The 277,500-nt window shown below is 42.3% G+C and overlaps 5 protein-coding genes, 1 long non-coding RNA gene and 4 other non-coding genes across 18 annotated transcripts; 5 read left to right on the top strand and 5 right to left on the bottom strand.

The window, feature by feature from the left end:
- The first annotated feature begins 4,049 nt into the window (after positions 1–4,049).
- Positions 4,050–4,123, top strand: trnat-ugu. Its single transcript has one exon. It is a non-coding gene; the product is annotated as a tRNA-Thr (tRNA).
- A 781-nt stretch (positions 4,124–4,904) lies between these two features.
- Positions 4,905–30,850, bottom strand: LOC121655845 (clathrin heavy chain linker domain-containing protein 1-like). Of its 2 annotated transcripts, XM_042010713.1 has the most exons (11): positions 30,561–30,850; positions 29,184–29,371; positions 28,952–29,040; positions 27,815–28,013; positions 27,618–27,739; positions 25,728–25,833; positions 25,551–25,657; positions 25,249–25,420; positions 24,758–24,960; positions 20,400–20,582; positions 4,905–5,461 (listed from the first exon to the last, which is right to left on the bottom strand). In XM_042010713.1, exons 1-11 carry the CDS (start codon positions 30,762–30,764, stop codon positions 5,265–5,267), a joined length of 1,770 nt encoding a protein of 589 aa, XP_041866647.1. In that variant the 5' UTR covers positions 30,765–30,850; the 3' UTR covers positions 4,905–5,264. The 2 variants fall into 2 exon arrangements, with proteins under 2 accessions (XP_041866647.1, XP_041866648.1); XM_042010714.1 differs by lacking the exon at positions 20,400–20,582.
- On the top strand, positions 8,465–8,538 carry trnat-ugu. Its single transcript has one exon. It is a non-coding gene; the product is annotated as a tRNA-Thr (tRNA).
- trnat-ugu lies at positions 9,081–9,154 on the top strand. The gene has a single exon. It is a non-coding gene; the product is annotated as a tRNA-Thr (tRNA).
- A 183-nt stretch (positions 30,851–31,033) lies between the features above and the next one.
- rps27a (ribosomal protein S27a) lies at positions 31,034–33,408 on the top strand. The gene is made up of 6 exons (XM_042010715.1): positions 31,034–31,107; positions 31,217–31,282; positions 31,692–31,746; positions 32,675–32,760; positions 32,999–33,130; positions 33,216–33,408. Exons 2-6 carry the CDS (start codon positions 31,235–31,237, stop codon positions 33,363–33,365), a joined length of 471 nt encoding a protein of 156 aa, XP_041866649.1. The 5' UTR covers positions 31,034–31,107; positions 31,217–31,234; the 3' UTR covers positions 33,366–33,408.
- A 1,740-nt stretch (positions 33,409–35,148) lies between these two features.
- LOC121655418 (bone morphogenetic protein receptor type-1A-like) lies at positions 35,149–111,248 on the bottom strand. 3 transcript variants are annotated; one of them, XM_042010030.1, is made up of 14 exons: positions 111,048–111,248; positions 97,994–98,134; positions 76,926–77,023; positions 59,567–59,836; positions 49,443–49,605; positions 48,612–48,714; positions 47,858–47,957; positions 47,695–47,782; positions 44,527–44,662; positions 44,197–44,389; positions 41,327–41,624; positions 41,058–41,233; positions 40,440–40,570; positions 35,149–39,217 (listed from the first exon to the last, which is right to left on the bottom strand). In XM_042010030.1, the coding sequence occupies exons 4-14, from the start codon at positions 59,628–59,630 to the stop codon at positions 39,092–39,094; spliced, it is 1,578 nt and encodes a 525-aa protein (XP_041865964.1). In that variant the 5' UTR covers positions 59,631–59,836; positions 76,926–77,023; positions 97,994–98,134; positions 111,048–111,248; the 3' UTR covers positions 35,149–39,091. The 3 variants fall into 3 exon arrangements, with proteins under 3 accessions (XP_041865964.1, XP_041865963.1, XP_041865965.1); XM_042010029.1 differs by lacking the exon at positions 97,994–98,134; XM_042010031.1 differs by lacking the exons at positions 76,926–77,023; positions 97,994–98,134; positions 111,048–111,248 and adding an exon at positions 76,427–76,528.
- Positions 111,249–117,167: 5,919 nt separating this feature from the next.
- Positions 117,168–217,687, bottom strand: LOC121655250 (LIM domain-binding protein 3-like). 6 transcript variants are annotated; one of them, XM_042009749.1, is made up of 14 exons: positions 217,303–217,686; positions 207,165–207,350; positions 183,887–184,038; positions 157,133–157,202; positions 151,475–151,497; positions 147,945–148,133; positions 142,455–142,612; positions 142,185–142,236; positions 132,037–132,227; positions 126,790–127,156; positions 125,333–125,513; positions 125,129–125,249; positions 118,921–119,036; positions 117,168–118,838 (listed from the first exon to the last, which is right to left on the bottom strand). In XM_042009749.1, the coding sequence occupies exons 2-14, from the start codon at positions 207,258–207,260 to the stop codon at positions 118,749–118,751; spliced, it is 1,806 nt and encodes a 601-aa protein (XP_041865683.1). In that variant the 5' UTR covers positions 207,261–207,350; positions 217,303–217,686; the 3' UTR covers positions 117,168–118,748. The 6 variants fall into 6 exon arrangements, with proteins under 6 accessions (XP_041865683.1, XP_041865685.1, XP_041865686.1 ...); XM_042009751.1 differs by lacking the exon at positions 217,303–217,686 and adding an exon at positions 207,435–207,550; XM_042009752.1 differs by lacking the exons at positions 147,945–148,133; positions 151,475–151,497 and adding an exon at positions 154,911–155,098 and having other exon boundaries at positions 217,303–217,687.
- LOC121655261 lies at positions 187,809–206,186 on the bottom strand. The gene is made up of 3 exons (XR_006013117.1): positions 205,777–206,186; positions 200,462–200,464; positions 187,809–187,821 (listed from the first exon to the last, which is right to left on the bottom strand). It is a non-coding gene; the product is annotated as an uncharacterized LOC121655261 (long non-coding RNA).
- trnat-cgu lies at positions 197,269–197,342 on the top strand. The gene has a single exon. It is a non-coding gene; the product is annotated as a tRNA-Thr (tRNA).
- A 4,901-nt stretch (positions 217,688–222,588) lies between the features above and the next one.
- On the bottom strand, positions 222,589–246,656 carry opn4a (opsin 4a (melanopsin)). Its single transcript, XM_042009756.1, has 10 exons — positions 246,520–246,656; positions 238,443–238,576; positions 237,086–237,289; positions 234,241–234,412; positions 233,850–234,008; positions 231,641–231,748; positions 227,685–227,880; positions 227,444–227,611; positions 225,466–225,522; positions 222,589–223,089 (listed from the first exon to the last, which is right to left on the bottom strand). The coding sequence occupies exons 1-10, from the start codon at positions 246,654–246,656 to the stop codon at positions 222,925–222,927; spliced, it is 1,500 nt and encodes a 499-aa protein (XP_041865690.1). The 3' UTR covers positions 222,589–222,924.
- Between the last annotated feature and the right edge of the window lie 30,844 nt (positions 246,657–277,500).

Genomic DNA, 277,500 nt, shown 5'->3' with positions numbered 1-277,500 from the left:
AGTGGAGGTTTCCGCTTAGTGTGGACCAACAAGAAGGCACAGCTGCTCTCAGATGTAGCGGAAAATGGCAGAAAATAACGTCCTGAATGTCGTCCTTTGCTTGTGGTCTTCTACAAGAAGCTTGTAAAAACAAGCAAGCACAAAGCGCCTGGACCTTCGATAAGGCCGACAGTTCTGAGCGTAAATACAGGTCGCACATGTGACGTCAGACAGTGACGTTTCGAAACCTAAAACATGCGTGTTTATGTCGTTGTGCAGACGCATAAACAGGTTTTTGAAAGAATTGTTTGTTTGTTTGTAATGTTGTAAATCTGCGTTTTTTATGGATGACAAGCCAAATCGTAAAAAAAATATCTTTGTATACCTGCTATGTGATCATCCCCATTTATCTACACTGGTTTTCAGTCCAATTCAGGATTCAGTTCAAAATTCTGGTCTATAAAACCTGTCCAGCATTTTAAAGCCTAACCGAAGAAAAAATAGGGAGAAAAGTAAAAAAATTTTTTAATCTGGAGTCTTTATTTTGTCCTTTACCAAAATGTAAAACAATAATGAATAAAAATATTTTTATAATTATCGTTTCTTACCGGGTGATATAAAAAAATTGTAGTCCAGATTGTGTTCACCAGGGTTTTGAACTAAGTTTTTACCATAAAGTGATGCGTAGGGTCTCAGAAACTGTAGTATTAAATATAATACATACACATTAAAGGTTTAAGGTCGTTTCAAGCTGAAGGTCCATCTCTGATCGAATTATTTCTATATCTGACCTCCAGAGTTGACTCGTCCATCCCTGGATTTGAGTTTTCTTGACATTTTAGCTTCTAACATAACAACAACAACATAACAACAACAACAACAACATAACCTTCCAAACATGACAAGATGGTGAGGATTTTATCAACATATCAATGATTTCAACAAGCTCAAAACCTGCCCTCTTACGTACAGGCCAGTGGGAAATGGTGGATTTTTATCTATCTATCTATCTATCTATCTATCTATCTATCTATCTATCTATCTATCTATCTATCTATCTATCTATCTATCTAATCACATTTAAAATGTTTTACCCTCAGATAGATGGATGGATGGATGGATGGATGGATGGATGGATGGATGGATGGATGGATGGATGGATGGATGGATGGATGGATGGATAGATAGATAGATAGATAGATAGATAGATAGATAGATAGATAGATAGATAGATAGATAGATAGATAGATAGATAGATGGAGGACGTGACGAAGAGATAGATAGATAGATAGATAGATAGATAGATAGATAGATAGATGGAGGACGTGACGAAGAGCTGGAGAAGAACAGAAATGCAGCAGCTTCGTCATCGTCTTCCTTGTGAATCTGTTAATGAGCAGCAGCTGCTTCCAGCTGCCATGTTTGTCAGTTTAAACTTAGAAATGTTTCAACTGGGATCAGCCGAGGAGGAGGAAGAGGAGGAGGAGGAGGAGGAGGCACTGTGATCTCATTTTCACTCTGCAGCCGATTCTGATCAGATAAAACATCCTGGATCCTGTCAAACCTCAAAAAGCCGTCAATCAGAGCATGAAACTGAGTTTACAAGAACAGAAAGCAGCAGAGGCATGAAGAGGCAGCTGAGCAGCATCCTGATAGGAAACCTGAGGTTTCTAAGAAGGTGACAGAAAGTCAAAGAAGCTGTGTCATGCTGGACCAGCACCACAGGGATCAATAGCTGCAACTGAGCCAGAAACAGTGAGTCAGCAGCAGCAGATCTGTCGCTCCCAAACCCTCCAACCCTTTCAGACCTCCTCAGAGAGATCACAGAGTAAAAATCAGCACTCTGAAGCTCTGAGACTTCGCTTCAGAACCAAACCGCTGCAGCCTGAGAGGAAAATGAGGAGGAACCTCTGACCGGCTTCAGGAACAGACAAAAAAAGGAGGAAAATTCTGATCATCTGTTTCAAAATCATTACGAACGACTCAGAAACACAACCAGCAAGAGAAAAAGCAGATAAACTGGTGAGATTCTCAGATAAACTGTTTATTAAAGGGTATCAAATCTGTTCTTTTATCAATAAAATTAATTAAAATATGCATAAAATAGAATTTACATACTATTATTTATTTAGTTTTAAATAATAAAGTAAAAACACAGAAGAAATTATGGTATAAAATCAATCAAAATTACATTTATTAATTAAAGAAATATAATAGACAAAAATAAGAACAATAAATGGTAATCTGGTAAAAATGATTTGTTTAAAAAGATTAACCAAAGAAAAAAGTAGAACACAATTAGAACTTTCTAACAATAAGATGCAAAAAAACAAACAAACAAACAAAAAACAAAACAAAACAACAGAAAAATTAAATGGTAAAAACAATCTACTTGGAGGATGGGGGGGGGGGGGGGCTGATTTCATAAACGTATTTTTAAAAAACTAAGAAAAAAAAAGAAAAAATGATGAGTCAATCACAATTAAATTTATTTATTCGTTTATCTATTTTAAAATATTAATCAAATAAAAAATATACAAAACCAACCACAATCTCATTTATTTGTTTATTTTTAAAGATTAATGAAAGAAGAAAAATCGTATAAAATTACTAACAGAGAACTTTTTATCAGTCAGAACATTTACGCCAGAAAGCACCAAAACAGACGCGTTAAAATCAGAACGACGTGAACAGACCAGATGTTCCACACATCTTCAACACTTCCGGAGAAAATCCACCATCTCGGTGAAGTTTTACCTGCAGACAGCAAATAAAACAGAGACTAAAACTCCTGCTTTCCTTCTCAGAACTGCAGCTTTTATTTTCCCTCCAACTTCGTGTTGATTTCACCTCAAATTAAAAACACAATGAAACCAAATCCAATAACATCACTGATTAAAAACTTCAATAAACAGACAAAGAAAAGCAGCCGTGAATCAGAGCTGTGAGACCAGACGGATCACCAGCCTGCAGGGACCCCTGCTGGAGGGCAGGAGCAAGAAAAACCACAACCAACCAAACGGGTCTGCAGAAAAAGGCAGAAACCTCCTCCTCTGGTTTCTGTCGCAGCATCAGGTGATAAAGTTATTAACTAAAAAAAGAAAGAAAAAGAAAACAGAGAGTTTGAAGAGCATCACTGCCGGTTTAAACAGACAGATTAGGTTTTCCACCCTGACTGGCTGATTTGGTGTAAATCTCCAACGGTGGAGCTGACTTCAAACATTTAGCCGTGTGGGTCAGGGGGCGTCGGGGTAGGTGTCACTGTTCGATTCTGGAGGCGGCTGGCCGGTCGCCTCAACATCTTCAGATCAACATCGACTCATTTAACTTCCGCTTCATGTTTTCATTCATGAAAACTCAGGGTATAATAATAATAATCATAATTAATTTTATGGAAATTATTGAAGTTTTTTCCATTAAAAACTTTGGAAATATGTAAACATGCTGGTCATTAAAGACTTAAAACTAAAGGGTTAAAATATAAAAACTTTACAGCTGTTTTTATTCCAAACAAGCGTTCAGTCAGTGGGGTTTGAGTTTTGGTTAACTGGGTAACAAGCCCGTGAGGGACTGATATCCGTTTCATTCTGACTGGTTTCCAGTTTGAATGCAGGGCATGCTGGGTAAACAGCGGACCCGCTGTGTGGAGAGTTTATATCTGGTGGGAGTGTGTTTGTTCAGTGTGTCTGAGGATTCATTCACTGTGATGGTTCAGACACACAAAGGCTCCTCTGTGTGTGTTTCCTGTCAGATCAGGGCCAGAGTTGGTTTTCATTTTTACAACAAAAGCAGAGCAGAAAAGTAGATCCGAGGTGATGTTCAGCACGGTGTAAAAACAACCCGAGACTCGGGACTGTGTCTGACCTGCAGACCTGCAGCGTAGGTGTCCTCCAGGGGGCGGTCTTGATCCCGTTTCTCTTCTCTCTCTACACTGCAGACTTCAGACAACACGGACAGCTGCGTTCTGCAGAAGTTCTCAGATGACTCTGCGATGGTCGGACTGATCACTGAGGATGATGTTTTGCTCTGATGGTCTGGTCACCAAAAGTCTGAGACACATCCAGAAACAGGGCGCTGTAGCTTAGCTGGTCAAAGTATCTGTCTTGTAAACAGGAGATCCTGGGTTCAAATCCCAGCAGCGCCTTGTAATTATAGTCAACATCTCACAGCTGGAGCAGGTTTTGAACACATAGTGTAAAAATAAAGAGAATCGATGTTTATATCTGTAGAATTAAGACGTTGTGTAGGAGCTGTTATTTCCATTCATTGTTTGGTTCAGGTGGTGGTGTTTGTTTAGGTTTGGAATGGCACAGGTGACCTGTATCCCCGTCGACCATTGGTGGCGGTGTTGAGGGGAAGTGCGTATAGGGGTGGAGGAACAGTGCACGGTGTGGTTGGGTGACAGGAGGCCACCTGGTTTTTACTGCTTCTTAATGTCTTAACGCTTCCATTGCTCCTTAACTCTTTCCCACTTCTCAATGCTTGTCCACGCGGCTTCCACCATACCTCCATACCTGTCATAACCTCGAGACCGTCCATCCATGCCACAGACCGCCATCCTGGACCTCAGATAATCACTCATTTATTCAATAAATGGGAACACAGCCCAAACTTACCTTTCAGTCTGGACATTGTTTTAATAAAGCGCGGTACAACCTGGATCCCCCACCCAGAGCGACTGAAAGGCTAGGACCAGATAGTCGCTGCACTGTGAAAAACATGGCTTGTTTTCAGTAATTCATGCATAAAAGAGTTTTAAAAAAAGGATCTTGTTTTACTACAGGAAAATCTATATTTTTGTCAGGATCTATGAGGATCTATGATCTATGAGCAGATGACACCTTTGTCCAAACAAAGCATGGTGGGAAGCATCATCTGCTGGGGTTTTAAATAAAATAAATAAATAAAAAAATCTTTTTCTTTACAACCTATGACAACAACATATCACCGCTTCATGACAAACTGGTTTATGCCTTTAGGCGGCTTGAAGTTGAGACATGTTGGCTCCTTTGGGAGGCCAGTCCTGTTGGTCACATGATCTCTGTAAAGTCCAACATGGTAAAGTTGGACCGAGTAAAATTAGATTCAGTTTCATTCTGAGGCGATGGGAGAACAAAGGAAAACCACATTTACAGGTTTACACCTCGTCGTTGCTCATAAACAGAACCAATAATTATGATGGGGGCGCGTTTATTTCTGAAGAAGATTCATGGAGAGGTGGCTACTGGAACGATGGTGATGATAGGAGAAAATGAAAGAAGCTGCAGAGGAAGAAGGTCCAGTTTTCACATGAAGACGTGATCCATGAGCCGGGCTCCCTCTAGGTCTGGTGACCGGACTCCGGTCCCGCTCTGATCCAGTAGGATGGACCTCACGGCCCGGCTCAGGTCCTCCCGACTCAGCTCCGAGCAGAGAGACGCCACATCGTTCCAGACATCCACCGAAGAGCCGCTGTCCTCCAGGATCGCTGTCTCCAACACCTCTGAGAGAAGACGGAGACACAGTGAGGTCACTCTTCATCTTCATCTTCATCACCACATTCAGTTATTACCAAGCTGGATTCTCAGTCTGCTGTCCGTCGCCATGGCGTTTAGAAGTGATTGACAGCTCACACATTAGGAGTCAGACACCCAAACATGACAATCGAGTCAATACCAGCTTGAAACCACAAAACTAACTTTGTCTTTTCTTCTGACATTAAAAATCCTTTCTGTTCGTTTCAGAAGAGAAAGTTAAACAGCTGTTATAAAATGTGAGTAAAAGGAAACTTTACAGCCAGAAAAACTAAATAAATCCTGAACCGAGGAAGAAGAAATTAAACCTCAGGGGTCAAACTGAAGGAAAAAAAGTCAAACATTTAAAAAGAATATAAATAGAAACCGTCAAAACTAAACGGCAGAAAGTTCAAATAAGCCTCATCGCTCATAAACTGCTTTAGATTTTTGTTTTTTAGGGAAAATTTAAGTTTTTGTGTCAGTTTCTGGTGAAATATTTGAAGTATTTTATTAGTTTATTTCATTCTTTGAAATGCATGGTTTATTTATATATTTTTATCTTTTTCTATGTTTTTACTGTGTCATTTCCTGGATGAGTACTATGGATTTAAATTAGCGTTCTTCAGATTCAGATTCCTTTATTAGTCCCACGGCGGGAAAATTCAGTATAACAGCAGCAAGACACACAGTGGAAAATAAATAGTAGGAAATGCAAGACATAGAATAAGATAAAAAATGAAGATACTTAGCATAAAAATCTAAAAAAGATAAAATGAATTATTATAACTTTAGTTATGATTATACCTGTACACAGCAGAGAGAGGGGATGCACCTGAGAATACATAGAAGAATATAAAATATCCCAAGTAGAAAAAAATAAGTGAAAACGGTGAAACGGTGACATGAATAGTGAGGTGAGGTGGCGTGTATTGTGCAGAAGTCCAGTTGTTAGTTATTTACTTGTTTATTTTTCTGCAGACTAGCGAGCAGTTTCTTTATTGTACAGTCTGACAGCAGCAGGCAGGACGGACCTGCGGTTCCTCTCCTTCACGCCGTGGATCGAGCATGGCTCACCCTCCTCACCAGACTGTCCATTCCCCTTCTGTTCCTGTCCGAGATGCTGCTGGCCCAGCAGACTATTCCATAAAAGATAACTGATGCCACCACAGAGTTATAAAAGGTCCTGAGAAGTGTTCCCTGCACTCCAAAAGACCTCAGCCTCCTGAGCAGGTCTACTGTTGCCCTTCTTGACCAGGGCATTGGTGCCGTCCAACCAGTCCAGATTGTCATTTAGGTGAACACCCAGGTATTTGTAGGACTTCACAGAGTCACTGTCTGTTCCCTGGATGCTCACCGATGCAGGCGGCGGTCCACCACCAGCTCCTTGGTTTTACTGCCGTTGATCTGGAGGTTGTTCCGCAGGCACAAAGTCCTGAAAAAGTCTTCTGTACTCTCGATCGTCCCCATCTGTGTTGAGGCCAACAACAGCAGAGTCATCAGGGAACTTCTGGAGATGACATGATGGTGTATTGAATGAAAACTCTGCAGTGTAGAGGGTGAACAGGAAAGGGGCCAGAACCGGTCCCTGTGGAGCACCGGTGCTGCAGAGATGCCGATCTGACTCAGAGTCCTGCACCCTCACAAACTGTGGTCTGTTAGTCCATAATCCATGTAGTGAGGTGATGGTCCACCCCAGCTAGCTGCAGCTTGTCCTCCAGCAGCCTGGGCTGGATGGTGCTCAATGCACCTGAGAAATCAAAGAACACGATCCTCACAGTGCTTCTCCAGATGAGTGAGGTAGGTGTGAAGGAGGTATCATCCACCCTAATGACAGGCTGGTAGGCGATCTGCAGTGGGTCCATGAAGGGGATCTCCAGTGGGTGCAGATGGACGAGGACCAGTCTCTCCAGCGTCTTCGTCAGATGAGACGTCAGCGCTACTGGGTTGTAGCTGTTGAGCTCCTTGGGGTGTGATGTCTGGCACTGGGACGATGCAGGACGTGTTCCAGAGCTGTGGCACTCTCCCCAGCTTCAAGCTCAGGTGGAACCTGTACCCAAAAATCCCACACAGCTGGTCTGTGCAGGACTTCATGAGCCTGAAGCTGATGCCATCCGGACCCACCTCTTTCCTAGCCCGGTTCTTCTTCTGGGCATTCCTCACCTGGTGTGTTGTGAGGGACAGGCTGCAGCAGGGAGGTGTTGATGGGGGAAGAGGCACAGAACAGAGTGTGAACTGGAGGTGTCGGGTGGGTGTGAGCTGAAGGTTGTGAGGGAGGAGCAGTGGACAGGGGCACTGAATGTGATGGGGGTTGCAACAGAGACTTGGCTGGGGGATCAAATCTGTTGAAAAATAAGTTGAGGTTATTTGCCCTCCTCTGGTCTCCCATGCGCTGGACTTTGGCTCCTTGGAGCCAGAGATGGTCCTAAGTCCTTTTCAGACACCACTGATGTTGTTCTGCTGCAGCTGGTACTCCATCTTCCTCCTGCAGCTGTTCTTCCCCTTCCCAATCATCCTCCTCAACTCCCTCTGCACAGACTTCCGCTCCTTTTTCTTCTTCTTCTTCTTCTTCTTCTTCTTCTTCTTCTTCTTCTTCTTCTTCTTCTTCTTCTTCTTCTTCTTCTTCTTCTTCTTCTTCTTCTTCTTCTTCTTCTTCTTCTTCTTCAGGAGAGCCTTAATGTCCAAAGTAATCCAGCAGTTGGAAAAGCTCTGTACAGTCCTGGGATGTACGGTGCTCTCCACACAAATCTTTTTGTAGTCCATCAGGCAGTGGGTTAGACTTTCATTTGTCATGCACCCAGTGATGCTCGGGATGCTGTAAACTTTATAGATGGAACCTCCTGCAGTCCCTCTTGTCCCTACTTCAGTGGGCACATTTCATGCTCTCCAACCCATTCTGCAGCTTGGAGTTGTGGCGTTCACCAGCTCTCATTAATATGATGTTTTGCTCTGATGGTCTGGTCACCAAAAGTCTGAGACATGTACAGAAACAGGGCGCTGTAGCTTAGCTGGGGAAAGCATCTGTCTTGTAAACAGGAGATCCTGGGTTCAAATCCCAGCAGTGCCTGGTTGTTAGTGGTTGACTGAGATCGCTAACATGGAGCTGTTTGATCCAGCACTGACGGGCTACTTGAGCTAGACTTGCAGGCGTCCATGTTAGCTCCCAGACTTAACTTTGAACCAGCTGGTCTTTCCTCCCTGCTGCTGTCTTCTTTCTTATTGTTTCAAGCCTCAAACTGAAGGTGGTACCACATCTCTGAAAGACCTCCTGTGTGGTACCAGTGCCAAAGACATCTCACGCCCGTTTCTCTTCTCTCTCTACACTGCAGACTTCAGACAATACGGACAGCTGCGTTCTGCAGAAGTCCTCAGATGACTCTGTGATTGTCGGATTGATCACTGAGGATGATGACGTGGACTACAAAGGACTGATGCAGAACTTTGCGAGGGAAACCAAGGAGATGGAGGTGGATTTTTGCAGATTCTGGTCTGCGGTCCCCTCACCGGTGACCATCCAGGGAATGGACATTGAGAGAGCGGGCACTTCTGAGTACCTGGGTGTTCACCAAAACAATAAACTGGACTTGGCTGAGACATGTACAGAAACAGGGCGCTGTAGCTTAGCTGGTCAAAGCGTCTGTCTTGTAAACAGGAGATCCTGGGTTCAAATCCCAGCAGCGCCTCAGAGGTCATCCTGCATTCTTACTGTCTGAAAGGGACCCTGAACTGATGTTCACTTTGCTTTTCAGGCATCTGTTGGGGCTCCAGAGGCTGATCAAAAGATGCTGGGCTGTGTTTAGAACAGCAGTCTTCAGATGGTAAAAGGAAACTAACATGCAATAAGATGTTGTTTTTAGTGCTGTTCTGTTGTTTTTATTTCCTACTGTGTACTATTTTGAGATGCTATGAAAAGCAATGTGCATGACAAATAAAATGTATTATTATAATTATTACCATTAAAGGCTGTAACAATCCCTGCAGAGATTAATGTACGGTTTTATGAGGTGAACCTTCTCCAGCACATAATTAACTGTCGTACATAAACAAGTTAACTCCCATCGTGGAGGTGAATATTCAGAAAAGATGGGACTTTAATTTGCTGGGAACACCATTCAGCCAATAATAAGTGAGGTAAGACTAGGGCCATACCATTCTGTGGCAGAAGGGAGGGGGGCAGGAGTGCAGTGGTACAGGCCAGGTACACGGGAGGTGGATTTAAACAAGTGCATTTGGAAAAAGTGGGAAAATTAGTGAATCAGAAGTTATGTAATGTTTAAAAAACTAACTTTAAATGACAATTTCTTTCAGGTTAAAGTTTTTTTTTTGTCAAAACGTTACGTTTTCGGCAACGTCTGCCTGTCTGTTAGCAACATAACTCAAACGTTATTGATGGTTTTTGATGGAATTTTCAGGAAATCTCAGAAATGGAAAAGTCGTTCTTCCTACTACTGAAAGACACAAACGCTCAGAGACGTGATAACTGGCTAGCGGCTGTCCAGCGTGTTAATGCTGACGCAAAAATACCGTGAAATGTCTGCTTACGGTAGCAACAACAAACGTCTGGTGGCTTTTCCGACCTTCTCCATGTTTCTTGTTTGCAGCTCCTTCACATCGTGACGGTGGACAGACATCAGGACATCCGTTCAGTCCTATGGCCGCGAGCTTCTCCTCATATCTTGTTCTAGCCTCAACACTGAGGGGATCAACATAACCGGGTGACATCATGGATCATTTTCTGTCAGGAACCCACGCAGGAAACTTAAAACTATGAGAACAAGTTGCAGACTTCAACACAGACGCTGGTCAGATGCAGGTTTGGTTGCACCGCTAAGCTGTTCATGGTCACGTGACCATCGGTTTGTGACGTAGGTTTGTGCTTGTTCATGGTGAGATAGGGATCATTTATCTAAAACTAATGCCCACAATCACTGACAAAAAATAAACAAATAAAATAAAATAAAATAAATAAGACAATGGTTTGGTGGAGGTCTGTGATCTCTGAGTGCTTCTAGTTCTGGTTCTTTGTTTAGTTTATTTAAAGTTTAGATTAAAATGTTAAATAGAAACTTCATTTTTAACAAAAGAAAAAGCACAAAAAAGGCTTTAATGAAACACTAAATAAAACATTTGGGAGTTGAAAAAGCCGAACTTCTCATCATTCCAACCAGAGCTACTGATCTCTTTTGTTAATCAGGGAAAAGAAAAGCAACGAGGAAGCTACGGTTCAAAGTGCTTGTGTTCTCAGCACTGCCCCCATGTGGCCGAGCAGAGCTACAGCAGGCAGAACCACCCAGACGTCCTTACACCAGAGATTTCACACATTTCTACTCAGAACCAGGAGGCCAAATTTAACACCCGGGAAGTCTTATCAAACTTTTTCCCTAACGCACAAGTTAAAAACACTCCTGTCCTGTAATCTGGAACTTTTCCATGTGATGTATGTGTTTTATTGATGATGATTAAGGGTGATGAGCAGAAAGGACTGTATTGATGGACTGGTCCAGATATCAGTAATCACTACAGGTAGTCGGGTAAGGACTTGATTGATGTCGGAGAACGGATCTCAATATTATTTATTGAACATATATTGCCAATCATGGTATCTGTACAAATGAAATAAAAAGAATAAATGTACATTAATTGTTTTTGCACAAATAAATAACTGGAGATAAATCGTGCAGCATTATCTACAAGAGAAATAAACCACTAATGAGAAATAACTAATCAGTCTAAAATAACTAATCAGTTGTGCAAATAACTTCACAGGAATAACAAACTGAATTAAATTATAATACAAAGAAATAAAATAATCACCAATCAATGACCCACAGCAAATAAGGAAATAAGGTGCATGAACGTAACTCTAACGAGTGCAGGTCAAGGACTAGTATGCTCCAGAATACGAACATACATAATAAGCAGCTACGACTAACACACTGGCCATGAATGGCACAAATGTCCAGTGCACAATACACGGTGAACAGACGTAATATGTACTTCACCTACATTTTACTGCAATTAAACCAAATATAAGCATATAATATTATTTCTGAACTGACTTAAATATTTCTATGAAACAGAACAGATAGTTCTCACAGCTATGCTAACAACCGAGTGGAATGCCATACACAAGTAAGGGATGCTAATCATTAGCCTGCAGCTAACTATATACAGTCCGACCTCAGAGCAACATGTTCACATTAAATCGTGAAACTTACGTTCATTGGACGCATGAAGGCACACAAGGAAACTTATTAAAAGCTTGAGGCATTATTATGGAACAAAAACTGTTCATAATACTGAACGAACAGCATCAGAGGAGCCCTTAGGTCTGCAGGCTGATTCACTGTGATGGGAATGCAGGCTTGTGATTGGATGATCAGTGAATCCATCCGCTGTTCATGTGCAACCCCTGCAGGCCCCCTCAGGTCCCTATGCACAGGCATTGGATGAAACTGTGAACACAGAATCTTAAAGGGACCCGCAGTGAGAGTGCACGATAGGAATGCACAAGGTGAATAAAGCAGTGTTCATTTCTGAACAGCCGCCCCCAACTTCACTGAGTGAAGTTGCTGTCCTTTAAGTCAGTTAGGTGAATCTGAAGGAAGGGCTGGAAGCTTGATGAGCCGAGAAACTGGACGTGTGTATGTTCGGTCCTTGACGTTGACTTGTGCTGTCCGTATCCGGCCATCTGCTCCAGGGATGATGGTTGTAATATTCCCCACAGGCCACAGAGCCCGTGGGAGTTGGTGGTCGATGATCATGACGATGTCATCCTGTTTGAAGTTGTCCTTCTCCAGTTGCCATTTAGAACGTGTCTGCAGGGAGGGCAGGTAGTTGGTGATGAATTTGGACCAGAACTGGTCAGCAAGCACCTGACACTGTCTCCACTTGCGTCGGCTGAGGAGCTCGCTGTCACAGTAGACTACCTGAGGCAAAGTTGGGTCGCGCCGCCCCATCAGCAACATGTTTGGTGTAATGGGGTCTGGGTCAGCGATGTCAGCTGAAGCATAAGCCAGGGGCTTTGAATTGATGATGCCCTCCACTTCCATCAGGATCGTCATCAGGACATCTTCGCTAACGGTCTGGGCTCCCAGAATAGTACGAAGGGCAGATTTAATGGAGCGAATCTCACGTTCCCAGGACCCCCCAAAATGAGGAGAATTTGGGGGGTTGAATTTGAAGTCGATCTGTTGACTTGCCAGTAGTGCTTGCAGTTGTGGGGTGAGTGCTTTGAATGCCTCCTGGAGCTCTGAACTGCCACCTCTGAAATTAGTGCCTTGATCTGAAATCAGTTCATGAGGCTTGCCACGACGGGCGATGAAACGTCGTAATGCCATCAAAAAGGCATCCGTGTCCATGCTGGTGAGGAGATCCAGATGAATGGCACGCGTGGTAAGGCATTTGAAAACTATACCCCATCGCTTTTCAGTCCGCCTCCCGATTTTGATGAGGTAGGGCCCGAAGCAATCCATCCCTGTCGAATAAAAGACTGGATGATGGAGACGCAGGCTGGAGGGTGGAAGATCAGCCATTCTGGGGACAACCGGACGGGCTCGCCACCTTTGGCATTCAGGACAGCTGTACTGATGTTTCTTGACGGCTGCTCTCCCCCGCAATATCCAGAACCACCGACGCAACTCTGCGTACACTTTCTCTGTTCCTGGATGTGCAAGTCGAGCATCAAAATCTTGGATGATGAGCTGAGTGATGGGATGATGTGGGTCAAGCACAATCGGGTGCAGGGCCCCTTGCTCCAAAGTCTCACATCTACGAAGTCGTCCTCCCACACGGATCAGCTGAACGTCTGCATCGTATTCTGGAGCCAATGTGAGGAGCCTGCTGTTGTGGGGGACTGATTTACCTTGTGAGAGCAGGTGGAAGTCATCTTGAAAACAGTCTGTCTGCACAGCTCTGAGTAGGGCCATTTCAGCTTGTCTGTAGTCTTCTGCTGTGGGACCTGGTCTGATGGCCGCCCCATAACGGGTTCTGACAGAAGCATCCAGCAGCTCCTGGTAGGTGCTGAAGTTTCCGGCGTGAGGCAGAGGTGGGTTGGAACTCACTGTTAGGTGGCCACAGAAATGTGACTTGCGGAGTTCCTCTGGATCATCAGATGATGTGATGTCTAGACCCACAGGCCATGAAGCTTCATCCTGCTGCAAGAATGGTGGGCCTTTGATCCAGCGGTGACCTTGAAGCAGCTGTGACAGAGTTAGCCCCCTCGTGATGTCATTGGCAGGATTTTCGGACAAAGCAACATGCCTCCATATGCTACCCTCATTCAGCTCCTGAATGTCGGCCACCCTGGTGCCAACAAACACCTTATAGCGGCAGGATTGAGACTGCAGCCAGCCTAACACAGTGGTCGAGTCGGTCCAGTAAGTGATGCTGGCGATGGCCAATGTGAGCTCTTTCTTAAGGACAGCCGCTAGCTGGGCACCAGTGTGGGCAGCACAGAGTTCCAATCTGGGAATTGACTGCTGTCGGACAGGGGCAACCCGTGACCTGGCTGCCAGGAAAGCCAGTTGAATGGAGCCTGTCTCATCCTCTGTCCTGAGATAGGCTACTGCCCCGTATGCCCGCTCTGATGCGTCTGTGAAGATGTGTATGGTCTGAGTGGATGTCATCGTCTCTGTGCCTGGTTGCACATAGCACCGGGGGAGTGTGAGGGATGGGAGCCGATGGAGTTCGTTCTCCCACAGGTGCCACAACTTCAAGATGTCCTCAGGCAGGTTTGGGTCATCCCAGTCTCTTCTCTTCCTCCATAACTGCTGCACCAGGATTTTTGCTCGCGTGGTGTATGGAATAAGCAGACCAAGAGGGTCGTATTGCCTGGCTAGGACCCGATAGATGCTGCGCATAGTAGGTTCTGGATGGTCTGAGTGGCGGAGCCGGTAAGTGAGCATGTCGGACATGCAGTGCCAGAGAAGTCCTAGGGTCCTCTCCTGAGGATCTGCAACCGCATATGACTACCAGAGTTCACAGCTCTCTGATTTGATGTCAGCTGGCAGGTCGCTGATGATGTCTGGCTGGTTTGAAGCCCACTGGCGCAGCTCGAACCCACCTGACCGTAGTAGTGGCTGCAACTTGCTGACGAGTTGCCTGGCTTCAGAAGTGGTCGTGAAGCTTTGCAGGAGATTGTCCACATAAAAACAGTGCTCAATGCAGTGGCGGGTATCTTCCTCGGGGCCGTTGTGATCCTGGACGTGTTTCTGGAGGGCGAAAGTGGCGCAGCAAGGGCTACAAGTTGTCCCGAATGGGAGCACCTGCCACTCATAGACGTCTGGTTCCCTGCTGCGATCCATTTGCCGCCACAAGAAGCGCAGATAGGGTTTGTCCTGAGGAAGGAGACGCACCTGATGGAAAATCCCTTTGATGTCGCTGCTGATGGCGATGGAATGTTGCCTGAAGCGGAGCAGCACACCAAGTAGGGATGAACCTAGAGTGGGACCGGGAAGGAGCTGTTCGTTCAGGTTTTCATCTTGATAGGTGAAAGAACAATTGAACACAATGCGGTCCTTGCCATTGTGATGGACCATGTGATGTGGGATAAACCATGCACAGTCACTAGTCTCTACTTCTGTGGAGGAAAGTCTTTTCACGTAGCCAGAATCAAGCAGCTTCTTGAGTTCCTGCTTGTATGAGTCCGCTCTAGTGGGCTCCCGAGCCAGGCGTTTCTCTGTACCCCGGAGATGGCCGAGAACTGCTTCTTTGGGAGCACGGAGCATTGGAGTGCTGTCTTTCCACAGGAGGGGTGTGGCGTACCGCAGAACACCGCTCACTTCCACTCTGACAGTTTGTTCCTCCAACCTCCTGACAGCTGCTGTGTCCTGCTTTGACAGCGTAGCCAGCTTCTCATTGCGATATGGCATTACATCCATCTGCCATAGCTTAGACACGTGCTGGAGGAGCTCTGATTAGGGGGAGGGAGAGCTGGTGAATAGGCACTGAATAGGTGAAGGCTGATGGATGAGTACCTTGGCAGGACCCTGCAGTGTCCAACCCAGCCGTGTTTTCAGTGCGACTGGTCCCCCTGGTGGACCTAGGCGTACTGGCTCGACCGGTGTTAGCAGGTGTGGGTAGTCGGACCCGATAAGCAGTAGTGGCTGTGCATTTGAGGATGACTGAAGAGGTAAACCTCTGAGGTAGCGATATGTCCTTTGTAGGGCCTCTACTGGATGGGAATGTGCGGACAGACCAAGTTCGGCAGATGAAAACGCACGCTTGATTCTGTAGCGTTTCTGCGGTTGGCCTACTGGTGATAAGGAGAAAGAGACCGACATCCCTGGCACACTTCTGGCATCCTGGCGGATTGTTCTGAGTGCCAGACTCTCTCTCTGGCCCTGCAGGCCAAGTTCCTGGACGGCCTGGTGAAGAATGATGGTGCGCTCAGACCCATCGTCCAGGATGGCGTAGGTCTCCACCATCTTTTCTCCATGATGAAGACACACTTTCACCATTTTAAGCAACACACAGCGACTCCTGCGTGCTGGGTCCAAATAGTATGTCACTGGCTGACTGGAGGGAGGAGTTGTGGTCCTCTCTACCTTGTTGGAGCTATTCACCTCATGTAACACCTCCAAATGTATGCGATCACACTTCTGGCACCGGGCTTTCAAGTAACACTGTGCGGCTTGGTGGTCTCTCCCACACCTCCAACAGCGTTTTCCTTCTTTAATCCAACTCACCCGCTGCTCTGTGGATAGCTGCTTGAATGCAGTGCACTGGTTGAAATAGTGCAGCTGACTGTCACAGAAGGGGCAATACTTTTTTGGTTTTGCTGCTTTCTGAGATGGGGGTTTCACCAGTTCCAAATGCTTTGCGGGGGGGGTCGACCAGCAGTACAGTAGTGGAGCGGGTGGACTGAGGCTGTTTCCGTTTAACATGTCTATGCTTGCCGGCTTGGCTCTCATTTGAAGCTTGAGGACGGTGAACTTCATCTTCCTGCACCCGGATTTCGTACTCAAGCCATTCGGCAAAGTCCAGCAATGTAGGAATGGGAATCTGGAGGGGGTTAATGAACCTCTTGAACTGAGCGTGGAGGTCATGTGGAAGCTTTGACAGTAAGCGGGACACATGCGATCCGCATTCTAGCTCAGCTCTGCCTTCGTTCCCCAGTTGTCCCAGCATCCCCACAAGGGCTCTCACCTTTAAGGCAAACATGCGGAAACCTCTGCTGTCTCCACTTTTGATGGATGGCTCTGCCAATACCTCTGTGATGCGCTGAAGAGCCAGTTTGTGTGGCTGTCCGTACAGATCAGTGAGCGCAGTCATGGTGCTGGTATATGGCTGACTAGAATTACTGTATGAGTCCGAGATGAGCAGGGCATCCTCTAGCTTCAGGTGATCCACCAATATTTGGTATTTAAACCGCTCAGTGGCGTCGGCAGGCAGGAGGTTCTCCAGGGCCAGCTTCAGTCGGGCAAACTGACGAGGGTCATCCTCACTGAACAATGGAATATGAGGTTTTGGCCCACGGTAGGTGAGCTCTTGGTTAAGCGGCATAGAAGACTGACTCACGGGAGGTGATGGAGGTTGATTGTAGGGCCCCTGGTCCTCTCTCCTTCGGCCTACTGGCGGCTGAACGTGTGGCCGACTTGAGGTGGTCCTTGGGATTTGAGGCCGAGTGTATGACCCTACGTCTGCTATGGTGGAGACTAGGGGGCCAGGAGTTCGGGTTTTGTTATCGGAGTGGATGCTCATACCTCTCAGACTGTCACTCAGAAGTGGCCCCTGTTGAAGCAGCGGCTCATGCAGTGGCATCGGCCCTGGTGCACCAAGTGGGGTGTGATAAAACACTGGTGGCGGTGGTGGCATTGGCTGTCGCGATGCAGTTGTGTGTAGAGAACACGTGGAGTGGTGCAGACTACCTCTCGTAGTTCATCCTCTTCCTCTATGATGGGCTGATTGGATGGCTGAAGAGGAGGAGGAGTGTAATCTAAAGGGAGAGGAGGCAGAGAGGGGCTGCTCTCTTCTACATCAACAGACTGGCTTGGAATTAGCGGCCCAGCGGCGCCATACTGATGAGCTCTGTGAGGTTGAGGTGGCTGAGGTGTGATGGCTCGGAGTACTTCCTGCATCTGTTGACGTAGTAGCCGGTTATCCTCCTGCACCTCTTGAAGGGCTGAAAGAACGCTGGCTGGATCCAGGTTCCGAGCTTGGGCAACATGAGGGGTTTGAACAGCAGGGGGTGTTGGTACTGCATCCCGGGGCCTGCTATCACTGATACTAGAGTGAATCTGTGGAGGGGGTGCTGGTTGAGGAAGCCGAAGTTCAGGCAGAGTTACTAGGAAGTCATCAAGACGGCGAGGTTGATGTCTGATGCGTCGTGGACGGCCAACACCCTCAGGCAGAGACATCTTGCTGTAGAAATCACTGCATCCGGCTCGAAGGACCTTGTTTTATTGATGATGATTAAGGGTGATGAGCAGAAAGGACTGTATTGATGGACTGGTCCAGATATCAGTAATCACTACAGGTAGTCGGGTAAGGACTTGATTGATGTCGGAGAACGGATCTCAATATTATTTATTGAACATATATTGCCAATCATGGTATCTGTACAAATGAAATAAAAAGAATAAATGTACATTAATTGTCTTTGCACAAATAAATAACTGGAGATAAATCGTGCAGCATTATCTACAAGAGAAATAAACCACTAATGAGAAATAACTAATCAGTCTAAAATAACTAATCAGTTGTGCAAATAACTTCACAGGAATAACAAACTGAATTAAATTATAATACAAAGAAATAAAATAATCACCAATCAATGACCCACAGCAAATAAGGAAATAAGGTGCATGAACGTAACTCTAACGAGTGCAGGTCAAGGACTAGTATGCTCCAGAATACGAACATACATAATAAGCAGCTACGACTAACACACTGGCCATGAATGGCACAAATGTCCAGTGCACAATACACGGTGAACAGACGTAATATGTACTTCACCTACATTTTACTGCAATTAAACCAAATATAAGCATATAATATTATTTCTGAACTGACTTAAATATTTCTATGAAACAGAACAGATAGTTCTCACAGCTACGCTAACAACCGAGTGGAATGCCATACACAAGTAAGGGATGCTAATCATTAGCCTGCAGCTAACTATATACAGTCCGACCTCAGAGCAACATGTTCACATTAAATCGTGAAACTTACGTTCATTGGACGCATGAAGGCACACAAGGAAACTTATTAATAGCTTGAGGCATTATTATGGAACAAAAACTGTTCATAATACTGAACGAACAGCATCAGAGGAGCCCTTAGGTCTGCAGGCTGATTCACTGTGATGGGAATGCAGGCTTGTGATTGGATGATCAGTGAATCCATCCGCTGTTCATGTGCAACCCCTGCAGGCCCCCTCAGGTCCCTATGCACAGGCATTGGATGAAACTGTGAACACAGAATCTTAAAGGGACCCACAGTGAGAGTGCACGATAGGAATGCACAAGGTGAATAAAGCAGTGTTCATTTCTGAACAGTATGTACCGTGTTTATCTATATACAGTGCATGTATGTAGTTGTGTCAACCACTGAGAGACAGGATAAAAGACTTTTTGCGGGTTTTCTACATTATAAATGTTTATATTCATTATCAACAGCATTATATATATATATATATATATACATATATATATATATATATTACTTTCTTTTCCTGTTTTGTGCTTTTTGCAATTATTTAAAACTTAAAAAAAATGTTCTGGAGTGGAAAAAAAAGTAATTTTCCAAAAACTGGCTGAATTTGATGCATTTTTTTTTTATTAAAACAAAGGATTCATTCACCAAATTATTCATCATTCAACTTATCTTAATACTGTGTTATTACCACGTTTCCTATTCAGATGAGTTTTTATCTGAAGTCGAGAAAATGATGAAAAAAAACAAATAAACCTTAAAATAGAATAAAAATAAATGTCTTCAGGAGGTTTTCTATAATTTTCTGATAAAGAGGCTGTGCCAACCCTCTCAACTGTTGAAGTAATAGATCTCATTCTATGCAAAGAGATTTAATTAAATATGTAAATGAAACATGTAAATGAAAAGTAATAAAAATAAGACACGACAAAGGTGAAGAACTTTACTGAAGAAATCACAAAACCATTAAGCGGTTCGGGACTTCGGCCGTCGGTTCAAAGTGGCTGGAACAGGCAACGGTTGGTGCAAATAGCTGAATATAAATCGGCTAACATGCGGAGTACCACGGGGTCAGTATGAGGTCTGAAGTTATTTACATCACTGACATATGAAGAGTATCAGAATTACTTAAAATTTGTTGTTTGCATATGACACAAAGATTTTCTGTTCTGGAGAGAATTTGCAGCAGAATGAGGGATTACAAGAGAAATAACCTAACAAACTCTGGTTGGATGGAAATAAATGATCATTCAATCTAAACAAAATTCATTCATTCATTCATTCATTCGTTCATTCATTCATTCATTCGTTCATTCATTCGTTCATGTGAAGGAATATCAATACTAAATTAGTGCAGAAAAAATATGAATAATCTGATTCAATTTTAATTTCTTGGTTGATCCCTTAATGCTTTTATTGATTTACATTTATTGAAATGCTAAATAAATACAGTAAAAGGGAAAAAAGTGGAATAAAATAAAGTAAAATAATTCAAACAAATAAATGGATAACAACAAATAATAAATAAATCATATAGAAATATATAAACAAATAAAAGTATATTAATAAAATAAAATTAATTAATTAAATTAGCAAGATACAAAAAATTAAAATAAAGAAGACTGGAGTGTTTTGTTTGCAAATTAGGACTGTTTGTCTCATTTAAATACCTTTATTTATTTATTTAATTCATGATTATTCTTTAATTAATTAGTATTATTAATTTAGTTAGTGGTTAACGGACTCGGCAAACAGCAGGTTGTGTCCACGCACCTCTTCCTCGGCTGATAATGCTGTCCAAGAGCTCCAGCACCAGTTGCTGCTGCTGAGGGTCTGCCAGCAGAGCGGCACAGGCCACGCCCACTGACAAGATGGCCGCCCGTCCCTGTGGAGGCTCCGTCAATAGTTGGAGGAGGGACAGGCTGGGCGAGCGACACAGCACCCACATACAGTCATCTGAGAGAGAGAGAGAGAAGTCCACATCTTTCAGGTTTCATACAAACATCTCCACCATCACAGCTTCCTGGTTCTGCTGGTTCTGGTCTGGATAAAAACTGGTTTCAGCTCAATCCATCAGAGATCCACCAACATTTTAATTATTAAATATGATCAAATATTTTTACCTGCTTTATTTGTCTGGGTTTGGTAGTTTTAACTCGATTCAGGTCAGAACCGCATTTTCTGTTGTTCTGATGGAGGCTTCAGTTCATCATGAATTTCATTAATGATCACATGACTGTCAGGTGACAGGAGAAATGTTTCCGTCATCCATGCAGGCAGCAGGTTCAGGAGGCAGATGCAGACCTTCCTCTCCCCAGCAGCTCTCTCCAGTTCCTCTTAGATGCCATGATGGTATATATGGGAAACTTGAACCCTCCAGTGAGTCCTGGGTCTGACCTGGGCTTTCAGAGGCAGGACATGACCTGACTGAAGATTGTTGTTTCCTTACTGTGTTGTATAGAGGATGTGAAGAATCCTCCCAACACAGAACCAGAACCAGAGTTATCCCCGGCACAGAACCAGAACCTCTGGATCAAGTCATTTAGTATATTTAAGTCTCTGGTTCTGGTTCTCCTGAGCTCCTCCTGAGCCACCACCATACCACGGTGGGGGAGTTTGCGTGTCCTGAAGACCCTAGGAGCTATGTTGTCAGGAGCTTTATGCTCCTGGTAGGACCACTCATGGCAAACAGGTCTCTAAGGGAGGGACCAAACAAAGCACGGCTCAACAGACCCCTGTGAGTCAAATCGATAGATCCAAGTTTCCCTTGTCTGGACAGGGGTCACCAGAGCCCCCCTCTGAAGCCAGGCGTGGAGATAGGGCACAAAGGCGAGCACCTGGTGGCCTGGGACCCAGTCGGGCTCAGTCCAAAAGGGTGACATGGTCCCCCTCCTGTGGACTCACCACCTGCGGGAGGGGCCGTAGGGGTCAGGTGCAGTGTGAGCTGGGTGGCGTCCGAAGGCAGGGACCCTGGTGGTCTGCTCCTTAGCTGCAGAAGCTCTGGCAGGGAAGGACCCTGAGCTGATGTGCAAGAGTGAGCGGTCCCAGCTAGATATAACTGGACTCATGCACAGCTTGGACTCTGGAACCACTGTTCTCGAGAAGGGCTGGACCCTCTTCCATTCTGGAGTTGCTCCCAGTGAGAGTCACCAAGCAGGTGTGGGCATACTTATTGCCCCCTGACTTGGCACCTGTATATTGGGGCTTACCCTAGCGGACGAGAGGATAGCCTCCCTCTATGTTTGGGTGGGGGTTACAGGTCTTGGCTGTTGTTTGTGCTTATGCACCAAACAGGAGTTCTGAGTACCCACCATTTCTGGAGTCCTTGGAGGGGGTGTTGCAGAGCACTTCTTCCGAGGACTCCGTCCTTCTGCTGGGGGACTTCAAAGCTCACGTGGGCAATGACAGCGAGACCTGGAGGGACGTGACTGGTAAACGGCCCCCTTGATCACATTTCCGAGTGGTGTTTTGTTGTTGGACATCTGTGCTCATCATGGATTGTCCATAACAAACATCTTGTTCCGGCATAAGAGTGTCCACTTGTGCACTTGGCACCAGGACACTCTAGGCCGCAGTTCGATGATTGAATTTTTAGTCGTATCGTCGGACTTGCGGCTGCATGTCTTGGACACTCAGGTGAAGAGAGGGGTGGAGCTGTCAACTGATCACCACCTGGTGGTGAGTTGACTCAGATGGTGGGGGAGGATGCGTCAGGCCTGGCAGACCCAAGTGTGTTGTGATGGTCTGCTGGGAACGTCTGGCAGAGTCCCCTGTCAGAAAGAGCTTCAACTCCCATCTCCGGCAGAGATTCAACAATGTCCCGGGTGAGGCGGAGGACATTGAGTCCAAGTGGGCTGTGTTCCATGCCTCTATTGTTGAGGCGGCCAGCCGCAGCTGTGGCCGCAAGATCGTCGTGCCTGTTGTGGCGGTAACCCCCAAACTCTTTAATGGACAGCAGTGAGGGATAACATTAAGCTGAAGGAGTCCTATTGGGCATTTTTGGCCTGTGGGACTCCAGAGGGAACTGATGGGTATCGGCGGGCTAAGAGGAATGCGGCTTCAGCAGTCAGTGAGGCAAAAACTTGGGCATGGACCAGCATGGACAGTGGACCAGCTCTACACCCTCTTCAGGGTCTTGGAGGGGACATGGGAATTTGCTTTAACATGTGCTTTGTGGACTTGGAGAAGGCATTCAACCATGTCCCCCGGAGACTCCTGTAGGGGGTACTCTGGGAGTATGGAGTGCCGGACCCGCTTGTACGAGCTATCCGGTCCCTGTACGACCGGTGCCAGAGCTTGGTCCACATTGCCAGCAGTGAATCAGAATCGTTTCCGTTGAGGATTGGACTCCACCAAGGCTGCCCTTTGTCACCGATTCTGTTAATAACTTTTATGGACAGAATTTTTAGGCGCAGCCGAGGTGTCGAGGGGATCCGGTTCGGTGGCCTCAAGATTGGGTCTCTGCTCTTTGCGGATGATGAGGTTCTGTTGGCTTCATTGGGCCGTGAACTTCAGCTCTCACTGGAGCGATTCACAGCCGAGTGTGAAGAGGCTGGGATGAGAATCAGCACCTCTTAATCCGAGACCTTGGTCCTCAGCCAGAAAAGGGTTTTTTTCGGGACGGGAATGAGGTCCTGCCCTAAGTGGAGGAGTTCACGTATCTCGGGGTCTTGTTCAGGAGTGAGGGAAGGATGGAGCGGGAGATTGACAGGCTGATCGGTGCGGCGTCTGCAGTGATGCGGACTCTGCATCGGTCTGTCATGGTGAAGAAGGAGCTGAGCCAAAAGACAAAGCTCTCGATTTACCGGTGGATCTACGTTCTTACCCTCAGCTATGGTCATGAGCTGTGGGTAGTGACCGAAAGAACAAGATCGTGAATACAAGCGGCTGAAATGAGTTTTCTCCACAGGGTGGCCGGGCTCTCTCTTAGAGATGATCTGGGAGGATCTCAGAGTAGAGTCGCTGCTCCTCCACATCGAGAGGAGCCAGATGAGGTGGCTCGGGCATCTGGTTAGGATGCCTCCTGGACGCCTCCCTGGTGAGGTGTTCTGGGCACGTCCCACCGGGAGGAGAGCTGGTCTGGGAACGCCCCGGGATACCCCCAGACAAGCTGGCCAGGGAGAGGGAAGTCTGAGCTTTCCTGTTTAGGCAGCTGACCCTGCGACCCAACACCAGACAAATGGTATGAAAATGGATGTACTGATGGACTGATGGATGGGTGGATGGATGGATGGATGGATGGATGGATGGATGGATGGATGGATGGATGGATGGGTTCTGGTTATGCTGTCCCAACAGATGATGCAAAGCAGACTGAACTCTTCACCACAAACTGATATGAAACATCTTGGTTCCGACATTGAAGGATCTCGGCTTCCTCCAGAAGGAGAGTCTGCCCTGTTCTTTCTTCTAGATGCTTCTGTGCTGCATTTCCAGTCCAGTCTGTTGTCCAGCTGGACTCTGAGGTGCTGGTATTCCTCTGCCACCTCCACCTCTTCTCCCAGGGTGTAAACAGTGTTTTGTTTACTCCTGTTCAAGATGAGGTGATTGTTTCTGCTCCATCTCATTGACTGACCAGTTCTCTGTACTCAGCTTCTTGTCCAGCTCTGATCCTCCCCACAGCTGCAGAGTAATCAGAGTATTTCTGCAGATGACAGGAGTTGTACTGGAAGGCAGAGGTGTACAGTGTGAAGCAGGTAGATGATGGCGTAATGAGTCCTGAAAGGTGATGACTTGCCTATTGAGGTGAGCCATTAACATTCTTTCATAATGTGAGATGTCATAGCCACTGGTGATGGGGATCCAGATAAAAATAAACAAATAAACACTTCACAGCTGTAAACCGATCCAGTCTGTTGGTCTGAGGAAGCAAATAGAGCATCATCATCTGCAAAAAGCAGGACGAAATTCTTAACTTCCCAAACAAGACTCCCTCTTCTCCCTGACTGCTCCTTCAGATTCATGAACACCACAAACAGGATCATAGAACACATGTAGACTGGAACTTCCCATGAGCCCCTCAGCAACTCTGTGACGGTAAAGATCGGGTTAAGGTCCCCTGAGCCAGGACCTGGATGAAATTTACATTTCTGAAAATAGAATGAAACTGGTGAACGCGCACACAGACCCACCTGGCGTGAGGCCCTCGCTCTGCTTCATTAACTCTGCAGCGCTGTGGATCAGTCCTCTCCTGCACATGCTCAGTGCTGCCTTCTTGTCTGCCCTGCAGGCCTCGTACACGCTGGCGGCCAAAGGCAGACATGTGTCGGCCATATGGGGGTTCTTCTCAGCATGCTCAGTAAGAACGTCACCCAGCTCCTCAGAGAAGGTCAATCTGAGGAGAAATATAAATAAAATCTTTAAAGTTCCCCTTAAAGTTGGAAACATCAGCTGTAATATTTTATTATTATTATTATGATTATTATTACTATTATTGTTATTAATAATAATAATTATTGTTATAATAATAATAATTAAACTTAATTCATTAAGTTTTCTGTTCTTTTTGTCTTGGATCAAATTTCAGTTTGAGTTTTCTATGTGGGTTTAATCTCCATGGAGACGGCAGGTAAACCGGACCGGCTCTGGTCCGTGTGGATCAGACCGAAGTCGTGTGCTTTACTTGTTCTGCGTGACGGCGTGCACGACGAGCTGCGTGTTGCCGTGTTTCAGGGAGTAGCGGACGCCCTGGAGAGACAGAGGAGCCGACAGCTCATCACCTGCTGCCATGGTAACCAGCAGGGCCCAGAAGAACAGGATGGGAGGTGGGGCTGAGCCTGGGGGGCTCTCCACGGCTGAGAGGGGGCAGGTGAGAGGAGATGAAGCCGTAAATAGAAAATCACACTTCCGTTCAAGACTTTTGGTGAGATGGTGTAAAAACGGACGGCCTTCAGACCCCCTGGTGGCCACCAGGCGTTTGTTCACCTGTAAACATCCCCATGGTGTCGAGGTTCCTCAGGATTCCTTGGGGAGATCTGGCAGCGTGGAGAGCGGCGTCTTCATACCGAGCCGAATCAAAGAGCTTGACAAACCTGCAGGAGGAGGAGGGAAGATTTACACCAGCTCATACACCTGAACCAGGAGACGTCGAGGACTCAGCACCTGTCCAGGAAATCCTTCAGGAGTCTGGACTCATCCACTCCGGTCGGCTCTTCATCTTCAAACAGCTCAGCATCGACCCTGCAGGCGTCATTATCATCATCGTCGTCTGTAGGATATATTTATATTACAGTAAAAATAAGTCGAACTCCATGTACTCTTGCTACGTAGCTACAAACCAACTCTCACTCTTTCAATAAATTACATGGTTTCATTTATTTAATTAATTTAAATTTTTTTTAACTATAGTTAATGTATTTCTTTTTAAATTATTTATTTTTATATTTGATTATTAATTTAATTGTATTATATCTTATTATTTCTTTTTTCTAATGCTTAACCATATTTATTTTATTATTTATTACTTGTGTTAATGATTCATCAGTTTCATATTTAATTGTGTTTATATATTTAACTGTATTTATTTATATTTCTTTAAATTTTTTTTAATGGTTATTAAATTATTTAATATGTAACTGTATTTTATTTTATTCTAGTCTTTTTCTTATTTCTAATTATTTATTGTATTTATTTTCATATTATTTATAAATTAATTTTTTAATTATTAAGTTATTTAATATTTAATTGTATGTTACCTCCAGTCTTTTTTAATGTATTTATTTAGTTTTTTATTATTCTAAATATTTCTTTTCTTCCTCGGCTGCGGAGTGCAGCAGCTCTAACCTGGTTTTCTTTTCCAGTGTTTTAAAATATTTTCTAGCTCACTGCTTCTGTAAATATTTTGTATACTAGCCTTATATACTTATTTGTACACAAACCTGCTGTTTTTCTTTGTATTTGTTGCGTTTCTTTCAACTAAAACATCCAATTTAACGATGCGCACAACGCAATACACAAAACCCGTCCTTTCCAATGGCATGCACGTCGGCCACGTCCTCTGTTACCTTCATCTCTGGAACTGTCCACAATGAACTAAACAGAATTTATCAGTTCATTGATAAATCTCTGAGACATTCAGGTCCTAGCCCTGACTGAAACCTGGATCCGTCCAGAAAACACAGCTACACCAGCTGCCCTTTCTGTCAATGCAGAATTTACCCAAACACCTCGCTCAGCTGGACGAGGAGGTGGAACGTGCTTTCTTATTTCTACAAAGTGGAACTTTACCTCTCCGTCCTTTGGCTAACTGCTCATCACTTGAGTATCACCAGTAAAGGTCTCTACACCCATCACTGCATACATTCTGGTCATTTAGCTCCTCCGGGTGGCAGCATAGATGAGTTTGTCTCTGAAATGGACATGATTCTCTCTGACATTCCTGATGATGGCACACCACTAATTGTCATGGGAGACATGAACATTCACATTTGCAAAACACAGCAACTGACTTTCTGGTTCTCATCTACTCTTTCAATCTCAAACGGGTTCAGACTCCAACACACAAAGCTGGTAATACTCTTGACTTGGTACTGACCAGAAACTGCTCCACAGCCGACCTGTCCGTCAACCCGCTGCATCTCTCAGACCACTTCCTGGTTAAATTCTCTGTCTTCCTTCCTCATGTCAATCAAGCGGCTCCAAAATGGTGTCCTACCACAGAAACCTGAGATCCCTCAGACCTACACAGCTGTCTGATGAGGTTTACTCTACCCTCCCTTCCCACTCAGACTTCTCCTTACTGTCTGTTAATGAAGCTACAGAAACACTCTGCTCCTCTCTCGCCTCCTCTCTGGACAAACTCTGTCCTCTGGTGTCAAAACCAGCCAGACAAAACCCTCCCAGTCCATGTCTCACAGAGGTTCTAAGGGAGCCAAGGTCCAGGAGATCATGATGACATATATATATATATATATATATATATATATATATATATATATATATATATATATATAATGTCAGTAGATCTGCACATAAAGACTTTTAACCCTTCACCTGACGATGTGACGTGATGGATGTCTTCCATAGCTGAACCCAGCAGATCCTCCAGAGGAAGCTGCTTCCCGTCCTCCTTCCAGCTGGCCAGACGGTCCAACACGAACCTCAGACGTTGGTACCTGCAGACGGAGGAATGAAAGCTTACAGGTGGTGTTCTGGGCCGATGCAGCAGCAGGTCTCGGTTTGGGTCTCACAGGAGCTTCAAGTGGTGGTTCTCGGAGCTCAGACGGTCTCTGAGGCGCTCGGTGTTCTGCAGCTCAGCGTCCAGCCGGGTTTGGACCTCCAGAGGGACACACTGACTCTTCCTGCCCAGCAGAGCAGCTCTCTGGATCTCCAGGTCCTTCAGATGTCTGTCCAGAGCTTCGGGATCCTCCGATTCAGCCACAGTTAGTCCTGCGAGAGGACAGCAGTGTCATCATAAAAGAGGACAAGACGCCAGAGAGAAACGTGGCGCCATGACACAGACTGAAAAGCTGAGATATTATGTCTCTCAGTGGTTTTTCACTCCTTTTTTTTTTGCTCTGTCATCATTTTATGGCTTTTAAATTTGGTTTTGGTCATTTTCTTCCTCTTTGCTCTTCTTTAATGCCACTTGATTGTTGTTTAATATCTTATTTGGGGCATTTTGGGCCTTTTTGTTGTTAATTTGTGTCACTTTGAGGTCGTTTTGTGTCTATTTCTGGGTATTTTGTTTGTCTTTGTTTGATTTTCTGGCTCTTTGAAGTCATTTTGTCTATGTAATTGATTTATGTCTAATTTTGGTCATTTTTATGTGTCTTAGTAGTTATTTTATGGCAGTCTGTGGCAGTTTTGTATTATGTTTTCTTTTTGTCATTTTCTACCTCTTTCTGGTTGTTATGTATGTTTCTTTTAATCAGTTTGTGTTTTCTAGTTAATTTTGTCCCATTGTTGTTTGTGTTTCAGTGATAAGATTCAAGAATGATGCAAAACACCACAAATAGCTTGCTTGGCTTTTTACTGGTAGACCAGCTCATACTGGTATCCAGGGAATCACATGACCAGAACTTCCTGAAAATATTCCCACCAGGTAAACCACACCTTGAGCCCAGAGTTTCCTGTAGTATAAGGGAAGAAGACACTCGTCACACGTCAGGTTTTAGTTCTTTGAGGTTGTTCCTCTACAAAGACCTGCGAGTCCTCTGGTCTCGATTAAACTGCTGGTTTTCATCATTTTGAACCCAGTATCGGGTGGAGATTCATTTAAATGCAAACACGACTTGGGTTGGAAGTATAAACGCAGACACAGAGTGGAAACACATCGTTCCTACGTGAACACAAACTACGACCCTACTCGGGGGTGTCGACTGTACCTGGTATCCAGGTGCTCTGGTCTTCAGAGAACTTCTGTCTCTGGATCTCGTTCTGAAGTTCTGCTGTTTGTGTCTGAAGGACGGAGATCCTGGATGGAGAGACGCAGTCAGCTGATAACTCCACACAGATGGTTTATCTTCATCAGTTCGTCTGTGATATTGTGGAAATGTTGATTATGATGGCTGAGGAAGAACCAGTAGAACGCGGAAGGGTCCATACTGACACACGCACCTGTCCCTGAGCTGATTGGCTCGTCTCTGGCAGGTCATCAGTGCCTGTACGAGTGACATCGACGTCGCCTCGGTTCGCTGAGACGCCCTGACCTCATCCTCCCTCCTCTCCAGCTCCCGGATGGTGCTGTCATACTCTGACTTTATGGCCATCAGAAGCCTCTTGCAGGCCGTTGCTCGTCCAATCACCTGCAAGAAACAACAAGTCGTCACTACTGGAAGCGTCGCCAGTCTCTAAACGCTCGCTTTATCCACTCTGTGAAGTTTAAAAAGATGAGACTTGTTCAGGGACGTGGTCTGGATTCATCACAAGAAAAAAATCTGATTTAATTCAAAAGGACAGTAATGAAATTATTGTTGCATCAAAACTCACATTTACAAGCAGAGAAATTCACTTTGTTCCTTCTTAGTTAAAACAAACGAGACATCTGACTCTGGGACTTTTAGAGCTACAAATACTTTTTGTTTGTCTCTTTGTGTTTGTTGGTGGTTTTTGTTCTTTGTTTTTTGTTTGCCGTTTCCTTGTGTCTGCTAGTTGGCTCGTAACCAGGGAAGTTTGACCCTGAAGTTTGGTTTCTCAGCTTTCTGGAGAGACCAGGTCCAGTTAGACTCATCATATGTAGAATAAATGATCAGACATGTCTTATTCATAGTCATTATAATTTGTTATGTTGCCTAAATAAAATAAATAATAATAAAATAAAATAAAACATTTCATTTACCTGCCTGTTTTAACCCTTTAATATTTGCAAATATATAAAAATAATACTGTAAAAAATAAGGGGAAAAAAAAGAAAAAGACTAGAATAAAATAAAATACAATTCAATATGAAATAAATAACAAGTAATAAAAAAATTAAAATAAGTACACAAAAAAATCAAATCAGTCTGTGAATAAATGAATTAGATAGAAAGTGATATTATTTTGTAAAAGGCCATCAGCTGTTTGTAGCAGATTTGCATCTATGGCCATGAAGGGGTTAAAATCCAGACCGCTTCAGACTAGGACCAGAAGAAAAACCACATTATGAGCCTGGGTTAAAATCAGGACTGGATTATTCTTACACTTGTTTAATATTACAGTTTGTGATTTGTGAAATCGTTTTTCTGTTTGCCAATTTAACATTTTACAAACACTTTATTACAAAGTCCAAACCACAAGACTTAATGAGGATTAGAGAATCCCGCATATGGAATAAAATATTTTAATAACAACATTTTTTCATTCCAGATCTGATAACCCACGGTCGTTCATAAAATGTCACTGGCTTTAATGCATAGGTTCTATAATTCTAATTATGAGATATTTTTTAAACGTTTACTTCCAGCTTTTTATTTGTGTCTTATGAAAGATGTTGTCTCTTCTTCTGGTGGTTACCTTGTTGAAGGCGGAGCGGTAGCTGATGTACCGCAGCTCGTTGGGGCCCTCTTCTGGACACTGCAGGTACGTCTTCTCAGCCTCAATAAACTCGTATAGAAACTGGGAAAACTTTGTATCGCTGTCACTCGACAGAATGTCTGGTGTGGACTTTCTTTTTTCTCCGGAAGGAGACAAACTGCGGGACATTTGCGCCTCAGACATATTTTTTTACTCCAGCTTGCGGTCTTCTGTCTGGACACAAACAGTACTGCTGGCGAACGCTTGCGTTGCTATGACTACGATGACAACGGTCCTAACACTGTCTTCAAACATTTGATTTCTCTTCATCAAATATTTCTAAGCAATTCTTTTAGAATTAGTTCTGTATGTTATAAATATATATATAAATTCAAAAAGTGAAGAAAAGTGCGTAAATCTAAGTTTGAAATATATTTCCCATCAGGCAAAACATTAGTCACCTACTCCGTGCAAACGGGTGCAGAAAACCCCGTCGCAGGCTCTGAAAGCCCTCTTCTCATGATCCGCCATTAGGAGCAAACCGGTGGTAAGACATGGCTCTGTGTTTTTAGTTGGTTTTTGTGGAAAAAGGTTAATTTCGGAACATTTTTTGGCCCCAGCAGTATGACAAAGCTTCTCTGTGTTTCTCCGTCCAGGTGGGATTAGACGCCAGGATGCAGATTTTCGTAAAAACCCTCACGGGGAAGACTATAACCCTCGAGGTGGGTGAGCCGGACCGTGATGGAGGGATGTGGCGTTCACTGTCCGCTGGCACATTGTCTTAAATATACTTTGGAAATAACTCCGAAAGTTATTTCAGAGGAATGTCTAAGACGTTATTTATCTTCCAAATAATATATGATCAGCTGTGTTTCCATTTAAAATGATTAATGCTGAGCTGTAAAACGGAAGCTAAGTGGCTAAGCTAAAGCTGAGCTCGGTTAACACGTGTAGCAGACAGCAGCGTTAAACTGCGTTGTTACCAAACACCTCATTAACTTTTAGTAGTAATAATACGACTTAGGTTGTACTTTTTCCATATTGTTTTTTTTTTTGTATATATGTATAAGATGTGCTCATTTTTGACTTGATGCGCGTGCTGTGACTCACCTGTAGTCTCCTGTTTTACAGGTCGAGCCTTCAGATACTATTGAAAATGTCAAGGCTAAGATCCAAGACAAAGAGGGTGAGTTCACTTGTTTTGCTTTGCTGCAGTAGATAATAAGAAACGGTTTTGATCAGTTTCTGCATCTGAAATGTTCTTACTCATCTTATACATCATTTGAAATGTTAAGTTTGGTCTCAGAAGTGAATTTTTGGCCTTTGGTTCTGCTACAGACTAACTGAAGATGAGTATTACTGATATAATAGTTGTGATTTTGATTAGAATCAAACTTAAACATTAAGTGATCAGACTAAATGCAATAAATTATGTTTTTTTAGATGAGCGGCTGTTAAATAAGTTTTCTGGAGTGCTTGTGGTGAACGATGTAGGATTTCTGGTGTTGAGTTAGCTGCTATAAACATTTATTCCACAGGCGAATTAAAGTTGCTTCAGGATGCGGCAGATCAGTGACAAACATCAGACTGAATGTAAAATACTCTGCAAAAGTACATTAAATCAAATTTATTTGTAAAAAAAGTTTTAATATTTATATAAAGTTTTATATGTTAACTTTGTCCCAGAATGTACAAGCGTTCAGTTCACCTGAAAATTAGTTTTAATGTAGAAAGAAAAGTCTTAAAGCAGGAATACATAAAGTCTCCTTCAAAGTTCTGGATTTCACCCGTAAATTAAATGTGTAACTTGTAAGTATGACGCAGGTTGAGTTTGTGAGATGAGACGTCATTTAGGAATCAGGAATGAGGAAATAAAACCCTAAAATAATTTAAACTAAGGACCGACCTGCTGCTGAGGCCACGAGTTGGTTCATCTGACCAGGTGTCGGTCACGCAGCCACTAGCTTTACCGGCAGCCTTCTTCTAGCCTCCGACCCGGATCAATCGGAATAACATTTTCTAACATGATGAGAAGAATCCGGTACAGAAACGTGGACCGCTGGCTTGACTGGGAATAACAGAAGCTGGATGTGATGGTTTTTTCTGGTGTGCAGGAATCCCTCCTGATCAGCAGAGGTTGATCTTCGCTGGAAAGCAGCTGGAAGACGGACGCACGCTGTCCGACTACAACATCCAGAAGGTGAGCAGGAGACCTGCTGTGGAGGTGGGAGTTCCAGTTTCTGTCTGGAGCTCTCAGCGGAAACCAAGGCTGATGTCACATTTCTGAATAAGACTAGAGTCTGGTCTGAGTGAAGCAGGTCCACCAGTAGCTGGGTCAGACCTGGACTAGGCTGCAGTTTTTCCTCACATTGAGTCTGAAGACGTTAATGAAATGTGACGTCTGATCCTCCGGCTGCCGTTTCTCTGTTTGTGTTCAGGAGTCGACTCTGCACTTGGTGCTGAGGCTGCGAGGCGGCGCCAAAAAGAGGAAGAAGAAGTCCTACACCACCCCGAAGAAGAACAAGCACAAGAGGAAGAAGGTCAAGCTCGCTGTGCTCAAATACTACAAGGTAGCAGAACCGTGGACCCGTCTGAGAAACATCTTAGACCCGAGTCCAGTCTGTTGCATGTCTGAACTCCACGTTTTGTCTCCAGGTGGACGAGAACGGAAAAATCAGCCGGCTGAGGCGCGAGTGTCCGGCTGATGAGTGCGGCGCTGGCGTGTTCATGGCGAGCCACTTCGACCGCCACTACTGCGGGAAGTGCTGCCTGACGTACTGCTTCAACAAGCCCGAGGACAAGTAGACAGGGACGGAAGGAGCTGATAATAAAGACGGATGTCTTGACAAACGTCTGAGTCTGCGTGGTGATTGGCTACCAGGATGGGGGCGGGGTTAATTAGACTGTTTACAGTTTGAGAAAATCCGATGTGAACGTGTTTGATTCTAACTTCATCTCTGCAGCAAAGTTCGTCTGAGTTTTAGAACCAGATGCGTTGGTCCAACCCTCCTTTCCTCACAGGAACAAGTATAAACCCGTATCTGGGTCAGTCCAGTTCCGACAAGACTCATCCCAGTCTGAGCCCTCGTAGAGAAGCTTAGTCATTTAATCTTCAGGAACAGTTCTCCAGGATCCTTGAAGGACTTTCCAAACCTCTTCAGATGTTTCTGCCTTTTGTTCCGTTCTCTGGTCCAGAGGATCCCACACTGCTTCAATAATGTTGAGGTCTGGGTTCTGGGGAGGATCCATCCCTCCATCAGACCTGTTTCCACTGATCTTCAGTCCAGGTCTTGGGTCATGTGACCTACCTCACCCATTTCTGCCTGTTTCCCTTAACGGCTTCCTGACAGCCACGTTTCCATGGAGACCGTTTCTGATGAGGTTTCGGCCAACAGTAGATGATCAGCCGAAGGTCCAGATGCATCTCTCAGGTCCTGGTTCAGGTCTTTGCTGGATCCAGATCCTGTTGATCTGCTGTAGATAGTTTTTAGTCCTGACTCTTCTTCTTTTGTCCTCATGTGTCCAGTTTCTGCCTCCACGCTGAGATAATCCAGGTTTCCAGCTACCAGCTGTTTAAGAATCACCTTGTTGCTGAAATCCTGTTTTCTGTCAGACTGTCGGATCTTTGCTGGTTTCACACATGAAACTAAAGAAATGGGAACAGATGGTGCGTCTCTGTGACAAGTTAAGTTCCTCAGGACTGGACGGGAAACCAGGGGGGGAAAAAATTTGAGCTGGAGGGGTACTGATGAAGTCCACTAGAGGAGATAAAGTCTGAGATGAATCCACACATCCTGACTGGATTGAACAGATTTGTTAAATGGATTAATCTGATTTTCTTATTCACCAAACAAAGTGATTAATTGTTGCACGTTCCTCTTAACAAGCATCAAACTCACACTAAGTCATGTGGTCAAGAAACAGAGAAATAATTTGTCCTGCAGCATCACCGTCTGTCCAGCAGGTGGAGCTCTGCAGCAGAGATGACGAATCCAGTCTGGAGAAACTGCCACCTCGTCCTGGACCCCCCCCCCCCCATCGACTCCCATTACAACTTCATAATTTAATCCCAGTCCTTCCCGTTTAAAACCATTCAGCATGTAATGTCAGGATTTACTGTGGAAGAAAAGTGGTGATAAGATTTTTATTTTTATTCTACCAGATTAAACTTTCCTCGCTGTGAGCAGATGCAGCAGTTTGAGCCGCGGGACCACCAGGTGGCGCTAAGACCCATGTGCATGAAATAGTTCCTAAATCAACGTTAAAACATTTTAATCAGAAGTTATTTCACACACACACACAAATCAATCTTAAAAACTACGTCCAGGGTCTAAAATGATCACCAAATCACAAAAAAGTTAAAAACGTACGAAAAGTGCCAGAGAGGTTGAATTCTATGGCTGATAAACAAACTGCTCCAGTTTTTAAATCAGATTTTTAGTTGTAAATCTAAAAAACTTCTTTCATTTTTCCCCTTTTTAACCAACCGGTTTTACGTTTCTTTCCCTGAAATGACAAAAAAAAAAGAAACTTAAAGATTTGATCATGACATGAGACAGAAAGAAGCAGAGCCGACGCTGGAAGTTTGTGTACTAAAATAAGGTTATTTACTTAAAAATTGGTACATTGGACAGACTATACTGAGTTTTTCATTTTCTTGGTAAACTCATAAGGCACCAAACCAGATGCTGTACAAACAAAAACATTTACATATTATTCCTGCTACGCTGTTACACACAAACACTACAGTTACTGCTTTAAATAAACTACTGCGTGAACATCATCCGCACTGTCAACATGCACACCAGCCTACACGTGCACGTCGTCCTGCTACCAGGAGGGAGGGGCCACAGTTAAAGGAACAGTCCCACATTTTCAGAAGGAGGTCAAGGAGGGTTAGCGTAGCTTAGCACAAACACTGGAAGCAGAGGGAAACTGTTAGCGTCTTCACTTCGGTTCTCGCCAATACACAAACCAATCAAAAACGTCCGGAGGAATCCGGAGATCAACAACCTGCCTCCAGTCTCTGAACCAGGTCTAAACTGATGGGATCTGCTTCGGCTAAATCATTTAGAAATAAAGGGATTCAGAAACTGTCAGGTTACCATGGAGATGATCACACTGCAGGCTGGAGGTGCAGGGTCATGTGACCACAGGACAAGTTCAATAACAGTTAACATATGGACAAGCTGGTTCCAGTTAGTTCCAACTAGTTCCATCTGGTTCCAGCCGGTTCCATCTAGTTCCATCTGGTTCCAACCAGTTCCAGTTAGTTCCAGTTACTAGTTCCATCTGGTTCCAACCAGTTCTAGTTAGTTCCATCTGGTTCCAACCAGTTCCAGTTAGTTCCAGTTACTAGTTCCATCTGGTTCCAACCAGTTCTAGTTAGTTCCATCTGGTTCCATCTAGTTCCAGTTAGTTCCAGATGGTTCCATCTAGTTCCAACTAGTTAAGCTAGCTCCAGGGGGCAGATTGTTTTCAACTAATATGTTTTCTGCGGGACTCGATGGTCAAACTGAAGGAGTGAGAACTACTGAGCATTGAGAACCCAGAATCTTTTAAAAAACTGAAAAATGTTCTTAGAACCAAACCGAAAACATGACGCTTCAGATTCACGATTTTTTCACATCAGAATCTGAACAAAGTGACACAAGAAGTCTGGGAACAGGTTCAGGAAAAAAAGAATAAAAGATGAAAGTGTTGACATGACAAACACTGATTTTAAAAATTCTAAATTTTACACTTTAAAAAGAATAGTAGGCGGAGCCTGATCAGGTGACAGGAGCTGATCAATCAGAGCAGGCTGAGCTGTTTTTAATCGGGAGGTGAAGTTTAACGTTTTTAGGACATAAAAAAAAATCTTAGTGACGTTTCTGACCTGACGGATTCTTCAGTTCTTCTGTCTGAGATTCTTTCACCAGCTGAGCCGTCTCCTCCGAGAGAGGCATTGTGGGTAACGTGTCTGCGAGCTGTCTGAGGAAGTCGACATGCGTGAAACCGTCCCGGAGGTGGAAAAAGACCCGGAATATGCAAAGCTACGGCGCCTCTGGTGTCGACCGTCACCACAGAAGCAACCTTTTTAACTCGCTTCCATTCACCACCCATTCAGGTCATTAGAGGTCAAAAAAGTCCATCCCAAAAACTGCAATAAAAACATCTTTTATTTATTCTTTCAAATTTGAACCTATAAATGTGAATTTATTTGCGTCAGAAAAAACCCACATTATTTCCTCAGAAAACAAACAAAACAAAAAAAAAAAAAAATTGCACTAAAAATGTGTAAAAACATTTTTATCCCCTACCATGTAAAAAATATATGGAAAACAACAAAGTTTTATTTCATGTAAACAGTGACATCATGTGATCAAATTGGTATTTAAAGGGTTACATAAATTTGAATATGTACATATTTGGTATTTTTAAATAGGACTGAAGTTGGTTTGGTTTGGGGAAAAAAAGAAAAATATTAATCATTTTTATTGCAGTTTTTAGGAGAGGACATTTCGTCCTCTATTGACCCTAAAGCTGGTAAATTTGTGTCCTGGTGACATTTGAAAAAAACTTAAATTAGTGGCCAAACATTAAGGGGAAAAATGATTAAAAAGGACAAAAAAGTTCAAACACCACAAAACCAATAAATAACCAACAAGTTTTCCATGAACCAGTCCAAAAGTGACCAGAGGGGGGCGGTATAGCTACACAGCTAGTGGGTTTAATTCAGTAGAAGAAGTAGTTCTGACAGAAAACAGCAGCTGTGGTGGACAGCCACGGGGGTAACGAGGTACAAAATAACGGATTACAGTGACTATATTACATTTTTGGGTAACGAAGTAAAGAAACGCATTGCACATAAAATTTCAGTAACTAAACTACTTCACTAGACTGCAGGAGCGCACTTTTCTGAGCTACCCAAGCCGTGTTGCCCGTGTGCACAGTGGTGCATGTGTGCTGCCTGTGTTGGTGTGCTTGCCTGGGCTCGTTGCCATAGAGATCGATTTGAGTGATGTAGCTGCTCATGAAGCAGAGGGAAATGGAGACGGGGTTTTCAGCCAGTGGAGATATTCTCATTACTTTCACTTTATCGCTCGAACGGACACAAATACTGTTGTGAAATCGGCTAGTGCCGAGTCAACGAGCAGCCTGTCCAAGCATCTGTCAGCACCGCGTGGCCAAACCAAACTTGTGGTGAAAGATCCTGCTGGCCGACCCCGCCTAAACACACTTCGCTTCGTCAGCTTGTCCTGGAGCGCAGCAGGTAACAGAAAGACGTAAAGAAGCTAACTGCAGGTTCATTGTAGAGGACGCGCTTCCTCTGTCGACTAGTGAATCGCCCACGTTTAAAAAAACACTAGATAAAATACCCGCGACAGAAGTAACGAGTAACTAATTACTTTTTTTTGAGTAACTACCCCAACACTGGTAGTGGAGCCACTCTGGGAATATCTGACATGTTAAATCTGGGAAGACGGCGGTCAATCAGGGAGTTGATTGATTTTCGGTTCAGACTGGAATCAGCTGATGAGTCAGCTGACCGATCCATCCCAGACTTGCTGGTTGTTTCCTGTTCAGCTGTAATCGATCAGCTGGGTGAACTCTTCCTGCTGATCTGCACCGGCGTGGCTTCGGTTCTAACATCAGCTCTGGATCCACGTTTAACCATGAACGGGTCATTTGTCACTAGTCGAACGGCTGGTAGGCGACGCTCCGGTCATCAGGTACGACTGAATCAGGCTGATTTTCAGAGGAAACTTGACAGCGGCGTGTTTGGTGAAACTGGAAATAAAAACAAAAATCATTTCGGTACAGGATATTTCCTGCAGCTCTTCTTGGCTCCGCCCACTAATGTCAACTCAGGACGTCCAACCAATTACATTTTATTTTGTACAACTGCTGGACCATCTATCAGACAGACAGACAGGAAGTCGACAGACAAACAGGACGGCACACGTTTCCATAGCGACTCCTCCATCTCCTGTGGGAGGAGGCGGCTGGATGTCGATACCACTGCAGCAAAGTGTTGTGGGTTTAAATCCTCGGCATCGAAGCGTAACATTTATTTACAGGTTTCATTTCACATACAATAATAATAGTAGTACCTTTAGTTTATAATTAACTCTACTTTCAGAGCGGAGATATAATTCATGGCAGGAGAATTCGGTCCTGAAGAGGAAAGAAAATAACTAAATTGGCATTTTGAGCATTTTGAAACAGGCAGAAGTGGAGGAAGGTGGAACTGGGGTGGGGGGGGCATCAGAGCATCCAGAGCCCCGCCCCCCCTCCGCCCCCCTCTGATTATCGTCCTGTTTGGCTTTCACAGAAAGCGTCGAGCCCAGGAGGAAGGAGGACTGAGGAAGAGGAGGCGTACAGTTCAGCCCCCACACGGGTCCTTTTTCATTTATCTCCCAGCCTCTCCTCCTCTTCCTCCTCTTCCTCCTCCAGATGAGGAAGGCAGCAGGTCCGGTTTGATCCGGTCCAGGTTGAGGGAGTTAGGTAGTGGAGGATGAAGAGGAGGAGGAGGAAGAGGAGGGCGGTCATATCTTGATGTCCTGGGACTCCACCATCTTGGCGAGCGTCTTCTTGACTCTGAGGATGGTGAGGCGAGAGGCGGGGTTATGAGCCCAGCACTCTGACATCAGCTTCAGCATGGCCCGAAGGCACTGCGGAAACACAGCGACACAAGGTTAGAGTGAGAACCGAAGCAGGAAGACACCGCTCATCAGACAGGAAGTGGTTTAACCAGCTCTGGTCCAGATAAACAGGGTCTGAACACCTGGTGGTTCAGCTCCACCAGAACCACCACCTGCAGTTAGAACGGGTCGGGAAAGAAAACGGCCAATCAGCAGGTCCAGAGGTCCAGATGACTGTATGAGGCGCCGTTTGAGAGATTATCCAGAATTACCCTTTGACAGACACGTGTGAAAAGTCAGAAACACGCTGAACTAAAAGCTCTCGTATGTCGAACTGAAACCATTCACACTAGTGGAAAGTGTTCGCTGAGCATCAGCCGCCATGTAGGTCTGGATGTTTTCCTCCCTTCAGATAAAAACCATCTAAAAACTGCATTTTGTTTACTTGTGTTGTTTTCAACATTTAAAAGAAGAAATCAGGAAGGGTGCAAAGACTTTTTTACTCCATGAAAGGAATTCTAGTGTGTGTGAGACCAATTTCACTCGGAGAGGAAGTGGCGTAGGAGGAAAAACGAACTGAAGACGGACGGATGGACGGATACTGCTGCGTAAGATACTGATAATCCATCAATAAAAACAGCAAAACAAACAACAATAAAAATACAAAATTAAAAATATACAATTATATGATGATTCCCCATCTATATAGACCACACACTCTTGGCCTGTGTTCTCCAGGGTAGGACTCGCGGTGCTGTGCAGGTCTTCTTTTACAGCACTGTTTATCCTAATGGTCGAGTAATGCTAGGTTTTCGGTTTTCCGGCTGATGTCACGTTAAACCTTAACAGTCTCTGCTGAGGCCAGAATAGAACTGAAGACGCCAGCTGCTTCACTGAGATGATTCCAGGCGGCTGAGCAGATATTAAAACATCTTCACGGTGTTCTCCAACTTCCTCTTTGTTTTGAAAATGTGCTCCTGGTTTTTCTACTACATGACTTCCTTTTCAAGTGAACTTCGCTCTCACACACTCTAAATTCCTTTCATACATACTAGTGAAATGTGCTTTCAGAAATTTGACTGTAGTGTGTGAATGATTTCAGTTTGATAAACGAGAGGTTTTAATGTGTGAATGAATTTAATTCCACGTGTCTGTGAGAGGGTCATTCTGAATAACGGCCCCTGTTTCTTTGGGTCTGAAGTGAAGCATGAGAGGGTCTGGCGGTGCTGGTCTGATACTGGTTCAGACTCACCTCGTCACTGTTCCAGCGGTTGGACACGGTGGGCCTCAGTCCTTTAACACACACCACCTCCAGCATGTCTTCGTAGGAGGGGTCAGAGGGTACCATGTCGTAGTACGGCAGCTGGTAGTCCTCCACCATACCTGCAGACAGGAAACACTCAACTCACCTGGATGCTCCACCTTTCCACCACGAGGTCAACGTTTACACCGGAGCCTCGACCAGAATTTACAGAAACACACACCAGGTGTGTCCGGAATGTTTACCAGGAGTAAATAATATAAAAATATCCATTTAAATAATAATATAAATGTTTTATATAAAAAATACTACAACACTGAAATTAACCTCTGGGATAAATAAAATCATTTTAATTTAATTTCAAATGGTAAATACAAACTTAATCTAATAAATAATATTTTAAATTAATTCTAGGGGCCAAATTTGAAACCACTAAAACTTGTTGCAGCTTATGACGAACACTCCAGGTTGCGTTTCCAGAGAAATGTGGCGACGCCTGGCAGCACAAACAGAAATAACTCGGCATCTTTCTGCACCGTGGGGTCAAAAACAAACGTTGGGAAACTGAACATCCACACAAACATCGGGGGAAGAAACGTGTGTGCGTACCTCCGGTGACGCAGCGTCTCGCCATCTCCCAGACGACGAGGCCGTAGCTGTACATGTCAGCCATGATGTAGGCCTGGAAGTGGTTCTTGTTCAGGCTCTCGTCCAGGACTTCGGGGGCCATGTAGCGCCTCGTCCCCATCCGGGTACTCAGAGGGATGTCCACCTCATTTGTGTCGCTATGGCAACACAAAGCAGAGCTCAGTGTTAATAGATGAAGTCATCAATGAAAACACGGAGTGCGGACCTGAACCGGAGATCAGCCGACTGACCTGTTGAACTTGACGGCGAGGCCGAGGTCTGCGATGCAGCAGGCGCCGTTCTTCTTCACCAGGATGTTCTTGGTCTTCAGGTCTCGATGGGCGATGGCCGGCTTGCCCTGCGTGCCGTAGATCTCCGTGTGCAGGTGGCAGAGGCCGCAGGCGGCCGAGTAGGCGAGGCGCAGCAGCGCCGGCGTGTCCAGCGTGGTGGTCTTCAGGTAGTCGTACAGGGAGCCGCCCTCGTGGTAGTCGGTGATGAGGAAGAGCTGCGTGGAGGTCCCCGTACCTTTGATGTCGGCGGCAATGAAGCCTGCAGGATGGAGAATGATTGACAGCTCAGTTTATCAGAGAAAATCCAAGCTGATGGAGAATTCAACTTTATTCTCAAACATCTATCCAGTAAGTTTTTGTCTAAGCTGGTCTTTTAGACACTGAACTGATCTGAGATCAGATCAGCAGCTTCCTGAACAACGTCCTCATCTCTGAGTGTTAGACCTCCATCTCAGATCGCCTCCACGGAGATGACAGACAGAAATCTGACCCACCTGAAAACTCCTGGACCCGCTCAGTGTCTCAACACACCTCACACCTCTACGTGATCCGGAGAGCCAGACCTCCATCAACGCTGGTCGTAAATCAGCCTGATCAGGAATCGGTACGGATCGGTCCCGGAGGCATCAGAGAACCACTAAGGAGAGCCATTTTCACCCCTTTACATTGTCAGCTTCATCTCATACTTCACGACTTTTCCCAAAATGACCTAAAATGACCATTTCTGATGTTTGTGATACAAATGAAAATAATTATGATGATTTAAACCGAGAAGCAGGGTGGTCCTGGCCTGAATTATGACCTGAATGACCTTCCTCAGCACCCAACAGAAAAACGTAGATCTGTCTTGAGCAGCATGGTAGCAGGAGGCTGAAAAACACGCCAGGCTGACGTCATCAGAGATCATTCTCCTCATCCTCCTCCTGTTCTTCGTCTGATCATTTTCATCTTTTAATTCCATCTCGACTTAAGAACATTTAACTCATAATCAAGACGACGTTACGTAAATGAATTCACCTGGATGGGGAGATGCTGTTTCCTACAACAAATAACAGGAACGCGACAGTACGGAACCAAACTAGGAGTGACCTGCAGGTCACCAGGAAGCACTCCGTCTTTCATTCCATCAGTGAGGAGGTGAAACTAGGGAGACCGACTCGTGTCGGACTTATTGGGAGACTTGAGTAGAACTAAGATGCAGGAGGAATGATCACCTCCTCGGAATCTCATGGTGTCATTGATCCAGATTTTCCTCGCTGAGAATTCCTTCACTGAAGACGATAAGCCAAAATGTGAGGGACCACCCAGACCGATAGACCGCCACCTTATCAAAGATCACTAAAACTCTTTATAGTTCAGCTTTTTATGGGAAACTTCACAAGCGCGTGGACCGGATGAAGATGCTCTCATTGATTGATTCGTACTGTAATAATCATTTTTTTAATTTACAAAAAATATATCTGCATATATGTAAAAATAACTGCTGTAGGCTGGTAGTAGGTAGGTAGGCCGACTTGACATGTTCTATTTGAAATATGAGCCTGAAATAATCCCACATGCCAGTTAATTAAGTTAATCATTTACTGAGGATTTGTCCACTCCTGATTCTCAATTATGCAGCAAAGAAACACCATCCGGCCTCTATAAATGTCGTATTTATCATGTTCTACGTTGCGTCGGCAGCCGGAAGGTTCTCGCCTAAACCTGGAGACTGCTGGAGGGTCACCGTCATCTCAGCCATTTGTTAAAACATATGGATTCATATTGTTTTTGTCCAAAGGAAAAAGACAAAGTGCTTCTTTCTTAGTGTGACTTTTAAAGGTTTAACCAGACGTTTAACTCTGGAACGATGCTCCAGGGTTCCTACAGCTTAAAGCAAGTTAAATTTAAGTCTTTTTATGACTTTTTTAATGCCATTTGAAAATAAATTTAAGACCAACTTCCCAATTAACAAAAGTGGGGAAAAAACACCACATCAATTAGTGGTTAGGGACAATTTCACCCAAGTGTTTATTTTAACATAAAACATAAAACCGTCTTGTCAGAACCGCATGCAAATGAGTAGCAAATGTCGGAGTCTGGGAACATTACACAAAATAAGTCTCCAACTCCCTCATTAGACTTGAACGATCGGTGTTTTGTCACGGTGTTCAGAGACCACAGTACCTCTGCTTTCAGTGTAGGCGTACACCCGAACATTGTCCGGAGATGTGGTGCTGCTGTCCCAGTTGTTGATATCGGTAGTGCGGGTGGAGGCATGGTGGAGATGAGAGGAGAACAGAACTGGGAAATACCTGGCGTATGCAGTTGGCGGCTCGATTTTGACGCTTTGTGTTTCGCGCTGTGCATGTGGGACTCCACTGCCTTGAAAATACACCGTGCCTCGTACACATTGCCTGGTACCGCTTTCAGCATTGAAGGAAAATCCTGGTCAGACAGCCAATTTTCGTTGAATTTACATTTTCCCATGATGTAGTTCAAAGTTGCTACATTAACAACGTGCGTCTGCTCTTAGCGTTAGAGACGCTGCTACCACGTCACTGTTTTGTTGGTTCCACCATCATGTTCGCTTCATCAGAGACATTCGGTATATTTTAAATAAAATTAATGTTATGATTTATTTTTAGATTTGAGACTAATTTCAATTATAAAATCCTACTAATTATGTGTAAACATTTTTAAGACTTTTGAAAGATCAGTTTAAGACATTTTAATGCCAATTAAGGCCTTATTTTTAGATGGTGAATTCAACGCCTTTTAAGACTTTTTAAGGGTCCGCGGGAACCCTGTGCTCCCAGTTAAAGGGATCACCGGACCAGTTAGGAGGTTACCGAGGATGTTCTCGTGTCTCATCAGGACCGTCTGGTAGATCTCCGTCTCTCTGAACCAGCTGGCCTCCTCGCGGGTAAAGAAGACCTTGACGGCCACCTTCTCCCCCCTCCAGCGGCCCAGCCACACCTCGCCGTAGCGACCCTTCCCGATCTGACGCACCATCTGGATCTGCTTGGCGATGGTCCGCTGCACCTGAGGAAGCAGGTAGACATCAGATCAATTTTTAAAATCACTTCTGTCTAAACATCAGAAGACACGTTGGTGATTAAAAGGCAGAAACTGGTTTCAGTGTTTTTTTTATGTGAGGGGGTGTCATGTGCCGTCTGTACCAGCAGGGGGAGCCCTGAGCCGCTGCCAGAGCTCTGAGACTGATGGATGAGGTCTTTGAGCGACTCTCCAACAGGGATGAACACTTCCTGCTCCTGATCTTTGTGGAAGCGCTGACGCTCCGTCTGCCACTTGTACCTGAAAACACACAGGACACCTTCATCTTCCTCACTGCTCTGTCTACAGGACACCGTCATCTTCCTCACTGCTCTGTCTACAGGACACCTTCATCTTCCTCACTGCTCTGTCTACAGAACACCTTCATCTTCCTCACTGCTCTGTCTACAGGACACCTTCATCTTCCTCACTGCTCCGTCTACAGGACACCGTCATCTTCCTCACTGCTCCGTCTACAGAACACCTTCATCTTCCTCACTGCTCTGTCTACAGGACACCGTCATCTTCCTCACTGCTCCGTCTACAGGACACCGTCATCTTCCTCACTGCTCCGTCTACAGAACACCTTCATCTTCCTCACTGCTCTGTCTACAGGACACCTTCATCTTCCTCACTGCTCTGTCTACAGGACACCGTCATCTTCCTCACTGCTCTGTCTACAGGACACCTTCATCTTCCTCACTGCTCTGTCTACAGAACACCTTCATCTTCCTCACTGCTCTGTCTACAGAACACCTTCATCTTCCTCACTGCTCTGTCTACAGGACACCTTCATCTTCCTCACTGCTCTGTCTACAGAACACCTTCATCTTCCTCACTGCTCTGTCTACAGGACACCTTCATCTTCCTCACTGCTCTGTCTACAGGACACCGTCATCTTCCTCACTGCTCTGTCTACAGGACACCTTCATCTTCCTCACTGCTCTGTCTACAGAACACCTTCATCTTCCTCACTGCTCTGTCTACAGGACACCTTCATCTTCCTCACTGCTCTGTCTACAGGACACCGTCATCTTCCTCACTGCTCTGTCTACAGGACACCTTCATCTTCCTCACTGCTCTGTCTACAGAACACCTTCATCTTCCTCACTGCTCTGTCTACAGGACACCTTCATCTTCCTCACTGCTCCGTCTACAGGACACCGTCATCTTCCTCACTGCTCTGTCTACAGGACACCTTCATCTTCCTCACTGCTCTGTCTACAGAACACCTTCATCTTCCTCACTGCTCTGTCTACAGGACACCTTCATCTTCCTCACTGCTCCGTCTACAGGACACCGTCATCTTCCTCACTGCTCTGTCTACAGAACACCTTCATCTTCCTCACTGCTCTGTCTACAGGACACCGTCATCTTCCTCACTGCTCTGTCTACAGGACACCGTCATCTTCCTCACTGCTCTGTCTACAGGACACCGTCATCTTCCTCACTGCTCTGTCTACAGGACACCGTCATCTTCCTCACTGCTCTGTCTACAGAACACCTTCATCTTCCTCACTGCTCTGTCTACAGGACACCGTCATCTTCCTCACTGCTCCGTCTACAGGACACCTTCATCTTCCTCACTGCTCCGTCTACAGGACACCGTCATCTTCCTCACTGCTCTGTCTACAGAACACCTTCATCTTCCTCACTGCTCTGTCTACAGGACACCATCATCTTCCTCACTGCTCTGTCTACAGGACACCTTCATCTTCCTCACTGCTCTGTCTACAGAACACCTTCATCTTCCTCACTGCTCTGTCTACAGGACACCTTCATCTTCCTCACTGCTCTGTCTACAGGACACCTTCATCTTCCTCACTGCTCTGTCTACAGGACACCGTCATCTTCCTCACTGCTCCATCTACAGGACACCATCATCTTCCTCACTGCTCTGTCTACAGGACACCGTCATCTTCCTCACTGCTCCATCTACAGGACACCTTCATCTTCCTCACTGCTCTGTCTACAGGACACCTTCATCTTCCTCACTGCTCTGTCTACAGAACACCTTCATCTTCCTCACTGCTCTGTCTACAGGACACCGTCATCTTCCTCACTGCTCCATCTACAGGACACCTTCATCTTCCTCACTGCTCTGTCTACAGGACACCGTCATCTTCCTCACTGCTCCATCTACAGGACACCGTCATCTTCCTCACTGCTCCATCTACAGGACACCGTCATCTTCCTCACTGCTCCATCTACAGGACACCATCATCTTCCTCACTGCTCTGTCTACAGGACACCGTCATCTTCCTCACTGCTCCATCTACAGGACACCTTCATCTTCCTCACTGCTCTGTCTACAGGACACCTTCATCTTCCTCACTGCTCTGTCTACAGGACACCTTCATCTTCCTCACTGCTCCATCTACAGGACACCGTCATCTTCCTCACTGAGCTGTCTACAGGACACCTTCATCTTCCTCACTGCTCTGTCTACAGGACACCTTCATCTTCCTCACTGCTCCATCTACAGGACACCTTCATCTTCCTCACTGAGCTGTCTACAGGACACCTTCATCTTCCTCACTGCTCCATCTACAGGACACCGTCATCTTCCTCACTGAGCTGTCTACAGGACACCTTCATCTTCCTCACTGCTCTGTCTACAGGACACCTTCATCTTCCTCACTGCTCCATCTACAGGACACCTTCATCTTCCTCACTGAGCTGTCTACAGGACACCTTCATCTTCCTCACTGCTCTGTCTACAGGACACCTTCATCTTCCTCACTGCTCCATCTACAGGACACCGTCATCTTCCTCACTGCTCTGTCTACAGGACACCGTCATCTTCCTCACTGCTCTGTCTACAGGACACCGTCATCTTCCTCACTGCTCCATCTACAGGACACCTTCATCTTCCTCACTGAGCTGTCTACAGGACACCTTCATCTTCCTCACTGAGCTGTCTACAGGACACCTTCATCTTCCTCACTGTTTCCAGCCATCCTGCGGCTCTGACTCCGCCCTTTTCTCATAAAATACTTCGTGTAACCTCCATGAAATATTTCCCGTTGGATAAAAGCTTCACTAGTCTCTGGGAGGCGCCCACACTCGACACCTCGCAGTGAAAACGAGCTGAATAGAAACCTTCGGAGGAAAATCAGCTGAAACTGATCTTAAAACTTTACAGCATGATGTCGTCACGTCTTTGTAATCAGTTTAAAAAACAAACCCAGTCAAATTTTCCTCTGATTTGTTAACTTTTGGACGTTAACTAATCCTGTAATGTCGTCTTCTTCACCTCTTCTTCCTCAAACCAACATGAAGTCTGGTCTTACCTGTAGTAGCAGACCAAGGTGACGCAGATCAGAGTGCAGCAGCAGACCGTCATGGAGATGAGGAAGGCCAGCCAGTGAGGGCTGACGTCTGCAGAAACAACAGAGCTGTGGTTAGCTAGCGTCACCTGAACACCTGGTCGGATCAGCGGGGGGGGGGTGTTACCGTCGTGACTCTGTGGGGGGAGGGTGGGCTGCAGGTCTCTGTTGCAGAAGTCGGTGTTGCAGCACTCGATGGTCCTCCTGGTCTGAGCGTTGGGGGAGTCCTGTCAATCAAACCCGTCATTGATTAGTGAGAAGATCCGAGTGAAGCCGATTCATTCATGACCGACGCTCGGTACACGCAGAAGATCACCACGGACTTCTTCCCTCCATTTCTGCCCACCGTGGTGGTTTTTTCCCCACATGGGTTTCTTTTGAAGAACGTTTTTTTTTTCAATCTCAAGTTTTCTTAAATTTGACACCAAGAAAAAAAAAAAAGTACTTTCAGGTCATACGAGGACAAAAAAGCAGCAACTGGCATCAATAACTTTTAAAAACCTATTTCGTTTTTGTGCCTTTACTTAGGATCCTCTCTCACTGGGATTTCCCAGCTGGGAACGAAGGCCTCATCCCATCTCATATAGCAGTTTCTAGGAGAGGACCTTCGCGTCCTCCAATGACCTGAAATGGCAGTAAAGTGCAGCAACTTACAAGGACCGTGTTTAATCAGGGTCTGTTTTACCTGAACAAAAAAAGAAGAAAAACCTCCTTCATTCATTGACGTTCCACAAATCTGAACCAGCATGTTTCTGTGACACGAAATGTTCACTGATCAAGTTTAAAGTTTTAAAAGAGAATCTGCAGGATGTGATTTGACGTCAAGCAGAGCTCGACCTCCAGGACAGAAGAGCCCAGTCTGAGCGTGAGGTCAGGGTTACCTTGCACTGGAAGTGTGAGCCTTCATACTTCATGCAGCCTGATGTGAGCTGGACTTCTCCGAGCTCGTCCTCCTCGATGATGGCGAAGCACTGACCGTTGGTCCTGAGACACAAACACACACCATTCAGTCACAGGAGAACTTTCAACCTGCTGCTTGTCAGCTCAGAGCTCATCAGTCATCATCAATCTGCCCACCGACAGTCGGTTCAAGAGCCCCAGAGCTCAGCTGTTCCTCTGATTTCTGAGGAACACGAAGACCTGAAACCTTCAGACACCAGAGAGTTTTCATCGTCCTTTATATGAGCTGGTTTGCAGGAAAATGTGCAGCTTTAAAGCCATAAATGATCGCGGTTAATGAGCGTCACTTTGCTGATGTTTTATTGATTTGTCTAAAAGGTTTTGATGTGGTGGTTCATGAATTATTAAAGGAAGGACTCCTTGGAGGGATTCTCAAATCATCTAGTTTGGAATCGGATCAGGAAGGTCTCCGAGCATTCAGACAGGAAGTTCCACCTCCACAGGTGTTCTGCAGGGACCCGTCCTGGGACCACTTTCATTTATTGATCTTTTAAATTTCAGCAAAACTGAACTTAATGTTCTCTGAAAGTGAAGCTGAAACTAGGTTTTGGCTGAAAACGGCTTGTAGCTGCAGCGTTTACGTTACCTTCATGCATTTCTGTAACATTACGGATTTACATCCTGGTGATGCTGACATGAGATATGAGAGCACTGAAGTTGATGACTAGATGTTTTAGAGTTTTCAGAGGCTGGACATGTGAGCGGTCATCTTCCTCCTCAACCAGAGAGGAAGATGAAGGTGAAGAACTCACTGGCAGGTGTTGTTGGTGGCGTCGTCAGGACAGTGTCCGGAGCAGTAGCAGCTGAGGAATCGTGGGAGGTCCTCGGGCGCGATGGTTGCGTCCTCGCCGGACCGCCGAGCATCACTTTTTACCCCCGTCCCCTGAAGAACGTAGTCCGGGTTCTGGCCTGCAGCTGGAAGGAGAATCAGTTTGAACAAATGGGCCTACAGGACTGAACCAGAAATATACCAACAGATATTAAACCAAGCCAAACTGGCTGGGAAGGATCTCACCTCCTCCAGCTTCACACCAGCTACCGAGATGTCACCTAGTTTATGACCTGAACCATAAACCTGAGAAAATATTCCAGCATGTCATGTTAATCCTGTCCAGACGCCCTGAGAACAGACCCCAGGTCAGATTTATCCTGCTGGAGGTGCAACATTCCTCCTCTATCAGCTGACAACAGGATGCTTGGAGGAGGAAGAGGAGGGGGCGATGGAGCTCCATATAAGGAGCAGAAGCAACAACATGAGGGGTCAGAGGTCACAGGAGGCAGATAAACAGGACCCCCCCCCCCCCCCCCCCCCCCACCACCATTTTTACTCTGATTCTGATGCTTTCAGGGCAAACATCTGCTCATTATTTACTCCTGTAGAGTCTAATTACCTTCGCCAAGCGGCGCTCGAGTATTCGGTGTCGGTCTGTCTGTTCACAACCCAAAACGTTATAGGGATCATTTTGCCATTAGAGCTTCGAACCAGGGGTGATGGAAAAACAAACCCTGAGCCTGAACATTTTTAAGGTCTTCCTCAACGGATGCCGCGATAACTGATCTGAAATTTCCACAAAAACGTCCTGTTAAAGCCATGACTTTCTCTATATTAAAAATGTTTTTCTCTAAATTGCTTACAAGCAAAAGCACCCTTTTAAAATGTGCGAGTAATTTTAAAATAAGCGTGTTAACCTCTGAGCCGCTGGCAGAGCCAGATCTGTGGCTTTGGTACAGAAAAATATAAAAAACGACGGTAATAGTAATACTTCACATGACCATAACATGGTCCTCACACATGTGATGCTTTAATATACAAAAATAAAGATTTTGTCACTGACAGAGTTCTACATCAGCACCGAAAACATCACTGGCTGTTTGTTTTTATACGTTTAGCATCTCATGACAGCCTAAATTGTAATATCAGCTGATTATTTACTAATATCTCGGCCTTAAAAAAAAAATGAAAAAATCTCATCTGTGCCCCCCTTTTCCTGGTCAGTGCTCCTGCGTGGCCCCCTCATCAGAAGTTTTCTAGACCCGCCCCTGAATATAAATCCTTTCTATCACTTGTCCACCGCCTGGTTGGAGAAGGTCCTGCTCTGATCTGGATTTCAGAACCTGTTAATGACTCAAGGCTAAAAGGTGAACCAGCCGATCCAACATCTGCACAGCACCAGTGATTTAGAGAAGACGTCCTTTGTTCAATCTTGACACTCGTTAGATTTCTGATCCTGATCCATGAGGCTGTATCATGGTCAGCAGATGTTACAGCTGTGTCACCAGTAAACCTCAGCTAGTAATGGAAATTCTACCGTTTTACTTCAACATCCTGCTAGTTTCCTCCTCCTCAGCACAAGCTGAACGACAAACTCCAAGAGAGACGATGCCGGGAGAGAAAATCCCATCAGCTGATCACAACAGGCCCGCCATGAGTCAAGGAGCAACAGGAGGGGAGAGGAAGAGGAGGATGAGGAGAGGAAGAGGAAGAGGAGGAGGAAGTGGCGTAGCAGGGAGACAGAGCGACTGGAGAAGCAACATTTGCCAAAGAGTTTAAAAAGAAAAAAAACAAACAGCTAAACAGGTCTGGGTGTGGAGTCCTTTAAACATGAAAAGTGTGGGTGTCAAAGCATCCAAATCCACCACAGACGGGACGCCCACCGGCGCGGCGCCCATGGACGCGACGGCATGTCGCGGTGACCGTAGCCTCTGGTAAACATGTACAGCTCCCACAGCCGTTTTATGAACGGTGTCCGACTCGTGCCATGACTAAACTTTTTTTCTGCTTGTGTGTCAGTTTTCTAAAGCATGATGTTCAGAAACAGGTTTCTGGATCTTTTGATTCCCTGCACCAGCTCCCGTAAGGCTCGCCATAAACGCCACTAACAGACTCATCTGGAGCCGACGTTTCATCACCTGCTGCTGCACAGAAGGACGTGGAAATGTGCTAAAAACAAACTATGCTAAGCCTGCTGAAGAACTGTGGTACTAACTACTACTAACTGGTAATATTCGTATTGAAATGTACAAAAATAGTTTTTCCAGATTTAACCAGATTATATTTAACATAAAATGTTAGTTTTTTTTATTTTTAGAACGTAAAACATGATCTAAAAGAGAAAAGGCAGCCGTGTTTTTAGGAGAAAATGAGCTGTGTTGACTTTATTAATGAACAAATTGCTGTTATTGAATTTATTGGTTTGTTAATAAAACACAAACTGAGTCCAGCAGTCATTAGAAACAGTCTAGTTGGGAAAGTTGGGAGACTCACAGTGTTTGTTGAAGGAACAGAGGGATGAGGAAGTCAGGAATCTCTGTTTATCTCTCCTTATCATCCACCTCCGTTTTATCTCCATTCCTTCTCTAATCCCTTGTTTTTCTCTCACGACTCGCCTACAGTTGGTGTTCCTCTCTAATCTCTCTCCTCCCTCCTTTATTCTCTTTATTTTGTATATCTGCATTTTTTTATGATTTACTTTCATTTTTTAATATTTTTCTGACAGCTTGGAACACGTCTGCGCCGCTCCTCTTCCTGTTGCTGAGTGAAGACGCTCAGGTGTGTCGCACCTTTTCAAGTCTGGACATGGACCGGCTGCATGCCCACACTGTGAACTGACTGGTTGCTATGGTTACAGTGCGTACATAACCCGATCCATCTAACTGAAGACAAACTAATCTGTTAGAGGAAGAAATATAGAAAATAAAAGACAGACAATAAGCTGGTGGCAGAAGTGTGGGCACCCTTAAACTAACCTGATTTTATCAGGCAGAGACTCTGAGTCCAGATCAAGTCCTCGGAGAATTTTCCCTACATTCCCGCTGTTTCCTGCTGCAGCTACTACTCGTAGTTAGCCCTTTTCCCTTCACAGAAACTTTTTCCATTTAACCAGGATTTTTAAAACCTCTGCACATTTCCATGGACATTAACTGAGTAAAAAAGCTACCGGAGAAAACACCTAATAGAGGGGCAGGAATTTTTCAGATTCCTGGGAATTCTTGAGGGGCTGGGTTGTGCTTGTAATCTTCCGAACTTCCGTTTACCTTATATGTAGGTTGGGAAAAATAAATGAAAGAGACGAGATTAAAAGAAGCTAAAGAAGCGCGTCAGCTGAAGTGGACCCGAACGCATGTTCCAGAGCTTAGCGGTGTGGTGGAAATGTAAACCACACAGATCACTGGGAATTCTTTTATCCTCGTAAATAAATTCCCGAAATGTTGGTAGAAAACCTCGGAATAAGGAATAAGGATGAGCTTCCCTGTTAGTGGCGGTTTCTTCGTCCTATGATTCTGACCCGATAACCTCTCACCCTCACACAAGGGGGAAAAAAATTATGAATATTTTTCCTGATTCAGTGGGAAATTTCTGTGTAGAAGAAGAACAGCTGGACACAGCTGGTGTTAAACTAATGTCAGGATGTGACATTAAATTACTAAAGGTTAGTGAACTTAAACTAAATAAGCCTTGTTTTTTAAAAGAACAAACCAGAACCATTGCAGAGTTTTGTGTCTGGAAAGTCACTCAGAGTGAGACATCCTCTCTCCAGCCAGCATCAGGTTCAGAAATTTGAATGAATGGCTCAAATTTTCTTTACTTCACTGCATTACGTCCTGAAGGGGCGGATTCGAGTCCATCTCAGGCTCTCTGATTGGCTGTGAGCCTATGAGTGACAGGAGTAGGAAGCAGGAGTGAAGGGACGGAGGGTGTGTTTGGTTTGGAAATGGTTGCATCTCCATCCACATGTGTGTTTAATTGTAGCCGGAGTCAGAGCGGAGACTGAGGTCTGGCAGAGCATGCTGGGTAATCAGACGCTCGCCATGTGCTCTTAAAGTCACAGCGCCGCCTCAGACGGCCAGCTTGTTTACATGCAGCAGAGTAAAATCCATGCGAGCCAACGATGAGTCACCGTCTGTGGACATGAAGATCAGACCGACGATGAATCAAAAACAAATCTACTGAACTCAGATGGAAAGAAATATTTGTTCATATCTTGAGCAAAAATAATTTATTTCCATGTTTTAAATTTTAGATATGACAGGAAAAGGTTTGGTAAGCCCACATGGTTACTTCCTCGTATCTTTCCTTAAATCTTTCTCTTCTTGTTTGACGGATTTTCCTCCAATTCTTCCCTGCAAAGATTTTCCAGTTCTGTCTGATCCGTGAGTCTGATTCCCAAGAGTCCAAGGTCTGCTTCCTGGGTCTCATCCCTCAGTCTGATCCCCAAGTCTGATTCCTTGGTCTGATCCTAGGCCTGCTTCTAATGTCTGATTCCTGGGTCTGATTTCTTAATCTGAGTCCTTGGTTTGACTGCATGGTCTGACTCCTAAATCTGCTTCTTTGATCTGATTCTTTGGTTTGATTCCTGGGTCTGCTTCCTAGGACTGGTTCCTGGGTCTGATCCTTGGGGACTATCCACATATTTTTTACATGATGGTGAGGACTGTGGTAAAACCTTCAGCTTTGTCTCTTGAAGTCATCTATTGTTGATTTTGAGGTGTGTTTAGGATCATTATCCTCTTTTCATCTTCAGCTTCTTTACAATCACTTTTGTGTTTGCATCCTGAACTTACTGGATTTTTAGAGAATCTCTTCTTCCATCTACTCCTGAAATGCTCTCTCAGCCGTTGTCTGCAACACGACGATGGATCCGCCCCCGTGTCTAACGAATGGACAGGAGTTCTACTTTAACCTCCAGGACTTGTTTTCTAAATGCATCAGACTTGTTTTTCGGCAAACACCCGAAGCTGAATTTTGTGGTGAGGATGCAGGAGAAAACCTCTCCTGCATCCTCACCATTACTCCTCCATGGCGGCCATATTTGTGTTGCTGCTAAATGAGTCTGCTAACTCCTCCTGAAGGTCTTCTGTATTCAGACGAGGGTTTTCGTTTACCTTTATGCTTCTTGTAGTCTCCCCCTGCTTGCTGGACCTCAACAATCTTCATTTTCAGAGATGTTGCGGACAGTTGGGACAATAGAGTCATCGGAGTATTTGAACAAACTAACATGGTAACGAAGGTCTGAGAACTCAAATCTCCCAGGGTGAGATTTTTGCAGGGTGCTACTTTATTCTTTCTTTACTCCAAACATGTAAAAATCAAAAATACACTGATGTTGCATCTTTAACTTTACAAAGAGCCTAAAGATTAATTTTAAATCTGGTTCTGTAGCTGGCTCGTCCTTTGAGTTAGGAGCTTTTTTCTGCTTAAGTGTTTCTTAGGTCACATGTAACGGACGCCGGTACGAGGACTGGACGGAAATGAGGAAAAAAGAAGAAAACTCTGAAAGACTGTCAGAAAGCTGGAGAGTCCGATAGGAAGAAATGAGGACCAGATCAACATGTTTATATTCCCATCAGGATGAAAGAAAAGTATGAAAATCTCAGGTTTCAGTCTGAGGACGAGCTGCTGGTTTTCCTTCCTGCACTCGAACAAAGAAACCATTTTTACTCTGAGTTTACTGCCCTGATATGACAGCGTCAGTCAGCCATGAGTCACCGTCTGCAGATATGAAGCTTATTACAGGAGATAAAACTTATCGCTGTAGCTGTGAGAAATCAATACAACTGATTACCCAATAACACAGCTGATCAAAGTAGAAACACGTCAGAGCTGAGGATAAAATCAGCGTCTTGCACCTCCTCACTCTGATCCAGTGGAGGAGGTGCAGAACGAGGCGAGGAGAGCGTTGAACCGTGCCTCAAAGTCTGCGCTATCTCCTCATCTGGTCTGGAAACTTCCCAAACAGACTCCACCCGTCTGGTACACCGAGCGTGGCTGAACAAACAAACCGCGTACATGGAGGTGTTTGGACGACTTGCGCCAACACAAACTTCACAAACACTCCCAAACTGAGAGGCTTCCTTCAGGATGCTGAGGGAGACGGAGGGCCACCCTGCCGAGATGGACTCATAAACAAGACGCTGGGAAACTTTCCCAGGATTAAAAAAAAAAAAACAACTTATTTTCACAGCCGAGGAAGAAAATCCTGCTCATTTCTTCTACAGCATTCATAGTTTAGGTTATGTCCCCTTCGTAGTTTAGTTGTGACCGTCCACATCATGACCTCCAGGCTCAGATGATTTCTGTGATGCAGAAAATATGACGAGACTGGAATCATTTGTTAAACATGGAATATCGTGGAATTAGCTCATAAATGTGGATGATGAACAAATGAGCGAGAAAAGAAAAGGGAGGCTGAAGTCTCGCCCAGAAGGTCAGCGATGGCAGAAACGCCTCAGCTGAGTCCGACCCAAGGACAGCAGCTCTTTTACTCCGTCCGCCATCCGGCTTTTAAACCATGTGAATAGCATTTGATGTTTTTCAGATTCTGGTCACAGTTTCCATTAATGTAATATCTCATTATTACTTCTTATCCATACATGTCACATGTTCTTTTTCACTGCTAACGAGCTGCAGTCTGTTCTGGTGAGCTGGCGGCTGCACACACTCGTGCTGGATGCCTGACGCTTGTTTTTGGTTTAAATTTGGAACCAGATTTAAAAAATAAAAGTTTCTTCTTCTGTTGCTCACACAACTGATCATATGATCAATGAGCTACTTCTGCTGATGAAGGACGTCAAACCTGATGAACTACGAGAACTCATCTGACCATAGATGGAAGCGGCTGACGTGTTTAAAAACAACACTGCAGACTAAAATATTATTTTTTACTAGAAAATATTCTACATGTATGAAAACAAAATGACATGTTTCTCTAATTTCAGACTGAACTTAGTGAACCTGGCTTTCTCTGCATGGTTTGGTCCTGCAGCTGAACCTTTCATGGCGTGTGAAGGAGCAAGCAGAAAGATCTCAGCTCAGTCTGGAGGTTTCCTCGGCCAGCGGCGCTCTGAATCGCTTCCCTCCGCCCTCCCTGCAGGAAGCTGTTGAACTGATTGTTGCCGCTCTCACTTCCTCCCTGCACATTAACTGTTTCCTGTATGGCACAGTATGAGCTGTCAGCGGCGCTAAACGCTCCAAACAATCATTGTTCTCCGGAAACATCCTTCATTCCCTCTGGAGATGTATTCGCCTCTTTGAAGCTGCGCAGCTGCAGAGTCGCCACATTTTTATTTCCTCCCAGGATGAATCAGAGAAAAGTAAAAGTCCCACCGTGAACATGGCACAATGGTTTGTCCGTATTTTCTCATTTACCTGCAGTTCAGGCCCTCCAGGGATCCCAGAATCCGTCCGTTCCAACTTTTAATAGTCGCTATTGTTGCTCGTGTTTATGCTAATGAGATTTTTTTGAAAGTTAAGGATTTGGATCAAAGTTTAAAACGAATACTTCTCCTCTTTTATTCAGAAAAGTTCACATTCATCTTTTAGTTCTGCAAAGAAAAGATTTAAGCTCGGAAAGTGGCAAGAAAAGAATCTGGGTCCTGAAACGAGGGTCATAGATCTGTACTGCTACTAAACAAATAAATTATGCAACAAAAATCAGCATTTCAGGGATTCAGGAGACGGAGAAACATGCTTGACATAAAAATAAATATCACGCTAACGAACATGCAGCAACGATGGTGGACGGAAGCAGCTGAGATTATATTAAACTATACAAACAAGCAGAGCTGCAGTTTGAACATCAACACTGCAGATTTCTGTCGTTCACTGAGGAACAAACGGTACATAAACCTATCTGTTTAAAACCAACAGGCAGCTCTCCTCGGCTCATCCATGCTTGGTGGTTTTTAATAAGCTTGTTCATTACCTCACTTAGAAGCTTCAGCTGCCCACCGTTGCCCTGGCAACGCAGGGCTGGCCTGGTAAACATCCCTACAGGAAGCTGGTGGAGGACAGGGGTGGTGGGGTTTTACTGGAAAAGCTTTGGTTATAGAAGTGGAAGATACGCAGGCGGAGGATGAGATGGATTCTATGCAGTGAAGACGCGTTCTTATTTGAGCGTAAGGTGGACTAAACCATCATGATGTCCCCGTCTTACAGTTTCAGTCCAGGTGTCTGTCCTCATTTGTGTGTTGGATGCAGGGACAAATGTTTCCTGCAGTAGAGGCAACCTGCAGACGGGACTCGGGGTTAAAAAGCCCTCATAGTTTCATTTTCTCTATATAACCAGATGACATCAGAAGTCATGAAGGTTTCCTTTCCTCTAGAACAGGACTCTTCTTTTCCTTGTATTAAAAACTACAGTCTGATCTTACTCACCTGATGCATTATTTATGTCTCCACACGTTCTGTGTGGCACAAATCGGAGTCTAATATTCATGAAATATTTGGACTTAATGCAGTAAAAGAGGTTTTTTTTCCTTAAAAGACATCATTATTATCCAGTTATCAGATTGTGATGCTAAAATGATGTAAAGTAATAAAAGTAGGGGTGGGAGTTAATTAAGCGTTAACTACGATAAATTAAACACAGAATTTTATTTTTTAACTACTGCATTTAATCGCAGGTTTCATTCCAAACATGGAACATTGTCAGTGCGTAATTTTCTGGTACATCGATTATGTTGATGCACACGTGTTTGTGGAAACTTCTGGAGACTGACATGAACGCACGTCCAGTTTACATCTTCACAATGAGCCGCGGGCGCTGCCACAGGCCCCGCCCCCGTCCAAAAGCCCTCCCAGCTGCAGCAGATGTTCAGTTACACACTTTAACTTTAGCTTTGTTCTATTTTGGCTGGGGATATTTTCTATTTCTTTTTCTACTGGTTTGAATTGAAATGTAATTAAATGCATTTTTCCAGACATTACTAAGCAGGAGTCAGGGTGGGAAAAAACTGGTTTTAACCATCATGTTCTGGATCTTTGTAGCAGATATTAAATCTGTTTTTTAATCAGATTTAACAGAGATGTCTGAATTTAGGCTCAGCTCGTTTTCAGCTTGAATCAGGGTCTGTAAATATTTTCTTCTTATTTTATGGCTCACAGATCAGCTGAACTCTGTGAGGAGAAGTCAGGGCTGGAAACTGATAAGACCATGGAGGTCTCTCCCTTTTCCTTTCCAGATTAATGAAAGTCGGTCATGATTGAAGCTCCACCCTCTGCTTATCAGCTGCTCTGCTTGAGGGTCAGTGATTGGGCAGCGAGGAGGCGTACACAGCCCAATCCGAACAAAGGAAGGAAACCTCCATCCACATTAGAGCGGCAAGTTGGTGCTGAGGGAAAAGAAGCTAAAACATTTGTGAAGGACACGGAAAACATCCTTCAGATGGTTAAAATACTACGTTTCTCCATGTGTTGAAGATTGAGCAGAGGCTTCATGTTGGTGTTAGTTTCCCTCATCGATTCTGGTGCTGATGCTTTTCTCCTCCAGTGGATCATCCTCAGCAGTTCAGAAACTAAATCTAACATCACATTCGCACGTCTCACATTCACACGGGACTAAACTGTGTGTTTAAAATACAGCACTGAGCCATCTCTGCATACCACCCATTGCAGAATACTTCCTCATCATCTGATCCAGAACATTGGGACACTAAAAAGACAACAGCTATATGATTCCTAAAGGGTTTAAAGAGCAGAACGGGAAGCAGAACCTCCAGTTATCAGACCCGTCCCTGGAACCAGCTCCCAGTTTGGCTTCAGGAAGCAGAACCTCCAGTTATCAGACCCGTCCCTGGAACCAGCTCCCAGTTTGGCTTCAGGAAGCAGACGCACCTTCTTAAAACTTTCCTTTTGCTTTTTTAATTGTTTGGTGTCCTAACTGTGTTTGCTGGTGATAGAAATGGTTTTAACAAGTTTTTAGATTCTAGACTTTCAGTGGACGTCACATGTTTATATTTACATAACAGACCCTAACGTTACACCCCGGGATCCTGGATGTTAAGCCCCCGGTGGGTAAAGAAGTTACATGTCTGAAGGGTTCACAGTTCTGAGATGAAACGATATAAAAAGCAATGAAATGTGTTTTGGGTTTCTTACCATCAGCTCTAAGGAACAGCAGGAGAGCAGCGGCCATCACAGTCCAACAGGTCAGACCTGCCATCCTGAAGCCGGACCGGACCTGGACCCGGATGGACCCTCTGTACACTGGAACTTCTGGTCTGGACAGAGAAGAAGTCCTGGCCCTGATACAACGTAAACCCACAGCAGGAGGAGGATGCTCAGCGGGCGGGAGGCGACGAGGTTCTGATGGGGATATCACAAAATCTGGTCCTCTTGTGTTTCACCGACTGCTTTGGGTCCAAAACCCTGAAAAGAAAAAGAGACGCATGAATGTTTGGAAATTTAACAGCGAGGGTTTGGTTTGGCTCTGGTTCCCCAACCGTCCCCCTCATCTTCAGCGTGCCGTGACCTGATGACCCCTGCCGGCCAGGCGCTGGCCTCTGGCGGCCCGACTAAATACCAAATTATTTGTCCAGGGATGTTCTGCAATTACAGGCGCTGGCCCCAAACAGCACTAATGACAGCATGCTGCAATTAGTGGGCGCCAAGCAGGGTGGGGGGTGTGGGGGGGTCTGTGTGTGTGTGCGTGAATTAGTGGCGATGCGTGGCCGGTGTCTGTCACTTTTCATTTGCCAGGGGTGGACAAAGAGGTCCGACCTGTGACCCACTTTTCACACATCTCTGGCTGAGGAGGGACACAACAAAGACGCTGTAGAGGTCGGACCCGCCAGGGACCAGGAACCACACTTTTATGGGCCCCTTCGAGTCCACTTGGGATAGAGGATTCAGGGAGACCAGAATCCAGATCTGAGACAGATCCTGTATGAATCTCCACTGTGACTAGAAATGTCATAATTATAAATTTTCTGGGTACGATTATTGTCAGAGAAATAATCACGATCTTTAGTTTCTGTTGATTTCCCAACACGTGTAGAATCTGATGGCAGCAACACGTCTGTAAAAAGTTGGAAAAAGAGCAACAAGGGACTGGAAAAGTAACACCTGGAGGAGCATTGGACAACTAATCAGGTTACCTGGCAACAGGTCAGTAACATGACTGGTATAAAAGGAGCATTTCAGAGAGGCAGAGTCTCTCAGATGGAAAGATGGACAGAGCTTCACCAATCTGAGACAAACTGGGTTTAAAAATTGTGGAATTATTTCAATTTGAAGGTCCCACCAGCTACAGTGTTTAATATCATTAAAAGAAGGAATCTCTGTGTGCATGGGACAAGGCTGGATGCTGGTGATCTTCTGCATTAGGAATAGACAAGTGGAAACCTGGATGAAGATGTGAACTAGTTTGTGGAAAGCATGGACGGCGTGTCCTGCAGACTAAAGAGGAGAGGGAGCATCCAGCTTGTTATCAGTGGACAGGTGAAAAGCTGCATCTCTGATGGGATGGGGCTGCATTAGTGCCTATGGCGTGGGCAGCTTCCACATCTGTGAAGCTCCATCAATGCTGAAAAGTACATGGAGGTTTTAGAGCAACATCTGCTTCCATCCAGACAACGTCTCTTTCAGGGAAGGCCTTGCAGATTTCAGCAAGACGATGCTGAACCACATCCTGCATCCATCACAGCAGCATGGCTTCACAGGAGAAGAGTCCGGCTGCTGAACTGGCCTGCCTGCAGTCCAGACCTTTCACCAGTACACAACATCTGGATCATCATGGAAGCAGGAATTTTTCGGGGTGTGAGACAGAGATCCTGATGGAGCACGTTGGAAAAGGTAAAAATGTTTAACTGGTGGACACGGCGTGGACGTTACTGGTGTCAGAAAGACAGAAAAGCAGCAGCAGGTGGAGATGCTGTCATCACAGAGTCAGAAGGGAAGAAACGCCAGAGGAGTCGGAACGTACGGATGGATATCTCAGTCGGTAGAACATCCGTCTGTCATGCAGGAGACTGAAGTTCGAATCCCAGAGCGTTGAATCGTTTTGGAGAAAACGTCTGCTAAATGACGGTAATGATGCCAGTAATTTGTTTTAATTTGTAAGATAATATGTACAAATACATCTGAGACTGGTAGCAGTTCATTTAGTGTTAAATAATATTTCTTTCTAGTTGCTGGGTGGGCAGAGCTCCAGCTGGGTGGGTGGGGCTCCAACTGGGTAGGCGGGGCTCCAGCTACATGGGCAGTGCAGAGGGACACAATCACCGCTTTTAACCAGGTGGACAAGGAGTTGTGGGAAATAAAGACGTGTGGACAGAAATGAGGACAACAATAAAAAACATTGTGTAGGAATAAATAAAGGAAATCCTCCTCTTGTGTGTTTCGTTAGCGTAGCATCACTTCTAGACCTCCAGCCTCCAGTCTGGTCCCGGTCTGCTGGAATGAAGGACCAAAGCTACTTTCCACACTGGCTGCTACATGCTGGCAGCAGACTGGCTCCTTATTTAACTGGATGGGTTTTATAACATGAAGTTTTGTTCCACAATGACACAACATGTTTTAGTGGTTGAGCTTCTTATTAACATCATCTCCCTTTTTCCTGGAAATCCTGGTTTTCCCCCCAGAGTGGCTCTTAGGAGGATTAATATGGAATGTGTCTTAATTCATGTCTAAAAAAAGCTTTAATATCTAACATGTGGTATGAAAGGTAATAGTGGATCGTGTACAAATGTCTCACATTTCACATCATTTCCTTGTTTTATTCTGGACCGTTGGTTTTGCTGTTTCCCGTTTTGCTAGATTTTGAGCGCACACCTGGGTTAGAGTTTGCGTGGAGGTAGGAACATTTTGCTGTCAAGTTTGGTTTTTATAAATCCCAAAAGTTGACTATATTTGGCGTACGCCGGTTTTTGTTTCTACGCCAGCTTTAGAAATGAGGCCCCAGGACTGAAGAGCAGCTAGAATCCTGCATCAGACCAGAATGGGACAACATTCCTCTCCAAGAACTTATATAATCTGCTAGAATTTCTCATTTTCCTCACAAGAGTCAACTGATGTACCGTAAATTCATAAAGTGATCATTTTATTCTATTATCTTTAAACGTGATGATACACGAACGTACTCTGGACACTAAGTCTGAGTCTGAGCTACAGCTGCTTTAGTTAATCCAGGTGAAAGTCCGTCCTTACAGATGTGACAATGCAGCTCAGACCAACACTGTTGATCTGACAGCAGATTAAAAAACAACAGGTGGAAACATGAACATGAGGCAGGAAGTGGGACGTGGAGGGAATAGAGACAAGTGTGTGTTCAGGACGGTAAGTGAAGGAGACAAAGCCATGAAAACGCCGGCTGGCCTTGTTTCACCGTATTGATAACACGAAGTGGAAAAATCTTCACCTCGACGCCACAACAACTCCAGTTTGCAGCTCTTCGCTTCACTTAGAGATCAGCAACGTCGACACAGAGCTGAGAGATAACACACAAACAAAGACACATTCAGGCTGAAGGCAGGACAAGCCGAGGCAGGCTCGGAAGCTAAACCCCCCATCCCCACACACACCCTTTTAAATCAGCCACTTCCCTCTGGAAACACACGTATGAGCGCTTACATGTTAAAGTTTAGTAGCTGAAAGGTGAAACGAGTCCCATCACAGAAAAAACATCCACTGACTAACGATAAAAAAAACTTTCACTCCTCTTCCTCTTCATCGTGGAGTCAGGTCTGAACTTGTCTCTGATCCTCTTCGTCCACCTCCTCCGACACAAATCCATTCAACACTTTTAAAAGCAGCACTTTGTTTTTGTTTGTTTTTTTTGCCTGGAAAACGAGCTGAAACCGTCCCGTCTGCAGGTGCCAGCTGCTGAAAGTAAAAACAGCTTTTCCTCCGTGTTAGACAGCAACAGGTCTGCTTCCTGTGTTTGAGCGGAAAATGGGATTATGCACATTTTAAAGGCTTCTACTTAATAAGCCCAAAGAATGGATGTATGTATTAATTAAAATAAATGTATTAAAAATAAAATTAATTTAAAATAAAATATAAAAACATTAAAAATGAAAAAAAAAATTAAATATTAAAAATATAATTAAATAAGTTCATTAAAAATAAAATAAATTCATTAAAATTATTAAAAATAAAAATAAATTCGTTAAAAATAAAATGAAAAATAGCAATATTGAAAATATTAATAAATTCAATAAAAATAAAATAAATTCATTAAAAATAAAATTCATTAAAAATTAAAAAAATTCATTAAAAATAACAATACTGAAATATAAATAAATTCAATAAAAATAAAATAAATTCATTAAAAATAAAATTCATTAAAAATAGCAATACTGAAATAAAAATAAATTCATTAAAAATAAAATAAATTCATTAAAAATAACAATACTGAAATATAAATAAATTCAATAAAAATAAAATAAATTCATTAAAAATAAAATTCATTAAAAATAGCAATACTGAAATAAAAATAAATTCAATAAAAATAAAATAAATTCATTAAAAATAAAATAAATTCATTAAAAATAGCAATACTGAAATAAAAATAAATTCATTAAAAATAAAATAAATTCATTAAAAATAAAATTAATTAAAAATAGCAATACTGAAATAAAAATAAATTCATTAAAAATAAAATAAATTCATTAAAAATAAAATTCATTAAAAATAGCAATACTGAAATAAAAATAAATTCATTAAAAATAAAATTAATTAAAAATAGCAATACTGAAATAAAAATAAATTCATTAAAAATAAAATAAATTCATTAAAAATAAAATTCATTAAAATAGCAATACTGAAATAAAAATAAATTCATTAAAAATAAAATAAATTAATTCAAATTAACTACATTGAAAATACAAATAAATCAATTAAAAATAAGTGAAAATATCAAAAATAAAAATAAGTTAATTCAAAATTAAGATAAATTCACAAAAACATTAAAGATAAAAATAATGAAAAAATAAAAAATACAATAACCCATATGTATATTTCTAGATTAATATCTTACAAACTATGCTGTCTTTGACTCTTATTATTGTGCATTAGTTCATCTTCACATTTATAGGCGTATAAAATAAATATTTTATGAATGAACCAGACGTTTCACCACGTGATGGAAAATGTGAGCTGACAGTGAATCTGATGCAGCAACACGTCTGGAAAAAGTTGGAACAGGAGCAACAAAAGGCTGGAAAAGTAGCTGGTACAAACCAGAAACACCTGGAGGAGCTTTAGAATAATACGTGTTCATGACATTTCTGACTTTATTTACATTTTGCACAACGTCCCAACGTTTCTTGGAACCGGAGATGGATTTAAAATCATGCTGTAGTCGTTTCACTGCAGCTACTTTTCACAATCAGTTGGTTATGGAATAAAAATCTAACTAAAAACGGATCAATATTCATCCGAAGATGATCATTCAGTCTGGATTTATTCAGATCTCAGATACTTTTTCTGACTCCACCCCTCATCCCACCACCTCCTCTGATCGTCTCCATGGTAACCAGCTGCTAAAGTAGCATAGATGGCTCCAGATACCTGGAGGAGGAACATTCATCATGATGGGAATGAAAGGAGGTATTGTTACTGATCCCACCTGTAGCCGTGGCCCCATGCCTCTGATTTCTGGACTGTTTGTAGATGTTCAAGTTTTAATGTTTTGTTTCAGGAATGAAGAAAAGTTAATTTGCTTATGACCCTTAAAGCAACACGGACATTAATAATGCCCCCAGGGATGGAGGGCAGCATGAAGGGCCAGACACTGATAATCAAGCCTTAATGTGTCTCCACTTCATGCTCTGAAAGAATGGCGGCAGACTAAATAAACGACACGGAGGCCTGATGGGCAGACAGCGACAGCTCCTGAGCTCCTCAAATAACTGCAGTAATGAGGGAGATTGGCATCAGAGCTGCTGCTGGACAGAGATGGAGCACAGTGAGGTGGAGGGATTGACTCCGGCTGTTTTCCTGCTTCTCTCTGAATCTGGCCAATCATCAATTCATTCTTTCAAAACATTCGTTTAGAAACGAGTTTGTCATTTACCAACCCAAAAGATTTCTGCTCATTGGTTCATTTTTAAGCTGATTAAATAAATAAATCTTTATTTAAGAAGTTTGGCTCTGAGTTTGACTCGTCTCTAGATGTACTGTAGAGCAGTGGGCTGCCACGTTTCGGTGCCCAGGGTCAGTTGTGGAGGGTTGAGTGCCTTGCTCAAGAGCCCACAGTGGCTCACCTCTGTTGGCTCTCCAGGGACTTCAACCCAGGTTTTCCATACTGAAGCCCATCTCTGCAACCACTAGGCTACCACTCCCCAAAGTTGTTTTTAAAATCAGGTTCTCCTGTGGATGTTAGAGTATCTCTAACGTTTTGTGAGTAGTGAAAAAAAATCACCGTATTTTTCTAAGTAATCCCAGTTTTATGGTGTTTAACAGTATTTTTTCTCCCATCCATGAATGGGTGTTAACATGTTCCACTGATCATGTTCCGGCTTCTTCCTTGTTGTTGGTCTGAGACTCTTCATCTCTAATGAATCTTTAGTTAAGTTTTCTTTGGATTCACAGATAATCCAACTATCGCTGTTTGGACGTGTGCTGCTAATAATGAAGTCGATGCTTCTCAGTTTCTACTACAATAAGATAAGCCCCCCGGTCTTTTCTCCGGACCAGCTTCATCACACGGTCTCATCAGGAGACGCTGATGAGAATTCCACCAACAAAGTGAAGAGCTCGGTCTTAACCAGGAATTAAAGTAAAGAATTCTTCTTATCATTAATTTGACTTTCTCTAAACTTCTGAATGCACATGTTCAGCTGTTGATTTATAGCAGAAGATGATGATTAAGCAACAAACTGTGACATTGAAGCCAAGTTTTGCTTCACCGCTGGCAAACGGATGTAAACAAACCGGCCGTTTTGAACCTGCACCGTGGCTGATTCTGCAAAGAAACGCAAGAGGACATTATCGGAGAAAGAAGGGAAAAGAGACAGAACAAGAGTCAAAATGAGACTTTTACTGGCTGGAGAGATCTCACAGTACAGGTACGAAGCAAGATGGCTGCCACATGAACCGATGATGGAGCGCGTCGTCGGGAGAACTGTAGTGTGACTTTAAAGTAAAACGTAGATTACAGATGCTAGGTGTGTGTTTGCGGGTGATGAGGATGCGGTGCACACGTTGCAGGTCAGCAACCACTAAAGGTCTGGCATGCACATGCATCATTTCCAGTCCAGTCTGACTTTCACTCTGCAACTGTTTAAATGCAACTTTTTCAGAAATGCAAAGGGAAAAATTTGGGGTTTTGCAAGGAAAGGTCATGTAAACAGGGTCTAAAGGTTCTGGTCCAATGACAGCTTCTATCTAAACAGTCCTCATCATATTGTCCATCCACTCTATAACATCAGTGTTGCACCAACTTTTGTTAATTTTAAAAATTAATGTACAAATTCAACAAATAAGCTTTTCACGTTTTCTGTAAACCTCACCCAAAAGTTCAAAATTCCCAACTTTTTGTTGTGTAATTGTGGACATCCGGCCCAGAACCAACCTGCACTGATTAATTAAATCAAACTCCAGCAGCCAGAAAATGCTCCGACCTCCATCTCCATCCTCCTCTCCATCACGTTCCCATTCTGGTCTCTCGTTTCCTTCTGTTCTCCCTCTTCATTCCAGCCCCCTCCCTGACTCCTCATCTTACAGCCCTTTTCTTCCCTTGTTCCATTCACTGATTTCTGTTTCCCCATTTCCTTCCCCTCTCCGTTTCTTCTTCTTCCAGTTTTCCATCATGCTTTTCATTTCTCTCTCCCTCCATCTTGGCCTGGTTCCTCGTCCCCTCCGGGGGCCCCTCCTTGCAGGCGGGCCTCTGGGTGCTGCAGCAGCCTCCCGTTGGTGTCGGCGCCCTGCCCGACATGCCTTTCAGGGTCTGGGAGACTGCAGGCCAGACTTTCTGGCTCCACTGCCATTGTTTGCTTGGCTGCTCTGTGCCTCTTCCCCTGCGATGGATTAGCATAAGAATACCCAGAATACCCCGAGCCGAGGCCATCGGCAGTGCGGGCCTCTTCCTCCCTGCATCTGCAGCTTCCCTCTCTCCTCCTAATCCTGCTCTTCATCATCTTTCTTTTAGTCACAAAATTCATCTTAAACACTCCTTTTTCTTCTTTCCCAGACAGACGCTTGGCTCGGAAGCAGTGGGAACTGAACCCCCGACTCTGACAGAGTGTTGCTTCATCTATTAAACCACAGGTGAGCTCCTACAAGGTGCTTTGTTTATGTCAGATGGTAGGTTGTCAGAGGTAACTGGGTTATTTTCACAAGGAAATATCAGCTGATAAAGACTAAAATCATAACAGAATATCTGGAAAATGATCTGTAATCATTTCAATAATCAATAATCACCTGCTCCTCTTGTTTGAGATTTTACATGCAAACAAGAAGTGAAATAATCTGTATTAGAGATGAAAAGGATGATAATCCTCTGTGGAAGCGGAGCTGATGGATCATCATTAACCAGATGATGGTTCCAGGCCGATTCTGGTTGGTTTTTCCACAACATCATGTCATTAAATGTGAATTTCAGTCCCTCTAAGAAGTCTCGATGTTGTGATGGAAACCATCAACACAAATCCAGCCAATCTTTACATTTCGTCTGACCACAACATGAACCCTCTGAAGTCTCAGGTATAATCTGCCAGTTCAGAGCACTTTTTACTCTAACTTTTTATTTCACTTTTAAAACAGTTTACCTGCCTTGTTTGGAATCATTCTCTTAATATGTTACAGTAAGTTAAATTTTAGTGCTTTCTGTTTGAACGACAAGTTACAGCTTTACTCTGCAGAACAGTACAACCAACTAAAACTATGCAGTGTATTCCCTACCAATATGTTGGGGGTCGCCCCGCCCTCCACACAAGATGCCCCGCCCCCAAATGAGACGCCCCACCCCCCCTTCAAGGTGAAGTTAATTCATTTTGATCTGGTTTTCTAAACAGTGTCAAGTCAGAGCAGAAGTCATTTCAGGTTCCGTTTCCTCTAGAACAGGTTTTATACTTTTTGTCTTTTATTAAAAACAAAACAGTCTGAAGTTATTTATCTGATTTACATGGCAGCAGGTCATAGCTGCTGTCTGTGTCACACTCAGAGTTTTGGTCTGATGCAACCACACACACACACACATCGACACAGGTGAATGCACTCCGCCAGCGCCGTGGACAGACCGCATGTCAGAAAACACGTCGACAAGAAGCCCGAAGACGGACACCCGCGCTCCAGCGTGAAGAAGCTAACATCTCCTGCTGCGATGTTAAGCCGAGAACGTCGTGTACATCGCGGGAACGTGCACGGCTGACCCCCACCAATGCGTGCTGTGCAACCACTCATCTCCCAGCTTTTGGATCAATAAATGTAAGTAAGTCTCTATCCATCCACCATCGATCCATAGATCCACCTTCCTTCCTTTCTTCTGCCCATCTCTTCATTAATGTAATGTATTACGGTATTACGGCTTGAAATAGATCCAGTATTCTTTGTAGGTTTTATTACCACCCACACGTTAAGAACTTTAAGAACATTTAGCGCGACGCCACAGAATGAAACCGTTTTCATCAGGACATTTTAAAAAGTTTTACTTTTTCTGACCAGACTGTTTTTATCACCACATTTCAGTCATTTATGGAAAATTAGTCGGCGATAAAGTTTGAATTGTGACGTGACTTCCCAGCATATAGTCACGGTCGTATGATAATTAAATTATGTAGTCGTTGTCACGTGTCATATTAACCCTGTAATGCTGAAATGGGAAGGTTACCTGTTGCTCATAAATACCTTCATAATTCAGCAGTAGCGATTTTAAGGGTGTTTAAATTTGCATCCCGTTCATTCAGCCTGTTTGGAAGGTAAATGTATAAAACTTAAAAATATTCTGATTGGTTGAGTATCTTCACCTTTCTGCCTCGGTCACGTGAGGTCTCATCTCTGCCACAGTTAACACAATCTGTTAACTTCATGTGGTGCAGCACAGATGGTTTTTGCTGTCTGTAAACATTCAACTCAGCTTCGATCAGCTGAGGGAACAAAACGCACAATGTGAGATGAGACTTTAATAAATCAGGGGGAGAGGGTGGTGATTGTGAGAAATAAAACAATTTCTGATTATTTCACCAAGACACAAATATAAACAACATAACCTGATTTTAACCCTTTCAGCCCCATCGGTCCTCATAAGAGCTGAAAACCATGTTATAGAAGTTTAGACGCTAATGTTCCCAAAAATCAGACTGAAAGTTTACTTTAGGTCAAACATTTAAGTTTGAAGAATGGATCACTGACATGTGTTAGCATGGTGTTATCCTCTGACAGGGAAAAACACGCTTCTCCTCCATTTCATTGTAATTTTACTCAGGCATAGCAACAGGAATCCATCCTCTGAGGTCCCTACATACCAAGAACATGAATGTGATTAATGTGTATGCATTCTTCATTTAGATTAGGGATTTCGTAGGGGTGACCTGATTCATTTTTTATTTGATTCCATGCGATGAGAAACGTCTCGATTTAATTACCATTTATAAATGTTCAAAATATATTATTTTTCATAATAATTAAGTGACAGGAATACAGCTGCAAAGTGTGGCAGGAACATAAAAATCATGTGTGCTGCACGGACACTTTAGGGTAGTCCAGTCCTTGAGATCTACTGTCTTGGAACTTTTAGATGCAACCTTTCTCCATTACGCCTGAATCAAATGGCTCAGTTCCCTCATCCATGTGTCACTCAGCTCTGCAGACACCTGGTAAAGTACCAGTCATTTGATTCAGGTGCGTTGTGGAAGGGTTGCATCCAAAAGTTGCAGGATAGTAGATCTTGAGGACTAGACTTAGGGAACCAGTCCACCCCCCTAAAGTGGATGCTAATAAGTTGATGCAATGTCTCACTCTGTAGGTTTTTTTTTTTTCTTTTTTGTGCCGACAATAGTTGACGGTTAAATTCGTTGTCGACTAATCGTTGCAGCCCTAGATGCTACTAGTAAGGGATAATGCACAACGAAGCAACCGTGAACTGTCCGACACAAAGTCGTCCGTTAATTTCTGATAATGGACACCTCGAAGGGCATTATCCCGCTAATACCATGGTCACTTACGAAAGAAATAAATATTAAATCAATTATTATTACGTTAATGTTGTTTTTCACCATTAAAATTCTAAGTTATTCACAAGAGCAGCTGAGTGGACTATTTCATTGTGACGCGTTGTCAAGGTAACAGGCTCTGACACAAAACCTGCAGCTCGGTCGGCAGCAGCTGTTGTATTAGACCTGATCAGTGGAGATGATTGCTTAACGCTGTTACGTGACACAACGATCATTTCAGAGGGCGGGTGCAGCTCTTACAGCTTGTGTGTGTCCAGAGGATGATTCAACATTTTGTTTCAAACAGTCAAAGTCCACAGATCGTTTCCTACATCGCTTTTATTGCAAGAAAAATTATCCACCATTTACTCTGATCATTAAATGTGTATCAAGCAAGTAACTCTATCCTACATCATTTTTATAATGTTATTCACCTTTCACTCTGTATCAAGTATGTAAGGTAGTCAAGACAGAAAGACGGGCGACAAACTGTTTAAAATTAAATGCAACGTTGTCGTTGATCGTGACATTTCATAAAGATACTGGCATGTCCATAGTGGTGTTTGAAGGACGGAGACACTCATTTTGTTGATGAAAATGTGGCCCTGTAGGAAAAGTCTGGGAACCACTGCACTCGCAACGCAATTTTTTATGGTTTGACACCAATAAAAGATAGTGGAGATGTTTGTTTGGTTATATGAATTAATGGACACCAAATGGATTTAGAGGTGTGAAGTAGTCACGGAATGGGGGAAAGAGATGCATTAAAAATCCTGATAATTATTTAATATTGAAATCGTAGCCAGAGTCGTGAGGTACTGAACATGGCCCACCCCTACTGTTTAGGAGGTTTATCTTAACCTTACCACAGGGATTAAAGGAGTTAAGTGAACGGATGTGAAGAAACATCTTGTTTAACTAGAAGCAGGTTCCTCTGAATAGACCCTGAACAAGAAAAGAGGACTCAGACTGGTGAAGTTATGGTGTTGCTGGTCTAAATGTGGAACATGTCTGCGACCATGTGCTATGAATAAACCCAGTTTACTGCTGATGTCACTACAGATGAAGAGGAGGATTATCTGGTAGGAATGTTTGTCTTTATTACTTTACTTAATAAAGTTAGCTGTTTCAGCGTAGGAGCAGCAGACAAACTAAACTTTACATAAACTTGATCCGAAAACCGTTTTCATGGCAAAAATTTGGTTCATAACAGTCTAGAACTAAACTACTGTACTCTAGCTGTAAACACACACTCACATTTGAGTGTGTGTGGGCAGCAGTGAAGCTTAATTTCATTAAAGTCCATTAGAAGACGAGCAGAGCTGCTGCAAACTACAGGACCAGCATTTATTTTGTCTCTTCACTGATCATGTTACAGCTGCAGATATTACCCACAATGCACTGAGGCATCACTGCCTTACAGACGGACGCTGATCCTGGTCACAACGTCATGAAACGAGTCAACCTGGTGCAAGCCCCGGAGGACTTAAATCACCATAGAAACGGATCCATCCATCACTTTGTCATGAAGCTGAGTCATAAAACAAACACACTTGAACCATAAAAACAACAGAACCATAAATCACATGGAGAGCCGGTATCAGTCCTCCCAGTTAAACCAGTCAGGAAATAACCAACTATTAAAAGTCCCAGGACTGTTGGTCCAACAGCTCACCTGTCCAGGTAAGTCAGATTCACGGCTCTAAATGAACTTTACTGATCCACAGCCAATTAGAATTTTACTAGACAATTTTTATTTTGTTTTTTTTATTTAATTTCCTTTTTTTTTTTTTTTTTTACAATGTCCTATTTGATTTTTTTTAAGTGCGACTGAATGCATCTGACTAATTAATGGCTACATTCATAAACTATTAAAAAAACAAACAAACCATAAAAACTTAGAAAAAACTGTAATTTCTGCATAACATCCGACCTCAAAGAGGAAAAGTTCTGGGTTGCTTTCATGACATACTGCGATAATGTGAAGCTCCGCCCTCTAATCCTGCCAATCATCCACCCTGAACACCCTGTGGCATCCAGCCACATCTGGCTCTCACTATTTATTTTTCCCAGAACACTTTCTGCTGCAGCATCCCAGTATGAAGGAGTGGAAACTGGGAATACTGGAAGTCGGACAACTTTCCTCGTGGCAGCAGATAGAGCTCGGGTCCTGCGTGGGTGGTCCAGCCAGAAAGTGGACTGTGTGCAGGGAGGCCGGATGGTTTCATCCACTGTATCGCCCTGGAAACTGCAGCCAGGCCACAAGGCCGTGCATGAGCAAAACATTATAGGTGGTCCTGAGTGTGTTGGACAAAAACAGAAAGCTGAAACTAAAACACACACTAACGAGCACACACACACTCCAAATATTAAGTTATGGGTTCACAAAATAATGGCAGGGAGCAGTGCGAGGACGGAGGAGGAGTTTATCCACCTCTGGATGTTATACTGCTCTGACGGAGCCGACGTGGCCGCAGACGGAGACCAGTTCAGACATGATCCATTAGAAAACCAAATCTGTGACAGTTTATCTCCTTCCTGGAGAATCTAAACTATCTGTTGAAGCTGCCATCTGTGAACGATTGGACCAGAACGCTGTAAACTGAGCCGGGCCGGTCTGATCCGAGCCAGGCTGCAGCGTGAGCTGGGGGGGCTAACGTAGAAGGACATATGGGAATGATTTTGTGCTGCAGACTGGCCGGCTCTGTTTGAAGGTCTGAAACTCAGACAACTCCAGTCACCTCGTGCTAAAATAAAAGCAGCAATCTGCTTTTCAACGCTCACTCACGTTCTGACGGAAAAACCCCACAACGGGAAAAAAAACTCCTGAAAGCACCATGGCAACAGGAAAAAGTAGAAATGAAACAACTGCTGTGTCAGACTGTGACAACGCTGCTTCTTGGCATCTTTTATCCTGCAGGTTGGTCTCTTCAGGCTCCGAGCTGCGTTTCTGATAAACAACAACTTGCCTGTATGAAGGTGCTGCTGACAAACCAAACAAAGCTCCTTCTATTAAGCTGACATGAATTCAAGAGACAGCGAGATAAACATCTTTACTTGTTTTTCAGCCCATCTGCCTACAGAGCCAGCGGAGTATCCCTCGGCACACTACAGTCCACCAGCTGGCGATAAGACAAAGTAGGTTTACATTTCATGTACGAGGCCATTCAAAGTGCTTCAGTTGAAACAAATACAAGGTGCACTAGAACATAAACTAAAGAAAACTACCGTTCTGTTCCCCATCTGGACGATGTGAACAGAAACCCAACAGTAAGTCTTGGTTCTGTGTTTATGGCCTAAAGCTGCTTCAGCATAAAGACAGAGCTGGAAACAGATGCTTAGACGAATGAAATGTATGAAATAAAAGTTACAATGTGATGAATTAATAGATGTTTTGATAAAAGGCAGCAAATAGAAAAACTTTTTAACCTGGACAGATTGAGCAGACCTGCTTTCTGGGAGTTTACCAAGTGATCTGGCTCAGAAAACTCTGATCGCTGCTGTGTTTCCACAGATAACCGTACCCTCACCCAGTAGGTGGGGCTTAAACCAGATAGTGGTAGATGCGTTCCAGCAGTGCGACATCTTCCTTGATCTATGACAAAGAAGAAGGCGACCCGGAAACAGGGAAGAAGGGAGGACGTCCAGCAGGCTGCAAGCTTTCCACATGGCTTTAACCAACAGAGGCAGTGGACTGAGGAAGGACTGAGGAAGAACACTGATCCGAGGCAGCGGACTGAGGAAGGAATGAGGAAGAACACTGATCCGAGGCAGTGGACTGAGGAAGGAACGAGGAAGAACACTGATCCGAGGCAGCGGACTGAGGAAGGACTGAGGAAGAACACTGATCCGAGGCAGCGGACTGAGGAAGGACTGAGGAAGAACACTGATCCGAGGCAGCGGACTGAGGAAGGACTGAGGAAGAACACTGATCCGAGGCAGTGGACTGAGGAAGGAACGAGGAAGAACACTGATCCGAGGCAGTGGACTGAGGAAGGAACGAGGAAGAACACTGATCCGAGGCAGCGGACTGAGGAAGGACTGAGGAAGAACACTGATCCGAGGCAGCGGACTGAGGAAGGACTGAGGAAGAACACTGATCCGAGGCAGCGGACTGAGGAAGGACTGAGGAAGAACACTGATCCGAGGCAGCGGACTGAGGAAGGACTGAGGAAGAACACTGATCCGAGGCAGCGGACTGAAGAAGGACTGAGGAAGAACACTGATCCGAGGCAGCGGACTGAGGAAGGAATGAGGAAGAACACTGATCCGAGGCAGCGGACTGAGGAAGGACTGAGGAAGAACACTGATCCGAGGCAGCGGACTGAGGAAGGACTGAGGAAGAACACTGATCCGAGGCAGCGGACTGAGGAAGAACACTGATCAAAGGCAGCGGACTGAGGAAGGACTGAGGAAGAACACTGATCCGAGGCAGCGGACCGAGGAAGGAATGAGGAAGAACACTGATCCGAGGCAGCGGACTGAGGAAGAACACTGATCCGAGGCAGCGGACTGAGGAAGGAATGAGGAAGAACACTGATCCGAGGCAGCGGACTGAGGAAGAACACTGATCCGAGGCAGCGGACTGAGGAAGGAATGAGGAAGAACACTGATCCGAGGCAGCGGACTGAGGAAGAACACTGATCCGAGGCAGTGGACTGAGGAAGAACACTGATCCGAGGCAGTGGACTGAGGAAGGAATGAGGAAGAACACTGATCCGAGGCAGTGGACTGAGGAAGGAATGAGGAAGAACACTGATCCGAGGCAGTGGACTGAGGAAGAACACTGATCAGAAACGTGGGAGAGAATGAACGTAGCTGAAGAAACCACGACGTTGAAGCTGAGACTGAGCCAGACTGGACCAAGTCTTCGGGAACATGGAAGTGGTCCTAATGCTGAAGAAGAGATTAAAACCTTGTGCAGAATTTGCTGTAGGGAGTGATCCGTTTAACCACCTGAACGACAGCTGCTAGAGTTGCAACAATCCATTGATCTACATCGATTCACTGATCAATGAGCCAACAACATCAGTCCATATTAAAAATATTGATGGAATCAGGGCACAGTGATCAGTATGAAATGATCCCACATTTGGCAGGTCTGGACATTTTCTCTGGCTGTCTTCCTGTTTTCCTTCGCTCTGTCGCTTTTCGCCTTTCATTTCTTCTTGCTGCCATCAAACAAACAAGCGCCTCCGTTACCGGCAGGTAATACCGACAGTAGGTTAAACAGACCAGAAATGACCAGAACTTCTTTTTTTCCTTATTAAACAAAATATTGATTAATAGAATTTCAATCTATAATTTTTGTAACTGATTAAACTGATTAAACAATTTACTACTCTACTCATCACTTCACAAATTAGAAAGTAACAACCAGAAAAAAACTCCATTTTCTGTTTTTGAGATGCAATGTTTTACAAATCAGGCTCTGAATGACATAAAAAAAGGAAAATCTTTTGTAAAAACTTTAGAAATGCAGACAGAAGCACAACTGGACGTTTGGTGTGTGGAAGTGCTGCTGAAATGCAGATTTCCAATTTCTAAACCAGAGTATAAGAAACCTTTTGAGAAAACTGCCTTTAAAGTTTTGGTTTACAAACGTAAGCATATTTTTTTTGTTCTAAAACACTATTTACAGACATCAGATCCAAAGCAAAACATCTATAACACATCAAAGCTGATAAGATTGGGAGATCAACCTCCTCTTATTGTCCTGTTCCATCTCTACGTTGAGTCCTGTCCCTGCACGATGTGGACAAATCAGTTCATTCACATGTGCAAGGTGAGCTATACGACGCCGCGTTGATCAGCTGTCACCACGCATCTATTTTGATTGACAGCTTCGTGTGTGTGTGTGTCGTACCGTTTCCTCTACAGATGAACGATACTGTTGTCATGTGATTTGCCTGCTATGCCTGCCCTGGATCAGGGTTGTCTCTAGTTTCACTTCAGAGAACATCTCACGACTTCTGCACCAACCTGACTGAAACATTCAGAGAAGCATTAATGACCACACAAACAAACACACTTTCTCTCTGCAGAGCATGACCTCACCTCCAGCACACATGCTCAGATCCAGCAGGAGCCCTCGGGCTGTAATCAGGGCTCTTCCTGCTCTACCACGCTGCAGTGATTAATCAAACCAGATGACAGCTTCAATGATCCAATCAGAACCAGCAGTTAAAAGCCAGGAGGCCTCCTTATTGGCCAGCCCTTCCTCCAGTCCTAGGATCAAAGGTTAATCTCCTCAAAGGGTGGGGGGTAGGGGTGGGGAGGGCTAATCAAGGCGTAATCACTGGTGCCGACCAAGAAAAACAACATTTCTTTAAGTTCTCTGTGTGACCTCAGTGCGGGCTTCATACCTGACTGGTGGCTCCATGGTACAACAGTGAGCGGGTCTGTGCATGGCTCCATGGGAAATGTAGTCTGGAAGCTGCACAGATCAGAACGTCATGGCAACCTGGCAAACAAAGAAGTATGTTAGAATTCAGGACACGTGGCACATCAGGGCAACATCAAAACTTCACATCTGGACTTTATGGGAACGTTTCCCGACTCAGCTGCTCCAGTAGCAATAGAGCCGGGTGTCGGGACTGGGACTTCAGAGGCTCCATTTTCAGCCATTTTACCCAAACGCTGCTTCAGTCAGGAGAAGGAATGATTGTTCTTAGGAGTCCACAACACCTCCTGGATATATCACTGCAACTCCCTTTTGTTTGGTCCCTGCATAAGCCTCAACTGGTCCAGTACTCTGGTGCATTATAACCAGAACCCCCACCAAACAAACCAGGATTTAATAATAAAAAAAGCCAGTGTAGATGCGCCCCCAGTTATCTCCAGTTATCTGGAGAAGAAAGTTGATGGTGGACAGGTTCGCTTTAATTCAGCCGACTTCATACAAAACCTGGCAAGCAGGGTCCTGCCTTAAATATGGAAATTTCCATTTACCCAAAATATATTTACAAATGTGTTTGATTCAAGAAAAAGCAGCTCATACTGAATATCATTATTCAATAAAATTATTACTGAAAAGCACTGAATACAGGGCACCGCTGAGGAGGTAACTGGAAACTAATGACTAAACCAGGACTGCTCAGTTCAGTCTGACGAGGGCCCCAATCACACAGGTTTTCAGTGTATTCCTGCTTCAACACACCTGAATCAAATTAAACGGATCTAACAGCCTGTCAGGTTCTGCACAACTATTCCTTAATTTGAGTCAGGTGTGTTGGAGCAGGGATACATGGCAAACCTGCCGGACTGCAGCCAAACTGAGCAGCCCTGGACTAAACACCGGTATTACTCTCAAAGACTTGCTTGCGTGCACATGTCAACCTGGGAAAGATATTACTTTCCAAAGAGGAAATTCGGAAAGTCCGTAACGAAACCTGGAGAACCGTTCCTGCAGACTAAATGACAGAAAGCCGCTCTAAGAGGGTTCAGATTGGGATGGAGAATAAAATTATTTACTTTAAGATCCTTGGAACTGGACTGGATTTATATATATATATATATATATATATATATACAGCTGTTTCCCGTTTCCATGGAAATGTGTTAAAATATGGGTCGAGTGCTGCAGGTGTCTATAAATCTAACATCGTCTTTAGTGAATATAACTCAGCTTTAAACTAGTTGTTATTAACACTCATCCCCTTCAGGACTAACAGAAGCTCCTTAACCCCCTTTTAAAGGTCTCCTGGGTTGAGTCTGCTTCATGGTTAGCTCAGTCCTGATGTCGGTGCGTTTGTGGCTTCTTGTTGTTTGTGAGGAGATAAGTGGGGCAGTGTGACCAACAGCTGGAGGAGCCTCCGACACAGAGGCTTCTTTATGTGACATTACAGAGCTCGTCAAAGGAGGCTTTATTTGGTCAAGGAGGCCGACGTCAGAGAGTGAGTTAATATTCACACCCGGAGAAGAGAGTCCAGCCCCGGCTGCTGGTTTATAGTCTGAGTAGAGTTACAGCAGATGGAAAACAGTCTGGGTCAGCAGCCAAAACCTGGACCTTTCATCTTCTCTATGTTGCTTAAATCCTAAATATAAAACCCATCTTTTCAGGTCGGTTCGAGCTGGATGAGAGGAGGATCAGAGGCAAACATATCTGAACCCCCTCCTCCTGTGGACTCGGGATGTCACGTATACTTGATTTCACAATTATTCGTAGTATTAAATGTCATAATTACTCATACAGATTCCTCAATATCGTTTCTTTTTAGATAAGATCACGTGTGAACCACATCATCAGATCAGGATGGAGAACATGGGTAAACAACATCGGTGTGGCGTGTTAACATCTTTTAAAAAAAATACATTAGTCTAACTGTATAAAAACAATATGCCCCAGACATGCCTTATAATTTACAGAATCCCTAATACTAACATCTGCATCCAGTCACACCCTCAGAGCAAACAGGGTTGAATAATTAATAGTTTTTAAAATTACAATTTAAAATGTTGCAATTAGCAAATCAGAAAGGAGAATGAATCATTTCCCTGTTACACGGCTCCTGATCCAGGTGTCACACCTGCAGCGCCCACGTTTCCACAGCGACCACCCCTTCAGACGTGTTTCCTGCAGCGTCCTTACGCGCCAGGCGTTTCAGCATCATGTGACACTCAGCTGTGACGTAGCTTCTTCAAACCTCATTTTGCATAAATGATTGAAACTCTGAGACAAAAACACGGAGGACCCATTTAAAGCCGTATTACGACTCAAAAATTCCTCCCATGATGTAGATTCAGCTCGTTCAGCTGCGTCTCCCTGATGGACATGATGTTCTCAGCGTCTTCACCTCCCTGGGAGAGTTTAGAAACCAGGATTCTGTCTGACTTCCAGCTGGACGAAGACACATGATGTCCCACATGATTGGAGTGGGATCACCTGGATGTGTGATCAGGTTCACGCATCCAGGTGGACAAAGTAGAAACCAGTTCTAGAGGAAACGTCAGTGTTTAGGCTGCAGGCTGCATCTGAAGCCGTTCATGTCTCAGCTTCACAGCGAGCCGTTCATGTTTATCCTCCATCTCATGGTATCACAGCTAGGTTTGTTTTTTCCTAAATGTTTAAATGCAACATGCAGACAACGAATATCATACGTGTATCCGAGCGCTGCAGAGCACCTATGTAGCCGTGAGAGCTGGTTTGGTTGGTAAAAAGTCCGTTTTTGAGATTTAAAAGTATGTAGTGCGTTCTGTCATCACAGGTGGTATAGAGTTTTGGATGTCCTTTGTTTTAATGTTATTTTGGGGTATTGGCATCAAAAGATCTATAGTGAACATCCATCTGATTTTACACATTCAGTGTTGTGAATTGCTGCGTGATTAATGTGAATATTTCTCTGACTCTACCACCCTGCTGCTACTGAGCTGGAGAAGTCCCAGGTCCATGTGGAAAACCGTGGATGAGCTGGCCAGCAGAACAAGAAAACAAGAGTGTGTGTGTGTGTGTGTGGGAGTGTGTGTCGGCTCCACCCAGGACGGGAAAAAAACGTCAGAGGTGGGATTCAGCCGCCGAATTATTATAGAACAGACAGAGAGAAAATAGATGTCCAAAGACGGGGGCTGTGAGGCGGTCACGAGGTGAGGCAAGAAAAAAAAACAGCTGCTGCCTCTCCAACACAGAAACAAACACATGGCTTATAGCTGGAGAGGCGGTGCCAAGAAAAAGAGACAGATGGAGGGAAAAACAGATCCTGCTCTCCCACGCACACACCAGGACGAACTGGAGTCAAACGAAGCTCTGCTTTCATTACAACTATTTTTACGTGAACTATTATGAATACGAACAGCTGAGCATAAACAGCAGAAAGCAGTAAGGTCTGAAAAGAACATTTGACCCCGACTGGAAGGATGCAGATCAGATATAAATCACTTCAAACACCAAAAAGTTATTTTTTTAATCTAAAAGTTATGCTTATTTTATTCAACACAGCTGTCCCAGCTGTTTACATCATCCCGAGAGTGAGTTGAGATACAGGTAACCCTCTCCATCGCTTCCTGTTGATTTGTAAACATGACGCAGCATCCATCTCCATGATTTATTGATTTGTAAACATGATGCAGCATCCATCTCCATCACTTCCTATTGATTTGTAAACATGACGCAGCATCCATCTCCATCATTTATTGATTTGTAAACATGACGCAGCATCCATCTCCATCACTTCCTATTGATTTGTAAACATGACACAGCATCCATCTCCATCACTTCCTATTGATTTGTAAACATGACGCAGCATCCATCTCCATCACTTACTATTGATTTGTAAACATGATGCAGCATCCATCTTCATCATTTATAGATTTGTAAACATGACACAGCATCCATCTCCATCACTTCCTATTGATTTGTAAACATGACACAGCATCCATCTCCATCATTTGATTTGTAAACATGACGCAGCATCCATCTCCATCACTTCCTATTGATTTGTAAACATGACACAGCATCCATCTCCATCACTTCCTATTGATTTGTAAACATGACGCAGCATCCATCTCATCACTTCCTATTGATTTGTAAACATGACGCAGCATCCATCTCCATCACTTCCCATTGATTTGTAAACATGACACAGCATCCATCTCCATCATTTATTGATTTGTAAACATGACGCAGCATCCATCTCCATCGCTTCCTATTGATTTGTAAACATGACGCAGCATCCATCTCCATCACTTCCTATTGATTTGTAAACATGACACAGCATCCATCTCCATCACTTCCTATTGATTTGTAAACATGACGCAGCCTCCATCTCCATCATTTATTGATTTGTAAACATGACGCAGCATCCATCTCCATCCCTTCCTATTGATTTGTAAACATGACGCAGCATCCATCTCCATCATTTATTGATTTGTAAACATGAAGCAGCATCCATCTCCATCACTCTGTTGATTTGTAGACATGACGCAGCATCCATCTTCATCATTTATTGATTTGTAAACATGACGCAGCATCCATCTCCATCGCTTGCTATTGATTTGTAAACATGACGCAGCATCCATCTCCATCACTTCCTATTGATTTGTAAACATGACGCAGCATCCATCTCCATCACTTCCTATTGATTTGTAAACATGACGCAGCATCCATCTCCATCATTTATTGATTTGTAAACATGACGCAGCATCCATCTCCATCACTTCCTATTGATTTGTAAACATGACGCAGCATCCATCTCCATCACTTCCTATTGATTTGTAAACATGACGCAGCATCCATCTCCATCATTTATTGATTTGTAAACATGACGCAGCATCCATCTCCATCATTTATTGATTTGTAAACATGACGCAGCATCCATCTCCATCGCTTCCTGTTGATTTGTAAACATGACGCAGCATCCATCTCCATCACTTCCTATTGATTTGTAAACATGATGCAGCATCCATCTCCATCATTTATTGATTTGTAAACATGACGCAGCATCCATCTCCATCGCTTCCTATTGATTTGTAAACATGACGCAGCATCCATCTCCATCACTTCCTATTGATTTGTAAACATGACGCAGCATCCATCTCCATCATTTATTGATTTGTAAACATGACGCAGCATCCATCTCCATCACTCTGTTGATTTGTAGACATGACGCAGCATCCACCTCCACTTTTGGTTGATTTGTAAAACTGACTTTGTATTAGGGCTGCATAATATGTAGAAAATTATATCAGCCTGCGCTAAACACATCGCAGCAACTGCCTCAACTATGATAAACAGTCACTCCTATTTGCATATTTTGAGGAATATATGCTGTTCCAAACACTGCTGAACATTCATGCTCTGTGTGCATCAAGTGTGGATCAAGTGGACTCTTCCTGGATGCTCCATGTAGATGCTAATAGCTACGGCAATAGAGCACATGGAATTAGCAGTTTGGAGCTGGAAGGTAGAAAGTGGAGTGATGACAATATTTATGCAAAAGAACTTGTGGCAAAAAAACGAGCAGCACGTCGGTTTTTTGGAACTGTTTTGGTTACTAGAAAAATATGACCACTACAAACGGGTGTTCTGCGAGACATGATGGATACTAGTGCCAAGCACCAGAGAAGAAGAAGAGTTACTAAAGTCTAGTATTAGCTAAAACAACGCAATGCTACTTCAGTTGTTATAGCAAAAGGTAAAAGGTTCAACAGACAAGATCATCGGTCAAAACCAATGATAAAGCTATAAAATACAGTGGCGACTACAGACTAAAATGATGATAATCACAGCTGCAGCCACCAAATGCTTCTGCTCTTCGGTGACTTCTTGGCGCCACTGTGTGTTAATATCGCCCCTGTGCACAAGTACCGTACCATGATGACATCGACTCGTACCCATGTTACATGTTGAAAGGAGCGAGTCTTAGCTTTCGGGTAAAAATGAAAAATGGCCGCTCTAGCTATTATAGTTTCATTTTAGCAAAGTTCAACGAGAATAAGCCAATCAGAACTTCTGGTGGCTGCTTGCAGCCGAAAAGTTTTTAAAGCTTCAGCTTTGAATATTTAAGCTAACAGAAGCACCGTTAGCATTCCTCGCTGCACACGAAATGCAACACATCGGACACTTTATCTCAGTAAAGCCACAGAAACTTGTCTTCCTAAAATGCAGTTATCATCATGCTCAGCGAGGGGAACGTTTCGCCATCTTATCAGAAACAAGAAAGATCAACAAAATGAGCAACATGGCTTTTTCTTGATGAAAGAAAAACTAAACAAAAAAAAAAAAAAAACTATCAATAATTATCTTCTGGCAGCAATGGTGTGTTTTTCCAGCAGCTATCATTTGTAGCTCTTAAAGGTCCCATATTCTACATTTTTTCAACCATTTCATATGGGTTTCAGAGGTCCATTGTTTTCAAAGTATATTACCCCAAATTCAGTCTTGGTCCTTCATCTCAGCCATTCCAAAAGCAGTTCTAGTGATCTCTGCTGAGAACGGGCTGTTTCTGTGCCTGAACCTTTAAATGTTCATAAATGGTGCCTGGCCACGCCCCTCTCTGTGAGAGGATCCGGCTCACTCGTGATTTTAGAGGGTGGGCTCAGCTAGCCGGGAGGCGGGTCAATGGCAGGATCCACTACCGGGGGTGGTGGTTATTTCCCTTCGTGAGGTCACAAAGGCAAAGATCTCAGACTCACCAGTTTGAGCACACAATTGCTAAAAAGTGGAGCAAGCAAGTGAGAGAAGACAATTATCTCCTTTTTGGGCCTCATACACAGGCTATGAGGACACATATGACTGTTAGAAAACCTTTAGAAAGTGAATTTTGCCTAATATTGGACATTTAAAGAAAAGTCTTGCAAAACAAAAGAAAATGAAGTAAATATCAAGTGGGTCAATAGGTTGAGTTACTCAAAGCTTACAGATTCGTACTGCGCTGGGTCAGTTGGGGTTATGTACATGAATGTAAATAAAAAACAAAACTGAGTTTTATCGTGTTTCCACTCTGTGGTGTCAATGCTTGATCTTTGAAAATTGTGAAAACACCCCTGAATGAAAAGCAGCTGCAGATGAAGACAGCTCCTACGGCTGTCAGATGATGCCGAGTGTTGATGGTGTCCCTGATGATTCAGCGTCACTCTGGGCTGTTTACGCTCTGAAACTGAACAACCAGCGATTTACAAGAGTGTGAGACACAGACAACGGAAGCTCGGAGATGTTCACCACAAACACTAATTCTGATGTGTTCCTTTCAAATCTACAAATCCATCACCAAACTTCATTCAACATTCAACCATCACAGACTGGAGGCTTTTAAACGGCTCACCCAGCGGAGGGACGCCGTCCAGTGATTGATGCTGGAAACAGCTGCTGGCTGGTGGCAGCAGAGGTGGAAGATGGTTGCTGTGTTTTGGTTTCAGCTCAGGTATCTACAAAACTGCAGCTACTGAAATGTCAGGTGTTCATGTTTTTCTCAGGTTGTCTTCCTGTAGGTGCTCCAGAGGGTTATCTACTTTGTTTTCTTACAGAGGCCGTAGGATGTTTTCTGTTGTGGATAACTCTGTGGGGTAAATGTGATGGATATTTTACCCTTTAGCTGATCTACGGAAGTTTTCCAGCATTTCTATCCCGTCCAGGAGGTTTACAATCCAGCCACTAAATGTAGTTTTATTCAGAGACTCTATCTGGTAAATCCACAATGATCCATGATAACAGCATTATTTATCACATTTCACCATAAAAACATCACCATCACTACTATGTTGCTAAGAGACCTCTATTTAGACCTGGACATGATGATGAAGCCACTTCCTGTCAGACTTTCCACCAATCAGAGAGCTTAGATTGACGGTAACGTCCAATCAGGAGCAGCCAAAGATCAACCAGTGAGCAGAAAGTTCTATGTGTGTGTGAGAAGAAGAAAAATAATGCTCCTCTATGGCTGGAATAAAGCCAAGAAGACGTTTCTGATGCACGGTGGCGCCACAAAGCAGCTGAGCTGGAGTTGGTTTAGTGAGGATAGCAGGTAAATAGTAGCAGGAATAACTGGAAATGAGGAAAAAGTGGAAACATGGAAATAGTTTCTGTTGTGTGTTTGTTTCAATAACAATATTTTTTCTCCTGAAAGCCAAAACTTGAGAGAACGATGAGATGAGAAAAGGTTTGGTCACTGTTGGTCTGTGTGTTATTTCTACAAAGTTCTGTTAGTAATAAATTCTGCTTTCTTCTTCTGGTCGACCTTTATGCTGCTACATCTATTCATACATTCAGTGATTCAGCCAAACTATCTGCACCATGCTGCAGGAGGGTAAAACTGCAGGGAGGCAGCAGACGGTTAAAACTAGATTCCTGCGTTGAAGTGATGAGTGAGATGAAGGTGCGAGAGCTCCGTCTGACAGGAAAGCTGTGAAACCAGTCCGCCTCCACGAAGCAGAGGGCCAGAGGAATGCAGGCTGTGACGGCACATAAACAAAGAAAAAGTCGGACGGACGCTGGAGCTGAGCGGCGGTGTTCCAGTCTATAAACAGGACTAATGTCTTAATGTCCTGCTGTGTGTCTGCTTTATCTCTGCATCACTGCAGAAAAAACTGTCTTATACACAAACAAACTGGACTGTAAAACAAAACATCTGCAGATATCTGAGGGAGTCGCTGCAGAGCAGAACTGAGAAAGAACAACGACATGTTAAACTGACTGCAGGTTTTTACTGAACTGATGATCATTTGGCCAAATGATAAATGACCAAACGGCATTTGCATGCATTTTAAATAAACCTCTATTAGACCAACATGTTCTGAAAGGTTAACCTGACATAAAAGCAATAGAAAAAAGTTGGAACAGCAGCAATAAAAGGCTGGAAAGTAATCAAAAACAACTGGGGGAGCATTTCACGACTAATTGGGTTAATTTGTTTTCACAAGAATCCAAGTTTCACTCAGTGTCCAGGGTGCAGTACCAGCTCCACTTTTAAGATTAGCCTTAAACCCCCCTTTTTTATTTTGTTTTTAATGTCCATAGCCTAAGTTTGAGTTTATGGTGTATCTTTGTGCTATTTTGGGATCATTAAGCTTTATTCTTTTTTTTTCTTTACCTTTTTATTCTTTTATTACATTGAAGATGCTGACTGTTTTAGGACTATTGCAATGTTTAAAGGAGCACTGTGTATCTCGCGGACCTTAACACGTTTCTGACTCGTTTTGATGCCACAGTGGCATCTGTTATGTCTATCACTGGATCCTTCGGTGCCCTGCAGCGTCCCACAGCTGAGAAACCATGCTTCACAAACCAGAAAGATCACGTTACAGCTGAGTTTTGCTGTACGGCACCACATCACATGCTGGATATCAACATGTTTGTCCCAAAGTCACCAGCCTGGGCGTCACCATGGACGACGACTTTAAACTTGACAAACAGGTCAATGCCGTTTTAAAGGTTTTTATCACCGTCTTTCATCAAAAGTGAAATCTTTTTTTATCTTTTTGAACAGGTTGTGCTTTGATATCTTCTCGTCTGGACTACTGCAACGCTCTTTACTCAGGCATCAACGCGCTTACCCGGTAGCAGTTAGTCCCGAACTCTGCGGAAGGACTTTAACTGGGGTCAGGAAATGCGAACACATCACCCCTATTTCAGTTTCTTTTAAGATCTTATAGTTTGTATTTAAAGCTTTAAATGGATCGGCCCCTTTATCTTTTCACTTTCACTTCTTTTATTTTATCTTTTCACTTGTTTCTACTGTTTCAACAATCTTGCTGATATCTGATGTGCAGCACTTTGGAGACATGTTTTTAAAAACGTGCTTTATAAATAAAGTGGATCGGCTTTAATGAACGCGTCCGTGTAATAAACAAGAGGACATTATTAAGGGACAGAGCACGAGACAAGAGTCACTATCAGACTGACGTTTACTGTCTGGAGAGACCTCAGAGAAGAGACAGGATCAAGGTGAATGCTGATGTTATGGGGGAAAAGTAGGGATGCCCCGATCCACATTTTTCATTTCCAATAACTTTTCTGAGATTTAGAATCGGCCGATAAAATCCGATTCACAGAAAAGCAGCCCCGAGTTATCTAACAAATAAAGTCTCAGACCGAGATCTTTCTTTTGTGAAAGACATCAGACTTGACTTAAAAATTTCTTTCCAAACGTTTAAAAACAGATATAAATGTCCAGAATGACTTATTTAGCATCTCTGCACCAGTGCAGCAATCTTATTTAACATATTTTATTTGCAGATAAATGTACATGTATCTCAATTATTCCACAACAGTTTTTTTTTTTTTTTTTTTTACATCCAGAACAAGCCCCACCCCCCACCCCTGTGCTGCCGTATCAATCAAAGACATCCAGAACATAGATGCGTACATCAAATGAAAGTTGGCACATTTTGAGAGAAAAAAAAAAAAAAAAAAAAAGACAACCCCGAAAGCCAATATGCCAATATAGTGCGTACAAACAGATTCAACCATACAGTATATACACTTAATTTAAACAGAAGAAATAAATAAGTAAATAAATAAAATGAAATAAAATAGTAATAATAATAATAAGTAAAAAAAAAATGAAATAAAAGAAATAAGTACCTGTGTACCAAAGTCGTGCAGGTGGATGATCATGGAGATCTGGGTCATCAGCTTATAATTATCGGTGCCTTCATTTTCTTATCTTAGTTCAGCGGGAGGACATCATGTCTGTTAATGTAGGACAGTAAGGGGTTCCATGTTTCATAGAATTTTTGAGTCGACCCTCTAATACAAAATTTTATCTTCTCCAACTTAAGATATAGCATAAGGTCTTTCATCCAAGATGTTGTTTTGGGTGGTTGTACAGATTTCCACTCCAAGAGGATCCTTCTACGAGCAAGGAGGGTTGAAAAGGCAAGAACATTTTTAAGTCTAGTTGTCAACGGTGCACCCTCCCCTGGGACACCAAAAATTGCCATTTCAGCACTAGGTTCAATGTCTTTATTAAAAGCTTTAGATAAATATTTCACTCCAAAAACAATGTAATTTGGTGCAAGACCAGAACATATGGGCCAGGTCAGCTCTCACCACATGACAACGCTCACACATTTCACTCACATTTGGGTAAATCTTGGAGAGCCTAGCTCTGCTATAGTGGACTCGATGGAGGACCTTGAACTGAATTAAACCAAGGCGAGCGCATGAAGTTGATCCATTGACTCTGTGTAATGCATCGTTCCACACCACATCAGAGATATCCTTCCCAAGCTCCCCCACCCACTCCACCCTGATCCCATCAAGAGTCTCATTATTGAGTGATAAAATGTGGTTATATATATTTGAGATGAGACCCTTGCAGCGTAGGGGGGATTGCAAAATGAGATCCATTCCGTTCTTTGGTGGTAAACTGGGAAAAGTTGGACTAATAGTTCGAACAAACTGGCGGATCTGAAGATAGCGGAAAAAGTTAGAGCGTTCTAAGTTGAATTTGGTGGAAAGAGCATCGTACGTGGCAAAAGTCCCATCTATGTATAGGTCACTCAGTTTACTTAAACCCGCTCCTTGCCACTGAACAAAGCCTGGGTCTAGTTTAGCTGGTAGAAAGGCATGATTATTAAGGATGGGGTATTGGAAAGAGTGATCTGGCAGATTAAAAGTTTGTCTAAATTGTGACCAAATCTTCAGGGTGGAAATTACAATGGGGCATGAAGAATATTGTCTAGGAGAGAGTGGTAATTTTGAGGTAACCAGGGCAGGAAGTGACGATGATGTGCAGGTATGACCTTCTAACTGACACCAGACAACATTTGGAGTTTGAATCCAATAGACAATTTTTTGTAGGTTTGCTGCCCAGTAATAGTACATCAGATTAGGCAGACCCAGACCCCCTTCTGCTTTATGCCTCTGAAGGAGGACTTTACGAATTCTGGGGTGTTTGTCTTTCCATAGAAAGGAGGTGATTACTTTATCAACAGATCTAAAAAAGGATTTTGGGAGAAAAACTGGGATATTTTGGAAGAGGTACAAGAACCTGGGCAAAATATTCATCTTAATACAAGCGATTTTTCCTGCTAGGGTTAAATTAAGAACACTCCAACTTTGAAGGTCATGTTTAAGATTATTAATCAGGGGAGTGAAGTTTTTATCGTACAGACCTGAAAAAGAGCATGCAATATGAATTCCTAAATATTTAAATCCTGATTTACAGAGAGGGAAGGGCAGGTCGTTTTCTCAATTTGAAGGGCCAGGTTATTAATTGGAAAGCATTCGCTTTTTGAAAAATTTAATTTGTAACCTGAGAAACTACCAAATTGATGTAAAATATCTACAATGCTAGGAGCAGATGCTACAGGGTCTGAGACGTAAAGTAGTAGGTCGTCTGCATATAAGGATACTCTGTGCTCTACATGTTTTCTTAAAACTCCCTTAATGCATTTTGAAGTTCTTAGTTTAATGGAAAGTGGCTCAATTGCTAAAGCAAAAACAAGTGGGCTAAGAGGGCAGCCTTGCCGAGTGCCCCTAGACAGAAAGAAGTATTCGGAACACACTTTATTAGTAATAACTCTTGCTTTAGGTGACGTGTATAGAAGCCAAATCCATGACAGGAGTTTGGGTCCCAGGCCAAACTTCGCAAGTACAGCAAAAAGATAGGGCCACTCGACACGGTCAAATGCCTTCTCCGCATCCAAGGAAACCACCACTTCGGGCGTCACCAAGGATGCGGAAGAATAAATGACCCCGAGGAGTCTACGTATATTTGAAAAGGAATGGCGGCCCCTAATGAAGCCTGTTTGTTCTGGGGAGATTAAGTCTGTTATAACAGTATTGAGCCTGGTGGCAAGAATTTTGGCTAAAATTTTGGCATCTGCATTCAGTAGTGAAATGGGCCTATATGAGCTGCAGTTGTTGGCGTCTTTATCAGGCTTCAATATAAGTATAATATTAGCTTCTGTAAGGGGTTGTGGCAGGGCTCCCTGTTCCAGGGAGTGATTAAACATCTCCAGTAGGAGGGGGATTAATTTAGATGAAAACTTTTTATAAAATTCAATTGGAAATCCATCTGGTCCAGGGGCCCTGCCACTTTGCATTGCTGACATAGAAGTGAGGACTTCATTGGGTGTCAAGGGTTTATCCAGATCTGTCCTACTAACGGAATTTATAATAGGAATATCTAAACTGTCTAAAAAAGTGAACATGGTTGAGTTTTCCTCTGAGTACTCAGATGCATATAATTTTGAATAAAATGACTGAAAAGCACTATTAATTTCTATTGGGTCAACTGTTAACTCGTCTGTAGTCTTCTGGATCCGAGGTATAAGCTGAGCTATTGATCTACTTTTGAGCTGGTGGGCCAGGAGGCGGTTCGCCTTTTCACCATGTTCATATATGAATCCACGAGACCTAAGTAGGTGCTGTTCAGTTTCCTGCGTTGATAGTAAGTTGTATTGCATTTGTAAGTCCAGTCTCTCTTTGTATAATTTGGGAGAAGGTGATATTGAGTGTCTGTGGTCTAAATCCCGAATTGAATTTATAAGTTGCTCCTGTCTTGCTTTCCTAGTCCTATTACGTGTCGTTACATAGGAAATTATTTCTCCTCTAATAACTGCTTTGAATGTCTCCCACAGGAGTGAGGGAGATACAGATTCAGATTTATTTGTCTGTAAAAAATTATCTATTGCTGCGGATATAACTGCACAGAAGTCTTCATCTGCCAGTAAATTGGAATCAAATCTCCAGCTACGGTACCCAACTTGGTTAAGAGGAAAGTCTAAGTCTAATAACACAGGGGAGTGGTCTGATTCGACGATGGGCAGATATTCACTTCTCTTAACAAGCGGCAGTAAAGTTTTATCTATGAAAAAATAGTCAATTCTTGAATATGTTTGATGTACATGTGAGAAATATGAATACTCTTTGTTACGTGGAAAAAGAAAGCGCCATGGGTCCAAACAGCCTGCTCCATTCATAAATGTGGACAAAGCATGAGCCATTTTGGATGGGGACACTGACTTAGGACTAGATCGGTCCAAGGTAGGGTCCATGACACAGTTCAGGTCCCCACCAAGGACTAAATGATGTGAGTCCAAATTGGGTAAAAAGGAGATGAACCTGGAAATAAAACCAGCATCATCCCAGTTAGGGGCATATATACATGCAAGTATGACTGGAGTGTTAATGAGAGATCCAGTCACTATCGTAAATCGGCCGTGTGGGTCAGATATGGACTCCTTAAGAGTAAACTGTATATTTTTGTGGATTAATATTGCTGTGCCTCTTGCCTTAGTATTGAAGTGTGAATGATAATATTGTCCTACCCATGATTTTTTTAGTTTCATATGGTCTGCTGAAACCAGATGTGTTTCTTGTAGAAACGCTATTTCTGCTTTTAATTTCTTTAGGTGGGAAAAGATTTTCGCTCGTTTCACTGGCCCTCTCATACCTTTTACATTCCAGCTTATAAGGCGGACTGCTGAACCTCCCATTCTGACATTATTAATTAGTGAACTAGACATTATCACTTAGATGTGTAGCTGACCTGACCCAAAAGCCCAATGGAACACCCCTGACATAATAAATCTGATATCTTGAGTAAAACGAAAACACACACAAACGCATCACATAACCTGAGGCGGCAGCACAAACCCCCAAAACTCCCCAAACACACCCCGACTGTGTGTTTGCCTCGGAACCTGAAGCAAACAGCAGCTCCTTGTACAACTCACAGATCTCCCGGTAGGCCATCCCTTAATTAACTTACTTGGGGGGGGCCCCAATCAACAAATAAGCAAGCACTACACTATTGAGATATTCAACAAACCAGTAACAGTATCAGTAGTTTGGAAGAATAAGTGATAGCTAAATGCAAAAATTATCAACTCACTCCTTCCATTGGTCCGGCCGCCCAGCGAGTTACTTTACAATTCGTCTGTCGTAGAATGCCTGGGCGTCCTCTGGGGTGTCAAAAAAGTGGTTTTCGCCGTCAAATGTGACTCGGAGTCGGGCTGGAAAAAGCAGACGAAACTGTACTCCTTTTTGGTAAAGAGCTCGTTTAACGTCATTGAAGGCAGATCTCCTCTTCGCAAGTGTGGCGCTGAGGTCTGGATACACCCTTAGAGTGGAGCCCCTGTACTTCACCTCGTGCTGCCTGGACCATCTCAAAGCAGCATCCTTCTCCCGGTACCGATGGAAGCATAAAATGAAGGGTCTTGGAGGTCGTCCTTCCGCAGGTTTAGGTCCCGCTGCACGGTGCGCTCTATCCAGCTCCGGCGGGTTCGGGAATACGTTATCCCCCATGACCTCCTTCAGTAGCTCCGAGATGAAAGAGTTAGGATTATGACCATCCTCGCTGCCCTCAGGTAGGTTCAGGATTCGTAAGTTAGCTCTGCGGGATCTGTTTTCCAAGTTTTCAAGGCGATCCAGCAGGGTCGCGTTCTGTGCTTGGAGGGATTTAACAGTCGCTTCGGCAGCACAGATCCGTTCGAAGTTATCTCCCGCTAAGTTTTCTGCTGCGACTAGTCGGCCCTGGAAGGAGCTGACTTCATCCCGTAGCCCGTCCACCGAAGCTTGTAAGGGCTGGATTAACTCTTGAATTAATGTGGCCGTATCATCTTTAAGGTTAGCACGTTGCTTAGCTAGCTCTGTGGTCAGCTGTGTAATTGAGATGGAGTCTCCAGGTTCACTGTCGTCGGGTTTCTCAGTTTCCGACGCGGCTGCCAAAGTTGCTAGCTTGCTAGCTATGCTAGTTTGTCGCTTGGTTGAAGTCGAACCCTTTAGTGACTTAGGGTTAGTATTGGCCATCTTGCTGTTGTAGCCGCAAAAAAAAACAAAAACAAAACAACACCCTCGGAGCTATTACCGTGTTTGTTATATGTAAAATCGTGTATTATTTAACTTGCATCAAGTATAAGAGAGTTGGTCGGGAGCCCCTTTATCCAACGTCCTGCTCCTACATCGCCAAACCGGAAGTCCCCCCCAGTGCAGCAATCTTAAATCAACTTTAACTTAAATAAGCTTCACAAGCTTAGTCAAACATGTAAAAACATAAAAAAAAAAATTCTCCTGCTTCAGCCAGTGTCCGTAGGAGTATAAACACCCAATTTACAATAATAAAGTTCTGAAACTAAAAAACAATGGCTTGACTACCTTTATTAAACATGTAAAAATAAACAAGAACAAATTCTCTTTAAAATGGTTCAGTAGGTCAACTAGGAATTCACAATCTAATGTAAAATAAGAAACGAAGGAGCTGAAATTGAGGGAAAGGAACTAAACAACAGCTCCGCTATCTTGGTTGGTAGATATTCAAAATAAACAGAAATCAGCTCTTTACAATCGTTTAGTGCAATTATGTCATTATTGATTATCGTATATCACACGGTTTCCAGACCCATCTTCTGATCGGTTATTGATGTGTTTGAGAGCAAAGCTGCGTTCATCTCACATCATTGGTAGATAAACTCAACGTGACAATAGTTCACATTATTCATATTATTCATTTTGGCGCAAATAGGATATTCCGATACCATTCCCAGTTTTTACCCGGAAATACAAAAGAAAAAAAGAAGTCCCACTTCATACCAAGCCAGTGCGGTATGGTGGGAGTGGGACATAAAACATAAACATTAAATAGCACACCTACATTGCATCCATCACAGCAGCATGGCTTCACAGGAGAAGAGTCCGGCTGCTGAACTGGCCTGCCTGCAGTCCAGACCTTTCACCAGTACACAACATCTGGAGCATCATGGAAGCAGAAATCCAGCAACCAAGGTCCAGGACTGTAGAGCAGCTAGAATCCTGCATCAGACCAGAATGGGACAACATTCCTCTCCTAAAACTCCAGCAACTGGTCTCCTCACTTCCCAGACGTTTCCAGACATGTTAGAAGAAGAGATGCTACACCATGCTGAACATCACCCTGGAACTACTTTTTACACCATGCTGAACATCACCCTGGAACTACTTTTTACACCATGCTGAACACCACCCTGGAACTACTTTTTACACCATGCTGAACACCACCCTGGAACTACTTTTTACACCATGCTGAACACCACCCTGGAACTACTTTTTACACCATGCTGAACACCACCCTGGAACTACTTTTTACACCGTGCTGAACATCACCCTGGAACTACTTTTTACACCGTGCCGAACATCACCCTGGAACTACTTTTTACACCATGTTGAACATCACCCTGGAACTACTTTTTACACCATGCTGAACATCACCCTGGAACTACTTTTTACACCATGCTGAACATCACCCTGGAACTACTTTTTACACCGTGCTGAACATCACCCTGGAACTACTTTTTACACCATGCTGAACACCACCCTGGAACTACTTTTTACACCGTGCTGAACACCACCCTGGAACTACTTTTTACACCGTGCCGAACATCACCCTGGAACTACTTTTTACACCATGCCGAACATCACCCTGGAACTACTTTTTACACCATGCTGAACACCACCCTGGAACTACTTTTTACACCGTGCTGAACACCACCCTGGAACTACTTTTTACACCGTGCTGAACATCACCCTGGAACTACTTTTTACACCGTGCTGAACATCACCCTGGAACTACTTTTTACACCGTGCTGAACATCACCCTGGAACTACTTTTTACACCATGCTGAACATCACCCTGGAACTACTTTTTACACCGTGCCGAACATCACCCTGGAACTACTTTTTACACCGTGCCGAACATCACCCTGGAACTACATTTTACACCTTGCGGAACATCACCCTGGAACTACTTTTTACACCTTGCGCAACATCACCCTGGAACTACTTTTTACACCTTGCCGAACATCACCCTGGAACTACTTTTTACACCATGCCGAACACCACCCTGGAACTACTTTTTACACCATGCCGAACATCACCCTGGAACTACTTTTTACACCGTGCTGAACATCACCCTGGAACTAGTTTTTACACCGTGCCGAACACCACCCTGGAACTACTTTTTACACCATGCTGAACACCACCCTGGAACTACTTTTTACACCGTGCCGAACATCACCCTGAAACTACTTTTTACACCGTGCCGAACATCACCCTGGAACTAGTTTTTACACCGTGCCGAACACCACCCTGGAACTACTTTTTACACCATGCTGAACACCACCCTGGAACTACTTTTTACACCGTGCCGAACATCACCCTGGAACTACTTTTTACACCATGCCGAACATCACCCTGGAACTACTTTTTACACCATGCTGAACATCACCCTGGAACTAGTTTTTACACCATGCCGAACATCACCCTGGAACTACTTTTTACACCATGCCGAACATCACCCTGGAACTACTTTTTCCAGACGTGCTGTTACATCAGATTCACTATCAGCTCATATTTTCCATCACATGTAAAATGCCTGTGTTCTACTGGGAATAAATTGTGTGCTGATTAGATTTGGAAACCTTTGTGCTCTGGTCTGTAGAAGGATTTCTCACACATGGCTTTACAGCCTCGTAGTAAACTAAATATTGTGGAACAGCATTGCTTTTTAACAGAACAGGCATCAGTGGAAGATGTGAAATCCTGACCCACAAAGGCCAAAAACACGGGTTTATTTGCTCCTGTGTGTTGCTGTTCGGGTCCAAAATGAGCATTTTGTTTCCAGGAAACAAGTAAAAATTCCCATCTTTTTATAACACTACTAGAACAGACCGGCAGCACTTTCCCAAACCAGCCGGCCGAGCCTGTGTGTGGTGGTTCAGTTGCAGGCGGGAAGGCCTCTGGCAGGAAGTAGAAGGGGAGCATTTAGATTTCTGACTGCAGCAGTTAAAGCCGACGGCTTTCCCAAAACCAACAGAGGAAGACGAAAGCTGAGGATGAGTGTGGAGGTTGGGAGGAGAGGCTAATGTCATCAAAGTCAACCAGCAGCCAGAGCAAATTGAAATTAAAGACCACAGAGGAGGATATGGAAAGAGAGGGAGGGAGAGATTTACAGGAGCCTGGTTCAGTGGGAAAACTCGGGCATGAGCTTTGGGTACTGGCTAGATGTTTTATCGTGGCTGCAGCCAGCAGTACAGCCAAGAACATAAAACCAAGTAATGCTGAATAAATCTGGTCCAGAGCAGCGTGGTTGTGTATTTTCCCTCCAACCCGACAGACTTCTGGTCGTTAACCAACAGAAACACCATGTCTATGATGTCGAGCCAGACAAATTATGACAACTTTCCACACACAGCTCTTCCAAACAAACTGGGTGATTGCTCAGTTGTCCGTTTGTTTCCACTCGGGCTTTTCAGGCATCTCAGACTGACCTGAGAGGTTTGTTCACAACAAAACAGATTTGTATCAGCGCTCTGAATGTCTGACACCAACCAGGACGACACAAACCATCAACACTCCAGCTCCTGAAGCAGCTGTCTGCCGTTTACATGAAAACATCCAGACATCACGCAGATTTCTACACTAAACTGTTTTCTCTTTAATTCATTAAAATAACTATAAAACTATTCAGACCTTAAGTTAGGGAGTCCCACTTCAGACTCAGTCAGATGGAAATCATCAGCCATGTTCACGTGGACGGCAGCTTTTCAGAATAAAAGCCTGATAGGAATAAAACTGCTTGTGTAAACATACCAATAGGAAGGTTCTGATCTGATCCGATCTGGATTAAAATCTAATGCAGATCGATACGGGTCCAAAATCTGGGTAGAAATGATCCTTACCTGGCAAGTCTGTAACGTAATTCTGCACTGAACATCACGCCATCGTTTCTGTCTTCCTGACTGCAGTTTGTGTGATGAGCTCAGACAGTTCCCATGTCAGGATTACTACACATGAGGAAATGGACACGTATGTAAAATATCTTGTAGCTCTTGGAAGGTTGCTCTGATCATCATGTGGAATACGGGCTTTTTCACTTCCAGATGCCTGATTTATTCTGTTTAGATGTGATGCGTTGTAAACACGCCATGATGGGACTAGCATGTTCAGGGTCCATGTGAACACCACAGGTCTGACTGGAACCTGACTGAAGAACTTCTGTGTCTGTAAACACGGCTTTTAGAAGATGTAAATCTCTCAGAATTATCATATTCATGTAAACACAGTCAAAACTATGGCTGGGGGAAATGCTGCCATTTGCTCTGTACCTGATATCCCATTTGTTTTGTTTTAAAATCCCAATACACCGTGTATAACTCGATGTTCTGAAATCTTTTACATTGTAAATGATGAATTCAACATTATCAGCATAAAGCATCCAGTAGGATTTTAGCAAACTAAATTTAACTTCACTGTGATTTTTCTCTGTTAAAAATCTTTTCATTCTGAACCAGTGACCTGCTTTCATAAACGTAGTAAAAACCAGTGCTTCCACGACCATAATCCAACCCCCCAACTGGAGTAGTTTATACTCCGTCCGTCCAACGTAAAACATCTCAGGACACATCGATTTTACTCGATTTATCGCCCAGACCGATCTGGATGTTTCTAATCTCCACTAAAATACATCTGAATTCAGCATTTTCATGCATAAAAAGACACCAGAAAAACGATTTAACGTAAACTGTTAAGGATGATTTGTTTTTAACAAATCAGACTAAATAATGATGCAGCAGGTCTTCTTGCTGTGACCTGGGTTGGCTTTTCAGGAGCAACTTGCTGGTTTGTTTTCTCCAGCGGGCTAGAGACGTGGAAATGTGGAGTTTGAGACATTCCTGCTTACGTAGAGGACGGCATTTCAACGTGGCCCTGCAGCCTTTCATGCCGACGGTTTTACGGCACATTTTGCATAATATTTTGTTTTAAGGTTTTTCTTATGAAACGAATCAAAATCAAATGGAAAATATGCAGAACTAAACCAAGATTATATCAGGAATGAATCTATAAATATATTTTTGTAAAAAAATGGAATATAGTTCTGTTTAAAAATATATTTTCAGTATCTATTTTGAGTAGAATTAAGGTTTGTTGAGCTTTAATCGGATGATAGCAGGTCGGAGTTTTATCCTCTCAGACTGCAAACATCTGGAAGCAACATCTGAAGAAAGAAACGTTCCTCACATGTGAACACTGAAGCCAGTCAGATGCTTGACTCCAGGTGGAGCTGAGGGGACATCAGGATGCTGAGGTCAGGGGTCAGGATGGGGGTCAGGGGCCACCGACATTCAGAGGGATCACTGCACCAATCAGGCAGGAGGATTACTGAGAAAGGAAAAGCAAATCCCTGCAAGGAATGAAGGAAGTCTGAAGACATGAGACCTCCGAGAGAAGTTAAAACACCAAACTTTCCACTTAAAACACAAAATATTCATGTAAGCAAAGATTTCAAGCCTTCTTATCGGTGATCCTCTTTTTCATGGTGTTTTTCCAAACAAATACTTTAGCTCATTAAGCAGTATCAGCCTTGGATCGGTTTAACACTGCGTGCTGCTACTTTCTAGCTCGCTTTTAGCGTACTTTTAGTTGTATATGTTCTTTTCTCTTAATTACTGTCGCTGCTATTTCACTGTCACCAAGGAAACAATGACAATAAAGTCTCTTCATCTTAATCAGAAAGGTTTTATTTCTCATTCCAAGCTTAAAAAAGCCAATCTGAAGGCTCATCTTCCCGTAGCAAGACCTTTTAAACTGGAGATGTGAGCAAGACAGACACCAAAATGCCAGAATAATGAAGCCAAGAAGTCTGCATGCTGGCTGGGATTAAAAGCTTCAGCTTCTACATGTACTTTTACATGAGTTTTATTGGTTAATGAGATAAATTAATTTAAAAAAAAAGTTCTTTGCACTTGTCTGATGCATTTGATATAATCTGACAACTGAGGCTGTCTGCATGCTGACTAGGATTAAAGGTTTGAGCTTCTACAGGCAGTTTTATAAAAATAAATAATGAGCTGCTTTTCAGTCCCGGTTTCTACCAAAAGAAACAGAAAAATAAGGTAATGACAGCAGCTTCATTTCCACTTTGTTAGATACACTCAAAGATGCAGAAAGACTGACAACAGAGCACCGAGGAACATTCAGATTTTTTCAGTCTGGATGGGCACATTTTACTGGATGGTGACAAAGGAAAACGTCCAACTCTGAGTCGGCGTTCGTCTCTTCGTATCCCCTCCCGAGCCAGCAGGAACGCTCCCACTGTGGCAAGGCTAGCTGAATTATTCACTGGGATGGGCTGGGTGTATTTAAAGCAGAGATCAATACCATTAAAGGACAACTGGAGACAGTGAACATGGAGGCTGAGTCGACCTTCAACTGACATCAGGCCAAATGAAGAGCTGTTTGTTTGGTGTCAGAATTTTCAATCCAGTTTGGAGCTTTTTAACTTTTCTGCAGGATGTAAAAACTAAACAATGCCGGGGCCTGTAGTTATGAGAGTAAAACTAAGTCACTTTCACTTGAGCCAAAAATCCCCCAGTAGACCTGAAACAAGAGGCTATTTCAACATTTCTTTGTCCGTTTTGACCAATAAATTCAGCTGGTGGTCACGAAGACGTGCTGCTGAATCTCTGTCATGGAGGTTATAGATACCATCTTCAGCAACATGAAGCATTTTAGCAAACGCTTCTAGGATCTTATTCGTTTAATCGCAGCATTTAAACCCGGAAACAACTTTAATATAACGCGACAGGATGTGGAAACATCCGAGGCTTCCCGAGTGGCTCTTAGTTGTCCTCTACACTGACTTGCATCGGCCTTACAGGTTGCGTACGGATTTTTAATGAACAATTTTTCACGTATAAATCCTATCCTGCTGATACTTTGCATGTCCTTTCCTTGTCTTTTCCCAGATTGTGACAAAGCTAGCTGTTGTAGCCAGGTAGCTAGCTGCAACTAGCTTAACCATTCCTTCACAGATAGCTTATTTGGGCTCTGAATAAACAAATTAAAATCAGGATTTAAAGTGACTCCAGTCTTCAGTTACTTCAGTTTGTTTCAGCCCGGTCAGGAAGCTACTTGTTAGATCCAGATTTATTCTGCTGCTAGCGTCTCCAAACCTAATTCTGGTTCGTTAGCTTACTAATTCACATTTTTTCAATAGCTTGATGCGCTCAGAGGAAACAAATCACCACATATGAATTCATCTTTAACCCTGTTAGCAATCTGACAACAGCTAATTTAGCTCGTTCATAAACCCAGCTTCTACTTTGTTCTTCTGTAGCCTGCTGGTTAGCCTGAACTTGAAACAAATATAGCACTAGTTGATTAAATAGTTTTAACCAACAGATTTTTACCATCACAACTCTCTCCATCAGTAACCGTTTCCACAATTTGATTTTCATTTTCACTGATCTTCCTACAGTTTGATGAAATTTCAGTTCCCAACCCGGAGCATCTTTCTGCTGTCAACCACCGACGCCCTGCAAGGACCACAATCTACTCAAGAAAGCAAAGAAAAGCCGTGCACGCGATAAGCCCCACAGAGCCCAGCAGCTTTAAGAGTCCCACAGCTCGTCAAAGTGGACCTAGCACGATCATTTCCATTCATGTCCTTTTTAATTCAGTGTGCCTCTCAGTTAGCTTTGAACCGATCATAACTCCAGAGAGCTTTCTCCTGGGTGGGGGAAGGTGAATGCTAACTACGGCTACTGTGTGAGGAACGCCATGTTTCTGATCAAGATTTTCAGCCATCCAGTGGAAATGCAGTAACACAAAGTCCTGTTAGCTTCCTCAGCTGCCTTTTCACTCACGTACCCATGAAGTCTGGACTAAAATCCGTTGATGTTGAATACCAACACAACACAGACATCTTTTTTTTTTCTAGAGCTCGAGGTTCAGACTCAGGTCCTTTTAGTGTTGGAACATCTTTTAGCTTCAGTCTCCCACAAAACCAGCGTCGTACTGTTAATGAAACAGATCCATGAAGTGTAGTGAACATATCCAAACATTTTTCTGACTGTACTGATGGCCAGGAAAACAAACCCACTGATCCAGGATAGCTGGATAAGCGTTAACTGGGAGGCACTGGGAGAATGTGACCATACAAACAAATCTCTGAACTATGGTGTGATAAGGGAAAAAGAAGTTGCTTCTACATAAAAAAAACCAAGACGTGCATACATCCACACGGCAGGGTTAAAGTACGGCTGGGAAACCTAGGAAAAAATATCAAAGTTGGACTAAAAATCATGCAGAGCCTTTTGTACCTTTTTTAGATTTCTGGAAAGAAAAGCGTGAACTACTAAATTTCTTTACACAGAGAATAATTAGTACAAACCGGGTTAAATCTCGTTAGAAATCCTGACGCTGAAGACAGAAGCTCCAGAAAGCCGTTGAGTCGACTGCATGGACGTGTGATCTACAACCTTCAGCTCAATCCTGTCGCCGGTGAGAGGAAATGAAGCGCAGCTCGAACGGTGCGTGGAGTTTGCATGTCCTCCCCGTGTACATGTTCTCAGACTTCCTCCCACAGTCCAAAGTCATCCATGTTAATGGTAGGGATGCACTGGTAGTACTGGCCCGATACTTTGTGTACTCGTGCTCTGTATTTATAAAAGTGTTCTGATACTACAGAACCTGATAACATGAAAAAACTAGGGCTGTAAAAATTACCGCGATAATACAAAGAGATTAATCTGTGGAATTAACATGTTAATTTTTTACACATTAAACTCCTCCATCAGCCTCGCGGATAAGAAGGTTTGTGGCATGGTGAGCTTTTTTCCTACTTTTATTTTATATATTTGACATATTGCCTTGTTGTTTGCGGGCATTGTCACTGTTGCTCTGTCAAGTGAGGCTGTGCACGCGTGTTGCTAGGGGCGTGCTGGACAGCACCAGTAACCAAGGAAACAGGGCTGTTGACGCTACTTCATAGGGGGGAAAAAAGGACTGCTGTGTTCACATTTCCCGTTCCGCATCCATGGGTTGCTGCTTTATTGTGGAGAGCTGTGAGAGAATCAAGAGGGTTTCAAAAGAGGAGCTACACTCAGGAAAGCCATCCCATGAACCTGCAACCTCCGCCTGACAGAAAAACAAGTCCAAAGTCGTTTAGAACCGGCGGACTTGGCAACACCGCCACCTTTCTCAGTCGTTTGCAGCTCTCCCTTTGTTTGATCGAGCTGACTTTCCTTCTCCTACCGTCCTGTTACCGGCCTCTTTCTGCGTGGTCGTAATGCAGAGTTTACCACCGGGACTCTCGGACTTAACTGGCACGTGCATCACGTGGGACGGTTTAAGTCACGTGTAATTAGTCTGCGTGTTTCGTGACCACTACTGTGACAACTGTAAAAGCTGCGCCTGGTAAAATAAAAGTATCCCATCAGATTTTATGTTAGGTCCAGGTCCATGTGGGACAGGTTCTGGGTCTGGACCGTGATCCATTTGTTAGCAACCTCTGCTTTAGAGGATGGCTGCAGGATGGCCCATTTGATATATCACACAATTAAACCACACTATCATCCCACCAGCGAACTGTAATGGGATTTATTAGTACTCAAATGGGTACTTGGTAACGGAAGGTACTCACAGTACTCTCAATACTTTGTCATCATACTTCAGTGCATGACGAAATTGCAGCAGCTGCCATTGAGATGGCGTCTGAAATTGTAGGAAAAAAAAACATAAAATCTATGCAAAAATAACTTCGTTCTTTCATTATCTTGACCGCTTAGTCCATTACGGGTCGCGGGTGAGCTGGAGCCTTTCCCAGCATTTTAGCAGGTGAGAGGCAGGTACACCTGAACAGGTCACCAGTCTGTCGCAGGGCCAACACAGATATAGACAAACAACCATTCACACACACACTCTCTCCTAGGGAGAGAACCCACACATACACGAGGAGAACATGCAAACTCAACAGAGAAAAGCCACGCCCCCCAGGTTCAAACCTCCCCCCAGCCGAGGCTCGAACCGGCGACCTTCTTGCTGTGAGACCACCACACCACCAAAAATAAATATAAACTCTGTAACAATAAACAAAAAAATCTAAACAAAATTTAAAGGCTTTTAATAAAAGTGACAAAGACAACAGTCAGTGGGTAAAATGTGGATTTTTATTCCACAGTTTGGGCCAGTAGACACTGTGACAGTGAGATATGTACTTGGTTTGAAACAATGCGGCATCAGTGCATCGAGTTAATCGCTGGTCCTGTGATGGACTGGCGACCTGTCCAGGTCTACCCTGCATCTGGCCTGATAATGCTGGGATCCCTTGACCCTGAATTGGAATAAGTGGGATAGAAAATGGTTGGATGGATTTTTTCCCCATAAACTCCAATAATCATGCAGAGTAAATGTTATTTAGGTTTCTTCTTCAACTCTGAAACTGGTCAAAAGCATTTCTATTCCCTCTGAACTGAGTCCACACAAAACAAGTCAGCAAATCTTTCTGTAAGTTCTTAACGTCAGCCAGAGCTGCTTTGACCTGAGAGGCGTTTCCCGATTCTGATCCTGAGCTTTACTCGTCTCCCTGCAGCAGTTTCACCTTTGCCACACATCCAGGAGAACGAAAGCAGGATATAAAATATCTCTGCAGAGATGGAGGGGGCAGCAAAGGAGGTGAAGAATCGTCCCTCTGTGCGCTCAGCTACCATTTACTGCCTTTACTTATCTGCTGTGCTGCAGCAGAGAGGCTGGAAGAATGGAGGAGGAAGAGGAGGAGGAAGAGGGGTGGATTGAATGTTTTCCTCCCAGACTCAGCCACTCTGTCTCCAGGTTGCTGGGGGAGGAGGAGGAGGAGGGAGGCGAGGCAGACAGAGGAGAGCGCTGGAGATGTGAAACCTGATCTCCTTCCATACCTCCTCCCTCCTCCACCACTGCCACCTTGCCAGAGAGCCTCCGAGACTCCCGGAGTAATCTGATCCGGGCGCTCCAGATTGGAAACACACTCCAAGAGAGGGAGAGGTTGAGGAGGGAAAAAGAAAGAGGGAAAAGGAGGGGAGCAGAGAAGCGGGAGAGAGGGATAGAAATAGAGCAGAGGAAAAGTAGAGATATCCCCGAGCTCAACCTCCAAGATGGAAACCCTCCCAGGAGAAAGAAAACCCGAGACAAAGCAGGCCGAGGAGAGAACGGAGACCTGATAAAGACTGGAGGAGAAAACGGAAAAAGAATTGAAACAAGAAAAAGAACAATCTGCGTCGTGCAGATTTCATCACCGCATATGGATGACAAACAAAAAAAACATTTAGTTTAGATATTTACCGTTTTCTGAACACATTTCCTGCTTTTTGACTGTTAGCTGCAGTTTAACGGAGCGCTTTATAACGCCTGGCGCCCTGAATCAAAGAGGAAGTGGTAGAAAATGGGAAGCAGTCATTACAAAGAGAAAGAAGAAAAATAAATTAAAAAAATAAATAAAATAAAAAAAGGAAAACTGTTCTCTTTCCAAGTGCAACACGGGCCTGTACCTGACAGACAGAGCTGAGGGCTTAACACAGCACCAGAACTTTATCACATATAAACGCCGACTCTTTCACCATCAGACCAAACTGTGTTGTTACCAGCGAACCAGACAGAGGAAAACACTCTGTCACACTAGCCATGTTCAAAATGTCTTCTCTCAGGTTACTGCTCCGATCAGACCTGTTCACGTGGACCAGGGAAAGTTTTAATGTTTACACGCACCACGTTTAAACTAAATAAAGCAATCTGACATCAGCAGAATTATCTCTCTGGAAACAGTAGAAGAAGAAACTGATTTCAAACGTAAATAAACACGGCTGCCGTCCTACCAAGTTCAGGTTCTCCTTCCTTTTAAAGTCACACAACTTAATCTGAACTTCTTTTAACATCTTAAGTGATGCATTTTTATCGCATACAGACCAGTTCTGTCCTGGTCCCAACATTTCTTCCAGTGTCCGTAATGTTTGAGATTTTCTGTTTTAAATAACCGAGTAAAACTGACAGAAATAAGCAGCGTAGTATTTACTTACAGTAGAAGCTGTTCACGTAAAGTACAGAATTAATTACGTTGACGTACGACTGACGTAGCGGGCATGTGCACTGAGGATCATTTCTACCTTATTTTGGAATATGTTTGTTAATATGAGTGTAGAGCTGCAACTAATGACATTCTGATGGTCAGTTAGTCACCGACTATTAAAACGACTAGTCGACCAATCGGATTATGTATCTCATGATTATTATAAATGGCTCGTTTCACTTTTAGCTTTGAAATCTTGTGAGGTTGTTATGTAAGTCCAACCTTCCTCCTCTTTGAATGTTCGAGCGCTGCAGACGTACATCAGTGGAACACAAGGTCCGCTTTACAAACCTCACACGCATTTTTTTGTAAGATTAACGTAAATGTTATCCAAGACTTTTGACGTCCTCTGTCACCATTTTGCTCCCTGGTCAGTCGCCATATTTGTCCCCTGGCGGACTTTATTGCGCATGTGCAACTCTTAGCAGAGATAGGAAAGAAGACGATGTCTCACTCTTTGTTTTTGTTTGGGGGGGGGGGTTTGCCGACAATAGTAGACAGGTAAATTCATTGTCAATTATTTTTATCGTCAACAACGTCGACTAATCGTTACAGCCCTATATGAGGGCTTTTCTGAATGCAAGTGAACATGAACAGGAATCAGCAGGTGATCGAGACCAGTGGTTCCCATCCACTTTCCCTGAGGACCTCCTTCATGCAACGACCAAAAGGCTGTGGACCCCCCGCCCACCTCTTGCTGTAACCACACTGCGTTCATCTGCCTCTCACCATAAATGTCTCCTTTGATGGAACCAAAGTTAGGCTTATTACCAATAATTACCCAGATGAAGAATATCTTAAGTAAATCCACCTCAACTCACCTGTGGTGGTCTTCATTTAAATTACACTAGCACTGAAGAATCAAAGCCTCGGGGACCCTGTGCTTCTTGGGGACCCCAGGTTGGCAACTGCTCTGGAACAAATGGTTTCCATGCGTTTGATAAATCTGGATTTTACAAACATTCTGAATTTCATTCGTAGGATGAAATGTAGGACAGTTTCTACAAACGATTGATGAACGAGGGCCTGGGATTCCTGCCTGACTTCCAGCTGGATGAAGACACATGTTGTCCACATGGCTGGAGTGGGATCACCTGGATGTGTGATCCAGACATCATGTAGGGGGAAAAGAGGAGCTGTGGTGGAAACCAGATCAATAACATCAGACTGGTTTTTACTACAAAGCAGAAACCTGATCTAGAGGAAACTTCGGTGCTGTGGCCACAGCTTGCATCATGCAGCTGGGAAGTGACGTTGCTCATATCTTAACTTTGCAATCTAAGCTTGCACAGATGTGCACATCAACATCACGGGATGGAATACAGAGTTAAAGTAAATAACTTTGTGTTGCTGCTGCTGGTTTCGGAGTTTCTGCTGGTAAATGTGTGTTTCTGCTCCTTCACTGGAACTTGGTGAGTGCACCCGGGCGTTGTGTTCCTGTTGATGCTGATCCGAGTCCGAGTTGATAAATACCAACCACTACTACAGTGTGATGTCTCAGTAGGTTTGACCCCCTTGTACCCGGGTCTGTACATATTTCAGGACAGAAGGGTCAGAAAGCTGACCCAGGTTCAGATATTTTGGGCTTTCTGTGTTTCATGTTTGTGCTTTTATTGTTCAAACAGCATCTTGCTCCTCCTGCCAGATTCCACCAGCATTAACTGGCATTTTCCTGGAGACCAGTGTGGTCCCAGTGCAGGGGTCAGGCTCAGCAGGGTCCTGTGTCATTCTATAAGAATAGATCTGGTCAGAGAGCAAACTGAGTGACACCACAGACTAATCACCCAATGATACATAATCAGTCCTTTAACCTTCGACCATCTCATGGTTCATTCTGAATCCATAAAAACCACAAACACCTCCAAGCTGACACCTCATTAAGTAAATAAAGTGTTTGTTCAGTCCAGAAACTCTTATCTTCTCTGACCTGCTTCAGTTTTCAGATTTCCAACAATACCCAGTTATACTCTTCATCAGCTGGCCTTTCCTCCATCAGCCCGTCGGTTATTTCGGTAACAGCGACCCCAGGCTCGGCCGAGGAATGTACAGCTGTCTGGCACATGGATAATATTTTAATTTCTAACACCCCTCCACCCTCCCATGCGTCTCCTCTTCTCCTCACTCACAGGCAGGGTGGAGTTAAAGACCTTGTCAGGTGGAGGAGAGTCTCTCTTTTCTTAATTAGAACATGAAAGTACTTACTTAAAACATAACAAGATGAGGACCTGCGGTCGACTCCAGCGTCGCTTTGCCGTTAGCTTGATGTTTGTGTTGTTTATCAGGTGAATGTTTATGCTATTTACTGTGAGCCTGATCTGACCTCGATATGAAGCCCCAATAAAGTAACATAAATAATCAGATGACCCAACTTCATCCTGTTATCTTCATAACAGGGTTTGATGGAGACTACAGCAACTGAAAAACGAAAAAAAAAAAGAAAAAAAAAAGTTTTGTCAAAATGTTGTGAATTGTAGATGTGTGGGAATGAATCCAGTTTGCATGGATCATCCATCATCTTTGGATCATGCAAACAACTCGTTGGGAGCCAACGATCAACTTAAAAACAGTCTTTTCCAAAAAGTCTCTAGCGCTCACTCAGGAAAGGTGTCGCTACAGGAGAACCAGCTCTCTCTGGTCCCGGGAAAGAACTGCTCAGATGAAGGGTTGGGATGGGAACCAACCACAACTACAACTCTATGCCATGTTTAGAAGAACCGTAGCCAGTGTGGCGTTCATAGAAATCAATCGGATCAGAAATTCAGAGCAGAGTTGTGTGAGGCCCAAAGGTTCCAAGTCAGTGTCAGCCAGTGTTATTTTGGTCTAAAAGCCATCGAGACAGAATAAAAAAATGAAGGCACCCATGTTAACACAGAAAAAATAATAATGTGAACTGTGAACTCAGGGAGATGTTTGTGTTGCTGTCTGATGGTTTGTGATGACACTGTTGTTGTGAGGAAACATGAGGCAGCGTGAGGAAACGTAAGAAACATGAGGAAACGTGAGGCAGTGTGAGGAAATGTGAGGTAGCGTGAGGAACCGTGAGGCAGCGTTAGGAACCGTGACGCAGCGTGAGGAACCGTGAGGCAGCGTAAGGAACCGTGAGGCAGCGTAAGGAACCGTGAGGCAGCGTGAGGTAGTGTGAGGCAGAGTGAGGAACCGTGAGGCAGCGTGAGGTAGTGTGAGGCAGCGCGAGGAACCGTGAGGCAGCGTGAGATAGCGTGAGGTAGCGTGAGGAACAGTGAGATAGCGTGACGTAGCGTGAGGTAGCGTGAGGCAGAGTGAGATAGCGTGAGGTAGCGTGAGGAACCGTGAGGCAGCGTGAGATAGCGTGAGGTAGCGTGAGGAACCGTGAGGCAGCGTGAGATAGCGTGAGGTAGCGTGAGGAACCGTGAGGCAGCGTGATGCCTGTGTGTTGCTTTCAGGAAGAGCTGGAGCAACAACAAAGGGCCAAAATTTACACGAAGTTAAACAAGGACGTGGTCGGTGAAGCTCTTTGGGTCAACTTTAATAAACAGGATCAGCTGCCCAGCTAAGGGAGGATTAAAAGGCAGAAAAGTCGTGAAAACATAAATACTTAAATCTTCTAGAGATGGAAATGCTGCTTATTTCCCTTTTAAATGGAGAGATATTAGAAGTGAAATGCATTTGTGGGGTGAGTAGCAGAGTTGGTTTTGTGGGCTGAACCCATTAAAAACCTCCTAAATCTCCTCTGCCAGCAGCTGATTCTGCTGTTTACTCTTTTTTTCCATTGGCACAACCCACGCACTCGACTCTGCTGCTCATCCCACAAATTTCTGTACAAATACCTTTCATTTCAAATGTAAATTAACAGAATTCCCAGTGACAGAAGATTTATTGTCAAGAATTATAACAAAATAATAATCCACCAAAAAACTCATTTACTGACTTTATATGCTAATTTTATCTAAAATCCATGTGTCAAAATGATTTAAGCTACTAACAACCTGCAGCCGTTTTGTTTTAATGATCCCTTAAACTAATTTAATTGTACATCTGGATTCATTGTCAAACATCTTCTGTATGCAAATTTCCTCATTTGTTAACAACAAAAATAGCTAAAGCTTAATTATGCAAAAGCTAAATTTCTATATATTAGAATATTTATGATGAAAAACAACATCAGTGCTCAAGTTAAATTATAACCCAAGAAACATGAACTAAAAACATCACAAGAGAACAACAGATGCTGGAATTAAAACATGTAACAGCTGGAATGATTCAAGAAGCAAAAATTCACATCAGAGCAGCTTCGTCCCTAAAAACTCCGTAAAACACATCACAGGGGAAAGAAAATCAAATTTTCATTGATTAATCTGCAAAGAAAATACAAAAAGATGAAGTAATAAACGTAAACGCTGTTTGCTTTCATTAACTACACTAACAATGTTTACAGTTGATTTTAATGATAAACCCACACCACAGATCAGGTCGACATAAAATAAACATAATTCAGCTGGTGAAATCTGGACTAGACTGACACTAAAACAGCTATTTTCACTTTGTTTATTAAGCATTTAAACCACCCTAGACCAGGTCCTGAAATAAAACTGGTCAAGTCTGGATTAGATGACCTGGTCCACACAGCTGAGACTAATCCAGGTCAACGCTCCGCTTTTCTTCTGAGGAATTATTTTCTATTTGTTCTGACCTAAACCATCTTAGACCCGATTCCAGCCATGAATAAAAGAAGCAAAGCTTAACCTGATCAAATCTGAAACAGATAATAGAAAATAAACAGTTTATGAATCGTTTATTCTATTTGTACGTGTGCAGATTAAAAAGCTGCCAAACAGAGACTGATCCAGTCTGGACCAAACGATCAGTTTGAGATGAATTAGTCAAGCAGAGATCAGGTCTGGATAAAAACGAAGACATAAAGACAATAAATCTGCTCTACAGGATCCAGGTCCGGCTTTATTCCGTCTGAAGATGCAAAACCCAGCTATTATTGCTACCCATTTATGGCATTTAGACCACCCTAGACCAGGTCCAAGACCATTTCCACAATACTTGGACTGGTTAAATCTGGACTACATGATCTCAGGGGTAATCTAGACTTTAAAACACAGTCTGGGATTCACAAAACTTTCATTCCTTCGGCGAAACAGCAAGAAAATGGCTATTTTACTTCTTTTCTCACACATTTAGCCCACTATAGACCTAATCCTGATAAAAATAAACTAACAAACAACACTTAACATGGTCAAATCTGGATTTAACCAGACTGAAGATACTAAAGACTCTGACAACAAAGAGTCTGTCTGAATTTCATTTTTATCTTCTGTGTTTGTTTAATTTTCTCTGCTGCAGAAATCAAACCCGAAGCCAAGATGGAGCATAAACAGGCTGCTCCACAGTCCGCCTGTTTACTATAAAAACACCGAACCAAATACTGGAAATATTCAGACTAGACGTGACTTTCAGCAGCAGCTTCACTGAACACAAGTCAAAACAAACTTTAAAAGTTCACACTGTTTCCAACTGTTAGCCGACGATGCTAACGTCAAGGTTAGTTTTAACTTCTTACAACTCTAAAATTACTCTAGTAAATTGTTTACTTGACAAAAGTATAACTTCTGTTTGTAAGATCAACTAAATCTGGGTGTTTTCAGCGCTCTTCTGTGTTACATGTTCAGGTTTTCCAGTAATTACAGACGAGCCGCGGCAGCTATGCGGCAGTTAGCTAAGCGGCTAACAAGCAGCTAACAAGCGGTAAACATCTTTCCAGACAAACTGAGGCAGAGATCATCCTGATAACGGGCCACTGGGTTAATTCACTTATCCTGGACCACTGTGGCGTGTTTATAGGGTTAATCTGTGATTTGCAGCATTAACCGACCAGGGCTCGCGCTGCGGTTGGAGTGGAGCAAACTTTTTCCACGACATCAGCCCGGGGAAGGATGCGTCTATATCCTGGCACCAACGCACACACTAAATCTGTTCGCCGAACTCCACTTTGTTTCTACAGCTCGAATATACAAAACATTATACTAGTAATAAAGACTGTTTAATTTGGATATTTAATTAAAATAAAAGACACAATTTAATTAATCAAAAAACACATCGGCATTTAAGAAAAGAAATTTTAAACCCAGGGGCTGCGTGTGCTCCAGCAGATAGATGGAGGTGAAAAGTCGGGCTCACCCCGCAGGCTGGAATAAAGTTCTGGCTTACCTTTTCTCTTTCCCTTTAATCTCACTTCCCAACGTTTCCTGGGTTTTCGGATGAGCTCCGTTAATCGGGTTTAAACTCCAAACAGTACTTCGGACAGAAGTAGTATTTCCAGGCGGTTTGTGGGGATATTTCCAGCGTCCTCTCGCGCAGGTCGGTGATCAGTCGCTCTGCGGTTTGACGAACACGAAGATCCTCTATGAACCACGAGACCGTTCACTCTGGCCTCAGAGTTGATGGCCGGACTTCCGGGTCCGGTATGTTTTTACGACCTCTGAGGTATTTGGATCGTGGTTTCCATGACAAAGCTGTAGTTTATTTACTTCTACATTAATATTTTCCGTATCTTATGGCTACTTTATAGGAAATATAAAACGTTTTAATCATCTGCATTTTTATTTAAACATTTGTTCTACTTTTTGATTAGTTTGTGCTAAGATGACTAACTTTATCTCGAATTTGATCCAAAAAATGTTCATTTTATTTTAGTCAGACTAAACGCTTTCTGCAGTAAAACTACACGTGTATTTCTGAATACATTTAGGGGGGAGATTAATGCATTAGTACTAGTAAGGATTCACTGTTTTATCATTACATGTTAAACACACACACACACACACACACACACACACACACACACACACACACACACACACACACATATATATATATATATATATATATATATATATATATATATATATATATATATATATATATATTAACTCTTATATATATTAACATTTTAATTATTACTGTGAAATTATTATTTTTTTCAAACTGTAAAACAGAAAATTAACCTTCAAACAGTAAAATACTTTTTTTCTTATTTCGTGTTAACAGTGAAAATAATCTTGTGTTTATTTTTTATAGTTTGTGTTTACCAGACTTCTAGGCAACGCAGTTTATTTGTACAGCACATTTCATGTACAGGACAATTCAAAGTGCTTTACATAAAACAAAGGCGTTACAGATATTTATAAATAGTAAAAGGCATCAACACATAATCACAATAAAATAATAAATTACATTAAAATGATTAAAAGCAAGATAAGTTAAAAAAAAAAAAGTTAACATGCAGATTTCATGCAAAGGCACATGAGAAAAGAAATGTTTTGAACCTGGATTTAAAAATGTCTACATTTGGTGAAAGTTTAATCTCCACTGGCAGTTTGTTCTATTTGTTTGCAGACTTCTAAACAATATCTGATTTACTGAAAGATTTGGCGGAGTTTAAAGTTTTATCCAACACACACACCTACCACAACGAGTCTGGCCTTTATTCTTCATTGTAAATGACACAAAACACTGATTTATAGCTTAAACCTAATTCTGTGTTAAATGCAGTACTAAATAAAAAATATCGAATAGAAAATCAAACTTAGCGTAATTCAATCTTTATTAGTCTGTTTCATCTTTTGACAAAAAGACAGAGTGAGAACTCTTCATCTCTGTGTGTTTGCTCTGAGAGCTGAGTGACGTGACTCCCTCTAGTGGCAAGTTACTGTAACAGCATCTGGACTGACAGGCTGGACACACGGAGGCAGCGGCGCTCCTTCTCCATCATTTTCTGTGGAACTTGCGCGATGAGGCGAAAATCGCTGCCCTCCTCCAGCCAAGCGACAGGTGACATCCGTGCATGTGAAATGTTGCGCTCGTTCACGTAGACGTGCACACAGGGCTTTCGACGCGACACAAGAAAATGGGAAATATTCCATTTTTGTTGCTGTCGTCTGGCAGTACAACCAACCAGCGAGGGGCTTCATTTACTGACCAATGAGAGCAGGCTAGACAGCCGTCTGCAAACACTTTGAACGTGGAAGAACAGCTCGTTTTAGCTGTGCCTATCTCCCAGACTTTACAATACTTCCCACAAAGATTATAGAGATATAGGCTAAATAAAAAGACAGCCGCGTGGCGCCAGGTGAATTAGTCAGAACGTAGGTTCTGGATTTATCTGGATCAGCCTTGAGGTCCATCAAATGATGACAGTCACGATACTGTTTCCTATTTTGTAAACTCGGATGAATGATGGGTTTTCTTTCTCTTCTGTACAGTAAACAGCAAGATTTCTGTCGATTCTGACTCTTCATCCTTCATACTTTGTCACAGACTGGTTTGAAAACGTCAAAATTCCCACCAACATCATGACCAATCAAATTTGCTGCTGCTGGTCGCCTCCCGCGTGTCTTGCCCATCATTCCCAGTCTGTCAGCAGTAATGTTGAGTAAACGTGCGTGGGATGAGCTTCAGCTCATGTTGCATCATCTGAATCAAATTTCCAGAAAACTGGTGACAAATGACAAAGAAAAAAAATCTGTCTGAAGTGAAAGAGGAACTTCACTAAGGTCAAAAGGTTGTTAAAAGGGGGGGAAATGTTCCTTTTCCCCAAAACTTCTATTTTTTGTCAGTTTTATTAATGATAAAACCCTTGTAAAAATGTTATACAGAAGTCTTTTCAGTCATCAGAACAAACAAAATATAAAATGCAATGTCGATTTTAGGGACTTTTCATGTTCTTTTTTTGTGGTGTGTGAAACACACATTTGGTAAAATGAGATATAAATTACATAGACTAAATAAATCCAATATAAATCTGTATTTTCTGAATGCATTTGTACAAGAAAAAGGGAATTATATATGTGGCTAACCATTGTGTGAAATATGGGTGGACACAGAACAAGGGTGGTGGGGTTTCCAGACAATCCTTGTATTTCACACACTGATTCCAGCCAGAGTTCACAATGATCCTGCTGAATGTTCCAGTTCGTGGTATCTGAAGTTTCCTTTATATGTCGATGATGTGATTAGAGTTATGCTGATGACACTCAGCTCTGTATCACGTTGGCCTCTGGTCCCAGACAAAACTTCAGTTTGTTTATTGGTCAAATCAGTACTTGGATGCTCCAGAAGTTTCTTCTGCTAAATAAAGATAAATCTTAAATTATTGTGCTTGGAACCAAGTATTAATATCCAGCTTCAGGCAGCAGCAACTGCAGCTGAAAACAATCCTTTTATTTCTATAAAACTTTTCCAGAGGCTAACGGCACAACTGAGTAGACACTAGTAGGAGCTTGCAGATGGTAAGATTTACTCAAAAAAACATGACATGTGGAGTTCCCCAAGGTTCCATTTTGGGGCCCCTATTGTTCAGCATCTACATGCTCGAATCATGGAAACAAACTAAATATGCTGACGACACTCAGCTCTATATTACTGTCCCACCAGGGAACTCTGGTCCCAGACAAAGCTACAGTTTGTACCTTGGTCAAATCAAGAAGTGGAAGTTCCAAAAGTTTCTGCCGCTAAATAAACATAAATCTGAAATTATTGTGTTTGGAATCAAAGACAAGCATCTAAAGATTAGTGTTCAGCTTGTGGGCGGCTGTAGCTCAGAAAGCTAGGTGGATCGATTACATGTCAAAGTGTCCTTGGGCAAGACACTTAACCCCACGTTGGCCTGTTGGGGTGTGAAAGTGTGTGTGAATGGGTGAATGTGATATATAGTGTAAAGCGCTTTGAGGGATCAAAGTGACTGGAAAAGCGTTGAATAAGTACACATCCATTTACCATTTCAGTCAGCAATGTTAAAACCAACAGGATCAATCCAGAAATGTTGCTGTCATACTGGAGTCTAAGCTCAGGTTTAACCCCTCAACACCGAAAATGGTGTGAAAATAAACTAAATTTGACCTTTGTTTATTTTTATTTTTATCCAACTAAATTATTTATTAATTCACTTGCTTCCACTTACCCATATGTTTGTATTTATTAATTTATTTAACATTTAATTGTATTTTAATTTTTCCTGACCTTTATTTTTTTCTTCCCTGTATTTGTTTTCATATAATTGTAAATAAATGCAGGTTGTGAGGAGTTAAAGCAGTAACCAAATTAGCCGTTTACCACCTGAAAAATATATGACTAGCAGCAACCTTGATGGTTTCCTTTCTAGAAACAGTTCTATGAACCAGAACCGGTTGCAGTTTCTGCAGAAAGTTTTACTAGACCTGAACAAGTCCACCCTGTGAGCAACAAAGTCACAAAATTGCAACAAGCACCAGGCCGTGTCTCCAGAAAGAGCTTAAACCTGTTACCAATTTTCACCACTAGATGGCAGACATGTGACTGCCTTCAATGATTGTCTGTGTGTGTGTATATATATATGTATACACACACACATATTTCAGATTACAGGTCACAACGTAAACAGACAAAAAACTGTGTGTTTGAGGTGCTCATTTTATTCAACCTGCAACACAAATAATTCTCCATACGTTCAAAATCTGTTAAATAAATGTATTGAAGCAGCATTTTATCGTAACGCGAACATATTCCCATCCTTCCTGCTGCTCTTCACTCACAATAGACACCAAACACCTTTTACAAAGTTAAACTGTGGGGCTAGCTCTGGTCGTTTCCTCGTGACACAAACGAACACGGACATGCTGAACAAACCGGTCTGCATGCACACATTCACCCAAGTTTGCAAAACAGACTGTAAAAAAGTAAAACACAGAGTAAAAACTGTACATGACACATGAAGCATGCACCAGTCAGAGCAGAGATGAAGGGCTGAACACGGTAAGGCACGGAGGGTGGGAACACCTCCCCACCCAAAAAACCCAGACTGATTTTAATCTTTTTTAATTTTAGGTTTTTCTGGAGTTCAGTAGACACTTCAGCGCCTGACAGCCGGTCTGGTTGCAGTTCCTTTAATGGCCACAAGATAGCGCTATTACTGAAATGACTGGGAAATTCTTATCCATCAGGTTGTTTTTCAGGAGGGAAGTTTCTGTGGAAGCTGGTAGAAAGAAACTTCTAAAAATTCTTGTTTGTTCATGCTGCGTTCGTATGTTGCTGGTTAGACCCCCGAATCCCACTGTTTTATGATGCTTTTAGGTCCAAAGAGAACATCTGCTCCTTTATTTTAATGGATCAGAAACTTTGAGTTGACACTGTCCGACATTATTTTTTCATTTATTTAACCAGTCAAAACATTAAAAACTAATTTTTATTTACAACAGTGGCCTGGAAGGTGACAGAAAGCACTTGTAGGACAGAAAAATTACTTAAGTGATCCAGCTCCAATGTTCTTTATGTTTAGCTTAATGTTGTCGTTTGTTTGGCTGCAGTTCTATGAACGACCACTAGATGGTGCAAAACGTGGAAACTAACCATCTCTCTGTAAATAAAATATAATGTAGTTTTTATCCAAAAGAAATCAGCTATGTTCAAGATCATAAATAATAAAACATATTATTCCTAACCGTGTTTGCACAGTAAAGTCTGTTTTCTTCACCTTGCAAGTTAAAATACGCAGCAGGTCGTCCTCCTCGTTCATCCATCGTAGCTCAGATGAGACATTTTCCAGAGTAGCAGGATTTTATTGTTTTCAGCTAGCTTAAACACACAGGAGCGTTAGCTAGCTTCATGTGAAAAATGCAGACTTCTCTTGCTGCCCTTTCATCATGATGAAGAGAACTGGAACTTTTTAGGGAAAAACTGTACTTTTCTTTAAAAAAAAAAAACAGAAATCAACCTCAGTGTCCTCCTGTTGATGAAGAAAAATTTCAGTCTGTCTCATGTCGGCTGGATAAACTTACTTTTTAATTTTAGAGACAAATGTTAAGAACCGCTGGTAATGAGGAAGATTTTTTTACTGATGAATACGTGTTGTTTCGTTCTGCTTGTACATTGAACAAATCATCGTACAGCAGCGACCTTGATGGTTTCCTTTCTAGAAACAGTTCTATGAACCAGAACTGGTTGCAGTTTCTGCAGAAAGTTTTACTAGACCTGAACAAGTTAACCCTCTGAGCACCAAAGTCACAAAATTGCAACAAGCACCAGACCGTGTCTCCAGAAAGAGCTTAAACCTGTTACCAATTTTCACCACTAGATGGCAGACATGTGACTGCCTTCAATGATTGTCTGTGTGTGTGTGTGTGTATATATATATATATATGTATATATATATATATTTATACATATATATACATATACATATGTATGTGTGTATATATATATATATATATATATATATATATATATATATATATATATATATATATATATATATATATATATATATATATATATATATATATATATACAGTGAAAGTTATGGAATCTAGTACGGCTGCTAACCTGTGATGCCACAATATGAAATTAGATGAGTAATTTCACTTCCATCATAAACTCTTGTTCATATTCAACTTTTTTCCCATTAACAGTTTGCTTCAAAGCTTTAAAAACTCTGGTACCTAAAGGGTTAATGCGTTATCATGTTAACTTATTAATTAATAAAGCTGATAATTATTTTTGACCCATTAATTCAGTTTTTCCAAAGTCTGTTTCTTTCTGGCTCTGAATACACAAACAGTCCTAAGGTTAACGGAGGGGTTGCTGCCCTAGGACCCACCATCATCATCATAGGTCTCTGCCATTAAGAGCATCTGGAACAAGTCTCATCACATGATCCGGTGTTGTGTTGAGGTTCGCTCCCCCGCCAGCTCCGACGAACCTCTGCTCCATCCACACGGGGAAATAAGTGCTCGCTGAAAACTCATTCCTGATGTGCTTAACTCCTTTTAGTTACTACTGAAGTATAAAGCCCAACAATTCTCTGCTTTTACGGCGTACCTTTTAATTTCAGTTTTTAAGTAGTAAAAAGTTGATAAAAATAACAGATTTCCTTGGTAGGAAGTGGTAGAAGATCTGAGATCATAGTCTTGCTTTTTGTCTGTTGATTCACAGCAGGTTCAAGGTACAAGTATGTTCCATGCTAAATAAAAACAACAAAACAAAACAAACAAAAAAAAACCCAGCACATTTTGTCTTCTTTTGCATCCTTTACGTATGTAATTTGGTCCGTTTTCTGGGCTCCTGCAGATATGCAGCAGTACCACCAGAAACCATGGGGGGGCAGTGTTGAGCAGTACAGTTGAAACCAGCTAAAGGAACAGAGAAGAAGTCGCGATGTATTTAATTCCCAGACTGACCACTCCTACTGCGCTGAACATCATCATGCTCTCCTTCATCGCCTCCATGTTTGTTCTTGTCTGAATCTGAGTTCGAACTCGGAGGTGAACTCTGAGCTCTGCGCTGCCCCCTGGTGGATGTGTCAGCTAACAACCACGACAACATGGACATGAAGGTAGAACGCTTCCTACTTACGTACTTAAAGGAAGCATTAATGAGCCTTTAAACTAATAATTCCTAAAATGATCTTCGTTCATTTCTATTTCTATTTTATTTTATTACATTAAGTTACTTTCTTTCTTTATCTGAATAAATTAAAACGTAAACGGCTGTTAAAAAATGTGAGGAAATTTTATAAAAATGAAAAATGAGCCATTATTAAGTAAAACATGTTATTATAAATAGATTTCTCAATCTCTTTATCTTTCATCATCTCATTGTTGACAGATTTTAAAATGTGATCATAATTTAACATAAAGAAGGTTGAAATCCTCTTTTTCAGACTCCTGAGCTGGTGCACGTCTGAGCGTTCAGGTCAAACAGAAATGAAAATCTACGTTGCAGCTGGTCGGATGAGCAGAAGGAGCCCCAGAAGCAGAATCATCTTTTAACATTTCAGTTGCACAAAAACCAGAGTGTGTTTGCATACAGAGCGTTTACAGACACGTGTAAAAGCTGTGGGCTCGTGTTGGCGGGATCAGCAGCGGGTGGAGCAGCGGTCTACACGTTGATGGCATGGGCGTGCTTCTTGCACAGAGGTTTGTCTTTCTTGGAGTAGAAGGGTTGACCCTCGAGGTTGACGTGGCAGACCTGCAGCGAAGGCAGCGGTTAGCCCACAAACAGACAAACAGGAGCACGTCCATGGACTCTGGGACCGGACGGAGGTTCTTACCGCACAGACGAAGCAGGTGTCGTGCCAGGTGTGACCCAGAGCCTCGATGAACTTATCACCAGCTTCCACTGGGAAGTCGCAGCCGTGACACTTAGTGCTGAAGAGTGCGATGTAATCTGAGACAGAAACAGGTTTTATCCTCAGGCTGATTAACTCCAAGATATTTTATGCTTAAACATGTCTGTTGCAGCTGAAGCTTTTAATTCCAATAAAAACCAGTCTGTACCAGCTTTTAAGCCCAGTATAAACCAGTGTGTAGCAGCTTTTAATCCCAGTATAAACCAGTCTGTAACAGCTTTTAATCCCAGTATAAACCAGTCTGTAGCAGCTGAAGCTTGAATTCCAGTAAAAACCAGTCTGTACCAGCTTTTAATCCCAGTATAAACCAGTCTGTAGCAGCTTTTAATCCCAGTATAAACCAGTCTGTAACAGCTGAAGCTTGAATCCCAGTAAAAACCAGTCTGTACCAGCTTTTAATCCCAGTATAAACCAGTCTGTAGCAGCTTTTAATCCCAGTATAAACCAGTCTGTAACAGCTGAAGCTTGAATCCCAGTAAAAACCAGTCTGTAACAGCTTTAATCCCAGTATAAACCAGTCTGTAACAGCTTTAATCCCAGTATAAACCAGTCTGTAGCAGCTGAAGCTTGAATCCCAGTAAAAACCAGTCTGTAACAGCTTTAATCCTAGTATAAACCAGTCTGTAGCAGATGAAGCTTGAATCCCAGTATAAACCAGTCTGTAACAGCTTTTAATCCCAGTATAAACCAGTCTGTAACAGCTTTAATCCCAGTACAAACCAGTCTGCAGCAGCTGAAGCTTGAATTCCAGTAAAAACCAGTCTGTACCAGCTTTTAATCCCAGTATAAACCAGTCTGTAGCAGCTTTTAATCCCAGTATAAACCAGTCAGTAACAGCTGAAGCTTGAATCCCAGTAAAAACCAGTCTGTAATAGCTTTTAATCCCAGTATAAACCAGTCTGTACCAGCTTTTAATCCCAGTATAAACCAGTCTGTAGCAGCTTTTAATCCCAGTATAAACCAGTCTGTAGCAGATGAAGCTTGAATCCCAGTATAAACCAGTCTGTAACAGCTTTTAGTCCCAGTATAAACCAGTCTGTAGCAGCTGAAGCTTGAATTCCAGTAAAAACCAGTCTGTAGCAGCTTTTAATCCCAGTATAAACCAGTCTGTAGCAGATGAAGCTTGAATCCCAGTATAAACCAGTCTGTAACAGCTTTTAATCCCAGTATAAACCAGTCTGTAACAGCTTTTAGTCCCAGTATAAACCAGTCTGTAGCAGCTGAAGCTTGAATTCCAGTAAAAACCAGTCTGTAGCAGCTTTTAATCCCAGTATAAACCAGTCTGTAGCAGCTTTTAATCCCAGTATAAACCAGTCTGTAACAGCTGAAGCTTGAATCCCAGTAAAAACCAGTCTGTAACAGCTTTAATCCCAGTATAAACCAGTCTGTAACAGCTTTAATCCCAGTATAAACCAGTCTGTAGCAGCTGAAGCTTGAATCCCAGTCAAAACCAGTCTGTAACAGCTTTAATCCTAGTATAAACCAGTCTGTACCAGCTTTTAATCCCAGTATAAACCAGTCTGTAGCAGCTTTTAATCCCAGTATTAACCAGTCTGTAGCAGATGAAGCTTGAATACCAGTATAAACCAGTCTGTAACAGCTTTTAATCCCAGTATAAACCAGTCTGTAACAGCTTTTAGTCCCACTATAAACCAGTCTGTAGCAGCTTTTAATCCCAGTATAAACCAGTCTGTAGCAGATGAAGCTTGAATACCAGTATGAACCAGTCTGTAACAGCTTTTAATCCCAGTATAAACCAGTCTGTAACAGCTTTTAGTCCCAGTATAAACCAGTCTGTAGCAGCTGAAGCTTGAATTCCAGTAAAAACCAGTCTGTAGCAGCTTTTAATCCCAGTATAAACCAGTCTGTACCAGCTTTTAGTCCCAGTATAAACCAGTCTGTAGCAGCTTTTAATCCCAGTATAAACCAGTCTGTAGCAGATGAAGCTTGAATAGCAGTATAAACCAGTCTGTAACAGCTTTTAATCCCAGTATAAACCAGTCTGTAACAGCTTTAATCCTAGTATAAACCAGTCTGTAGCAGCTTTTAATCCCAGTATAAACCAGTCTGTAGCAGCTTTTAATCCCAGTATAAACCAGTCTGTAACAGCTGAAGCTTGAATCCCAGTAAAAACCAGTCTGTACCAGCTTTTAATCCCAGTATAATCCAGTCTGTAGCAGCTTTCAATCCCAGTATAAACCAGTCTGTAACAGCTGAAGCTTGAATCCCAGTAAAAACCAGTCTGTAACAGCTTTAATCCTAGTATAAACCAGTCTGTAGCAGCTTTTAATCCCAGTATAAACCAGTCTGTAACAGCTGAAGCTTGAATCCCAGTAAAAACCAGTCTGTAACAGCTTTAATCCTAGTATAAACCAGTCTGTAACAGCTTTTAATCCCAGTATAAACCAGTCTGTAGCAGCTTTTAATCCCAGTATAAACCAGTCTGTAGCAGCTTTTAATCCCAGTATAAACCAGTCTGTAGCAGATGAAGCTTGAATCCCAGTATAAACCAGTCTGTAACAGCTTTTAATCCCAGTATAAACCAGTCTGTAACAGCTTTTAATCCCAGTATAAACCAGTCTGTAGCAGCTGAAGCTTGAATTCCAGGAAAAACCAGTCTGTAGCAGCTTTTAATCCCAGTATAAACCAGTCTGTAGCAGATGAAGTTTGAATTCCAGTAAAAACCAGTCTGTACCAGCTTTTAATCCCAGTATAAACCAGTCTGTAGCAGCTTTCAATCCCAGTATAAACCAGTCTGTAACAGCTGAAGCTTGAATCCCAGTAAAAACCAGTCTGTACCAGCTTTTAATCCCAGTATAAACCAGTCTGTAGCAGCTTTTAATCCCAGTATAAACCAGTCTGTAACAGCTTTAATCCCAGTATAAACCAGTCTGTAGCAGCTGAAGCTTGAATCCCAGTATAAACCAGTCTGTAACAGATTTAATCCCAGTATAAACCAGTCTGTAACAGCTTTTAATCCCAGTATAAACCATTCTGTACCAGCTTTTAATCCCAGTATAAACCAGTGTGTAGCAGCTTTTAATCCCAGTATAAACCAGTCTGTAGCAGCTTTTAATCCCAGTATAAACCAGTCTGTAGCAGCTTTTAATCCCAGTATAAACCAGTCCGTAACAGCTTTTAATCCCAGTATAAACCAGTCTGTAGCAGCTTTTAATCCCATTATAAAGCAGTCTGTAGCAGCTTTTAATCCCAGTATAAACCAGTCTGTAACAGCTTTTAATCCCAGTATAAACCAGTCTGTACCAGCTTTTAATCCCAGTAAAAACCAGTCTGTAACAGCTTTTAATCCCAGTATAAACCAGTCTGTACCAGCTTTTAATCCCAGTATAAACCAGTCTGTAACAGCTTTTAATCCCAGTATAAACCAGTCTGTACCAGCTTTTAATCCCAGTAAAAACCAGTCTGTAACAGCTTTAATTCCAGTAAAAACCAGTCTGTAGCAGCTTTTAATCCCAGTACAAACCAGTCTGTAGCAGCTTTTAATCCCAGGATAAACCAGTGTGTAGCAGCTTTCAATCCCAGTATAAACCAGTCTGTAACAGCTTTTAATCCCAGTATAAACCAGTCTGTAACAGCTTTAATCCCAGTATAAACCAGTCTGTAACAGCTTTTAATCCCAGTATAAACCAGTCTGTAGCAGCTTTTAATCCCAGTATAAACCAGTCTGTAGCAGCTTTTAATCCCAGTATAAACCAGTCTGTAGTAGCTTTTAATCCCAGTATAAACCAGTCTGTAGCAGCTTTTAATCCCAGTATAAACCAGTCTGTAGCAGCTTTTAATCCCAGTATAAACCAGTCTGTAGCAGCTTTTAATCCCAGTATAAACCAGTCTGTAGCAGCTTTTAATCCCAGTATAAACCAGTCTGTAGCAGCTTTTAATCCCAGTATAAACCAGTGTGTAGCAGCTGTCAGACTGGGAGGTAAAATGATGTAAAATGAATGTATGAATAGATTTAGCAGCATAAAGGTCGACCAGAAGAAGAAAGCAGAATTTATTACTAACAGAACTTTGTAGAAATAACACACAGACCAACAGTGACCAAACCTTTTCTCATCTCATCGTTCTCTCAAGTTTTGGCTTTCAGGAGAAAAAATATTGTTATTGAAACAAACACACAACAGAAACTATTTCCATGTTTCCACTTTTTCCTCATTTCCAGTTATTCCTGCTACTATTTACCTGCTATCCTCACTAAACCAACTCCAGCTCAGCTGCTTTGTGGCGCCACCGTGCATCAGAAACGTCTTCTTGGCTTTATTCCAGCCATAGAGGAGCATTATTTTTCTTCTTTTCACACACACATAGAACTTTCTGCTCACTGGTTGATTTTTGGCTGCTCCTGATTGGACGTTACCGTCAATCTAAGCTCTCTGATTGGGAACATAAGAGATGAAATATAAGAGATAGGGCTTGAGGGCGCCGGAGATCTAGTGGAGTTTTAAGAGTAAGACATTAAGACATTTAAACATCGTGTTCTGAGATTTCTGAGGGCTAAAACAAACAGATCTACACTTCCTGCTAAATATGACCACATATAGAAAATTACAACAAAAGAACGTGACATTTACTGGTGTGCATTAAAATGAAGCTGGAGTTTTAGTTCTATTCATGATTTATCTTTGGTGATGATACTAAAGGCGTAATGAACCTGTGTGGTTTATAGCAGCTCCCACGAACACCAGACAAGCTGTTGTTGCTTTCCTCGACCACATGAGGGCAGCACTGAAAATACGGACCAGCTTGAACTGTTGGTGCCGCTCAGCTTTTGTTTTTCCTGTTGTTGGTTTTTGCTTTAGCTTCCGTAAACAGAGTGAGTCAAAGTCTGGATCAACGTCAGAGACCGTGGTTACGGAGACGTTTTTGTGTCCATGATGGACCATTTTCTCAGTTCAGGGTTAGAATAAATACGTTAGCTTTGCCTGATCATCTTGGATACCATTTTACAGGTTGCCATAGTTACATGTAAACACAACACATTACGACCACACCTGTTTTTTTCTGGTTAAGTTCATGCTCTAACATCTCTTGGTTAGGGTTAGAAAATGGTCGTAGTTATGCTGAAATACTTTATTTAAAGTCACTATCATGTACTGTAAAAACCTGTCATGTTACAACTTTTTCTCCATTATGTTGGAATATCAATAAGGTTACGGAACAGCGTGCAAACCTACACGTCTAATGTAGAATAACAGGAAAACCCATAACTGTGATAATACAAGTTCATTTTCTACAATAAATATAATTTTCTTCCACATAATGTTCACAATTTCAATTAAATTTAATATTGAACTACTGAATTAAAATTTAACTCTTTTAAAACTATTATTTAACTGGAAACACACCCATACTCTTAATAAATTTTTTACTAGCTCACTTATACTTGTCTACATGTAGTGTTGGCCCAGAGGTAACAGATGGACTCAAGGCTGTAGAACCCATGTTTAAGTCCCCAGACTGGCAACAAAGGTGAACCTCTGGCAGCTCCTGACCTCCAACATGGTTTAAAAGCAGAGGATGGATTTCCCCAACTGCGATCAGTAAAGAATATTTTCAGTAAAAAATTTTGTTGGTGATATATTGTTTTATAACATTGCATACTGGGCAAAAATAAGAATCTTACATAACACTGCATAAAAACTATTACTAATATTGATATTCTGTCTTTTTAATCACATTTCTTGCATTTTTACATTTTTTTTGCCATATTTATATTTGCTGAGACCTTTTGCATCCCTTTATGGTAAAAACTTTGCTCAAAACCCTGTTGTACGCAATCTGATTCCTGTCTTCTGTCCCCTGGTGGACACCTTTTGCACTATAATAATTTTGCCATATCACATGGAAATAAATGGTGAATATAAAAAAAAGATTTCTGTTAATTATTTTCTTATACTTTGTTAAAGGGCCAAATAAAGACTTCAGATAATAACAACAACAACAAAAAAATTCCCTGCATTTTTCCTGGAGTTGGGTTAAAAGGTCTTTTTTCAGCCTTCATAAGCAGTTTCTCCAACAACCGCTGGAGGTTGTTCATGCTTTGACTACCATGTTTTGGGGAGGAGGATAATCTCCCTCAGTGTGATGAACACCTGAAACGACTGAAACGCACCTTTCTCACAGTACGGCTCTCCGTCCTCCATGTGGAAGAGGCTGTTTCCGAAAGCTTTACCGCAGGCTGCGCACACGAAGCAGGTGGTGTGCCACGTCTGCCGCAGGGCGTGCATCACCTCCTGCAACACGGAGAAAAACAGAAATCTGTCCAAAGGTCATGGAAGCCGGAGAAGATGCTGCAGACGGGCGTCCGTCGACTCACCCCCATGATCTTGGTGTTGCAGCGGGCGCAGGTCGGGGCGAAGAACTCTTCGTAGCAGTTCTCGCAGTAAACGTTGTTCTGCTCCTCCACAAAGCTGACGTCCGCCAGAGACACGTGGCAGTAGTGACAGTTAAACTCCTCGGGGTGCCAGGACCGGCCAAGGGCCACCAGGAAGGGGCCCCTGTAGAAAACAGGGATTTTATACCATATTTTTACAGCTTTATTTATCAAGTTTCCTTTTAAGTTTCCGTACATTCAAAATACTGAAAAAGTTTGAGACAAATGGACACATTACTTAAAGTTTAGGGGAACAAAACTCAGAAGACATTATTAATGCTACATACAGTTTCTGAGACCTGTTGTATCAATTTATGGTAAAAACGTTGCTCAAAACAGAGTTGTATGCAATCTGATGCGTGTTCTTCTGCCCCCTGGTGGAAACGTTTGGCACTACAACAATTTGTACCTATCACACAATGATAAACATTAAATATACTAAAAGTATTTTTATAATTATTTTTCATATTTTGTTAAAGGGCAAAATAAAGATTCCTCTTTTTCTTGGAGCAGGCTTTAAAGGGAAATATCAAATATTTATATTATAATTTATATTAACTATTTTCAAGTTCAAATACAAATTCGAAGGTTTGTCGATTCAGTATGTTTTAAATAATACGTTACACAATTTTTTTACATGGAGCCTAATTAAAATAAACATTTAAGTTGAGATATTAAAGTTTTCTTTAAAAAAAACACAAGGTAAAACATTTACATTTGCTACTACTTAGTTTTAAACTTTAATCTACATTTTTCATTTAATTCGGACGAAAAAATATTTGAAAGTCAATTCAAAGTTAATGTAATGTGTTTATTCTAAGACAATGACCAAAAAACTCTTGAATTTTAAGCAAAAAGATGTAATAAATCTAGAATAAATATGAATATATGGTAAATCATGAAACCATTTAACTCCAGGAGCTGCTGGATGCCTGGACAGGCTTCCCGAAGCATTCCAGCTACTAAACCTTTAAAAAATGGAGATAGACAGACGCACCAAGACTATGAACCAAACCAAGAATTATATTTTTATGCAAGATAATCAAAAAAACATGAATTTAACAAGTTTTGATGATTTGTGTTGAACTTCGGGGGAACGAAGGTTACTACCGGTAATTACAGGTCCAGAGCTTCTTTATTCAGGATAAAAGACTCCTGACATGGATGCAAACCCTAAAATAATACAGATATTTATGGATGCCGATGCCTCTTAAGGCATCATTGGAAAATCTGACAAATGTTTTATATCCATGAACAAGAATTCAGCAGACAGCAACGGGAAAAGAAGCTTAAATAATAATTTCAGAAGACGTTAAAAATTAACTTAAAAATACATCTTCTACTAAAAATAAAGTGAAAAACAACATTTGCTGTGAAAACCTTCAGCTGGACTCAGTTACCTGATGACGCTGTTGCAGGCTGCACACAGCGGCGTACGGCTGCTTGCGGCGAATCTCTCCGCCCTTTGGGCCACGCCCCTCGCCACAGGAAGGAAAGGGGCAGGACTAGGAGTTATGGGGGCGGGGCTGGGAGCCGGTGGCCCGGCTGGGGAAGGGTTGGGGATGTATGCTGGCGCGGGAGGGGCGGACTGGGGCAGCGGTTGCACCTTCACGGAGGTAGTTGTGATCTTGCTGGGGTCAAACTTATCAGCGAAGTTGGTGTCGGTCACCCAGGGGGGTCTGTTAGCGGAGGCCAGACCAGGAGCACCTGGAGGCAGGGCCGGGGCAGTGGCTGGAGGCTGGGACTGAGGTGGGACTGGACCTGGAGCTGGAGGGTGAAAAAAAATATTGTTCATTCATTCATTATCTTAACCTCTTAGTCCATTACGGGTCACGGGTAAGCTGGAGCCTATCCCAGCATTTTAACAGGTGAGAGGCAGGTACACCTGTCAGGTCACCAGTCCATCGCTGGATCATGGATCCAGGATCAGAAGATCCTGAATGGATTCTGGTCCTAGGACTGGAGTAGGACTGGCATTCTAGGATCTACTTTTCTGGTCTTAGCGAGGACCGGAGTTCTAGGATCTACTTTCCTGGTCTTAGTGAGGACTGGAGTTCTAGGATCTACTTTCCTGGTCTTAGTGAGGACTTCCAGTCAGCAGAGCTGCTGCTCTCATGCAATCAATATGATATGATATGATATGTTATGATATGATATGATATGATATGATATGTTATGATATGATATGATATGATATGATATGATATATGTTATGATATGATATGATATGATATGATATGTTATGATATGATATGATATGATATGATATGTTATGATATGATATGATATGATATGATATGTTATGATATGATATGATATGTTATGATATGATATGATATGATATATGTTATGATATGATATGATATGTTATGATATGATATGATATATGTTATGATATGATATGATATGATATGATATGATATGATATGTTATGATATGATATGATATGATATGTTATGATATGATATGATATGATATATGTTATGATATGATATGATATGATATGATATGTTATGATATGATATGTTATGATATGATATGTTATGATATGATATGATATGATATGATATGTTATGATATGATATGATATGTTATGATATGATGTTATGATATGATATGATATGATATGATATGTTATGATATGATATGATATGTTATGATATGATATGATATGATACGATATGTTATGATATGATATGATATATGTTATGATATGATATATGTTATGATATGATATGATATGATATAATATGATATGTTATGTTATGTTATGTTATGATATGATATGATATGTTATGATATGATATGATATGATATATGTTATGATATGATATGATATGTTATGATATGATATGATATAATATGATATGTTATGTTATGTTATGTTATGTTATGTTATGTTATGATATGATATGATATGATATGTTATGATATGATATGATATGTTATGATATGATATGATATGATATGATATATGTTATGATATGATATGATATGATATGATATGTTATGATATGATATGATATAATATGATATGATATGTTATATGTTATGATATAATATGATATGTTATGTTATGATATGATATGATATGATATATGTTATGATATGATATGATATAATATGATATGTTATGATATGATATGATATGTTATGATATGATATGATATGTTATGATGTTATGATATGATATGATATGATATGATATGATATGATATATGTTATGATATGATATGATATGATATGATATAATATGATATGATATGTTATGATATGTTATGATATGATATGATATGATATGATATGATATGATATGTTATGATATGATATGATATAATATGATATGTTATGTTATGATATGATATATGTTATGATATCATATGATATGATATGTTATGATATGATATGATATGATATGATATGTTATGATATGATAGGATATGATATGTTATGATATGATATGATATGATATGATATATGTTATGATATGATATGATATGATATGTTATGATATGATATGATATGATATGATATGATATGATATGTTATGATATGATATGATATGATATGTTATGATATGATATGATATGATATATGTTATGATATGATATGATATGATATGTTATGATATGATATGATATGTTATGATATGATATGATATGATATGATATGATATGTTATGATATGTTATGATATGATATGATATGTTATGATATGATATGATATATGTTATGATATGATATGATATGATATGATATGATATGATATGACATGATATGATATGTTATGATATGATATGTTATGATATGATATGATATGATATGTTATGATATGATATGTTATGATATGATGTTATGATATGTTATGATATGATATGTTATGATATGATATGATATGTTATGATATGATATGATATGATACGATATGTTATGATATGATATGATATATGTTATGATATGATATGTTATGATATGATATGATATAATATGATATGTTATGTTATGTTATGATATGATATGATATGATATGTTATGATATGATATGATATATGTTATGATATGATATGATATGTTATGATATGATATGATATGATATGATATAATATGATATGTTATGTTATGTTATGTTATGTTATGATATGATATGATATGACATGATATGTTATGATATGATATGATATGTTATGATATGATGTTATGATATGATATGATATGATATGATATGATATGTTATGATATGATATGATATGATATATGTTATGATATGATATGATATGATATGTTATGATATGATATGATATAATATGATATGATATGTTATGATATGTTATGATATAATATGATATGTTATGTTATGATATGATATGATATATGTTATGATATGATATGATATAATATGATATGTTATGATATGATATGATATGTTATGATATGATATGATATGTTATGATGTTATGATATGATATGATATGATATGATATGTTATGATATGATATGATATATGTTATGATATGATATGATATGATATGATATGATATAATATGATATGATATGTTATGATATGTTATGATATGATATATATGATATGATATGTTATGATATGATATGATATGATATATGTTATGATATGATATGATATGATATGTTATGATATGATATAATATGATATGTTATGTTATGATATGATATGATATATGTTATGATATGATATATGTTATGATATCATATGATATGATAAATGTTATGATATGTTATGTTATGTTATGATATGATATGATATGATATGTTATGATATGATATGATATGATATGTTATGATATGATATGATATATGATATGATATGATATGTTATATGATATGATATAATATGATATGTTATGTTATGATATGATATATATGTTATGATATGATATGATATGATATGTTATGATATGATATGATATGATATGTTATGATATGATATGATATATGATATGATATGATATGTTATATGATATGATATAATATGATATGTTATGTTATGATATGATATATATGTTATGATATGATATGATAGAATATGATATGTTATGATATGATATGATATGTTATGATATGATATAATATGATATGTTATGTTATGATATGATATGTTATGATATGTTATGATATGATATATGATATGATATGATATGATATAATATGATATTATATGATATGTTATGATATGCTATGATATGATATATGTTATGATATGATATGATATGATATGTTATATGATATGATATAATATATGTTATGTTATGATATGATATATGTTATGATATGATATGATATGATATAATATATGTTATGATATGATATGATATATGTTATGATATATGATATGTTATGATATGATATGATATAATATGATATGTTATGTTATGATATGATATGTTATGATATGTTATGATATGATATAATATGATATGATATGATATGTTATGATATGATATGATATGATATGATATATGTTATGATATGATATGTTATGATATGATATGATATGTTATGATATGATATGATATGATATGATACATGTTATGATATGATATGTTATGATATGATATGTTATGTTATGATATGATATGATATGATATGATATGATATGATATATGTTATGATATGATATGTTATGATATGATATGTTATGTTATGATATGATATGATATGATATGATATATGTTATGATATGATATGTTATGATATGATATGATATGTTATGATATCATATGATATGATATGATATATGTTATGATATGATATGTTATGATATGATATGTTATGTTATGATATGATATGATATGATATATGTTATGATATGATATGTTATGATATGATATGATATGTTATGATATGATATGATATGATATGATATGATATGTTATGATATGATATGTTATGTTATGTTATGTTATGATATGATATGATATATGTTATGATATGATATGTTATGATATGATATGATATGTTATGATGTTATGATATGATATGATATATGTTATGATATGTTATGATATGATATGATATGTTATGTTATGATATGATATGATATGATATATGTTATGATATGATATGTTATGATATGATATGTTATGATATCATATGATATGATATGATATATGTTATGATATGATATGTTATGATATGATATGTTATGTTATGATATGATATGATATGATATGATATATGTTATGATATGATATGATATGATATAATATGATATGTTATGATATGATATGATATGATATGTTATGATATGATATGATATAATATGATATGTTATGTTATGATATGATATAATATGATATGTTATGATATGATATGATATGATATGAAATGATATGATATGTTATGATATGATATGATATAATATGATATGTTATGTTATATGATATAATATGATATGTTATGATATGATATGATATGATATATGTTATGATATATGATATGATATGATATGATATGTTATGATATGATATGATATGATAGTAATTCATTGAGGTCTGGCAGAAGCATTGAGGTGTTTTTATGTTTTAAGACAGAAATAAGTCAAAGAAAGACTTAAAGAGTGAAATAAATTGATAATGAACTAAATGAAAGATTGAAATGAAAGCAGAGCCTCACCTGGCTGGGAGGGGTAGATGCAGGCCGTGCTGACCACTTTAGGGGGCCCGGAGCCAAGGGGGATCTGAATGGAGCTCTGCTGAGTGGGCGGGGCTTGATGTGCAGGTGGCTGTTGGTACTGCTGTGGCATTGGATGGTGAGGGGGTGGGGCCTGGGGAAGCTGATGCATCATAGGCTGAGGTCCATACCCGCTGCAGAAGGACAGAAACGTGATAGTTTTCAGCAGGACTTCAGTTAGGTTGGATGACCTAAAACATCCATCTTTACAGTTTTTGTCCAGTTTATGCTTCGTTGTTTTCTCTCAGAACCCAACATTCCTCTCAGCCTCAGGTTGTTACCGTGACTTCACACATCGTAACCAAGCCGTGATCTATGATGTTACCATATTGGCTCCAACATCTCTCAAAGTGCCCTTCGTGTTCAGAAATATGAACTTCTGCAGCAGAATCCCTCAGATTTTAGCTTCAGACCTTTACCAGGTCTGGTCAGGTGATGTGGTCTCTGAACAGACTTCATGCAGCTCACTTCTGCTGGCTTAAACAATGCACACAGATAAAACCTGAAGATTAAAGATCTTCCGGTGCAACCTGCCAGCCTGATGAAAATTAAATTAAATGAACCACCTGAGAAACATATCTGTCATGGAGCTCGCAGAACATTTTGACCACCTTCCTAAAGTGGAGTCAGTCCTTTTTTCCCCACCAAAACACTTTTGACCCATTGAGTCATGGACTCAGTTAGACCTCTGAAGCTATGCTGCAGCCCTCACATCACACATCCATGTTTTCTACTGATGTCCAAAGAGCCCCGAACCATCATGCACTTGACCCCCTGCAGTTCGCCTGCCAGAAGAATCCAGGTGCAGAGGACGTACCTGGACAGAGTCTCACCCAGACATCAGGGTGGAACTGGGATTTCCCCAGCGCCTTCAGCTATGCTGCACATGAGAGTGGATCCATACCTGCTGCCCTAGATTTCAGAATATCTGACAGATGATATGAAAACATTCATCCATCCCAGTCTGACTCCTGTCGTCTATCCAGACGAGGGTTTAACCTGCAGTGGTCACGACGTTCTGGCCGATCAGTGTGTCTCAGATAAAACAAGATCACAAGCAGGAAGGAAAAAATCCAGTCAATTTTATTTATCAAGCACTTTTTAAAACACTTGGTTGTCAGTGTGCTGACCATGTAAAAATATAATGCCAGAACATCTGCACTTAAGGCGATTTAAGGGTTTCCAGAGTGGGGGCCGGTGTAGTTTTAGGTTTTAGTGAGGACTCATACAGGTGTAAAAGTTTAGTCTTTTTGGAAGTGACTTCTTATTTCTTTTTAGATGAAAACACTGAATCATTCATGTTTTTCAGTGACTGATGGCAGGTGTGTTGGTGGAGGAACGTTGCAGCAGGGGCTCGAGCGCTGATCTCTCCAGGTGTTTGTACCTGGATACGACAGCTCAGTGCCGAAGGCTGGAGCCAGCTGTAGACCTCCGCTTCAGGCTGCAGGTGTAGAAACAATGTCCCTATCCTCTCACTTGACTCCAGCCTCTCAGACCTGGACCACCTGATCTCCATCTGGTAGTTTGGAGGCTGGATGCAGTTTGGACTTACTGGACCTATTACTCCTATTACTTCATGTGTTTTCATAAACCAGTTCATGATGGAACAAAACTTTAAAATTGTCCCCAAATGTCCATGAGTCAAAGACAAAAAAACACACAAAGACGTCCTCATCAACTCCACCCGTTCAACTTCCTGTTTACACACATATCTAATCAGCCAGTCACATGGCAGCATGTAGTCATGTAGACATGGTGGAGACGACTTGCTGATGAGACGAGAGAGAGGCAACGTGGCCTGGTTTAACCAGCACAGCCTACCTGAGTATTGCTGCTGACCATGTCCATCCCTTTATGACCACAGTGGAGCATCTTCTGATGCTACTTCCAGCAGGATAATGCACCATGTCACAAAGCTCAGATCATCTCCACCTGCTTTCTACAACATGACGATGAGTTCACCAAATTATGAAGAAGTCATGTCTGATTGTGTTACCATCAGCCTGCTTGGTTACCATGGTGACTGACAGAGTTCCTCATCCAGCTGAGGCAGAAGTAGTTTATGTTCCAGATTTTGTCAGACTGACAGAACCAGGGATCAGGTCAGTCATGTGATCAGGTGCCTCTGTTGTATTTCCTTCATCATCATCATCATCATCAACATTTCATATATTTTTCTGAATTATTGTCCAAATGGACCTACAAGCTCAGGAAAAACCGGCATTAGCATCATGTGTAGCTTCTGATAAAATCCTGGAGACAAGTGGATTAACAGAGGATCTATGGGGGAATCTTAGTCCATGTTTGGTGCTGGAGGAGCAGCAGGACAGTGTATGAATCCAAATATAGAGTTTATTCATGGAAATGATGTCAGCCAGCGCCACTAACTCACTGATGTGTTGTAATTAGATTGTAGACAGTGGAGCAGAGCAGGGATGCAGAGGGCTGGAAATTCATCCCTGGACTCATCCGGTGGGAGCAGCGCTGACATGTTGCTGCTCCGATCACAGCAACGCAGAGAGGGAAGCTTAATTCAAGCTTCCGGTGTTTTCTGGCTCATATTTGGAATAAGTTAGTTTTAGATTTAAAAGTCAGCTGATAGCTATAAACATATGAAAAAACATTTAAACACAGGATGTTTCACACACACGACAGATCACAGCATCACACATACACACACACGACAGATCACAGCATCACACACACACACCACAGATCACAGCATCTCACTCACACACACACACACACACACACCACAGCATCACACACACACACCACAGATCACAGCATCTCACTCACACACACACACACACACACCACAGCCTCACACACACACACAGCTGTGTTTCTGAGCTGCAGATTTACTCTGAACTCGCGCTCCCTCATTTTCCATCTCCATGTCCTGATGATCTGCTGCAGTCAGTAAATCTTGTGATGCTTCTGAAGCTGAAATGATTCACAGCCTCGCAGGAAGCCTGACACACCAACAGGCTGTAAAATGACTTCATCTGAAGCTTAAACGTGACCATTAAACCTCCTCAGAACATCAGAAGTCATAAAGCCCATTTATCCTGATTTTATGTTCTCACTGCAAATTTTCCATCTGTTTTTAACCTGAGATAAACTCGACCATTTCAGACAAAGAAGGGGATGATGATGAGTTGTATTAGGGACCATTTGATGTCATTAGAAGAAAATTATTTATTTCAGCTCATTCTGTTGTAAAAATTCAGAGATGAAGAACTGAATAAAACTATTTTGGAGAAAAAATTCTCAGGATTCCTGCAATTTTTCAAAATATTAAAAGTAATCTGATGGCAGCCATACATCTGGAAAAGTAGTTCCAGGTCATGTTTGGTTCTAGGACAGTGTCGGATCAGGGTTCTCTGAAGGTACGGAGGCAGATCGGGGTTCTGGTGGTACGGAGGTAGATCGGGGTTCTGAAGGTACGGAGGTAGATCTAGGTTCTGGTGGTACGGAGGTAGATCGGGGTTCTGTAGGTACGGAGGTAGATCAGGGTTCTGAAGGTACGGAGGTAGATCGGGGTTCTGGTGGTACGGAGGTAGATCGGGGTTCTGAAGGTACGGAGGTAGATCGGGGTTCTGGTGGTACGGAGGTAGATCGGGGTTCTGGTGGTACGGAGGTAGATCTGGGTTCTGGTGGTACGGAGGTAGATCAGGGTTCTGAAGGTACGGAGGTAGATTGGGGTTCTGGTGGTACGGAGGTAGATCTGGGTTCTGGTGGTACGGAGGTAGATCGGGGTTCTGGTGGTACGGAGGTAGATCTGGGTTCTGGTGGTACGGAGGTAGATTGGGGTTCTGGTGGTACGGAGGTAGATCTGGGTTCTGGTGGTACGGAGGTAGATCAGGGTTCTGAAGGTACGGAGGTAGATCGGGGTTCTGAAGGTACGGAGGCAGATCTGGGTTCTGGTGGTACGGAGGTAGATCGGGGTTCTGAAGGTACGGAGGCAGATCTGGGTTCTGGTGGTACGGAGGTAGATCGGGGTTCTGGTGGTACGGAGGTAGATCGGGGTTCTGGTGGTACGGAGGTAGATCGGGGTTGTGGTGGTACGGAGGTAGATCGGGGTTCTGGTGGTACGGAGGTAGATCAGGGTTCTGAAGGTACGGAGGTAGGTCGGGGTTCTGAAGGTACGGAGGCAGATCTGGGTTCTGGTGGTACGAAGGTAGATCTGGGTTCTGGTGGTACGGAGGTAGATCGGGGTTCTGAAGGTACGGAGGTAGATCGGGGTTCTGGTGGTACGGAGGTAGATCGGGGTTCTGAAGGTACGGAGGTAGATCGGGGTTCTGGTGGTACGGAGGTAGATCGGGGTTCTGGTGGTACGGAGGTAGATCGGGGTTGTGGTGGTACGGAGATAGATCGGGGTTCTGAAGGTACGGAGGTAGATCGGGGTTCTGGTGGTACGGAGGTAGATCGGGGTTCTGAAGGTACGGAGGTAGATCGGGGTTCTGGTGGTACGGAGGTAGATCGGGGTTCTGAAGGTACGGAGGTAGATCGGGGTTCTGAAGGTACGGAGGTAGATCGGGGTTCTGGTGGTACGGAGGTAGATCGGGGTTCTGGTGGTACGGAGGTAGATTGGGGTTCTGAAGGTACGGAGGTAGATCAGGGTTCTGGTGGTACGGAGGTAGATCGGGGTTCTGAAGGTACGGAGGTAGATCGGGGTTGTGGTGGTACGGAGATAGATCTGGGTTCTGAAGGTACGGAGGTAGATCTGGGTTCTGGTGGTACGGAGGTAGATCTGGGTTCTGGTGGTACGGAGGTAGATCGGGGTTCTGAAGGTACGGAGGTAGATCGGGGTTCTGGTGGTAAGGAGATAGATCGGGGTTCTGAAGGTACGGAGATAGATCAGGGTTCTGGTGGTACAGAGGTAGATCTGGGTTCTGGTGGTACGGAGGTAGATTGGGGTTCTGGTGGTACGGAGGTAGATCTGGGTTCTGGTGGTACGGAGGTAGATCGGGGTTCTGAAGGTATGGAGATAGATCGGGGTTCTGGTGGTACGGAGGTAGATCGGGGTTCTGGTGGTACGGAGGTAGATCGGGGTTCTGAAGGTACGGAGGTAGATCTGGGTTCTGGTGGTACGGAGGTAGATCTGGGTTCTGGTGGTACGGAGGTAGATCGGGGTTCTGAAGGTACGGAGGTAGATCGGGGTTCTGGTGGTAAGGAGATAGATCGGGGTTCTGAAGGTACGGAGATAGATCAGGGTTCTGGTGGTACGGAGGTAGATCTGGGTTCTGGTGGTACGGAGGTAGATTGGGGTTCTGGTGGTACGGAGGTAGATCTGGGTTCTGGTGGTACGGAGGTAGATCGGGGTTCTGAAGGTATGGAGATAGATCGGGGTTCTGGTGGTACGGAGGTAGATCGGGGTTCTGGTGGTACGGAGGTAGATCGGGGTTCTGAAGGTACGGAGATAGATCGGGGTTCTGGTGGTACGGAGGTAGATCAGGGTTCTGGTGGTACGGAGGTAGATCGGGGTTCTGGTGGTACGGAGATAGATCTGGGTTCTGGTGGTACGGAGATAGATCGGGGTTCTGAAGGTACGAAGATAGATCAGGGTTCTGGTGGTACGGAGGTAGATCTGGGTTCTGGTGGTACGGAGGTAGATCTGGGTTCTGGTGGTATGGAGGTAGATCGGGGTTCTGAAGGTACGGAGATAGATCAGGGTTCTGGTGGTACGGAGGTAGATCGGGGTTCTGGTGGTACGGAGATAGATCGGGGTTCTGGTGGTATGGAGGTAGATCTGGGTTCTCGTGGTACGGAGGTAGATCGGGGTTCTGATGCCTTCATCTATTCCTGGGATGTTTATGCAGTTTTCAACATGATGAAGAACCACATTCTCTCCCATCCAAGCATCATGGCTGAGGAAGAGGAGGGTACTGGACTGGCCTGCCTGCAGTCCTGACCTGAAACAACCAGGACCCCGTAGTCCTGAAATTCTCCATCTCAGATCGTTCAGATTATTGATCCTTATTATGAGCTGATCATCTTTGTGGTGGAAACTTTGGGACAAAGTGAATTTAATCAGTCTGTTTATTAAATCTCGTCTCACTGACATTAAAACAGACGGATGTTTCTTCCCGTGTCCGAGTTTTCTCGTGAGATATTCAGGTGGATGAGGAGAACCAATCAGAGCTGCTGCTTCATGATGACTTACAGCCAGGAGGAAAATCCACACAGTCTCTTTATTGGCGGATAAAAGCTCGACCTCTGCTCCTATTGATTTACGTTGAGTCATTGGACGGCGGATGGAGTCTGATGAGGGGGCAGAGGGGAGCTGGGGATTTCAGGGGGAGGCAGACGGGATCGATGGCGCGTAATGGAGGGATGATTAAATAAGTACAGAGAGGACAGAAAGCTCCATCCATCAAAGCCGAGGCGGCGGAGGGAGGAGGGGTTAAAAGGTTTGTTCGTCCTCTCAGACAAACAGAAAACAAACCGAGGAAACATCACCTGATCACCTGGACTGTTTCATTCACACCTGGCAAAAACACCATCAGCCGCTCAGTGATGTAAGCGGGCAACGGTCGTCGTAGCAACCACACTGATCTCTGCTGGTGTTAATGCTGAAACAGTCCTTCACAGGAGAAGGGAGACGGAAGACATTCATCTTTCTCTGCTGCTTCCTCCGTCTCACCGTCAGTGGAAACTATCAGAAAATAAAAATCATCTTTATTGATTTTTTTCTTCTGTTAACAGACCCTCACATCAGTTTTCTGCTGCATGTTTCCAGCAGGAAGTGATGCAACCGAGTCTACTCATTATTATTATTATTATTAATAATAATAATAATAATAATAACAATAATAATAAATAAAACCTAAATTTTATTTTTTATTCCTCTTGTAGAACTAAATATTATCATCTTAAACAAATAAAGGCTAAAATCTACAGGAGGTCATAGCGGTACTTTCTGTGTCATATTACTGTTTAAATTTCTCTTTATTTTATTGTTAATTTTCTGAGCTCAGTTCTGAGAAATAAGCAGCTTCGTGGGTCACAAAGTTTCTCCTTTAGATTTTAGACCAGATTTCATTTTAACGAGTAAAACAAGCTTTACTGTAACCAGCTGATGGTTAACATCCAAGTTCAGGTGAATCTGTGAGGTTACTCATCAGTCCTACAGCTCCACCTGCTGGTGGAGAAACACATTACACGTGAGCAGCTTATTTCCATTTTCAAAAACAGAACAAAGGTTTCACAAATCAGAAACTACGTTTTAATGAATCTATGTCCGTAGTCCAGCTCTGTAGTGTCTAAATGTTGTAATCTTTCATTAAGACCTTGGCTAATAAAAAAAATCCACAAAATGAGCCTCATTTCCATTTTCACTAATAGAATAAAGGTTTCATAAATCAGAAACTTTGTTCCTATTAATCTAAACACTGTGTAGAATATTTCAGTCTGGTTTTGAAGTGTCTAAATGTTGTAGTTTTTGAGCAGGATGTGGTCTAATGTGGTTTAGGTTCCTAAAAAAGCAGTGGAATAAGCCTTTACGCATAGGCTGACGGAAATGGGAAACTTTGAATGAGAAGCTAACTAAGAAGCCAGAAGAACTCATGGCTGAACAAGCGCGATCATTTCTGAACAAATTTCGCTGCGTGTCAGTTCAGCAGCTGCATTTCCAACGACTGCCACGACACATGAAGGCGGCCATGTTGGAACTGTCAGTCAGAAAGTGAACACCTGTGCAGTGTTGGGAAAGTTCAATTTCTACATCAACTAGTTCAAATTTCGGTTCGCACATTTTAAAGTGAACTAGTTCAGTTCATAGTTCATAATTCAAATTTTTTAATTTAAGTTCCCACTTCTAAAAATGAACTAGTTCATCTTTTTCTCAGTATGTTGCTGCGAGCTGCTGCCCTCAGAATACGGCATTTTCCTGCCGTTCCACCCATTCAGTCCACGCTCGGAGCAGCTGCAGCTTTCACGCCTACAGCGTGAAAACATGAGGGAAAACTTGAATGATGTTTTTTTTAATCAGGAATTATTAAACTATCTGAGGTAGAAGCCAGGCTGAGGTAGGAAACAAAGGATGGACCTCAAAATGCAAAACATTTAAACTTTATATTTTCATTAAGTCACTTTTATATTTTTTGTGAATGTATTTTTTCTGATTTGTTTGTCTAAAGAAAAGTTCTATAACTTGGGTCATAAAAGTGCAGAATTCCGCCCGAAGCTGCTGCAGTGATCGTGGAGGCAGAGGTGGAGCTGCTGCCTTCGTTGGACTTTGCCTCCATGTTTCACAGTTTGATGATGCATGTGCGGTGCGGCTCTGTGGTGGCTGGTGTTGCCAGATCACCGTTATATTAAGCCTGTTTATGATGTGTTGTAGCTGGGATTTAGCCTGGAAGGCTCCATGGAAATCTGGAACTCTCTGGAACAAAGTTCAGCTGTGAGAGAACGCCGTTCACCAGCGGCAGAATGAGCGCGCTCACAGTAACGTTCATCAGGCAGAAATACAGAACGTTCAGTTCACGTTCACCCAGAATATGAACCAGTTCATGAACCATGGTTCAGTGAACTAGTTCAAGCAGAACGCTGCACCTGTGTAACTGGTTGCTATGGTAACGGAGCAGGTCCTGATGAGTGTGGGGGAGGGGTGGCACATGAAATACTTTCTGATGTGCAGAAACATGATACCCAGAAATATCGCCCTAAAAAAAACGCTGCTATTTGAAAACTATAAATCCTACTGACAAAATTCCTAAACCGTGAGTAGCAGAAAGGTTTGCTGAACACATGGATGTTATTCTTCTTGATTCTTCCATCTTCTATGTCATTTTTATGGCAGGGTAAAAAAGACCCCTCATGTCCTGACATGAAGAGAAAAATCTGAGGTAAACCGCTGGGAGGCAATGGGACCCTGATTACACCGTGTGAAAGAGAACAACAAGTCTGCGTTTTCATGTATAATTATTTACGACTGGGAGAAACTATGAGCCTGAATGAAGTTTGTTTGATCATTTTTCAGAAAAATTTTCAGGACAAAAATTTTCTGTGACATCATCACCCTCCATGCCCTCCATGTGGACCCTCCATGGCAGCTTCTCAAATTTCATGGAAATTAATCTGCGATCTTGTAAAAGCTGTAAATAACTAAAATTAAATCCCTTCAAGCATGACAAGTTTTATCTTTCGTGACCTGTTTAAACTTTGAACGAAGTTTCTACATGAGCGCATGCTGGATTTATACAGCTCCAAAGTGGCAGAATTCCGTTCATTTCTACGGCAGTAATTTATTCCTGTTTTTGGAATTTCCATAACGCAGTGTGATGCATCGCTACCAAAAGTCAGAGCGAACTCCTCCCAAACAAGTCACACATTTCAAAGTTGTTTTTTTTTATGGATTAAAGGTTCATTGTGTATGAATTACTGCATCTCGTGGTAAAGGTGGGCATAGAAAATTCTCAAAATTCCAAGCATCATTGTGAATGGATGGTGGCCGTCAGTGACCAAAAATTCTTTCAGACATGAGGATGTTTTTATCCGCGAGTGGATCCCGTGGCCTCAGTGACTACAGGAAACTACGTCTGATGCCTTTTGAGGTGTTACTCTAGTTCCTATCAAACAACGCCGGTACTGCAGTTTTAAAGCTCCATGCACACGAGTTGTTTGTCCATTCAGAGACGCCGTAGTAATAAAAAAATCCAAAGAAAACACAGTTTTTAATGATATATTACATTTTTCTGTCACTGACTTTTAATTTTGTTGCACCTTCAGGTTTTTGTTCAGTTCTTTTTATCAAGTTATTATCTTTTATTTTTATGGACCGTTTTAAATTAATAAAACTTTGTAGATTCTAATTTGCATAATTTCAGCAATGTGCACACCTGAGGTCAGGTTTTTTTCTCTAGGACGTTTTCACCTGGAAACTGGATTCAGCCCTCTTTCTGACTACACACAGAGAATGGGCGGAGCCTGTTTCAGGAAGGATCTTTGTTATTGGTGCATTTTACAGGCGGGCAGCTCAGCTGAGGTGAGGCGGGGTGTGAGGCCAGGGTTGTGCGGGGGTGGGGTGCAATGTACAGGTGAGGAGCCGGGGGTCAGCAGGGGTCTGATGAAGCTCTGCAGCCTACCTGCTCCTCTTCATCTCCTCCTCCTCCTCCTCCTGCTGCTGCTGCTGCAGAGCTGAAACAGAAAAAATAAATCAGAGAACATCTTTAATTCAGATACTTCACTTTGACTTTTTCTGCAAAAATCTGAGATGTCTCTGTAAAAGTTCTGATCCAGATTCCTTTCCAGGAAGACAGGAAATAGATGCAACATGATGGTGTTCAAACAGAAACGTATCTAATCAGCTGATGGATTCTGTTTCACGGGAACACTGGGAAGATGGAAAAACTTACCGGACTCGGCTTGGGTCATGTGGGCCAGCACCCTGAAGGACTTGGACTGCGTGCTGGTGCTACGGCGGCCCCACTCGGTCAGATCCGGGTCCTTTTCTGCGCTCTGGACGGCCTGGTAGACCGGGGAGGCGCTGTCCACCAGCCTACCTGGGACAGAACTGCAACCACATCCCCCGAAACCGAACCAGGTCAACACAGCAGACACCAGATTTAGTCTCAGAGAAGGTGACAGAGGGCTCTGGGGATGGTTTCTGTTTTATCACTTCAGGTCTGAATCTCACATATTAGCTGAAAATGCAGATTTGACCTTAAATGAGGAGAATGAAGCACTGGAAGCTGAGGAGACGGACGGCAGACATGACAGAGGGAAGAGAAGAAGAAACTGGCTCAGAACATTCAGCTTCAGTCTCATTTCTACTCAGTTTGACATTATTGTTGTTCTTATTATTATTATTATTGTTGTTGTTGTCGTTGATGTCGTCATTTTTACGTGAAAAAAATTCAAAAGAAAAAACTTGTTTTTCCTAAATGAAAATAAAAAATCTGATAATCTGCTTTCTGATTTTTTATTCAGAACAAAAATGAAAACATCTCATTTTTCTGAGAGAAGTCACATGACACGTCAACATCTGATCACCATGACGATGAATTATTTCCTGACTTGGTTTCATTTTGCTTTAGGAAAATAAAAACTGATTGGATGGTTTTAGTGAAGCAGGAGAGCTGATCCAATGCGTTTTCCTTAGCTGCTGAATATTTTTAGATGAATTGGTTTCTATGAACACAGTTATTTTAAATCGGACTTCGTTTAATAGATTTCTTTTATTCGGGCTGTAATCAGACTATCTGTAAAAGAGCTGTGAGAAGACTTCAGTCGGCACATGGAACAAAGTTTCGTCTCCACTGGAACATTTTAGTTTTCAATCAAGAAAACTTCCTCAGAGTGACGAGACTGATGATGATGATGATGATGGAGCTGAGAGGAAGTTACTAAACTTGTGTTTAATATCTAAGCTACTGCACAGATAACAAAATCAATAGAAGATAAACAATATGCACTTGGGGTATACCTGGATCTAACTAAAGCTTTTGATACTGTCAACCATAAATTATTGTTAAAAAAATTGTTCAAATATGGAATTAGAGGTATTGCACTCTCTTGGATAGGTAGCTTTTTGGACAATAGATCCCAATATGTCCATCTTAACGGCTCTGACTCCCAATTGCAGCCAGTGACTTGCGGGGTCCCGCAGGGGTCAGTGCTGAGTCCTCTGTTGTTTATCCTGTATGTTAATGACATCTGTTTAGTCTCAAAAAAACTTCATTTAATTCTATTTGCCGATGACACTAGTATATTTTGTTGCGGTCAGAATTTAGAAACATTGTTAGATACTGTTGAAAAAGAACTAATAGTATTAAAGAAATGGCTCGATTTCAATAAATTAACTTTAAACCTTCATAAAACCAAATTTCAAATTTTTGGAAATCGTGCCATTAACGACGATAGAAACTTAAAAATTGATGATAATGACATAGAACAAGTGAATGAAGTGAAATTTCTTGGAATAATTATACAAAACAAACTTAGTTGGAAACCTCATATAAACCGTATTAAAGCTAAAATATGTAAATCTCTAGCAATAATTTCCAAAGTTAAATTGTTCTTGAACGAGAAAAATCTATATCTTCTGTACTGCACTCTGGTTCTTCCTTATATGACCTATGGTTTAGAGGTATGGGGAAATACGTACCAGACAAACCTAAATCCTATTTGCATAATTCAAAAAAGAGCTATTAGAATTATTAACAAAGTAACATATAGAGAACATACAAATCGGCTTTTTATTCATCTAAAAGCTCTCAAATTTAAGGACCTGATTGACTTCAAAATTGCACAATTTATGTACCATATAAAGACTAATAAGATGCCTATTCACATCCAGGAACTGTTTAAAAAAAGAGAGTACGTTTACAATCTTCGAGGGAGTGAAGTGTTTAATAAACCTTATATAAGAACTAATGTAAAGAAACACTGTATTTCTGCGGCGGGGGTTAATTTATGGAATAAGTTAGAACAAGAATTAAAAGATTGTACAACAATTATCCAGTTTAAAAAAATGTTTAAAGAAAATGTTATAAAATCTTATATCGAGACAGAAGGCTGTATGTAAGCATAAAAAGACGGATGAATATTTTGAGTCAACCCTGTGGAGTGGGATAGGGGTGCTGTCTGAAATGCTATGATGTATATATTATATAAACTTGTTAGTAAGCTGAAAGCGAGACTTCGGTGATGGTAGTTGTTTATATTGTTTAAGTTAAAAATGTACTAAAGGGAGGGCATAATAAGCTGAGGCTTCAGCCTATTCCTTTTGGACTAATTAGACATTCAAATGGTAATTTGTTTCTGCTTTTCGTTAAATTCTCCGGTGGAGTTTTATTATGATTTATATTGATTGTGAAAGTGTAAACAAAATGTCTAACCATGTTCAATAAACTGAAACTGAAAACTGAAACAGTCCTGCTTCTCCACCATTGACAAAATTTATAGAACATAAAATCAGCGTCAGTAATCCTAGAGGAGACAACAACATACCGGCGTACCACGTCCAGTCAGGTGGTCCTGTCTGCCCGGGGTGGTAACCTAGGTAACGGCCTCTGACAAACAGTGAGGGATGGCCCACAAACATAGATCGAAAACCACAGAGATAATGTTCTGATGCAGTTTTATGTAGATATGTGGATAACTTTGTGTACAGGTTGTACGTGTGTGTGTGTGTGTGTGTGTGTGTGTGTGTGTGTGTGTGTGTGTGTGTGTGTGTGTGTGTGGTATTTCACTGCGTATACCAGCCATTTGTAATGAAAATTGTATTATATAGTATCTTTTTTATCTCTGTTAGATTCTTTGTAATGTTCATTCATTCAGTCCCTTCTAAGTAAACTTGGATCAGGAAGAAGGACGGAGACTAGTTAATCCTGTTCGGAGCAACAAGTTTCCCACTGGGAGGAAAACAATGAAGATTTAATGCACACACACACACACATACACACATCAGCAACAATGGCAAATTCAACCACTGGTTTGATGTTTCTTCACATCAGCTGACTGGTGGTGTGTAACGTGCTACGTCACCACGTGATGAAGCTGAGTAACGTCATCAATCACTTCAGTTAAACATCGACAACAACAAGCCAACAGACCACCGCTGCAACCGTTCACCCTCCCAGCAAACATCACAACTTCTAACAACCATAAAACCAGAAGCCAACACAGAAAACATCTCCATCCTCGCACCACTCTGGGATGAAGGCTTGTCTGAACAGACGTGAGGAAGGGATGAAAGGAGTGAAACGGAGGAATGGGAGGAGTGTTACTGCTGAATTAAGGTGTCGACACAGCTTAGATGGAAACATAAAGAAGAAATAAAAGTTAGAAGAGGAAGATGAAAAGGGAAGAGAAGAGAAGAAGACCCTGACATCATACAGAGAAGTTTAATCAACAAAAGCAGCATTACGGTTTATTTAACACTAAAAGGACAAGAAGTCCTGATTCAGCCTCATTGCTTTAATTTCCCAGAGAAACAGGAAACAGCTGCAGAGATTTGCTGAAACATGTTCAGACATTAATATAAGAATCCAGGATCCGACTCAGAACCAGAGTCGGTCCAGTTCTCAGGAGCTTAAAGAGGATATTTTTACTCTTCATCGCAGTCTGAACTCTCTTAGAGAAGCTTTCTGTCACTGCCTTCAGTCTTCAGGAACAGTTCTCCAGGATCCTTGAAGGACTTTCCAGAAACAGTTCTCCAGGATCCTTGAAGTACTTTCCAGAAACAGTTCTCCAGGATCCTTGAAGGACTTTCCAGAAACAGTTCTCCAGGATCCTTGAAGGACTTTCCAGAAACAGTTCTCCAGGATCCTTGAAGGACTTTCCAGGAACAGTTCTCCAGGATCCTTGAAGGACTTTCCAGGAACAGTTCTCCAGGATCCTTGAAGGACTTTCCAGAAACAGTTCTCCAGGATCCTTGAAGGACTTTCCAGGAACAGTTCTCCAGGATCCTTGAAGGACTTTCCAGAAACAGTTCTCCAGGATCCTTGAAGGACTTTCCAGAAACAGTTCTCCAGGATCCTTGAAGGACTTTCCAGGCACAGTTCTCCAGGATCCTTGAAGGACTTTCCAAAGCTCTTCTTTGGAAAGTTCTTTGACTTTGACTGATGTTTAGTTACCGGTTTTCCTCCAGTGGTGCCCCATAAATAATGTTTCTGATTAATAATCTTTTTCAGTTTTAATAACTGTCCTTGGACACATGATTAATTACTAATATCTAAACCAGTTCCCACTGATCCTTATTCTAGACTCCAGGAACAGTTCTCCAGGATCCTTGAAGGACTTTCCAAACCTCTTCAGATGTTTCTGCCTTTTGCTCTGTTCTCTGGTCCAGATGATCCCACACTGCTTCAATAATGTTGAGGTCCGGGTTCTGGGGAGGATCTGTCCCTCCATCAGACCTGTTCCCACTGATCTTCAGTCCAGTTCTTGGGTCATGTGACCTACCTCAGCCTTTTCTCTGTTTCACTTCCTAAAGAATGACTTCTTGCTGCGTTTCCACGGAGACCATGTCTGATGAGGCTTCTGCCAACAGTAGATGGATCAGCTGAAGGTCCAGATGCATCTCTCAGGTCCTGGTTCAGGTCTTTGCTGGATTCAGATCCTGGTGATCTGCTGTAGATAGTTTTTAGTCCTGACTTTTCTTTGGTTTCTGCCTCCACGCTGAGATAATCCAGGTTTCCAGCTACCAGCTGTTTGGGAATCACCTTGTTGCTGAAATCCTGTTTTCTGTCAGACTGTCGGATCTTTGCTGGTTTCACACATGAAACTAAAGAAATGGGAACAAATGATGCGTCTTTGTGACAAAGAGCCTAAAGATCTAGTTTAAACCGGTTCTTTGCTAAGTTATTTTTGTGCTCCACGGGTTTTGTTTGAAAGACCTTCAGGAAGCTGGAGAACTGTTCGTTAAGATTACTTTAATCAATAACAACAAACTAAGATATGAAGAAACGAGGACTTCATCCCAGGTCTGCAGGGTGAGGTTAACGTTGTTTGGCATTTAAATGTCTTCAAGACGTAGAGATTACTTGTTTTGACAGTTATACTGAGTTTTAAAATAACAACCTTGTAGGAGCTTACAAGAGACGCGTCTACATTCTATCAGCACCCCCGCAAGGTGAGGTTAACATAACGCTCCAATCAGAGCAAACATCATGACGTAAACTTCACACCTTTTTGTAGCATCACTGTGTTTCATTAAAAATTATTTTGATGTTCAAGATGAATAACGTTCAGAGCATGAGGAAGAGACGGAGGTGGAGGAGTGCATGGGGAAAGGAAAGTGGTTTGTGGAGAGCAGTGTCAGTTCAAGGGAGGACACACAGAAAAAAAGACAATAAGGAGGACAGCAGGAGTGTTAGAGGAGGAGGAGGTGGTGTTCTTACCAGGCATCGTGCCCCTTGGCCTGTGACTGTCCTGCAATGACGTCCATGATGGCGTCCTGTGAGTACATGCTGATGGGAGTGTTGTACTGAGCATGGATGATGGTGGCCTTGCCGCCGGGGCCTGTCACCTCTATGGGTTGATGGGTGGAGAGGGCAGTGTCCTTCAGAATGTTGGGATTGAAGCCGGCACTGATGAGTGGAGGAAGGTGACGGGGGAGGAAGAGGAAAGGACGGAGAGTTGGAGGAAGAGGTGGAAGGAGGTGGAGTTGATGGGGTTGTGTTTTAAAACATGCAGCAGGTCATGCACACAGCAAACGCACCACAGACCAGGTTCATACAGCGAACATCGCAGAGCACTGAAAGGTTCTGCAGATCCAGAAAAACTACAACGGCCCCCAGCAAAAACACAAAACCAAACACAGAACGGAGAAATTTAAGCTGCAAGATCTGGACTCAGGTTTCAGAACCAATCGGTCCAGCTGCTGTTTTGCTTTGTCTGGAAGAAATTACTTTGATCCACTATGAAGGTGCAACATACATTCGGTGGCCTCTTCATTATAGTTTATGTTCAACTTTCTGTTAACGCTAATATCTAACCAGCCAATCACAGGGCAGCATGTAGCCATGTTGACATGGTCAAGATGACTTGCTGAAGTTCAAGCTGAGCATCAGAATTTTCTTGGGGGGTATTTTCTTGGCCCACTTTGAGTCCCTTATTACCATCATGGACGTGCAGCAACTGTGTAATGCTACAGTATCAAGTCAATATGGAGCAAAATCAGCTTGAACTAAACCTGGTTTCCTCAAATTTATCTTTTTCTATGATGTTCTCAGATGATAAGAAGTAGCAGATTTAATTTAGTCCCCTGCCTACTCGTGTTTGGAAAGTTTACTCTTCACTCAGTATACCAGAAGATGGACCAGTATACCAGGAGACGGACCAGTATACAAGGAGACAGACCAGTATACCAGGAGACAGACCAGTATACCAGGTGATGGACCAGTATACCGGGAGATGGACCAGTATACCGGGAGACAGACCAGTATAACATGAGACGGACCAGTATACAAGGAGACAGACCAGTATACCAGGAGACAAACAAGTATACCCGGAGATGGACCAGTGTACCAGGAGACAAACAAGTATAACAGGAGACAGGCCAGTATACCAGGAGATGAACCAGTATACCGGGAGACAGACCAGTATGCCAGGAGATGGACCAGTATACCAAGAGTCGGACCAGTATACCAAGAGTCAGACCAGTATACCAGGAGATGGACCAGTATACCAGGAGACAGACCAGTATACCAGGAGATGGACCAGTATACCAGGAGACAGACCAGTATACCAGGAGGTGAACCAGTATACCAGGAGACAGACCAGTATGCCAGAAGATGGACCAGTATGCCAGGAGATGGACCAGTATACCAAGAGTCAGACCAGTATACCAGGAGATGGACCAGTATACCAGGAGACAGACCAGTATACCAAGAGTCAGACCAGTATACCAGAAGACAGACCAGTAACCAGGAGACAGACCAGTATACAAGGAGACAGACCAGTATACCAGGAGATGGACCAGTATAACAGGAGACGGACCAGTATACCAGGAGATGAACCAGTATACCAGGAGATGAACCAGTATACCAGGAGATGAACCAGTATACCAGGAGATGAACCAGTATACCAGAAGATGTGGAGGGGCCCGTAGGAGGACAACAACCAGTATTAGTAGCACTATCTTTTCCTTAGTGCAGGAGGACCAGGAAGAGCAGAAGGACCAGGAGGACCAGGAGCACCAGGAGGACCAGGAGGAGGTCTGCAGTCCTACTAAATGACCTCCAGCAGCCACTAATGTTCATGTTTCTGTTCAGACTGTCAGAAACAGACTCCACGAGGTGGTACGAGGACCCACGTCCACTAATCGGGTTTGTGCTCAGAGCCCAACATCGTGCATCCTGATTGGCCAAAGAACACCAGGACTGGAAGGTTGGCCATCCGCTCCCTGTGGTCTTCATGGATGAGAGCAGGTCCACATGGAGACCACGTACCAGACGTGAGAGGGTCTGGAGACACCATGGAGAACGTTCTGCTGCCTGCTACATCCTCCAGCAGGACTGGTTTGGCAGTGGATCAGTGATGGTCTGGAGGCAGATCCTTGGAGGGCCACACAGACCTCCATGTGTTAGCCAGAGGTACCTGACTGCCATTAGGTACCGGGATGAGATCCTCAGACCCATGTCAGATCAGATACTGCTGCAGTGGGACCTGGTTCCTTCTGATGCAGGACCATGCTCAGCCTCATGTGGTTGGAGTGAGTCAGCAGTTCCTGCATGATGAAGGCATCGATGCTGTGGACTGACCCACCCGTTCACCAGACCTGAATCCAGACCTCCATTGGTTGTTGTCTTCCAGACTGACAACAGTTGTTTATCTGGAACTTACAGCATCACGGTGCTCATCTTCATCACAGCAACCAGACCAAATCACCACATGCAACAACAGCACACACAAGACAGGCAGACGTTCAGCGTTTGAATTCATCTGATCCAGTTCATCCTGACCTCCTTCACACTGAAAACTCAGCTTCTCACAGCTTTATCTCTTAAAACTCCACGCTGTTTTTGCTATTTAATATAATAACACACACTATTTACAGTTATTTATGCTAGGACAAGAACCCAGCAGCACGGCCGCTATCTGCTTCTTACAGAGAAACCAGGATTGGCAGATTGGCCATCGGCTCCCTGTGGTCTTCATGGATGAGAGCAGGTTCACATGGACCTGCTATTCTCACTAAACCAACTCCAGCTCAGCTGCTTTGTGGTGCCACCGTGCATCAGAAACGTCTTCTTGGCTTTATTCCAGCCATAGAGGAGCATTATTTTTCTTCTTTTCACACACACATAGAACTTTCTGCTCACTGGTTGATCTTTGGCTGCTCCTGATTGGACGTTACCATCAATCTAAGCTCTCTGATTGGTGGAAAGTCTGACAGGAAGTGGCTTCATCATCATGTCCAGGTCTAAATAGAGGTCTCTTAGCAACATAGTAGTGATGGTGATGTTTTTATGGTGAAATGTGATAAATAATGCTGTTATCATGGATCATGGTGGATTTACCAGATAGAGTCTCTGAATAAAACTACATTTAGTGGCTGGATTGTAAACCTCCTGGACGGGATAGAAATGCTGGAAAACTTCTGTAGATCAGCTAAAGGGTAAAATATCCATCACAGTTTACACCACAGAGATACACACCACCGCTGCTGAGACGCTGGTGATGGTAGAAGTGATGGACCTGAGGGGCAGAGATCGGGCTGAGTTTTAAGGGTTAACAGTGAAAACATCGTGGAGCTGTTTCCACCATGCAATTACTTTCTTAATTACTATTACCGGATACTGGAGGATCGATGATTTTACATTATAAAAAGCAAAATTTTTACTCCCTGCAGGACCATGCCTTTAACACACACAGCAACCACAGAGCAAACACAACCAAGATGCATTCAGAGGGAGAGGATACTAACTTGGGAGCAGCAGGAGAGAAAACCTTGTTTGACAAACAGAACAGACGTGAGAGAAAGACAGAAAAAGAGAAGATTAAAAGATTAGTTAGATAAAGGATGACGATAAGAAGGCAGCTCCACATCGTCCAGGTTTCAGAGGGACGGTACAAACGTCCCACACAAGCTTGTTTGAGATGAAGGACTCTGAGCTGTTCATGGATCAGATTCTTCACCAGGACTTGTGGACAGAAGCTCCGCTTGCCAGCAGGCAAACCAGGCAAATGCTTGGGGCCCCGAGCCAGAAGGAGCTCTCAGAGGGCCAATTAACTCTGAATTAAGACAGCAGTGACAGTGGTACTCCCTAAAGGGTAGGGCTGGTATCGATCCAATACCAAGTAAATCCAGGGCAAGTATCGCCGATACCAATATCGATACAATACTATTTGTTAAAAATTTCACAATCATTTAATAAGTTTTGCCTTTAATTATCTGTCATTATTATTATCAGAATCAAACACAGTATAAAGATAATTGTCAAATAAAAAATCTTTTAGAAATTTATTTAGAAATAGCAGTTTTTTGTATTTGTGAACAATATAAAATAACAACATCAGCAATGTAACAAAAGAAAAAATAATTCTGTTTTTCTGTTTCGTCACAAACTTTGTTTGGGAAAATGAGGTCAACTGTGCAAATTGTCTAAAAAAAAGTCAAACCTACGATTGGTTGACTCTCATTCACATTATTTGACTTTTTGCCCTCAAAGCACTTTGCAAGAAAAATATCGATCCAACTCTAGTATTGATACTGATACCAGCCTTGGCATCATTCGGTATCATTTATCTCATTAACGGGTTATTCCATGTGCAGGATGGTGAAGGGGCTGGAGCTGCTCCTGGTCCATCAAAGAACCAACACAGAGAGACTTAAATCAGACTCCTAACCAGAACTCAGACTCAGATCAGCCTAACACGCATGTCTGTGGACTGTGGGAGGAAGCCGGGAGAGAACCAGGCATAGCTGGAGAACATTAAACCTCCACAGGTTCCCCCCAGAAACCTTCTAGTGGTTAATATATAAGAATTATAAAAATAAGAAAAATTAAGAATGTCCATTAATCAATTATATTGGCTTTTATTGAGTGTGTTTGTGGTTTACTGGGAGAAACACTGGTTTCCAGTCTAACTGCTGCAGGAATCAAGGACCTGTGTTAGCTTCTTCACACTTTGGGTGCAGCAGTCTGTCTCTGAAGGAGCTCTGTCAGTGATCGGAGGGGGTGGGGTGGTGGGGAGGGGGAGCTGTCCTTCAACATGGATGACAGCTTAGCCATCATCTTCTTCTCTCCTTTACCATCAATCATTCACAGAATTACACACGGACACCACGACTGAACGACGTCATGCTCAGAAGCAGGAGAGTTTTAATAAAACTTCCGATCAGGATTCTGGATGATTTCTGGAACAGCTGATCAAACAGTGGAAGGCCCAGTTTGCAGAGATTAACTCTGGAGGATCAGATGGAGACGTACAGATCTTTTTATTTCATTTCTGTGTAATTCTCCCACTTTTGCTTCTGTTGGACTTTGCTGTGATGCTTTTAATGTTTTTGTAACTCGCTTTAAATTTAAAATGAAATGTGATTAGAAATACACCTGCCTTGCCTCAACACGCGCATTTATTTCCAATGATATAAAATAAAATAAATAAAAGACTAGAAAGAAACTTAAGATACTAAATATTAAATAAAATAATAATTAATAATCACGATAATGAATAAAACAATAAAAATAAAACTATAAATAAGAGAGAATGAAAGCAAATCAATAAATTTGATAAATTAAACAGATTAAAAGAAATCCGATAAACAAAGTTGAGAAGTAGTTTGTCACAAATTTAAATGTGAGGAAAGAAAATGGATTTTTTTAACTTACTTTTAAGGTGTTTCAGAGTATTTTGGATGCTAAACTATAAACGGAACAGCTCTTTATTTTGTTCTTCGTCTTCCTCGGTATGTTTCCTTTGTCTTGTCGCTTCTTGGACTAAAGTTCAGAACTTTGCATTTCTGGTTTTATCTATAAAATGATCCATTTTCTCTTCACGCTGTTTGTGAGTCTGTGTTTGTTGCCAGTGTTCCCTGCAGCATTCAGAGCTGGATGAGCGGAGGTGTGTTTGTTGATCTGAACGCCGCCAGCAGCCATGACCTTGGTCTGGATGTAGGCGTTAGTCTGAATGTTCTGGCCAGCCAACGTTTCTTCTCCTCAGAGGACAGCAGAGCGGAGATTTAAAGTGGTTGCTGACTGGTTGAAGAGCTCTGAGGTTCAGTTGGTATTTTGTTTTTGGTTTAATTCTGGATATTTGAGTGCTTCTCTTGGAAAACACGGAGGCCATAGTTGTGGTTCTGGTTAGCTTCTCCTGCTCAAGCTGTGCTCTGTTATCTACATGACAGGAAGTGTGAGCTGGAGTCTGAGAGGTGGAGCTGCTGAGGAGCAGGAAAAAAAGTGATGCATTCACTTCCTGTAGGACAGCAGAGTGCAAAAGTTTAGACAACCCTGGTTTCTGCCACTGCGAATATTTCCATATGAAAGATTTTCAACATATGAAGGCAGATTAGAGCTTTTTAACTAAAATAAAAGAACCACTAAGTCAAGGTGGTTTCCTCGAACAACAGAATCTTTACGACCCCACAAAGACGCATCACGTAACTTTCCGACCTTAAAGCTCGTTTGGTGGTACAGTGACACTGGAGCCGTCGCTGTCCGGCTGAAACCACTTCACTACTTTTTCTTCTGCGTGATGTTGTAGCTGAGTTTTGCAAAGAATCGCAGGAAGATATTATGGGAGGAAGAGAGGAAAAGAAAGAGAGAAAGGGACAGAGCAAGAGAACAGAAGAGAGTCAGCATCCAGCTGACTTTTACTGGCTGGAGAGATCTCAGAGTACAGGTAGGATGCAAGAAAACAGACTCAAGTTAAAAATGGTTGATGGTCTCTAAATATCCCCAAAACATCTCAAAACCCACAACCTGAAGTGTTTAGTGTTGAAAAACGAGCCCTGACCACCAGAGTTCTCCAAACTAAACATCCTAGAAAACCTGTGGACAGGACGGTGGAAGGAAACAGCCATGAACATCTAAAAAGAAGCCTGCAGATCTTTAGAAGGAAGGCTGGATAAAAATCCTCCAAACAAGAACTGGAAGCGCTCGAGCTGCTAAATGCTGGCAGCAGGGTGCCTAAATTTTTGCTTGGGGTCCTTTTCCTTTCTTGAAAATGTGAAAAGCAAATAAAAAGCATAAATGCTGCAGTAACGTAAGAAAAAAATCGTGCTTAACTTTTGTCTTTGTGAAAAGGTAGTGTGATGTAAATCAGCTAAGCAACTTTCTGCTGTTTTTAATCCGCTCAGCCTCTGCAGACCAGTTTTCATCCTCCTCTTACACTTTGTCGGCCTCTTCGTCTCTACGTACCCTGCAGGCCGACCCGCCTGCACCACCGCCATCTCCCTCAGAGTCTCCTCTGAGTACAGCCCGATGGGGGAGTTATACTGCCTCCTCTGAGGGGGGCTGACCGCCGCCGCTCTCCTCCCAGGAGAGTCTGCCTCTGCAGGCCCGGAAGAGGCACTGCAGGCCAAAGGGCGGCCGTTTACCTGCACCGACTGAGGCGTCAGACGGAGGGGGGAGTCAGGAGGGAGGAGAGGGGGAGGGGAGGGAGCAGAGAATGTTATGGAAGACCTATCAATATGTCTGATAACCAAACTTGTGGTTGTAGTTCTTCAGCAATATAAAAAGCTTCAAATTAAAATGTTTCTCCATCGTTTTTTTTCTAGAAATATTTCAAAAGACACAGAGTTTAACTTCTACAGCCACGCTTTGACAGGAAGAGCAATCTGTGGCACCAACGTGTTGTTTTATGTTTTTTAAATTGTCCAGCATTTCAGAATGTCTATTTTCACTTTGACCTGACATTTAAAAAGAAATTTTAAATAAAATAAAGTGCTTTAAATGTCCTCAACATTTCTCATTATAAGATTTAAGGTATGGATCCGGTGATACAGCTCAATCAGAGCAAAGACTAACAGACTAAAAACGGCTTTAATCCTACACTTAATAAGCATAACCACACTCAACAAAACGCTGCCTACATCAGGAATGTGTGAATACGTATGAGGGTGGGTCTGATCGTTCTTAACTTATTTTAGTTATCGCTTCGTAATTCTATGATATTTTATATTACATAATATTAGTATTTCTTTTGTACTGCTGAATGTTGAATGTATGTATGACTGTGCACTTTGACTGACTGACATTTCATTTTCGTTGTACATGTTACACGGATCAATGACAATAAATATTTCTATCTTTTCCTTTTATTCAGACTGATGCTCTTTTCTGTGTTATACAGATGACTGAATGTAGCAGCCCAGCCTGAAGAGGAAATGGAGTTCGACATCTTCTCTGGATCCATTTGAGTGATTTCTTTTTTCAGTATTTTCAGAGAAAACAAACTTAAAGTTTTGAATCTATTTAATTTGGCATTTTTTTGTGCATTTCCTCATGGAGCCACCAGGGGGCAGCAGATAGTTGTGTCTCTACATCTCTTCAGCCTTAAGGCCAGAATCCTAAGCTTGTGTGTGCGTGTGAATGTGTGCGTGTCCTGGGAGTACATTATGCAAACAGGGGTCTCTCAAGGACACCAATATTTGATGTGCAGGGCACTGATTTACCCTCCAGCTTTTTCACTGTCTGTATTTAGTTTGGACAGATAGAAGAACATAAGGATTATATTATATTATATTATATTATATTATATTATATTTATAGAAAAAAATATATGAAAGAGAAAAATTAGATTAATTTATTTGTAAATCTATAAATTATATATATATATATATATATATATATATATATATATATATATATATATATATATATATATATATATATTTAGTCTTGATATATTACATATATTGTCACCTTATATTTTCTTTTTACATTATTGAGTTCTGAGTTCTCGTTTCCACGGTAACAGGCTTTTTGGGTGGATGGCGGACCTGTCATGTTTGTGCAGCTGCGCCTTTTTATTTATTTGGTCTGTTAAAGCAAATCCTGTTTCTGGTAGAACACTTATGCTGGGGTTCATCATCAGAGCACATCTGGATCAGGCCTGGAAGGACAAGTCGCTGGTGGGAAAGAAAATGGCTGACATGGAGGTTGGAACAACACTTCTGTTGTGTTTTCTGGTCCAACAGGATGCAGTGCACACCTGGAAGTCTTGCTGCCCCCCAGAGGCTTGGCATGTAAACTACATCATTCCCCTGCACGGAGACAGTTTCCATTCCTCTGATGTGTAAATTAAATTTTTATCTAACACGCAAAGAAAAAGTATTGGGAGTAAATGTTGTGTAAACAGGACCTGAGAAACTTCTACTTTTATCCTTGAATGTTTTTAAAGTAAAGCAGTTTGTTTGTAGTAGTTTGTTCGTTCTTTCTATCTATCTATCTATCTATCTATCTATCTATCTAATGAAGGAAACGAAGAATGAAAAGATAACAGCAGGAAATCCAGCTCTGTCACATGAGAAGAGATTCTGACCAGAGGACTTTTCTGATCAACAACGAACAACCGCTGATCGGTTTCAGGACGACATCCAGACTGTGTGTGAGCAGAAATGCATTATGGGAGGAGTTACCTGCTGGTGAGGGATCATGGGAATCGCTGCGTCCATTCTGGGTGTCGTCATCGGAGGAGGACGCTTCGACCTGCAAGGAGAAAACAGTGATGACGTCACGTCATTCAGAAAATTCTCACCTTGTTTTTATGCTGATTCTGTCAATGATCCATGATCATGAAAGTTCTGCTGTGGAACACTTCAAAGAGCTCAGAGCATCCACACCTTCCACACGAAGGGAAAATGGAAGGAAAGATGAGGAAAAGCGAGCTGTAGATTTATCCTTCAGTCTACTTTCCAGCCCTCTGCTGGCATCTGTGTGAAGTTTAAAACTGTGGACAGAAGTGGTTGAAGGAAGTTTCTGTTGCGATATAAAGCAGTGAGAGACTAAAACACCGACTCAAAGACAGGAGGGAAGCTAGTAAAGCACAAAGCTAAACTTTAATAAGCTCAGAAATAAAACAAACCAAAGGCACTGCAACAGGAACTCCAACAAAGCAACATGGTGAAGAAGAAAACAGAACAGCAGCGACAGGTGATCCCTGAGGTGAGAAACAGATGTCTCAATCACCACAGCGTCAACAGGACAGAGCAGAGACAGTTCAGACTTCTCACTGCGGTGCAGGAGCCTCAGGTGAGCAGGGTTACCTTCGGCCAAACCACCCTCACAAACAACCGGAAGCTTAGCTAAACTTTGCAAACCATCAGATGCCAGCATTCCTGGTGGTTCGCTCCAGGGACTCTCAACCTTTTTTACACCAGGACCCGGCTTTTCCAGCACAAACTGGTCCGGAGCCCGTTCACATATTAACGCTGTTTTGGTTTAATTTGTTTAAAATAACTAAACCAAATCCACTTCCAGTTAAACAGCTACAACCTTGTTAAATATGACACGATAAAAAATATCTAAAAGCATGACATCATACAATGACATCATCACAAATACATTTCACATGTATGTGAAACTGCACATACATGGAATAAAATCTACGGCTTAGTTGCCAAACAGATGTTTTCTGCATCTGTAGCTTCTTTCTTTTCCTTCATTTGTTAAAAATTGCAGCAGCTTTCTGTCATAGATGCTGCTTTTCTCCCAGTTTAGATTTTCTTTTTCTGACAGAAACATGGTGAACAGAAGAAACAACATCCCCGCATTTTAGGTTTAGGAATAAACGTGGAAACGGGAGGAAAGGGGGAGGAGAAGCTGACTTATTTACAGATTCATTCCAGTGGAAAGAGATTTCATCTGGTGGTTTTAATTATTTTGAATATCTTGGTTTTATTTTAAGGGACGTTTCCAGACGTCCAGGACACCGAGCAAATTTTATTGCTGAATTTTCTGAATTATTGTTGGTTATCTCGACTGATTTTAACCATTTTATCTGAACATAGACAACATGATGGATGGGAATGTGAAGAGTTTTCTTCCATACTGGACATGTTGTTTGTGGCAACATGTAAAAGAACCGACCCACATTCCAGGCCACATTCTGGACCTGGTTCTCTAAAGGTGCTGATATTTCTTCTGCTGCAGTCGCGGACTCGGCCTTGTCTCGGCCATTTTTGTATTTTGTTTGATTTACTGATCACTCAGAAAGTCCAACCAGCTGCTCCTCGGTTAGGAAGAGGAACATTAATGAAAGAACAAGAACTAAGTTTGTGGAAAGCAGAGCTATGTTACCAACAACCAGAGCAGAGTCAGCCGATCGACTCCTGGATCATTTCAGTCTGGAAACCTTGAATGTAATGGATGCTGTTGCACCGGTAAGGTAAGATAAGATAAGGTAAGATAAGATAAGATAAGGTAAGATAAGATAAGATAAGATAAGATAAGATAAGATAAGATAAGATAATCTCTTTGTTTCCTTTGTTAACCTCGAGCAAACAGAAAAGACCATGGAGAAACACCCCCGTGGTCACTAGCCTAAAAAGAGAATCCAGGAAAACTGAGCGGAAGTGGCAGAAAAATAAACGTTAAATTTACTCTGAGCTGCAGAAACAAAGCTATACCTATGAGCTGTGTAAGGCCAGCAGCATTTATCTGGAAAAACCTAGAGTTCAGCCCAGAGCTCCTTTCCACTGAGACATGAAACCAGTTTGCCAAAAAAATTTAAACAAAGGCAAAATATTAATGTCAGACAGTCAAGCAAGAAAACTAGTCTGTGTCTCAAACCTGGAAAAAATTCTGATGTTATGTCACAATTTCATATGGTCGATTTAAAAATCCTACAGGAAATAGTTTGACATCTAAAATCAGCAACATGCACTCTGGACATTAAACATTAAACGTTATACATAATAGGACACAGTGCAGTGCCATCAGTCAAATTCAGTCAGATTATTAATGGGTCATTAGAGGCTTGAACTTGATGACAAGCTGTGATGTGGATCAGGTGTCATGCAGCAGGGACACGTCTAAAACCTGCAGGAAAGCCAGTGATGCTGCACCAGCTTGTTGACCCTCCTCTTGACATACAGAATATCAAAGTTTACTTTTTATAGTTTGGTGTCCTGTATATCAAAGTTTCATTTCTATAGTGTCCCATGAAAAGATATAATGAAATATTTGTAAAAATGTGAGGGGTGTCCTCACTTCTGTGAGAAACTGTATGTTAAAAACATATTTACTAATCTGAATAAATTTCCCATGCTCATCTCCAGGTTTCCCAAATTCAGTAAAGAAAAGAAAAGAGAGGGACAGAGCATTGGTCAGGTTAAGCTACAGACCAGAACTGTTACTGAATGCTGGTAGAGAAAGGCTGAGGATGGATTTTACATTAGTTGGATATTATAATGCATCTTCTAAGCAGACCAGATGGCAGATTACTCAGCACAACTTAAAGTGATTTGCGACTTGCATAAAATGAATGAACATCTTTGCCAGTTTGGTTCTGGTTAAACTGATGTGAACGTGGGCCAGTTCACCACAAAGCACCGAGGTTCTGAGCCTCCAGAACCATGTCTGTGTCGAAAACACTCGATGTGGTCCACCAGAGATATTTGTTCCATCCCTCCAGATACCTGACTGGCCACGAACTACACCGGCAAAGCGAAGCAACGGAGCCAGAATCCATCCAGAGAAACCGGACCGCTGCAATCTGAAACTCAGATGTCTAAACCCTGACTATAGGAAGCTCAGACTCTCCGCTCCAGGGATCACCCAGTCTGGTCCTCAAGGGCTAATGTCCTGCAGGTATTGGAGGTTTCTCTGCAGAAACACTCACATGATCGAGTCATTAACAGACTTGTCAGAACTTGACAAAAAGCTGTTGGAGATCCATTTTTTTTAATCAGGTGTTGCAGTGGAGAAACATTCGATACCTGCAGGACACCGGCCCTCGAGGACCGGAGCTGGTGATCCCTGCTCTACTGCTTCATGCTGAGGTGCTTCACACATCAGACTAGGATGCTCCTCAGACACCTCCCCAGGTCAGTTCAGTTCAGTTCAGTTCAGTTCAGTTTATTTGCCATTTGCAGTATAAAAAAAACCACATTGGAAAACTGTTGCAAGAAGCTCAAGCATTGTCCACATATAAACAGACAAAACATAAAAAACACAAGCCTAAATACACACACATGGACAGATCATAAGAACACATAGATGCCAGTAATATAATAAAACAACAAAACACTGTAAAAATAAATAGCAATAAAAAAGCAATAAAAGCAATACAATAAGGTGCTTGTTCGAGGTATTCAAGGTGCATTGTTCAAAGTCTTCACAGCTTGTGGAAAAAAGCTGTTAGCATGGAGAGATGTAGTGCATTTAACAGAGCGATATCTCTTCCCTGAGGGGAGGAGGTTAAACATCTCGGAAGCAGGGTGGCCAGAGGGATCCCTGATGATCTGCAAAGCTCTGGTTAAAAGTCTGGATTTGTAGGAGACCTCTAGGACTGGTAGGTCACAGCCAATTGTCCTACGAGCAGAGTGAACCACTTTGTTTAAAATTTTCTTCTCTTTCACAGTGAGATTACCGAACCACACAGTAATAGAGCTGGTAAGAAGACTCTCAATACCACACCGATAAAAGTTTAAAAGAATAGTTTTGTTTGGAGTAAACTCCCTTAGTTTCCGTAAAAAGAAAAGGCGCTGGCGAGCCTTTTAGCAATGTTAGCGGTGTTTGAATGCCAGCTTAGATCCCTGGAGAGAGTCACACCCAAAAACTTAAAAACCATGGAGAGTTTCTGAGCATGCTTAGTTGGTAGATGGCCTAAAAGCGGATTCATGGTTGTGCAGCGTCTGCGTTGCCGCCGTAAGCTCAGCGTAGCTCCGCAGAGGCTCGACGTGCACCTCTTCCAGACCTGATGTGCACCCCTGCTTCACAGACGGTTACAGAGCTACTCCCTTGTGATTGGTTCATTTGGGATCACGTATTGCCGGATATCTGGATCTTCTCGTTGAATTTGTGTGGTTTTTAAAAACAATAACCAGTGGATCAAGTTGATAAGAGGCTGGTCGAATTATTTCTTCGTTTTCTTCCACAAGCTAATAAAGACTGAACCATACTGGACGCCATTGTTGTTTTAAAACAGGAAATACCACCGAACTGAAGTGAACCATCAAAAAAACTCTGACCAGGTGAGTTTACCGGCCGATACCACCCCTGCTGCCCGCTTCAGGTTAGGAGGAGAAACTGCAACACGACACCAAAACGAAGCGTTCACCCTACGCTCGAGTGCGAAAGCAAACTCACCAGCGTCAGCTACGCTATAACCGACCGCACGCAGACGCCGCGCGAGCATAAATCCGGCCTAAGGTGGAAACATTAACCTATGGAGGAAGTACAGCTGCAGGAAAAGCAGGAAAGTCCCACAGGGAAAAGGATGCTGGGAATACCCAGCTGAGAGGGTTACCTTAAAATCCTCCCAAAATCTAGGTTACCATGAAACAACCATATGAGAACATCTCAGGATCTGGATGAAATTAATACAAATCCATTTACAACATTTATTAGAATTATTTCTAAATAACAAAACAAATAAATAAATGAATAAAAAATCACATAAGCCAAAAGATGAAGACTGTCAGAGAGATCTCTACAAACTGAAGCTGTGAGGGGAAGTCAGACTGCATTAATACCACAGATTGCTGACATCTCTCAGTATGTGGGTCGCTGTGATGGAAACGCTCACATAAGGACACTTTGAAGGGGGTCAGCGCCTCTTATACATCACGTAGAACAAAAGCAGCAGCCGCAGCTTCGTTGCTGCGAGTAAGAAAATGAAAAGGTCGAGAGTCAGAGGTTAGAAAATGTCTTTGTGATCCTCAAAGTCAAGAAATAGGCCAGTAAATAGGCTGTTATCTGCAGAGGAAAAGTCATGCCAGCAGCAAATGAAGAAAAGGTTGAAAACATCTGCTGCAACTGGAAACGCTCAGGCTGACCTGAAAACCTCTGAAGAGTTGGATGGAAGCAGTAAAGATGTGGAACACAGTCAGGATGCAGACGTGAGCATTGATGAAGGTGGAAGAGTGTCAGGTAAAAACTGTACCTTTAATCCTGACTGCTGTGTTTCTACTGCTTTTTAACTCTTTTATTTTCTTTATTCTGTTTTATTCTGCTTTGTTTCACTTTTGTTTCTGGATTTATTTACTCTGATCTGTTGATATAAACTGAAAAGGGACTGTGGGTTTCTTGAAAGGCAATTTAAATAAAATGTATTATCATTACACACCCTGACCCTGGTATCCAGAGGAGTTCATGGTCCACTCAGTGACTGCAAGGTGTCCAGATCATCATCCCTCCACCACTGTGCTAACAGCTGCTACGTCCAACATGTCCACTCTGGTCTGGTCTGTCCAGAGGACCTTGTTCCAGAAGTCTGGTGGTTTGTCTAGATGCAGCTTTGTCGACCTAAGCCGTGCTGCCATGTTCTTTTTCCCCTGCAACCCTTCCCTACAAGCCACACTGGTTCCATCTTTTTCTAACTGGGCTGTCATACTAAGTGCTAACACGCTGAGATGGCGATCGATTTTTCCACTGTCTGAACTTACTGGGACGTCCACTCCTGGAAGATCGGCAGCTGTCTTCAGTGTTTTTTACTTGTGAAAACTCTTTCTCTCTGTAGGAAGACAGACTCCAGATAGTCTGGAGATGACCCGATAACCTTCCCAGACTGTTGCTTCTCTAAGACAACTGCTGATGTCTTTCCTCCTTGGCATTGTGTTGTCACACCTGAAAGCAGCAGAGCAACAAACGGACCGAACATGATCAGTTAATCCGTGTATTGATCAGCAGCTCCTCGCCGCTAAGGGCCCTCCACTCATTTTAAAACCTGCTAAGAAAACTGTTTTATGTTATTTCTTTCTCTTGTTGCTGCTCAGTATTGTGAAACAAATCTAAAATTAAATAATAAATTCTGTTTCTGTATATTTAGATATTTATGTTTAAACATTTGTATTTGACCTTAAGTGAACTTGCATCATTTCCTGACCCGTATCCTCCGGCCCATGACAGGCTTCATCTCACTAGAGTAAAGCATCCCAGCATATCCATCACCCACAGGGTTTGTGGTTATGAGAGACTGATCTGAGCTCAGCGAGGACCCACATTCATTTCCTCACCAAACTTATCAGATCACAGCCGTGAGATGCCTTCAGGGGGATAAAGATTTGACTCATTTCAGTCCTGTACATCAAAACTGTTTGTAGCATTTTAGACTGTTTATGTGACACAGATCAGCCTCTGAACTCACACACCTCACACACCGCTGCAGGGTGATGAAGTGTTTCAGGTCATTTGGTTTTCACCATTCTGGTCATGACGGGTTAGTTAAGCTTGTGACAGTCGTACAGAATCATGTTATCCTTTAACTTTTAACCCTAAAACCCCACAAGCCATTTTTGCCATCTTTTAGTCCACCTGAAAAATCTGGAGTTTTAATCCCAGTATAAACCAGTCTGTAGCAGCTTTTAATCCCAGTATAAACCAGTCTGTAGCAGCTTTTAATCCCAGTATAAACCAGTCTGTAACAGCTTTTAATCCCAGTATAAACCAGTCTGTTACAGCTTTTAATCCCAGTATAAACCAGTCTGTAACAGCTTTTAATCCGAGTATAAACCAGTCTGTAACAGCTTTTAATCCCAGTATAAACCAGTCTGTAGCAGCTTTTAATCCCAGTATAAACCAGTCTGTAACAGCTTTTAATCCCAGTATAAACCAGTCTGTAGCAGCTTTTAATCCCAGTATAAACCAGTCTGTAGCAGCTTTTAATCCCAGTATAAACCAGTCTGTAACAGCTTTTAATCCCAGTATAAACCAGTCTGTTACAGCTTTTAATCCCAGTATAAACCAGTCTGTAACAGCTTTTAATCCGAGTATAAACCAGTCTGTAACAGCTTTTAATCCCAGTATAAACCAGTCTGTAGCAGCTTTTAATCCCAGTATAAACCAGTCTGTAACAGCTTTTAATCCCAGTATAAACCAGTCTGTAGCAGCTTTTAATCCCAGTATAAACCAGTCTGTAACAGCTTTTAATCCCAGTATAAACCAGTCTGTAGCAGCTTTTAATCCCAGTATAAACCAGTCTGTAGCAGCTTTTAATCCCAGTATAAACAGTGTGTAGCAGCTTTTAATCCCAGTATAAACCAGTCTGTAACAGCTTTTAATCCCAGTATAAACCAGTCTGTAACAGCTTTTAATCCCAGTATAAACAAGTCTGTAACAGCTTTTAATCCCAGCATAAACCAGTCTGTAGCAGCTTTTAATCCCAGTATAAACCAGTCTGTAGCAGCTTTTAATCCCAGTATAAACCAGTCTGTAACAGATTTTAATCCCAGTATAAACCAGTCTGTGGCAGCTTTTAATCCCAGTATAAACCAGTCTGTAGCAGCTTTTAATCCCAGTATAAACCAGTCTGTAGCAGCTTTTAATCCCAGTATAAACCAGTCTGTAGCAGCTTTTAATCCCAGTATAAACCAGTCTGTAACAGCTTTTAATCCCAGTATAAACCAGTCTGTAACAGCTTTTAATCCCAGTATAAACCAGTCTGTAACAGCTTTTAATCCCAGTATAAACCAGTCTGTAACAGCTTTTAATCCCAGTATAAACCAGTCTGTAGCAGCTTTTAATCCCAGTATAAACCAGTCTGTAGCAGCTTTTAATCCCAGTATAAACCAGTCTGTAACAGCTTTTAATCCCTGTATAAACAAGTCTGTGGCAGCTTTTAATCCCAGTATAAACAAGTCTGTGGCAGCTTTTAATCCCAGTATAAACCAGTCTATAGCAGCTTTTAATCCCAGTATAAACCAGTCTGTGGCAGCTTTTAATCCCAGTATAAACCAGTCTGTAGCAGCTTTTAATCCCAGTATAAACCAGTCTGTAGCAGCTTTTAATCCCAGTATAAACCAGTCTGTAGCAGCTTTTAATCCCAGTATAAACCAGTCTGTAAGCAGCTTTTTAATCCCAGTATAAACCAGTCTGTAACAGCTTTTAATCCCAGTATAAACCAGTTCTGTAACAGCTTTTAATCCCAGTATAACCAGTCTGTAGCAGCTTTTAATCCCAGTATAAACCAGTCTGTAACAGCTTTTAATCCCAGTATAAACCAGTCTGTAGCAGCTTTTAATCCAAGTATAAACCAGTGTGTAACAGCTTTTAATCCCAGTATAAACCAGTCTGTAGCAGCTTTTAATCCCAGTATAAACCAGTCTGTAACAGCTTTTAATTCCCAGTATAAACCAGTCTGTAACAGCTTTTAATCCCAGTATAAACCAGTCTGTAACAGCTTTTAATCCCAGTATAAACCAGTCTGTAACAGCTTTTAATCCCAGTATAAACCAGTCTGTAAGCAGCTTTTAATCCCAGTATAAACCAGTCTGTAGCAGCTTTTAATCCCAGTATAAACCAGTCTGTAACAGCTTTTAATCCCAGTATAAACCAGTCTGTAGCAGCTTTTAATCCCAGTATAAACAAGTCTGTAGCAGCTTTTAATCCCAGTATAAACCAGTCTGTAGCAGCTTTTAATCCCAGTATAAACCAGTCTGTGGCAGCTTTTAATCCAGTATAAACCAGTCTGTAGCAGCTTTAATCCCAGTATAAACCAGTCTGTAGCAGCTTTTAATCCCAGTATAAACCAGTCTGTAGCAGCTTTTAATCCCAGTATAAACCAGTCTGTAACAGCTTTTAATCCCAGTATAAACCAGTCTGTAGCAGCTTTTAATCCCAGTATAAACCAGTCTGTAACAGCTTTTAATCCCAGTATAAACCAGTCTGTAGCAGCTTTTAATCCCAGTATAAACCAGTCTGTAACAGCTTTTAATCCCAGTATAACCAGTCTGTAGCAGCTTTTAATCCCAGTATAAACCAGTCTGTAGCAGCTTTTAATCCCAGTATAACCAGTCTGGTAAGCAGCTTTTAATCCCAGTATAAACCAGTCTGTAACAGCTTTTAATCCCAGTACAAACCAGTCTGTAGCAGCTTTTAATCCCAGTACAAACCAGTGTGTAGCAGCTTTTAATCCCAGTATAAACCAGTCTGTAGCAGCTTTTAATCCCAGTATAAACCAGTCTGTAACAGCTTTTAATCCCAGTATAAACCAGTGTGTAACAGCTTTTAATCCCAGTACAAACCAGTCTGTAGCAGCTTTTAATCCCAGTACAAACCAGTCTGTAGCAGCTTTTAATTCCAGTATAAACCAGTCTGTAGCAGCTTTTAATCCCAGTATAAACCAGTCTGTAGCAGCTTTTAATCCCAGTATAAACCAGTCTGTAACAGCTTTTAATCCCAGTATAAACCAGTCTGTAGCAGCTTTTAATCCCAGTACAAACCAGTGTGTAGCAGCTTTTAATCCCAGTATAAACCAGTCTGTAGCAGCTTTTAATCCCAGTATAAACCAGTGTGTAACAGCTTTTAATCCCAGTATAAACCAGTCTGTAGCAGCTTTTAATCCCAGTATAAACCAGTCTGTAGCAGCTTTTAATCCCAGTATAAACCAGTATGTAACAGCTTTTAATCCCAGTATAAACCAGTCTGTAACAGCTTTTAATCCCAGTATAAACCAGTCTGTAGCAGCTTTTAATCCCAGTATAAACCAGTCTGTAACAGCTTTTAATCCCAGTATAAACCAGTCTGTAGCAGCTTTTAATCAAAGTATAAACCAGTCTGTAACAGCTTTTAATGCCAGTATAAACCAGTCTGTAGCAGCTTTTAATCCCAGTATAAACCAGTATGTAACAGCTTTTAATCCCAGTATAAACCAGTCTGTAGCAGCTTTTAATCCCAGTATAAACCAGTCTGTAACAGCTTTTAATCCCAGTATAAACCAGTCTGTAGCTGCTTTCAATCCCAGTATAAACCAGTCTGTAACATTTTTTATTCCCAGTATAAACCAGTCTGTAGCAGCTTTTAATCCCAGTATAAACCAGTCTGTAACAGCTTTTAATCCCAGTATAAACCAGTCTGTAACCTGCTTTCAATCCCAGTATAAACCAGTCTGTAACATTTTTTATTCCCAGTATAACCAGTGTGTAGCAGCTTTTAATCCCAGTATAAAACCAGTGTGTAACAGCTTTTAATCCCAGTATAAACCATTCTGTAGCATGCTTTCAATCCCAGTATAAACCAGTCTGTAACATTTTTTATTCCCAGTATAAACCAGTGTGTAAGAGCTTTTAATCCCAGTATAAACCAGTCTGTAGCAGCTTTTAATCCCAGTATAAACCCAGTCTGTAACAGCTTTTAAACCCAGTATAAACCAGTCTGTAACAGCTTTTAATCCCAGTATAAACCAGTCTGTAGCAGCTTTTAATCCCAGTATAAACCAGTCTGTAACAGCTTTTAATCCCAGTATAAACCAGTCTGTAGCTGCTTTCAATCCCAGTATAAACCAGTCTGTAACATTTTTTATTCCCAGTATAAACCAGTCTGTAGCAGCTTTTAATCCCAGTATAAACCAGTCTGTAACAGCTTTTAATCCCAGTATAAACCAGTCTGTAGCAGCTTTTAATCCCAGTATAAACCAGTCTGTAACAGCTTTTAATCCCAGTATAAACCAGTCTGTAGCAGCTTTCAATCCCAGTATAAACCAGTCTGTAACAGCTTTTAATTCCCAGTATAAACCAGTCTGTAGCAGCTTTTAATCCCAGTATAAACCAGTCTGTAACAGCTTTTAATCCCAGTATAAACCAGTCTGTAGCTGCTTTCAATCCCAGTATAAACCAGTCTGTAACATTTTTTATTCCCAGTATAAACCAGTGTGTAGCAGCTTTTAATCCCAGTATAAACCAGTGTGTAACAGCTTTTAATCCCAGTATAAACCATTCTGTAGCTGCTTTCAATCCCAGTATAAACCAGTCTGTAACATTTTTTATTCCCAGTATAAACCAGTGTGTAAGAGCTTTTAATCCCAGTATAAACCAGTCTGTAGCAGCTTTTAATCCCAGTATAAACCAGTCTGTAACAGCTTTTAAACCCAGTATAAACCAGTCTGTAACAGCTTTTAATCCCAGTATAAACCAGTCTGTAGCAGCTTTTAATCCCAGTATAAACCAGTCTGTAGCAGCTTTTAATCCCAGTATAAACCAGTCTGTAGCTGCTTTCAATCCCAGTATAAACCAGTCTGTAACATTTTTTATTCCCAGTATAAACCAGTGTGTAGCAGCTTTTAATCCCAGTATAAACCAGTGTGTAACAGCTTTTAATCCCAGTATAAACCATTCTGTAGCTGCTTTCAATCCCAGTATAAACCAGTCTGTAACATTTTTTATTCCCAGTATAAACCAGTGTGTAAGAGCTTTTAATCCCAGTATAAACCAGTCTGTAGCAGCTTTTAATCCCAGTATAAACCAGTCTGTAACAGCTTTTAAACCCAGTATAAACCAGTCTGTAACAGCTTTTAATCCCAGTATAAACAAGTCTGTAGCAGTTTTAATCCCAGTATAAACCAGTCTGTAACAGCTTTTAATCCCAGTATAAACCAGTCTGTAGCTGCTTTCAATCCCAGTATAAACCAGTCTGTAACATTTTTTATTCCCAGTATAAACCAGTGTGTAGCAGCTTTTAATCCCAGTATAAACCAGTGTGTAACAGCTTTTAATCCCAGTATAAACCAGTGTGTAACAGCTTTTAATCCCAGTATAAACCATTCTGTAGCTGCTTTCAATCCCAGTATAAACCAGTCTGTAACATTTTTTATTCCCAGTATAAACCAGTGTGTAAGAGCTTTTATTCCCAGTATAGACCAGTCTGTAGCAGCTTTTAATCCCAGTATAAACCAGTCTGTAGCAGCTTTTAAACCCAGTATAAACCAGTCTGTAACAGCTTTTAATCCCAGTATAAACCAGTCTGTAGCAGCTTTTAATCCCAGTATAAACCAGTCTGTAGCAGCTTTTAATCCCAGTATAAACCAGTCTGTAACAGCTTTTAAATCCCAGTATAAACCAGTCTGTAACAGCTTTTAATCCCAGTATAAACCAGTCTGTAGCAGCTTTTAATCCCAGTATAAACCAGTCTGTAACAGCTTTTAATCCCAGTATAAACCAGTCTGTAACAGCTTTTAAACCCAGTATAAACCAGTCTGTAACAGCTTTTAATCCCAGTATAAACCAGTCTGTAGCAGCTTTTAATCCCAGTATAAACCAGTGTGTAAGAGCTTTTAATCCCAGTATAAACCAGTCTGTAGCAGCTTTTAATCCCAGTATAAACCAGTCTGTAACAGCTTTTAATCCCAGTATAAACCAGTCTGTAGCTGCTTTCAATCCCAGTATAAACCAGTCTGTAACATTTTTTATTCCCAGTATAAACCAGTGTGTAACAGCTTTTAATCCCAGTATAAACCATTCTGTAGCTGCTTTCAATCCCAGTATAAACCAGTCTGTAACATTTTTTATTCCCAGTATAAACCAGTGTGTAAGAGCTTTTAATCCCAGTATAAACCAGTCTGTAGCAGCTTTTAATCCCAGTATAAACCAGTCTGTAACAGCTTTTAAACCCAGTATAAACCAGTCTGTAACAGCTTTTAATCCCAGTATAAACCAGTCTGTAGCAGTTTTAATCCCAGTATAAACCAGTCTGTAGCAGCTTTTAATCCCAGTATAAACCAGTCTGTAGCTGCTTTCAATCCCAGTATAAACCAGTCTGTAACATTTTTTATTCCCAGTATAAACCAGTGTGTAGCAGCTTTTAATCCCAGTATAAACCAGTGTGTAACAGCTTTTAATCCCAGTATAAACCATTCTGTAGCTGCTTTCAATCCCAGTATAAACCAGTCTGTAACATTTTTTATTCCCAGTATAAACCAGTGTGTAAGAGCTTTTATTCCCAGTATAGACCAGTCTGTAGCAGCTTTTAATCCCAGTATAAACCAGTCTGTAGCAGCTTTTAAACCCAGTATAAACCAGTCTGTAACAGCTTTTAATCCCAGTATAAACCAGTCTGTAGCAGCTTTTAATCCCAGTATAAACCAGTCTGTAACAGCTTTTAATCCCAGTATAAACCAGTCTGTAGCAGCTTTTAATCCGAGTATAAACCAGTTTGTAACAGCTTTTAATCCCAGTATAAACCAGTCTGTAGCAGCTTTTAATCCCAGTATAAACCAGTCTGTAACAGCTTTTAATCCCAGTATAAACCAGTCTGTAGCTGCTTTCAATCCCAGTATAAACCAGTCTGTAACATTTTTTATTCCCAGTATAAACCAGTGTGTAGCAGCTTTTAATCCCAGTATAAACCAGTGTGTAACAGCTTTTAATCCCAGTATAAACCATTCTGTAGCTGCTTTCAATCCCAGTATAAACCAGTCTGTAACATTTTTTATTCCCAGTATAAACCAGTGTGTAAGAGCTTTTAATCCCAGTATAAACCAGTCTGTAGCAGCTTTTAATCCCAGTATAAACCAGTCTGTAACAGCTTTTAAACCCAGTATAAACCAGTCTGTAACAGCTTTTAATCCCAGTATAAACCAGTCTGTAGCAGCTTTTAATCCCAGTATAAACCAGTCTGTAACAGCTTTTAATCCCAGTATAAACCAGTCTGTAGCTGCTTTCAATCCCAGTATAAACCAGTCTGTAACATTTTTTATTCCCAGTATAAACCAGTGTGTAGCAGCTTTTAATCCCAGTATAAACCAGTGTGTAACAGCTATTAATCCCAGTATAAACCATTCTGTAGCTGCTTTCAATCCCAGTATAAACCAGTCTGTAACATTTTTTATTCCCAGTATAAACCAGTGTGTAAGAGCTTTTAATCCCAGTATAAACCAGTCTGTAGCAGCTTTTAATCCCAGTATAAACCAGTCTGTAACAGCTTTTAAACCCAGTATAAACCAGTCTGTAACAGCTTTTAATCCCAGTATAAACCAGTGTGTAGCAGTTTTAATCCCAGTATAAACCAGTCTGTAACAGCTTTTAATCCCAGTATAAACCAGTCTGTAGCTGCTTTCAATCCCAGTATAAACCAGTCTGTAACATTTTTTATTCCCAGTATAAACCAGTGTGTAGCAGCTTTTAATCCCAGTATAAACCAGTGTGTAACAGCTTTTAATCCCAGTATAAACCATTCTGTAGCTGCTTTCAATCCCAGTATAAACCAGTCTGTAACATTTTTTATTCCCAGTATAAACCAGTGTGTAAGAGCTTTTATTCCCAGTATAGACCAGTCTGTAGCAGCTTTTAATCCCAGTATAAACCAGTCTGTAGCAGCTGTTAAACCCAGTATAAACCAGTCTGTAACAGCTTTTAATCCCAGTATAAACCAGTCTGTAGCAGCTTTTAATCCCAGTATAAACCAGTCTGTAACAGCTTTTAAACCCAGTATAAACCAGTCTGTAACAGGTTTTAATCCCAGTATAAACCAGTCTGTTACAGCTTTTAATCCCAGTATAAACCAGTCTGTAGCAGCTTTTAATCCCAGTATAAACCAGTCTGTAGCAGCTTTTAATCCCAGTATAAACCAGTCTGTAACAGCTTTTAAACCCAGTATAAACCAGTCTGTAACAGCTTTTAATCCCAGTATAAACCAGTCTGTAGCAGCTTTTAATCCCAGTATAAACCAGTCTGTAACAGCTTTTAATCCCAGTATAAACCAGTCTGTAACAGCTTTTAAACCCAGTATAAACCAGTCTGTAACAGCTTTTAATCCCAGTATAAACCAGTCTGTAACAGCTTTTAATCCCAGTATAAACCAGTCTGTAGCAGCTTTTAATCCCAGTATAAACCAGTGTGTAAGAGCTTTTAATCCCAGTATAAACCAGTCTGTAGCAGCTTTTAATCCCAGTATAAACCAGTCTGTAACAGCTTTTAAACCCAGTATAAACCAGTCTGTAACAGCTTTTAATCCCAGTATAAACCAGTGTGTAGCAGCTTTTAATCCCAGTGTAAACTAGTGTGTAGCAGCTTTTAATCCCAGTGTAAACCAGTCTGTAGCAGCTTTTAATCCCAGTATAAACCAGTCTGTAGCAGCTTTTAAACCCAGTATAAACCAGTCTGTAACAGCTTTTAATCCCAGTATAAACCAGTCTGTAACAGCTTTTAATCCCAGTATAAACCAGTCTGTAACAGCTTTTAATCCCAGTATAAACCAGTCTGTAGCAGCTTTTAATCCCAGTATAAACCAGTGTGTAGCAGCTTTTAATCCCAGTGTAAACCAGTGTGTAGCAGCTTTTAATCCCAGTGTAAACCAGTGTGTAGCAGCTTTTAATCCCAGTATAAACCAGTCTGTAGCAGCTTTTAATCCCAGTATAAACCAGTCTGTAGCAGCTTTTAATCCCAGTATAAACCAGTCTGTAGCAGCTTTTAATCCCAGTATAAACCAGTCTGTAGCAGCTTTTAATCCCAGTATAAACCAGTCTGTAGCAGCTTTTAATCCCAGTGTAAACCAGTCTGTAGCAGCTTTTAATCCCAGTGTAAACCAGTCTGTAGCAGCTTTTAATCCCAGTATAAACCAGTCTGTAACAGCTTTTAATCCCAGTGTAAACCAGTCTGTAGCAGCTTTTATTCCCAGTATAGACCAGTGTGTAGCAGCTTTTAATCCCAGTATAAACCAGTGTGTAACAGCTTTTAATCCCAGTATAAACCATTCTGTAGCTGCTTTCAATCCCAGTATAAACCAGTCTGTAACATTTTTTATTCCCAGTATAAACCAGTGTGTAAGAGCTTTTAATCCCAGTATAAACCAGTCTGTAGCAGCTTTTAATCCCAGTATAAACCAGTCTGTAACAGCTTTTAAACCCAGTATAAACCAGTCTGTAACAGCTTTTAATCCCAGTATAAACCAGTCTGTAGCAGTTTTAATCCCAGTATAAACCAGTCTGTAACAGCTTTTAATCCCAGTATAAACCAGTCTGTAGCTGCTTTCAATCCCAGTATAAACCAGTCTGTAACATTTTTTATTCCCAGTATAAACCAGTGTGTAGCAGCTTTTAATCCCAGTATAAACCAGTGTGTAACAGCTTTTAATCCCAGTATAAACCATTCTGTAGCTGCTTTCAATCCCAGTATAAACCAGTCTGTAACATTTTTTATTCCCAGTATAAACCAGTGTGTAAGAGCTTTTATTCCCAGTATAGACCAGTCTGTAGCAGCTTTTAATCCCAGTATAAACCAGTCTGTAGCAGCTTTTAAACCCAGTATAAACCAGTCTGTAACAGCTTTTAATCCCAGTATAAACCAGTCTGTAGCAGCTTTTAATCCCAGTATAAACCAGTCTGTAACAGCTTTTAAACCCAGTATAAACCAGTCTGTAACAGGTTTTAATCCCAGTATAAACCAGTCTGTAACAGCTTTTAATCCCAGTATAAACCAGTCTGTAGCAGCTTTTAATCCCAGTATAAACCAGTCTGTAGCAGCTTTTAATCCCAGTATAAACCAGTCTGTAACAGCTTTTAAACCCAGTATAAACCAGTCTGTAACAGCTTTTAATCCCAGTATAAACCAGTCTGTAGCAGCTTTTAATCCCAGTATAAACCAGTCTGTAACAGCTTTTAATCCCAGTATAAACCAGTCTGTAACAGCTTTTAAACCCAGTATAAACCAGTCTGTAACAGCTTTTAATCCCAGTATAAACCAGTCTGTAACAGCTTTTAATCCCAGTATAAACCAGTCTGTAGCAGCTTTTAATCCCAGTATAAACCAGTGTGTAAGAGCTTTTAATCCCAGTATAAACCAGTCTGTAGCAGCTTTTAATCCCAATATAAACCAGTCTGTAACAGCTTTTAAACCCAGTATAAACCAGTCTGTAACAGCTTTTAATCCCAGTATAAACCAGTGTGTAGCAGCTTTTAATCCCAGTGTAAACTAGTGTGTAGCAGCTTTTAATCCCAGTGTAAACCAGTCTGTAGCAGCTTTTAATCCCAGTATAAACCAGTCTGTAGCAGTTTTAATCCCAGTATAAACCAGTCTGTAACAGCTTTTAATCCCAGTATAAACCAGTGTGTAGCAGCTTTTAATCCCAGTGTAAACCAGTGTGTAGCAGCTTTTAATCCCAGTGTAAACAAGTCTGTAGCAGCTTTTAATCCCAGTATAAACCAGTCTGTAGCAGCTTTTAATCCCAGTATAAACCAGTCTGTAGCAGCTTTTAATCCCAGTATAAACCAGTCTGTAGCAGCTTTTAATCCCAGTATAAACCAGTCTGTAGCAGCTTTTAATCCCAGTATAAACCAGTCTGTAGCAGCTTTTAATCCCAGTGTAAACCAGTCTGTAGCAGCTTTTAATCCCAGTGTAAACCAGTCTGTAGCAGCTTTTAATCCCAGTATAAACCAGTCTGTAACAGCTTTTAATCCCAGTGTAAACCAGTCTGTAGCAGCTTTTAATCCCAGTGTAAACCAGTCTGTAGCAGCTTTTAATCCCAGTATAAACCAGTCTGTAACAGCTTTTAAACCCAGTATAAACCAGTCTGTAACAGCTTTTAATCCCAGTATAAACCAGTCTGTAGCAGCTTTTAATCCCAGTATAAACCAGTCTGTAGCAGCTTTTAATCCCAGTATAAACCAGTCTGTAACAGCTTTTAAACCCAGTATAAACCAGTCTGTAACAGCTTTTAATCCCAGTATAAACCAGTCTGTAGCAGCTTTTAATCCCAGTATAAACCAGTCTGTAACAGCTTTTAATCCCAGTATAAACCAGTCTGTAACAGCTTTTAAACCCAGTATAAACCAGTCTGTAACAGCTTTTAATCCCAGTATAAACCAGTCTGTAACAGCTTTTAATCCCAGTATAAACCAGTCTGTAGCAGCTTTTAATCCCAGTATAAACCAGTGTGTAAGAGCTTTTAATCCCAGTATAAACCAGTCTGTAGCAGCTTTTAATCCCAGTATAAACCAGTCTGTAACAGCTTTTAAACCCAGTATAAACCAGTCTGTAACAGCTTTTAATCCCAGTATAAACCAGTGTGTAGCAGCTTTTAATCCCAGTGTAAACTAGTGTGTAGCAGCTTTTAATCCCAGTGTAAACCAGTCTGTAGCAGCTTTTAATCCCAGTGTAAACCAGTCTGTAACAGCTTTTAAACCCAGTATAAACCAGTCTGTAACAGCTTTTAATCCCAGTATAAACCAGTGTGTAGCAGCTTTTAATCCCAGTATAAACCAGTCTGTAGCAGCTTTTAATCCCAGTATAAACCAGTCTGTAGCAGCTTTTAATCCCAGTGTAAACCAGTCTGTAGCAGCTTTTAATCCCAGTGTAAACCAGTCTGTAGCAGCTTTTAATCCCAGTATAAACCAGTCTGTAACAGCTTTTAATCCCAGTGTAAACCAGTCTGTAGCAGCTTTTAATCCCAGTATAAACCAGTCTGTAGCAGCTTTTAATCCCAGTATAAACCAGTCTGTAACAGCTTTTAAACCCAGTATAAACCAGTCTGTAACAGCTTTTAATCCCAGTATAAACCAGTCTGTAACAGCTTTTAATCCCAGTATAAACCAGTCTGTAGCAGCTTTTAATCCCAGTATAAACCAGTCTGTAGCAGCTTTTAATCCCAGTATAAACCAGTCTGTAACAGCTTTTAAACCCAGTATAAACCAGTCTGTAACAGCTTTTAATCCCAGTATAAACCAGTCTGTAGCAGCTTTTAATCCCAGTATAAACCAGTCTGTAACAGCTTTTAATCCCAGTATAAACCAGTCTGTAACAGCTTTTAAACCCAGTATAAACCAGTCTGTAACAGCTTTTAATCCCAGTATAAACCAGTCTGTAACAGCTTTTAATCCCAGTATAAACCAGTCTGTAGCAGCTTTTAATCCCAGTATAAACCAGTCTGTAACAGCTTTTAATCCCAGTATAAACCAGTCTGTAGCAGCTTTTAATCCCAGTATAAACCAGTCTGTAACAGCTTTTAAACCCAGTATAAACCAGTCTGTAACAGCTTTTAATCCCAGTATAAACCAGTGTGTAGCAGCTTTTAATCCCAGTGTAAACTAGTGTGTAGCAGCTTTTAATCCCAGTATAAACCAGTCTGTAGCAGCTTTTAATCCCAGTATAAACCAGTCTGTAGCAGCTTTTAAACCCAGTATAAACCAGTCTGTAACACCTTTTAATCCCAGTATAAACCAGTCTGTAACAGCTTTTAATCCCAGTATAAACCAGTCTGTAACAGCTTTTAATCCCAGTATAAACCAGTCTGTAGCAGCTTTTAATCCCAGTATAAACCAGTGTGTAGCAGCTTTTAATCCCAGTGTAAACCAGTGTGTAGCAGCTTTTAATCCCAGTGTAAACCAGTCTGTAGCAGCTTTTAATCCCAGTATAAACCAGTCTGTAGCAGCTTTTAATCCCAGTATAAACCAGTCTGTAGCAGCTTTTAATCCCAGTATAAACCAGTCTGTAGCAGCTTTTAATCCCAGTATAAACCAGTCTGTAGCAGCTTTTAATCCCAGTATAAACCAGTCTGTAGCAGCTTTTAATCCCAGTGTAAACCAGTCTGTAGCAGCTTTTAATCCCAGTGTAAACCAGTCTGTAGCAGCTTTTAATCCCAGTATAAACCAGTCTGTAACAGCTTTTAATCCCAGTGTAAACCAGTCTGTAGCAGCTTTTAATCCCAGTGTAAACCAGTCTGTAGCAGCTTTTAATCCCAGTATAAACCAGTCTGTAACAGCTTTTAATCCCAGTATAAACCAGTCTGTAACAGCTTTTAATCCCAGTATAAACCAGTCTGTAACAGCTTTTAATCCCAGTATAAACCAGTCTGTAACAGCTTTTAATCCCAGTATAAACCAGTCTGTAACAGCTTTTAATCCCAGTATAAACCAGTGTGTAGCAGCTTTTAATACCAGTATAAACCAGTGTGTAGCAGCTGAAGCTTGAATCCCAGTATAAACCAGTCTGTAGCAGCTTTTAATCACAGTATAAACCAGTCTGTAGCAGCTTTTAATCCCAGTATAAACCAGTCTGTAACAGCTTTTAATGCCAGTATAAACCAGTCTGTAGCAGCTTTTAATCCCAGTATAAACCAGTATGTAACAGCTTTTAATCCCAGTATAAACCAGTCTGTAGCAGCTTTTAATCCCAGTATAAACCAGTCTGTAACAGCTTTTAATCCCAGTATAAACCAGTCTGTAGCTGCTTTCAATCCCAGTATAAACCAGTCTGTAACATTTTTTATTCCCAGTATAAACCAGTCTGTAGCAGCTTTTAGTCCCAGTATAAACCAGTCTGTAACAGCTTTTAATCCCAGTATAAACCAGTCTGTAGCTGCTTTCAATCCCAGTATAAACCAGTCTGTAACATTTTTTATTCCCAGTATAAACCAGTGTGTAGCAGCTTTTAATCCCAGTATAAACCAGTGTGTAACAGCTTTTAATCCCAGTATAAACCATTCTGTAGCTGCTTTCAATCCCAGTATAAACCAGTCTGTAACATTTTTTATTCCCAGTATAAACCAGTGTGTAAGAGCTTTTAATCCCAGTATAAACCAGTCTGTAGCAGCTTTTAATCCCAGTATAAACCAGTCTGTAACAGCTTTTAAACCCAGTATAAACCAGTCTGTAACAGCTTTTAATCCCAGTATAAACCAGTCTGTAGCAGCTTTTAATCCCAGTATAAACCAGTCTGTAACAGCTTTTAATCCCAGTATAAACCAGTCTGTAGCTGCTTTCAATCCCAGTATAAACCAGTCTGTAACAGCTTTTAATCCCAGTATAAACCAGTGTGTAGCAGCTTTTAATCCCAGTATAAACCAGTCTGTAACAGCTTTTAATCCCAGTGTAAACCAGTCTGTAGCAGCTTTTAATCCCAGTATAAACCAGTCTGTAGCAGCTTTTAAACCCAGTATAAACCAGTCTGTAACAGCTTTTAATCCCAGTATAAACCAGTCTGTAACAGCTTTTAATCCCAGTATAAACCAGTCTGTAACAGCTTTTAATCCCAGTATAAACCAGTCTGTAGCAGCTTTTAAACCCAGTATAAACCAGTCTGTAACAGCTTTTAATCCCAGTATAAACCAGTCTGTAACAGCTTTTAATCCCAGTATAAACCAGTCTGTAGCTGCTTTCAATCCCAGTATAAACCAGTCTGTAACATTTTTTATTCCCAGTATAAACCAGTGTGTAGCAGCTTTTAATCCCAGTATAAACCAGTGTGTAACAGCTTTTAATCCCAGTATAAACCATTCTGTAGCTGCTTTCAATCCCAGTATAAACCAGTCTGTAACATTTTTTATTCCCAGTATAAACCAGTGTGTAAGAGCTTTTAATCCCAGTATAAACCAGTCTGTAGCAGCTTTTAATCCCAGTATAAACCAGTCTGTAGCAGCTTTTAATCCCAGTATAAACCAGTCTGTAGCAGCTTTTAATCCCAGTGTAAACCAGTCTGTAGCAGCTTTTAATCCCAGTGTAAACCAGTCTGTAGCAGCTTTTAATCCCAGTATAAACCAGTCTGTAACAGCTTTTAATCCCAGTGTAAACCAGTCTGTAGCAGCTTTTAATCCCAGTGTAAACCAGTCTGTAGCAGCTTTTAATCCCAGTATAAACCAGTCTGTAACAGCTTTTAATCCCAGTATAAACCAGTCTGTAACAGCTTTTAATCCCAGTATAAACCAGTCTGTAACAGCTTTTAATCCCAGTATAAACCAGTCTGTAACAGCTTTTAATCCCAGTATAAACCAGTCTGTAACAGCTTTTAATCCCAGTATAAACCAGTCTGTAACAGCTTTTAATCCCAGTATAAACCAGTGTGTAGCAGCTTTTAATACCAGTATAAACCAGTGTGTAGCAGCTGAAGCTTGAATCCCAGTATAAACCAGTCTGTAGCAGCTTTTAATCACAGTATAAACCAGTCTGTAGCAGCTTTTAATCCCAGTATAAACCAGTCTGTAACAGCTTTTAATCCCAGTATAAACCAGTGTGTAGCAGCTGTCAGACTGGGAGGTAAAATGATGTAAAATGAATGTATGAATAGATGTAGCAGCATAAAGGTCGACCAGAAGAAGAAAGCAGAATTTATTACTAACAGAACTTTGTAGAAATAACACACAGATCAACAGTGACCAAACCTTTTCTCATCTCATCGTTCTCTCAAGTCTTGGCTTTCAGGACAAAAAATATTGTTATTGAAACAAACACACAACAGAAACTATTTCCATGTTTCCACTTTTTCCTCATTTCCAGTTATTCCTGCTACTATTTACCTGCTATCCTCACTAAACCAGCTCCAGCTCAGCTGCTTTGTGGCGCCACCGTGCATCAGAAACGTCTTCTTGGCTTTATTCCAGCCATAGAGGAGCATTATTTTTCTTCTTTTCACACACACATAGAACTTTCTGCTCACTGGTTGATCTTTGGCTGCTCCTGATTGGACGTTACCGTCAATCTAAGCTCTCTGATTGGTGGAAAGTCTGACAGGAAGTGGCTTCATCATCATGTCCAGGTCTAAATAGAGGTCTCTTAGCAACATAGCAGTGATGGTGATGTTTTTATGGTGAAATGTGATAAATAATGCTGTTATCATGGATCATGGTGGATTTACCAGATAGAGTCTCTGAATAAAACTACCAAATGATGATTGCACAGAGAAATCTCATGATGATCAAGCGTTTGCCGTCTGAGGTCGCAAAGAGGCAAAATCGGGACAAAAACAGCCCAAAAATTGTTATGTGTGTACCAGGCTTAAGCTAGCTCTCCCTGCTCCCATATTAGCTCATATTTCTGAAGAAAACTCTGGATTTTATTCATTTCACTGTTTTTTTTTTTGTCAAATTATCAATGCAGGTAAACGGTTAGCAAGCTGCTCTGCTAAAAAGACATCACGTATGCTCCGAACAGACACAAGAGCAGCCAAAGCAGATGCTGCCAGACATTACATCGTTGGAGATACTATATAATAGAACAGCTGATAGAATAGAAAGCTGGACTTCAGGACTTGATAAGTGATTTTCCAGGGAGAAAGCTCCACGTTGGGCTCTTGGTGAAAAAGGCTGAGAGGGACAGGGATTGTGAATGGGACTGAAAGAGCTTGACTCAGCAATAGTGAACCTTTACCACTCCTTCATATCTTATTACACAAAGTTCTACCTTTTAAAATCTTCACAGTGACCGTATTACATTCAGTTCATATGACACAATAAACCGTGTGAGGTCCTAGTTTCTGTTTCCTAGCCTACCTAATTTATTTTACCATTTGCATCTGATTTTATTTATTTATTTATTTTTATTTATTATTTTGTGTTTCCTCTTGTTCAGTGATAATGTTCAATGATACAATACAATAAATCATAAAAAACATTTTTGTTTTGATGGTGTTTTGGCTGAGATTAGATTTGTTTCTGTCCTCCTCCACCACTACGCTCATCTTCACCAGACTACTGATCACCGGTTCTGACACTACACTACCCAGGATTCCCCTGCTTCCGCCATCTTGGACTCCACCTGTGTCTCATCTTCATCAGCATTACAAGTCACACCTGTTACCCCTCGACTTAAACCCTCAGTTCACAGCAGTCCGTTGTAAAGCCTTACGTCTTCTCTCAGACTCTGTGCTGCTTTCAGTGGATAATTTTATTAAATTCTTCTACACCACTACCTGCATTTGTGTCCGCTCTTCAGCTGGTCCAGTTCCTCCACAGATTATAAATGCATTTCATTTTCATGAAAGAGGTTGTTTTGTATTTAAGTTTTGTATTTTAAGTAATTGATTTTGAGATAATTAATTGTTTAAGTATTTAAAAAGAGAGAGATGGGTTTGGAATATAAAGTTTCCGCTGCAGCAAATAATTGAATCTAAATGGACTTCATTGTGTTTTTAGTGCTTCCCCTACCAAGTAGCCTGTCATGTTTTTCTTTTCACAACTATAGGTTTGATAGTCCAAATATCATTAAAATAGCTCATTTTATGTATTACAGTATAAAATGTTTCAGGGGAGTCCACTTTTTTTTCATGGGATCCAAAATCCCTGGCAGCTCCCCTGCACCCATCCATCCTTCCTGAAGCAGCTCTGCTTTATTCACCATGTAATTTATTTATTAATTTTCTACCTTTGATGTGCTCTGACCTTCTTTTTCCTCTCCGCTGCACCAGTTCAGCAGGATCAGATATTATATAATAATTCATGGTATTTCCACCAGAGTGACCTTCGTGGTGAAGGATTTTCTGGGTGAAGTAACACACCGTGTTAATGCACATTTCCCTGATTACTCAGACCTGCACTTTTCTGGAATAAAACTCTGTGGCAAGATTAAACATTACAGCACATAAAGATGCTTGAAACTGTTTCACCTGATGCTGCAGTTACGTAAACGAGACATCAGCTGATTACATGAACAGCACTCGTCTGTGAAAAAGTTCTATTTTTACAGGCTTACCTGGTTTTTCTTTAGGTTATTGCTTTGAGAAAAATGTCACGTTAGACACAGAGCATCAACATCATCATGCAGCATTGCTTTCAGTGTTTAGCAAAGGGAAAAAGACCCAGATAAGTCAGAAAACATGGCATATTATTTCGGAGTTTTTACTGCCATGAGACTGAGTTGGACTCGATACCATCCAGGAGATTTTGAGACGTTATTATGTCTCCTGGCTGGTTGGAAACGGCTCAGAAGAGCAGGTGGATGGATGGTATCATCCTGGCTCAGGAGGACTAAACTGTCTCCAGCTGGAGAGTCGAAAACTGAGTTTTCATTTCACATAAGAACAGAATCTAAACTGTAGAAGTGAAACAGCGGCTGAGGAGTGATGATGGAGTTACTTTAGTTCTGTTTATGATTTAACCCTTAAAACTCTGCTAGACCTCCGGCGATGGATGCCCTGGTTTTTGAGCAACAAATGCTCCCATCCAGACAATCAGGACTTGATTTTAGCAAAACCACATCCTGCATCCATCACAGCAGCATGGCTTCACAGGAGAAGAGTCCGGCTGCTGAACTGGCCTGCCTGCAGTCCAGACCTTTCACCAGTACACAACATCTGGAGCATCATGGAAGCACAAATCCAGCAACCAAGGTCCAGGACTGTAGAGCAGCTAGAATCCTGCATCAGACCAGAATGGGACGACATTCCTCTCCTAAAACTCCAGCAACTGGTCTCCTCACTTCCCAGACGTTTCCAGACATGTTAGAAGAAGAGATGCTACACCATGCTGAACACCACCCTGGAACTACTTTTTACACCGTGCCGAACACCACCCTGGAACTACTTTTTACACCATGCTGAACACCACCCTGGAATTACTTTTTACACCGTGCTGAACACCATCCTGGAACTACTTTTTACACCATGCTGAACATCACCCTGGAACTACTTTTTACACCGTGCTGAACATCACCCTGGAACTACTTCTTACACCGTGCCGAACACCACCCTGGAACTACTTTTTACACCATGCCGAACATCACCCAGGAACTACTTTTTACACCATGCCGAACATCACCCTGGAACTACTTTTTACACCGTGCCGAACATCACCCTGGAACTACTTTTTACACCGTGCCGAACATCACCCTGGAACTACTTTTTACACCGTGCCGAACATCACCCTGGAACTACTTTTTCCACCGTGCCGAACATCACCCTGGAACTACTTTTTCCACCGTGCCGAACATCACCCTGGAACTACTTTTTCCACCGTGCCGAACATCACCCTGGAACTACTTTTTCCACCGTGCCGAACATCACCCTGGAACTACTTTTTACACCGTGCCGAACATCACCCTGGAACTACTTTTTACACCGTGCCGAACATCACCCTGAAACTACTTTTTCCACCGTGTCGAACATCACCCTGGAACTACTTTTTACACCGTGCCGAACATCACCCTGGAACTACTTTTTACACCGTGCCGAACATCACCCTGGAACTACTTTTTACACCACGCTGAACATCACCCTGGAACTACTTTTTACACCACGCTGAACATCACCCAGGAACTACTTTTTCCACCATGCTGAACATCACCCTGGAACTACTTTTTACACCATGCCGAACATCACCCTGGAACTACTTTTTACACCACGCCGAACACCACCCTGGAACTACTTTTTCCACCATGCTGAACATCACCCTGGAACTACTTTTTACACCACGCTGAACACCACCCTGGAACTACTTTTTCCAGCGCTTTTTCAGCTCATATTTTTCATCACATGTAAAATGTCTCAGTTTCATCATCTGACATGTTGTTTATCTTCTACTGGGAATAAAATGTGACTTGATGAGGTTTAGAAATCGTTGACTTCTGTTTTTATTTAATAGAAAATCAAATTTTTAATTTTGAGCAGCTAAAACCTGAAAGTGTGACACAAATATTTCTTCCTCATCTCAGCTTCTGATTTCTTTCACAGAGAAATCATTGAATTGACCTAAATTCTGCTCATTGGAGGCAGCAGTGATTTGATGGTCCGTATCATCAGGAACGGAGACAGAAGACGTCTTACTTGGACATGGTGAGCGCCAGGTTGTAATTGGCCATCTTGATCTTGTTCTGGGCCTCCAGGTGAGTCATCCCCTCGGTGCTGACGCCGTCGATGGCGACGATGACGTCACCCTGGACCAGGCTCCCCTGCGCTGCCTTGCTGCCCGGAGTGATCTGTGAAAACACATGTGTGATGTTAAACGTGTCCTGTAACACGCCACAGGTCAGCGCACACGTCACGCTGAGTTTTTAAATCTCTTCATCAGGAAACAGCGGCTGGAAAAAAGATTGAATGTTTTCCACGAAACAATCAGTGAAATGGGAGGAGAATTAATCAATAAGTTAATGATCGGTGAACGTGTGACTTCCTGTAATCTGTAAATCCTCCTCAGCTGGGAGGTGCGTTCACATCCAGCTGGAAAAAACAGCGAGGAACGGGTCAGCTGGTCACCGGAAAGAGGATAAATGTGGACATCGACTCCTCCGAAGAACGGTCAGGATGCAGCACTAAGAGGAAGCTGCTTCATCATCATCATCATCATCATCATCATACTGATGAAGAGGTTTAAATAATAAACAATGTTAGAAAAAAGCTCTGGCTGTGACTTCATCACAAACATCTGCTGACGGTTGGAGGAGGATAAAAATAAACACGACGTGGAAATTTACATTCCTATAAATGACTAAATGTTTGAATTAAAAGCTGATCTGATTAAAACTGCTTTGAAATGAAAAGTTTCATCTGTAATCTGCTAGAATAAGCTGCCATAAGTTCAAAAGAAACAAAAATAATTCAGTTTGTAGGGATGAGAGGGAAATTAAAATACAATAAGGTAGGAAACAAGATTCTTCAATGGAACTAAAAGGCAAGATAAACAAAAAGAACTTTAGACCACGACGGAAACACGGACCGTAAACACAAGATACTAAAGGAAATGTTCTTACTGGTGGTCCAAAAAAGGGTTTACTGTTTAGCTGGTTATCTTAACCTAGACTAAACAGTAATCTGGGGTTTTCTGTTCCAAAGTGGATAATCCAGGTAGGTTAATACGAAAACGTGCTGTGAGCAGCCTGGTAGGAAGCAGGTTCTGTTCAGGCTGTGTCCAAAACATCTCCAACATAATGATTAGAGGCTCTGTCTCTGTATGAATGATCAATCTGGCAACTAAATTTCTGTCTGGTAACTTCCCACTGCACACTTCGATGCCTAAGAAGACAAACACTTCGTTAGTGATGTCATAGTTCACTGACATGTTGGCCCGTGTCTCCAGTTTTAAGTTTTCCATTTCCAGAGTGCTGTAGGTGGACTTGTTAGAGCTACTTTGCATTCATCTGTGCCCAGTTCTGAACCACTTGGACCACCAGGTACACTGGGTGAGAAGGGTTTCATCTGCTTATAATATAATATAATATAATATAATATAATATAATATAATATAATATAATATAATTAATGCTGGGCAATGATTAAAATTTTTAATTGTGATTAATCGCATCGTTACACCCAAAATGTCTTTTTCCTCTAAAAGAAGGTCTACTGCTATATGAAGAAAATGCAGTAAATTTAGGTTTACAAACACTAAACCTTCAAACCACCCGCGGCTCTGGAGCAGCAAGTGGGTCTCTGGATCTTCCACAATGGCTCCTAACACACGGCTAAACATGCTAAAGAGCTAAAGTACCAGGAATATTATTTTTTTTATCATTTTTTCTTGTCATTGGGATGGAAACTATTGTTTTTTTTAATTTGACATAATTTACCATAAATATCTACATCCCATAGAACCATAGATCCTCTTTTTACGAAAGTTTTATGTTTTTCTTTTTTATAAAATCTAAAAATAGAAATAAAAATGTGTTTCTTCAAAAGTGACTACAAATTTCTCACAGTAGATATTTATCAGAAACTATAAGTCTTTTTATTTAGTTTTATTTATTTAGTTTTATTTAGCTGTCTGAGGGAAAAATGGCTCTTTGGATTGGAAAGGCTGCAGACTCCTGCACTAAACAATATTTATGAGAAAGAAGGATGAAATGTTCAGGATTTACTAACTAAAAGGTAAAAAGTCAGCAGGATGGATTTAAAGCTGTGAAGCTGCTTCCTTCTAAACACAGAAGGAACAATATGTGATGAATATCAGCATCAGGTGAACAGACAGAAAGCAGGATGAGAATCTCACAGCTTCTAGATGGTGAGGAGAGAGAAATATTCACAATATGCACAATAACTTCCATCCATGCAGCTTCACTGCTTCATTATCCACATTTCTGGATATAAATTCTCTAAACTTTCATTCTTAGCTTGACTGTTTAGCTTCACCTCTGCACCTGCAGCCTCCGCTACCGGGAGTTAAGGGTTAACATTTCGTTTCCGGGTGTAGTGTCAGGTCTGTAAATGTAACTATAAACATGTGTGGTATCCACAGAAAGTCCAGAATCTCAGCTACCAGCTCAGCAAAACCATTTCTATCACCAACAAACACAGTTAAGACAACAATAATTAAAACACCAGGTACACAAAGTCTGAAAAACATGTAAACACAGATGATGTCTCCCCATGAACACGAACAAACGACTCCTCTACTGAAAGCTCACATCTCACAGATTCCACAGCTGGAAGTTTCATCTTAATATGACCAAGATCCACCGAACCAGAGGCAGAAGAAGACCCGAGTTATGCTGCACGCTTGTAAAAGTCAAAGAAAAGTCTTTGCTGTCTGGCTTTAAAACTTCTATCCACCAGAATAAAGCCATTTTGGTTAAAAAAAACAAGTTTAAAACTATGTTTCATGTTGTCCTCTGGGAGCAGTTTCCCATCCAAAAATCCCAACTTTCTGCCCGGCTGCATGGGTTTTAATGAACAAAGAGAAACGTCGTTTTTTTTTCTTCTTAAGTTCCAGTCAAAAAAACGTCTCTTCATGTTAATAAAGCCGCTCTCTCCTGATTACATCAAACGCACCGCTGCAGCAGGACCAGACATGGAGGAAGAGGCCTGGACTGCCCCCCCCCCCCCCCCTTTTTTTCTACCTTGTCCTGTCCAGCATGGTGGTGGCAGAATTATGGTCTGGCAACAAATTTGCTTTGCCAAGGGAAGCTTTATACGTATAAGGCTCCCCTTGATAACCTGATTTTTTTTATAATTTACTTTTATTTATTTCATTTTTTTATCTTATTAATTTATTTTCAATTATGGAATTTATGTAATCTTGCTGGACCTGACTGGAGGGGACAGAAAAGAGGAGAATAATCAAGACAAGTAAAAGGAAAGCAGAAAAAAGGAAGAGGAGACAAAGATCCAGCAGATAGAAGCAACGACCCTTCACTCCAACCTAACAGCAGACAAGCAGCTGCTACACCTTTACAGAAACACAACAGAGAATTTCCTACAGCTTTACAGGTAAACTAAGAAGACAATCATCAGGAGTTCCTAAAAAATAACCAAGACAACAACAACCAAAGAACCAGAAACACACACACCTGAACCAAAGCATCTCTCAGTGTATAAACACATAACCTGATAATAACCTGTAAATATTCAACATGTTTATATGAAAAACCTAAAATTTCTGGAGAAAAACAAATTAAGTTTTAAGAAGTTAAACATTTACATATTTATTAATATTTTATTATACATATTATAATATAAAATATATATTTAAGTATAAAACATACATATTTATAAAATAACTCTTTCAGTTTTAAATTTCATTTTATGTATACAGTTATTATGTAAATGCTTATATATTTTATAAATGCCCAAACAACATATTAAAGATATTTTATTTATTATACATATTTTATATTATATTTAAATTATATTACATAATTTATTCATTTTACATATTTATAAACCAGCATATAAAACCAGCAAACATTAAATTCCAAGTATCTGGAAGAGAAAAATCCAGTATTCCTCATGATGATGATATTATCGGGGCCTTAGACAGAAAACAGGGTCTGTTAGCGTGCAGCACATTACCGACAGAAACATGGAGCGTGTGATTGTGTCACATGCTGACACGCGTGTCAAGGTTGCAGCTAAAATCAACACATGGAGACGTCTTCAGTGTCAGCTGTCAACATGGCAGGTAAACGTAGTAAAAGTCTTTTTCTCGAAGAGGAAACTAACTGAAGCAGGGAGTCAGGTGACTGGAAGGAGATCCAGAAGGGTGTTTTCTGTTGGGTCATCAGAGAGCGGAGACCTGGGGATTCTGCTCTCTGATGAGCAAAATGTGTCCTTATTTGCTGTAATTTTAAGTTGAAATTCATTTTTTTCGTAAAAACATGTTCATAAACAGCGAAAATGTCCGTATATTTCCTCTCCCCTTGTTCCAGCTGTCCCTAATTTGCAGGTAAATATCTGAGCTGTGCAAACTCAGAGGTAAGAACAAATAGCAAATACAATGCAGAAAATAAATAATAGTAATAAAAATGTGCCCTGAAACCTGTTTGTCTTCATGTTTAAAGTGGTAACGTGGTTATAGATGATCACACGGTGAGATTCAGATCATATAAAAGCAGCTTTATGTGCAGACCTGGACAGCAGCCTGCAGTCTGGTCGTGGTCTCGTGGCTTAAGAGGAAAGCGGTTCACCGTAAAATAAATGTTCATCTCACTTTAGATCCTGAACTTTCTACAGCTTGTGAAGCAGGTGACCTGCTGCTGCATCCAGTCGCCTCCAGCATCACTAGAGATGCAGCGATGATGATGGAGCGAGTGGATCTGAGGGAATAATGAGAAATATGTTATTAATATCAGAGGGGCAATGCAAAAAATATTAATATGGGGGCGGCATGGCGGTTAGAGGTGTTATTAACCAGGTCAGCGAGATTACTAACCAGGAGGTCAGCTAGGTTATTAACCAGGAGGTTAGTGGTGTTATTAACCAGGAGGTCAGCGAGGTTATTAACCAGGAGGTCAGAGGTGTTATTAACCAGGTCAGCAAGGTTACTAACCAGGAGGTCAGCAAGGTTACTAACAAGGAGTTCAGTGGTGTTATTAACCAGGAGGTCAGCGAGGTTATTAACCAGGAGGTCAGCGAGGTTATTAACCAGGAGGTCAGAGGTGTTATTAACCAGGAGGTCAGCGAGGTTACTAACAAGGAGGTCAGAGGTGTTACTAACCAGGAGGTCAGCGAGGTTATTAACCAGGAGGTTAGTGGTGTTATTAACCAGGAGATCAGCGAGGTTATTAACCAGGAGGTCAGAGGTGTTACTAACCAGGAGGTCAGCGAGGTTATTAACCAGGAGGTTAGTGGTGTTATTAACCAGGAGATCAGCGAGGTTATTAACCAGGAGGTCAGAGGTGTTATTAACCAGGAGGTCAGCGAGGTTACTAACAAGGAGGTCAGAGGTGTTACTAACCAGGAGGTCAGCTAGGTTATTAACCAGGAGGTTAGTGGTGTTATTAACCAGGAGGTCAGCGAGGTTATTAACCAGGAGATCAGCGGGGTTATTAACCAGGAGGTCAGAGGTGTTATTAACCAGGAGGTCAGCGAGGTTACTAACAAGGAGGTCAGAGGTGTTACTAACCAGGAGGTCAGCGAGGTTATTAACCAGGAGGTTAGTGGTGTTATTAACCAGGAGGTCAGCGTGGTTATTAACAAGGAGGTCAGAGGTGTTATTAACCAGGAGGTCAGCGAGGATATTAACCAGGAGGTCAGAGGTGTTATTAACAATAATATGAATATGACCTGTTATGATTGCTAATGTTGTTTCGTCGGATACATGTTTACATTTGTGTGTATGTGAGTTGCAGCAGATGTTATGTTGTGGATTAGCCGTTAGCTATGTACTGTAGCTGCTAACTTCCGGTTCCGCGTACTTCCTACGTTGTGTGCCGTAATGATGTCAATAACCTGTTACGTGATAAGAGATTGTGACCAGTACATCCCCTTTTTGTTGTATTCCAGAAACTGCCTAAAACAGCCTACCCTGTTTATCCTGCCTGTCCCGGCTGCATGTACATGCTGTTCACCTGCGTGCCTACGGCTGTAATAAAGTGTCAAACCTTCTTGGACGACTCGTCAGCTTTCTAACCGAAGCCCTGCACCCGGCGGTAAGATTCCGGAATCAGCAACCGGGGGTCGTAACTTCCCCACAAGGAGGTCAGCGAGGATATTAACCAGGAGGTCAGAGGTGTTATTAACCAGGAGGTCAGTGGTGTTATTAACAAGGAGGTCAGAGGTGTTATTAACCAGGAGGTCAGAGGTGTTATTAACAAGGAGGTCAGAGGTGTTATTAACCAGGAGGTCAGAGGTGTTATTAACCAGGAGGTCAGTGGTGTTATTAACAAGGAGGTCAGAGGTGTTATTAACCAGGAGGTCAGAGGTGTTATTAACAAGGAGGTCAGAGGTGTTATTAACCAGGAGGTCAGAGGTGTTATTAACCAGGAGGTCAGCGTGGTTATTAACCAGGAGGTCAGAGGTGTTATTAACCAGGAGGTCAGCGTGGTTATTAACCAGGAGGTCAGAGGTGTTATTAACCAGGAGGTCAGCGTGGTTATTAACCAGGAGGTCAGAGGTGTTATTAACCAGGAGGTCAGCGAGGATATTAACCAGGAGGTCAGTGGTGTTATTAACCAGGAGGTCAGTGGTGTTATTAACAAGGAGGTCAGAGGTGTTATTAACAAGAAGGTCAGAGGTGTTATTAACCAGTAGGTCAGAGGTGTTATTAACCAGGAGGTCAGCGAGGATATTAACCAGGAGGTCAGTGGTGTTATTAACCAGGAGGTCAGTGGTGTTATTAACCAGGAGGTCAGCGTGGTTATTAACCAGGAGGTCAGAGGTGTTATTAACCAGGAGGTCAGCGTGGTTATTAACCAGGAGGTCAGAGGTGTTATTAACCAGGAGGTCAGCGAGGATATTAACCAGGAGGTCAGTGGTGTTATTAACCAGGAGGTCAGTGGTGTTATTAACCAGGAGGTCAGAGGTGTTATTAACAAGGAGGTCAGCGAGGATATTAACCAGGAGGTCAGTGGTGTTATTAACCAGGAGGTCAGCGAGGATATTAACCAGGAGGTCAGTGGTGTTATTAACCAGGAGGTCAGCGTGGTTATTAACCAGGAGGTCAGAGGTGTTATTAACCAGGAGGTCAGCGTGGTTATTAACCAGGAGGTCAGAGGTGTTATTAACCAGGAGGTCAGCGAGGATATTAACCAGGAGGTCAGTGGTGTTATTAACCAGGAGGTCAGTGGTGTTATTAACCAGGAGGTCAGTGGTGTTATTAACAAGGAGGTCAGAGGTGTTATTAACAAGAAGGTCAGAGGTGTTATTAACCAGTAGGTCAGAGGTGTTATTAACCAGGAGGTCAGCGAGGATATTAACCAGGAGGTCAGTGGTGTTATTAACCAGGAGGTCAGTGGTGTTATTAACAAGGAGGTCAGAGGTGTTATTAACAAGAAGGTCAGAGGTGTTATTAACCACGAGGTCAGTGGTGTTATTAACCAGGAGGTCAGAGGTGTTATTAACAAGAAGGTCAGAGGTGTTATTAACCAGGAGGTCAGTGGTGTTATTAACCAGGAGGTCAGTGGTGTTATTAACCAGGAGGTCAGTGGTGTTATTAACCAGGAGGTCAGAGGTGTTATTAACCAGGAGGTCAGAGGTGTTATTAACCAGGAGGGCAGTGGTGTTATTAACCAGGAGGTCAGAGGTGTTATTAACCAGGAGGTTAGTGGTGTTATTAACCACGAGGTCAGAGGTGTTATTAACCAGGAGGTTAGTGGTGTTATTAACCAGGAGGTCAGAGGTGTTATTAACCAGGAGGTTAGTGGTGTTATTAACCAGGAGGTCAGAGGTGTTATTAACCAGGAGGTTAGTGGTGTTATTAACCACGAGGTCAGAGGTGTTATTAACCAGGAGGTTAGTGGTGTTATTAACCAGGAGGTCAGAGGTGTTATTAACCAGGAGGTCAGTGGTGTTATTAACCACGAGGTCAGTGGTGTTATTAACCAGGAGGTCAGTGGTGTTATTAACCAGGAGGTCAGAGGTGTTATTAACCACGAGGTCAGTGGTGTTATTAACCAGGAGGTCAGTGGTGTTATTAACCACGAGGTCAGTGGTGTTATTAACCAGGAGGTCAGTGGTGTTATTAACCACGAGGTCAGAGGTGTTATTAACCAGGAGGTTAGTGGTGTTATTAACCAGGAGGTCAGAGGTGTTATTAACCAGGAGGTCAGTGGTGTTATTAACCAGGAGGTCAGAGGTGTTATTAACCAGGAGATCAGTGGTGTTATTAACCAGGAGGTTAGTGGTGTTATTAACCAGGAGGTCAGAGGTGTTATTAACCAGGAGGTTAGTGGTGTTATTAACCACGAGGTCAGAGGTGTTATTAACCAGGAGGTTAGTGGTGTTATTAACCAGGAGGTCAGTGGTGTTATTAACCAGGAGGTCAGTGGTGTTATTAACCAGGAGGTTAGTGGTGTTATTAACCAGGAGGTCAGAGGTGTTATTAACCAGGAGGTTAGTGGTGTTATTAACCAGGAGGTCAGAGGTGTTATTAACCAGGAGGTCAGTGGTGTTATTAACCACGAGGTCAGTGGTGTTATTAACCAGGAGGTCAGTGGTGTTATTAACCACGAGGTCAGAGGTGTTATTAACCAGGAGGTTAGTGGTGTTATTAACCAGGAGGTCAGAGGTGTTATTAACCAGGAGGTCAGTGGTGTTATTAACCAGGAGGTCAGAGGTGTTATTAACCAGGAGATCAGTGGTGTTATTAACCAGGAGGTTAGTGGTGTTATTAACCAGGAGGTCAGTGGTTTTATTAACCCTCTGATGCATTATTTCTAAAAAGAATGCAACTTTTTTTTACATAAATAAAAATTATAAAAAATTTTATAGAAAAATAATTAAATAAAACAGCATTTCTCTGCAGGATTAATAAATTTAAGTTCTTTCAATTTCATTCATTTCATGAGTCTTATTTATTTGTATCTATTCTATGAAAATATTCCTAAAATAGTATTCTATCATATTTATATAATATAGCATTTTCTTTTCCTCTTTGTTTCTGTGTGAAATTACATAATGACAGTGTATAAAACTTTATTTATTTATTCTTTGGTGAGTTGCAGCATCCTCACTCCTCATAGACTAGAAAACAGCGTCTAAATAGATGTGCATGAAAGGGTTAATCTCCCAATAAAGGCAGTCATTCTGATAAAAAGCCACCGTTGTGGGAGCTGCAGGTGACCCAGACATTTACGGAGGATGTGTCTGACGTCGGTCACATGGATGAGTTCAGGAAGACCAGAAATAGAAATAAATCCATCTTCATCTTCTTCATGAATAAATTAAATGAATGAAAAATAGTTTAATTTTCCCCTGAGGGAAATTCTTATCTACAATATCTTATTTATTTTAAGATAAGGATTTTTGGGAAGATGTTCTGAGTTTTCCTGGATGAAGACTTTTGTAAATAATTGTAAAAGTTTGTAAGAAGGTTGTGAACACGAGGAACATACAGGCTCAATGGCGAGAACAATGACTTCTGGACTTCTCCTTCTTCTATCTTCACCTGTGCTCAAACGTGTGACCTTTCACTCCTTCTGGCGTCTCATTGACACAAATGTTCGTGCCGGGCGTTAAAACCCGGAACAGCTGTCCACACACATCTAAGCTCTGCCTGGTCCTGCTCGACTTCTCCTCCACCACATTTCTATTTCCATCCACGGGAGCTATTTCAGCTCCAAGACCAGGCGCTCTGACAGCTACACCTGCAGGAGGAGGAGGAAGGAGGAAGATAAGGAGGAGCTTCCCTGTGGCATACAGCAGCGTTCGGCTGTAATGTGGAGATCAGGGCCGCTGCTAGCCATGTGGGTGCCCTGAGCACGACTGCTCTGTGGTGCCCCCTTTTTTATTATCTCTTATATAATGATGCATCCTGTGATGTTTAGGGTTCATTTTTGAGATTTTCACCAGTAAGATCAGCTTCTGTGTAAAATGCTACAGCGTTAAATAAAATATGATGACATCTTTATCGTACGTTGATGAAACTGCAAATCAAAAAAACAACAAAGCCGAGGAGAGAAGAATTAAAAAGATCACAAAAAGAAAGAAACAGAAAAAAGTCATCCACATGTTTAAAACGGAGGAAGAAGTACAAAACTGAGTTCTACCGTTTCTCCAAAATTCAGGATTCAATCACATATAAATATAAATATAAATATAAATATAAATATAAATATAAATATAAATATAAATATAAATATAAATATAAATATCTTAACTACCTATCCTCCTATCTCCAAAAGTATCATTTTTCAAAAAATGAAAAAAACTGTATGGTTTGGTAATAACTGGACATAATGTCATCAAACTTGGTTTTGTGTTTTAATCATATATCTTTGGTTCAATATTTATAAAACAACAGACAGACATAAAGGGTGACCAATAGTACTGATTTATGAAGGAAAACAAAAATCATGAATTTTGGACATAGGAGGTTTTTGCCCGACAGCAACGTTATACATGTTTACTTAGTTATTGATATAGAATATATGACACATATATAGGCAAGGCAAGGCAAGGCAGTTTATTTGTATAGCACATTTCATGTACAGGACAATTCAAAGTGCTTTACATAAAACAAAGATATTACAGATATTTAGAAATAGTAAAAGGCATCAACACATAATCAACACATAATCACAATAAAATAATAAATTACATTAAAATTATTAAAAGCAAGATAAGTTAAAAAAAAGTTACCGTGCAGATTTCATGCATAGGCGCATGAGAAAAGAAATGTTTTTAACCTGGATTTAAAAATGTCTACATTTGGGGAAAGTTTAATCTCCACTGGCAGTTTGTTCCATTTGTTTGCAGCATAACAGCTAAATGCTGCTTCTCCATGTTTAGTCTGGACTCAGGTCTGGACTCTGGTCTGGACTAGCTGAACAGAGTCTTTGGATCTAAGAGCTCTGCTAGGTTTATATTCTCTGAACATATCACAGATGTATTCTGGGCCTAAACCATTCTGGGATTTGTAAACAAGCAGAAGGGTTTTAAAATCTATTCTGTGACTGACTGGAAACCAGTGTAAAGATTTCAAAACTGGTGTGATGTGTTCAGATCTCTTAGTCCTGGTTAAAACTCCAGCAGCAGCGTTCTGGATGAGCTGCAGATGTTTAATGCTCTTTTTAGGAAGTCCTGTTAAAAGACCATTACAGTAATCCGGCCTACTGGAGATGAATGCATGGATGAGTTTCTCTTGGTCTTTCTGGGAGACTAAACTTTTAATTCTGTTGATGGTAAAAATCTTCTTAGTGAAGCTTTGATGTGGCAGCTGAAAGTCAGATCTGAGTCTATCAACACTCCCAGGTTACGAACTTGGTTGGTGATTTTAAGAGCCCGAGTCTCCAGGTGTTTGCCAATGCTGACCCTCTTCTCTTTGCTACCAAACACAATAATCTCAGTTTTGTCTTCATTTAACTGTAGGAAATTCTCCCTCATCCAGGTGTTTATTTGCTCCAGACACTGACACATTAAGTCTATTGGACTGCAGTCATCTGGTGACAGAGACACATAAAGTTGTGTATCATCTGCATAACTTTGATAACTAATGCTATAGTTCTGTAATATTTGACCCAAAGGGAGCATATACAAGTTGAACAGAAGAGGTCCAAGGACTGACCCCTGGGGGACTCCACAAGTCATGGCCACTCGCTCGGATTCATAGCTGCCGATCGTAACAAAATAACTCCGGCCTTCTAAATAGGACCTGAACCAGTTAAGGACCGCTCCAGAAAGTCCAACCCAGTTTTCCAGCCTATGCAACAGGATTCTGTGATCTACAGTATCAAACGCAGCACTGAGATCCAACAGAACCAGGACTGATACTTGACCAGAATCAGTATTCAACCTAATGTCATTTAACACTTTGACCAGAGCTGTTTCAGTGCTGTGATGAGGTCGGAAGCCGGACTGAAATTTATCAAGATTTCCACTTTCATTTAAAAAGTCATGAAGCTGGTGAAATACAACTTTTTCAATAATCTTGGAAATAAAAGAGGTTAGCGACGGTCTACAGTTGTTCATTATAGAGGCGTCTAGAGTCCTTTTCTTTAGGAGGCTTAATAGCAGCTATCTTTAGTGACTTGGGAAAAATGCCTGATGCCAGTGAGCTGTTAACTATCAGTAGGAGACCACTTTCTACTGAGGTAAAAACTGGTTTTAAAAAGTCGGATGGTATCATGTCCAGAGTGCATGTTGTTGATTTCAAATGCCAAACTGTTTCTTGTAGGACTTTTAAATTCACCATTTTAAATTGCGACATGACAGCAGAATTGTTTCCAGGTTTTAGGCACAGACTAATTTTCTTGTTTGACTGTGTGGAATTAATATTTTGCCTAATTGTTTTAATTTTTTGGCTAAAAAAGTTGGTAAATTGGTTGCATTTCTCAGTGGAAAGGAGCTCAGGGCTTATCTGTTTAGGAGGATTAGTAAGTTTTTCAATCATAGCAAACAGAGAGAATTGTTGACATTCCTGTTAATCATTTCAGATAAATGCAGCTCTCTGGCCTTCACAGCTCATTGTTATAGTTACGCAGGCTTTGTTTGTACAGCTCATATAAGACAATTTATATCTATAATTTTCATATTATATCATTTATTCATACAGGTACATTTAAAATGTGAAAAACAAGAATTAATACATATTTATTCAGCTATAAATATATCATTTATTTATTTTTATATTATGTCAGTTTAGGTTTATTTATTTTTCTATTAATGCAATTAAACATTTTAGAGAAAAGTTTACTTTCTAAGTGGTGCATATTTTTATTTATATGTTTAAAATAAATAAATACATTTGTCTTCTTTATACTTTACGTCTTCCAGCTAGCAGTGATTAGACCATCTTCTTATTAATTACTTGTGGCTACAGCAGATTTGGGTCATTGGGGCCACGACCTCTGGGAAGGCCTCTGCTCCTCTGAGACCATCTGAATCCTCTGTGGATCTCATACTGCTGCCAGTTCTACCAGGATTAATGCCGGCAGGTGGACTCTTGGGGACTGCAGATAAGGGTTGACAGCAACCTGAAGGCAGCAACATCAACATGATGCTGCTTGTAATGGATGGAGGAGGCTTCAGAGAGCATGAGGGCGCAGAATGAGGGCTGGCTGGTCAGAGCTGAAGAAGCCATTTAGACCCTTCTGAACTCGTGTGCAGAGGCTTCAGTCCCTCATCAAAGCTCAGAAGTTCTGTGGAAACTGGAGAAGGCATGATAATGGTTGTGGATCACATGGTTCGGTCTGTCAACCACACCTGCTGCTGAACGCTGGGCCGTGTGTGTATCTCTTTAAAATGCCTTTAAAACCAACGGAAAACATTTTATCTGAAAGAAAACCAAGTTTCCATCACCTTGATGTCCGGTTGATGGTTGTTAGCTGTGACCACAGGGAGGCGCTGTAGCTTAGCTGGAGAAAGCGCCTGTCTCGTAAACAGAAGGTCCCGAGTTCAAATCCCAGCAGTGCCTCACCAGGTGAACTTTATATAATCTGACCGATTAAAACACATATGACAGTACTGATTAGGAGTTACATAACATGCCAAAGGTAAACCTATTTCTGATGAAGGTGCAACCCATGGCGGGCTTAGATTGCTCTCCCTCCAGTGGCTCCGATTCATTTTAGATTCTTGTTTATTTTTAAATGTCTTTATGGACACGTTCCACCTCATTTACACACACAAACCCCAGCAAACATCTTCCACTTGCCAACTAATTTCTTCCAGATAAACCAGGCAGAAACAAAAGATGACTGAATCTTTGAAGCTGCTTCTAAACGGTGGAAAAATCAACCGTTTTATATCCAAGCTGTAAAGATCACCGTCTATTACTTTGGCCTTCCCTTGGAGCTGAGGCACCCGGTGTGTCTTCTGCTGCATCCTGGTCCAGACAACTGCTGCTCTGGATGTTTTCTCTTCTTCAGACCATTCTCTGGAAACCCTGGAGATGGTTGTGGGTGGAAATCCCAGTAAATACTCAGCAAACATGTCCCTTAAATCCCCTTTCTTCTTCATTCTGATGCTCCGGTTGAACTTCAAGTCGTCTTCACCACGTCAACGTGACTACATGGTGCCATCTGATTGGCTGGTTGGATATTAGTGTGAACATGAAGTTGGACCGGTGGAGCTGATGAAGAGGACAGTGGGAGTATGTAGGATACTAAGAAGTGAACTTCTGATGAGCTGATTGTTTGACTGAACCCTGTTTACAGTGTTTCCTGTAGTTAATATGACCCACCACAGGTCAGGTAACTGCAGCAGGAACTTTTCTCCTGATGTCAGACGATGTGCAGCATCATCAGCCGTCCCGTTGCATCGAGTCAGAATTCTTCTCTGGCCTGTGTTTGCTGACTCCAGCTGGTTTCAGGGTCGCTCAGCCCCCAGCTCGCTGGGTGACAGGCGGCTGGATTAAACTGAACTAAAGAGTGTTTCACTCAGGAAGCTGCTCACTGAGCTCGAACAATGAAAGTTCTGTCCAGGCAGCAGAGTGGCCCACTTTCCCAGAGCATTCACACTGCCCCGCATGCACGTTATGTCCACATTTCCTAAACAGGCTGACAATAACAGTGGGACTGTCTTCAGTTTCATCACACAAACAGAAATCCTGCAGCCAACCAGAGTAACGAAACGCAGTGTGGCATCTAATATACATTAATACAGGTATGCATACATATGAGGTGCAGATTATAATATACAGATATTTACATAGATTATGATATACAGAATTAATTGCTATAAATATACTTTACAGGTTGTGTTATGGAGATTAAGGCGCAGAAGACGAGTGGAAATAAATAGATATATGAACATGAGCCATACAGACATAATGTACAGATATGAGGAGATGTGAACATACTAACAAGATGAAATACTATGGACATACAGATACGTGAGAAACTTGTAGTATTGAAGCTCAGGTTGTTCCCAGCCAGAAACCAGGTGACAAGGAGCAGCCAGCCATGAAGACTGCTGGCATCTCTGCAGAGCTTCATGTCTCCTGCAGCTCATTTTAAGTCTGATTTTATATCTGATTCTGCGTCTTCCAGTGGTTACTTCAGTTCTGTTTGTGGTTCTCCTGCTAACTTTGAATCTTTTTGAGGTTTTGAACATCTCTTCTGTCATCAGTTTTAGAGTAATTCTACATTTGTGTTTGTGGACACATTTTGTGTCAGATTATTTTATGTTTTTTCATCCGTTTATGATTTTTTTTTTTTTTTACTTATCTAACCTTTATTTAACCAGGAAGTCTTTCTGAAAGGGACCTGGCCGAGAAAGCCCACTGTGGACCTCCAGGACCAAAGCACAAAATAAGAAAACACACATCTACCCAGCAGTAGGGATTTTTAGTTAAACAGCAGCAGTCTGGAACGCACTTTCATTCATTCAGTTTCTGTAGCGCTTTGTCCAGTTAAGGGTCACGGGAAAGCTGAGCTTATTCCAGATAATATCCCAGCAATTAGCAGGCAAGAGTACACCTGGATAGGTACACCTGGACAGGTACACCTGGACAGGTACACCTGGACAGGAACACCTGGACAGGTCGCCAGTCCATCGCAGGGCCAACACAGCGAGACAAACAACCTCTCACACTCACTCCTAGGGAGGATTTAGAGAGACCAGCTAACCTAGCATCATGTTTTTGGATGGTGGGAGGAAGCTGGAGAACCCCTGTGAACATACATTATAAAAGTTATTTATTGGTATAAAGAAACTTCATATAACAGGAGTTTACCCAGGGTAGTTTTATAGACTGAAATTAACCACAGAGTGAAAAATTAGAGATAAAATAGGGAGCAATGATAAGCAGGAGGACACTGATGAAGCATGCATATAAATACCCAACGTCTACAACAGTGGTTCCCAGCCTGGGATCCCTGGATCCCCAAGAGGGTCCCCAACAGAGCCCAGGGGTCCCCGAAGCTTTGACTGTTCATAGCCAGTGTGATTTAAATGAAGACCATGTCCACACAAAGACCAGTTGAGGTGGATTTGCTTAAGTCTGGGTGTTTCATTCACATAGAACATAGTTTTTGGAGCCTGAAAACATTTTTTCAGTGTGAAAGAGAGCCTATCGTCCGTCATGATGGTTGGTGTTGCTTTATTGTCCTAAAAGAAGTCATGCCAGAGTATGGCCCAGCTCAGTAACCCCTCCAGTGTTGATTTAAAATGAAATCCATGAAGGTCGCCCTCAGCGTGCAGCACAGAGCAGCAGGATCAGGTTGGACAGGAAGTGACGCTTTCCTGCCCTGCAGAGGCAGAGCCGCGAATCTGGGCTGCAGCACACGCCGAGCAACCAGCAGCGACTCTGTAACAGGAGCAGAGCAACTGATAGGACGTGTGTGTTTGTGTGTGTTTGTGTGTGAGCCCTCAGGGGCTAAAAACAGCCGACTTCCTGTCAGCAGCTGCAGCCGCCTCGCTGCAGGCCCGTGTGAGTGCTGCTGGGCTGGCAGCAGCGATAAGGACGAGGAGATTATTCCACTCTCATCACCTTCAGTCCTGCTGGCCGAGATGCTCTTTCTGCTTATTTTCTGTCTGTTGCAGAAACGCTGCTTCTGTGGTTCTCTGATATCTGCAGTCACCTGATGTGACTTACTGAAGTCGTCTGACACCTTCATGCTGTCGTTTTAATCTCATTTAGCTTTTCTGTGCTGTTTTGCATCACTCTGTTGTCATTTTAAGTCATTTTGGAATAATCTTTCCTTCTGTCTTGTGTTCTTTTTGCATCAGTTTGTGGTCATTTTGCCGCTGCTCTATGTCTTACATCCTTTCCTTCCTTGTGAACTACCTCTCTGTTCTCCTTGTCTTCCATCCATGCATACACCACCAAGCTACCAGGGAAGTCATTGTAAATGTAATGTAGGCCTATTTGTATTGTAAAAGCCCAGCTATAGACGGACATTGCGAATTAGCCTTGGCTATAAATGTTATGGTGTGGTACATGTTTATTGTATACACGTGTCCCTTATCAAATAAACGAGGGAGAAAAAAAATCTCCAGACCAGTCTCATATCTCTGGAGTTCCTGGATGTCTTTGGGATCCCCCGATCAGACTTGTGCAGCTGTAACAAGGTGCAGGAGGACCAGGATCTCTTCGCTTCGTCAGCTCGCTGTGTTACAGCAGGAGTCGAGTTACCGACCGATCGGCTTTCACACAGCCCGTTAAACTTTACGAGAGCAGCTCGGAAACACTCAGCTGTTTCAGGACGACACAGACTGACAGCAGACAGAAGCTGAACCACAACACCACACATGAATATCTGCAGCGTGGGATGCACCAAATCACTTATCAAGCTCATTTATAGCTGAATCTGACAGAACTCACGTCCTTCAGCAAATTCAGATTCCTGAAGGTTAAATATATATTTCATATTTTATTAATCGGCACCAGATTTAACTAAGCTAACAGATCGGAGCCTCCTATTGGATCATTCCTGCAGGGTGATCATTATCATTATTTAACCCCAACTGATCAACCAGCAGCTTCTCATTTCTTAAACAACCGTGTAGAAAGACACATCTGTGGTCGTGGAAAAGATGTTAGTCTGTCTCAGAAGGGTCAGATCATCGGCATCAAGTAGAGAAAACATCTCAGGAGAAGCAGAAACTAGAACTGGGTTCAGAACTGTCCAACCATCATTAAAAACTGGAAGGATGGAGGGAACCATCGTTTTCCAGGAAGAAACGTGGTCAGAAAAACATCCTGAATGATGGTGATCAGTGATCACTTCAACGTTTGGTGGAGCCAGATGGAAGAAAAACAGCAGTAGAACTCAGGACCATGTTTAATAGTGAAAGTTAGAACATTTCCACATGAACAATGTGAAGGAACTCAAGGGACTGAACAGCTGTGGAGCCTGAAGAAAACCACTAACCAGTGAGGCTAACCGGAGAAAAAGGCTTCAGGTTGCTGCAGAAGCATAAAGACTGGACTCTGGAGCCATGGAAGAAGGTCATGTGGTCTGATGAGTCCAGGTCTACCCTGGTCCAGAGTGATGGAGCATCAGGGTAAGAAGAGAGGAGGATGAAGGGATGCAGCCATCATGCCTAGTGCTGCTGTACAAGCCTGTGGGGGCAGTCTATGATCTGGAGTTGCTGCAATGGGTCAGGTCTAGGTTCAGGTCTAGGTTCATGCCTAGGCTCAGCAACATTATGTGTCCAGAGAATGAGGTGAGTTGATTCCTGAATATCCTGAATGAGCAGGTTATTCCATCTTCCCTGAGGGCGCGGCTGTATTCCAGGATTCGTCATCACTACAAAGTCTTGGTGAAACATTAATTGTCTGAATCTGTCCTGAAAACAAAATGTCTGGATGTTGACTGGGATTAAAAAGGTTCCGCATCTAGGTGCATTTTTATATTAAAAAACAGGCAAATCAAAAATAACTAAATAGTAATAATAAATGTGAGTTTTAAGTCAGTGAATAAATGTTTTTATTTCCAGCAAACTGTCTGAAAATGAAAAGCAGTTAACTTTTATAAACAGACTCATCACTGGGACTATTCTATGAATGCTCTGCTGCTCTGTTGCAGAGTGGCTCAAACATCGAAGGCTTGGAGGAAAAACAGAAGAACAAAGACTTACACACATGCAGCTGATCGCATCTGATTCTGCCTCATCTGTGGTCAACCCCTCCTCTTCATCACTGCTTCCAACCACAGAGCTCAGAGGGATGATGGGAATAATCCATCGAGCGAGCACAGCTGCTGCCATCATGATGGCTGATTATCTCCTCATGGAGTCAGTGTGTTTGAGTTCTGTTTATTCCTGTTTCCATCATTAGATGTTGAAGTATTTTAGGATGAATGTGTAGACAGCTCAGAGCAGGCTGATGACTCATATCAGAGCATTTAGAGACGATTTAAACTTCATCAGACAGCAATTAACCACACAGATCCTCTGGAGGGTAGTAAGAAGATTAGGGAGGAAACGGTTATGGTAGGATTGCTTTGTGAGCTTCATTTAAAAATTTAAGGGCTCAATTTTCCCCAAAGAAAGGATGAGAAAAAGGTACAAAGCTGTTTTAGCCCTGAGTTGAGTCTGCAGGTCTCAGACTATCTAAGTCCAACGAAACCCACCGATCAACTTCACTCTGTTAGAAAACAGAAACAAATCTGATGCAGCAACACACTTAGTATAGGTAAAAAAAATACCCAGTAACATGATTACATGGCTCTGGAAGGTTCTCCAACCAGCAGAATACAGGTGAGGGTGCCAGCATTGGGTATAAAAGCAGTATTCCAACAAGGATGGGTCGCGATTCAACACTTTGGTCCAAACTCCATCTCAGTCATCAACAAGTTGAACAGACAGAGACAGATTGTAAAGAACTTTGGTCTTTTAGCATCTACAGAAAAGAACGTTGGGAAAAGATTCAGGGAGTCTGGAAACATCTGAGGCAGAAACCCTGGATTGATGGTCCACCGCTGCTTCCAGAACTGGAACCTGAAACTGGATTACACAAGGAGGAAGGCAGGTTTGAACTCTGGACACCAGCTCCTCTCAGATGGACAAGAAGACAGTGGACATGAAAAGGATCATCCAGGCTGTGATCAGACAAAGCTATGATGGTTTGGAGGACATCAGTGTCCATAGAGGGCTTTAACAGTCTGATGGTACCACTGATGCAGAGGCGGATGATGGTGCTTTGGACAGTGTTGTCGGAAAAAATACCCAAAGTTGGCGAAACTTTCTCCGGTAAAAGTTCGAGAGCTCTCACTTTTCAGTGAGAAGTATTCCCCTTCAGAGATGGGACTCATTCAGTCATCCACACATGTGTGTGTGATGCTGAGCTGTGTAGCATGAAGCCCATCAGAAAAACCCATATCCCGGCCACCCAGGGGGTGGTAACCTCATAAAATGTATGAGTTCGATTTTTAAGACACAATTAGATTGGAAGTCCTCATGAATTACGGTGTCACGGTATTAGGGGTGGATAAGAGGTGTGCAATTCCACATCGTTCACGAAAATACCAGTATATTTTTCACACCAGTAGATAATATTATAGTATTATATCACTTATTTCTGGCGCAATGACATGATTTAACAGCACCTCAACCCGTGCAGCACAGGCAGGCTCAGCTGAGCGAGTGAACGAGGAAACATGGCGGAACGACGCAGAGTGCGGCTGTACAGTATAATGTTGATTTCAGCTTCAAACAATAAAAATAATCTATTATATCAACAAAAAAACTGTGCTTATTGAAATAACGTTGCGGTAATTCGTCATGTCACTAAAGACTCTGCGCTTCTGCCGAATCTGAGCAAACACCGAAAGGAGACCTGCCGCCATTGCTGCCAGCTTTATCGAGCACTCTGACCTTCTAGTGAGTAAAAAAAGCGAGTAGCAACAAATCCAGCAACTTTTTTGGTTGTTACTGGAGACTGATGGAGACTTTAAAGTACGTTGCATTCTTATTCTGACCAGTGAGAAGAAGTGCTGCTGTAGGCCCCTCCCCCGTCCCAAAGCAAGTGTTGTGTTGAAATAAGTACCCCTGCTGTAAAACCATGAAACACACCATTTGGCAGGAGTGCTTATTTCAACGCAGCACCTGGTCTGTCAGCAGTCCCTCAACGGATACGGGGGTATCCAAAACACTCTATTAACCATTTAGTAGAAAAACATGTATTTATTTTGCTGTATGTCCCACACCAAGTCTGGGAAACGACGGAAGGATTTTCTGAGGCTGTGACTTATTGTCTGGACAGAGACATCAATATCGTCTGTGACATCATTAGTGAGATATTTAAGAAAAATATTGTGATATAATTTTGTGGCGATACACCCATGCAGCAGGTGGATGCATGAAAAATGAAGGGCAGGGATCAAGCCCAGACGTGGCTGCTTCAAGGCTGTAAAACCAGTCTGGACTTGGTTTCTGACTGGTGCATTTGCTGCCTGTATTCTGGAGTGCTGGGGAACAGTAAATGCTCTGGCTTGCACCTTGCTGAATGAAAGGCATTTTGAGTCTTTTCCTGGGACGTCTGTGGCTACAGCAGCAGCTCATTCTGAACTACTTCCAGCAGAAAATGATTGGAGCATTGTGAAAAGAAGAATCGGACAAGAACAACCACGGACTGTTGAGAAGCTGAAATCTGGACACAGATTCCTTTGAAACTAAAACAATCAGGATCATCGGTTGAACAATAAGTCTCATTAAGCTGATGGACCTGAGTTGGTTACATGTCAGAGAATGATAAGGAGCCCTGGTTGCTGATCTATGAGGAGGGGAACCAGAGCGAGGAGGAAAGTGAGAAGGCAGGAAACCTGAGAGGCAAAATCCAGGGCCAAAGACAGCAGCAAGGCTCAGCACTCAGTCCTGACTCACAAGTACGGTTCTTCTGTACGGATCTTTGCAAGGATAGCTTGTAGAGGTAAAACATCACTCTGGACTCCAGACTGTTATGACAGAAGTTTTTCCCATTACCTCCGTAGACTGTTCAGACCTTCCCAGTCTGAGGCAGAAACTGTGTCTGGACGGTGAAGAAGAAGCAGAAAATACGCTGATGTTTATCCTTCTGTGAATTTAAAGCTGGTGTTTGCAGGAAAGACTGCAGCTGTGGGGGAATGTCCGAGCAGTGGACGATGACGTGATGGAAGAGCAGAGGGGAAGCTCCTCATCAGCTGTTCCTGAACGAACCTCTCCCCACCATGTGTGTGTGAACAGCTGTTAAATGCCATCATATTGCTTTATACACTCATCCCTGTCGCACAAGGAAACCTGGAACGCTTGTTTGCAATGAGCCACATGATGTTTTTATGAAGAAAAATGGGCAGAATTTGGCTTTAACCAGATTCCCAGGTGACAGTTCACCACCTACCCTATCATTTGTTCCCATTTCTTTATTTTCATGTGTGAAACCAGCAAAGATCCGACAGTCTGACAGAAAACTGGATTTCAGCAACAAAGTGATTCCCAAACAGCGGGTAGCTGGAAACCTGGATTATCTCAGCGTGGAGGCAAAAACTGGACACGGGGAGGGCAAACGAGTCAGGACTAAAATCTATCTACAGCAGATCAACAGGATCTGAAATCCAGCAAAGACCTGAACCAGGACCTGAGAGATGCATCTGGACCTTCAGCTGATCCATCTACTGTTGGCCGAAACCTCATCAGACATGGTCTCCATGGAAACGTGGCTGTCAGGAAGCCGTTCGTAAGGAAGGCAAACAGGAAGGAAAGGCTGAGGTAGGACACATGACCCAAGAACTGGACCAAAGATCAGTGGGAACAGGTCTAATTAAGGGGCTGATCCTCCCCAGAACCCAGACTTCCACATTATCGAAGTAGTGTGTGGGATCATCTGTACATAGAACAGAACAGCTGTATATATTTTTCAAAATGATCTTGACCCACAGTTTGTATTTTGTTGGCCTGTTGATCCAACTGAACCATCTGGTTTATCCTGGTAGTGGAAACATGCCACAACATCCAGATTCACAGAGAAGAATCAGGAGCTGAATTCATTTTTCCTTCTTTCTGATTTAAAACGTCCAAATACGAAACACTAAAGTGGATCTTCACTCTCCACAGCTGGACGTAGACATTCAGAAAACCTCAAATGCAGATTTCTGAGCACCTTTCAGACCACCCTGCACCGGCACACGGAGACGGCGTCAGAGGTGGAGGACGTCAGCATCCCCAGAACAGAGCAGCCTGCAGGACGCTTTCTCTGGCTATTCAGAGACGAGGATCTGAAACCAACACCAGCTCCAGTTTTAGACCTGGAGCTCTGCTTTCAGGGGCCACCGGGGGCCGCAAACCTCACCACCCCACCCCACCCCCCACAGGCCTCTGCGTTACCAGCCAGAAAACAATCAGTGACATGCTGGAAACAAAACTCTTCAAATCTGAAACTGTTTAGGTTGCAGGTTCATCATCTTCCAGACCAATCCAGACTGGTCCAGACCAATCTAGACCAGATCCAGGCTGGTCTAAACCAGATCCAGGCTGGTCCAGACCAATCTAGACCAGATCCAGGCTGGTCCAGACCAGACTGTTTCAAACATCTGCCAGAGTGCTTTCAGATGATTTTTACATTTAATTTCTGCTTTTTACTCTTTGATTTGAAGGGAGATGACAACAGAAGAGGTGGGACAACGACACCATCAGTTACCAGGACGTCCCACCTCATCCTTTCTAGATGGATTCACTAATTTCTGGAAAAACTCTTCTGAATCCCGGGGATTCAGTTCCAGGATCAGCAGGTGAGAAAAATAAAGCAGCACAGACAGGAAGCTGAAAGAATCCCAACAGGAAGAGCAGGCAGCACTGGGAATAGAAAAGTTCTTACCCTGGAGATGGTGAGCGGCATGTTGAAGTCCTTCCCCCCCTGCAGCCTGAAGCCCCAGGGCCCGGGGCCGGGCAGCGACACAGTGTAGGTGCTCATTCTTCCAGAAGTCAAAAAGAGATCCTCCAAACTGAAAGCAGATTGCAGGGAAACAGCCTGATGGTGGTTGGAGAGATGGGACGGGAGGTTCTGGAAGAGGGCAGAGAGAAATGAGGTGAAACAGGTGAGAGGAGAGATGATCGGGGAGAGAAAAGAGGTGTGAAATGAACGAACCGAAGGAAAGACGAGAAAGAGTTGCAGCAGCTGAGAGGACCCACTGCTCCGAGCTGAGGGGGCAGCCTAAGAATAGCCAGAGATAGCACTGTGGCATTGTGGGGGGTGAGGAGGGGGGATACAGGGCAGAGGGGGGCTGAAAGGAAGGAGGGGGGGTGGACTTATATGGTGAGAAAGGGGACACCTGGTATGCCAGGCTCGCCGTGATTCACCGGGTTAATATAGACCCAGCAGATTCTTCTAGACACCCCCTCCCACACCTCCCCCAGCCCACAACGCACAGGGTCTCCCTGGGACCCAATCAGGAGCAGCGCCAGGAAACGTCTCATTATCTCAGCGGTGATAAAGTCGAAACTGAAAGGCCACGAGTGGAGTGTCTGCGATAGCTGAAAGGTCAGCCTGCAGGATCAAAATGAGAAGATGGCACATTGCAGAAATAAAAAGTTTCAGGTTCGCCTACAAACCACCTGCTGGATAAACATGAACATTTTTTCATCACAGTCAAACTGAACAGAGCTTATCACATTGAGAAGCCAACAAGGTTACAGACGTAGGAAGATGAGAGCAGCAACTCAACCTTTTCACCTTTAACTATGTTAGAGATTTGAGATGAAGCTGGACTATTTTGCATTGGGATCCAACACATCCATGATATGTCCTGCTGTGAGACTCCAGCAGAAAGATTTTTATTGTCTGGGCTGAAAACAGCTCTTAGAGCCAAAGAGAAGTGTGTCATGTGATGTAACCAGGTAGCAGACATGTTCAGTCAATTCTCACACTTTTCTTTAATAACAGAACTACTCTGGTTTCCCACCACCTAAAGAATAAGAACATTTTAATCACATTTTATGGACAGTGTTACAGGTTTAACCTGTAAATACCTGCTTTTAACTCTGTATACACTAACATCAGCTCCACCTGTTCAACTTTCTGTTAAGAACAATATCCAAACAGCCAATCAGATGGAAGCATGTAGTCATGTAGACGTGGTGAAGACAACTTGAAATTCAAACTGGGCATCAGAATGAGGAAGAAAGAGGATTTAAGAGACTTTGAACGTTTCATGGTTGTTGGTCTGAGTATTTACTGGGATTTCCACCCACAACCATCTCCAGGGTTTCCAGAGATGGTCTGAAGAAGAGAAAACATCCAGAGCAGCAGTTGTCTGGACCAGGATGCAGCAGAAGACACACCGGGTGCCTCCTGCCAGCTAAGAACAGGAAACTGAGGCTACAATTCACACACACTCACCAACACTGGACAATAGAAGATGGAGAAACGTTGCTGGTCTGATGAGTCTCCATTTCAGCTCCACATTCAGATGCTCGGCTCAGAATCTGCTGGAAACATCATGAAAACATGGATCCATCCTGCCTTGGATCAACGCTTCAGGCTGCTGCTGGTGTAATGGTGGGGGGAGGTTTTCTTGGTCCACTTTGGGCCCCTTAGTACCAACGTGGCCTGGTTTAACCAGCACAGCCTACCTGAGTATTGTTGCTGACCATGTCCATCCCTTTATGACCACAGTGGAGCATCTTCTGATACTACTTCCAGCAGGATAATGCACCATGTCACAAAGCTCAGATCATCTCCACCTGCTTTCTAGAACATGACGATGAGTTCACTGGACTCCAACGGCCTCCACAGCCACCAGATCTCAGTCCAGTAGAGCAGCTTTGGGATGTGGTGGAACGGGAGATTCTCATCATGGATGCAGCCGACAAACCTGCAGCAACTGTGTGATGCTGTCATGTCAATATGGAGAAAACCTCTGAGGAAGGTTTCCACCACCTGCTTCATCTACCACACCAGGATTAAAAAGGTCCGACCCGGTACTAGAAGGTGGTCCTGATGAAGAGGACGACCCGGTACTAGAAGGTGGTCCTGATGAAGAGGACGACCCGGTACTAGAAGGTGGACCTGATGAAGAGGATGAAATGTGTAAGTTTATGTCTTTGGGGATTTATGTGGAGCAACACAGAACAGCAGAACACTGCTGAATGAATGAAGTCTTCAAATATCTTTAAATTCCGCCAAACTTTTGCTTGAACTGCTGCATCAGCTGCTGACTTCAGTCCCACACAGTGAAGGACGTCATGTGTGTTATCATGTATGTAACATGCTGTGTGAGACTGAGCCCAGAGCTGCCCGACCTGCTCAGCTCCTTATATCAGCGGCTAAGTTTAGATGCCTTTGTGGCAGAGAGGAATCTGACAGAGCCTTCCCAGGCTGCAGGACTCTAACAAGGCTTTTAAGGCTAAAGAGGAGGATTTCACACGTCTGAAGGGTCTGGTGGTTTAAACGACATCACTAATCACCTGACTGAGTGTATAGGACCATTACACAGATCCAGCTCCTGTTTATCTGCCTGTAGTGAGATTTGAGGCATGTTATCAGCTGTATTCTGCAGCTCAGATAAACAGCTGGCGTATAACAGAATGGCTGAGACGGTTTGGATCTGCAGAAAGCTGGACTCAAGTTTAACTTCATCCAAAGGGTAGGGTCATGTCCCTACAAATATCCAACAACTCGTTGGCTGCTATAAGTCCTGGCTTATAAACCAAATAAAATGTTCTGATTGGCTCTGCTCCTGCATTTCTGGCTGCGTAATCCTGCAAAAACCAGTTTACCCTCCTCATTTATAAAGATTCGGACAGTTTTCCATCCTTACATTTAGAGGATGCCTGCAGGATGACCCGTCCGTCATGCTGCCTGTGCCTTTGTGTGTTTTTAACTGTGCAGCTATCTGGCCAACAGCTTCTTGTTTTTAAATGCACTTTATAAAGCAGCCATTTCATTTCTCACACAATTCCACTCAGTCGTCTCAGCTGGCATTCTGCTCCACTCCTCCTACCAGCTGGTGGCGCTAACGCACCAAATCGCTGCGTGCCCACCTCCAAGAACACAGGAAGAAGACTAAAAAAGCAACCTATACGGGAAGTTTGGGAATGAAAAGAACAGAGATGTAAAGTAAAGATGCTGTGATTTGCAGACGGAGCAGGAAGGAGTTTTAGTTTCAGCAAAGCTCAACGTCAAGCATGATGAGGAAGGTGGAGAGGAGGGTGAGCTTAGTTTTTAGAGTTGTGACCTAATCAAAGTCATAACATGTCAGTTAAGATGTTCAAATCCGACCCAACCAAATGGAAAACCTGGAAAGGGGTCGCCCGGCGTGGCCTTCAAAGTTCTGTGTTTCACTGGTTTATGTTGCTCATGAGGTGGCACTCATCACCTCAGGGGGACAGAAACTGGAGACTTCAAACATGCAGCAGACATACCGAGAGATGTTTTCCAAACTCTCATCAAGAAGTTTTTAATTCCTCAACCTCTGCTGGTGCTTCAAGTGCTGACACTGAACCAGTCTGTTAGTGGGAGAAGACGGTTGTAAAGCTCCTCACAGGACAGGAGAGGTGAGGACTTTTCCATCTCTTAAAGCTCCGCTTAGAGTGACAAGTCCATTTTAATTAGATAGTTAGGCAGCAACAGCCAAGCAGAAGGAGGCGAGCAAGTCACGAAGACACCAGCATGTATGCAATCATCAGCTATTATAATAACCTGACCACTACTCGGACTTCACACTACGTTACCCACCAGGTGCATAAAAAACCGACAACACTCCTGCTCTGAAATGGAAAGCGGAGGTGAAATGAGAAAAGCTGCAGACTGAACGTGCGCATCACCTGCTTTGATTACTTACTGATTACATCAGCTTCATCCACTTCTAATTTGAAAAGGCGTGTGGAGTTTAGGCATCCATCCAGTTTGAGAGGATCTCTGCAAGTCCTTGCCATTAAAAAAAGGAAAGGGCAAGACTTCCTGCCAGCAGCCCCAAACGACCCAGATCACACTGCCTGCAGCCGACGGGGGTCTGACTTCCCAGGAACAGATTAGTTGGTTGGTTACAGGTTTCTCTAGTTCAGACTTTTATTCTCACTTTTTACTAAAACAGCTGAAATTAACCGAAGATTCAACTAGTTCATGAGAAGCGTGAACTTGCACAACACTGCATGTCTCATCTTATGCAGTTATCTGAATTCCTTGCCATGTATTTTGAGTTAAAGAAGCTTTTTCTGAAAACTGTTTTCACATTAAAAGTGAAATTACAGAGAGAATTTATAATATGATCAATCAAAATCATGCTTGTTCGACATGAACGACAGGAACTACTTGGTAACAACAGATCTATGAAAACCAAGAATTGTGGAGTTCCCCAAGGCTCTCCTTTGGGCTCACTAATGTTCATGATTTTATTTTATTTTATTTTATTTTATTTTATTTTATTTTATTTTATTTTATTTTACTTTATTTTATTTTATTTTACTTTATTCAAGGTTCAAGGAATCTTTATTGTCACAAAGACACAAATAACAGTAAATATTTAAAAGCACTATGATAAAAAAATTAAAACTACTTGTTCAACAGGGCAATGGCTGCAGGGACAAAAGAGTATTTGTGTCTGTTAGTCCTGCATTCTGGTAGGATGTATCTGCGCCCGATGGAAAAATTGATAAGCCAATGGGTGGCTTTGGTCTGCGAGGTTTAAACAAGCCTTGTTTAGCACTCGGGTTTGATGCAGGGCTGAAAGATCATTCAGGGAGATCCCTGCATTTTCCAATTTTTTATGTCATTTGTATGTTATTTATTTTAATAGTTTTAATTTTATGTGCAAATTGTAGCACTTTGTTCAACTAACTTTGTTGTTTTTAAAGTGTGTTATAAATAAAGTTGCAGTTGCAGCATTTTCATGCTCCCACTAGCTTGAATCATGGAAACAAACCATATATCTGATCATAACTATGCTGACGACTTTCAGCTCTCTCCAGGAAATTTTTAAACCCAAACAAAGTTTTAGTTGACACATTTTAGTCTGCAAAAGTGTGTTGTTATAGGAGAATGCATCATTTGTGGAGAGAAGCGAGCTAATGAAAGCATAAAGCCAAGCATGGTCAGGGTCCACGGCTTTTTGGTATAGTTGCATGAGGGGATCCTCAAGGAAAATGGGTTGGGATCCACTGCTCTAAACCACTGGCCAAGAAGAAAGAAGACTGGACTCATCAGCTGGCTCTGTCTTAGGGTTTCTATTTTTACTTTGGCTTTCAAACCTGATCCAGTTTTAACCAGAATCCAACCAGAATGAAGCGGGAGAGGCAGCCAGATATCCAACTACTCACATCCTCTCTTTGGTTCACTGGATGGTCCGTTTGCTTTCACACTGCTATCAAACCGCACTGGGAAACACTTGGAAACACTTGGAAGTGAAGCGAGACCCCCGGTTTACAAGCAGACCAGAGTTCACTCCTTTGGTCTGCATCAGGAACGAGAGTGGTAATCAACCGTACTAACCGTGGAAGAGGACTAATCAGAGCCGGAGGTTTGTCTGGAACAAACAACCAGGAGGCGGAAGTCTGCTCCTAATCATGGTTCTGATAACTCAGGTATGGAAACCTTTTAATTAGGATAGGGAGTTCTTTTAGTTTTGAATCTATTTTACCTCCACCAAGGTGGAGGTTCTGTTTTCGGTCGCGTGGTTTGTCTGTCTGTTAAGTCAAAAAGTTTTGGGCGGATTTTGATAAAAATTTTCAGGAAATGTTAGAAATGGAATAAAGAAACCAGTGGTTACATTTCGGGATCCGGGTCTTTTATCTGGATCTGAGAGCTTTTTAAAAGGATTCTTCACTGTGAGGAGATAGGGATCATTTTGCTGTTACAGCTTTAACTGAACAGGTAACACCCAGAATCATCAACAAAAACAGGATGGCATCATGGTAGATGATAAATACACTAACAGCTGACCCAGATTAACCCCGACTGCTGCCATTAGAGAAAACATGAATTTCTTCAATAACTTAAAAACTTTTATAGCCATTTACTTCATCTTGGTATGTGGGGGTGTTTCCAGGGTCAGTAGATTTAAATAAGATGTGGCGTCTATCCTGATGATAGTGACATTAGCTTAAAACATACAAGCGTGCTGACAACATACAAGCGTGAATCCTTCACTATGCAGGTGGGTCCACAGCTTCCTGACCTGACAACCACAGGTGGTTAGGCTGGGTCACCACTCCTCATCTCCCCTCACCCTCAACACAGGATCCCCCCCAGGGCTGTGTGCTCAGCCCCCTGCTGTACTCACTGTACACTCATGACTGTGAGGCCACTTCAGACTCAAATGTCATCATAAAGTTTGCTGACGACACAGCTGTTGTAGGACTGATCTCCCACAACGACGAGACTGCCTACAGGAGGGAGGTCTCCCACCTGGAGGTCTGGTGCCAGGAGAACCATCTCCTGTTAAATGCCAGCAAAGCAGGACCTCTTGGCCCTAAAAAGGGTGGTCCGAGCAGCTGAGCGGACCACCAGAACAACTCTCCCCAACCTGCAGGACATTTATGTGGAACGTTGCAGGTTAAGGGCTAAGAGGATCCTCAGTCAGCCCAGCCACCCCGCACACTCTCTCTTCTCTCCACTGCCATCAGGCCGGCGCTTCCGCTGCCTGAGGACTAAGACTGAGAGGCTGAAGAAGAGTTTCTTCCCCCTGGCTGTCCGCTTGCTCAACTCTGAGCACTGAACAAAACAAAAAGCCACTTCTCACTCGTATTTGCACATGTAAATATGTATGTAAATATGTATAAGTATGCTGCTATTCTTTTATCTTATTTAAACTCTTAAGATTTACCTTTTTTATTCTATTCTATTTTTATTCTATTTTATAAATATTTAGCTTATTCTTTCTATTCTTAAAGGATGCAGGTACAGAAAACACATTTCACTGTACAATTGCACTATGTATAACTGTGCATGTGACAAATAAACCTCTTTGACTTTGACATGGGGTTGGTAACTGGGTGGGCTGTTGGGTTTTTTGGGGGTTTTGGGGGTTTTCTCAGGAGAGTGGCTCCACCATGGCTTGGTGGAGGTCTGCGCTCTCTGGGTGCTTCTTGTCCCGAACATGGACACCTTTTTAAAGTAAATATGCAAACTCGTCAGGATGATCCCAGACTGTGTTTCTCAGGTCTTCTCTTGGTGTGAAGAGGTCTGGATGTCAGCTGGAGTTTGCCCATAGAAACCGGAGGTGAGGTGTGTGAACACCTGAACAATCTCTGCTGGTAAATTAGACCCAACAGGATCTGAAACCTGGATGCTTGAACGTAAACACGTGTAAACACGGACATGGAGAACCGGGCTTCTCGTGTTTCACCTAAACACCAAATCCAAATTTAAACAAAGACATCTGGAATTTACATTTAGGTGAAGCTGAACTGATATCTGATGAGTTTCCTCCTAAAACGCAGTCAGAAGCAGGTCCACCGGGTGCAAGATGAGGAGCAGATGTCCAACCCGTTAATCCCGATGACCTTTAGAGAAAATGCCAGAGCGTCGGGTTTATAAGGCAAACCGAGTCAACTGGAAGCTGTTAAATGGTGTGTGGTGGCGTTTGATGATGAGGAGGGGTGATGGTGGTCTCCCTCTGCTGATGTGTGAATACTTCGTGATTTTAAACAGCTTCATTAACAGAGATGCCTCCTCGAATTAAAGGTCACCTCAGGACAACAGAGACGTTGGCTTCAGACTGTCTGACAGGAAGTCATGGATTTCAGTTTCATTTTAAAATGAGCCAAAGAAACAATAAAATAATTAAATTCACCTTTACATAGAAACTACAGCACAGGGTTTAAATCATTATAGAAAAAAAAGATTTTTTCATTACGTTTCCATGTCAGTTTTTATCCTGAAAGTCCTCCTCTAGCTAAAAAAAAAAAACATAAATAACCAACAACATATGAAGTTTGATCATGAATAGTGTGGTCTGTCTTTTTGGTAGTGATCTAGATCATTTACTTCATCTGAGACGTTCCAGAGTTGAAGGACATTTTCGGCCCCGTCAGTATAACTTCAAGCAATCCACTACAACACACACACAACACACATCATGTACACGTGCACTGCTTGTGTACGTGACCTGAGAAAAAATGAAAATATCTGGAAAATATCTTCCACAATATTATTTAAATTAGCACCTAAACTGGCATTTTTCTCGTGTCCTGTCTTCTAGAAAACAAACTGTCATGTAGGGCTGGGAGATTAATCGATAAATCAATTTTTCCATTTCTGGAGATTTCTTGTTATGAAAATCGGGATTTTCTTCCATAGTTAGTTAGCAGCAGACTTAGCCCTCCCTCCACACCAGAACGGTGTTTGTCTGACAGATTTTCAGTGAAGTGGTCCTTAACTCACGCCTGGGATTTAGCTGTGTGTATAACTGCAGTGAGAAATGCTGCTCTCTATGAGATGCAGAAATCAACTTAACCCACAAACACTAGTTAAGAGACAACCTTCATCAGGGGAATTATTTCTGCAGTGGATCCTGTATGATAAGGATCCAGATGGAATCTGAAGTCGTTTATATGGTGGAAAAGCTATGACATTATATGCTTTATTTTTGCTGGCATTCATCTATATAAACAAGTAAATGTTTTTAATAAGTTTATTTATGTTTTGCAAAAGAAAAAAAATCGATTAAAATCAGAAATTAGATTTGGTCATAAAAAATCGGAGATTTTATTTTTAGGCCATATTGCCCAACCCTATATACTGTCATGTCAAACATAACTATTGAAATAACTTTTTAAAGCACTTTTTTGTCCTTTTTTGTTAATTTAATAATAAAAAACAACAGTAATGATGTGCTGAAGTCGTGTCCCACAATTGGTTTATTTTAATCCATTTTTCATTTAAATTATTGAACTGTAAATTTCATTTACAAATGATTTTATCTGAACCATTTTTTATCTTTAATGTATTTATTTTATCACTGCATCCTGTTGTTGCTCAAACAAGTTTAGTCCCCTCTTTGTTGCTGTAGTAGAATTTTATAACTAGTAGTTTAGTATTAATAACCCAAACTTGAGCTTTTAAATGTGTTATTGTTGGAAGCGGATTTTATTCCATGGATTGTTAGCGTGTTGGTCGTCTTGTCTGTGCAGGTTCACATACATGATGTCTTAGTGATGATGTCATTGGCTCAGGTGGGGTGTCTGACCAGGTTTTAGCTGTAAAACTGGAAGTGGATTTGGTTTAGTTATTGGATACACATTAACCCAAGAGTGAGATGAACTAATGCAGTGGTAATATCTGGAGGGGCCCTGGGCCACTTTGTAGACTGGAAAAGTTGGACCCTGAGGTCAAAAAGATTGAGGAATCCTCTTATAGAGCATCTTCATCTGAATCAATAAATCCACTTCGAGGCAGAACACATGTCTATCAAACTGTATGTGAGAAGTGCAGCGGTCTCAGAAACTCATGTTTAATCAGATAAAATATATAATTATATTATATTTGGTATAACATTTGGTATAACAAAACTAACAGGCTACACCTGCTGATATGCGAGATAAACAGAAGAAACCAGGAGGAAGGTTGAAAGCTCCCAGAAATCCAGGATGATGGACACCTGCTGCAGCGTGAAGCTTCTAAGATGCTTTCAAAGTCATCAAAGTTCATTTTAAAAGCTTCACATCTTCATATAAAAGCGAATAAAAGTTTGTATTAGTTTTGTTCTGGTTCCTCTCGGATCCTAGGATATCTGGCTGACACCGCCCACCTGCTGCTGCTGCTCCGCCCACCGAGGCCGCTCCGTGAACCAAACCCAGCGATCACCCTGAAAATAACGCCAAGCCGACATGAGGACCTGCACCTGAGCTGAACCCGGAGCCGCTTTCAGGCCTCGCGGCCCGGCGGCAGCTACTGCCTCGGCGCGTGGAGGCTACCGGCGTGACCCGGCCGCGCGAGCCGGGCGGAGCAACTTGCTGGTTGATGAGGATGAAGAATCGGGTTAAAAGAGCAGAAAGAGATGGGAAGATGTAGGAAGTACCTGCCGCCGGTGTTCGTCTCCCTGCAGCTCCGTCACAGACCGACCGGGACGGCCCGCGCTGATCCGGGGATCCTGCGCCGTCCCGGACCCGGTCACAGCGCAGGAGGAGGCCGAGGGGAGGAGGGCTGGAGGGGGGGTTACAGCGGATTTTCATTAGCAGGGTTTTTATTTAAAGAGGCAGCAGACAGAGAGGAGGACAGATCAGACAGCTGACAGCTCCTCTCATCACGATATTTATTATTTTTGTCTCATTAACAGACGCAGACCTGCTCCTAACGCAACTCTAACAGGTCAATAAACTGATCAATAACTTTCAGAAGCTCATTACTGATGTTATGCAAGATGTATGATTTCAGAATGAACCTAAAATGGACTTTAAGCTTTTCAGATGACCTTAATCTGACTTTCTGAATGTTCATGTAGGCCTACAACTTTTCAGTGTTTAAGCATTTCTTCTACAACACGATAAAAAAAGAAGCATCTCAACTACAAATAGACCAGTGAATGTTCTGGTTCATTAACAGTCCTCTTCATCATCCTCTTCACATTTATACATCATCAACCCATGGGCCCACATCACACCAGACTGCATATGTCGTGGTTTACCCGCCACTGCTGGTAGATGTGGTTTAAAAGTAAAGGAATCACCTCTGGTGGTGTGGATGCAGCCAGTCTGGTGGTCTCTCCGGCTAATCCAGCTTTCTCCCACCTTCCAGACATGCATGTTGAGTTGTTGTCTGTCTGTGTGTGTTGGTCCTTTTTGGCAGTTTTCTAAGATTATTTTATGTTTATCTCCCCAGTTAATCTAAACCTAATTTCTGCTGTTCACGTTTTCAGTGTTTTTCATGTTGTAGATGATTCTGTATGTAATGTGTCAAATTGAAAATATTAATAAAGACATATGGAAGCGTTGCACAGTGAATAAAAGATATTTATTTAGAAAAATAAGAGAAACACTGAAGTGAACAGGAAACCTACATTATCATCCTGCTTCCAACATCAGCGTCTCAGAGCAGAAACTCTGATACACAAGAATGAATATTAAACACAAAATTATATCTGCAGTATATTTAACACTGTTGTGAGGGTTTTCTGAAGCACTTTCTGCAGGTGGATTCATGGATGAATTATTACATACAGACAAGGTGTGTATGGATACATGGATATTTCATGCTGAACCAAAACATCACAGGATTATGGCCAATCTTGTCCTTCTATAGCTAATATGTGGATATATGTTAGCTTAAAGTGAAATTAGGCATAAGTCACGGTTTACCAAAAAACAAACAAAAAATGTTCTGCAACCCATCACTGTTCCTTATAAATGAAGTTCAATAACAGATTAGCTGATGAGCTATTTAGTTCATTTAGCCATAAACTTCTAGCTAATGGTTCAGTTTAGCAGCTTCTTAATTTTTGGCTAAATTAAGAGCTTTTCTGTTGGTCTGGATTTGTTCAGTTTCTTTGGGAAAGTACAGAGCTTCATACAAACCAACATGTCCGACCGGCTGAACAGAGCTGCATTACAATCACAAATTATGTCCCTTTTGACCCCCCTTACAAACATTAACAAAGTCACAATCACGTTCCACAACACCGCCCTTCACTAATAATACAGCTGGAATATGAAGGAAAGAGAAAAACAAACCAAACATCAGCAAACTTTAAAAAATAAAACACTGAAAACATCTCATTAGTTAAGCAAAGTGCTTTTGCAGGCCTTCTCAGATAAACCAGAGATCAATGGAATAGTTTTACTGTGTTAGCCTAGCTTAGCCTAGCTTAGCCTAGCCTAGCTTAGCTTAGCTTAGCTTAGCCTAGCCTAGCCTAGCTTAGCCTAGCTTAGTCAGAACCCAGCGGCTGTCCCAAACCTGACAGTAACCTTGTTAAAAAGGTGTTTTATATTGTGTACAGGGTGATTCTACCTGACAAGCAGCTGTTCATTAACACTTAAAACCTGAGTAAATTTTTATTTTTTTATTTATATTTTTGTCTGGTGCTAATTTGATTTTAGCTGAGGATAAACTGCACCCAACTGTGACCCAGAGTACTGTATAAAAAGCTTCAGCCACTCCTTAGTATTTATGTGTTTCCATGGAAACATGAAACATCTTGTGATGTACTGGTACACGTTCAAACATAAATATAAATCCAGTATCTGAGTCAAAATCAGTCCAGTCCAGTTTAGGTCTAAAGGCCCATTTATGCTCCCTTTACGTACATAAACAGGTACGTCCATTTTCATGTGTTCTTGTTAGCTAATATATCCACGAGAGGGCAGTGCAGAGCTCAGAGGTCACCTCTGACTTCTGTTTCAGACAATAACAAACATGGTGATTGTGGAGGAGATCATGATGATGTTCATCTCAGAAAGAGACATAAAAGGAGGCAACGCGGTACATGGTCATGGTCTGGCACCCATTAAAACATTCTTCTTCTTTGTTCTTTTCACGGTTTTGGCCCCCACATTTTTTGGTGGTACTGCTCCATTTGCTCCCTCAGGTTAAGGATCCACAAGGCCCCCGAAAACAGACCAATGAGTGTAAATGACGCAAAAAATGGACGAAAGGCTCCGTATTTGTCTTTAGCATAGAGCAGGGATCACCAGCTCCAGTCCTCAAGGGCCGGCATCCTGCAGGTTTTGGATGTTTCCCTGCAGCAATACACCTGATTCAAATAAATAGTCATTAACAGACTTGTGCAGAACTTGACAACAAGCTGTTGGAGATCCTTTTTTTTATTCAGGTGTTGCTGCAGGGAAACATCCGATGCCTGCAGGATGCCGGCCCTTGAGGACTGGAGTTGGTGTAGAGCATAAATGGGCCTCAAGGATGTTAAAGGGAATATTTGGTCTGAGTAGTTTTATTCTTCATCACTTTCTTGGAGAAGCTTTCTGTCATTTCTTTAAGTAGTCTTCAGGAATAGCTCTCCAGATTTCTAAAAGGTCTTTCCAAGGCTCTTCTTTGGAAAGTAATATCTTTCCCAGAGTAGCAGAGCTTTGACTGATACAAATGTTAAATCATTAGTTTCCAGTTTTCTTCCAGCGGTGACCCATAATTAATGTTTTTCATTCATTTTATCATTTAATAATAATAATAGATTAGATTTATATAGCGCTTTTCAAGGCACCCAAAGCACTTTACATTGTGTGAATCCATTATTCATCCACTCCTCACTCATACCTGGTGATGGTAAGCTACGTGTGTAGCCACAGCTGCCCTGGGGCAAGCTGACGGAAACGTGGCTGCCAGTCTGCGCCTACGGCCTCTCCGACCATCACCGAACATTCATCCACACATTCATACACCAGCGATGCCAACACTGGAGGCAAGGAGGGTTAAGTGTCTTGCCCAAGGACACAACGACAGATGACTGTGGGAGTGGGAATCGAACCGCCGACCTTCCCATCATTGGACGACCTGCTCTACCGCCTTAGCCACTGCCTCTGCATTTATTCATTTCATTGAATTTTAACAACTGTCCTTGGACGCATTATAATTACTAATATCTAAACTAGTTCCAACTAATCCTCAACATAGTCTTCAGCAACAGTTCTCCAGGATCCTTGAAGGACTTTCCAAAGCTCTTCTTTGGATGTTTCTGCCTTTTGTTCCGTTCTCTGTCCAGAGGATCCCACACTACTAATGTTGAGGTCCGGGTTCTGGGGAGGATCCATCCCTCCGCCAGACCTCTTTCAACGGATCTTCAGTCCAGTTCTTGGGTCATGTGACCTACCTCAGCCTTTCCTTCCTGTTTCCCTTTCTTCCGAACGGCTTCCTGACAGCCACGTTTCCATGGAGACCATGTCTGATGAGGTTTAGGCCAACAGTAGATGGATCAGCTGAAGGTCCAGATGCATCTCTCAGGTCCTGGTTCAGGTCTTTGCTGGATTTCAGATCCTGTTGGTCTGCTGTAGATAGTTTTTAGTTCTTTGGTTTCTGCCTCCACGCTGAGATAATCCAGGTTTCCAGCTACCAGCTGTTTGGGAATCACCTTGTTGCTGAAATCCAGTTTTCTGTCAGACTGTCGGATCTTTGCTGGTTTCACACATGAAAAAGAAATGAGAACAGATGATGCGTCTTTGTGACAAAGAGCCTAAAGATCCAGTTTAAACCGGTTCTTTGCTAAGTTCTGTTATGTGTTGAGTTTGGAGCCTTTTTTATCCTGAAGGATTCAGAGGTCAGAGTTAAGATCCTCCTGAACTGGTCTGGTACCAGAACTGGACTGGAAATGAGGGGAAAATCAGAAAACTATGAAAGACCTTCAGAAATCTGGAGAACTACTGATGAAGACCACTTCTCTGCTCAACATGTCGGTAACTCAAAGCTCTGTCTGGGAAAAGGATTTAACTGACAGTCATCTGGAGGCCGTTGGCTTTCAAACAGAAAATTCTCACTGTGGTTTCATCTTTGCTTTTAAAACCACAAAACTCGCCACAACATCGTGAGGACGACAGAGCTGGAAAAGACGGAGAAACACATCAAAAGCAGGAAAACCAAGACCACACACAGAAAACCACAGGGTTTATAGACTAGTCACTAAATACGCTGAGAGAAGAGTCCATCCCAACACAGGACGTCGCAGGAAGCCTCACCTGTTTCACAGACTAACCTGAAGAGAAAATACCTCACCAATGAGGGAAAAAATAATCTGACCCTTTTTTCTTTGAGCTGATCCATCTGGGTTCATCTCACAGGGACTGAACAGGCAGTAGTTTCATCTGCACATCTGTGCAGATGTGCAGGTCCTGTGTGTGTTTATATGTATTTGGTTTTTAAAGAGCAACTGAACACAAACTGAAGATAAAGTCTGTTAAATCTTTGACATTTTCCAGAGAAAAGAATCGTTCTTTCTCCTCATACCTCTAGGGGTTGGCCTCTACTCTGTTACGAGACGTGTTCAGAGCTAAATGAGGCGTTTCTGCATTATTAATGAACTTTGACACGTTTGTCTTTGGAGACGGATCTGCTGCATCTCTGTTGTCAACATTCTAGATTTTCTTGCAACTGTCAAAGAAATACTCTGGTTATTCTGCATCAATTAATTTCCCAACACTATAAATGTGTAAAATCACATGAACACATATTCATTTCTATCTTTTAATGTCAACAAATTAAAGTCTCATTGCAACTAAATCTCCTCTGCTGTGTGCAGAATGAATAAATCCTACATATTAACTGGATTCAGATGGAAAGGTTACAGGACCTCCACCTGGACCTGGGAGGAAAACTTTACATTTATTTAAAACGCAGAAAAACCAGAGTGGCTGTGGAATGATGCACCATAACTACATACTAATGCAAATTATTGGGCCACTCTGACAAATCAAATTCAGCTGAGAGCCCCATAAAAGTCTGGATCGGCTATGGTAATCTAAGCTGTCTGATCCACACAGAGCGTTAAGTTGCTCTGTAAGTAACCACTTATTTTACTTCTAATCTGGTTTTGGAAACACGACTCCATGTCCATCTAAATCTGTTTGGAAATAACATTAAATCAAAAAAGTTGTAAAACATCCATAAATCTGGAACCTCTGCTTTCCTCTGTTAGCTGTTTGTTTCTGAGAACTAAATATCTGACAGGAAGTGAGCTGGTCACATGGCTCCTGCAGGGGGCGTGGCTCTACCCAGGCCCCGCCCCCGAGTTGCTGCTGGCTGTCTTGGGCCGGGTTGTCCGTGATCCCTTTTGTCCAACAGGAAGGAAGGGGCTGGACTCCGAGGTGATGACGATGCTCGGGATCCGACCAATCGCACCCCTCATCATGTGTCCCTCTGCGAAGTCTCCGTTCTGTTGGGAGAAAGTTCGTTTCATGTAAACCAAGAGTTAAAAATGAGTTGATAAATAACGGCAGACCAAATGTGGACAATCTTAATTTTCCAGAAAACTGTTCATAGGTATTTACAGCAGATGCTGCCTTCACTACTTCCGTTCATCGGAGAATTACGTTGGTGCCTAATGCACAGAAATAATGATGGTGGGTTATTATTCATAATCAAAACATAAGAAATCTTAATTTAAATAAAATTTTAAGTTATTTGAAACCCACGTAATTAGGTACAACCCCAAATTTAAAAAAATGTCAAACAAAATGTGGAAAAATAGAAACAGAATGAATTTAACTTAATCTGATGCAGCAACACGTCTGGAAAAGCTGGAACAGGAGCAACAAAAGGCTGGAAAAGTACCTGGTACAAACCAGACACGCCTGGAGGAGCATCTGACAACTAACCAGGTTACCTGGTAACAGGTCAGTAACATGACTGGGTATAAAAGGAGCATTTCAGAGAGGCAGAGTCTCTCAGATGGAAAGATGGACAGAGCTTCACCAACCCAGTAAAAACTGGGTCTAAAACTGGAACAGTTCCAGAAAAATGTGGGAATCCAGTAGTTCCAAAGCCCCGCTTCCACCAACAGGTCCAGGTCAGGATGCATTTTTTGGTCTTTCCACAGGCAAAAACTGGGAGGTGCCAGAATATCCGAACCCTTCTACTGTTTTGGAAACTTCCTTTGGGTCCCAATCTTACCAATCTGACCCTAAAGGGGTCAGCAATCCTCTGATTGGTGGAAAGAATTATCACTTCTTGTGTGACTCGGCAACAAGATGTTTAAATATACGGTGGATTTATTGTCCACCATTCTCCCACTTTGTTTCTGTGTCGCTTTCTTTGTTGTAATTGAAGGAAGGCATTGCATCGCTATGACATCACACTATTATGTAGCTGACGCATCTATTGCCGTCTGGCTGATGCCCCGCCTACCAGGTAAGGGTACAGTTGCTATGGAAATGCAACAGAGATCAGGGTTTATCGAACCAAACCGCCCAACAACTCAGACCTAATTTAGCCCAGATTAAAGACGAAAGCGCTCCCTGCTGCAGCAAACTGGAATGACACCACGACAACTTTCATTAACCTCGTGATTTATGTACAAAATGTGATTTTAAAAAGTATTTTCAGGAATAAGGGGAGATGACAGGTTGCCTCCAAAATGATCCCTAGTTGTGTGGTGATGTGGTTTCTCATGTAAAGCCGCTGTGGTGGAGAGAACCGGCGGATAGGCCTCACCCTGGAGAGATGCCCCCCAGTCTCTCAGACTGTAGAAAATATATAAAAGAAGCCAGAAGGACACGATCATACAGGTACTATCACTTCCCAGCAAGATTCCACAGCCTGAAATTGATGACAGAAAACTGTTTGAAATGCAAATATTTGAGATTTATTTGAGATTTAGTTTGCTTTCGTCGTTGGTTTGCTTTCTGCATCCAGATAAAAGCCCCAGCTTGAAAGACTGGGCTGGAGACTATCCTACAAGTCCGTGTTCCACAGACTAAAGGAAAACCTGCTGGGACGACTTCCATCCAAACTGACCATGACTTTATCCGTGTGCTGGCAGTCCCTGCTTCTCCTGGATCGTCTGAACAGCTGCAACACATTTCTGTCGCTACCTGCTACAGACCTGAACGCTGACTGGATGACTTATACATGCATCTCTCCAGTCGCTCATCGCGCCGTCTGGAAGTTCTGACTTAGTGCAATGACCTTTGAACTGTGTGTGTGAGATGCATTTCTCTGATGTGTTTGCTTCTATCTATCATTTCACCTCTTAAGCTTAAGCTAAACAGGTACATAACATAAAGCAATAACAATTATGAACTCATCACATCAAATACAGAAAGGGACACAACATGCTGCACAATAAGACGGGACACAAAACATCCAGCAAGAAACTATAAACTTGCATAAAACTGCACAAACACACACAAAGAGCAGCATAAAGTAGCTTAGAGCAGGAATGATGTGACCACAGAGACACAAGACAAATACAAGGAATCCATCAAGTTATGAAAAGCATCCACAGATAAAAAAAAAAAGCAACTACAAAGTAAAACTATGATGTATGCAGAGACACAATATAAAAACACAGATGTACAAAAAAGAAGAATTTCCACAAAAAAGCAAAAACAACTGCAGAAAGATGTGTTACTGCTGCATTGAGACAGAAAACCAGCAGGGACGGGAACAAGAAAGGACCAGAAAGAAAGACAACAAGGTTCAGAAAGACAGAAGGCCTAACGTCTCCCTCTGAGAGCTGCTGATCAAACAACCACCTGAGAACGGAGGAGTTTTACGTTCCAGATGAAGTCGTGACTGAATCAAAACTCACATTTGGGATGCTGTTGCGTTCACTGACCCCGCCCATGGAGATGGCATCGTAGGATGTCTAGAGGAAACACATTCAGTTTAATGCAAAGCTCCAAATGCTGCACAAATACCTGCAGCTTAAGCTTCCCAAATTAGATTTAATCACACGCATCATCAGCAGCAAAGATCCGACAGTGTACTCATCATTAGATCAGGAAAAATAAAAACAGAAAATACAACAGAATTTCACATCACTGATCTCGATCAAAAGAAGAGAATACAGAATTCACTCCCCCCTACTCTGTTACATTACAACCTCTAATTAAAATATTATTCTTTAATTTTTTTTTATTTATTTATTTTTGATGGAATTGCACAGAATAGTCTTGAAGTTTTGAAGTGAAAAACATTTTACGTAAAAAAAAAAAATTAAAAACATGTATCTATTCCCTTTGTTATGAGCTCTGGTGCAACCACGTACCTCCAGAAGTCACATGATTTGTAAAATAGTTCACCTGTGTGATCTACGTGCCACATGATCAGCATACACACACCTTTCTGAAAAGCGGCTGCTGCTGCAACACCTACACAAGAGACACCGCTAACCAAGCATCACCATGAAGACCAGGAACTCCCCAAACACGTCAGGGACAAATCAGGGTATGGTTATAAAAATATACATGGCTGGAGTATCCGGAGGACCACAATAAGCTGCATAGAGCTGGGCTTTGTGGAAGAGCAGCCACGGGCCTCATTTACCGGCGTACGCCAAATATAGTCAACTTTTGGGATTTATAAAAACCAAACTTGACGGGAAAATGTTCCTACCTCCACAAATCTCTGACCCAGGCGTACGCACAGAATCTAAAAAAATGGGAAACGGCGACACCAACGGTCCAGAATAAAACAAGGAAATGATGTGAAATGTGAAACATTCGTACACAATCTACTATTACCTTTCACACCACATGTTAGATATTAAAGCTGTTTGTAGACATGAATAAAGACACATTCCATATTAATCCTCCTAAGAGCCACTCTGGGGGGAAAACCAGGATTTCCAGGAAAAAGGGAGATGATGTTAATAAGAAGCTCAACCACTAAAACATGTTCTGTCATAGTGAAACAAAACTTCATGTTATAAAACCCATCCAGTTAAATAAGGAGCCAGTCTGCTGCCAGCATGTAGCAGTCAGTGTGGAAAGTAGCTTTGGTCCTTCAGTCCAGCAGACCGGGACCAGACTGGAGGCTGGAGGTCTAGAAGTGATGCTACGCTAACGAAACACACAAGAGGAGGATTTCCTTTATTTATTCCTACACAATGTTTTTTATTGTTGTCCTCATTTCTGCAACTCCTTGTCCACCTGGTTAAAAGCAGTGATGGTGTCCCTCTGCACCACCCACCCAGCTGGAGCCCCGCCCACCCAGATAGAGCACTGCCCATCCAGCTGGAGCCCCGCCCACCCAGATAGAGCACTGCCCATCCAGCTGGAACACCCAGCAACTAGAAAGAAATGTTATTTAACACTAAATAAAATGCTACCGACCTCAGATGTATCTTTACATATTTAGTTTTGTTATTTAATGCCTGGAAAACTTCCGTAGATCACCTAAAGGGTAAACAATTTACCCCAAAGAGTTACACAGTGATGAAGATAGACGAGATGGACCTCGGAGGCCCAGGAGTTTTACGGGTTCACTCTGGTATTTATCACATAAATCAGTTTTTTTAAACATAATTTGTTTTACAACCACAAGTGTGACAGCAAGATGTTCCCCAATCAGAGAACTTTGATGGACGTCCACTGAGTCTCCTGTAGGACGCCGCCATGGCTCTTCACCTCCTTTGTTATTCCATCGATCGTGTGGCTGAAATCTGATTGAAGTGTTCCAGCAGCATCTTTGATCCAGAGTTTTAATCACATGACTCAGAGACAGAATTCCAAATACACCAAAGGCAAAACAACTCTGCACATTCCCAACGAGAAACCAAAAGCTACCTTCTCAAAGATGCCCGAGTCGTGGTTCTTTATCTTGGACTTGAAGCTGGACGAGTGTTTGGGAAAGTCGGTCAGCTCGGCGGTGTCTCTGCTGATGTCACATGACACCTGGCGGCTGGCTGGTCGAGAGCTCAGACTGGACAGATCGGCTTCGGTGTCAGTTAAACCCTGCGGGGGAAAACACCATCAAACGTGTTGGCTGAACTCTCATATATAATAAGAGGAGTGTTTTGGAGCTCACCGATTCGCTGTCGGAGGCGGAGGAGAGGCGGGACTTGGCAGTGCTCTGCCGCCGGTACTGGCTGCTGATGTCGGAACTCTGGCTGGTCACCGTGGAGCGGCGCGTGGACATGAAGCTGCTGCTGGCCGAACGCAGGTCGCGAGGATGGACGCAGAGCAGGGTGCCCAGACACGGGATGTATTTGGCTAAAGCCAACCTGCAGAGACACACCCAGACTTTCAGGAGGGAGGAGCCTGTGAGTCTTCAGACGTTTGACTCTGTGTTGTACAGAGAATCTGCTGAGTGGAGCTCCAGTTAGAGTTAGACATAACTATTAACACTAGAACGGACAACTTTTTGAAATGTGCACATTCAATAACTGTCTAATAAAATCATGAAGCTACATGATTTTACATAAACTACATGAATTTAAGTTAGAACTAGTTTTAATATTTCGTATGTAAAGAACAGAGGAAATATGATCATTTCTACCCATTTCTGACACATTTAGTCATTTTTGTCCACATGGGATTTTTCAAGGGTTTCCAGCATTCTGTGGATGTGGATGTATACTGTGCAGAGATGGATCGATGTTGTATTTTACAGCATACGGGACCTTGCAGTAATTAATTTCTACATCATCTTTAAGAAGTGGACCAAGCAGCTTTTCTACAGCAGCTGCAGGGGAACGTCCAGCAGAGTTTAGCCAGCATGTCATGGACTGGAAGCAAGAGACGAGGTGAAAGGAACCAAATGCAGGACTCACAGAGAGGGATGAAGTTTTACTTCAACAGAAAACACTGGGAACTAAACCAGTGAAAGACCCATCTATGTCAACTGGAACATTAAGTCTACGGAAACAAAGACTACGGAAAATACCGGACTAACTGCTGACTAATACACACAATGAACAGCAATGAAGAAAGAAAACATGGAGCATAAATGCAGAAGAGCAGATTATAAGACTAGAAGCAGGTGTGACAGTTGGTGACCAGAACCCGGGAACAGGAAGTAAAGCACACAGAAAACAACTCTACAAAATAAAACAGGAAACATGACAGGCCTAAAAAAAATATGACAAAAGACCAAAACACTAAGAGACAAGGCAGGTGGAACAACATGGAAAGGTGCAGCAGGCTCCTGAAAGGAGGCGGTGCCAGGTAAGAAAAACAAACAAAAACTCCAACACTTGCAGCCCATGAGGCAAAAAGCTATGTGCTGGAGAAGAGACGTCATCTGCGCTGGCTGTGGTTGTTTTAGCCTCACTAGCATCGTGTACGGTATAAATATTCTTACTTTCATACAGCCTAACTTTCTTTTATCATGTTCTCCATCACTTCAGGTTTATTTTTACTAACTAGGCTGCAAAAATTAAAGTTTAGATTTAGTCTCTGTGAAAACAAGGCTACAATTGTTGCTTAATATTGTTTTGTGAAACATCTTTTCATTATAACTAATATTATTTTAGCTGTGTACTTATAAAGGGAATTAACTGAAGTTTAAACGTAGAGGTCAAAATGGCCACCAGAGGAAGTTTTAGAGTTAACTGGACCTCGCAGATGTAGTGATTCATTAACTCTTGAAACTCCAAACCAAGTCATTTCTTACTATTTCTGGTCCTTTTGTTTGTTTTTTCTATGTAAACCAGTCTGTAGAAGCGGAAGCCTGAGCTACACATCATCTGTAGCTCAGGCTTCAGGCTAGCTCCAGGTGGACAGCACCTGGGTCCACCTGGACTCCCAGCAGTCTGACTACCACTTAGTTATGATGACCCTCCTGCTTGGTTTCTGCTTGTGTTGTTCTTACTCTCAGATGAAAGTCGCTTTGGAGAAAAGTGTCTGCTAAACGACTGTAGAATGGAGTAGAATAGAACAGAACAGAATAGAACAGAACAGAATAGAATGGAGGGAAAAAGGACCAGATTTTTTCTTCTTTGGAAGTGTGAAACTTGAGCTGATGTTTTTATTTGCAACCTTATGCAAGCTGTTTAATTCTTTATGTCTTTTTTACTTTCATGGTTAACACAGTTAAAATCAACAGTGCAGTGAAATATTCCTACTTTTAATTCTTCATCAGTCGGTGTCAGGGATCCGGTGATAAACCGTCATGTGTGAGTGAAGGTTTAATTCTGTCCAGCCCATTTAGCATTCAGGTTAATCAAGAGGAGATTATTTCAGTTGAGGTGTTAGGACGCTTTGGGCAGCAGAGCTTTCACTAAAGGTCCGATCACGTTGAAAAGTGGAGAACTGGTGCATAACTCAGTAGCTACCAAACACAAAACAGGAAAGTTTTAACACTTTGTGGTGCAGACCAGAGCTGCAAACGTCAATAAAAAGCTTGAGTGGAGGAAGAGCTGAAGAAGACCAGACTGACTGACTTATTCATGTCATATGTATCAGATTTCTAAGTCAGCAGGACTATTTTCATTACAGACAACAAGACATGTTTGGGCCAAATATGGCCCACATCTGCAGACTTGCTTGATCCATATATGGCCATAACTTAGTCATTAATGTGAAAGAGGCTACCAAAACATAGCCACACCATCACCACATGTGGTCCACAAGGAAACCGCTGTGATCATTGTCTAGGCCAACTTCTCATATTCGGCCCACATTGCCGGTGCCATGACTGAGCCATAAGTGCCTAACAGTGGCCTGTGTCTGCTGTCTGGGTAATTACTCTCATTTTCGTGTTTTTGTGGGACTTCTTTTTCATTCTAGCATGTTTTTAGCATGAAATTTGAAAGTGTTCAAAATGTAGGAACTGGAGCAGCAGGAAGAAAATATATATTTTTTTTTTTATCTTTTTTTAATGGCAGAAAAAATAAGTAAAAATAAGGGTTGCTGCTAATCTTTGGCAAGTCCTGGACTGATAAAGCCTGCACAAAAAAATCTACTTCACATTCATTAAATAAAAAAAAAACAAATTTATTTTTTGTGTAAATAAATGCGGCACCATTTAAAGGGTTAATTATAGAATAAATTTACATTTCCTACACATGACAAGGACAGGAATTAATGACCAAAACAACTGTTTTATGTTCAGTAGGTCTAGATATGACCCATGGACCAAAAGGTCTTTAAGAGGACTAAAGGGATTTTTTTGTCATTGCAGAAAAAGTAATAAGTAAAACTCTGTGTTGCTGCTAATCTTTGGCATCCACTTTGCATTTATAGAACAGAAAATAATTTATGTTTTGTGGAAAGAAGGGTGGCATAGTGTAAATGAACTGGTATTTAAAGTTTTAAAATCATTCAAATAAATTTACATTTGCTATGCATGATGACAGGAGTTGATCACCAAAATGTCATTGGATGGAGAGTTTGTCTCCGCCTCTGAGTGCACGATGAGCCTCTGAAATTGTTGGATGAGATGCTGGTGTGAACGTGACGTGGAAATTTTTTACTTTTTTTTCTTTTATTTCATCTCCAGCCATTAGGAGCTAGTTTGGAACCTGATCAGTAAAGAACAGAATTTGCTAAAAAACAATTTCAGATTGATTCCCAGAGACTGTGAAAGTAACCAGAGCTGAAATGATGAGCAGTTGTATGACCTGTAATGAGTTGTTATTTTAATGGCTGTTTCATTCATTCCCAACACTCAGCTCACACTGGAGCAGCTACTGTGGAGATGATTGACGTCCCTCTAACAATAAACAACTAAAAACTCATTTAATGAATTTTAGAAGTGAAAATGGCAACAAGCATCAGCCCTTTGTGTGTGAACATTTACCAACCGCTTGGCTTCAGGTAACCAGAACAACTATTTTCAAATCACTGCTGACAATAAGAACGGAGAAAGAAGGATGAAAACAACAGATGCTGCTGGCTGCAGCCATCCTGCTTGTTGGATGGAAAATATGACAAAGGTTCAAATAAAAATGGAAACATTTGATCACAAGGCATTAAAACTACTTTTTCTTTTACCACATAGAAGATCGTGAAGCGTTTATAGCAGTCTGGGTGGAGTTTTACCTGTACTTTGGGTGTGTGATGGCGTAGATGATGGGGTTGTGGATGGCCGAGGCCTTGGCGATGACGGCCGGGACAGAGTTCATGTAGGGAGTCAACATGTCGGCGTACCTGCAGCAGAAAACACAGGGAGAACCAGAACCAGCTCAGGATTAGGCCTTCAGGCTGAAGATGAGTTCTAATAAATGACTGAGCCTTCAAACCCAATGTTATTCTTTATAACTCCACCTTAACAACACAACACGTCAGATGTTTTCTGGTAATAAGACCTGCGGCCGACCACAACACCGCCGTCAACAACCATGGGGCAACAATTATGACTGCGCTGTAGATTGGGTGTTATGTGGAGCTGTTATACCGTCTGATGGCTGTAGGTAGGAATGACCTGCGGTAGCTCCTTCCTGCACTGGGGTTAGCAACCTTGGCCAGAAGAAGCTGCTCAGAGCCGCTACAGCAGAATGCATCGGGTGGGTGGAGGTGTCCATGATGGACGTTAGCTTAGACAACATCCATCTGTCTGCCACCTCCTTGATGAAGTCCTGTGAGCAGCCCAGGACAGATCCAGCTCTTTTAACCAGTTTCTTCCTGTCTCTGTGCTGCTCCCTCCCCAGCACACAATGGTGTAGAACAGGGGTGCCCAAGTCCAGTCCTCGAGATCTACCATCCTGCAACTTTTATATGCAACCCTTTTCCAACACACCTAAATCAAATGTCATCTGCGTGTCATTCAGCTCTGCAGAGGCCTGGTAATGAGCCAGTCATTGGATTCAGGTGTGTTGGAGAAGGGTTGCATCTAAAAGTTGCAGGATGGTTGATCTCGAGGATCGGACTTGGGCACTCTGGTGTAGAAGGCTGCAGAGGCCAAAACGGTGTCATAAAATGTCCGGTAGAAAGCTCCATGCACACAGCAGGACCTCAGCCTTCTCAGCAGGTGGAGGCAACTGTGGCTATTCTCATATATATGGCAAAAGCGAGATTCACAAATCAGCTCCGCCACAGAGCGTCTTTGAGGTGAAAAACCCCTCCAGAATCTCTTAAGCTACTCAAGAATGAGGTGGTCCTGAATGCATCAGTCTGAGCCGTTAGCGCTGTTAGCTGCCTGTCAGCAGCTCCAGCAGCTCTGGAAAGCTGTGGAGACTCGCTGCAGGAAGAGCTGCTGCAGGAAGAGCTGCTGGAAGTTGCTGCTGCTACGATTTGAGCTGCTGTCTGTTGTCAGATGAGGATCAGCAGGTAAAGAATAAAGTCCGGTTTTACTTTTACACCCTCAGAAGCACAAATCCGTCCCATCGCAGGAAGATTTCATCAGAAACTCTGTGAAAGAATAGAAGTCTGAAACTAGCAAATCTACACCAGATAAGTTCACACCCCTTCATATGCATTGGTGGGCGTGATTTTCTATGTCTGCATGGCGAGGACCGCCTACCTGCATCAGGAGGGAGGGGCTGTGAGGTTTTAAAATTTTCTCGTGACGTAGAGATGCACCAGTATGGCTCTACATCAGGAAAAACAAAACCTGGCGCTATGATCCATTTTATACCCACAAAATCCTGTTTTTAAAGACAAGAAAAAATGACTAATCTCATCGACAGTATATTTGGTTTTCATTGCAATTAAGATATACTATGTTGTTTACAGCTAAAAAACTATGTCTTCCCACACACATCATACATCACACTGTTGCTGTTCAGCTCCACATGTGATGCTACGGCCTGAGTGAGCGGGAGGTGCACTGCAGTGTCCCTACGCTGGGCCATTTCACTTATGACTTTGGTGGGTGGAATAAAAAGTAGTGCCTGCCAGCTGGGTATGATTTAGAGAAGATCCTGATATTATAGTTATTTCTACTGTATTCCAGTTCTGTATAAAACTGCATTTTTACCCCATTTCAGTAAAATATCGATATTCTAACATGACAATAGATTCTAGAGCATAAAAAGCTGGTATCAGTAGTATCGATCTTTTGGTATCGATCCGAACATCCCCACTTTCAGCTGTTGGGAGGGAGAAGTTAGGATTTGCTTGACATTGGCAGGGTCATGTCCCCACAATTAAAACCAGTCAATCACCTTCAGGTTAAAATTTGCCACCACACTTTCTAGAGCATCTAGTGGATACAACCACAACTGCAGCTATGACATCAGCTGCTTGTCTGAAAAATGAACTTAAAAGCTGCCATGAAGCCGCTGGTGAGCTGCCGGTTGTAGAGTTTTACCCAGCGAAGGCGGTGAGGGCGACGGTGGAGTATGGCGACCAGGAGATGACGTAGAGGAGGATGACGATCAGAGCGATTTTTGCCATCCTCCACTCGTTCTGCAGCCGATGGAAACTCTTCACTGTGTCCCGGGTGCTGCCGTTAATCTTCCCCACCGCCCTGAAAACACACACACACACATATTAGACAATAAAACCTGTTACCATGGTAACTGCAAACAAAGATGGCAATAGTGACGCCGAGAAAAACTAACATTTATAGGAGTAAATAATCCAAAAATAAATTAGTTCAAGTGATCCTATTTGATAGATGAGTCTGACTCTGTTACCATGGAAACAACATCAAGCCCCCGTGTGTGTTTATAAAACTGGATGAGAGAAATAGAACTGACTGGTTGGTGGTCCGGATGGCGCGGAAGATGAAGACGTAGCAGTAAATGATGATGAAGAGCGGCAGGAAGAAGACGAAAATGAAGAGCAGCATGGTGTACGCTCGCACCGAAGGGGTAAAGGTCATGTAGTCCCACGTACAGGAAGTCAGCAGGCCCTCCGGTACATAAGCACCTGATGGGCGAGAGACATTAGCACATACGAAAAGAGAGAGGGGCTCAGATCTGAGGCTGTGGTCTGATCTGGAGTGTGCATGCACATCATCACACATTTAAAAACATTCAAACCAACAGCTGATCAGTGGATTGTCTGGAGGTGAGGAGATTTGTTTTAACTGGATTATAGCTGAAGTTCAATTAACTGGAGGGACTGTTTGTTGAGATGACTGCAGTGACTTGGCTACACTGAAACAAAGCTGTATAGAACTGAACCGAATTAAAACCACAGAACCTCTCATCAACACACATAACACACAAGAAGCCAGAAGCTTCAAAATGTGGTCTTTCAGAATAATAAAACCTCGCCACAAGCAGATAAAACAGGCTGCAGAGGAGATTCATGCACCTTTAACACTTTCACTAGAGACTGGGTGAGATTTCCCAGAGGTTCTCTGATTCCATACTTTATCATTTCCGCTGAGAAAAGTGAATCAGTCAGCTGAACACGTGAAGACAGGAAGCCAACCTGAATTTAGCTGATGACAAACAGAATTTTGAGGGTAAAATGAACAATAAGTTTGATAAGAATCAGAGCAGATTAGAGTCCAGCAGAGATAAAGACAGCGGGACGGAGGAGAAGACAGAACAATATAAAGAGTGTGCAGTTTCTGGAACAGGAAGTCTCATTATTATGGTGTGTTCAGGTCACGTTGGTGAACAGCCAATTCCTTGACTGCAATTATCTCTGTTCCACTTTAAACATGAAGGAAGTCAGCCACGAAGATTTGAAAACTTTCCTCCAGCCCTGATCTAATGAGGACCCCCAAGAGAGGCAGAGGAGACCCCTCTGCTGTGGAAACCTCTTCCGTCAAGTTGGAGTTCCCTGCTCCCGGTCCTGTTTAGGTTCCCTGCTTTATATCGGGAAACATCAGAATCCTCCTTCTTCTATTATTCTTGAAGGGTACTCCTAGCTGCAGTATTTTTGTTTGATTCTGAATGTGGGTATTCTATTAAACTTACTTTTAATTGCAGCAGCTTTGTGGTGTTTCCTTTGAGCTGCAACAGATACTTATCTTTGTATTCTCCATATACTTTCTGCCCTCCATGTCTTGTTCCAGTAACCTGCTGGTTGATCTAGGCAACTTCTGAGCCAGTATGGCTCCATTCCGTTGTCTCTTGCACATATTCAGATGCCCTGACAGGGAACTGAACCACATTTGTATAAAGCTCAACCTTCCAGGTTGTAAGATGCAAGCAGGATAGAGATACATGGCTCACCATCAACAGGTGGCTGAGGTAGTACTCGGGAACATCTCAGACTGGAAGTCTCAGAGCTTATTTCTGCTCCCTTTGCCCCCACACTTCCCATGCATCTTTGACATTGACATGATTGTTAGAAAATATGTCCACTAGAGGGCAGTGCGGAGTTCAGAGTTCACATCTGAGCTCTGATGTTAATTTCAGAGAATAGAAAACATGGCGACAGAGGAGGAGATTATGAGGATCTACATCCCCAGAAAGAGACATAAAAAGAGGCACTGCAGTAGATGGCAGTGGTCTGTGAGGCCATTACATATAGTGCAGTTTTCTTCATCTTCTACTATGTTCCAGCTATACTGTGCAACACTGCCACCGTGGTTTCTGGTGGTACTACTTTGTTTGATATGTCAGACGAAAGACTGTCTGTCTGTGTTTAACACAGAGCATAAATAAGGCCATATATGTAGAGATCCCAAATTACAGCAACATGAAGAAGGATAATGAAAAAAAAGAATTGAAGGAGGAAACTGAAAAGGTGGTAAAGCTAATAGTGGGTTCAGTGGTAATCAGAGCACTCAGAGATGTGACCTCCAAACTGGGAGACTTCTACTGTTCCCAGGAACACTGACAGAGATCTCCATCCAGTACTAGAAAAGTCTTAGGGAACAGTCCAAGGATAAGTACTATAAACAGTCCTAGGGAGCAGAACTAGTAGTAGTCCAAGGAAGAGTACAAGGGAACAGTCCTAGGCAAAGTCCTAGGAACAGACCTACAACACAGTACTAGGAGTAGTCCTAGAAACTACTAAAACAGTCCTACGAGCAGTACTAGCAACAGATCTATAAAACATTACTAGGAATAGTCCTAGGAGCAATATAAGGAACAGTGCTAGTGCCAGTCTAAGGGAACAGTACTAGGAACAGTCCTGGGGAACAGCACTAGGAACTGTACTAGAAACATTCAAAGGAAAGACATACGGAACAGTACAAGGAACAGTACTAGTAACAGTCCAAGGGAACAGTACTAGTAACAGTCCAAGGGAACAGTACTAGTAACAGTCCAAGGGAACAGCACTAGGAACAGTACTAGGAACAGTTCAAGGGAGCAGCACTAGGAACAGTACTAAGAACAGTCTTAGGGAACCGTATAAGGAACAGTACTACGAACAGTGCTAGGAGTACTTCTAGGAACAGTGAACCTTAAGGGTCAATTTAAGTTGTCATAGTTTGTAAGCACATTGTTCTGTGTGCATATCTCATCTTTTCAGTTCAGTTTTGGATCCTCCTCTCATCAGAAACATGTGATTTAAGTTGTTTTCTCAAGATATTCTAACAGGCCAGGTTTCGGGAAAATAAAGGAGTAGTTATGAGAAATCAAGCTTTTTTATCTCCTGTACCTCCTCTGTGTATGTGCGAGTGTGTCTTCTTACTCCAGCCGAAGAACGGCGGCAGGCTCCAGGCCAGGGAGTAGGCCCAGGCTGCCACGAGGATGAGGAGGGCCCGTTTCTTTGACAACACCCCGATGGAGGTCAGAGGTCGCGTGATGACGAAGTAACGGTCGATGGCAATCACTGTCAGCGTGATCATGGAGCAGATCCCGAAGAGAGCGCCACAGAAAGCGTAGAGCTCGCAACCTGCAGAGAAGAAGACTACAGTCTGACTCTGTCCATCATCAACAATTCATCCATCCATCCATCATCCATCCATCCATCCATCCATCCATCCATCCATCCATCATCCATCCATCCATCATCCATCCATCCATCCATCCATCCATCCATCATCCATCCATCCATCCATCCATCCATCATCCATCCATCCATTCATCCATCCATCCATCCATCCATCCATCATCCATCCATCGTCCATCCATCCATCCATCCATCATCCATCCATCCATCCATCCATCATCCATCCATCCATCCATCCATCCATCATCCATCCATCCATCCATCCATCCATCATCCATCCATCCATCCATCCATCCATCCATCCATCCATCCATCCATCATCCATCCATCGTCCATCCATCCATCCATCCATCCATCCATCCATCCATCCATCCATCCATCATCCATCCATCCATCCATCCATCCATCTATCCATGCATCCATCCATCCATCCATCCATCCATCCATCCATCATCCATCCATCCATCCATCCATCCATACCCATCCACCCATCCATCCATCCATCCATCCATCCATCCATGTTAAACTTCAGATTTAATCCTTTGATCTGAATAAATGAACTGGTTAAATCAGTGACAGCTTCAAACCCTGTTTGACTGATCTGGGACCAGTTTGCTGTGTTTCAGTCGCTTTAAAGCCCACTCTGACAGGTAAACTGGTTTCGGATCAGAACAAACTTTTATCAGTGGGTTGGGGCGGGGCCAACCAGACCAGCTGAAGGTCATCCTTCATTTCCTGTACAGAAGAGCTGTTGTTTGTTTGTTTCTTTGTGTGATTGCTAGCTGGATTTCTAAGTTATAGGTAGATCAGCTTGACATTTCAGCAGAGGTGGGTAATGACCCAACTTGGAAGAAATTATCTTTCCTGTCAATCCACAGACAGATGTGGATCCAGGAGATTTCCCTCCAGCCTCGGTGGAGGTATGAAGAGAACTTTCAGTTTGGATCTGTGCTGTTTTTCATCATGTTGTTTCTTCTTGTTTTAAAGGCAGATGGAGAGATAATTAGTAATATAACTGATTTTCACATATCTATGAGTAATTACTGATTTAGCGTTAGTTCATATTCTGAACCCCCCCAACTGTGTGCTGTTGTACCTTTCTCTCCAAAGATCCACCTCTTGTGCATGCTGGTGGTGAAGAAGATGGGTGCCTGGGTGATGCACATCAGCAGGTCGGTGATGGCAAGGTTAATGATGAACATATTGGCCGGCGTCCTCAGACTGCGACTCCTGCAGCACACCAACAAAAGTTTTTTTTTTCATATTTATTCTCTCTGTGGACACCCCTCCACACCCCCACCAACCAAGTTTGCCTCCAGCATGGTGGTCTCCATGAGGCTGTTGGGTCATGAACTCAGCATCAGTGTTGCCAAGTCCACTTGTTTCAAGTGACTTTGGGCTTGTTTTTTGTAAAGTCGCTTGGAAATATCGTCGGTCATGGGTGCAGGTTTCTGGGCTGGTTTTCATAAGTGTAGTTGCTGATTTGTGGCTTGTCCTGCTTCCTTAATAAAACCCTCCTTATTCATTCTCAGCAGTTAACAACAAGGCAATAACCTCTGTTTGCAGATCAGGAAGATTTTTTCAGAACTAGTGTTCACAGCCCCATTTCCTTGGTTACCACGGCCATCCCATCCCAAACATCCCTACTCACACACATGCACGCACAACTTGACCTGACAGCGCGTCAGAGTGACAATACCTGAAAATAAATAAGGAAATGTAAATATATATATATATATATATATATATATATATACACATCTCTCTCTCTCTCTCTCTCTCTCTCTCTCTCTCTCTCTCTCTCTCTCTCTCTCTCTATATATATATATATATATATATATATATATATATATATATATATGTATATATATATATAGATAGATAGATAGATAGAGAGAGAGAGAGATTGAAGCAACAACCAGGATGTTTCCACACCGTCTTTTGACCGGCTTATGGATGGAAAGGAAATACCTTCTATCTTTGTGCTAACAGGACTTTAGAGAATGTAATTTTGTTTGCTGCCATGGTAACACATCAACATGAGATTCCTCATCCTTTTATTTTTCTCCAAGTAAATGAAATTGTGATTAGAAAAAAACATTTTCACAACTAAGTTAATCTCCGCCTCATCCTTCCACCCTCACTCGTTCCTCCATCCCTCCTTCCTTGATTCATCCTTCCATGCTGCCTCTCTTCCTTCACCTGTCAGTCTTTGGATTCTTTCATGGATTTCCTCCGCCTGTTTTTCCAGATTTAGTTCATTTTTGGATTTTCTTTTATCTTTTTCTGTTTTTTTTTTTTTTTTCTTTTCTTTACCTACAATCAGCAGGAAAGAGCTTTTCCGCCTCTCTGGAACCTCCATAATATAATATCATCACTGTACATGAATGTTCAGGGACTTCCTGAATATTTTAAGGTTTTTTTAATTATGATGTCAGCATAAAGAACATGCTGTGTTTCTAGATGAGGAGTTTCCAGTGTTTCTGTCTGTGCCGTACCAAATCAACCAGGTGTGAACGGATCAATGCAGCTTCTCGGTCTGAAGAGTCATGCAGCCTGTTTCAGCTTCACATGTAAAAACCACTCAGAGCTGCTTTAGCGGCTAAATGAGGTCTGGTGAATGGAACAGCCGTCATAAACCTGCCCTGATTGTCGAGGGAAGCAGATCAATACTCATCCCAGAAATGGGCCGATCGATAAGCCGGTTGAATGGTTCTTAAGAGGAGAAGCTTCTTCAGAAATCGCTCTGTTCTTTTTGTCAGATAAAGATGTTTTCTGTACAGAGATGGGGGTAAAAACGCTCGATAATGACAGGAGGGTGTGATTAAACCCAAACATCTCACGGGTTCATGGATTATTGTGTTTCTGCAGACTTTCCACAGATGAACATGTTTACTCCCCTCCCCTGGTTCTTTGGTCGTTCACGCCCACTTTTTAAAAAGCAAAATAACATCTCAGGGACAGATAAACATTATTTCCACATTAAGAAAATGTTGCAGCCAAGAATAATCTTATTTATAATAAGTTTCATTTTCCTCTTCAGATCAGAATCTGAGTCTGAGGTCAGATTCTGATTCAGTTTTGTTCACAAACGACTTCAAAAGAACAAGTTTTTTGTTTCTGCAAACCTTGAACTGAACAAAACATATTTGCAAATAAAGAACTAACTCAGATGATGTGAGATCCTAAAACAGTCAACCAGTGTTTCCCCACGCACCACACCAATGTCACACTACATTACCCACGATGCATTGCGCTCTAGCATAACAAACCAGCAAAGCTACGCCGGTGTAGAGAAGCTGCAGACGCAGCACAGCAGACGTATGATTATTTACGGGAATATTACTACTGTCTGAAAATTAAATCTAACATTTGTTCACCTTCTCTTAAAAAATAAGTCATAACATCAACTTCTGAGAAGACACATGGAGTAGAAGCATCTGTCCAGTGGGAGAAGATATCTGTTCATAATATTTGTACACTTTGCAGCATTTTTTTCTTGTTTAATATTATGGGAAGAGGTAAGCTACAAACAGCTGTTGGACAACAAATGGCCTTGTTGCACTGAAAAAGGTTTCTATGTCCTCTGTCCACACACATGTTCCACATGAAGATCTATTTCATGTGACAGAATTTAAGCTCTAGTATAATTTATTTCATTGCAAAACAATCATCCATCCATCCAGATAACCTGACCTGCCTGTCTTTGGACGCTGGGAGGATGACACAACACATTCATTTCTTTTCTTTCTCAAGTTCATTCTCACTTCGAACCTAAAAAAACTGAACTGAACTGAACTTTGAACTAGTTCATGAGAAGCAGAAACTTGACAACACTGCTGAATCATACGGAACCTGTTTGGTGACATCAATAGAACATAGGATATAAAATAGAATAATCTGTGACCCTGTGTAGATTATGTGTCAGATGTTATAGTATTATACCATAATGTGGATGATTTTGATTTAATTTCATGTACTTTTAATTTAGGATTACTTATAACGACGTGGCCACAACTTCAGTCCAGAAAAAGGCTTCAGATTTCTAGGGAACATAAAGACTGGACTCTAGAGCCATGGAAGAAGGTCATGTGGTCTGGTGAGTCCAGATTTACCCTGTTCAAGAGCAACGGAGCATCAGGGTAAGAAGAGAGGTAGATGAAGGGATGCAGCCATCATGCCTAGTGCGACTGTACAAGCCTGTGGGGGCAGTCTGTGATCTGGGGTTGCTGCAGTTGGTCAGGTCTAGGTTCAGGTCCAGGTTCAGGTCTAGGTTCAGCAACATTATGTGTCAAAAGAATGAGGCCAGCTGATACCTCAATATACTGAATGAGAAGGTTATTCCATCTTCCCTGATGGCACAGATCCAGTGTTATGGGGGCTCGTCCGGGAGTCCTTTTTTCCTGTAGTATATTTAGCACTGTTGGTGTGAAGCAGTGGACTTTATTGTTCTGATTGGAGATCGAGATGGCTACGTCCTTTGACCTGGAACGGTCCCTTACAGCTCCTTCCAGTGAAGCTCTTGACTGTTGCCGCAAAGCTGATCTTATGCATCTTGTGGCTCATTTTTCTCTAATGGTCCCAAAATAGGCCACCAAGAGCCAGGTTAAGGCTCTAATGGTGGAGCAGTTGGAAGCTTGTGGGGTTGTTGAAGGTGTCTGCAGAAGCCGCAGCTGTGTGTGAGGGCGCTCTGGCTAGGGGCGACCCAACCGACGAGGGGGTGAACCCTCTTCCTCAGACTCCCAGCACAGCAACGGCTGAGAAGGGATCAGGGGTTGAAAAACAGGTGAGGACACCAGTTACTCTTCCTCGGTATGATCCACCTTCCTCAGGCCGTGGTGGGGCTCGGCTGAAATTGGGTTTTGCACGACTGGAGCTGGAGGCCCGTGAGAAGGCCCAAGCTCGCCAAGCACAGATGGAGTTTGACTTGAGGAGGTTGGAAATAGAAGCTGACAAAGCTGTCAGGCTCCAAAGGCTGGAGCTGGAGGCTCAAACCCAGGCACCGCCCACTTTGGCTACCACTGCAGCAGCGGCTCCTTCTGTTTCTGCCGCATTTGACGTGAGCAAGTGTATCTCCTTGGTGCATGCTTTCAGGGATACAGAGGTTGACTCGTACCTTGCTGCCTTTGAGCGCATTGCTGGCGCATTACGTTGGCCACGAGATGTGTGGCCATTGTTGCTGCAATGTAAATTGACTGGAAAGGCGCAGGAAGTTGTTGCAGCGTTTCCATTAAAGGACAGCTTACACTATGACATGCTTAAAGCCACAGTTCTTCAGGCCTATGAACTTGTGCCTGAGGCGTACAGACAAAAATTTAGACAGCAGAGGAAAACTGCTGATCAGACTTGCATTGAGTTTGCGCCGGAAAAAAGTATCTCGATAAATGGTGTACTGCTTCTAAGGCTACTGATGTGTAATCACTGGGAGAAACTTTGCTACATGAGGAGTTTAAGAATTGCCTTTCAGTCTGTCAGAAAGCGTTGTTTTATATTTAAATGAACAAAAAGTGATATCCCTTTCTTCTGCCGCTCTACTAGCGGATTAGTATGTGCTAAAGCACAAAATGTCACTGCCCGCCAGTGTGGAGAAGTTCCACCCTTGCCCTGTTGATCAGAAAAACACTGAGGAAACTTGTCCCATGACTAAAATGTCATACGTGAAGAGTCCAGAGGTGCGGGAATGTTTCTATTGCCACAAACTTGGTCACCTCATTGCTGACTGCTTTGCTTTAAAATGAAAAAATCTAAACAACCCACACCAAAAAGTGTGGGATTAGTTCGGCACAGACCCACTGCAGAGCCGAGGAACCAGATAAGGCAAACAAACTTGATTTGTTTTTGCACCATTCGTGTTTAAAGGCTCTGTTTTTTCAACAGGGAATGCAGGAGAAGAAGTTCCAGTCCATATGCTGAGAGACACGGCAGGCTCTCAGACGCTAATATCAGCTGATGCATTGACTTTCTCCAAAACCTCTTCATGTGGATATAACCTGGTAATCAGAAATATTGAGATGGGGTATGTGCCCAGACCAGTATATCGTGTGCATATTAAGTCAGAACTAGTAAATGGAGTTTTCCCTGTAGCTGTGTGCCCAGTTACCCATAAAAGGGATAGCGTTGTTGATGGGGAATGATGTAGCTGGTGAACGTGTGGTTCCTAACCTGGAAATATTAGACGTTCCTACAACCACTGTCTCCTCAGATCAGTCGGAAATAAATGTAAACCTGTATCCAGCTTGCGCTGTAACCCGCACACAAGCCCGCAGGAATACAGATATTGATCTCTCTGACACCACATTTGCACGCTTACTTGGGGACCAGATTCCGTCTGATGTCGGTAGTGACATCGCCTCGTTTCCACTGAGCGGTTCAGTTCGGCCCGGTCCGGTCCGGTGCATTATTGAATGGTCCAGCCAGTTCTGGTGAGCGTTTCCACTTCAAGTTGGACTGCCACTGGGTGGCGGTGTTTAGACCAAATTCCTAGTGTGGAGTCATTCTAGCTCAACAACAGCAAACGAGACGCTACTGAACAAACAACAATGGAGGCCATTCAGCAACTTGTTTTTGTTCTGCTTAGCTTGTGGTTCTTTGTACAAACATCACAAGCCGCACTGTACGAGAGAAGATTGTGGGCGGCAAAAAGAAACACTGCCGGAAAGAGAAGAAAACTTCTGGCTCGAGTCTTGCGGTGGAACGAGAGATACGCCGTTGTGCGGCAAAGACAAAGACAGAGGCGCCACAGGGTAAGCGACTTCATGCCATGTTATCATGTAGTTGTACTCATATGTTTACTAACTTGTACAAAATAGCCTCTGTACCTGAAAAGATATTACATGGGTAGCTTAAATATGAACTGCACTGTAGTGTAATGAGTGAGAAAGATTTGTCCAGCTCTGTGGCTCAACCAAGTACTGAATAAGCTGCTGCACTTATGCCCAAGTTGACATTGTTTGATGAAATCGTGATGTTGTATTTAAACAAAATGACATACAAAAAACTTGAAAAAAAAAAAAATTTATATGCACTGCCTCTAGCACTTTATGGCAGCACCTGGTCCAACTGGACTCAAAGCGGTCTGACTACCACTTAATTATGACGTCCCATCTTGTTTGAATTCATGCTTGTGTTGTTCTTACTCTCAAATGTAAGTCACTTTGGATAAAAGCGTCTGCTAAATGACTGTAGAATAGAATAGAATAGAATAGAATAGAATAGAATAGAATAGAATAGAATATTTTGGTTAGACAGATTAGGAAGAGCGGTAGAGCTGGTTGGTGTAGTTTTTCATTTGGTTTATTGACTGATAGTCTTGTTCCTTTTCTGGTTTTGATAATAACTAAAAACTATTTTGGCTTCTCTTTAAGTTGTTTTGTGGAAGTTTAACTGTTTAGTTAGTTTACAACTGTTAACGTTAGAGTGTGTTGGGCTAGTTTGGTTTATAGTTGTAAATGTATATAGAGTTTTTACATAAGCATAGCTATTGGAGCTGCTTCACCTTTTGTTATCTTAGCTTACTAGGCCAGTTTTCATTCACTCATTTGATTATTCCTGGGTTTTGGTTTTCAACTGGCTGACTTTGAGATACCCATAGTGGTTATATTGTGTTTTTGATTTGGGCAGCTCCATTCACCCCAACATTTTTCTGTTACCACCATTTGTTAATTCCCCATTTCCACTTATAGCAATCAAGTTTAACAGCTTCCTTTTATTAACATCTGTCCACAGTACTCTTATTTGTTACACCCTCTCATACCCCTATAGTGGGTCAAAACAGCCAGGATTCATGGGGCTCAGATTGTGAAAGAGTGGTTCAGGGAACAGGAGACATCGTTTCCACACATGGATCGGCCACCACAGTCCAGACCTAAACCCCATGGAGGATCTTTGAGATGTGCTGGAGAGGCTTTGTACAGTGGTTGGATACAATACATCAATACAAGATCTTGGAGAAAAATTAATCGTAACACCGGATCGAGGCGATGCCGCAGAGAAGCTGCTGGAATCAGAAATAAAGGACATCCAACCAGATATTAGATGTGTGGGAAGTTGTTTGTTTTCTTTGGTGGCAACTTTATTTTCTAACAGGGAGCATATAAAAATACACGATACACTAATATTGAGTTTCTTATCGAACCATGCACCTAAAAATGTGATTAATCACAATTAAAACATGTAATCGTTGCCCAGCACTACTACATACATAAATACTCACAATGAGGATTTTAATTAAGAACATCATACTCACAGTTCATCAAAGCTTCAGCATGTTTTACACATTAATTATTATGATTAATATAAATCAAAATTCTCTTTTTCTTAAATGCTGTTTGTTTTCCTTATTGGAGAAAACATTTGAATAAATGTAATAATAATAATAGATTAGATTTATATAGCGCTTTTCAAGGCACCCAAAGCGCTTTACATTGTGTGAATCCATTATTCATCCACTCCTCACTCATACCTGGGGCGTAGCCACAGCTGCCCTGGGGCAAGCTGACGGAAATGTGGCTGCCAGTCTGCGCCTACGGCCTCTCCGACCATCACCGAACATTCATCCACACATTCATACACCAGCGATGCCAACACTGGAGGCAAGGAGGGTTAAGTGTCTTGCCCAAGGACACAACGACAGATGACTGCGGGAGCGGGAATCGAACCGCCGACCTTCCGATCATTGGACGACCTGCTCTACCGCCTGAGCCACTGCCGCCCCAAATGTAAAAGCAGGATTTCTTGTTTTTTCCGGTTTCATTGTGACAGTCAGGAAGATGTGCAAACAATTTACCACCTAAAGCAGAAATGAAAAAAAAAATTAAACAAAAAGAAAAGATAATATTATACTTTTAGATAAACACAAAAAGACCCAAAGTAAGTGAAGAATGTCTTCACAATAATCAGGTTAATATTATTGGTGTTTAGGGACATCTGGGCACCTCAGAGAATGGACTCCCCATATCAGAAATGTGCCCGTTACTGTGCCTGAGTAAATTACAATAAAACAAAGGAGAAATGTTTGGACTCATAAATTATTTCTAAACATTCATGTTTAACCTAAAATACACCTTCAGGCTGGTTTTGTGAACATTAGCGTCTAAACTCTGACTAATAGTTAAAAATAAACGGCATCCTCCTGTTTTATTCTTTCTGTGGAAGCTGATTTTGTGTCATCATACCTGCTAAAGGCGTATATGACCAGGAAGTTTCCCACTATGCCGGTGATGCCGATGGCGAGGATGACAGAGCCGATGGTGTAGTGGGCATGATCGGGCACGTCCACAGTCGGGAAAGGATGCGGGGCCTCGGGCACCATTGCCACCTGCAGGACAGAAGGCAGAAGTACCCTTGGATGAGACACTTGACAAGAATAAAACAAGAAGGACAAAACAAAGTGTCTGAAAAGGAGCAAGTAGAATTAAAGAAATATTGCTTTCCTACCCTTTAAAACAATTACCGTACATAATAAACTACAGTTTCAGTTTGACATTTTTTTGTTTACAATTCTGATAAAACCAAATGCTACCAAGACACTTCGTGAACCCAATCTCCTGTATAACTGGATCAATACAGACCTCATTTCCACCCAGTGGTTGATTTGAGCCAATAAATATTTACAATCACAATAATTTCTCCTCCAGCATATTTTTCCCAACCATTTCTTTTTTTGTATTGTTTTGTAAATTTATTTACATTTGTGCTATGTTTTATCTCCTCAGTCCATCCATTAGAGTAAACCACACCATGAAATGATAAACACACCTACTCTGTGTGGTATGGACACATTTTTTTCTAATGTAGTTGACCTCTTAGACTGTAAACCCCATCCCTGTCTAGAAACATTTTTGAATGATACCTGGAGCATTTAATTCGTAATTAGATTACATTACCAGCTAACGCTAAGAGAATTGGCTTTTGTATTAGCAGCTAACACTGACGGCCCTCACACTAGCAGCTAACAGTAACACCATGGGCCCTCACACTAGCAGCTAACAGTAACACCATGGGCCCTCACACTAGCAGCTAACAGTAACACTATGGGCCCTCACACTAGCAGCTAACAGTAACACCATGGGCCCTCACACTAGCAGCTAACAGTAACACCATGGGCCCTCACACTAGCAGCTAACACTGAGGGCCCTCACACTAGCAGCTAACACTGAGGGCCCTCACACTAGCAGCTAACAGTAACACCATGGGCCCTCACACTAGCAGCTAACAGTAACACCATGGGCCCTCACACTAGCAGCTAACAGTAACACCATGGGCCCTCACACTAGCAGCTAACAGTAACACCATGGGCCCTCACACTAGCAGCTAACAGTAACACCATGGGCCCTCACACTAGCAGCTAACAGTAACACCATGGGCCCTCACACTAGCAGCTAACAGTAACACCATGGGCCCTCACACTAGCAGCTAACAGTAACACCATGGGCCCTCACACTAGCAGCTAACAGTAACACTATGGGCCCTCACACTAGCAGCTAACAGTAACACCATGGGCCCTCACACTAGCAGCTAACAGTAACACCATGGGCCCTCACACTAGCAGCTAACAGTAACACCATGGGCCCTCACACTAGCAGCTAACAGTAACACCATGGGCCCTCACACTAGCAGCTAACACTGAGGGCCCTCACACTAGCAGCTAACACTGAGGGCCCTCACACTAGCAGCTAACAGTAACACCATGGGCCCTCACACTAGCAGCTAACAGTAACACCATGGGCCCTCACACTAGCAGCTAACAGTAACACCATGGGCCCTCACACTAGCAGCTAACAGTAACACCATGGGCCCTCACACTAGCAGCTAACACTGAGGGCCCTCACACTAGCAGCTAACAGTAACACCATGGGCCCTCACACTAGCAGCTAACAGTAACACCATGGGCCCTCACACTAGCAGCTAACAGTAACACCATGGGCCCTCACACTAGCAGCTAACACTGAGGGCCCTCACACTAGCAGCTAACACTGAGGGCCCTCACACTAGCAGCTAACAGTAACACCATGGGCCCTCACACTAGCAGCTAACAGTAACACTATGGGCCCTCACACTAGCAGCTAACAGTAACACTATGGGCTCCCACATTAGCAACTAACGCTAACACCACATTGAACAAACCCTAAATATTTTACAAGGAACAGAAAGGGATAAACCGGTAAATGTAGACAACGATTTCAAAAGTGAATGTAGATGAGTCGGACCAGATTAATACAGTAATCTGATTACTTGCAGATATCTGATGGTCATGGCTCATTGTTTGTAAAAATACTTACAATTAAATGTCTTTAATATTCAAGAGAAATGCTGTTGTTACTTAAATATCTGTAAATAAATCGATATTGAATCAAATTCAGTCAGATTGATTCAGAACATGACTGGTGATGTCCAGCCCTGATCTCGTCCTTCCTCCAGATCTCTCTTCATTCAGGTTTCTTCGCTCCTCTGATCAGTTCATCCTCCACAACAAAACAGCTGACTGATTTCCCTTTCTCCTTTTTTTCTTTGAGGTTCTTTTCTCAAACTAATCAACACATTTTATATCTGACAGTTTTCCCCAAAAGCCATTTTGTTTTGTTCTTTGGATCCAACTCGGTGCAGGACGCAGATTCAGCTGCTAAACTTCCTCTAAGTTTCTCAGTCAGGAACAGATGTCTTTCATTAATTAAACAGCTCTGTTTGCCTCATTGTTTCAGATCAAAGGTCGAACACTGACTGTAAAAAGTTCATCAGCTAATTAAGTTTTCCAGATGTTTAATATCCAGAGAGCTTCTGTATTTTCATCTGCTAAGAAGTTAATTCACAGAAGATGGCTAAAGAGTGAAAAGATGTTTTTTCTTTTGTCTATCAACACATGAAGTGTTGTGAAAATCATTTTCTGTTTAGACAAATATTATTTCATTTTTACAGCTTTAAACTGAGACGAGATGTGACCCCTAGTCATTATTTACTGAACTAAAAGTTAGAATGAATGACAAACTGTACCCATCTTAACATGTGTGTTAACATCAGACATACAGCACCGGACTGAAGGTGCCTCCATGATGTGTTTGCATTCAATGATAGTTTCACACATAATTCCTGCATAATGAGTTGGTCTTTTACATGTTCAACTACCACCTCTAGAATCTCATTACAAGAAAGCGCTAAAAGTACTAGATAAGAAACCTCTGCCTCATCATTATTGTGGTAAACTAAGGATAATTTATTGATCTTTTAACATTTTAGAAACTTTAAAGTCTGCTGCATGAGCTATAAGAGGGGTTATTAAACCTTCTGAGCAAAGATCCCCAAGACTAGATGTATTGGTGTTTGCGAACCCCACAGGTCATCCCGCAGCCATCTTCTACATGTACGGCTGGAAAACTGTCAGAATCTTCATAAATAAGGTGGATAACGTTGTTTTTGGTGGTTCCCCACTGTGACAAGACACCTTCATGCCCAAAACCAGCTTCTGTCGCAGAGATAATGTCACCTTCACATTTTGAATACAGCATGTTTACTGACTATGCTGTTTATGCATTATTGTGTTTTTAAAAAGTGCTAATTTAAAAGATTTATCCCTTCATTATGTTTTTTTCCTTTTTTTGTAAAACATCCCAAATTTATTTGATAAATGTAAACTATATATAGTTTTTTTTATTTATTTTGTGACCCCCTGAAATTATCTTGTGAACACCATTGGGGTCTCGACCCCAGTTTGAAAACCCCTGATCAATGAGATTTTCCATGGTTTAGCTCCACCACCATTGATCCAGTAATCAAACAAAGAACGACAGGAAGTAACACGACTCGTACCACAGAGCAGTGAGCAGAGTTCAGAAAATACACTTCTAGGAAAAACATGCCGTCTGTCGAGAGCAGCTTAATATGGAAAAGTTTACCACCTCCAGGCAGAGAACGCTCCAGTCTGTCTGTAATTAAGAGAAACTGTAAACTTTTCTTTGGTCCAATCAGGCATTTAATTATGTGCAAACTGTAAAACTACATCCTTTGCACTTTTTATTTTTTTATCTTATCTTATTTTATTAACTGGTGTAAAGCATTTTATAATGGTGAATGTGTAATAATAAAGGTCCAATGTCGGTTACTGTCATGTTGCGGAGCTGCTCTGCAGAGCTGCAATCAGGAGGATCTCCTACACCTGTCCTGATTGTCATTTCCCTCACCTGCTCCCTCCCCTACTTAAACTCTCTTCACTCCCTGCTTCCCTGCCAGATGGTCACCAGTACTTACCTTGTGATATCCAGTTATTTCTAGTTCCAGACTTCCTTGTCATCGACCCTGTCACGTCCGTGGATATTCTTTTGCCTGACCCCTGCCGGATCCCTTCAAGTGCCTGCCTGGATTGACCCTTGCCCGCATGACCACGGAATAGCCTGTCCCTCTGGATAAGTACTGCACTGAGCCTCACTGTGAATGAACGTTGCCTGCCCTGACTACGTCTTTTGGATTTGTGGACTAAACTTCCTGTCTGAAGTTCATTTCAGGAATTCTCTCTCACAGACCTGGGATTGCCTGACTCCGCCAGCTAACCAGAACTGGTTTCACTCCCTCCATCCCCTGGTCCTCAATAAACCTTATTCTTTTCAAATCCATTTGTCCTACGTGTGGCTGAATTTCCGGGTCTTCAGGAGCAAACCTGACAGGTTACGTTATTTTATGTATTTATGTTGTATTTTTAGGACTATTTTTTAAATGACATCAATCTGTCCAGAAACAACAGAGTGAAATTAGCCAATGGCTAAAATCTGGAGTTATTTCCAAACTATCAGGAGTCCATCATTCTACAGAAAAAAAGATTATTAAAGGGTGGAAAACATATAAGATGGCTGCCGATCTTCCTAGGAGTGGACGCGAGCCCTACGTGGGACTTTTTTTCTATCCCGCCCACACCTGCTAAAATTCTGGCCATCACCCCCCGCTCCTGCTGACCCATATATCAGCCAAGTAAAATAAGTTTATATGCATCGTTTCATTAGAACTGCTTTATTCGTCATCCTACATATAAAAGAATAAATAAAAAATATATGCAACAAAAATCTTATAGTTTTGAATCATAATGTTCATAATAACTGAGGCTGAAAACTACAAGATGTCTAAATATCTGCAGTTATTATAAAAAAGAGCAAATCTATTAAACTTCCATCCATCCATCTATTTTCTGTCGCTTATCCGAGTTGGGTCGCAGGGGCAGCTGCCTAAGCAAGGAAACCCAAACTTCCGTCTCCCCGGCCACATTCACCAGCTCATCAGGAGGGATCCCGAGGCGTTCCCAGGCCAGCTGAGAGATGTAGTCCGTCCAGCGTATCCTGGGTCTCCCCCGGGGCCTCTTTCTGGTGGAACGTGCCCTGAACACCTCACCAGGGAGGAATCCAGGAGGCATCCTAACCAGATGCCCGACCCACATCATCTGGTTCCTCTCGATGTGGAGGAGCAGCGACTCTACTCTGAGCCCCTCCCAGATCACCAAGCTCCCACAGCTCATGACCATAGGTGAGGGTAGGAACGTAGATTGACCGGTAAATCGAGAGCTTTGTCTTTTGGCTCAGCTCCTTCTTCACCATGACAAACCGATGCAGAGTCCGCATCACTGCGGATGCCGCACCGATCCGCCTGTCCATCTCCAGCTCCATCCTTCCCTCACTCCTGAACAAGACCCCGAGATACGTCAACTCCTCCACTTGGGGCAGGACCCTATTGCAGACCCGGAGAGAGCACTCCACCCTTTTTCTGGCTGAGGACCATGGTCTCGGATTTGGAGGTGCTGATTCGCATCCCAGCCGCTTCACACTCGGCTGCAAATCATTCCAGTGAGAGCTGAAGATCACGGGCCGACGAAGTCAACAGAACCACATCATCTGCAAAGAGCAGAGACCCAATCCTGAGGCCACCGAACCGGATCCCCTCAACACCTCGGCTGTGCCTAGAAATTCTGTCCATAAAAGTTATGAACAGAATCGGTAACAAAGGGCAGCCTTGGCGTAGTCCAACCCACACTGGAAACTATTCTGATTTACTGCCCACATTGCAGACCAAGCTCTGACATACAGGGACCGGACAGCTCATACAAGGGGGTCCGGCGCGCCATACTCCCCCGCACAGGAGTCCCCGGGGGACAGGGTTAAACGCGTTCTCCAAGTCCACAAAGCACATGATTTGTCGTCATCATAGGGGTGATTTGAGACGCACTTCATCTGTTAAACAACTCTGCCAATATCACATTAAATTTGAATAAGAGCTGGAGAATAAATCTGATTTCCCTCTTCTTTAATTTCATATTCTCCTGCTTTAATTTATCAGCCTCAGTTCCTCCATCTCTCCATCAACTAGCAAATTCAGGACCTGCAGTTTATTCACAGCCGCCCAATAAAACCGACCCGCTCCTGCAAGATTTGTGATGGGTCCTGCGGGGTCCCCGTCCCAATGCAAGACTCTATAACTGGATGGCCCAGATCGGACCATGCAATGCTCACAGAAACTATAAAACAACCCAGATTTCCATCTCAGACTCTCCAGGCCTCAGTTAGCAGGTTAAATGTTTAAGTTCATAACAGTCCAGATAGAAAAAGACTGAACCAGTATTACTAGTTGGGGAGGGCTGCAGGAGAAAAAAGAACATGGCAGCACAGCTTAGGTTGACAAAGCTGCATCTGGACAGACAACCAGACTTCTGGAACAAGTTCCTCTGGACAGACCAGACCAAAGTGGACATGTTGGACATAGCAGCTGTCAGCACGATGGTGGAGGTATGATGGTCTGGACACCTGCAGCCATTGAGGGACCATGAACTCCTCTGGATACCAACGTTTTCTAGAGTCGGATGTGAGTCCATCTGTCCAACAGCTAAAGCCTGGCTGGAACTGTCTCATGCAGCAGGACAAAGATCCCAAACACAACAGCAGATCTACACCAGAACCAAGGTGGTGACCTGGTCCAGTCAGAGACCAGACCTCATCCTGACTGCAGGAACCAGACCGGCTGGAGGGGGAGAGGGTCTTTCTTTCTTTTATTTATTTATTCTCTCTTCTTTTTTTTTTTCTTTTTTCTCCTTTTTTTTTTTTTTTTCCTTTCTTTCCCCCCTTCTCCTTTCCCCTCTTCCCACGTTAATGCATCAAGTTCAAAACAAAACATTTCATAATTTCAATAATTTAAATACAACAATTGTAACACATTCCATAGAAAGAGAGAAAAAAAAAACAAAACAAAACAAACAAAAAAAAAAAACAAAAAACAGAGAGAATTGGAGTAGGAAGAAGAATTAATCTTATTAACTCCTACCCCATCCTCATTTCTAAACGAACAGGACAGCCTCATCAACAGTAGATTCTTAAAACACAAATACATCCAGCAGATGCCTCTATTTTCTTAACCATTCAGACAATTCTTTTCATACATTTTAATTATGTACTCTTTATATTTATATTTAAATTGGAGAATATTTGAACAACATTTAAGATCTGTTTTAAGTGAATTCCATTGTTTTACACCAACCACTGAAACACTCATTTGTTTGAGTGTAGTTCTTGCAAAAGGATGTTGAAAGTCACGGTATCGTCTACTTGATTCATCATTTAGGATAAAAAACGTTTGTAGTCCAAGTGGCAACAAGAAATGTCTAGCTTTATATATTACTAATAATGTTTTCATCACAACCAAGTCTTGCAATTTTAACAGTCCTGACTTCAGAAACAATCCTGTTGTCGACTCTTTAGGAGCAGTTTTATTAATTATTCGTATTGCCCTCTTTTGTAAGACAATTAGAGGGCTTAGATTGGTGCTATAGGAATTACCCCACACTTCCAAACAGTACATCAAGTATGGCAAAATAAGAGAACAGTAGAGAATTCGCATTGCCTTATAATTTAACATAAACTTGACCTTACTCAACACAGCAATGTTTTTACAAATTTTCTTTTTAACGAATGCTATGTGTGACTTCCATTTTAATTTTTCATCAATAACTACTCCTAAAAATCTAAATTCAGACACCCTCTTTATACTGATTCCATTTAAACTTAAATCAATATTTTCAGGGCATTTTTGATTTGTAAACAGCATAAACCTTGTTTTACTTAAATTTAAAGACAATTTATTTTCACTGAACCATTTCTGAAGTAGTACCATTTCTTGTTCTATTATTTTCATTAGTAGTTTTAAGTTCTTTCCTGACACAAAAAAATTTGTATCATCTGCGAAGAGAATAAAACGTAAAATTTTTGATACATCACAAAGGTCATTAATATATAACGTAAAAAGTTTAGGTCCAAGCACAGAGCCTTGAGGGACTCCACAGAGAATTGTTTTCACCATAGATTTATGGTCAAGATACTCCACATATTGTTGTCTGTTTTCTAAATAACTAATAACCCAGTTTAACACTATACCTCTAATTCCATATGACTGTAATTTGGAAATTAGTATACGATGGTCCAAAGTGTCGAAAGCCTTTTTAAGGTCAATGAAAACTCCCACTGTGTGATTTTTGTTGTCCAGTTCTGTGGTTATGTCCTCTGTAATTTTCATTATTGCCAAAGCTGTTGAACGATTACTACGAAAACCAAACTGATTGTCATATATCAAAGAATGTTTTTCAATAAAAGCGTCCAACTTTTGAACAAAAAGCTTCTCCAAAATTTTTGAAAACTGCGAAAGTAAAGATATAGGTCTATAATTTGTGATGCTTTGCCTGTTACCTGATTTAAAAAGTGGAATAATTTTAGCCACCTTCATTTTTTCTGGAAAGACACCAGTATTGAAGGACAAATTAAATATATATACTAATGGTCTATTAATGCAGTGTACACTCTCTTTAACAATAAACATATCTAAGCCATCACTGTCACATGAACGTTTACTTTGTAATTTGGATACAACAGAAATAATTTCATTCTCACTTACCCTACCAAGGTATATTGATTGCATGACTTTGCTTTCACATTTCAAACTTTCCTTTTCATTATCATTATGTGGTGATATCGTTTTGGCAAGATTTGGGCCAACATTAACAAAAAATGAATTAAATTCATCTGCTATTTGTGCAACACTTATTTCTTGATTCTGCTCATTAATTAAATAGGCAGGATGACTACAAACCATTTTACTACCTATAACATTCCTTAACACTTTCCACATTCCTTTAATATTATTCTTATTTTCCATTAACATTTTGGTATAATAATCTTTCTTTGCATATCTCATTATAGTTGTTAACTTATTTTTATAGGCCTTATATCGCTTTTCTGTATTTTCTGTCCGGTATTTTACAAAATCCCTGTAAAGTTTATTCTTCTTCTTACAAGATTTTAATATTCCTTTTGTGATCCAGGTCTCAGTGTGGTCCAGCCAGAGTCCAGACCTCATCCTGACTGAGATGCTGTGGTGGGACCTTCAGATGCTGCAGACCTGGATGAGCTGAAGCAACGATGGAAAGACGAGTGGAGCAGAATTCCTCCTCCATCATGAGGAAAACTGATGACATCATCCAGGAAACCATGACTGCAGCTTCCTGCTGGAGGAGCTTCTAGAAGCTGCTGGTCCTGGATTTTACTGTCTGATCAGTAGATAATGACACAGTGTGATCTGTTGCAGGTTGAAGATCCCTAACTTTAACACCTGGGGAGGATCAGCTGATTTATAAAACAGAACTGAAAGACAGCTGACTTTCTTTTTTGCATAATTGTTGCCAAAATATTAAAATAAACTCAGTAAAGATAAATAAACTTTAGATTTTCCCTGCAGTAGAACTACATTTGAGCTGTTAAAGAAGTAACTGAACAGTAAAATGACCTCTTGACCTGAATATAATGTGTTCTGACTTGTTTTTGTTGCTTTTTTGATTAAATTCTTTCGTTTAAAAGGCGCTACAGATGAATTCGGATCATCTGCTGATCTGAAAAGAATTTATCATCCCACAAGGTAGAAAACTTCCAAATTCACACACCTCACTAATCACCAGCTATTTGCCTTAATTCCTTCTAAAAAACTCATTTCTCCATCAGAGCTGAACATCTGTGTTTGTAATTAACCTTCTCTGAGCTTCCTCCCTCCGTCCCACTTTAATTAGTTGGCCGCCTGCAGGAAAATAACGAGCAGCTAATAAGAGAAGAAGGTCAGTCGGAGGAGCGCTCGCTTTAACGAGACACCGCAGAAGCACTTTTAATAAAAGTGCTTAAAAGTTTGATGGAGATTTTTCCTCCTGCAGCTTCCACATCAACAGGAACTTCATGTGTTCTTGTTTTGTTCTGAATGTGACTGGATTCTTTATTCTGTTCTTAGACATTAGGAACACAAACGTTTCCAATCTGACGGAGGCTTGCAAGGTTCACATGGAGCTTCAGCAGCTCCGCTGAGGTGATTTAAGAACGTTTCCATGTCCTGGTCTGTTCCGGACTTTCAGAACCAGGTCCAAAGTTGTCAGGAGGCCCCTGGACCACCACCTGCACCAGTCAGCCGGGGCCTGCGGGATCTGAATATTTACAGCCTCTCTGACTGTTTGTGTTCCAGGTTTGCAGACATGAACCTCACGTTCAAAACGGGAGCAGAAGGAGAAATAAATGGATGTTTGTTTTACTTTTGTCCAAATTCCCACAATTCTTCACTGTGGATTGGAGAGGCCGGACCATGGAGTTCTCTTGCAGAGTGTGTGTGGGGGTGTTCTCGGTCTTGATTGAATAATTGCGTGGATGTGATGAGAAGTTGAAAGAAGTCTGCTGTGATAGGCCTATTTGAATTGAGAGGGTGTGGCCTCTATGTGTATATAGGAAGAGCTGCCAAGCAGACGGGCTGCACAGAGGGAAGTTGGAACGTTTGGTGGGGAGAATGTCAAAATAAACGCTGGCCCCGGGCCAGAAAATGGTCGTATTCTTTCTTCCTCACACATCGTCGTGTCACAACAATAAACAAGAAAACAGCTGAAAAAAAAAATAATAAAAAAAGTGAAATAAAAAGAAAAAAAGCATGACAAGCATAGAAAAACTGCTTAGACTCTGACAGGAAGTTCACCTAGGATTCCTGGTTCAGGAGGCCACGCCTCTACCAAGAAGCCACGCCCCCACTTTACCTCTGATTACCTACTAAGCTTCTCCTTCCTGCTTCACCCACTCACATCTGTTCATCTCGTCCTCTCAACACCAACATCAGGGCGTCTCCTCCCTGTGGGACGTGCCCAGCACACCTCACAACGGCAGAAAATATTCACCAAATATTTCTATAAAGCTAAAAAATGTCCAAGAAGTTGTGTTATATAAAAAAAGTTTTGTAGCTACACAGACTAAAAACCAGCTACAAAGGAGTGAAGAAGAGTTAAAAATCCTGTCACCAGCCTCAAATAAACACAAAAACTAAAAACTAAGCTTTGTTTAACATTTTAAATGAGCACAAAGAGCAAAACAACTAAAAACAGTAAAAGGGTGAAAAGTCATCTGTGAGGTCTCAGACTGCAGCTGCACCCAGCTGGACCACCGTCCTCGTCCCAGGAAGTCACTCCGCTACCACATCGCTCCAGAAGGAGATGGTAGGTCATGAAAGTCCAGCTGAATTCTCTGCTCAGACGTCTTCAAGTTGCCTGAAGAAAACTGGCTTTTACCAGAGACGTGGTCTGAATGAGCTGCTTTCAGTCCCAGTTTCTGACTAAAGAAACAGGAAAATCTGGGAATAACTGGGAATTTGGTCGGGTTAATATCTGCTAACACACCACTGGTTTTCCACTAAGCTGCATGTGCAGGGCAGCGAGGAACATCTGGCCTTCCACCGCTTTATCCAGCTGTTTGGTTTGATTTAGTCCGGTTTCAGTGGGATGACCGTGTTTACAGGCTTCAGTTTTGGTTGGACTCTTCGGACGGTGTGTAAATGAGATGAGTGTCAGTCTGACTGCAGCCCAGTCCAACATGTGGTGGGAGGCTGAGGAAGGCTGCAGCATCATCGTCTTCATCACTGACGAAAGCTAAGCTGTCCACGAACTTCTGGCTCGGAAGGATTCCTGGAAGCCACTGAGATTCCTGCTGGGATGAAGTCATAACAGATGAATGTTGTCATGATGGCTCCTGATTTTCATTTAAAATGACAACTTTAAGCTCTGTGTGTGTGTTTAACACGCCCCCACACTCAGTGTGTGATGCTGATGGCTGCCACCTCCCACAGTGATCCAAGAAACCTGATAAACGCTGCACACACACACACCCACGGTTTAGACGTGTTAGGTTTCTGCGCTGGGAGCTCAGCGTTACTAAGAAACAGCCTGCGAAGGACGAGCTGAGGATGATGATGGAGTCAAACATGTTGTGACAATACAAGGAGCGAGGACACACACACATCCACCCGACTGCAGCTGCTGAGCATCAGCACAAACACAAAACCCAGACCCTGAATGACTCTGGGTTCAGAGCATTACTTCTGGTTTCTGTGCCCCACCAACGAAAAATTAAATCTTCATCACACAAGACTGAAACGCTGAGGAATTTATCATCAGCTCGTTTTTAACTAACCACAGAGACAACAAATAAAAAACACAAAGCAGCTGAAAAGAAGGGAGAAAATATTTGTTTCTACAGGTTTAAACATCCTGAAAACATCTTCATGGAATTCCTGAAGGTTCAGGAACTACATTCATCAGGACCACCTTCTAGTACCGGGTCGTCCTCTTCATCAGGTCCACCTTCTAGTACCGGGTCGTCCTCTTCATCAGGACCGCCTTCTAGTACCGGGTCCTCCTCTTCATCAGGACCGCCTTCTAGTACCGGGTCCTCCTCTTCATCAGGACCATCTTCTAGTACCGGGTCCTCCTCTTCATCAGGACCGCCTTCTAGTACCGGGTCCTCCTCTTCATCAGGACCGCCTTCTAGTACCGGGTCCTCCTCTTCATCAGGACCATCTTCTAGTACCGGGTCCTCCTCTTCATCAGGACCATCTTCTAGTACCGGGTCGTCCTCTTCATCTGGACCGCCTTCTAGTACCGGGTCCTCCTCTTCATCAGGTCCACCTTCTAGTACCGGGTCCTCCTCTTCATCAGGTCCACCTTCTAATTCCGGGTCGTCCTCTTCATCAGGACCACCTTCTAGTACCGGGTCCTCCTCTTCATCGGGTCCACCTTCTAGTACCGGGTCCTCCTCTTCATCAGGACCGCCTTCTAGTACCGGGTCCTCCTCTTCATCGGGTCCACCTTCTAGTACCGGGTCCTCCTCTTCATCGGGACCACCTTCTAGTACCGGGTCCTCCTCTTCATCGGGACCGCCTTCTAGTATCGGGTCGTCCTCTTCATCAGGACCACCTTCTAGTACCCGGTCGTCCTCTTCATCAGGACCACCTTCTAGTACCGGGTCGTCCTCTTCATCAGAACCACCTTCTAGTACCGGGTCCTCCTCTTCATCAGGACCACCTTCTATTCATCAGGACCACCTTCTAGTACCGGGTCGTCCTCTTCATCAGAGCCACCTTCTAGTACCGGGTCCTCCTCTTCATCAGGTCCACCTTCTAGTACCGGGTCCTCCTCTTCATCGGGACCGCCTTCTAGTACCGGGTCGTCCTCTTCATCAGGACCACCTTCTAGTACCGGGTCGTCCTCTTCATCAGAGCCACCTTCTAGTACCGGGTCCTCCTCTTCATCAGGTCCACCTTCTACTACCGGGTCCTCCTCTTCATCAGAACCACCTTCTAGTACCGGGTCGTCCTCTTCATCAGGACCACCTTCTAGTACCGGGTCCTCCTCTTCATCAGGTCCACCTTCTAGTACCGGGTCCTCCTCTTCATCGGGACCGCCTTCTAGTACCGGGTCGTCCTCTTCATCAGGACCGCCTTCTAGTACCGGGTCGTCCTCTTCATCAGGACCACCTTCTAGTACCGGGTCGTCCTCTTCATCAGGACCACCTTCTAGTACCGGGTCCTCCTCTTCATCGGGACCGCCTTCTAGTACCAGGTCGTCCTCTTCATCAGGACCGCCTTCTAGTACCGGGTCGTCCTCTTCATCAGGACCACCTTCTAGTACCGGGTCCTCCTCTTCATCAGGACCGCCTTCTAGTACCGGGTCGTCCTCTTCATCAGGACCACCTTCTAGTACCGGGTCCTCCTCTTCATCAGGACCGCCTTCTAGTATCGGGTCGTCCTCTTCATCAGGTCCACCTTCTAGTACCGGGTCGTCCTCTTCATCAGGACCGCCTTCTAGTACCGGGTCGTCCTCTTCATCCGGACCGCCTTCTAGTATCGGGTCGTCCTCTTCATCAGGTCCACCTTCTAGTACCGGGTCGTCCTCTTCATCAGGACCACCTTCTAGTACCGGGTCGTCCTCTTCATCGGGACCACCTTCTAGTACCGGGTCCTCCTCTTCATCGGGACCGCCTTCTAGTACCGGGTCGTCCTCTTCATCAGGACCGCCTTCTAGTACCGGGTCGTCCTCTTCATCAGGACCACCTTCTAGTACCGGGTCCTCCTCTTCATCAGGACCGCCTTCTAGTACCGGGTCGTCCTCTTCATCAGGACCACCTTCTAGTACCGGGTCCTCCTCTTCATCAGGACCGCCTTCTAGTATCGGGTCGTCCTCTTCATCAGGTCCACCTTCTAGTACCGGGTCGTCCTCTTCGTCAGGACCGCCTTCTAGTACCGGGTCGTCCTCTTCATCCGGACCGCCTTCTAGTATCGGGTCGTCCTCTTCATCAGGTCCACCTTCTAGTACCGGGTCGTCCTCTTCATCAGGACCACCTTCTAGTACCGGGTCGTCCTCTTCATCCGGACCGCCTTCTAGTATCGGGTCGTCCTCTTCATCAGGACCGCCTTCTAGTACCGGGTCGGACCTTTTTAATCCTGGTGTGATAGATGAAGCAGGTGGTGGAAACCTTCCTCAGAGGTTTTCTCCATATTGACATGACAGCATCACACAGTTGCTGCAGGTTTGTCGGCTGCATCCATGATGAGAATCTCCCGTTCCACCACATCCCAAAGCTGCTCTACTGGACTGAGATCTGGTGGCTGTGGAGGCCGTTGGAGTCCAGTGAACTCATCGTCATGTTCTAGAAAGCAGGTGGAGATGATCTGAGCTTTGTGACATGGTGCATTATCCTGCTGGAAGTAGCATCAGAAGATGCTCCACTGTGGTCATAAAGGGATGGACATGGTCAGCAACAATACTCAGGTAGGCTGTACTGGTTAAACCAGGCCACGTTGGTACTAAGGGGCCCAAAGTGGACCAAGAAAATCTCCCCCCACCATGACACCAGCAGCAGCCTGAAGCGTTGATCCAAGGCAGGATCCACTGATGATGTTTCCACTTGACCACAGTCAGTGGACCAACTAAACATCTGTCCAAAGACAAGAAGCTGTCTGATGTTTAATCCTCAGACACCTTGTTGCCATGACAACCACATCTCCACACTACATCATGTACATGCAGGTTTAGCTCTGGTGTCATTCCACATAATAACCTCAGAAAGTGCAAACACACACACACACACACACACACACACTTACTGTAATGTTTTATTAGATTTTTAGGCTGTTTTATTTTCCATAACAACATGAATAACTGGTTGGAGTTAAAACATTATAGATCAATAATTTACAAGGCCACACACACACACACACACACACACACACACACACCCAGATGATTGGCTGCAGCCTTGTTGCTTCATGCAGGATATTAAAGTTCCACATTCAAACATCCGAACCTGGTTTTCAGAGTTTCATCGTCTGTTTGATGCCGGATCGACACAGTAGAACAGGGACACGAACGTCCTGATAAAATTAAACAACATGGAGCTTCGATTGGTTCAGAGAGCTGTCAATCAAACGCTGAGAAAGTTGGTTTTCTCCTGAAATCGCAGAGTCAAGAATGTTTCCATGCAGCCGGACTGATGAGAGAAGATGAGACAGCCAACTGGAAGTCTGTGGGAAAACTGAGGAAACTTAAGTTTTAATGATCTGGATCATCCGGATCTTCGTTCATCGTGTCAGTCAAACCTTCGTGTCTGTGTGTCTACACAGAAACACACTAACACACACACCTGCCTGCTTCGTGGCTGTTTTGTCAAACTTCCAGATGCATTTCTAGGTTATTTTGCAGCTGTTATCTCAGACAAGTTTGTACAAGTCTACACTCGGTTTAAAATAGAAACTCGTCTCTGCTTGCTTTTGTTTTCCTGCAACACTTCGCTAGCAAAATGTTTTCCATTCGTTGGGTTTTTGCTGCGAGGACACGTCTCAGCAGATTAAACCCAGCCCGTCGACGGGAGCATGGCTGTCAGGAAGCATTCGGTTCACCACGGCAACGCACCACACAAGGAGGATCATCACTATGGATCCTCATCCAAGCCGTGGCACAGCGAAGGATGGAGCTTTCATTTACAGTCCATCATATATAGGCCCAATTTTAGTCTATTTAAATCAAATCAAATCAAACTTTATTTATATAGCACCTTTCATACATAAAAATAGCAACTCAAGGTGCTTTACAGAGAGTAAAATCCCCCAGAACCCCAACCCAATAGCAGCAAGCCCACCCCCCACCCCTTCCCATCAAACACACACACATCACAGAGGGTAAAAGCAAGTTAAAAGGACCATTACATTCCCTGAGATCAGCTGGCATGCAGTGGTCCCCAACCCTGGTCTTCAAGGCCCACTATCCTACAGGTTAGATGTCTCCCTGCTGCAACACACCTGGTTAGAATTAAACGGCTCTTTGACAAGCTCTGCACAAGTCTGCAAATGAGCCATTTGAGTCTGGTGTGTCGAAGCAGGGAAACGTCAAATGCCTGCAGGACAGTGGGCCTTGAGGACCGGAGTTGGGGACCCCTGCTAACATGGAGAAAAGGTCCAGTATCTTAAAACCTGAGACAGTTCAAACTGTTTTAAATGTTCAAATCTAAATGAGACAAAGTGATTTATACACATTAATTTTCCATATTTTACCTCATATTCTGCAACGAGGAGCTGAAGGACTTTTCAAAGCATCGTAATTTGACAGAAGTGAAGATCAAATTTCAAATGGAATCTGGTAAAAATGAATACATGCAGCTGAGGTTTCATCAAAGGTTCAACAGCTGCAGAAAAATGCTCAAATGTGCCAATTCCAGATGAAATCCAGGAATCCTGATCCACTGAGATCAGATAGAGACCAGTACACATCTGAGAGTCTAGAACCTTCTGGATAAGACCAGAGCCTCAGCCTTCAGCCTCAGCAAACATGTGAGGACATCTGCATCCACAGTGTGTTTCCATCAACTTTTACTGTGCCCCAGTATAATCTCAGGAATCAGCAGCATCCAGCAGTGAGGAATCAGTTGATATAACAGTAGAAAGCAACAGAACCCAAGCTCTGCGTAAGCCTGTTAATGAGTCTGAGCCAGATGTGTTGCAGCAGGAAACATCTTAAACCTGCAGGACACCGGCCCGAGAGGTCCAGAGTGGTGATCCCTTATAACTTATAACTTCATAGGTTTGCTTGGTTTTTAACACTTAATGTTGTTTTTATTTGAAATTAATAAAACTGAACTAAACTCAGAAGAAAAACTCATTCATACGGTTCCAGTATGAATTATTTAATGTTCCATTAAATAATGTATGTATAAATAAATTTATACATACATGGATAAATGAACCGCCAATCAGAAGAGCAGCTGGAACAAAACAAACTAAATGTGACAAAGTGAATACCTTATAAATGGAGTCTATCCCATCCCAACATGTCTATCCCAGCAGTTAGCAGGCGAGGGGCAGGTACACCTGGACAGGTCGCCAGTCCATCAAAAGGGCCCAAAAATATCACATCATCAATCTGATTACTTTTAATATTAAATAAACAAGATGATGATTAGTCAGAAAGCGATTAGTTAGTTGCTGGAAATGTTTTCACTGGTTGCAGCTGACGACCAGATTTTTCTAAAAACTCCAAAATGACACGAAGCAACACAAATATTAAAGCAAAAGAACATGACAACGGGTTCCAAAATCACTTTAAAAACGACAAAAATACCTCTGCAGATAAATGGAGGGAGTCATGAAGACAGGAAATGATGAAAAAGGTGAATATTTTCTGTGATCAGATGGCAGAAGCTCTGTGTTTTTTGGCCCGGGGCCTTGTTGTTTCATAATCCAGGCTCCAGGTTTGAGGGCTCTGAGACGCTGAGGTTCAGGTTGACCTCATGTTCGGGTCAGAAACGCAGAAATCTGATGTTTTCTGTGTTTTAACACCTGATTCTCTTCAGACATTTTAACTGAAATTTAACTAATTGAAGATGCATTCAAAGACCTGTGAAATAATCTGAAAACCAAACACTGAAGCTCAGCCGCATCACACGAGTCCTCACAAACATGCAAGTACCAACCTGTGTGTGTGTGCTCGCGCGTGTGTGTGTTTGTGTCCTCTTTTCATCATTAAGCCTTGAAAGCTTCCCACGGCACAGCTGACTGAACCGCTGCATCACATGACATCCATCCACCCTGCACGCATGTGTGTGTTTGTGTGTGGGTGTGTGTGAGCGTTGGCTCTTACACACCAGGCGTCACGGAGCTCATTCAGGTTAACGATGTCACACACAAACATGGCGGCTCGCTCTGACTCCTCCGACCACCAGAGGAGAACAAATCCGTGCTGCATCCTCCTACGAAGGTTCTGTCCGACCCACAAGTCCTGGTCCTGGTTCCTCAGGTCATTTTAGTTCAGTAAACTTTATTTACCTGAACGGGTGACCCAGTCCTCCCAGCTTCACCAGTTTGCCTCATAAAAAAGTAAATGGATATGATAAAAATAAATAAATAAATAAATCAAACAACATGTCGATAAGAGCCGATCAGCAGCACCTCGTCGCTCAGGGATCAGTAAGAGGTTTCTGGGGAAACTGAATCTGATCAGATATCATACCTGCAAACTCAGAAGCTGTGAATATAATTATATAAAATATATAATATAATATAATATAATATAATATAATATAATGTGACACGTCAGAGGGAGGAGTCCACAGCTCAGCCTGCTGCAGATAACAATGCCTTCCTGACCTCATGGTAGAGGATTTACTGTCCGGAGGTCATCAGAACCAGAACCAGAGAAGAGGCGTAAATACAGCCGGTTTCATCTGAAGCTGAACATAAACTGTTCTGAAGAAGCTGAAGAGTTCAGTATCAGTTACCATGGTAACACACTCACTATTAGTTACCACAGAGATGTATTCAGCATCAGTTACCACTGTGACAAGATCACTATCTGTTACTATGGTGACATGATCAGCATCAGTTACCATGGTGATCTCAATGGCATCAGTTACATCGGAGATTAGTTGAATATCAGTTACCATGGCAACACATTCTGCATTAGTTACCGCTGTGATGGGTCCAGTATCAGTTAGCATGGTGACACTGCATCAGCTGATGATGTGTTTAGCATCTGTTACCATGGTGATGTGTTGAAAAGTGTGTGATCATAAAGAACATCTGAATTCTGTGAGAAGCATAATTTCTGAGAGACCTTGAAATGTGAAACAAACACGAGGCTGAAGGAAGAATCTGACATGACTCATGTCCATTCAGGAGTTTTTCTGCTTTAGCCTCCAGCTTCATCAGTCGGGTTGTTGATCTTTCATTCCTTCAGATGTTCAGGGTTTGTTGTAATGAGGTTTGTATACGTCTGACTGGTGACAGCGATGAGCTTCCTGCCTCATTTGGTCATCACACACTGTGCACCCCCTTCACCTTCACTCCTCCTCTGATGGTTTAAGTTCATTTCGTTTGTTTCTTCTTCTTCTGCATCTGAGCGAAGCTTTCAAACTCTTCTCGACACCAGATTACACTGATCAGAGGTGATTCTGGTTAGTAACGTGCTACAAACACGCCTGTCAGGGAGGGAATGTGAAGATCAGACTGTCCCGTGTGCACAGAAATCCTTTTTATGCTCCATGTTTTCCATAAATAGGTTTGTTTAACAACAAAACAGAGCTGCTGTTCAGCTTTTTAATCAAAGGAAATAAATCATTTTAGATTATATATTCTCTTAATCCGAGAAGAGAAATTCTAAAACAGGTAGAAACTTTTCAATAATCTGAAGAGACCCTGAAAGCACCACAGAGACTTTGTAATGATGATGATGATGATGCATCATCTCCAGTTAAACTCTAGTTTGCATAAAACCTTTAAAATGCACATAAAATATGAAATCCACATTTCAGCACGGACAGAACGAACCACAGAACCAGTTTCAGAGGTCAAACACGCGGACGCGGTTTTCAACAGTCTGTTTCTACAGAACACAAAGATCAGCTGACCAACGAAACAGTCAGAGGGGAAACTGGACCCATCAGGCTTCAGTAATGAGCTGAACTAGAAAGCTGAACACAGAAATTCTATTCTCCCACAGTCATTGCTGACAGCGAAATAACCACAGACACAGAAACTTTACTCTCCTACAGTCATTGCTGACTGCAAACTAACCACCAACACAGAAACTTTACTCTCCTACAGTCATTGCTGACAGCGAACTAACCACCAACACAGAAACTTTACTCTCCTAAAGTCATTGCTGACAGTGAAATAACCACCGTCACAGAAACTTTACATTCCCACAGTCGTTGCTGACAGCGAACTAACCACCAACACAGAAACTTTACTCTCCTACAGTCATTGCTGACAGCGAACTAACCACCAACACAGAAACTTTACTCTCCCACAGTCATTGCTGACAGCGAAATAACCACAGACACAGAAACTTTACTCTCCTACAGTCATTGCTGACAGCGAACTAACCACCAACACAGAAACTTTACTCTCCTAAAGTCATTGCTGACAGTGAAATAACCACCGTCACAGAAACTTTACATTCCCACAGTCGTTGCTGACAGCGAACTAACCACTAACACAGAAACTTTACTCTCCCACAGTCGTTGCTGACAGCAAAATAACCACAGACACAGAAACTTTACTCTCCTACAGTCATTGCTGACAGCGAAATAACCACAGACACAGAAACTTTACTCTTCCACAGTCGTTGCTGACAGCGAACTAACCACCAACACAGAAACTTTACTCTCCCACAGTCATTGCTGACAGCGAAATAACCACAGACACAGAAACTTTACTCTCCTACAGTCATTGCTGACAGCGAAATAACCACAGACACAGAAACTTTACTCTCCCACAGTCGTTGCTGACAGCAAAATAACCACAGACACAGAAACTTTACTCTCCTACAGTCATTGCTGACAGCGAAATAACCACAGACACAGAAACTTTACTCTCCCACAGTCGTTGCTGACAGCGAACTAACCACCAACACAGAAACTTTACTCTCCCACAGTCGTTGCTGACAGCGAACTAACCACCGACACAGAAACTTTACTCTCCCACAGTCGTTGCTGACAGCGAACTAACCACCAACACAGAAACTTTACTCTTCTACAGTCATTGCTGACAGCGAAATAACCACAGACACAGAAACTTTACTCTCCCACAGTCGTTGCTGACAGCAAAATAACCACAGACACAGAAAGTTTACTCTCCTACAGTCATTGCTGACAGCAAAATAACCACAGACACAGAAACTTTACTCTCCTACAGTCATTGCTGACAGCAAACTAACCACCAACACAGAAACTTTACTTTCCCACAGTCGTTGCTGACAGCGATGAGGAAAAGGGGGAACAACGGAGAATTTTTAAGGCTTAGATTTTAGTAAATAATTAGCTGCTTATTAGAATTTAAGTTGTCATCAACAGTTAACTTTGGAAAAACAAGCAGTCGATATTTTCCAGCGTCGATGTAGAACAACATATCAAAGTGCATTGCATGCTGCTATTCATTTGCCACCCCCCAGGCCAGAGTTATGGTTCAGAAAAAAAACGACTTTGTTCAGCAGTGTGACCCCCCCGGAACAAACCCCATCCCCTACGTTCTTTAAGAGCTGCACCCTGTGACGTAACTGTGGACGTTGGATTCTCCTGCAGTTATAACTGGTAGTGAAGTGGGAAGCAGTTCCTGGAAACATCTGGCTGAAATTCCACAGCTGGCTGTGAAACCTCTGGATTTATCCTGTCTCCTCCTCCTTCTCCTCCTCCTTCTCCTCCTCTTTTTCCTCCTCCTCCTCCACCTTCTTCCTCTTCTTCTTCTTCTTCTTCTTCTTCTTCTCCTCCACCTCCTCCTCCTCTTTCTTCTCCTCCTCCTCTTCCTTCTTCTTCTTCTTCTTCTTCTTCTCCTCCTCCTCTTTCTTCTCCTCCTCCTCTTCCTCCTCCTCCTTCTTCTTCTCTACCTCCTCCTCCTTTTTCTTCTTCTCATCCTCCTCCTCCTCCCTCTTCTTCTCCTCCTTCTCCTCCTCCCTCTTCTTCTTCTTCTTCTCCTCCTTATCCTCCTCCACTTCTTGCTCTTTCTTCTTCTTCTTCTCCACCTCATCCTCCTCTTTCTTCTTCTTCTTCTCCTCCTTTTCCTCCACCTCCACCGCCTCCTCCTCCTCTACTGGGGGGCTCAGGCCTTCAGAGCCCCGGGCCCCAGCTGGCTTATGAGCGGGCCTTATGAAGCTGACCCAGCCTTGAACTCCCGACCAGGCTGAGAGAAGAGTCAACACTTCGGGACTTTATCAGAGTTACACCAGATTTTGTGACACCAGGATCCTTTGGTGTTTGAAAAACACAAGTTTCAGCCAGGAAGGGATTATTTTCAGATTACCAGCGTGAGGAGAGCTTTAACATTTCAGTTTGACTTTTCCCACGTCCTCTGTGGACCCAAACAGACTCATAATGAATTTCAGGAGTTGAAGAAACAGCTGCTGAAAATGATCCTGTTTGGTTTAGGAAATAAGAACCATCTCTGAGTTAGAAACCTACAGTTGTCCTCACGAACCAAAAGATTAATCCAAAAGACGTCTCAGACATCTAGTTGTGTTTCCTGTTTTCTTCTTTTCTTGTTTTCTTTTGTTATTTTTGTGGATGTTATTCTTGTGTTATTTTTTCTCGCTCTTAATGATCCAGAAAATGAAACTTCCAGAAATAAAGTCCTGAACTTGAGGAAATTTCTAACCTTTTCCTTCATACTTTCAGTCATAAACAAACTTACAGACTCGTCTCGCCTCAGTTTCTATCAGAACCAATATGATCTCCCACTACAGTTTGGTTTCAAACTGGACTGAAAGCAGATTTCTTCAACAGAAGAGTGAAGAAAAACTTTAATCAGGTCCTGAATGTCAAACAAACTGGCAACAAGAAGCAGGAAAAACGAAGCCAGAAACCTGAAAGATGCTAAAATGAAAGACAATGGTCATCTCTGCAGAAATAAGTATAAGTGATCCCTCCCGAATAATCTGTTAGATAAACTGTCCCATTATCACGAGAAAATGGTGTTAAAAAAACATGGGCGCTGGGCCTCTCTCAGCTTCCGTAGACACATTTCTACATGCTGATTAAATGATCATTCAGCCGTGGAAAAAGTGGGGCGAATGGTTTGAATTTGTACAAACTGACTTGTATTTTTAGACTTGCAGAAGTAAACCATACTTATAGATTCAAGTCATTCCTGTACTTGTTACGTATGAATATGAAGGTACAAGTTACAAAACTTATGTCCATTTTGTAGCTCCGTACATGATTCACTGTCTCCCTCCACAAATAAAGAAGAACAGCCAAAAACATAAAAACAAAAACATATTTAACTCTGTGGGGTAAATGTGATGGATGTTTTACCCTTTAGCTGATCTATGGAAGTTTTCCAGCATTTCTATCCCGTCCAGGAGGTTTACAATCCAGCTACTAAATGTAGTTTTATTCAGAGACTCTATCTGGTAAATCCACAATGATAACAGCATTATTTATCACATTTCACCATAAAAACATCACCATCACTACTATGTTGCTAAGAGACCTCTATTTAGACCTGGACATGATGATGAAGCCACTTCCTGTCAGACTTTCCACCAATCAGAGAGCTTAGATTGACGGTAACGTCCAATCAGGAGCAGCCAAAGATCAACCAGTGAGCAGAAAGTTCTGTGTGTGTGTGAAAAGAAGAAAAATAATGCTCCTCTATGGCTGGAATAAAGCCAAGAAGACGTTTCTGATGCACGGTGGCGCCACAAAGCAGCTGAGCTGGAGTTGGTTTAGTGAGGATAGCAGGTAAATAGTAGCAGGAATAACTGGAAATGAGGAAAAAGTGGAAACATGGAAATAGTTTCTGTTTGATCAGAAGAGAAGAATCTGGATCCAGGACTTCAGCTGCCCTCCATCCACCCATACACCAGCTGAGTTCATCTTTATAAACAGGTCTGCTGCTCTGGTGGACGAGCTGTGATGCCTCAGATTACCTGCAGTCCTCCTGACACACCTGTTGGTAACAGGTGGAAACCTGAACCCTGTATTTTACCCTCTCTCATCCCTCCACAGGATTTTTCCCTTTACAGTCTTTTTCCATCATTTTGTGTTTGACCTCATTGACCTTTTCAGGCATGTTACTGCGTCACTGTCCAGGTTTCACGTGTTTGCCTGATCCTTGTTTATTTTAAGAAAGTAAAGACCCATTACTTTATGATCTATGTGTTGATTTACAAACAAAGTTTCATTTCCACTGATTTTTTACATTGATTACAGAAAATTTCTTCTGAATAAAAAGCAGAATCTACATTAAAGTGTTCCAACTTCATTCAAGAGTTATACCATACAGATTACTGGTACCTTACATCCACCCCCTTACCCTTTTAAAGTGGAATTAGGCCGACTAGTTCCTTACATCCACTCTTTCACTAAAACTTGACAAACTTGTAAAACAGTTACCCAGTGAGTGTCACCATCCACCAGCCCACAAAATGGCAAAGACCAGTCGTCGTCCACTTAACATCAAAAAAAGATAATGTAAGCAGCAGCTCTGCGTCTGCAGTTGTAATTAATCCGTTAAAGCACTCGTAAAAGCAGATTTTCTTTATTAATATAGACATGCTATCATTTACTGCGTGTTATGTTGGTTTTATACCGAGAGGAAGAGCCGCAGACCAGAGAGAGAAACTGACAATGCAGAGCTAACAGGCTGCATGGCTGGTACTACACTGGTACGACACTGGTACTACACTGGTACGACACTGGTACTACACTGGTACGACACTGGTACTACACTGGTACGACACTGGTACTACACTGGTACGACACTGGTACTACACTGGTCATCACCAGTACAACACCGGACAACACCGGTACAACATCGGATGACACCGGTACGACACCGGTACGACACTGGTATGACACTGGTACTACACTGGTCATCACCAGTACGACACCGGACAACACCGGTACAACATCGGATGACACCGGTACGACACTGGTACGACACCGGTACAAGACCGGTCCAACATTGGTACGACACTGGTACGACATTAGTACGGGACCGGTACGACATTGGTACGACACTGGTACGAGACCAGTACGACACTGGTACGAGACCGGTACCGGGTTCAGCAGCTGAATGCACAAGTTCAGGTGTGGAAAAAGTGACATTAGTGATGTAGGGGTGCTTTATTTCTAAGGTCGCTAAAAAAAAAAATCTAACATGAGCAACACCCGAAACAAAACAACAGAGCGTGGTCCGTTCGCTCCGCCCAACATACTGGGTGTCATATTAAACTAGAAAAGCTGCACTTTCAGATGATACCGAGCATCATCTTCTCTTGGCCGCCCACCTCAGGTCATTCCCAAAGACACAAAGCCAACCTTTGCATTTCAAAACTATTCTTACCAAAAGCGAAATATTTTATTTCCTTACGTGGTCATTTTCAGTCTGTCCACACTGTTCTTCCACCTAAATTCACAGCGTACTCGTCCATACTAAAAACTGCATCAGCCAGCGTTTCATATGCTGCCATTCATGGCCATCTTGTTGATTTCTCGTGGGTCTTGGGAGTGTAAATAAAGTTTGTTTAAATTCTACATCTCACGAGTTTTCCAGCAATATCTTACACCTGGATGAGACTTCATTTGTGAGATATATATCTTGTTAATGCTGGAGCATCACCGCTATATAAGATCTGTGACGCACGATGACGCAGCGCAGAGCGAAGAAAGAACGGAGACGATTTCTTTCAGTGATTTAGAGATTTTACTCTTTTCCAATAAAGGCTAAAAATGTTCAGCATGTCCAAGAGACCTCCAAAAAACTAAGTACACCCTCAGAGAAGCTCTCAAGGAAACACTCAGATGTAATTCCAGTTCTGAAGCTAGCAGCGATGCTAATGCTAACTATGACTCTGATTTTCTGTTCATTGATTACACGCTGTGCACAGTGGTAGAAACTGATGATCTAGTGGCTAAATGCAGCGACAAATTGTAAATTGTTTGCACAGTGAAATACCTATGTGGCACACTTTGACACAGTTTGGGTATCAAAGCACCAAATATAGAGTCCGCCTGGTTCTATCCCCACTAAAACCTTCATAGACTTTATGGGCTTTGTTCTATTTTCATGTAACCTTGTACAGTTGTAGTCAAGCTGAATGCATGCAGTGGCATCTTTATGTATACAATAACATCTATTGTGATGTTTTCCACTGTGTAAACTAAAAAGAAACAATTAGGCAAGTATAAAAATGTATTTTTTTCCTGTGGTTTATTACAGTTTGCTCAGGCACATAAACATGTCTCTGACACTGGGATTAGATTCTGTGAGATCTTAGCTGTACACTGAAACCAAGATTATGCATATTAACCTGATAATTTTAAAGTTATTTTTGTCCATTCAGAGACACTGTAGTAAAAATGGTGGCAGCTGCCATGTATGTTGACCCACAACAAGTAGAAATAAATGATTCACTCTGAGAATAAAAACGTGGAAGTTATTTTGGTGAAAGTAGTTAGAAACACAGTTTTTATTCATTGATCTCGGCTGATGTTCACGCTGCAGCTTCAAACCCTGCAGTCAGTGGAAAGTTGGAGTCAGACACACATACACCGATCAATGCAGAGTTCACAGATGCATCGATGGTTGTTCTGAGAACACACATCGATACGTTTACATGCAGCAGTTGACCTACACACACAGCAGGGAGCATTATCCGTCCTGCACCTGAACGCACCACAGCTTCAGAAGGAGACAAAGACGAGCTGGATGCTCGAAGGTGGAGAAGCAGTGACGAGCATTTCCACATTTTTACTCGCAGTTGTGCACACACACACACACAGACACACACACACAGACACACACACACACACAAACCAAATGCAGCAGCAAACACTTAGCTGTTGCCTCGTTCTCCTCTACTGTCTCCGAAGGTCCCGATCCACCTCAGACTTACTGGAAGATGTTCAAACATGAATCTAAATCCAGTATCTGATAAAAACAGATAAAAACAGTTTTCCTCTGTGCACAGATTTTGCAGTAGCGTCTACCAGACTGATTTTCTGCAGCACCTGGACTCAGAGATGCTCTGCAGAGGCGGCGGCTTACAGCCAGTGATGCTGTCTGACAGATCATCCCTTCAGTTAGGAGCCGTTTCCTGTCTGAAGGGTCAGAGTTAAACTCTTCTAATGCTGAGGAGCAAGAACTGGACTGGAAATAAGGGGAAACAGCAGAAAAACTCAGAAAGACCTTCAGAAAGCTGAAGAACTGTTAATGAAGACCACTTTAAACGATTACAACAAAGACATGAGGACTGGATGAGCAGTCTGGACTTTTTAAGGGTTGTTCATTCATTCATTGCCTTTATTGCCTTTATTTATGCTGAAATTCCTCACAAACCATTTAAAAACAACTCACACAGAAACTATTTAATGATTTATTTCTGTGGATTTTAATCTGCTCTGATCTTTTGTTCTTGTTCTGAGCTGTCAGCCTGAATCAGGTCATTCCATCCGATCAATAGATGCTTATATCACATCTGGCCCAATAACACGACCAACAGTCACCCCAACAACAGCTGTATCTCAGCTTAACTTCCCCCCAGAAGCTTTCTATTGGCCAGGTGGAGGATGTCCAGGTGTGTTCCCATCACATCAACCTCCCCTCCTCTGCCAGGTGAGCTGTTCACGCGCAGAGTGATAGAAACACGCAGACGCAGCTGGTGTGGAGCTGCTGGTATTTTCTGAGTGTGGAGGTGAAAAAGAAAAGTTCCTCACCGTTGGTGCAGCCGCGGCGGGCAGCTCCGCGAGCCGGTACGCATCCACGGACGAGCCGTTGTCGCTCCACGCGGATGCCGCTGTCAGCGCCAGGGTGCCGGTGCCGCGCGCTGCCGTGCAGTTCGCCTCGTGCTCGCTGCAGGATGCTTTGCTGTACCGCGGGCTCTTCCCGCCGTCCATCGTCCCTCCTCTGAACACGCTCCTCCTCACGCGCTCTGCCTGCACAGGGAGGGAGAGAGAGGCTGACAGCTGTCACCATGACAACATGTGAGGCAGATGTGAGGCACACCTGTCCAAGCAGAGGACAGGTGATGTTTCCTGATTACTGAATGATTCTGGAAATTGCAGATTTATCCGCTCATATCTGCGTCATTTATCATCATCATCTGCGTCTGTTTGCGGTCATTTTGCGTCTTTTTCACTTTGTGCCCAGCCGCGCGCAGTGGCGTATCCAGGAAATTTTAATGGGGTGGCCATGATAAGACCAGGGTGTCAATAGGCCTCACACTTAGTGTAATGTTTTATTAGGTTTTTAGGCTGTTTTATTTTCCGTAAGAACATAAATAACTGGTTGGAGTTAGAACATTATAGATCAATAACTTACAAGGCCACACACACACACACACACACACACACACACACAAGGAGCAAAATAGGATTAATAGGCCAGAATACTAGGACACTGTTTGCACGATCACTTATTGTTTAAACTGACTGGTGAGATACCTTCAAGGAGGAGGCGTCAATTTAATTTCTGAAGCCAGTAAATGAGGTTGGTTCATTTACACGTATGGAGAGAATTTTTACCCAGTACAATAATAATATTCACTAATGTACCTATTTCCATAAAAGTTTCTCCAAATGAAAAATATACATAAAATCCTTCTTTAGAGTCATTCAGTCTTAGATTCTCCAAACTCTTGTGTCCCTGGACAGAAAAAAAGATGCTTAATAGTTCCAGCGACCTCACCAGAGAATCTTCGAGCATCAACCTGGAACCCAAATCATTTCTACAAAGTTCCAGTAGCTGACTCGATGTAAGCAGGATTATTATTAACTTTGGGTAGAACCAGTATGTGAAACCCAGGATTCTTAGTTGTCTGGAAACGCATAAACTTCAAGAATCACATGAATGCAGGATATTGTACTGAGGAGGGGGCTGTCGGAAGATGTAAAACCAAAGTCTGGCCACCGGGGACCGGCAGGTTTTACTAGTTCCTATATATGTAACAGTGTTGTTATTAGCCTAAAACATTAGGCTGTCAAAATAAACACATTCCTGTTGTTTTCACTCAGGCTGTATTAAAAATCTGAATATTAGAAACAACTGGGCTGCATGGACAGATCCACCCACAATGATTCAATCAGTTAAACTTTATTTATTAAGCACTTTTCATACAATAAAATATATCACAAAGAACTTTACAGATTTTAAAAAGCATGAAAAAAAAACAGCGACCAGGACACCAGCTATAAGACCAAAACCACGGAAGACGCCCCTCGCAGGCATGACCCCCAGCACAGAGGGCTCGCTCTGAGGAACACCGGAAAATACACAAAATAATAAAATACATAAAATAGTAAAAACGGTAAAAACTAAAAAGAGTTAAAAAAAAAAAGGTGTAATAAAAAGCATTGTTAATAGTAAAATATAAAATGTATTGAAGCCAAAGCTTTGAATCCCAGTATAAACCAGGAAATGGACCAGTTTACAAAATTATATTAAATATCCACACTGAAACAATAAAAACTAAATCAAAAAAGGTGAGTTTTGAGCGTGCTCTTAAAACCGAGACCTATCTCTGCAGGCCTGAGGTCCTCTGGCAGGTCCTCTATTACAGAGACGGGGGCTGTAATATTAAAAAGATGCCCCCCATGGGTTTGTGTCCTGACTTTAGGAAGGATTAGACCAGTGCCAGAGGATCTCAGGGTCCACAAGGGTTTGTAAGGTAAAAGTATTTCTGAAGGATAAGGCCCAGAACCATTCATTCTGAACTAGTAAAAGAACCTTAAAATCGATCCTGAAACACACGGGGAGCCAAAGCAGTGACCCTGAAACAGGTGTGATGTGGCCCCGCCTTCTGGTCTTCATCAGGTCACCTGCAGAAGTTTCCCAGCAGAGGAATAAAAGAAGAGGGATTGCCTTCATGCAGCTTCACCATGGAAACTGAAGAGAAGTTCTACCTGAACCTGTTTGCTTTTCATAAAATCTCTGGTGTGATGTGTGTTTGCAGAGTTTTTCTGTTTGAACGAATAATTTAACCCTTTCATCGTCTCTTTTTCTGCATTTTTTTTTCCATGAAAAAAAATTTGTATTTATTTTTTACATTTCACAGTTAAATATTTTCTGGTTCAAGTTGTAAAAAATAACATCAATTTAAGTTTTGTAAGGTTTTAATGAAGACTTCAGAGGATAATGGGGAAGTATTTTATGTTAAATTTCATGCTCGATCGATCCTTCAATCATCGCAGAAAAACTGCTGTAAGATGAAATAAAAATCCTGTCAGTGACTCCACATAATGGAGAGGATTAATAATCTGAACCTGCATCATTCTCATGCAGTAATCCAGCTCTGACACTTTTTACATTTATATATTTTTATAAAAACTTCACAAATTTAAACCAGAACTTTGATTAACAAAACAAGAAGAACAGAGTAAGTAGCCGTGATCCAAAATGACTCAAAACCACAACGGAGCCAAAATTAGATTAAAAACTAACAGAAAGGACAAAAAGTGGCACCAAATGCTAAAAAATGACATGCAGACCAAGTCCAATCTGAGCCAAAAGGAAAGCTTCAGTCTGATTTTTACCTGGAGGCAGGAGGAAACTGAAGATGCTCCGATGTGGCTTTCAGCTTCAAACCTTCTCCAGCGTCTCCTGAGACCCTCTGACTGAAAAAAGCTTCTCAGTTAACATCCAGTTCACCTTCATTTCTGCTAGCTGCTGCACTTCAGAAGAAGCGATAAACTCCAGAAACACCTGATCCACGATGTGTGCAGGAAGCTGCAAACGCTGAGGGAGGAAGAACAGAGCCACACCGGAGTCAGGTTTATATGAGAGAACACACACACACACACACACACACACACACACAC

Source organism: Melanotaenia boesemani, chromosome 16, assembly GCF_017639745.1.
Source record: "Melanotaenia boesemani isolate fMelBoe1 chromosome 16, fMelBoe1.pri, whole genome shotgun sequence".
Taxonomy (NCBI): Eukaryota; Metazoa; Chordata; class Actinopteri; order Atheriniformes; family Melanotaeniidae; genus Melanotaenia; species Melanotaenia boesemani.
Note: the sequence above shows the minus strand (reverse complement) of the source record. Positions and strands in the feature narration are given on the sequence as shown.

Coding starts and splice junctions, on each gene's coding strand:
- LOC121655845 (XM_042010713.1), bottom strand. CDS start 30,764: ATGTCTGAGGCGCAAATGTCCCGCAGTTTGTCTCCTTCCGGAGAAAAA. Junction 25,658..25,727: donor CTGAAGGATTTCCTGGACAG/GTGCTGAGTCCT, acceptor CTCCTCCTGCAG/GTTTGTCAAGCTCTTTGATT. Junction 24,961..25,248: donor CACGCCGTCACGCAGAACAA/GTAAAGCACACG, acceptor ATTTCTCCTCAG/ATTGACCTTCTCTGAGGAGC.
- LOC121655250 (XM_042009749.1), bottom strand. CDS start 207,260: ATGAGCACCTACACTGTGTCGCTGCCCGGCCCCGGGCCCTGGGGCTTC. Junction 142,613..147,944: donor GCCAAGGGGCACGATGCCTG/GTAAGAACACCA, acceptor ATGTGGTTGCAG/TTCTGTCCCAGGTAGGCTGG. Junction 127,157..132,036: donor CATCTACCCCTCCCAGCCAG/GTGAGGCTCTGC, acceptor TTCACCCTCCAG/CTCCAGGTCCAGTCCCACCT.
- LOC121655418 (XM_042010030.1), bottom strand. CDS start 59,630: ATGGCAGGTCTGACCTGTTGGACTGTGATGGCCGCTGCTCTCCTGCTG. Junction 44,390..44,526: donor GCTCAGGGCTCCCCCTGCTG/GTACAGACGGCA, acceptor CTGCTTCCTCAG/GTGCAGCGGACCATCGCCAA. Junction 41,625..44,196: donor GAGACACGAGAACATCCTCG/GTAACCTCCTAA, acceptor TCCATCCTGCAG/GCTTCATTGCCGCCGACATC.
- rps27a (XM_042010715.1), top strand. CDS start 31,235: ATGCAGATTTTCGTAAAAACCCTCACGGGGAAGACTATAACCCTCGAG. Junction 31,747..32,674: donor TAAGATCCAAGACAAAGAGG/GTGAGTTCACTT, acceptor TCTGGTGTGCAG/GAATCCCTCCTGATCAGCAG. Junction 33,131..33,215: donor CTGTGCTCAAATACTACAAG/GTAGCAGAACCG, acceptor TTTTGTCTCCAG/GTGGACGAGAACGGAAAAAT.
- opn4a (XM_042009756.1), bottom strand. CDS start 246,656: ATGGTGCCCGAGGCCCCGCATCCTTTCCCGACTGTGGACGTGCCCGAT. Junction 234,413..237,085: donor GCCGCCGTTCTTCGGCTGGA/GTAAGAAGACAC, acceptor CTCGCCCATCAG/GTGCTTATGTACCGGAGGGC. Junction 234,009..234,240: donor GCCATCCGGACCACCAACCA/GTCAGTTCTATT, acceptor GTGTGTTTTCAG/GGCGGTGGGGAAGATTAACG.